The sequence below is a fragment of the Gorilla gorilla genome, chromosome 6 (genome assembly GCF_029281585.2).
Source record: "Gorilla gorilla gorilla isolate KB3781 chromosome 6, NHGRI_mGorGor1-v2.1_pri, whole genome shotgun sequence".
Lineage (NCBI taxonomy): Eukaryota > Metazoa > Chordata > Mammalia > Primates > Hominidae > Gorilla > Gorilla gorilla.
Window position 1 is genome coordinate 144,775,301 of NC_073230.2, and position 260,457 is coordinate 145,035,757.

A 260,457-nucleotide genomic window follows, 5' to 3' on the forward strand; every position below is an offset into this window, starting at 1 on the left:
ACATTGGTAAAAGTAGGATTTTGCAGGCCATATCTGATTAATCAAATGATCAGAATGGTCTATGATTAGAGATTAGATAGCCTCTTCTACGTTTTTTATTGCTAACAACAAACCAATCTAAATTATACTTTTGGTGTTTCAAGCTTAGTAAGTTTAAAGTGTACTAAGGACCCAGCTGCATTCTGTTCCCCTGTGTGCATCTCCAACTTGAAGAGAAGGTTCAGTCATGCCATGTGATTGATGGTGTTAAGTGCCACATTTTATTTTTTTAAACCTCTCTGCTGTGTATTGATTGAATAAAAGCAACAATGATTAAAGAAAATGATGAAAAAAATTGATGCTAGTTTGAATTTATAGAATGAGAAATTAAGCTCCAGATGGAGCCTCTTAGTTACCAGAGGAAAACAGGGAATTATTGTCATTAAAACTCAAAGCTGAGGAGCCTTGGCCCTTTTGGGTATATCTAAATTTTCATGAACCAGTTTTTGTTTAGGAAAATAGTCACCAAATGAGATAAATATTTAAAGTTTTCTAAAAATTGCACCCGTCTCTTGTCACTGTGTTTCCCACCCGCCTTAAATGTCCTGCCTGTTAGACTGTACCTGTGGCAGAGTGCTAAGCCGTATGTGCTCTCAGTGGTGTGTCAGAGTTTTCTCTTCTTTTCTGTCATCACATATTTTAGTTTTTGAGTGTGAAGCTAATGTAGATTGTCCTGTCCTCCTTGTTGTGAATGTCCTTGGAGAAGTCCCTTCCCATCCTGGGCCTCAAGTTCCTCTTTTGAACTATGAAGAGATTGTAAACTGTGAAGAGTCCCTTCATTCTCTGAGATCCTATGATTTGACTGAATATTTATTTATTTATTTTGAGATGGAGTCTTGCTCTGTCTCCCAGGCTGGAGTGCAGTGACACAATCTCAGCTCACTGTAACCTCTGCCTCCCGGTTTCAAATGATTCTCCTGCCTCAGCCTCCTGAATAGCTGGGATTACAGATGTGAGCCACCAAGCCTGGCTAATTTTTGTATTTTTAGTAGAGGCGAGGTTTCACCATGTTGGCCAGGCTGGTCTCAAACTCCTGACCTCAAGTGATCTACCACTTTGGCCTCCCAAAGTGCTGGGATATAGGCGTGAGCCTCTGTGCCCGGCCTTGACTGAATACTTTAAAAACTGAATAATTTTTATTTGATTTAAAAAGGAATAACAATATCCATAACCAAAAAAAGACAGAAAAATTGCAGCATTCAACAAGAAAAATCTGAACTTTGGCTTGAGTTTCCAGAACTTGTAGTCAAGTATTTATGTGGGTTTTGAGGGGATAAGAGAATTTAGGGTAGCTTTATACAGTGTTACCATTTATTCTTTTTTGTTGTTTTATTTTTTTTTATGTTTGGTTGGTGTCACCATTTATTCTTTTGTATGCTGTTTAGCCTCTGGAGAGGGCATCTCTGTGTTTATAGAAGAAAAATGTGACTCTCATGTTGTACACAGCCCTAGACTGGACATCAAGGTCTTCTAACTGTCCTAAGCTTCTTAGGAAGATATTGTCTATGTATTTTAGTTTGGAATTAGACTGGCACAGGACTCGGCATGCACTATAACTCTTACTGTTCTATTTTTTCAGCTTGGATTTACACTGGGCAACGTGGTTGGAATGTATCTGGCTCAGAACTATGACGTAAGTCGCCATATCCATGACTTCCTTGATTCCATGTAACTGTTTTAGAGTGACTTTTCTTTGTTTGAGGTAAGGTGTGACTTCCAGCGTAAATGTAGTCCATAGGGCTGAGGCAAAACTCCTGAATATTGTAGAATGGTTTGCCATTGTTTGAAAAAGTAATCCAACTCATGAAACAGCTGTCCTCCATATCACCACAAGAGGGCAAAATCCCTTCAGTTTAGCTGGGCTCATGATCATCCTCAGCTGTGGCTTGTTAGCCGAGAGTGATATTAAGTTGGGCTCTTAAAATTCTTTGGGAAATCATGTGATAAGTGAGAATTTAAAAATTAATTGGATAATATTTTCAGCCCCACTACCCAGTAGTAGAGATGACTTAGAATTTTGGAGATGCATCTGGGTAGGGGGACTGAAAAATATAGATCTATATTCCATCTCCAAAATTCTAAGTGTAGCACATTTGGGGACAGAGTTTTGTGAAGTTGTATTAACCTCACTTTATAGGTGGTGATGTTGAAAACCAGGTGGTGCAGCAGCCTATGAATGGGGATTCTGGACAGGTGTTTGAAAAAGACAAGCAAGGGAAACATGATACTAACTTGATTTGTTATAAAGCTTTTCATATGACAAAGGGAATTCCTTTGTCAACCTTCGTTTGAGTCATACAGTTTTCTAGGCAAAGGCTACATTATGTCACATTTATTGTTTATACGTACAACCTTTACTTGGCACCAGATCGAGTGGAAGTGGGTATACAAAAGTAGAAGTGGGTTTCAGAGAAGGAGCATACTTATCTGACAACTTCTGATATCTTTCATATGCAGTTATAAGGCTAAGAAATACCACTATTGGCCGGGTGCAGTGGCTCACGCCTGTAATCCTAGCACTTTGGGAGGCCGAGGTGGGCAGATTGCTCGAGCTCAGGAGTTCGAGACCAGCCTGGGCAGTGTGACGAAAGCCCATCTTTACAAAAAATACAAAAATTAGCCAGGGGTGGTGGCATGTCCGTGGTCCCAACTACTTGCGGGACTGTGGCGGGAAGGATCACTTGAGCTCTGGAGGTCAAGGCTGCAGTGAGCTGTGTTTGCACCATTGCCCTCCAGCCTGAGTGATAGAGTGAAACCCTATCTTAAAAAAGAAAGCAAAAAGAAATAACCACTATTTAGCAGATCTCTTGGAGGAAGATAAAAGCTTGTAAAACCATTTATCTTTGGAGGAAGAGAAGTAAAAGAATATTGATTAGGTAGATGCAAAATTATAATAATCTTTTTTCTCTTCAAAGATACCAAACCTGGCTAAAAAACTTGAAGAAATTAAAAAGGACTTGGATGCCAAGAAGAAACCCCCTAGTGCATGAGACTGCCTCCAGCACTGCCCTCAGGATACACTGATTCTACTGCTCTTGAGGGCCTCGTTTACTATCTGAACCAAAAGCTTTTGTTTTCATCTCCAGCCTCAGCACTTCTCTTCTTTGCTAGACCCTGTGTTTTTTGCTTTAAAGCAAGCAAAATGGGGCCCCAATTTGAGAACTACCCCACATTTCCAACATACTCACCTCTTCCCATAATCCCTTTCCAACTGCATGGGAGGTTCTAAGACTGGAATTATGGTGCTAGATTAGTAAACATGACTTTTAATGAGTAGTGTCTTCTTTATTGTTTGCGATTTTTACTACCTTTTTTCAAAAGAAAAATTGATGAGTTTTGTATAGCTGGTCAGATACAAATAATAGTGACTTCACAGTTTAGTAATTATAATGGGTACTTGTTAAACATTTGGTACTAAATTATGTTGCTGCAAAGTAATTAAAATTAATATCTAGAACTAGTTTCTGGTGAATTATTCATTTATTTTGTACTGTTGTTAGGCAGCTCTGTAGTGGCTAATTTAACCAATAAGTCAATTTGCTATTCATTAAGAAACGATTCTGAGAATCCTATCAGGAATTGGGGAATGAAAAAATACACAAAATAATGGTCTTTGTCCCAGTAGAGTTCATAGTCTATTTAGTGTGCATGTTTTTCCTTAATGATGTATTTGATCTGACTTTTTTCCTTCTCAAAAGAATCATACTTGGGATTACAGGTACATTTGATGTTATGTGATGGATAAGTGAAAAGTTTTTAAAGGAGATTTTATACCTTTTCACATTAAAAAAGGTATTTATATTATTACTTTGTAGTGATTGTCTTAAGAAAAAATATAGCCCAAATGTATAGTAAAATCAGCAGCTCAAGAAGAATTTCTGCTTCTCTTTGTAGTTGATGCTTTGTTTTTTCCTGCAGTCAGAAATTCCTTGTATTTGTCAAATGTATAAACAGCTTGTATTGTTTTTAAATTAAAAAAAATTTGAATAATTAACTTTTGCCATGGGACAAGATACAAAAGTAATTTCATATAAAGGGCCTCTCCCACCCCTGTTCTCTGGCTCCTGGCTCCTGTTTGACAAGTTACTGTTACCACTTTGCTTTATACTTTTGAGAAAGAGTCTGTGCTTAAACAAACACATGTAACACAAATAGTAACTATACATGGAGGTCTAGCCCTCGCCTTTTTTTTTTTTCTTTTTTTCTTTTTAAATGGAGATCATTCTATATCAGCATGTAAGTAGCAAGGAACCTCATTCTTTTTTTGGCTGCCTAAAATTTTTTTGAATAGATATAACATAATTGATTTAATCTGCTACTGGTGAATGCTTAGGTTGTTCTTTTGCTATTACAGTGATAACTTCAATCCTAATGTTATTAAACATATCGATTCAGGGTATAGCTATAAGATAAAGTCCTGAAAGTATAATTTAGACTAAATACAAATACCCATTTTGCTAGCTGTTTTGTTTCAGAGGACTTGTTGAGCAGCTTCACTAATAATGCCATTTTTGAAGACATGGCAGGTTCAGAATCAATAAACTGGAAGAATTGTTCAGAGCATCTTTTTTCAGGCAGTGATGACATTGATTCTGTATGTGATAAAGTGATTCTGCTTCTCTTTGACAACTTGCATCTCTCCTACATGGAAGTAAGTTTTATTCCTGTCAATGTTGTCTTTGTGTGTGGCAGATTAGGATTAAATTATGGTTTGACTTTTCCTAGCAGTGTGATCATGGGCAAGTGGCTTATTTTTTTTTTTTTTTTTTTTTTGAGACAGAGTCTCACTCTGCTGCCCAGGCTGGAGTGCAGTGGCACAGTCTTGGCTCACTGCAACTCCTGCCTCCCGGTTCAAGTGATTCTCGTGCTGCAGCATCTCAAGTAGCTGGCATCACCACCACACCTGGCTAATTTTTGTATTTTTAGTAACGACGAGGTTTCACCATGTTGGCAAAGCTGGTCTCAAATTCCTGGCCTTAAGTGATCTGCCCACTTCAGCCTCCCAAAGTGTTGGGATTACAGGCGTGAGCCAGTGCGCCCGGCTTTTTTAAACTTTTAGATTCATTTAACAGGTAAATTGCATGTCACGGGTTTGTAGCTTATTCTTTCAGAAACTCTTGCATTATCTGTAGACGTGGACGTAAATGTCCACCTCATAGGGTTTTCATAAAAAATAATTGAGATAATGTATGTAATGTTGCACAGTGCTTTGCAGACTATCTAATAAATAGTAGCTATTAGTACAAACTTGTTGCTTTTTGGCTAGTTCTGCAGTCACTTTTGGAATCAGCTTATGAACCACACAAAAAATTTGTCATTATTCTGTAGTCGCTGTTTTTGATACTGATGAAAATTTACAGTGTCCACCTGGATCGTACCATCTGGCTCACAAGATTTGATCTTGAATTGTCAGCACAATGAACTACAGCCTCAAAGGATGAAAGTTTACCTTGCGGGTATTAAAAATGCTAGAAGCTTAGAAAGCTGTTTCCAAAGAGGGATTCCTTGTTACCAACCATGATAGCATTGCTGTGGTGTGTGTGGTCTCCCAGAGTGGCTGCTTTGGGATTGGAGGTCACTTAGCTATTAGAAGGATAGGTCTCTTTATATTATACCTTGTAAACAAGGCTCATTTGGACTTAGGGCTTCCCTTAGAGGTGACACTTAACCTTGCCAAAGGGATCATTTCTACCAGTGGGATCCATCTAGCAGATCAGTTCTTAAATTCAGCTTCATCATGTAAACTGCTACACAGTGCAGGCTGACTTTGCATTCACCATTCAGATACCCTCTCCTAGTTTTATGTTCTTGGCAGCAGTGAAAAGAACCTCAGAGTTCTCAGGCAAGATGATCTTCACTGAGCTATATGTTGGAGGAGCCCAGAACCATCATAGTTTTAGGGTGTAGTTGAAAATCCTTACTGTGAATGGGGTTTATGGCACTGAAAGTTACCCCTTCCCTGGGAATTTTGTAGGAACCCTTGCCACACAGATCAATGGAGCAGTGGGAAGAAGCACCACAAGACAGGCCTTTTTTTTTCCTTTAAAAAATGTTTGAAAGCTCTACTAATATGGTTAGGAAAACTTCTGCCACATCTGACCATAAAATGAGAGTTGCTCAAAATACTAGTGCAGATTACTCTGACATGTGAAATACAAGACTTCAGGATTGATGCTGGAAAAATACAGTGAACTTGAAAAGCTTATCCCTAAACTGTAATCCTCCCAAACAAAACAAAAACAAAGCAAGAAAAAAAGCCTTATTTAAAATTGTCAAAAGAGGCTGAATTTTATGAAGTTACCAAAAGTATATCTTTAGACTTTTCTTCTGATTTGGTATTTTATGTATTTAAGCAGTTACCTGATTCTGATTTAAAGGAGCAATTTTATTTCTCTTTTTCTAACTCATTTACCCAATGAGTTTGTGTGACTATAGAGAAAAGTAGGCTGTGTGGTTTTTCTAGTTGTCTATACACATTGCCTCATAGAACATATGTACACATGGTACACATGTGTAATGTTTTCATTTCCACTAACCCGTTCACTCCCTAGATACTATGCTGGTGTTTGTTTTTCTGCTGAGGTCTCCCACATTTTTAATGCCTTTTCTGAGTTATTCCTCCTGAAGGAACGTTATATACTGTACTGGAGCAAATGAGGCTTTTCTTAAACTTCCAGTCTTGGGTTTTGCATGTAGCATTTCCATTCCTTACAGATGAATGAGTTCTTTTTTCCCTGTTGACTATTAGGGCTTTGCCTTGAGGAAAGGAATAGGGTGGTGAAGGGAAAATATTTTGAGATTTTGTCTGCTCTTAATAGGGAGTTTGTGACACTTAGATTTTCAAGTGTTCAGTTTATACCTTTCCCAAATCTGGTTGCAGTGTATTTAGTCAAGCATTGAAGACCTAACATATGGCATGTTTTGCAAGGCACAGGGAAAGAAAATTGAACTGAGAACAGTGAGACCTTGTGGAAGTTCCCAGGGTGGGACGTTGCAAACCCTGGGTCCTAGGCCTTCCTGAATCACAGCCTCGGTGGGAGGATCTTATGAAAGGTACAGTGCAGTTGCATCATCTTACACAGTTATACAGGACTGGGACCAAAAAAGGTGCCACGTAAATAGTGCATGCAATTGTGTTCAGTGTTCGTTCAGTGAGGACAGCCCCACTGAGCTACCTGTGTACTCAGGTGGTCTCGGTTCCCTTTGCGTTCTAATGGTTTGAGTTTCTCGCTGTACTGAGAGTGATTCTAGTGTTTAGAGACTTTTTCAAACATCACAGTCCCCAGATGTGAAGCCAACTACCTCATTTATTGTATGGTTGAACAAACAGATTTGTTCTGATGTTGGAAGGAAAACTAGCTGCTTTTGATTTATTAAAAGATGGTACATGAGTGTTTGTGATATGTAAATACTAATGTGAAAGATTGTATACCATGTACTTAATGTCTGACTTAGTGGAATTTCAAAGGCAACTTTGACTAAGCAAATTTGATAAAGAATTGGCTTAAGAATAAGATGCAACTATACTTAGTGACTTTGGCTCACAGTTTCATCATCCATAAAATATTAGAAGATAAAATTAAATTATATTTGCAAGAGACACAAGACTATTAAGGAGGGCTAGAAGTTATCCAACAGTGGAGTGATTTAGATGACAAGGAGTTATTAATCATATTTGCCATTTCCTGTCACTGGAATGGGTAACCTTGCTTGGCTTGAATCTCCAGTTCTGGGAAAGAACAGTGCTGTGCTTGAGAGCAGTTTAGTAGACCAGACTGAAATAAACGCTCTTTCTAAATTGGCTAGTTGAATGCATTCACTACTCAGAACACCTGGCAGCAGTTGCTGGCACAGCTTTCCCTTCAGGAGTGAGTCAGGTTCTCACATAGTTGAATACTGGCCAGTAATTCTAAGTCCACTTAATTCTAAATCAACTTTTCTTTCTCTTTTTACTTATACTCCCAGAATCTTACGGATTGCACCTTTGTCCTATTGTCTGACTTAGGGGCAAAGGATCTGTGTTCTGTGATGGTTCATAAATGTGATGTTTGGCTGCTCTGATAATAAGAGTAATACCCTGACTCTTTTGAAAATTTAAAGCAAATGACTTTAGAGATGTTGGCTGGATCAAATCAGCTGTAGTGTACCTAACATTGGTATTTCATTTGGGCTTGTGAGGTCTTAGCTATTATATTGGACAAATAATTTTGGTCTAACTCACAGGGCAGAAGCACTGATGTTCCCGTTAACCATGGTCAGTCACATTCTGTGGTTGAAGCACATGTTTGTGGTGGTTTCTTTTGCTCCAAAAGAAACTTTACAACTCACAGATGCTTGATCAATTAAGGGAGTGATTTTATAGATAAATTATTGTGGGAAAACAGCACGTGCTATCAGTAGTAACTTAAAATCACTTAAAACAGTGCAGTAATTGTAGGGGACTCCCTTTCCCCTAAGACATATTTAGCAAACAACTGATGGGAGAAATAAAAAATATGTAACGCTAACAAACTAGAGGGATTGAGAGCTATCTCCAGTCATGTAGCAAGGATATCTATCATGGAGAAAATGGCATGGTCTTTAGGAGGAGAAAGAAGCCTTGATTTCCAGACAGTTGTTTTCTCATGGGACACGTTTATTGAGCATTTACAGCTTACCACATTGTAGAAGTTGCTGGGGGATTTCAAGAGCCATAGACAGCTCTTCTCCCTCAAGGGGCTCATGTAGGGATGTGTAGGAAGTGACAGATGTGTTTGGACCTTTGGCTACTACCTAATACTTTGTTTTCTCAGGAACAAACTACTTATTAAATCCAGAAGCAAGCCAGTCTAATATAATAATAGTGCTGTGGTCTTAATTATAGTTTTGGTTTCCCTTATAAGACACGTAGGAAAGTTTTCCCTCCCTCCCAAAACTTAACCAAGGCAGTAGTATTTGTGGTTAGTGACAGGTGGAGAGAGAGATGTTAATCTCAATGTATCTTCTTTCTTGACTTCCCTTTCCTTTTGAGACGGAGCCTCGCTCTGTCGCCCAGGCTGGAGTGCAGTGGTGCGATCTCAGGTCACTGCAACCTCTGCCTCCCGGGTTCAAGCGATTCTTCTGCCTCAGCCTCCTGAGTAGCTGGGATTACAGGCGTGCACCACCACGCCCGGCTAATTTTTGTATTTTTAGTAGAGTCGGGGTTTCACTCTACCAAAACCCTGTTGGTCAGGCTGGCCTCGAACTCCTGACCTCATGATCCGCTTGCCTCAGCCTCCCAAAGTGCTGGAATTATAGGCGTGAGCCACCGCGCCCGGCCGACTTCCCATTCCTTTGACTAATAGAACAACACCAGCCTCTTTCTGAAAGGGAACACTATATCTTTATGGGAATTTGGTGCCCAGGTAAAGGGGAGCCATTGAGGAGAGATGCTTAAAAGGGAATGAAAGTAGTGATGAAAGAGTACTAATTGCCATGAAGAAGACCTACTAAGAATGCCTTCTTGTGGACAGAACTTAGAAGTACTTAAGAGAAAGGAGCTGACGGCCGGGCGTCGTGGCTCACGCCTGTAATCCCAGCACTTTGGGAGGCTGAGGCAGGTGGATCACCTGAGGTCAGGAGTTGGAGACCAGCCTGGCCAACATGGTGAAACCCCATCTCTACTAAAAATACAGAAAACCAGCTGGGCGTCGTGGCACATGCCTGTAATCCCAGCTACTCAGGAGGTTGAGACAGTAGAATCGCTTGAACCCGGGAGTGGAGGTTGCAGTGAGCTGAGATCGTGTCACTGCACTCCAGCCTGGGCAACAGAACGAGACTCCATTTCAAAAAAAAAAAGAGGGAGAGAAAGGAGCTGACATTAGGTTTTGAGTTCTGGGTGAGGTTTCCCACAAAAAAGATGTCACTGGTTTCACTCTGCCTTGGTAGGATGACTTGGGTATCTTTCTACTCCTAAGAAGGTATTAAGAATAACATAAAACCTAGTGAGTTTGCAAGGCTTAGCCTCTGAAGGGTGACTAAGACAGGCTTTCTTTTCCTGTCTTCAGAATGAATGGATTACAAAGACTAGATACAACTTTAGGTTTTCTTTGTCTTCTTTTTTTTTAATTTAATTTTTATTTTCTTTTTCTTTTTCTGTGAGCCTATGGCTTGTATTGAAACTTTAGGTTTTCTTGAGCTGTGGTGCTGAGGGCAGGAAGAAGACACTAACAGCGAAGCATGTGTTTGTGGTTGTTGGAGGATTCCTGCAGTTCACTTGAGGTGGCGGAATCTTCTGGAGGGATGCCCTCCAGCGTGGGTCTGGGGTTGTGTGCTCCTGGTGGTCCTAGTGGTTTTCTTTGCCTGTGGTCCAGATTCTGCTGGATACTGGCAGCTCCTGTGGTTGGGCCAGTTTGTACACTTGGCGTTAGGCTTGATCAGTGATGTTGCTGACCCTCGCCCATGCTGGGTAAGTGTCCAGGTGGAAGAGGCTAACTCCCCAGGTGTTGATGGCCACCATTACTATCACCAGTCCAATAACGTTGACTCCCAGGCCAGCTTTCACCTGCAGGACACAAACCAGCACACCCTAGTCACTCTGACCAGCAGCAGCACAGATCCCCAAGTCCCCCTTCTGTTCCTGCAGCCTATGCCTTGTGGCCCAGATTAGTTCCCAGTTGCTGCCTGGGGTGCTCTAGCATTGCCTTGTAGAGTGCACAGGACTGTGGAAAGGCGGGAAAGGGACAATTAGAGTCATCTCCACTTCATGCTTACAGCACTCTCACTAGATTTCAAGTGGAAGCCTAGAAGGTATGTTAGTTACTTGGAACACCCACTCTGTGGAACGTGAAGAGGTATTTCTGCAGCTCACTGATGGGGAAATATGCTAAACAAAACTAACCAGATCTCTGTAAAGCAGGAACTTCTCAGAGCCCCTATGCGTTAATGCAGGGAACTTGTACGAGGGGCTATATTACATGAAGCCTTTGCTACTGTTACCTTTTTTTAAGGAACAGCTCATGGAAATAGTGTACCTTGAGTTCACTTGGGGAAACGGTTCAGCTGCCTCTGCTCAGCTCTTCCTCAAGAAGGGGACACAGGCGTGCTAGCTGGAATGGAGCCTTTGCTTCTTTCCTCTGAGGGAATTACACCTCAGTGACTGACCCTTTTCACTTCTGCCTTGACATTGACACTCACAGGCTGAAGTGGGGGATGTGAGGGATGATGGGCTGGCAGAGCCAGATGGAAAAATGTGTCCTGTAAGGATAGCTGGCATCCTCCCAAGGAGTAACCAGGCATATAGCTTGTAGCCAAGACAAGTCACTAGCTGGCATTAAGTTGGGAAAATTGCAAGGGGAAAGTGGATGCTGGGAAATTGTTTCAAGAAAATGGCTAGACGTGTCCTCTCTCTCCTGCCGTCTGGTCGGGGCCCCCTGGGCATTTTGGCATGGAGGACAGCCCATGTTTCCCCACAGGTGAGAGGGCAGGTTCTAGCAGGGCTAAATTAAGGAGTGTTAGAGTTGAAAGGGACCCCATGGAGCATCCAGCTGGAACCTCATCATTTAGCAGATGAGGAAATTGAAGTCAAGGTAGTGCCCAAGCTGGGAATAGTGCCCAAGACTGGCTCACTTCTTGTCACCTGGTACCTTTGAAAATTACTGCCTCTAATCATTTGATTCCAGTGTAGAAAGCTAGGGGTCAGTGGTGGGGGCACACAGCAGAGGAAGCAGGAGACAGGAGAGCTGGGGTAGAGCTCAGCGTGAGCAGACTGAGGGTTACGCAGTAAGATGGGAGGGGAGAGGGATGGCTGGGACACTCCATTCAAGGAAGTATCACGGATGACTTAGATGAGCAGTTCGAACAGTCGAAAGGACCTGAATAGGCTGAGAGCGGTGACTCACACCTGTAATGCCAGCACTTTGGGAGGCCAAGGCAGGCAGATCACCTGAAGCCAGTAGTTCAAGATCAGCCTGACCAACATGGTGAAACCCCATCTCTACTAAAAATACAAAAATTAGCTGGGCATGGTGGCGCACACCTGTAGTCCAGGGTACTCTGGAGGTTGAGGCATGAGAATCACTTGAACCTGGGAGGCAGAGGTTGCAGTGAGCTGAGATCGCACCACTGAACTCCAGCCTGGGTGAGAGTGAGATTCTGTCTCAAAAAAAAAAAAAAAAAAAAAAAAGGATAAAAAAGGACCTGAATATCTGCCACCAGCCTGAAACTTTTTCTTCCTTTCCTCTATTTGTTACTTTACAGGGCTGCCCAAGAACAAGTTTGGCTCCCATGAAAAAAATTGTCAGACCATCAGTAATTTGTATCAGTGTTTTCCATCCTCTCCCCCACCCCCTCAGCCCTGGATATTAAGTATAGCAGCAGGTGTATAGGTAGAGGAGTAGAAGGTAGATAGGCCCAGTGCTAAAGTCAGCAGCAAAATATCTCAAAGCCATCTTTTGTGAGCCCAGCTGAAAATGAAAATGAATGGTGGACGCTTTATTTTCCATTGTTGCTTCAGGTGTTTCTTGCCTGGGCCGGGGTGGGGGGGTGAGTTGAGCAGAAGAATCCTGTTTTCTCAAAATACCTTTCACCCTAGGTTCATACACTTCCTCATTCTCATCTTCTGTGAATAAACCAGTAGCTTTCTCAATGAATGTCTCCACTGGCCTAATGAAGAAACGAAGGCAAAACTTGTTTGCACAGGCTCATGCCTTCTGGAACTGGGCCACAGCCTGTCTGTTCCAGCTTTTTCTACCTAGGTACCCATTTCCTTCCAGGGAAGGGTTGGGGAGAGCACATTCTTGCTATCCTTGGTGCTCATAGACCAACCAAAAACCTTTTTATAGGTGCTATTCTTGCTACCACACTGGGTTTAGTGTTGACAGGCCAGGGACACTGCTACAAAATAAGCTTTGAAAGAAGGCTGCAGAGCTGTCATCCCTGTCCTCATGGCAGCTGGGCCTGGCAGGGAGAGGGCACCCCAACTCACCATATCTTTGATCTGGCAGTGCCCATAGCTGAAGACGATGGCATTAGGGGGATTGCCCACAGGCAGCATCACTGCAAAGGAGATGCACATGGTGACTGGGATCAGGGTGTAGAGGGGGTTAATGTGCAGCGTTTCAGACTAGAAGAGAGAATTCACAGAAACATTCACGAGATTAGGCTTGCATTTCCTGTGCTTAATGTCAGGAGCATGCTTTAATGATGACTTGGTGCTGGCTAACCTTAGCAGGACACTATGTGGAGGGGTAGTTAGGTCTCTGCCCTCTGGGGCATGCAGTCCCTTGACAACCTTAATAGGCTGATGCTGCTTACTTGCTCCACATGGAAATATGGCTTTGAGTTACTCCCTAGAAGGGATGTTTGATTTTTTTGGTGTTATTCTAAGGAATTGGTTCCTAAACTTTATTCTTTAGCTGAGACTTCCTTTCCTTAAACTCAAATCTCATGAATAGGTTGCTTTGATTGAAGTGGGGATCCCTCAGTCTTAGGGTACAGAACTAAGGTTTTTTTTTTTTTCTAGGGAAGATAATTATTTTATATGGGATTTGAATCCATGGTCCTGCTCTCAATGTTGCCAAGTTTTAACTGCACTCTCTTGCTCGCAGGAGCAAGATGACGGAAGGGAGAAGTTGGGGTCATCTGAGCAATGAGCAGAGAGTATGGCTCTGGGGTTAGAAAGAGCAGTAGGAGACTATGTTGCTGGGGTCAGGAGGGACCTTCATTTCCTGGATTCTGCCTCCCAGAATGGGACAGATGAAGCATTAGGTCAGATGCATCACCTTTCCGGCTGCTTGGCCAGGCTAAGATCTGGCCGTTGCTCACCTCCCTTATTCTATTCACAACAAATTGGTCTGAGGCTGTGGAGCAAAGTTGACCTTGCTCCCAATCCTCAGAACTTCCCGGAGGACAGTGAAACTCAGTGGAGGCTGTGATGATTGTCTGAGTTGTGATCTCAGTCTTTTCAGCTGTGTGTGTTTTACCTCCATTTTCTGTGGCTACCTCTTTGGCCCTACTCAGGTTTTATCTCAGGAGAGAAAGGTTGATAATGATTGCGGGGAATTGAAATGATAGGGTTTGAATATTATTTTGTATGTTCTTTGGTTTCCACTCAGGGCTGCCCCTAAACTAATCCTACTCTTTTGGACAAAGGTTTCTAGAACTCTTGCTATGATTTATTAGTATATCTTTTTATTTACTAGTTGCTATTTGAAAAACTTCATTTTTCAAAATAGGAATTGAACACCAATTAGTGAAGGCTGTGGGCAGTAACCAGAGGAGAGCGTACAGCTACGGAAGCTGCCCTGAGCCAGGCCTGCCACTCCAGGCCCCTGGGACAGCCTGTCTGGATGTCTGGGAGCTCCGCACTACTCACCAGGCTGCACAGGATGGGCAGAAAGATGGTGATGGTTGCTGGGTTGCTCACAAACTCAGTGACAATGGACACGAGGATGCATGCCAGCAGGGTGACAGCCCACGGTGGGAGGCTGCTCAGGGACAACATCTGGTTCCCAATCCATGTAGAGAGGCCAGAGCTCTGTAGGAAGAGGTGTTACAGTAAGAAGAAAGGAGAAGAAGCACATCCCAGCTGGAGATCTCAGACTTCAGAAGGTCAGGGATGTTGGAAGGCTGGACGACCAGGGATCCTCTGATCTTTAGTCTGACTGGAACCAGAGGTGTTCCTGATTTTTATGATTCGATCATTTTTGTAGCTCAGAAAATTGGTTTTTATGATTGCACAACATTCAGTGTTTGGGTTTTGTCATGGGACATGGAGAGCCACCCTTGCCATGATCCTTCTTAGAACTTTGCCATGACAACTTGTCAGAGGTTGGAGATCTTTGCTCCTCAACTTCAGTCTCGTTACCCTTTCTCTAGCCTCTGACATCCTTACCCTGTGCATTGATTCGACCATGCCCTTCACAGAGTGCCAAGTATAGCCATTTAATCTGCTTTTGAAATCAGTTTATTTTGTTACCTAAAAAAGGGAAAAATTTATCAACATCTGTGGATAGTAGCCTTTCCTGTGTTTTTAGGGAGATGAACAGGCAGGGCTGAGCACTGGAGGTTTTACAGGAGTAATAAAGTAGAGGGGGATAAAAGTCTATTTCCACTTAGTGGAGAAGGTGCCTCTTAAGTGCCATGGAGGCTGGTCATTCAGCCCCAACCTGTTTTAGGTTCAAATCTCATCATGGCTGACATTAGTTCTACTATCTGTCAGGAATTTTTTTTTAATTAAGAGGAGGGTCTTGCTGTATTGCCCAGGGTCCAGGATGAGTGCAGCGGCATGATCACAGCTCACTGCAGTCTCAACCTCCTGGGTTCAAGCAATCCTCCCACCTCAGCCCTCCAAGTAGCTGGGACCACAGGCACATACCATCACGCCCTGCTCTTTTTATTTGTAGAGACAGAGTCTTTCCATGTTGCCCAGGCCTGTCTCAAACAGACCTGGGCTCAAGCGATTCTCCCACGTTGGTCTCCCAAAGTGCTGGGATTATAGGTGTGAGCCACCGCACCTGGCCTGCCAGTGCTTTTTGAAGACACAGATATGAAGGCATATTGACCGTCCTGAATTTATTCCACTAGCAACAGTTACACACATCCACTTAAATAAATGAACATTCTGGCTGGGTGAGGTAGCTCACACCTGTAATCCCAGCACTTTAGGAGGCTGAGGAAGGTAGATCACTTGAAGTCAGGAGTTTGAGACCAGCCTGGCCAATGTGGTGAAACCCCACCTTTACTAAAAATACAAAAATTAGCTAGGTGTGGTGGCACGCGCCTGTAATCCCAGCTATTCAGGAGGCAGAGGCAGGAGAATTGCTTGAACCCGGGAGGCAGAGGTTGCAGTGAACCGAGATTGTGCCATTGCATTCCAGCCTGGGTGACAGAGTGAGACTCTGTCTCAAAAAAATAAAAAATAAATAAATAAATATTCCCACTTGGAATGATTCATTTGGTTGGAAGACGTTCACCTGCAAATAGGGAGGGCTACCTCCTTCTCCTAAAAAATGAAAGGTATCATTGAGTTTTGTATTAAAAACTCCAGGTTGCCATATGCATCCTGCCTCCCTTCCTCTCTCTCTTCTGTGGTGACAGGCTCTGCCTTTTCCCATGGTACCCTAGAAACTGCGAATGCAATGACAATATGGAGAGCAGGGACAGAAAGGAAGGTGAGACATTTGTGATTCCTCAAGCTCTTAAGTCCTGCTACGCATGTTTTACTATTAAAGACCGCCTTCCCTACACTGCCAGCATGTTACTTTTTCTCCTCTCTTCCAAATTCATCAAAAGCTCATTTCATCTCTACAGTACCCTGGCCACCTCCTGGCAAGCTCATAGACAACTGAGGACCAAAGGCCTTCAGAATTCTCTCTGTTGTAGCCACTTCACCTTGTAGAACTTTTCTTCCTTTTTTTCCTCTCAACTCACTGAGAACTTACAAACCCAATATGTGCAGACTGCATCAGTTAATGCTTGTTTCAGAGCCCCAAGCCCTCCAGGAACTCTTTAATTGTTCCCTCTGGTAAAACATTAAACCTTGCTCATTGGACAGAGGCAGGGGAGGAACAACAGTTAGTTGAATGGAAATGGTACATTATATAAAGAGATGGAGTTTTACTTAACATGTTATCCAAATAGTACTGGTAAGTAAAGTGAAATAATTTTTTTTTTTCTTTTTGAGACAGAGTTGTGCTCTGTCGCCCAAGCTGGAGTGCAGTGGCACCATCACAGCTCACTGCAACCTCTGCCTCCCGGGTCCAAATGATTCTCATGCCTCAGCCTCTCGGGTAGCTGGGATTACAGGCATGCGCCACCATCCCCGGCTAAATTTTTTTTTTTTTTTTTTGAGAGGAAGTCTCACTCTGTCGCCCAGGCTGGAGTGCAGTGGTGCGATCTCGGCTCACCACAACCTCTGCCTCCCAGGTTCAAGCAATTCTCCGGCCTCAGCCTCCCAAGTAGCTGGGATTACAGGTGCCTGCCACCACACCCGGCTAATTTTTGTATTTTTAGTAGAGACGAGGTTTCACCATGTTGGCCAGGCTGGTCTCAAACTCCTGATCTCAGGTGATCCACCCACCTTGGCCTCCCCAAGTGCTGGGATTACAGGCATGATCCACTGTGCCCAGTCCCTGGAGTTTTGCTTTTGTCACCCAGGCTGGAATGCAGTGGCGTGATCTCGGCTCACTGCAACCTCCTCATCCTGGGTTCAAGTGATTCTCCTGCCTCAGCCTCCCAAGTAGCTGGGATTAAAAGTGTCCGCCACCATGCCTAACTAATTTTTGTATTTTTAGTAGAGACAGTGTTTCACCATGTTGGCCAGGCTGGCCTCAAACTCCTGGCCTCAAGTGATCCTCCTGCCTCACCCTCCTTAAGTGCTAGGATTACAGGCATGAGTCACCATGCCCGGCCTAGTAAAGTGAAATAATTTATTGGCAATTATTTTTCCAGCAGAACTATTTTATACTATGATTTGAAATAAATTAGACTTCAAAGTTAGCCAAAAACACAATCAAAGGAAGTCTTAATTCTTTAAACTCTTGGTATGAAAACATTTTACAATGGATTTTCTTCACTAATGTCAAAACTGAAATTATTTCAAACTGTAGGAATCACATATATGCTACCTAAATTATTATTAAAATTAGTAGAGGCAGTAGGCTTTACAGAAATAACTGTACTATCTCTAATATGTGCACAATTTTGTTTTTATTGGTTTTTTTTGTTTTTGTTTTTTGTTTTGGTGGCAGGGGATACTGTCTCCCTCTGTCTCCCAGGCTGGAGTGCAATGGTGGGATCTTGGCTCACTGCAGCTTTGAACTCCTGGGCTCAATCCTCTCACTTCAACCTCCTGAGTAGCTGGGACTACAGGTACGCACCACCACACTGGGCTAATTTTTGTTTTTGTAGAGATAGGATCTTACTATGTTGCCCAGGCTAGTCTCAAACTCCTGGACTCAAGCAATCCTCCCGCCATGGCCTCCCAAAGTGCTGGGATTACAGACATGAGCCACTGTGCCCAGCCCAATTTTGGTTAAAAAAAAATAAAATCTTGCCAGGCCAATCTTGTCAGAGGCCAAAACTAACAACTGAAATTCAATAAAGATAAATATAAATATCCCGAACTTGGAATGAGAAATATTGATGTCATATATATAGGATGGGGTGAAGGTCCAGTAATGATGAACAGTTAAAAAGAATGAAGGGTTCTAATTGACTGCAGTTTTAATATAATTGTTGACATGAGTGCCAAGGATGCTTTATAAAAGCTTCCATAAAAATGCAGGGTGCTGCTTGAATTAGAGGTGAGAGATGGGGCTTGGGTAATATAACTACTCTACTTGGCAGTAGACTGACCACCCCATGGACCATGTTTGAATAAGGCCAAGTGTAGTGAGTCCTGAGGAGAGAGACCAGATGGTATGGGTCACTACTTCTTGATTTTTTCATGTTAATAATTATTATCTAGGAGAGGGTCCCAGAGAACAGAGCTAGAGCCAACAGCTCTACATGCAGAAGAGCCAACATGCAGAAGACCTGAGCTGAAAATAAGGAACAATTATTCTTTGTTCCCTGCACAGGGAGTACCTTGTCACTGGAATTGTCCAAGCCAGAAGTGCCATGGAGGGGAATCTCACCATGGGCAGGAGATAGGACTCATTGTTTTCTAAGGGGTTCTCCTTAGTGGAGTATTCTGTGACCTTATTATTAATAATGCAGATAGTATTTTGGGCCATGAAAAGTGAACCAAGCCGGGCACAGTGGCTCATGCCTGTAATCCCAGTACTTTGGGAGGCCAAGGTGGGTGGATCACTTGAGGCCAGGAGTTCAAGACCAGCCTGGCCAACGTGGTGAAACTCCATCTCTACTAAAAATACAAAAATTAAGCTGGGTGTGGTGGCGTGTGCTTGTGATCCCAGCTACTTGGGAGGCTGAGGCATGAGAATTGCTTGAACCTGGGAGGCAGGGGTTGCAGTGAGCAGAGATGGCGCCACTGCACTCCAGCCTAGGTGACAGAGTGAGACTCTGTCTCAAAAAAAAAAAAAGAGAACCAAGTTTAGCATGGGATAATGCATGTAGACAAGATGGAGGGAGAAATAGTCTGAACCTTAACCTAATTCATTCTTAAGATTGTTTTCTATTTTATGGAGGGCTAGCACTTTAGGAAATTCAATCATCCCCTCACATCCCCACCCCACTTAAAAGATCTCATCCAAAATCCTCCCAGTCAGAAAATCAAGAAGCATTTACATCAGCTTTAGCCTAGATTTTCCAAAGGGGCTCAGTCTATGTATTGTGGACAGACAGTTCACCATGTGTCACTTGGAGCATCTCTGGTCCCTTACAGAGATCTCCTATTACCACTCCTATTACCTATTACCTATGTCTATCTCCTGTTACCATCTCCTATTGCCACTGTCAAATCCCAGAAGGAGATGGCTGCAAACTCCAATAAACCTTTTGCTTGTAGCAGCATGGGCCCCATAGATGAACTATCAATGCCCATGTGTCATGACTGTGTGGCACAGCCGATCTGTTCCTCTGTTCCTAGTAGCACTAAGAAGCTTAGGGCAGGAGAGGACATCCATCCTGCTCTATTGTTTCCCTTCCCAGGGACTCTGTGAACATTCTCAGCTGCTTTGAGTCTTTCCTCCCAGGCCCATAATGACTCATTAGGTAAAGATGCTGGAAAAGTATTTGACCCATAAGAACAGAATTCAAGCTGGGTGCAGTGGCTCATGCCTGTCATCCCAGCATTTTGGGAGGCCGAGGCAGGTGGATCACTTGAGGTCAGGAGTTTGAGACCAGCCTGGCCAACATGGTGAAACCGCGTCTCTACTAAAAATACAAAAACTAGCTGGCATCATGGTGCACGCCTGTAATCCCAGCTACTTGGGAGGCTGAGGCAGGAGAATCGCTTGAACCCAGGAGGCGGAGGTTGCAGTGAGCTGAGATTGTGCCACTGCACTCCAGCCTGGGTGACAGAGCAAGACTGTCTCAAAAAAAAAAAAAAAAACCCAAAAAAACGGAATTGAAGAATTACCTTGCTACCAGAAGCCAGAGCATAGCCTCCCCCAACCAGAATGACAATCTCCCAGGGCATGGTCTTCTGGAAGTCCTTCCACGTGATGATGGGCTCGGTCCCCAGTGAGTGCTCCTGGTTCTCTCCTGGATTAGAGAGAGATGTAAAGCCAGATAAACCCTGATGGGCATGATTTGTGGAGACAGGAGCCTAATTGGTGAAGTGGATGATTTGGGATACTGCTATTTGGGGCGGGGGGCGGGAGGGGGGTGGGAATCTGAAGGACCTTGGTAAATCTCTTTGGGAGTATTAGTCTGATTTGGGTATTCTTCAACTAGAGCTACCCCCAGTTTCTTCCCTTCTCTCACCATCATTCTTTTTCCCAAAGCAGGGCTTCTTCGCTGGAATGAGGAAGAGGAGGAAGCCAAGGAAGACAGAGACTGTGGCATCAGTACGGTAGCCTTTCCTAGTAAAGAGACAAGCATAGCTGAGGATAAGGGTCAGGAATTTTCAGGAGTAACATGATGTCTCGGAGCAGTCTGTCCAAACACAGTGCCTCTTTTTAGGACTTATCTAGAGGTGACATTAACCTTAGTTCTTGCCAGTTGCTGCCACGCTATCCACTTTGGATTTAATGGGCAATGGCGAATGGCTGGAGGCAGGGCCTGGCTAGAGTAGATGTCTTAGTGTGAATTTGTGAGCCCGTTAATTGGGGCAAGTCCTAGATGGAGTGATCAGGAGTGGAGTTGGTTAGATAAAGGAGAATAGAAGAGGATGAGACCTCTTTCCTATGAAGGCCACACCTCCATGTGCCTCCCTTCTCAAGTGAGAAGTTGATTTCTTCTTTACAGTTGGTACTTTATAGATGTTTCCTCCTTTAACTTTCATAACCACCTATGAGGTAACCAAGCTTCCAAGAGCTTATGTAATGAGACTACATGCAGCACTGGATTCCAACCCCAGACCGGGACTCCAAAGAGTGTTTTTCCTTCCTGATTTCACACTGCAGCCTCCCTAAAAAGAGTGGATTTCCCGGGGAATGAAATCTTCCTGGCTTCATATCTGCCCCTGAGAGTCTATGAAGTCTTGCCTGAAGAATTGGGGTGAGGGGGTTGTTCTTAAGGAGGAAATGATATCACTTACTTTTCAAAGAAAGAATCCCAGCCAGGGACAAAGCCAGGCTCCCGGGTAAACCACAGTACGGTCATCAGGATGAAGAAAAATCCAGTCACCATTTCCGGGTAGCTATAAAATAAAACAGAAAGACCCACTCAGGAACTGAGAAATTTCTCCTAGCTTTTTCACTTTGCTTCTGGAAGCTTCTGTATTTAGAGTTTCAATACCCTAGACATAAAACACACTCACTGCCTAACCACTATGAATGGCTGACAGTGAGATGAGGAGAAGACTGAGTGGCCCCAGAAAACATGACATAAACCATGTTCCTGGAGAAACTTCAGTAGAAAGGGCAAGAGAACACAGCACTGTACATTTGTAAAATAATTTCAAATACAGCCTACAAGGAGAGTGCAGTGAAATAGGCAGCCCCAAACACTGTGCTGGTGGGAGGAGGAATTGCTACAACCTTTTTGAGGCCATTTGATGATACACATCAGAAGCCTTAAAGTTGGTCATTCCCTGGCTGGGTGTGGTGGCCTGCGCCTGTAATCCCAGCACTTTGGGAGGCCGAGGTGGGCGGATCACGAGGTCAGGAGATGGAGACCATCCTGGCTAACACAGTGAAACCCCATCTCTACTAAAAATGCAAAAAAGGCCGGGCGCGGTGGCTCACGCCTGTAATCCCAGCACTTTGGGAGGCCGAGGCGGGCGGATCACGAGGTCAGGAGATCGAGACCAAGGTGAAACCCCGTCTCTACTAAAAATACAAAAAGTTAGCCGGGCGTAGTGGCGGGCGCCTGTAGTCCCAGCTACTCGGGAGGCTGAGGCAGGAGAATGGCGTGAACCCGGGAGGCGGAGCTTGCAGTGAGCCGAGATCGCGCCACTGCAGTCCAGCCTGGGTGACAGAGCGAGACTCCGTCTCAAAAAAAAAAAAAAAAAAAAAAAAAAAAAAATGCAAAAAATTAGCTGGGCGTGGTGGCACGTGCCTGTAGTCCCAGTTACTCGGGAGGCTGAGGCAGGAGAATCGCTTGAACCTGGGAGGTGGAGGTTTCAGCGAGCCAAGACTGTGCCACTGCACTCCAGACTGGGCAAAAGGGTGAGACTCCATCCCCCCCCAAAAAAAAAAAAAAAAAAAAAAATAGTTGGTCATTCCCATCATCTAACCAGAAATGCATACTGAGACATTAATTACCTATTAAAAAATGGAAGCATCCTCTATATCCAATGGTATTTCATGACACTGAATACATTTTGATACAATTTTATGTTAAAATGAGATGCATCCATTGATAATCCCATTTCCACAGCAGAGTTAAGGATGTGGAACATACTGTACTGAGAGTACAAAGTTGAGTTGAGAAAGGCAAGGTATACAACAGTTTCAGTGTGGACTGAATTTTACCAAAAATACGTAAGAGTTTTGCACAAAAAAGCATGGAAAGAAGTGTTAACATTTGTTAACATGGGGTGCTAAGAATCCAGTCAATTTTAATTTTTTTCTTATACTGTCTTGTATTTTTGAAATGTTCTACAATGAACATGTATTCCTTTTATAACTTAAAGCTTTAAATAAGACAGTGTCTACCTGGATTGTTTTATGCAAAGTTGTATGTGCCAATTGCCATAAAAGGAGAAATAGCACTAAATAGGAAGCTGGGTCCTGTGGAAAAGCTGATGGAAGTGGCTGAGGGTTGGTTAGTGATTTCTTGGACGCTCTCTCTCCAAGTCTGTCTTTGATACTGCCTTATACCCTAAATATAGCACAGAGTCTCCTATCTCCCTGGGAGTGATAACTGGACCACTGTGGTGGCGCGTCTGAGCAATGAGAGGTGGCCTGGCTTTGGAAGGAATTCACATTTTCCAAGAGGGTGGCTGTGCTGTCTTTCCCTTCTTCTGCTTCTGTCTGCTGCATGGTCAGCACTCCACCCCATGCCATGGCTATACCTTGGACTCCGAATAGAGCAAAGGGGAAGGGTGGCCACCTGAAATCTGGACCAGCTTGGCTTTGGCACTAAATAGCATCTTCTAAAGGCCTGATTCAGAGTTGTGGAAAATTCTCCCAGTCTCAGGGATTGTCAGGAACAAGGCTGCTCCTGTGCTCACTTTACCTGCTGTGTTTTTGCTGGAGAAGGAGAGAAGAGGAATGGCTGATTTTTACCTAATGTCTCCCAGCTTTTCATATTCTTCTTGGATCCTCTTCTCTGACAACTGTTCCCTTTTGGTCTTCTTATTCTTGCTCAGAGAGCAGGTCTCTTTAAAACTGAGAAGGGAGAATGAGAAAATGATTAAAGAAAACACACTTCTGAGGCCCAGAGATCAAATATTAGGTAAATACTAAACCGCTTGCCTGCTGTGGTCACTTTTCTCCTCTTTCACATGCTCTATCCCTCTATCCCCCACCTATTCATATGGCTTTTATCTGCCAAGTTATCCGGCCTCTCGCCTACTGGGGATATCCATCTGGGTCTGTCTCTGGTATATTGGTGTGAAGTGATGTCTCAGGGACTTGTGCAAGTGTATTCGTGTGGGGTCATTTCTACCTACTTGTCTTTTACATAAGTAAAATAATCAGTGTAATGTGGTATATGTGTCTAGATGTATAAACTAAAACTTTTATTCCACTATGTGTCTAGATGTATAACTAACATTTTTACTCCAGAGAAGCTTTGTCTCTAGCCAAACAAACACACAAACATCTGCGTATATGGAACACACAGTGTTAGTTTTATGTTAGCAATACTGGAGTTAAGAAGTATATAGTTATCATTGGTTTGACAACAGTCTGAGTAAAAAGAAAAGTCAGAGAACATTTCTTGACCAATGGGAGCATTGGGTTATATGGACTAATAGCAAAACATTATATTATCTTCCCTTATGTGTTTGAAACTGATCAAGTTTGGAGTAGACTGACTTGTTATTTTGAGGCATATGAGCATATTTTATTCAGGCTACTAAGTATAAATCACCCATGCCTATAAAGTTAAACCTAATGCAAATTCTACTTAGAGTCATATTTTTTATTTCCTATTTCTTGGAGTAATTGGAAGTGCTCTATATGCTTTGAGAGCAATAAAACGACATTAAATACTCTTCACCTCAGACTTTGTATAAACTGGACAGGCTCTCTAACCATTTAGTTGGAATTAAGAACATTTCATTGTAGAGCTGAGAGTGAAGTGCAGAGTTCACGAATGTTTAGAATGTCTAGAAGAGACAGCGCCTGACTCTCAGACCAGACCACTGCATTCTCCTTGGGCATCCTCTGTGGTTACTTGGCAGTCTCCCTTGCACAGAGCCATCCAGGGCCCATGCCATGGCCTTTGGATCAACAGGGGGGCTTCAGTGCTTTGCTGAAAGGGCCCTGGAACTCACTTGCAGCCCAGGAACAGCCAGTGCATCCAGAACCAGCTGACCACCAGCATGATGAGGGATATGGGGAAGCTGAAGAGGAACCAGGTGCCAAAGTTCACCACCTCTGCGGCTGGATACTGGCTGGAGGGTAAAGAACCAGGTCAGCAATTAGAAAAGGGAGGGTTTCCGTATGGTATTTTGGGGTAGTATGCCAAATGCTCCCTAAAACAGAGCTGGGCTAAGTGGGGAGATAATGATAACGATATGGTAAAACATTGCTTAGGACTCATTTAGTTGACAGTTGCAATTGTACAGAGCACAGACAAGAATCATGAAACTAGCTAAAAAAAGGAATCAAAACAACTAAAATTAATATCATTAAAGTGTATATACTTTGCACTCAAGAGAATGACTCAGGACGTATTTGCCCTTAAAGATTCTGCTAAGTTTATTCATCTGGTTTTCAAGGCAACAGAAAATGGAACAGCTTGGTATACTTTGTTTCTAAAATCACCAAAGGAATGTAAGTTTTGATTGGGGGACACAATTCTGGAGAATCTGGAGCTTTAGGGCTTAATGAAGTTTTTAGATATTAACGGTGCCCATAAGAGAACCAGGACTTGGAATCTCCAAATCTTTATCAACATCCACTGGTCTCAGGGTAGAGGGGATTGGTATGGGGAACTGCTCATTCATCAGCAGGCAGAGCTGTGGCCCCCCAGCCCAAGTGCTGTTTCCTGGGGAGCCTGGATGGACCACGCGAGAGCTGTGGCTTTTGCCTAGACAAGGCTCAGGCCTAAATGACCTATGCTGTGTTTTCCTTGGGTCTCTGTTTTTGGGGCTGGGCGTAAAACTCCTCAAGGTGTGAGACATCCCTCTATCAATGATCCCTTCTCCCAGATCTTTAACTTCCCTCTCATCTGGATCATCCCTACCAGCATCTAAATGTCTCCCATCTTGAAAACTCCGTCTTGACCCTGCTCTACTTTCCTTTTATTTTTTTATTTTTATTTTTTTTTGAGATGGAGTCTTGCTCTGTCGCTTAGGCTGGAGTGCAGTGGTATGATCTCAGCTCACTGCAACTTCCGCCTTCTGGGTTCAAGCAATTCTGCTGCCTCAGCCTCCCAAGTAGCTGGGATTACAGGAGCACACTACCATGCCCAGCTAATTTTTGTATTTTTAGTAGAGACGGGGTTTCGCCATGTTGGCCAGGCTGGTTTTGAACTCCCAACCTCAGATGATCTGCCTGCCTTCGCCTCCCAAAATGCTGGGATTACGGGCATGAGCCACAGTGCCCGTCCCCTACTTTCCTTTTATTATCATCCCACATCTCTCCTTTCCTTCACAGCCAGCTCTCCATTTTCTCACCTCTACCTTAGTCCTCAACTCACCAGAATCTGGCTGCTTCTCCCACCTCTTGACCAAGGTCCTCTTGCCTACATCACCAGTAACCTCCACGTCACCAAATCTAATGGATAACGTTTTCATCCTTACTTTGCATCATCATTCATTGACATTAAATATTGTAGGCACTTCCTTTTTCTTGAAATACTTTCCTCCCTTGGGTAGAGTGGCACCAGATTTCCCTTCCCTCTCTGCTGTCTGATATTGTTTCCTTCTGTCCGTTAAATATGTGAGCTTAATATTTATGTCCTCTGTTCTCCTTACCCTGTATATTCTAGGTAATTTCCTCCACTCCCGTAGCTTCCCTTACCAGGAGGCAAAATGAATATGCAGCCCGTTTACCCAAAGGTTATTATGAATATCCAGGCAGGGACAGCAGAGCATTAAACCAAGCATGACGCCTGTCTGGGCATGGTGGCCCTGTGTCCCTGTACAGGCGGCACGCCCATGACCCCAGCCCTGCAGGCCGCTTTCTTCAAATCTATGCCTTCAGCCTAAGCATTAATATTTGCCTTGACATTCACAGGTCTGTTTTCACCTGGACATCTCAGCCTCTATGCCAATTTTTCCAACACCCCATACTTCCTCTTTCCCCTCTATTCCTTCACCTGCTGAGGGCAGGAGCCTGAGAGGCAGACGCGGCCTTTCCCTCTCTCAGGCCCTGTCTAACCTTCCTGAGACCCAGCAAGTGACCTCTGAGTTTCCCTTAAACCTGACTGTTCTTCCTCCCCACTGCGCTGTCAGCCAAGCCACCGGCTGCCCTGGACAACTTTGCAGCAGTGTCCTGAATTGCCTTCCTGCTGTCTGGTTTCTCCTTTCCAATCTGTTCTCCTTTTTTTTTTTTTTCTTTTTCATCCAGAATGAGTTTTCAAAACTATAAATCTGACCATCTCACTCCCTGCTTAAAATTCTTTAAAAGCATCTCAGAGCCTTTCAGATGCGGTCCAAGTTCCTCAGTGGGTCTTGCCAAGCCCTGGAGATCTGCCCATCCAGCTCCCTGGCCTCCTCTTACCCTCTGTCGTTTTCTTTTATGTGCTCTGCTGTCCTGCCTCGGAGCCCTCCTACGTACTGCTTTCTTTGTCTGGATAATCTCTCTTCATCTAGTTTACTCCTGTCCTTCAGGTTTCCACATGGTCGCCTCTTCAGGGAGGCATTTCCTCCCTGCAAATGGGTGAGCTCCCCCAGCAGGGCTCTCCCTGCAGAGTCCTGGACTTCTCCAGTCTCACTTAGCTATAATGACTTGATTTCCCCCTTTTTTTCCTTTTTTAAATTTTTATTTATCTATTTATTTTTTGAGATGGAGTCTTGCTTTGTCACCCAGGCTGGAGTGCAGTGGTGCGATCTCAGCTCACTGCAACCTCTGCCTCCTAGGCTCAAGCGATTCTCCTGCCTCAGCCTCCTAAGTAGCTGGGATTACAGGCACCTGCTACCATGCCTGGTTAACTTCTGTATGTTTAGTAGAGATGGGGTTTCACCATGTTGGCCAGGCTGGTCTCGAACTCCTGACCTCAAGTGATCCGCCTGCTTTGGCCTCCCAGAGTGCTGGGATTACAGGTGTGAGCCACCGCGCTGGGACTTTTTTTTTTTTTCTTTTTTTCTTTTTTTTTTTTTGAAGCAGAGTCTTGCTCTGTTGCCCAGGCCGGAGTGCAGTGGCACGATCTCGGCTCACTGCAACCTCTGCCTCCTGGGCTCAAGTGATTCTCCTGCCTCAGCCTCCTAAGTAGTGGGGATTACAGGCGCCTGCCACCATGGCTGGTTAACTTTTGTATTTTTAGTAGAGATGGGGTTTCACCATGTTGGCCAGGCTGGTTTTGAACTCCTGACCTCAAGTGATCCGCCCACCTTGGCCTCCCAGAGTGCTGGGATTACAGGTGTGAGCCACTGCGCTGGGACTTTTTTTTTTTTTTGAGACAGAGTCTTGCCCTGTTGCCCAGGCTGGAGTGCAGTGGCATGATCTTGGCTCACTGCAACCTCTGCCTCCCAGGTTCAAGTGATTCTCCTACCTCAGCCTCCTGAGTAGCTGGGATTACAGGTGTGCGCCACCACACCCAGCTCATTTTTGTATTTTTAGTAGAGACGGAGTTTCACCATGTTGGTCAGGCTGGTCTAGGGATCCTGACCTCGTGATGCGCCTGCCTCGGCCTCCCAAAGTGCTGGGATTACAGGCATGAGCCACCGCGCCCGGCGTTTTTTTTGTTTTTGTTTTTTAAATAGAGACACTGTCTTGCTCTATCGCTCAGGCTGGGGTTCAGTGGCAGGATCATGGCTCACCGTAACCTCAAATTCCTGGGCTCCACAATTCTGTCTCAACCTCCTGAGTAGCTGGGACTGTATACAGGTGCGTGTCACCATGCTCAGCTAATTTTTAAATGTTTTCTAGAGACAGGGTCTCACTATGTTGCCCAGGCTGTTTTTGAACTCCTAGGCTCAAGCAATCCCCCTGCTTTGGCCTCCCAATGTGCCGTATTACAGATATGAACCACTGTGCTCAGCCTGTTTTTCCCTCTTTCTACAGAAACTCTTCTATTCTCATTTTCTACCATATCTCTAGCACCTAGTGCAGTTCCTGACACACAGTGGTCATTAGTAAATATTTGTTGACCAAGTGAATCACTTACTTGTTGAAGTGTTCCAGGAAGATGAGGCTGGTGGAGGTGCCGATGATGGTGGTCAGGCCGCCAATGGTAGCGGAGTAGGATATGCTCAGGGAGAGGCACTTGCAGATCATCTGGTCATGGTGGGACCTGTACTTTCTGTTCAGCTTCTGCTTCCTGGGGCTGGGGGTCAGGACTTGTGGCTTTTCCTAACAAAGGAAAATCAGCGAATCTGTCCAACCCAGCTTGGGCTGTCTGGCCGAAGCATGAGAGGCAGGAGGCACCATGGTACAGCGGAAACGGTTTGAGCTTGGATGTCAGAAAGACAAATCACAGTTTCTACCATTTATCAACTTGGGCATGCATCTGAGCTGCAGTTTCTTCTTTGTAAAATGGTGGAAACCATATTTTCTCTGCTGAATTGTTGTGAAGAGTAAATGAAGTAATATATGTAAAGCGCTTAGAACACTTCCTGGCATTTAATGAATGGTAGGCTATTATTATTTTTGTGATTAATGTTATTATTGACAGCATGGCTTGTTTTTTATTTGAACTCCTGTAAAACTGGTGTCACTCTACATTGTGTTTGAATAACAAACAGATGTTATTCCTGTAGAGTTAGAATGACAGGATTTGGCCTTCCCCTCAGGCCCTTTCTAATCCTACCAAGACCCATCAAGCTACCTCTGAATATCTCTCAAATCTGGCCATTCAAGTCCATCAAACCCTGATGGAGAGATGACTAAAAAATACACCTGGATTACATAAAAACCCTAGTCTTTATTGGGAAGAGGGTTGAAGTGTGATTATTTCCTCCTTCCCTTCCTCATTCTTTTCTCCTTGCCTGACTTTTCCTCTCTACTTTTTTCTTCCACCTTGCAGATAAACTTCAGTTTAGTTGTGGTCCTCTCTGAGCCTGCTTGGTCCAGATGACGGCCTTGCAGGGTCAGAGAGGTTGCTGAACTCTGGTCTCAAGTGTTTCCTGAATAAGCAAGTCCCTCCTGTTCCCTTCACACCTGGCCACCTTCATTGATTCTTCATGAGACTAGGAAAGTCCTGGTGCAATTGTCAGCAAGTCAGGTCATGAAAGAACCAATGGGGAAGCGCCACCTTGCCACATCTCTCAAAGCCCTTTCCCACTGCCCCATCTTACTAGTGGGGCCGAAGTATGGCTGACCCTTCCAGACCTCTAAAAGATCCATTGATTAACAGAGCTGGAAGAGACCTCAAAGATTCTTTGGTCCAGTGGTTTTCCACAATCCTTTCTTCTACTGAAATTTTGCACAGAATAGTATAAGTGTAGCAATTGGATACATCCTTTTTTTTTTTGAGGCAGGGTTTCACTCTGTTGCCCAGGCTAGAGTGCAGTGGTGCCATCATAGCTCACTGCAGCCCTGACCTCCTGGGCTCAAGTGATCCCCCTACCTCAGCCTCCTGAGTAGCTGGGACTACAGGCATGCACCACCATGCCAGCTAATGATTTTACTTTTATTTTTAGTAGAGACGAGATCTGGCTGTGTTTGCCAGGCTGGTCTTGAATTCCTGAGCTCAAGTATCCTCCTGTCTTGGCCTCCCAAAGTGCTGAACCACCACACCTGGCTGGCATGCATCCAATTTTGTAATTGGAAGTATATTGATGGGTTAATTGCATGTGGTCAAGGAGACTTGGATTTGAATCAGAATGCTCCCCTATCTAGTTCCTTGGCCTTGGGTTATGATTTCATCTCTGCCTTGTTTGCAAAAATGGAGCTCAAAATCGCTACCTCATTGAGCCAAGACCATAGAAAAAATGCTGAGTGCAATGATTGATACATAATAAGCATTTAATAAATGGTGGCAGTTATTTATGATGATGGATATTAAACAAGTGAGACTGTTTTGATGAACACAGACATTTGAAATCAAGGGTCATAGGTGACAGTTGCTATTTTATACAAGCCTCAACATTCATTCGACTTCTGCATTTTATTTCAGAGGAATCGTGCCAGGAAGACAATTATTAGTTCAGAAAAGCAGGTGCCTTACAATCTTAGGATACTCAAATAAAATATTTGCAGTGTCCCTGAAGCACCTTTGAAGAGTAGTTTGAGGACCTCTGATCTACACCAAACCCCAGCTTTTATCGTTGAAGACACTGGGGCTCAGGCAGTGGACTGTCTTGCTACAGTCAAGTGAGCTTGATGTCTCACCTCCATGGCGCACACAGGCCAGACATGTATGAGGGTAATGAGTGCCTGGTGACAGCTCACTAGCCTGATTCCCTTACGACTTCAAGACCAGTGCCCTTGGGAAGCAGTTCACAGCGTTTCATGTAGGAAACAGGGCTAGAAGGGGCCGTTCTATTACCTGGGATGGGTGTTGCTTCTTGCCCTGGTGTTGGTTTGCAGTTTTGATGGGGTTGGTGATCGAGGACACACCATTCAGGTTCTGTTGGGACAAAGGCCATCTCACTATTAGGAAGAGGAAGTGGTGAGCCAGGTGCCTCGAGAAGGACCACCTAGTCATCCCAGGGCCACCCCATGCCTCAGCACTGTGGGAACCAGAGGCCAGAAGCCAGGGGGAGCATATACACCAGGGCACCTCAGCCAGGCCTGCCCCGCCCAGTCTGGTGTCAAGCTCTCCACTTGAAGAGGCTTTGAAACTAGGCAGAACATGGCTCTGCCCTTAGAGGAGAGCCAGCCTTTCTGGGACTTTATTAGCTAATGAAGAACCCTTTATATATAAGATAAAAAAAAGAAAATGAAAAAAAAATCACAACCAAGTCCACAGTTTTTTGTTTGTTTTAGAGACAGGGTCTCACTATGTTGTCCAGGATGGGGTCAAACTCCTGGGCCACAGCGATCCTCCTGCCTCAGCCTCCCCAGTAGCTGGAAGTACACGTGCACACCATTGTACCCAGCTGAAGTCCAATGTTTTATTGGCCTTTTATACTTCTCATGAAAAGATGTATAACCAGATTTGGGGGAGTGAAGTAAGTTCGAGTAACTGTGTGCAGGTAAACTCTGCTTTCCCCTGTAAATGTGTTCTTTTTATTTTTATTTATTTTTATTTTTTGAGATGGGGGTCTTGCTCTATTGCCCAGGCTGAAGTGCAGTGGCACGATCTGGGCTCACTGCAACCTCTGCCTCCCAGGTTCAAGTGATTCTCCTGCCTCAGCCTCCCAAGTAGTGGGGATTACAGGTGCCCATCACCACTCCCAGCTAATTTTTGTATTTTTAGTACAGGCGGGGTTTCACCATGTTGGCCAGGCTGGTCTTGAACTCCTGGCCTCAAGTGATCCTCCTGCTGTGGCCTCCCAAAGTGCTGGGAGTACAGGCATGAGCCACCACGCCCAGCCAATGTGTCCTTTTTAATAATAACATTTTGTCAATGGAATCCTCACTGAAAGGAACTCTAAGGTGGATCCGTGGCTGTTGAAAATCTGGTTCTGAATCTTGGGTTTCCATGAAGAAGTGCTGAGGGATTTTCAAGTGATTCCAAAGCACAGAAAAACCCCAAGGCCATACCTCGTTGTGCATCAGAGTGGTGAGGTCTGCGTTGGACCTGCTGGAACCAAGCAGAGGACACAGAAGCCACGTCAGTGAGGCTGACTCTTGGGAGGGGAGGTCCCCCTGCATCAGGCGTTTGGTGTAAGGGACTTAAACTCTCTGGATTCCAGTTTTCTAGTCTCCAAAGAAGACTAATCTCTCCCTTGTCTTCCTTGCCTTCTGAGATGCTGTAAGGATTAGTGGGGCCAGGGGCCTGCTTCCTTCTGAGGGCAGGGGCAACACTTTCCTTTGACATTAACAATCGTCCTAACAGCAGACGTGGAGTGGATATTAGATACAGAGTGCACATATATGGGCTTTAACCCCCAGAGATTGTTAATCCTCATCACAGATCTATGGTCCTGGCATTCATACCTCCATTTACACCAGTACTTAGCACGGGGATGCTAAGTGGCGGAGGAGGGTAGGAGTCCAGGAGTCTGTCTCTCTGGAGAGCCTATGCCCCCTGACCATGTTCTCACTGGCTGACTCTCATGTTCTCACTGGCTGACTCTCATGTTCTCACTGGCTGACTCTCATGTTCTCACTGGCTGACTCTCATGTTCTCACTGGCTGACTCTCATATTCTCACTGGCTGACTCTCATATTCTCACTGACTGACTCTGGGAAGACCACTATCTAAAAAGGGGAACTTGTGATATGCGTATCTGAGGTGACAGGAGCAGGGAGGGCCTGGATTGTACTCAGGGAAAGTCAAGGGAGAGGGAGAGGGTGAGGGAGGGGGAGGACTTCTGATCAGCAAGTACACCTCAGGGGGTGAGTCTCTCCCACCCCTGCTGGTCCCCAACCTTTGCCTTGAGGACAGAAGAAGATGAGAACTTAGCCATCAGTGTAACTGACACACTGAGTGATCAGTGAATGTTTCCAGTTTATCTTAGTTGCGAGGACAGTGGGAGCCACCAGCTCAGCCACTGTGAAGACAGAGAGCGTATTGGGCACACACATGCGGGATGTGGGTCCTGCGGCCATGGTCCCTCTCCAGGCTCTGTCAGGGAAGGATAAGAAGCTGACAGGCGTGCAGAGGGAAGTGTTCTTTGGAGTGAGTTCTTAGCCTGGGAGGAGAATGTGCTGTGATGTTTCCCTTCCCTTCTTCCCAAACTGGGTGAGGAGGGTAGGTGAGGATCCTCAGGTAGCATGGGAGGTGGTGGCCGCAAGAGTGCTGTCTGCACACCCAGCAAGTGACCCAGTTCCCAGCACAAAAGATGCTTAGAATTCTAGGGACAACTCAGGCTTTTCTTTTGGAGTTTGGGGATACATTTTTGTGTGGAAAAGAGCAAAGGCAAGAAGCCGGTAGGGTGATGCCAGAGAGGCCACAGGGAGGAGAAAAGGCCACAGTGAGGATGGCCTTTTCCTGGGTCACCTAGGAAAGGCCTGCCCGGAGGCAGAGGCAGCCCCAACACAGGGGTTGTGGGGGAGTTAACCACGAGAGCACAGGCCCAGGAGGGTGGCGTGAGTGTTAATCCCAGAGCAAGGCCCTGCCATTAGGCCTGAGGCCCTGCAGAGGGCGCCATAATGGGATGCTCCAAAGACCCTGAAGGCAGTTGCCCCACAGATGAAAGAGCCAGGGATTGAAATCTCAGAGAGGGCACCAACCCCAGACCTCAATAGCCCCTATCCAGACCCTTCTCACCCATTTATCTTTCCTGTACCCTAGAGCTGCTGTCCTAAGCCCAGAAAAGTCAGAAGCAGCAGAGTGAGGGTGTGGTTAGGGGAGGAGGAGAAGAGGGAGGTGGAGGAAGACAGAAAGAAGCTCAACTCCCTCCCTGACTTACTTTCACCTTCTTTCTTCTGCAGGCCTAGGGTGAGGGGTGGGTGGGTGTGGGAGAAGCTTTGGCTGAGAAGTTGAAGTTTTGATTTGAATTTGGACTAGTCTCCCAAATGTCTGAACATGAGATTGTTATAATACCTGAAAGGAACCAGGAGAGCTACGGGATTTGCCTGGGATATCATCAAGGGTGATGTCATCAAGAAATCCAATATGCTATGATTGAAGATAGTGGTGGAGAAAAATAAAGCGATTTCCTGATGGCACCCTTCCACGTCTGTCCCACTGTGAATGCTGATTTCACCCAATGTGCGTTCTCCTTTTTTACAACAAGGGCAAATGACAGAGCTGAGCTGTATTACAAATCCGGCTTTTAAATGTGGACTATTCATTGCGGCATGCCTGTGGGCCACATTTTGAAATAGAATCTCCAAATGGAATCAGCTGTTAATGGAGCTTCCTCCAGGAATGTCTGAGGCTGCTTCTCCTTTTCCAGCTCTGCTTCCCATCATCACAAGGCCCTCTCACCTCCTGTCCCCTCATCCCCTACCTGTCACCTAAGTTTTCTTTGCCATATCTAACAAGACCAAATCTACCAAGACCTTATCTAATATCTAGAAAATATTTCATGATTCTCCAAGAATCTGCAGTGGCATCGAGATGTGAACGGTTTTCCATTAACAAATTAAACATACTATTTTCCTAAAAGGGACATGAATTTAGAAGAGATTCTGCATGGTGGCTGTGTGGACAGTTCATATATCCACTGAGATTCAGTGTGGCCTTTTTATTTCCTCATCACTGCAACACTGTGGTTAAGGGAGTGACTCTCCAGGTCCTGACAGGTCACTCCTAGGTATGGAGAGGAAATGGGGGAGGTTGGGCGGGGGTGGGGGGTGTGGCAAGGTGGTGAGCTTGGGCGGTACATCTCAAAGAGCTGTTTATGGGTCTAGGTCCCCTCTTTTCTGACCTCCCCTATGGACTCTGAGAGGCGCTGTCTGGGAAGAGGGCAGTCATACTCACTCTTCATTGACAAAGATGAGTTCCAGAGAAGGTTGGCTGTTCTTTACATCCAGACCTATGAGTAGCAAAGAAAAGCAGTATGTGAGAGGTGGAGGCTGGGGCTGACCCTGTGGGTTGGAGCATAGCTCAAGGGCTTAGGGTGGACGTGGGCCATATGGAGTGGGTGACATTTCTCCTTCCCTTTGCTCTGTAAGTAGAGTGGGGCTCATGGATGCAGACTGGCCCCAGGGTTTTGCAGTGATCCTTGAGCATTTGGGGGCAAAGAGCAGTGTGTACCCTTGAGCATTTGGGGGAAAAGAGCCCAGAAGTGAAGGAGGAAGGAAGAGCCAGAACAGGGAGTTCAGGGAAGCTTCAGAGTCCAAGAGCTGGGATGGGAAAGAGGAGAGAGGGAAGAGGAAGGGGAAGGTGGGGGCATGGCTGAGGGGGACCTGGGGTGGGCACAAAGTTGGGCAGTCTCCCTAGAGGAGCCAGGCAGGAGGACCCCAGGGGAGGTTGGAGGAGCAAAGGAGAGATGAACTCCAGCAAACTGTACTGATGGGTTCGGCCTCTTCGGTGTTGGAGTTGCCCGCCACGAGCTGCTCGTCCTCAGCACTGACCAGCTCCTGCAGCACGGCCTCCACGATGGGCATCACCATGGCGGTGGTGGAGGTGTTGGACAGCCACATGGACAGCAACGTGGTACAGCACATGAAGCAGAGCAGCAGCCTGGAAGGCAGGGAGGGTTGGGGCAGAGCGTCCACGGAACACGCATCCCTGCGGCTCCACAGCGGGCCTCCTACCAACCTGCTGGGGCTGGTCTAGACAGCTGTGGCTGGAAAGGCAGGCATTTGTCCTGCAGGGTGCCATTCAGCTCTGTACTCCCAATGCTTGGCACAGCATAAGTATTACAGCAATACTTCTTGAATGAATGAATCACACTTCATGGACTAGCGGCCTTAGCCAGAAAAAAGTCCTTAGTGAAGCAAAGAATAGCTCTGGTAGTAGGGCCACAGGGTGTAGACTTACCATTGTTTTTCTGTCTCCGCGGACATTGGCTGGAGCTTGGTGGTGATGTGTGTTTGTGTGTGGAAGGCAATACTTTGTTTGCCCTCGCAGCCAGCAATTCTGTGAGCGCCACGGCACTCCTTGCTTTGCCGCCAAGTCACCATAGATATCAGTGACCCAATAGAGATGAATGTTTGGAGCTCACAGTTCCACCCACTACCTGTCAACATGCTGAAGGCGTAGCCCCCAAAGTCACAGAAGTGTCCCGTGTCACTGTGTGCACTTTTCCAGCTGACATCTTAAAGCGTCAACACTTGGAGAAAAACACTAACAAGGTTAACCCTCTAATTATTTCTCTTTGGCTTTGAGAACATTGTGCAATGTGTGCCTGTACAGACATGTCCTAGTTTCCATAAGATAAGCCAACATAAAGACTACTGTGTTTATTATTTTAGGTGGAATCACTGACTGCACAACTTGGGGACAGTACGTTTATCATGTGGACTCCATTGGCTGACAGCGACATGACTTTGCCAATTCTGTACCTACATGGGTAACTGCCTCTGGGGGTGGCAACTTGCTGACTGATGTAAATAGGGAGGAGTGGAAATGTGAGAGGATAAAAATTCTTGCAGATAGTACACAGAGATTTTAAAGAGCCACAGAGTCTCCATATGATGTGACGAAATGCCACTGTGTGCCTGGGAGGTTGAGTGTAGGGGCAAGATTATTACTGAGTTAGGGGGTGGATTAAGCTGTAGTTATCAGACCTGTTTGACAATCTGGGAGACAGGAACATGATTTTAAGCATAACCTATAGTCATCTAAATGACTCATACTGAGAACCAATACTATATTATTTATTTATACTCGTGTTGACTCCCACAGGAGTCAGGGCAGCTTACATAAAATGCAGCAAGAAAGTTGTAAACTAGAAGGAGGTGAGCAGGATATTCCAAAAGGGAAGGTACAGGCAGGGGAATCCAAATGGAGCATCGCTGAAGCTAACACAAAACTCAACCTTGACACCGTAACACATTCCCCGAGGGTGGGACTCCCTCCCGCATCACAGTCAAATGCAGTGTCTCTAACTGGGTCTGTGGTCTGAACTGATGACAAAAACTCAGGGTGGATGGGAGGAAACATTCACGTCTCCTTCAGTGACAAAGGAGAAGACAGCCACTTCCGGTCCAGCCTGTTCCCTGATACACAGGAAACAGGTTGGGAAACAATTTCTCTTGGTCCATCCTGTTTTACCTAATGGGCCCCTATATGTTGTAAGCTGCTGCCCTTGCAGCCTAGGTCAATGGGTAAGTTCTTTGGATAATGATAGCAAGGTCACAGGTTTAAATCTCTACTCCATGATCACAGGTCCTCTCCCTGGACGGGTCCTATGGCTCTGGTGTCAGCCCAACCCTTTGGTGAAAAAAACAGCTGAAGTGGACATCCCGCAGTGATCTGAGACCACTGTCCTGGTGGCACACTGGGAGCTAGAAGGATGCCCTATGTCCTGGCATCCCAAATAAGACTTACATGCCCGGCTTGGCTCCGGCCATCAAGACCATGCGCAGAGCAATGCGCTTATGCAGGTTCCACTTCTCCACGGCAGCCGCCACGCAGATGACCCCCACCAGCAGCAGCGTGGTGTTCTTGAAGTACTCCGCCGCCACCTGTAGGGAGGCCAGGCATGTCAGCCACCCTCCCGGACCAAAGACCCAGGGCCCAGCACCAGCTGGGAGAATGGGCCATACCCAATAAAACCTGTTCTCCATCAAAGAGGCTGGTGAAGAGGAGGCAGGGGGGTGAGGATTATTGAAATAGCCGCCCATCCTAGAGTCACATCTACTGAGCGTTCACTGTGGGCAGGCACTGTGCTAAGTACTTGACAGATTATTTCATTCAATCTGGCCAGTAACTCTATAGGATAGATGTTCTTCTCCACTTTGGAAAACATAAAACCACTGTATTTAAATATGATGTGAATATGATTTTAAAGAATAAACACATATAATTTTATATTGATCTTTTAAAATAACCCTAGGTTTCTCCCCAAACCTAATTTTTAATGTTTTTAGAAAATATTAGAAAATTATTTTCATTTCATTTCTATTAGAAAATTAATACATGCTCAGTATGGAAAACTTCAAAATATAGAAAAAGTTAAAGACAAAATTACCCTTAATCATGCTACTGTAAATACTTATAGTTTCTTCCATTTTTCCTATCCCTATATAGATAAATGGATTTATACAGTATGTATACTTTTATATCTTGCCTTTTTTTCATTTAACATCATATCCTCATTATTGTTTTTCTTTGAGACAGAGTCTTGCTCAATTTTTTTTTTTTTTTTTTGAGATGGAGTCTCGCTTTGTCGCCCAGGCTGGAGTGCAGTGGTGCGATCTCGGCTCACTGCAAACTCCGCCTCCTGGGTTCACGCCATTCTCCTGCCTCAGCCTCCCGAGTAGCTGGGACCACAGGTGCCTGCCACCATGCCTGGCTAATTTTTTTTGTATTTTTAGTACAGATGGGGTTTCACTGTGTTAGCCAGGATGGTCTCAATCTCCTGACCTTGTGATCCTCCTACCTCAGCCTCCCAAATTGCGGGGATCACAGGCATGAGCCAGCGCACCCGGGCCTAATTTTAAAAATTTAAATAATTCCCAATAATTCTCAAGTTCCAATGAATTCCAAAAATGAAAATAGTACAAGGAATACCTATACACTCTTTTTTTTTTTTTCCCCTGAACCATTTGAGGGTAAGTTACACACATTTTGGCTGGTCCTTTACCCCTAAATACTTCAGTGTATATTTTCCTTTCTTTCTTTTTTTTTTAAAAAAAATTTGAGACAGGGTCTCACTCTGTCGCCCAGGCTGGAGTGCAGTGGCATGATCACGGCTCACTGCAGCCTCAACCTCCCAGGCTCAGGGTATATTTTCTACGAATAGGGATTTTCTCTTCCTTAGTGGCCACAGTACCAGTTATAAACTCCTTTCTACTTTTTAATTTAATGATGGGGAAGTTGAGACATAGGGCAGTTAAAAAGATGTTTCGCATGTTTGAGGTTCATGGACCAAATCTTTGTTGATTCTCTCACTTGGAATATTCTATCTTTCCATCTCTGCCTGTACATTCCAATCAGACTTTGAAGCCCAGTTCAGGCCTGGCATCCTCTAGAAAAAACCTTTCTTGTGGCCCTAGCCTCTGATTCCAGAATATTCCTCCTGGGCACCATTAATTCCGCACACCACAGAGCACTTGGAGCAATGCTTGAATGATTGCTTCCTGATTGTACTGTTGTCTGTTTATTTTTGTATGTGTACTTCTCTTGTCTCTCAACTAAATTTTTCGGCTGTGAATGGTTCCCTTCTATATATCTTAACACCTAGTAGAATAATATGCAAAAGTAGATGCTCAATAAATATTTGTCACATACATGAGAATTGCTTCCAACTGGAGGAACCATACAGAAATTGAGAGGAAAAGCTATAGAAAAGTTTAACTTCTAATTGAAAAACCCTCTTAAAGTGAGAAAACAAGAACATTTTTAACTGCAGCAAAAATAAAAATTCAACAGGAAAGGAAATACATAGTAAAATACATAGCATTTGAAATAATATATACATGATCATACTAATTTTGATTATTGAATTAACAAAAATTGTGATTGAGCATATTGGGAGGATGGTAGAAGGCGAAGTGGGGGATGTAAAAGAAAAAATCTTCCCGGGAGGCAGAGCTTGCAGTAAGCCGAGATCGCGCCACTGCACTCCAGCCTGGGCGACAGAGCGAGGCTACGTCTCAAAAAATAAAAAAAAACAAAAAACAAAAAGAAAAAATCTTCATCTGCTATAACAAGAAGTCAACTGATAGCCGCTTAAAGTGAGAACTCAAGGACTAATATAAGAATATCATATGGGAATGGAGCTTAATGACAGAAGAAGCTGTTAACAAAGTTACAAGTTATTGACTCTGAGGGTGGGGTGGGACTTGGTGGGGGGGGAAGTGGGAGGGGTGAGGAAAGAGACTGCTGACTTTTCATTATAAGCGTTCGGTATTAAAGTATTTGATTTTTAAACTTTGTGCACGAAACACTTTGATAACATCAAAACCAAAATAAAGGCAGGCTGCTCCATCTCTCCTTTCTCTCTTTTGCCCCATGGACATTTCATTGCATCTGGTTGATGAGGGTTGTGTAGGAGAAGGGACATCTGCCCTCACTGTGACCATTTCCTGGGAGGAAAAGCTCCTGCTTCTGGTTAACCCAGTGTTTGTCTCTAAGCCCATTCCTCAGCGGACTACTGTCACGAATGCCCCCTGGGGGCAGGGAAGGCCCCCTGCTCTGGACAGCTTGTGACTCCATGGCAGAGTCCACTCTGAGAGGGCGGTGATCATGGTGGTGGGGGCGGGGGTGGGGTTGGGGGAGCGGCCCCCTAGCGGGAGCAGGAGGCACTGCAGGATTGTCCTAGGGAAGCGGCTGAACTTGGAGGTCAAGGGCCTTTCTCACTGCCTGGTTACTTTCCCAGGCTTTGTGGAGGCGGCTTTGTGGCACAACCGGAGCTTTATTTTCTTGTCTACCGAGGAGAGAAACCCACAGAAGATGCGGGACCGTTGTGGGAGATGGTCTTTCCACCAGCCCCATGACACAGCCCTGCGAAGCTTTTCAAGTCAGTGCGACTGGGGTTTCTTTCCCCGGGGACTGACTGACAAGAGCTACGTTTTCTGCCTCTATCATATCCCATTCTAGAACACCGGTTTGGCTGTGATGGTCTTTAGGATGCTCAGTGCCTGAATGACAGGTAGGCCACTTTCTCTGGGTTCCACTTGGAGGCAGAGGAAAGGAACCAGGAATATGGAGAGCCTTCTAGTGCCGGCATTTTGCATGTTGCATTCACTTTCTCATTTGAGCTCCACAACAGTGCTATGAAGCAGCACTATCCGTATCTCAGTTTACTGATGAGGAAACTGGGGGTTTAGGGAGCATCTCCCAGGTCACAGTGTAAGGGCAGAGGCAGGATACCACTTCAGGGCCATCTGAATCCGAAGCTTCCTAGACAGCCTGCCACAGGGTGAGCCGACTGGAAACCCCCATCTGATTCAACTCTAGGGGGATTTTCTGGGTCTCCCAGACAGCATGAGCTAGCACACATTTCTTGTCGTGTTTTTGTTTTTGTTTTTTTGAGACAGAGAGTTGTTCTGTGGCCCAGACTGGAGTGCAGTGGCACAATCTCGGCTCACTACAACCTCTGCCTCCTGAGTTTAAGCAATTCTCCTGCCTCAGTCTCCCAAGTAGCTGGAGCTACAGGTGCTTAGAAAAACTAAGGAAACCTCCTTAGTGAAACCACTACACCTGGCTAATATTTTTGGATTTTTTTTTTTTTTTTTTTTTTTTAAGTAGGTACGAGCTTTAACCAGTTTGTTGGCCAGGCTGGTCTTAAACTCCTGACCTCAAGTGATCTGCTCATCTCAGTCTCCCAAAGTGCTGGGATTACAGGCATGAACCACTGCACCCAGCCCACTGGTACACAGTTTTTATCTTCATTTATAATCGCAGTCCTGACACTGGCCTTAAATGCCCAGGGCAGGGCCAGTCTGAACTCCAGGCCCAGCTTCAGTGGGATATTGGCTCTGTGCTGTGTGTTTGGTGGGCTCAGCTCTCTTCTCATGTCTTTCCTGCTCCCTTGTAAGTGATACTATGTGCTCGGGAGACACGGCCTGGGGCTCAGGATATAGTTTGTGATTACAGAGGTAACATCACTGAGTGGGGAAGAGGGAGGACTCTGGAGTCAGCCGGGACTCCACTGTGTGACCCTAGACAAGGTATTCAGCCTCTCTGGGCTTCATTTTCTCATCTTAAAAAAAAAAAAAAAAAAAGGAAGGAAGGTTATGTGAGTCCCTACCTCATAAGGTTATTACAGAGATTAAATGACACGTGCAAACCAGCTGGCATGGCCTGCCACATTGATGGCCAGGATCCCTGGTGACTCTTCCTGTTGTGAAGTGCTCCATCTAAAGGCTGACCCGGTTTGAGGCCATTAGCACACAGAGTGGGCTCATCCATGCACAGAGCAAAGCCACAGGGCTGCTTTTTCATTTTTAGAAATTAAAATTCTGTTCAGTGGTGTTGTTTATTAGTTTTCTAGCCCATTGATTTTTCTTTCACAATAACACCTGGGTTATTCAGAGCCTCCCAGGGAACACCAGACTTTCAAGATTCTCGAGGATGACTGTAATTGTTTTCTAGAGTGTGTTGCAGATTTCCTGCCTTTATCAACAGAGCCTGTGCATTCTCCCCGGCTTCCTGTGAGACATGTGCCAACTCTCCCCATCATAGCCTCTGCCCAGGGAGCCCCTTATCGCTCTTGCCCTTGGCTAGCTGTCCAGGCTGCTGGTCCTTCTCTGGTCCCTGGGTCTGCATTTTGCTGGTTTCCCATCTCATTCTTAGGCGGCTGCATTTTCCCAATGTGAGGATGCTTGCCATTAGCATTCCTTTCCCCATTTTCTAATTTCCCAGACTCACATCCTGTGAGCTGGGAAGCCAGATAACGAAGCTTGTTAGAGTTTTTTGTAAAGAGAAATTAGACTCTAAATGGCTGTACCTCCCCAGGAGTAAAGTGCATGGATTTTAGGACATTTGCATTGGTGGTTTGATTGCTTTTTCTGCTTTTCTGCTCTGTGGTTTTTCTCAGTATGCCCCATCACTGAACTTGGAGAGCAGAGGTGTTTCTGGACTGTGTTTTAGGGAAGATGGGCTCAAGGAAGTCCCCTCGACAAGGAATAGCTATAGCAATCTTGGGCTCTGAAGTTCAGATGAGTTACCTGCTATTGGACACGCTAATGAACCTCTGTACCTCTGTCACCAATTCTTTAAGGGCCATAGTGATGCTACATAGCTAATTTAATCTGCTGTGACATGGGCTTTACACATAAGATAATGCAGCTGGGCTCTTATTTTTTTTAATTATGCGTTTTTTTATTTTATAGATTTTTTGAGACAGAGTCTCACTCTGTTGCCCAGGCTGGAGTGCAGTAGCCTGATCTCGGCTCACTGCAACCTTGGCCTTACAGGTTTAAACGATTCTCCTGCCTCAGCCTCCCCAGTAGCTAGGACTACAGGCACCCACCATTGTGTCCGGCTAATTTTGTATTTTCAGTAGAGACGGGGTTTCGCCATGTTGGCCAGGCTGGTCTTGAACGCCTGACCTTGTGATCCTCCCACCTTGGCCTCCCAAAGTGCTGGGATTACAGGTGTGAGCCACTGTGCCCAGCCTCATCTGAACAATTTTGCAGTGAAATTCTCTGAACCCTGGGAGCAGATACCTGGCCTGGCTCCCGCTCAGTGCTAAGCTAAGCCCTGCCAGGGCTGAAGCCCCACAGGACTCCATTCCAGTTAGTGTCCAAGCAGCACAGCCAAGCCAGCAGTGTCTCCTTTCCACCTTCCCTGGGGGCAGGAATGCTGTTTCTGCCGGGTAAGCCCCTAGCAGGGGCTCAGACACCCTTCTCATCACCTGATTTGCATTCCTGGTTCCATCTGTTTTATATATTGAGTCTTCTAAGATTTGGTTTAAAGAAAAGGTTTCGTTGCTTAAAAAAACATTCTTTGCAAATCCTGCCCTAGAGAAGTCTAAAGTAGAGAGACCCAGATGGGTGCTGGCATGACCCAGAAGCTGGCCCAACTCCTGCATGACTGGAGACACTGATTCATAACGGCCACCACCCCTGCCCAGTTTCTTCTTTGGGACCGTATGAACTACCCAGATGGGGAAGCTGAGGCAGGGGTCTGGGCTCTGAGCCACGAGCCAAGGGGCTGCTGGTCAGGTGGTGGTTCACAGGAAGCTGCTCTTCCCCCCAGAAACATTAGCTTGGTCTCGAAAGGCTGCAAGGTCTGTAGGCTCCCACTGAAGGCCCAGTGTGGAGCTCAGCCCTGGGGCTGCGTCTGGGTGGCTGAGGGTGAGGGCAGCCTGGGGTTCAGGCAGGTGGCCAGCTGGATGTCCAGCCCACATGCCCACGGGCCCGCATGCAGAGGACCGGTCAGCCTCCATGGCGAGGAGAGATGGGAAAGGCAGAGCTGAGAGTGCTTTATGAAATGCCCCCAGGCTTACTCAAACAGAGAAAGTCAGGGTAACGAGTCAGAGGGCAGGAATCTGGCGGGTCAGAAAGATCAGGAGCCAGCAGGGAAGCGGATTGATGACAGCCGACTCCAGCGGCACCAGGCGGCAGCGGCTGCGGGTTATCCCAGCGGGCGCGGCCTGTACTCCTCTCCTGCCCCTGCGGGTGCTGGAAGCTGAGTGACACCACAGCCCGAGGCCTGCAGCGCAGGGCCAGAGACCGCTGGCTGGGCCCAGGTGAGAGTGTGTGTGTGAGTGTGTATGTGAAAGTGTGTGTATGTGTGTGTATATGTGAGTGTGTATTTGTGTATATGTGAGTGTGAATGTGTGTGAATGTGTGTGAGGGTATGAGTATTTGTGTGAGTATGTGAATGTGTGTGTGTATGAATGTGTGTGTATAAGTGTATGTGAGCATGTATGAGTTTATGTGTGTATGCGTGTGTGAGAATGTGTGTATGAGTGAGTGCATATGTGTGTATATGGGTATACAAGTGTGTATGAGTGTGCGTGTATGAATGTATGTGTGCATGAGTGTGTATATTTGTGAGTGTGTGTATGTGTATGTGTATGAGTGTGTGGGCATGTGTATGGGTGTGTGTGAGTGTACGTATATGTAAGCATGTGTATGTGTGTATGTGTCTGAGTGTAAGTGTATGTATATGTGAGCGTGTGTATGAGTGTATGTGTGAGTGTGTGTATGTGTGAATGTGTGTGTATGAGTGTATGAGTGTGTATGTGTGAGCGTGTGTATGAGTGTGTGAATGTGTGTGAATGTGCATTAGTGCATATGGTGTGTGTATGTGTGTGTATGGGTGGGTGAGTGTGTATGTGAGTGTGTGTGTGTGTGAGTGTGTGCCAGTGTGTGTGTGCTGGGGAAAGGATAAAGAGCACATGCAATTACTCCCTGAAGTACACCCTAACCCTGGGCCTCCTGGAGAGCTGTTTGTTCCCAATCCCCAATATCCAACCCATGCTTTCTACTCCACCAGAGAGCCCTGTGGTGCCCACCTCTATGCCATTCTCCTACAGACAGTAAATCTTAGTTAACTTGATTGACACAGGTATCATGCCCAGGCTATAAACTTTTGGAGCAACACATTAGAAGGGGCTTAGAGGACTTCAGAGGCAGATATAATGACAGTAAGTGAGAGTCACAGTGGAGCCAAAATAAAAACAAACACACACAAACCTAAAATACAGGACTAATCAGCAGAGGAAGTAGCAGCTGGATGCTCACAAGATCATAGAGGGACCTTAGAGTCCAACCCATCTCCCAAGGCACAAAGTCTATGTCTAGTGTATCTGGCATGGTCATTTGGCTCAGACATCTAGGGACAGGAACACAAGGACCACACATGGCAACTCATGTCAGAGTTTTCCTTTATACAGAACGGGAAATTCCTTTATGGCACTCTGACTCTGGTTCTGGTGTGACGCTTTGGGCCAGGAGTGTGGAGCCATGGAAGCCTGGACTTATGGAAGCCTGGACTTATGTCCCCTTAAGTCTTCTCTTCATTCCTCATGTGACTCAGGCTCCAGCTTTTTAACATCCTGGCCACTCACCTCTGGATGAGCTCCTTATCCAGAATTTGGTGCACTGGACACATCATTTATTAATTTTTAAAATTAAAATTTTTTTTTTTCGATGGAGCCTCGGTCTGTCATCCAGGCTGGAGTGCAGTGGCATGATCTTGGCTCACTGTAACCTCTGCCTCCTGGGTTCAAGAGATTCTCTTGCCTCAGCCTCCTGAGTAGCTGGGACTACAGGCATGCACCACCATACCCTGCTAATTTTTTATTCTATTTTACTTTTAGTAGAGATGGGTTTCACCATGCTGGCCAGGCTGGTCTCAAACACCTGACCTCAGGTGATCCGCCCTCCTCGGCCTCCCAAAGTGCTGGGATTACAGGCGAGAGCCACAGTGCCCAGCCCATAATTTATTAATTCAACGGAAGATTTTGGTCACATTGCCTGGGGGGTTAACAGCTCAAGTTCTGGAATCATACAATCTTGGATTCAAGTCCCAGCTCCACCACTTAGTAGCTGCATAACCGCGGGTAAGTAAGTTACTTAACCTCTCTGAACTTCAGTTTCCTCCTCTTTAAAATGAAGATAAAAATAATAGCTCCTTCACGGAGGATTAAGTTATATAGTGCGTGTAAATGACCTCCCACAGTGCCTGGCATATGGTAAACACTTGGAATTTGGCAGCCACGTTGGACTGATGGTGACTCATGCTGAGCCTGTACTTAGCTAAAAGCCAAGGGTCTTTTTCGCATGAACTGCTGGCATTTATCCTTATTAGACTTCATTTTGTCAGTTTCAGTCCATTGTCTCTTCCTGTCCGCATGTCTCATTCTGCCACCGTACATTAGCACCGTACATTAGCCAGCTAGCGCATCCAACTTAGCCATCTGCAAATCTGATAATAAGCCTTTTATATTTTCAACTGCAATCTCACCCTAATCTGATGCCAACATGCTATTCAAGATTCTTTAGGTTCAGCTGTTCACCCAGCCCTCAAGTTACTCAACTGTGCTTTCTCATGGAGCCCACTCTGACTCCTCTGAGTGAGAAATTCTTTTTTTCCCTCTGGAAGTTTTGAAGGCTCCAAGGAAAAAGTTAAATTATTTTTAATAACTTCTGTTTAAAAGACCAAGGAAATTATAAAACCCATTAGAAAGACTGTAATCAAAAATTAGTCAACATGAAGTTTGGGCAGTTGGCGGTGTAGATTTTATTTATCTAGAACATCCCCTCTTGAGGAGTTGTATAAATCCTCCACAATGCCAGAAAACGAGGCATCACTTCACAGGGCATTCTGTATTTTTCCACATGGTTTATACTTTCTCTCTACTAAAATAGAAACTTCTCCAGGTCAGGAGCCCTTCTGTCATTTTGTATCTCTTATCAGCACCTGAGTCTGAGCTTTGCACACAACTCCTAATACCCACTGGCTGACAGATCATCACTGTAGAAATGAACCATTTATATGTACTTGTGATGGTTAACTTTGCATGTCAACTTGGGTGGACCATGGGGTGCCCAGATTAAGCATTGCTTCTGGGTGTTTCTGGATGAGATTGGCATTTGAATCAGTGGATTGCCCTCTGCCATCTGGACAGACATCATCCAATCTGTCGAGGGCCTGACTAGAACAAAAGCCAGAGGAAGCAGGAATTTGCCTCCTTTTTCCAGTCTCACTACCTGGGCTGGGACATCTCTCATCTCCTGCCCTGGGACTGGGATCTACACCATTGGATTCCCTGGTTCTTAGGCCTTTGGACTCACACAGAGTGACATCAGCAGCTCTCCTGGGTCTCTGGCTTGCAAGTGGCAGCTCATGGGATGTCTTAGCCTCCATAATTAATCAAGTGAGCCAATTCCTACACACACACACACACACACACACATGCGCGCTAGTCTCCTCTTCGTTCTGTTTCTCTGGAGAAACTGCAGAACATATCCAGCTTCAGACAGTGAGAGCTCAGATATGAGATTCAAGAGGGGAGAGATGACACTTTGTTTATTTTTGTCACCCTCAGGGTACCCGTATCATCCCATGTTGCACCTGGTAGATGTAGAACTCAGAAAATACTGTCTTCTAAATGTTGAATGAATAACATGAGGGAACCCAGCCACAGTCCCAGAGTCACACTGATCCTATTCACGTGCCTTCCTTCCCTCACTGAAGATGACATTACTGACACATTGTCAAGAAACACTGCAATCAACAGCTGTGAATGAGGGCTGATGCAAACATGGTGCTGGGCTACAGACAGGCCATAGACATAGACATTGTATATCCCAGAGAGCATTAATCTCGGTGGGGAGAGCACATGTCTATGAAAAGTTTATATCTGGTGTATCTGATGCACCATTTAAAAGATAAAGACATGAAATAGGCTCATTGAGAAGGGATCAACACTTTCAGCCTTTGGTCATTGGAAAGGCTTCACCAAAGAGAGTAATTGAGTAGGACTTTAAAGGTCAAAGAATGGGAGAGAACTTTCCAAAGTGGAAGAATAACCCAAGTCGCAGTAAGAGGATGGTCAAGAAGTAGATGGGTTTGGGAAATGACAAGGATTTGGGGGCTCCTAAAGAGCACCAGCCTAGCTTCCCCCTGTGAGCCATGGCACATTCTGGTGTCATAGTGGTGCACAGGTGGTTGTGGAATAGATGTTTTCTCTGCAAAGTTAACTGGCTTACAAAGGGCTATAACCCATGTGCTTTGCCTTACTGGCATTTCCCTCTAATCTGAGCTAAGAAGGTCAGCTAAACAGACTATATTTGGACTAAGCTGCTCCCTGTAGCCCAACTACTAAATATCATCATCAGCCAAAGCCACGTCATCAGGCAGGTGGATTTGGATTTTTCGCCTCAAATGATAAGACGTGCTTTCTGGCTCCTCCAGCCCCTAGCAATAGTGACACACAGTCCCTCCCTGGACAGTCTTCCTTTACTTCTCACAGAGTCCTGTTACCCTCCCAAGCGACTGCCTCTGCAGACTCTCCTTACGGGTTTGGCCTTCCTCTCTGGACAAAGGGGCGTCCCTCGGATAACTGTTGCCTGGCAACATCTCTACTGTGCCCTTGGAGAAACAGAGACATTGTCTGCTTGAAAGCTAAGGCATGCTGTTGGCTTTTGGGCTGCCTATAGTGAAATACAAAGATTAGGTTTCTTAATTAATAGTTTTCTCACTTTAAAAGGTTATTTAGGATTCAGTTCTTTCTAAACATCATTTTTTTCCTCTACCCTCCACTTTCAAGCCCTGCCCTTGATGGTTTTAATTTCACAATTTTAAAGAGAAGCCTGGGGAACAAGCTTGTATAGCTCTCTTAAGAAAAGTCACATTTAGGTTGCTCTTTTCTTTAGGCAGACACAAAACCCCATATTACCTATTCTTTTTTCATGAAAGAAGGGGGGCAATTAGAACAACTGCCTGGTGATTCTGGTCACAGATTAGCTTTTACATGGGTCCCCACGATATTGGGGTTGTACCCATCTCCAGGAATGAAAGCACTGCTGAGAGCTTTGGGGATTCTCTTCTTTTTGGTGAGCCTGAGGCTATGGCTACTCAATGCCACGTGTGTGTGTGTGTGTGTATGCGTGTGTGTGTGTGTGTATGTGTGTGTGTGTGTATAGCCACACACACATATATATATGTGTGTACAGATAGATAGATAGAAGAAGGAAAGAGAGAGAGAGGAGAGAGAGAGAGAGAGAGACGGGCCCAGGGGGAGAGAGACAGGGGAGGGAGCTGGGGGGAGAGAGAAAGAGAGAGAGAGAAAGAAAAGGAACCTAAAAGCAAACAAAGAAAAAACTAGTCAGTTAAATCTATCCAGTAGAAAGACAAAGTGTTCATTTGCAGTGAAGTACAACTATTAGAGGATTGCCTAATTCTATTTTTGGAAAGTTCTGTTGTTCATTAAAGCATCCATAGGCCCAGCTCCATTCTTCCTCATATCACAGAAGTGAAGAGACTCACAGTTCTAAGTAATAACTCCATGTGTACCTAGTGCCATGAAGCCACATACCACTTTATGGAGTCTTTTTCTTAAGGTGTAGTGATCAAGTGTATACACTTTGAGTTCTAATAGTTACGGGTTTGAATCTAATTCTGCTACTTTCAGCTTTGTGATTTGGGCTGAGTCTCTTAATTCTCTGAGCCTATCTGTAAAATGGAAATACTAGCATGCGCCTTGTACAGCCCTTGGGAGTATTACATAACAAATGCAGCACTTCTGATAGAGTGCCTGGAGCTTAGTAGGCATTCAAATATGAGCTTCCTTTCCTCTTCTTTCTGTGCCTCTGCCCATAACCTTACCCCCATCTCAGTGATTAAGGCTTTTTCACAAAAAAACAAAAAAAACCCCAAAAAACAAAAAACCAAAAACAAACAATAACAAAAAACAAAACAAAACAAAAACAAAACAAAACAAACAAACAAACAAACAAAAAACCCTAAGCAGAGACAAGGTGTTAATAATGAGCCAGTTGAATGGAACCAGGTGTTACTGAATGAGATCGTCATTCATTTGGTCCCAGGTTCGGCTGTTTTGTTTTGTTTTGTTTTTTCTTTTTCCCTACTCATGGCAGGCTTAAACTTTGCTCTGAAATTTTGCCACAACCTGGGCTTCCCACTGACAATTTCTGTTTGAGCTTTTGAGAATGCCACAGACAGTGAATGGAGAGGGCTCACTCTAGGGAGGGCGCAAAGAAAGAAAGTAACCTTAAGTCGGGGGAGAAGAAAAAGAAATGTTTTTTGGAGGGGTGGATGAAAACATTGTCAGGATTCAGGGAAATAGGGTAAGTCTCTCTGTAACAAACATTCATTGAGCACCTACTGTGTACAGGCTCAGCTTTCTAATGGGAGGTCTGATCCCTGCCTTTGTGTGCTTATCGTCTAAATAGACATCCAGAGTCTGAAAAAAGTCAACAGCAGCTGAGTTTTAGGCATCAATCACACAGCTCCTAAAAGGCTTCAGACCGAGGGAGCAACTGGATGTGTTTAATCAAGTAAGGCTTCCTGGAAGAGGCAAGTTTTGAGCCAGTTTGAAGGAGATGAGGATCATGGGTGGAAGGAGAGGAATTCAGGGTCTAGAACTGCAGGTGCCAAAGCTTAGTGTTAAGGGGTCATTCCAGTGGGTGACAAGGCCCCCTCATCGTCAAGTGCTGGGTGAATCTCCCTTCATTGGAGGCTCTCTTTCAGGGGCCCTGCAGGGACCCAGGCGGGGGGGTGGGGCTACAAGTAGTCTAACCTCATTGGACCGGAGAACTCCGAAGAACGGGTAGAGGAAGGCCGGCACCAGGGCTGCAGCTCCCAGAGGCACTGCCTCCGACACCCAGTACACAGCAGTCACGATCAGCACGTAAGCACACGAGGCCTCCTGCAAGGCAAGGAAAGGGGCCGTCATTCACAGGAATAGTCACTGCCACTGAGCGTCCGGATGCAACCCTGGCGTCTGAGGCAGCAGACTCAGACTGTAACGCGGGTACTAGGATACAGCCCTGGGACTGAAACCGAACTGGCAGGTGAGCATGGTGAATACATGGTGAGTCCATCCTTTGGTGGGTGACATTATGGCTGCTCCTTGGGGGACCGATGCCTGGCCTGCGGTTTGCACTGGTGTGTAGCCAGGCAGCTCGGAGGGTTCTGGAAACTGCCAAGGTGGGGACTGAACTTAACTGCAGTGACCAGACCCATGATCACAAAACCATACAAGTGGAGTTCAAAACTTTAACTTGGGCTGGGATGTAATTGGTGTTAAGTTGACTGGATATTAGAAGTTCTTGGGGTAGTTGGAGATAGGAATCACTATGTGTGGTGGGGGCTGGGGCTTGCACTTGTAATCCCAGGACTTTGGGAGGCCAAGGTGGGAGGATCACTTGAGCCCAGGAGTTTGAGACCAGCCTGGGCAATATATAGCAAGACCCCATCTCTAAAAAATAAAATATAAATTAGCCAGGTGTGGTGGCACAGGACTGTAGTCCCAGCTACTTGGGAGGCTGATGCCAGAGGATCACTTGAGCCCAGGGGCTTGAGGCTGCAGTGAGCTATGATCATATGCCACTGCACTCCAGCTTGGACTACAGGACTATAGAGTACGATGCTGTCTCAAACAAACAAACCAAAAAAAAAAACAGTTCATTCACATGTGAGCTCTGAGATCAGTCATCCTGAGTTTGACACATGTGCCTAAGATATGAAGATATGTGGCATTGGTGTGTGCCTGACTGAAGAGAAGTGGATCAGTAAGAAGTGAGATTTATAAACAATCCAAAAGGTGGCTTCTGGACTGTGCTCTTACAGCTCTGGGCGTCTGGGGTGTGTCTCAAGAATATACCAGGGGGATCAGCAAGGCCTGGAATCTGGACCCTCTCTCCAGCCTCATCCCAAATGGAGTAGCTTTGTTCTCATTTGATTCATATACGAACATTACATGTGAGATTTGAAAAAAAAAAAAAAAGCTTTATTGCTTTAAAAATGAATAAATAAAGTTAAATCCCCCTGTTTTAGACTATTTGCTGAAACAACTTGATTCAGTAGTAAATTTTAATCAAATAAATTATTAGGCAACTTGAAGAACTGGTTGACCATTTCCCCCTTCAATTTTGGATCTGAGGTCCTATCACGTTTTGCATCTAGAGACTGAATCCTTCTCCCAAAGGCCCCTGTAAGAGTTAATAAGGAGCTCCCTTCCCTGGGAGAGGGAAGGGAAGACTGAAGAGGAAGGCAGTGATCCTGAGCATGGAACTCTCATTTTGGATGAAGAAGCATCAGCTCCTAACTCAGTGTTTGTCAACCTTCGTACTACTGACATTTAGGGCCACATAGTTTCTTCTTGCTGTGCACTGTAAAAGAGCAGCATCCCTGGTCTCTACCCACTAAATGCCGGTAGCACTTTCTCCATTGTGACAACCAAAAAACCCTCTAGACATTGCCAAATGTCCCTTGGGGAGGTAAAATGATTCCTGGTTGAGAGCCACTGCCCTAACCAGGGTCTGGTTCTCGTTGCTCTTGGACTCCATTCTATCCGCTTGACACCATGGAAACATCCATCTACAAAGACTGAAGACAGCCATCTATCTGGAAGGGGAGGCCTGGAAATTCACCAGCATTTTCCATAGCCCACTCACTTTGCTGGCTGGACAACCTAGGGGTGCACAGGGTAATTAAGTACAACATTCTTATCAGAAGCCAGCCCTCCATCAGCTTGCCCTCTAGTTGTGTTGATTGCCCTGAATTATGCTGATGAACGCTGTTAAGACAGGTTACCGGCTTACTCTAGGGAGAGGCTGCAGTTCATGGGCCTTGTTAATGGTAACATCACCAAGCTCCGTGACTCAGAAGCGCATTTATAGAAAATCCAAGTTGGCTGTGGGATCCTCAATTTTTACATAGTTCTAAACCATCAGGACTCGTGTCTGATTTGCCCTGAGGCTGGCTGCTGATCAAGGAACCTGACAAATCTTGCTGTTTATGGCCCCTTGAGTTCATAACACGCGTCCTCAAACTCTTGCATAAAAGTTACAAAAGGTCGCTGTATCACTGAGGGGCAGCAGGAGTGATTAAATCAGCTGGACTGGCAAGGACCTTGTGCCCTCCTGACATTCATGGATTATGGGATTGGGGTTTGAGAAATGGGAACTGGGCCCAAAAGTTGTTGACTGTAGCTCCCCACTGAGATGTTCTCTGGGGCCAAAAGATCAGAGGGAAGATAAAACTTTTGGAAGTGCTGATAAGACAACAGAACCAATGGTGAAAAAAAAAGAGGCTCCACTTGGAAACAAATTCAATTTAGAGAAATACCCTGTTTGCTATAGAAATAAAACTACCTAAAGGAGTTCAAACCCACGTGTTCTCATCTCTCTTCTGGGAAAGAGACAGAGTGGCAGATCTTAACTCCAGTTGAAGAGAAAGAGTTGAGAGACAAAATGTCTGCCCCTCACTGGGGACCCCTTATTTCTTCCTGGAACCCTTAGTCTTTCCTGATCTGGTCATTACAGGGCTACAAGTTACAAGTTAAGGGGAAGGAGGTGGGGAGAGAAGGTGCAGAGAAAGGGAAAGGAGAAAGAGAAAAAGAGCCTGTAATCCCAGCACTTTGGGAGGCCGAGGTGGGTGGATCAGTTGATGTCAGGAGTTCGAGACCAGCCTGGCCAACATGGCGAAACCCTGTCTCTATTAAAAATACAAAAAAATTATCCAGGTGTGGTGGCACATGCCTGTAATCCTAGCTACTCTGGAGGCTGAGGCAGGAGAATCCCTTGAACCCGGGAGGCAGAGGTTGCAGTGAACCAAGGTTGTGCCATTGCACTCCAGAGCCTGAGTGACAGAGTGAGACTCTGTCTCAGAAAAAAAAAAAAAAAAAAAAAAAAAAGGAGAGAGAGAGAGAGAAAGAAAGAGGACTTTCCCTCTGCCAGGTGCCTTTAGTTTTGAATTAGGAGAATGTGGGTAAAATAAAGCAAACATTTTGGTTGTAAATATTGTTAGACATGCGACTAGGTTACTGGAAGAAGTAAGTCATCAGGCCACCTTCACCCAGCTGTATTAAGGACAGGATTAATTACTATCATTTTTTTACCTGGATTTTCCTTAGAGTAGAAGAATGGACAAGAGACACCTTTAGAGAGTCTTTCCATACAGTTTCCACTTATTTCACCCATGGAATCTCCATAAACTTCATTTTTCCCCTTCTAAAGCTTCCCAAAATTCAGGAGGTAAGCTTGTATTCAGACAACCAAAAATACTGCAAAGTTTGCTTACAAGGAGTCCCATGTCCCCAACGCCTATCCCATGTCTAGCAGGTGGTTCAGTTCACGTGGGCTGAACTGCACTGGACTTCTCTGCTGGCTGTCAGGTCTCGCTCATCTTCTGGAGAGAATATTCTGCAACCCCCAGGCTCTTTAACAACATCACTGGTTCCTTATAATAGCAGGTGTGTGGGGGTTGGGCATTGGTGCGTGTTCAGACAATGTCTTCAAGGGACATGCTATCTACTATTTTTTGGCTCCCGTTTACAAGTAAAGGAAAGAGTTCGAAAGTGGCATTTCCCCATGTAGGATGTTTCCTAGTCAGCTACTCACTTAGGTGTGGAACTGCTCGTTTTCCACGCAGTTTGACCACCCCAATGATATCCCACTCCAACTTCACGGGAAGGAGGTTGAAGTCTGTTATCTGTTATCATCAATGACTGGGGGCACCTTTTAAAAAATTTAGCTTGGGCAGTTGAGATGCAACTTTTATCCCACTGGGGGCACTGAGGAGGAGCTTAGTTATGGATGCCCTCTCTTGTACCCTCTTCTTCTATAACATGATAAACAGTGTCTGGACCTCTAGTTTTAGAGAGTTGGGCAAGAAAAAGGGGGAAGGTCATTTTGACTCCTCCTAAAATGTAGCTGAGGCTTGTCGCTTAGAACCATCAAAACTGCAGGCCAGGAGCTCCTGCCCAGGTACTCCATCACTGCTCTCAACTCCAGTCTAGAGCAAGAAAATCCATTTGGAATTTTAAGGGTTAAATATCAGACTCTAAAAGTTTGATGCAGGCCAGGCACGGTGGCTCACACCTGTAATCTCAACACTTTGGGAGGATCACGTCAGACCATGAGTTTGAGACCAGCCTGGGCAACATAGTGAAACCCCCATTTCTACAAAAAAAATTTTTTTAAAAATTAGCTGCATGTGGTGGTACTTGCTTGCCTGTAGTCCCAGCTACTCCGGAGGCTGAGGCACGAGGATTGCTTAACCCCAGGAGCTCAAGGCTGCAGTGAGCTACGATTGTGCCACCGCACTCCAGACTGGGTGACAGAGTGAGACTCTGCGTCTACAAAAAAAAGTTTGATGGAAGGGGTGACAGATGGATGAAAGACATGCTACCTGCTGGGCACCTAGTCTGTGCCTTCTGTGGGCAGTGGCCAAGGTCCCCAAAGATGGGGCTGACTCAACAAGGAGATATGAGAGGTTCCTGATACTGCTTGGGAGAGGAGGCTAATATGTCTCTTGGTAACAGTCCCTTATAGCAACCTACATGGAGAAAAAACAAAAACAAGAAAAGCCACAAAAAGAAAAAAAATCAGGCCCATTTGGACAAAGCAGAAAATTGACTAGGGTACAGTCCAGGAAGAATGTCAGCAGCAATCACTGTCTGCTAATCCCAGCCCAGTTTTAATCAGCGTCTCCCTGGCACTCTGGAGTATTTATTCTATGAAAGATTTAAGCCAGTTTGTTTTTAAGAAGAACCATCCTAATCCCCTCTGTTTAACTTTTTAACTTAATCTTGGTTACCAAGTTACTTAAGGAGCAGAGTGGAAGAATTGCTCCCCCTCCTACAAACGGGATTAACCTGCTTTAGCTTATTTTTCCTAAAGTCTCCAGGGCAGTGGCAGCTGGGGGAAGGGGACAAGCCACAGACAGGAGGAAGAGAACAGTGGAGGGAAGGGAAGGGAAGCAGGTGACCACGGGGAGGGTGTGACAGGCAAGCTGGATGCTGAGCCAGAGCTGAGGTTCCTCTGTTCTCACAAACCAGGTGAAGAATGAGGTCACGGGCTAGAGTTTGGGGGCTCTTATCTCTTTTTTATCGTGTCACTTTTTGTCTGTCCGTCAAGAGCACAGAGAAGAAAACACAGAAGACACAAATAATTCAAGGCCACGTGCATGGGAGCAGGGCAGCCTGCTAAGTTCTGCTTTCATTCCTTCCCTAAACATTCATTCCCTGAAGTTGATGGGCGCCTTCGGGATTAGAGCTTCAACTGTGGTCATCGAAGCCCACCAGGACGCGACCACAGACCACGGATTGGCTCCACGGTTCTCTTCCTCCTCCAGCCTTCTCCTCAGTGCCACTATTGGGAGCTCTTTCTGTGTCTCCAGGGGCTCTCAGATAACCAGGGTCCCAGGTGAACTCCCAACAAACACAGGTGCACCATGTCGTTTGCATGGGTGTCGCTGGCCCCCGCTGCTGGGGCAGGCTGGCCTGCTGCTTGGTGCAACACCCATCAGTCACTTCTGCCAAGGCCCCTACTCTGTCCTGACCCCGGTGGGGGCCATGGGGTTGGGGGAATGGGACTGGGATAGGAGATGAACATGACAGCTTTTAGGAAGAAGATATCTTGGTTTCCTCTAGAAAAATCCTTCCATTTCTTTAAACCCACCACAAGCCACTTTGAGGGACTGCCTGAGCACCCCATGTCCCCCACCGACCTCCCCTCTTTGCCCTCCCACTGACTCCCAGACCCCCGGTGGGCGCAGGTCGGTACTCACGCTGCTGGGGTGGAGGACGGGCAGAGGCAGCAGCAGGAGCGGGACGCAGACGACCAGCAGCAGCTTCCGGACTCGGAGCAGGCCCTGCAGCAGGCCCATCGCGCCTCTGTCCTCTCCAGCTCGTCCTCGGACCCCGCTCTGCCGGCGAAAGGCTTCCTCCCTGGGCACTGCTCTCTATCCAGAAAGACTTCTTAAACCTTTCTTGGCTTCCGAGAGTCCGCCTTCGTCTTGGGGGCAGAACGGGAGGGCAGTTATACCCTCGCTGTTTCTACAAGAGGCTGGGCTCCTGGCCTCCTGCTTTAGGTGGGATTGATGAGCATCGTTTTGTGACCAGCAAAAAGGAACTGGGAAAGGATGATAAACGGGGGCATAGTGGGCCTCCTCTCGGCTTGATTAGTAATAGAGTAACTTCATTCTAGGTGTCAGCAAAAACCCCCTTAATCCTTTAAACCACACCTTTGCCGCTGCTGCTCGGCCTTGAAGAAATCATTTAAAAGCTTAAAAACATTAAAAACGCTCAGAGCATATTGTGCTCTCCATCAGTTTTCCTCCCTCGGATGACCTATTTTGGGGAGTACCTGTTTCATCTCCCACCTGGGCTCGCTGTTGGTAAGAATCTAGTAGCCTCTTTCCTTAAAACAAGCACCTGAGCTTGTCAGAGTTGCATGCGGACTTCAGGTGGGGCTGCTGGTCGCTCCCAGGACGTGGTACCTTAACTCTGTTCACATGTCTTTCCCTCAAATTGGTTCCCTACTTATAATTTGCCTTGAGCCTGGGCCTGCAAAGCAGAAAAGAAAAGTCCCCAAGACATTCCTTTTTATCAAAGGACAAAACTTGCTGGAGGCCCACCTTTAACTTTCATCCACCAATGGGAAGCCGGGACAGAGACAGTAGCTCCGCCCACTTCTCAAAGCCAATCAGCAAATTGAAAAGAATGAGTCAATTTCTCTCCCCGCGGCCGCTCTTGATTGGTCACAGCGGGGGCCTGCTGATTCCGCAGAACCTAGGCAGCCTGCTAAGCTTATTTTTCAGTTTCTCAAACTTCCTAGGGCTGGAGTGATGACCATCATCGTAAACATAATCTCACGTACCCAAGCACAGCTTTATTGTTTCGGATCATAGGACACAGAGCTTTCGCTGGGAGGGCCGCCTGCTGATCTAGACCTTGGGAAGGGAATGTGCCTGGTGGCAGGGAGAAAATGCAACATTACTTCTGGAGAATTTGCCTCAGAGTGTACAAAGTTAAGCCTTTCAGACCTCCCTGCTGGCAAAGATCGTTTGCCTCAGCACCGAGGGGGGAGTATAAAGGGTCTATGCCAGCAGAGGGTATAAGCCGGTGAGAAAGACCCCAGATCTTTTGGGAAGTATAGCTGCCTCCCTGGCAAAGTCTAGATGCCAGTCTCATGCCCAGATGTCAGTGGTCTCTCTGGCTAAATAGGTGCTCAAATGCTTCTCTCTGGGGCTCTCCAAAAAGGAAACCGAAGACCTTCTTTTGCTGGTACAAAAGGAGGAGGTGGGAGGGCAGGGAAGAAGTTGACAAGTTCGGGGCCAAGGTCTTAGCTGCAGTTGAACTCTGGAATTTCTCCTGTTTACAGATTGGAAGAAGTTGTTAGCTTCTTTTCTCAGAACGGACACGTGGATTTGGGGCAAGGAAGAAAAGCAAAAGCCAAAGCCCAAACATTCTGTAAGTAGTGGTTCTTGGCAACATTACCTTACCTTGATCTGGGAGATGCTGAGCAGAGTCAAAGGGTTATAAAACCCATGTTGTCTTGAATTCACAGAACACAGGAATGGCGTTCCAAGATCTGCAACTATACTACTTGGAAATGATCCCCAGGCTAAAGTGACCAGGGAAGTGACCCAAAAAACAAATTCTTCTTGACTTTTAAAGCAGGTGCAACTGTGGACAGCTGAGGTCCCCTTTGAAATTATCTTGCCATTGTAGGATGGGCTAGGATGACTCAACTCTTTAAATGCGTGTTAAAGACTGGCTACTGTATTTACTACATTCTGGCCTCATTTTTTTTTGGTTATGATTTTGAAACTCAGAATGAACAATACCACGTGTGTGATGTTTTGGTCGCAAACATTAAAGACACCGAATAATTATAAGCAGCTGTGGAAGTCAACATCCACTGTTAAACCCATGAACCATTCCAAATTCCTCGGTGAGATACTCTGAGATAACAAAGATTCCAGTGAGCAACTCAGTCATGACATCTTTATTATACCATAGATGAATATTTGTTAAATAAAAATAGGTACAGCAAGTGTACAATAAGACCAGTAGTTCTCCTTCAGAACTCTACCCATTTTTCAGAGGAAGGAAACACTTTTCCAGAATACAATGCTCAAGAAATGTAAGCCAGATCCCGCTTGTATGAGGTATCTTAAGTAGTCAGACTCTCATAAACAGACAGCAGAATAATGGTGCCAAGAGCTGGGGCAGGCAGGGGGAAGGGGAAAAGAAGAGTTGTTCAGTGGGTATAGAACTTCAGAATTACAAGATGAGAAAGTTCCGGGGGTCTGTTTCACAACATGCATGGAGTTAACACTGCTGTACTATATGCTTAAAAATGGTTAAGATGGTACATTTTACGTGATGTGTTTTTTACCACGATAAAAAAAATAAGATCGAAATGGATTAGGCAAGTAAGGGGTTGCTGTACAAAGTCATTTAACAAGCATTTGATTTTAGACCATTGGACCTGCAGAAATACTTTGATTTGTTAGATTCAAGGTGAGGTGACAGAGCAATGAAGTTTGCAGCAGTTAAATGTCTGTTGATGTCTCTTGAGTGACATTGGAGATAGCTGTGAGGATGCCAACGATGGAGGAAACTTAGAAAGTTTTTAGATCCTGGGCCGGGCACGGTGGCTCACGCCCGTAATCCTAGCATTTTGGGAGGCTGAGGCAGATGGACCACTTGAGGTCAGGAGTTTGAGACCAGCCTGGCCAAATGGTGAAACCCCATCTCTGCTAAAAATACAAAAAAATTAGCAGGGTGTGGTGACGTGTGCCTGTGGTCCCAGCTACTTGGGAGGCTGAGGTGGGAGAATCGTTTGAACACTGTAGGCGGAGGTGCCACTGCACTCCAGCCTGGGTGACAGAGCGAGACTGTCTCAAAAACAAACAAACAAAAACCAAACAAAAAAACCTACAAAGTTTTTAGATCCTAAAATTTGTCAGCAGAAATGGTTACATAAGTCATGGGCAAGTTTCCACCACAAACATCACACTCCCATATTATTCTAATAGTGATTATAACCAAATGTGACCCCTTCGTGACTGTAGTTGTATAGAGTGTGGCACTAATGAGGCAAAATAGGAGACCCTATTTGTCTGTCTAGTCTACATTTCTACTACTCCTTGGGCAAAGAATAGGGTTTTTTGGCTGCTGGTGGTGATCATAATATCTGATTCGGCATGTCAGTGAAATCATTGTCATAAAACTCTCTGTGGGTAAACAATGATCTGCATTCAGATTAAAATAGTTTTTAAGACTCTAGTTACTGAAAATGAGTCTTCATTTGTCTTTACAAAGGTCATGCCCTTCTTTTTTCTATTTTTTTTTCAGTCATTGATTGCCACAAAAATTCAAGCCCCAATTTGTGTTTAATTTTTTTGTTGCTGGATGAATGTTCCTGGGAACCATCTTCCCATTCATGGATTTCTTACTACTGGGAGCAGCCATCTACATAACATGGTGGTCAAGGACTACAAGGGTGGGCCTTTCCATCTGATGATTCTGAGTACAAGAAAGCTTTCAGATCCATTGTCAAGGGAGTGGAGCCTCAGGGCGGGATACAAGACTGACTATCAGGGTATTGCACAGTGTCTAGGGACTGAGGCCATTGCTAATCCACTCCCCACCTGACATCTAGGAAAAGTACAAACTGTGAAGATAGGCTACCATGTTTATCTGCCTCTGGCCGATCCCAACGCTGTCTGTACACTGACTTGTGTTTTACTTAGACAATGATACCCAGAGAAGACAGACAGACAGTGAGTGTTAGAGTGTGGGTCAGCAGAGATAGAGCAAAAGTCAAGCAGAAGAGTCTTGGAGATGCATCAAAAAACAGATACAGAGATATTTGGAATTGGGCCCAAATATAGAGCAGCAGAGATACCAACTAAAATAAAAGAAAGAAAGACAGAGACGAGCAGAGTGACCATGTCAGAGACCAAGTCAGAGACCATTTAGAAAGAGAAAGATTGAACAAAAAAAAGCATATATCAGAATCTGCATTTGGAGGAGGTAAAAGAGCAGAATGGTCAGGGAATGAGAAAGAGAAACTGAGACTTACTAATCTTCTGAGCCTGAGAATATCAGGATGCAAAGCTGTGTTTTTCTCTGATGATGAATGCCTTCTTCCTGTGTCCTAGTATTTCTCCAGAAGGATCATGCGGCTAGCACTGCTGGGCAAAGCTTATTTGCTCAAAGATTTTGAAGGAGTCCAGACCTCATCATTATCAAATGACAACTTTTAAATACTCATTTCAGAATCAAATTTAGCCCAATAAATCCTCACTCATTCAGAGATCAGACTTGTTGCAGCTTTTGCTTGCTGAACTCAGCTGTAAACTTAGGAGAAGACAGAAAGATCTCTGAGCTAATGAGGAATCCTTATTAGGACCCAGACGCTCGACCCCTAGCAGAGGACTTCATCTATTAACTCTTATTTAACACAGAATTATAACAAACCTGGCTATCGTAGTTTGTAGGCAATGGCCAGCTAAGAAAGAACAGACTGTGAAGGGCAAGTTACATTGGTAACAAAGAAAAATATGCTCTAATAGCCTGACAGTCAGGGAGGCAGCAGGAAAACTCAGAACTGAACACAGAATGAGCAGTCTGGGACCTCTCAGGGTTGGTACAAACAGTTGAGCTGACTTCTTAGATCCAGGTGCTCTCCTTGTGGCATCTCACAGTTAAAGGATTGTAGGAACTTCATAGGTAGAAGTCTTAGAGATTATCTTATCCAACTCCTTCATTAGAATGTTTAAATGATGACATGGCCGGGCGCAATGGCTCGCGCCTATAATCCCAACACTTTGGGAGCCTGAGGTGGGTGGATCACTTGAGGCCAGAAGTTTGAGACCAGCCTGGCCGACATGGCGAAAAACCGTCTCTACTAAAAATACAAAAATTAGCCAGGTGTGGTGGTGCGCGCCTATAGTCCCAGCTACTCGGGAGACTGAAGCAGGAGAATCGCTTGAACCCGGGAGGCAGACATTGCAGTGAGCCGAGATAGTGCCACTGCACTCCAGCCAGGATGACAGAGCGAGACTCCATCACACACACACACGCGCACACACACACACACACACAAGAATGTTTAAATGATGATCTTACACTAAACAAAAGCTTAAGGTGATTTGTATATATAGTTTAAAAAGATATCGAGTCAATATCTATAAAAGGAAAGTTTTGGCATTTGAAAGGGTAGAATTCTGTCATCTGAAAATCATTTTTATTTGGAGCATTTAGTTGTCTGATGATGCTAAATTATTTTTGCATGAAGACAGACAGGCACGGGCCTTCATGCCACCTTGTTCGTTGGGAGACTCTGCATTAGCTTGGTTTTTCTATTCAAAGACAAGGTATGGCTGGACTGGGCTGTGGGCCCCTTCCTGTTTCTCTTCTGTGTTATGCCAGCTTTCAGAAAAGAAGAGTTCAGACATAAAGGTCATAAAATTACTGATTTTCTAATGGATTATTCTTGGCAACTTTTGGAAAAGTCAAGAAGTATATCCTTGGCAAATAATATATTTATTTGGGTATAGCTCTAATTTCTTTATATTTACTGTAGAACCTCTGGAAAAATGTTCATTCAACCCAGCACCCTAGTCCCTTAGGACCGAAGGAGTCTGTCCCCCATCTTCCTGCCACGATGTCTCTTCTAGCTCATTCCTCACTCTTTTTTAAATTTATTTTTATTTTTATTTTTGAGACAGAGTCTCACTCTGTTCCCCAGGCTGGAGTGCAGTGGCACAATCTCAGCTCACTGCAGCCTCTACCTCCTGGGTTCAGCTGGTTCTCCTGCCTCAGCCTACTGAGTAGCCAGGATTACAGGTGTGCACCACCACGTCCGGCTGATTTTTGTGATTTTAGTAGAGACGGGTTTTCACTGTGTTGCCCAGGCTGGTCTTGAACTCCTGACCTCAAATAATCCTCCTGTCTCAGCCTCCTAAAGTGCTGGGATTACAGGCATGAGCCTCTGTGCCCGGCCTGTTCTCACTCTTGAGTGTGTGTGGCCACTGCTCTGGGTTGAAGCATATCAGAGTTCTGCCTGCCATAGGCAAACCATTCTGCCCATGGAGGCATCTTGAATGACCACTCCAGCCCTTTCTTCCAGCCCAGGTCACATGATGGCATGAATCAGATGTGTCTTCCAGGAAACTACAAGGAGAAAAGAGCATCGGGGTTACTGTTTGATCTCTGCTGCTCTGTGTCAGCGGTAAGTGTTTTGTTGCTGGTCTCTGTAAATGGAGTAGAGAATGAAGACTTTCTGGATTACTGTGCTGGTCCCTGCTCTGAGGTCCTGGTGTGGGCCAGTCTCTCAGGGAGGTACTCCCGGCTGTGAGGAGCGCATCAAGTCGTGCCTCAGGGCCTGGAAGAGGCTAACGAGGGACTGCGCCCAGATGTCCTTCTGATGGCCGTGGGACAGGGCTGTGCGGTAGGCTGTGTAGGCCAGGGTCAGCACTGTCCTTTCAAAGTCTTCTTTCTTGAGGATGCCAGGGTGGCTGGAGAGGCTGGCGCTGAGCCGGCGGATGTCTGGGATGCTCTTGGGGATGACGTTGTTGCAGATGGTGCGGAAGTCCGAGGCCTTCCGCAAGGAGGCCAGCTCCTCGTCCTTGATGGAGATTTGCAGGTCAGGGCTGATCTCAAGTTCGGCCAGCAGGAACTGGTGAGAAATGTGGATGTGCAAAAATATGAAGTGAGGCATTGCTGAGGACACAGTTGTTCATTATCACGCACCTTCCCTTAGGGAGGCAGCTGCCAGAAGAGCTTTGGAACTCAAGAGACCTGAGTTCCAGTTCTGACTTTCTCACTTGCTGTGTGACCTTGGACAAGTTACTTAACTTCTCTGAGCCTCACTTTCCTTCTCTGTGTAAATAATTAGTAACACCATCTACTTCACTGGGATATTGTGAGAGGTAAATAAGACAAATATGGACAAAGCTAATACAGTGTCTGGTTCAAAACCAGTATTTAAGGGATTAATTATAGTTTCTAGTGTCCTGGATAAATTCCTTCTTCCCTTTCTTTTTTCCACCCAACAAAGATCATCTAAAGCATCAACTATTTCGATAATTTTAAGGCAGAAGCTGGGAGACTCTTTCTGCATTAGCTTGGTTTTTCTATTCAAAGACAAGGTGAGACTGGATTGGGCTGTGGGCCCCTTGCTGTTTCTTTTCTGTGTTAAACCAGCTTTCAAAAAGAAGGAGTTCAGACATAAAGGTCATAAAATTACTGATTTTCTGTTTTTTTTTTTTTGTTTTTTTGTTTTCTTTTTTGAGATGGAGTCTCACTCTGTCACTCAGGCTAGAATGCAGTGGTGTGATCTCAGCTCACTGCAACCTCCACCTCCTGGGTTCAAGCGATTCTCCTGTCTCAGCTTCCCAAGTAGCTGGGATTACAGGCACCTGCCACCATGCCTGGCTAGTTTTTTGTATTTTTATTAGAGATGGGGTTTCACCATGTTGGTCCGGCTGGTCTCGAACTCCTGACCTCAGATGATCCACCAGCCTCGACCTCCCAAAAGTGCTGGGATTACAGGCATGAGCCACTACGCCGAGCCAAATGACTGATTTTCTAACTGATTCTTCTTGGCAGCTCTTGGAAAAGTCAAGAAGTACATCCTTGGCAAACAATATATTTATTTGGGTATAGCTCTAGTTTCTTTATATTTACTATAGGACCTCTGGAAAAATGTTCAGAGTTTGAAGGGTGCAGAGGATTGTGCTAGGAATCAAGTGGGACACAGAGATTTGTCCTCGTCTCTGACCTGCCCACTAAGCGTGGGAGCTGGGTCTGCCATGCACATCCCTGGGTAGTGCCAGGCTCACAGTAGGGATGGAATGACTCCAAATCCTCTCTCTTCTCTTTGTCTCTGTCTTCCCCTTCCCGAATTCATCCTCCATGGCACTATGATCTTTCTAAAATATAGATCTCTTCGTATGACTCCCGTGTTCAAGACTAGGCAAAGACTCTGCATTTCCTAGTCTGGTTCCCAAGGCAGGATTTGAAATCTCTCCCCCTGGCTTAACTGCATGGCTACAGCAAGTTATCTCTTTTTTTATTTTATTTTTTTGAGATGGAGTCTCGCTCTGTCACCCAGGCTGGAGTACGGTGGTGCGATCTGAGATCACTGCAACCTCCACCTCCCGGGTTCAAGTGATTCTCCTGCCTCAGCCTCCCAAGTAGCTGGGATTACAGGTGCATGCCACCATGGCCAGCTAATTTTTGTATTTTTGGTAGAGATGAGGTTTCACCATGTTGGCCAGGCTGGTCTTGAACTCCTGACCTCAGGTGATCCACCTGCCTCGGCCTCCCAAAGTGCTGGGATTACAAGCATGAGCCGCCGCACCTGGCCCGGCTGTCTCTTTCTTTTCTTTTTTTTTTTTTCTTTTTGAGATGGAGTCTTGCTCTGTTGTCCAGGCTGGAGTGCAGTGGCGTGATCTCGGCTCACTGCAACCTCCGCCTCCCAGGTTCCAGTGATTCTCCTGCCTCAGCCTCCTGAGTGGCTGGGATTACAGGCACGTGCCACCATGCCCAGCTAATTTTTGTATTTTTAGTAGAGATGGGGTTTCACCGTGTTGGCCAGGCTGGTCTTGAACACCTGACCTTGTGATCCGCCCACCTTGGCCTTCCAAAGTGCTGGGATTACAGGCGTGAGCCACCGTGCCCAGCCCCCAACCAGCTGTCTCTTTCTTAACCAGACAGTCCTAGTGCATGGAGTCAGAGGATGTCAAAGCTGGAGGGGAATTTTGGACAGCCTAGTTGAATTCTCTCATTTAACAGTTGAGGAGAGTCAGGCCCAGAGAGAAACAGCGGCTTATGCAAGGTGGCACAGCGGACGGGTGACAGAGCCAGGACTAAAGCTCAGATCTTGAGCCTGGGATCATAACACTGAACCAATCTGGGCAGCCTCAGGAAATTGACCCTGTGGTTTGGAGGAGGAGTGGGGTCTCAGTGATGCAAGGTGAGAGGTAGTGAAAGACAGCCTGCAGGGTGGTCTGTGGCTTCCAGAAACCCAGCTAGGCTGGCAGCTCAGCCAGACAGCATTGCCATCTTAGCATGCAGGGCCTTGGAGACACGGCTGCACCCAGACAATGGCTTGGCATTTCCTGGCAAGTCCTGCCTCAAGGCCTTTGCTTGGGAATATTGCCACACTCTGGTGCCTGGGTGCCAGGAGTGACGTCTATAGGCCAAACCTAATCTTTAGTTTAAACTGAACTGAACTCCTAATGCCATCATTCTCTGTTATAGCATGTGGGAAAGACAGGAGGCATGAGGAATACTTTATGAATGAGTAGGTTCTATGACCTCTACAAATTAGGCTATTCCCTACCACAACAGGGGTCACTCATGGTCAGGGGCTGAGAGGTCACTTCTCCTTTTCCAAAAACGATAGAGAAAGTGCAGTGCCTTTTGGGTGACTTGTATTGAGCATGTTCCCTCTGCCTACCTCGTAGAGCAGCTCCACCTCCTCCAGGGAGGTCTGCAGGACTGGGTTCAATGGCAGTGATGAGGACCTCTTTGGCCGGTGGGCGGCAGGGAAGAGCATGGCTGAAAGAAAGAAAACAGTGAGTTCCTGGCTGCTGTGCGCGCCCAGACCTTCTCCCTCTGATCCACCTTGAAGGTAGTCAAGGAGTCTTAAAAACGGACTGACTTGGCCAGGCACGGTGGCTCATGCCTCTAATTCCAGCCCTTTGGGAGGCCGAGGCGGGCGGATCACCTGAAGTCAGGAGTTCGAAACCAGCCTGGCCAACATGGTGCAACCCCATCTCTACTAAAATTACAAAAAAACAGCTGGGCATGGTGGCGGGTGCCTGTAATTGCAGCTACATGGAAGGCTGAGGCAGGAGAATAGTTTTAACTCAGGAGGTGGAGGTTGCAGTGAGCCGAGACTGCGCCATTGCACTCCAGCCTGGGCAACAGAGCGAGACTCCATGTCAAAAAAAAAAAAAGAAAGAAAGAAAGAAAGAAAAAAAAGGACTGACTGGAAAGTGGTGGTGGACACAGAGTGAGGAGAGAGGTGACATACTCCCCTGGTGTGGCCCAGAAAGCTCTCAGTCATATCAGACCAGTGGCTTAAAAACTGGCTGCTCATCAGAACCGTCTGAGAAAACGAGAAAAGAAAAGAAAAAGGAAGAACCATCTGAGAAAGTTTTGCAAAATCTATATGCCTGGGGATATGCATGCCTTAGGAAATTTATATTAAACCAAAGCAAAACAAAGCAAAGTAGAAATGAGTGAAAACAAAAAGCCCCAAAGTCAGTAAGTGAGTTCCCTGAAAACACTGTTCCCTAATAGCACTGCACGCATCTTAGCACGTTATCAGTATGAAGGGCTGGTTTATGTTGATTCACTGCCTGTTTTAATCAGAAGATCAGGCTTCTGGCTGCCTCAGGCATCCAAAATATAGCTGCCAAGAATCTGAACACACGTGACAAAATAAAAGAAGAGAGCTGCACAAGACCCAGGCCCTTGGATCTAGGGCATCATTGTGGGGTCAAACTCAGAGCTTTCCCCAAGGGCTGCCTGATTTTTGTTTGTTTGTTTGTTTGAGATGGAGTCTTGCTCTGTCGCCCAGGCTGGAGTGCAGTGGCACGATCTCGGCTCACTGCAACCTCTGCCCCCCGTGGGTTCAAGTGATTCTCCTGCCTCAGCCTCTCAAGTAGCTGGGATTACAGATGCGTGCCACCACGCTCGGCTAATTGTTGCATTTTTAGTAGAGACAGGATTTCACCATATTGGCCAGGCCGGTCTTGAACTCCTGACCTCAAGTGATCCGCCCGCCTCAGCCTCCCAAAGTGCTGGGATTATAAGCATGAGCTACCGAGCCCAGTCAAGCCTGGCTGATTTAGGAATGTATTTAGTATAAAGTCAGTGACTTGACAATGCTGTTCCCCCGTGGTTGCATGTAGAAATGGTAACTGGAGGAAGATGAATTGCTATTAGAGGTACACAGGACAGCAAGAATTAGGCACTGACTGGGGACAAGTGAAGGAGAAGACAGAACATCAGAGGGTATAGGAATGATTATTATAAATTCCAGTTCTCCAGGACCACGTCAGGCTAGGAGCAAATAGCCCTGGTCACCTCCACAACCTCTCTGGGGAGCAGGCACTGTGCAGAAATGATCGGCAAGCCCTCCGCCAGCTGATAGAAAAAGGTACCGCTTCTTTAAGACACTTAATTATGATCTACCAGAAAACTGTGGAAATAATGGTAAAAACTGGAGACTACAAGGTGTTGGCACCCCCTGAAGTTGTACAGGCGTATTTTGCTTAATCATAAATGGCAGCTCTGCTAGTTGATAATAGTGCCCTTGAGCCATTGAGAAAAGGTCAAATTATGTTCAGTGTACGCAGTTAAAGAAGACAGTCTGGGCGCTGTGGCTCATGCCTAAAATCCCAGCACTTTGGGAGGCCGAGGTGGGCAGATCACATGAGGCCAGGAGTTTGAGACCAGCCTGGTCAACATGGTGAAACCCCATCTCTACTAAAAATACAAAAGTTAGCTGGGCATGATGGTGCATGCCTGTAATCCCAGCTACTTGGGAGGCTGAGGCAGGAGAATTGCTTGAACCCGGGAGGTGGAGCTTGCAGTGAACCGAGATCGTGCCATACTGCACTCCAGCCTGGCGACAGAGTGAGACTCCATATCAAAAAAAAAAAAAAAAAAAAAAAAAAAAGCCGGGCGCGGTGGCTCACACCTGTAATCCCAGCACTTTGGGAGGCTGAGGCGGGCGGATCACGAGGTCAGGAGATCGAGACCATCCTGGGTAACATGGTGAAACCCCATCTCTACTAAAAAAATACAAAAAATTAGCCGGGTGTGGTGGCAGGCGCCCGTAGTCCCAGCTCTCGGTAGGCTGAGGCAGGAGAATGGCGCGAACCCGGGAGGCGGAGCTTGCAGTAAGCCAAGATCGCGCCACTGCACTACAGCCTGGGTGACAGGGTGAGACTCTGTCTCAAAAAAAAAAAAAAAAAAAAAAAAAAAAAGGCAGGGAAGGATGGAAATCATTTTAGAAGGATTGCCATCAGAAGTGATTAAAAAAAAAAAAAAAAGGAAACATCTTTAACTTAGAGGAACTTTCCTGAAAAGCTCACTGGTAGGAATCTCCCATGACTCAGAAAAGCCTGATGGGCTTATTATAGTATTGCTGTAAATTACTTTCTCAGTAACTCATTTATGATCGATATCACAAGTTCCTCAAGGGCTTTGATACATACAGTTTTATATTCTGTACCCGTGGCAGAGCCTGGCAGGCTTCCGGGGTGTGCGCCAGGCATAGCTGTTGATGACCAAATCCCTGCACTAATGGTCGCCTCGGCCAGCAGAGTGACCAGCTCTGTTTCGCCAGACCGTGCTCAGGGAAGGAGCCATGAGCTCCATGGCAGTATTCCCTAGCCAGGTATTTCAGCAGAGTTTATACTCTTTGCCAAAAAAGAGCCAGTTTCCCCCAGAATCATAGATTTTAGGGCTTGAGGAAGCCTTTGCCCCTGTTTGTCCATTGCCAATGCCTGTAGTGTCAGGTGGAACGCAGGAGAGTGAGGTGTCTGTGACTCCACTAGTTAACACTGTTAGAGTCACCAAAGTGGTTTCTTGGACCCAGCTCCAGAGTTCTGATTTAATTGAACCAGAGGGCAATGAACACATTACGATTTTGTAAAGCGTCCTAAGTGCTTCTAATGACAGCCGAGGTTGAGAACCACTGTCCTAGTCAGAGTAAGCTTGACCTGAAATTTTGTGGAAGACGCTGACCCTAGGCTGTGTGGCCGCTCTCTGTTTAGACCGGTGGTTCCCAGCCTTGACTAGACATTCGATTCATCCGGGCACTTTTAGAAACCCAAATGCCCAAGACCACACTCCAGGCCAATCTGTGGGCATCTCTGGGAGTGAAATGTAGGCACTGGGACTTTTTCCAGCTCCCAGGCTCCAGTAGGCAGCCAGATCTGTGTTATCCATATCGCAGACAGGCTGATGGTGTCCTTCTATCATAAAACAATTCAGAGCTCTCGCCTATCTGATGGGGCCTTACAAGGTCATCTGAAGAGACCAAGGTCATCATGTTCTTGGAGGTAAGGAGTGCAGGCACAAAGAGGGCATGGACTTTGTCTCTGTTTTCTCCTTGGTATGAGATGAGTTGGTCCTAGGTCAAGGTGTGGCCTGTTTCTTTCTTTGTGCTCCTCTTTTCTTCCCACCAGGAAGAAAGGAGGCGGATGAAACCCCCTTCTTAGGATAGGATCTAAGAGCGACTCTACTTCTTTAATTCTGCTAGAATTTATCTCTTATTGCCAAATTAAAGGTATTATTCCCTTAAAAAAAAAAACAAAAAACAAAACCTCAGTCCCAGCAGATGAAGGCGATAGGGAGGGAATGTCAGGGCGTGGAGCCCTTTCTGCTCCCTGTAATCACAGCCGCTGCCTGCCTGGAAGTTATTCATGATCTTAGACCTGGACTTTCTTCGCTCAGTTGTTGCCCTGTGAACAGCAACATGTTTTTAACATGCTCACCCCAGAGGGACCCCTAGTTCTCAAAGAGCCAAGAAGAAAATACTTCCTGATTCAAAGCTGAGCTTGATAATGAAAACTTTATCATTTCCAACAGCTCTTGGTCTCCTACTGAATAGTAACATAGTTTGGTGGAGACTTAGAAATAGCTTCAGACAACAGGAATGGCTATTGCTTTAGAATGTAAGTGTGTACCAAAAATTAACTGGGTGTGGTGGCAGGCACCTACAGGGCACCTGTAGTCCCAGCTACTCAGGAGGCTGAGGCAGGAGAATGGCGTGAACCCGGGAGGCGGAGGTTGCAGTGAGCCGAGATCATGCCACTTCACTCCAGCCTGGGTGACAGACTGAGACTCTGTCTCAAAAAAAAAAAAAAAAAAAAATAAGTGTGTACCAGGTGTGGCAGCTCACACTTGTAATCTCAGGACTTTGGGAAGCTGAGGCAGGTGGATAACTTGAACCCAGGAATTTGAGACCAGCCTGGGCAACATAGTGAGACCCATCTCTACTAAAAATTAAAAAAATTAGCTGGGCATGGTGGCACATGCTTGTGGTCCCAGCTACTTGGAAGGCTGAGGCAGGAGGATCAACTGGGCCTGGGAGGTCAAGGCTGTAGTGAGCTGTGATCAGCCACTGTACTCTAGCCTGGGCGATAGAGTGAGACCCTGTCTCAAAAAAAAAAAAAAAAAAGAAAAGCCAAGCAAATGGGAGAAAGCATTTCCAATGAATGTCACTGATAAGGATCAATATCTAGAAGCTAAAAAAGAGGTCCTACCAATCCATTTAAAAAGTAAAAAATTAGAATGTATGTGTGGGAAGCACAGGAATCTTAAAGATGGGTCTCTCTCCCTCCCTTCCTCACCCCCACCCCTGCACTGGTCCACCAGGCCCAGCAGTGCTGCCCCTCACATTTCTGTGGCTGCTTTGACCTTGTGCATTGGGCAGGGGTAGGGACGGCTGCTGGAGTGCAGCCAGCTCTAGGGCAGACATCTCAGTGGCTCGGCAGCCACCCAGATCTGACTCCCTGTGTGAGGCAAGATCTAGAGAGAATAAACTTATCTCCACTGGAGAGGCTGGAGGTGGTGGGTGAGAAATAGCTCTATCTGATCAATGTCAAAATACAGAGGTACAATTTCACAATGTGCAGTCACTCCAAGATGTTCTTGTCCATAAGGATGAAGGCTGGACCCCACCAGAAATGCTGATGGCTGAAACAAGGGCTGGCAAACTCTAAGATGTATATGTGCAAAGCTGGAAACTAGACTTGCTCCTACATTGTAGAAAATCTTGTTTCCCCAGGAAGCCTTTCCTGAGACTCAATGGTCAGCTTGCATGGAAGTTGGCTGCCCAGGCTGGCCGTGGGGTGGGGAAACCAAGCACTGCTCAGCTCCTCCTCGATTGCTGGACAAATGAGCATCTAGGACACATGGGACCGACCAGCACAGAAGAAGTGACTCAGTTGCTAAAGGTCATGCCACATGGACTAAGTTAGTCCAGGAGCTGGATCCAGAGTTCATGATTCATGTGTTATAGCGTGTTCTGTCCATGTCTTCTGCTGAGAGATACCTCTGGAGCTCAGGCTAAAGATCTTAACATGTGGAGCTCAGATATAATAATGTAAGAGCTCGGGGCACCCACTGTGTGCCTTGTGCTGTCCATAAGTACCTTGTGAGGTAAGTATGAACTTTCCATTTTATAGATGAAGAAACTTGGAGGTTAAGAAAATTGCCCTAGGCCATCCAATTTATTTGAGGTAGGGCTGGGATTAAAATCCAGATCTCCAAGGCTCCAAAACCCAAGCTCACTGATAAGTGAACAATGCTCCTTTTTGTAGGTACCTCTGCCCAGAGAGTGGGCATTCTTCAGTTCTGAATAACTACAGAAAGGATAAATGGTAGTTAGTTATGAATGAATGAATGCCTATGCATTTGATAGAAAACGTATTCTTAAATAGATCACACATACTTTTCAAAACTCTGACTTTGACTTATAATAATGTGATATGCAAGGTCAAAGGACTACTTTTAGGATCACTCTCCTGCATCGATTCTCCTTTTCTCCCTCATTGTTCCTTTTTTTTTTTTTTGAGACAAGAGTCTTGCTCTGTCGCCCACGCTGGAGGGCAGTGGTGCAATCTGGGTTCCCAGGTTCAAGCGATTCTTGTGCCTCAGCCTCCTGAGTAGTTGAAACTACAGGCGCCACCATGCCTGGCTAATTTTTGTATTTTTGTATTTTTTTTTTTTAACTGGAGACGGGGTTGTTTACCATGTTGGCCAGGCTGGTCTCGAACTCCTGGCCTTAAGTGATCCTCCTGCCTCAGCCTCCGAAAGTGCTGGGATTACAGGTGTGAGTCACTGCGCCCGGCCCCTTATTGTTCCTTTGCAATCGCTTGGCAAAAGCACAATCCAGCTCTGCCTATTCCACACCTGCCCCTGTGCACCTGAATGTGGCTGGAGAAAAATGCTCTTTGTGATGACTCTATTTAAAATTACAACCCTCTGGACTCTGTAGCCTCTGTCCCTACTTTATTATCATCCAACAAATCACTTATTTTAAAATATAAATATATTTGTTGCCTGTTTCCCCTCACTAGAGGGTATGGGATTTTGTCTATTTTGTTCACTGTTGTATTCTCAGTGCCTAGCATCATGCCCCTTCCTGTTTTTCAAATGAATAAATAATCCCACAGGAACATATTACCTGCCCTGGTCACTAAGCTCTATTTTTTTCAAATAGAGTGCCTATAAAATCCTTCCTTTTCTAATAGGGTGAATCTAGAGTTTATTTGTGGTTCTCGGTCTTGGCTAATGATCAGAAAGTAGATGTTGACTTCTGTCTCCACCACACCCTCCCCTTATCCCTGAGGAGTCCCTGTTTGGGCCTGGACGAAGCTATTTTTTAATTGATCTCAGCCAGTGCTGTCCCCTACCTCCCCCACACCTTAGCCCTTCAAAGCTTTCTTGCCTAGACAAACAGCCAGAGGCACTCCAATGAAGTAGCCTGCCTTTGTTTGGCAGCCCGACCTTCTCTTTGACTTTCTGTAATCTGGGTCAAAAGTCTCTTTCTTCTTCTTTCCTCCCATCCCTCCAATATGTTCAGTAGCATGGTATTCAGGCTAATCATGCTTTGCCCAGAACTGTGCATAGCATTTGTGGTAAAGAGCTTGTTGGAAAGGATTCAAGCTGCAGACCATCTCAAGCCAAACTCCAACTGTATTTTTAATGAATCAGTTGAAGCAACTCGATAGAAAGGACAGTGGGTGTGGAAAGGAAAAGCTCTCGTTTGTAAAAGATCTTTTGCCAGATCTGACTGATGTCATTTACTTTTTGACTCCTGGGCCAGCCCTCTGGAAACACAGTGCTATTCTGAGCGAGCCAGGGTCTCGGCCCTGTGCGTGGGGGTCCTCTGGGAGAGCTCCTGAAAGGGCTCTGGCAGCCAGCTCCTCTTGGCTGGAAAGCTCCACCCTGTAGGGGGAGCTTGGGGCTGCCGGGAGCAGGTGAGTGGCCCATGGGGGATGGAGAAATATGCAGAGCGGATGAATGAGGACGGGGCACTCTGCCAGCAGATGGACCTGGGGGATCAAATTCAACTCTGCCCTTGCAGCTGGGGGAGCTGGGTCACTTGACTTCTTGCCTCACTCTCCAATTTTCTTACCTGTAAATGGTTAGGATAGCACCGACCTCACAGAGTTACTGTGGAGCGAGGAGATGGCTCTGTATGGGGCACTTGGGCAGTGAATACTTAAAACAATTTTCTTTTTGGATACAGGGTCTTGCTCCATCATCCAGGCTTGAGTGAAGTGGCGCAATCATAGCTCTCTGCATCGTTGACCTCCTGGGCCTAAGTGATCCTACCACCTTGATCTCCTTGCCTTAAGTGATCCTACCACCTTAACCTTCTGAGTAGCTGGGACTACAGGCATATGCTGCTACACCCAGCTAATTTTTTTTTAACTTTCCTCTGAGTCACTGGAATTATAGGTGTGCACCACCATGCCCGGCAGTCAGTGAGTACTTACTGAGTACTGACCACAGGCCTTTCCCTCGTGGAACATTCATGACTGAGGACACACACAAATGGACACCTGAAAATGACATAAGGTCCACCAAAAAATGGAAGGGCTGCTCTATTAAACTACTTAAAAAATAACTTGTATGTATTCAACAAAAGCATAGCTATTCATATCCTTAATAGATGCATATTTCATTCATATCCTTAATAGATGCATAATTCTTTCTCAAGTCTGGCTGGTCCTCCCCCTTCCAGTGGTGCCCTGGCAGGACCTGGTATGTGCTGGGACGTGGGCCACCTGTGTGTGTGTGTGTGTTTCTGTGTGTGTGTGTGTGTGTGTGTGTGTGTGTGTGTGTGTGTGTAGATGTGGCTTTCCTGGCTTGGCCACAGGTGAGTCATTTGGTCTTCATCAAGCTGGTGGGGCTGGAATGGGTGATCCTGGATCCTGGCGTGGAAAGCTGCCTCCCAGGGTGGAATCCTAGAGAGCACTTAGGGAAAGGCTGGGAGGATGGTAGGAAAAAGACAGTCCTAACAACAAGGCGCATATTGCCTGTGAGTTTACATCTACATTTACGTTTTGGAGCAGGAGGGTGGGAGGATGGACACGGGGTAGTGGTGGGGGTGGAGGCCAAAGGGCAGGGGGTGGAAGAGGAAAAGCTCAGGAAGAGATTGCCCTAAGACTGTTTCCAAAGGGAGTACTTTGAATTGAGGCTGGAGGTAGGGTGGGGATAAGGATGAAGGTGAAATGAATAATACGTTTGGAAAAACTTATTCGTTTGGGTGTGACTCCTATTCCGTCTTGAAAAAAAATGGCAAGAATTGTGTATTTCTTTTATAATTAGAAAAAAATGTTAAAAATGAAAAAAAATCAACTACGTGGAAGACATTTGATGATGGTTGGAGGGACTCCATATCATTTGTTGACTCAGCGCTGACTTGAGCCATTAATCTAGCACGTCACATCCGCTGCCTCATAGTGACCTCGGTATCAGATGGGCTGGCTTTGAGTCAGTGGATCGTGAACTCACTGTGGAAAGACCTTCCCCAGTGCGGAAGGACATGGCCCGGAGAAGTTGCTCCCAGAATGTTGCTGTAGATTCCCCTGTTAAGAGCCTTAAACTTCCTTTAATGAAAAATTTTTATTTTTCAAAAACTGGTAGGCAATAGCTAATATTTATATTGTGCTTTGTCATTTACAAAGTATTTTCATCTATATTTTTGAATATGACCCTCACAGTAACACCATGAGGGTTTTATTGATGTGATGGATGTTAATGTCACCCGTTAGTGAACTAAAGCTCAGAGAGGTTAAGAGACTTGTCTGAGATCACATTGCCAAATAGAGATGGAACTTAAACCAGGACCCTTGCAGAGTAGCTCATGATGTGGCTATCGTGTTTACAAACCATATTGCAAGTCAAATAATCCCTTTTGGCTTTGTAATAGCCTGTGCCTTAGGAAGAGTGGGCACTCTTACCCTGTTTAATAAGCAAATCCCCAGTGTGACAAAGAGGGGAGTGACAGAACCCAACTCCAAGTTCTCTTTGCTTTTTACTTCCAAGTGCTACCTCAAAGTTTGTGCACACAATGAAAAGGGAGGTGTGAAAACAGGGTGACTATAGTCAATAACAATTTAAAAAGAACTAAAAGAGGGCCAGGCACTATGGCCCATGCCTATAATCCCAGAACTTTGGGAGGCTGAGGTGGGCGGGTCACTTGAGGTCAGGAGTTTGAGACCAGCCTGGCCAACATGGTGAAACCCCATCTCTACTAAAAATACAAAAATTAGCCAGGCGTGGTGGTGCACACCTGTAATTCCAGCTATTCAGGAGACTGAGGCATGAGAATCGCTTGAACCTGGGAGGCGGAGGTTGCAGTGAACCAAGATTGCACCACTGCATTCCAGCCTGGGCAACAGAGTGAGACTCCATCTCAAAAATAAATAAATAAGTAAATAAATAACAAATAAAAATAACTAAAAGAGTATCATTGGATTGTTTGTAACACAAAGGCTAAATGCTTGAGGGGATGGATACCCCATCTTCCATGATGTGACGTGCCTGTATCAAAACATCTCATAGGCCCCATAAATATGTACACCTACTATGTGCCCACAGAAATTAAAAATTAAAAATTAAAAAAAGAAAAGGGAGGGGTGTATGTGTGTATGTGCATGTGTATGCAATGTTGTTACGAGAAAAATGAAGAATGCTGTATTATTTGTTTCTGGGCAACGATCACTTCACAGCTCAGCTCAAAAGACATATCTCTGTTAGAGATGTAAGTCCCTAATGTCAGGTTTAACCATGAGGAAATAAAACCCAGCATAAGTACAGTAGCTTTTGCCTCCTTCCCATTTCAGATCCTTCTCTGGCGCTGCTCTATCCCCACTCCGGCCACTCCTTCCTTCCCTGACACTGTCCTTGAGAAGCAAGCAGGAGGCGCATCCATGCCACCATGCCAGTTGCCTTCCAATTTTGTATCTCTAGAAACACCTACTGGCCTGACTTGAAGGAGCCCATTCTTCTTGCAGTTCTTTCTAGGAGAGTGAACTCAGTTGACTTTAGGCAGTGGAAAGATTTCCATTCATATTGGTGAAGAGTGGGCAGTGCTGTGGGTCCCTCCTTTCCTAACAGTGATAAACTCTGGCTCGAGGTGCTTCCAGTGTCTACCAAGCAGAGCCAGTCCCAGGGAAATGGAGAAAAGATGCCATCCAGCTAGGAGGAACTACATCCTGAGGGGGAGGAAGTCAGTGATAAGAGAACAGCCTTTGCTGGGGCCCCTTCCTTTGTGAGGAGGTGGCGGAGCTGGTGGGTGCAGTGGAGGTTGAAGGGTTGCTCTCCTCACCTGCCCACCTCTGGCTGCAGAGATGCATCCCCTCCTGGTGAGGAGGCAACGTTCTGCAGAGCTTCTGCTCTGGTTCCCCCAGGGAGCAGGCCTTTGGCATCCCAGCCCCCATCACTCCATCATTTTAGCAGCAGACCTCAGCACCTGCTCTCCAGACGGTCTGGCCCAACTGCTGCAGGTGGTGGGGGCAGTTGAAGAAATGAGTTCTACTTTCTATGAAGCAGAAATGAGTTCTCTCTGGGATGCCAGAAAGGGGTTCTCTCTGGGTTCTCCACCTCAACCTAATTCCCTCAGGAGCTTTGATTTTTTCCAGTGTCATTTCCCCATCACCCTCTAAGAAGGGGGAACATGTCAAGAAGCATCAAGCAATTGACAGAGATTAGACAAAAGGAGAGTGCGGGGCTTCTAATGTCCTTCCCTCCAAATTTTGAATTGCATTGAAGAAAGTATAATGAGCATCAAACAAACAAATGAATAAAAAGCAACTCACCCCTGCTCCACCTGTGGCACATAGAAGCCTCAGCATTGTAATACAACAGCAGAAGCAGCAACATCTTCCAATGCATCTTGTCCTTCAAAAGGTGAAAAATCGACCCTCAAGCCCAATGGAACCCCAGTAGCTGCAGGTATGCCCGTGCCGTTCTTCCCAGTGAGATGATGGAGTGCTTCCCTCCCTTCCTTTTGCAGACGTGCAGAAATGCCTACTCTGCCTCAGAAGGCTGGAGGCTGAAGGCTGCGTCCTGGGTGGGACAGGAGTCCGTACCTCTCTTCATTTGACGCTCTCTGGGGTTGGGGGACTGGCCTTCCACAGAGAGACTCTGTTTTTGAGCACATCTGGAGTGACTCACGGGGCATGTGATCTCCTTGGCAGTGGGGCGGATAAATATAATTTCTGTACTTGAGTTCCATGTGTTGGATGCACCCACTGGAATTTTTCTTTAACAAACAGACCCGTGGAACTTGTTAGAGAGCCCGGCGAAGAGTTGGCTGCTCTCCCCGTCCACACATACGATACCAGAGCCAGGGGCGAGGGCTGGAGGCAGAGTTGGGAGCCTGCCTGGCAGACACCAGGGCTGGTTGAGCCTAAGTTGCCTTCAGGACAGCAAAATCATTGTGGTGCCTGGGCTGAGTGTCACTGTTGCCTGGCCCTGGAGCTAGACTAGGACATTGGCGCCTAGAGCCTGTGTCTGGTCTGCCCAGGTTCTGGGTGGGTGGGGAGTTGACAGGTTGTGACCGAGCCGAAGTGGAGAGGGGACATGGTGCATCGGTATTGTCTGCGTGAACGTGCGTAGGTAATGATCCAGGAGCCCACGGGGACCCCCAACTCACATTGGTGATGCTCCCATTTCTGGGCTGTGCCTAGACCTGGGGCCAAGCCCCCCAACTCACATTGGTGATGCTCCCATTTCTGGGCTGTGCCTAGACCTGGGGCCAAGCCACTTTGATTTTCCCAAGCAAAATGGGAGTGTTTTTCCATAGTCATTGTAATATACTGCCATAGACACCTTAATTCTTTCCCAATCACTTCCTTAACTTCTCTGAAATGATAGGGAATGCTAAAGCTTGAAGGACACTTAAAGATTATGTCATCCTGTGGGTTTTCCAGTTTGTGGAGGTGGTGCCCAGGGTGAATGGGCTCCCCAAGAAGGCTCCTCAAAGCTCTACTCTACTGCAAAAGCTCCTCTTTTATCTGCTATAAGAAGTTGTTTGGGAGCCGGGCATGGTGGTTCACGCCTGTAATCCCAACACTTTGGGAGGCCGAAGTGGGGGAATTGCTTGAGGCCAGAAGTTCAAGACCAACCTAGGGAAAATAGACCCTGTCTCTACAAAAAATTAAAAAATTAGCTGGGCGTGGTGGCATGTGCCTGTAGTCCTAGTCACTCAGGTGGCTGAGGCAGAAGGATTGTTTAGGCCCAGGAGTTCAAGGCTGCAGTGAGCTATGATCACAACACTCTACTCCAGCCTGGGTGACAGAGTGAGAACTTTTCTCTTAAAAAAATTAAAAAAAAAACAACTAGTTTTTTTTGGGGAAAAAAATACTGGACTACAACATTTGAAAACCAGTACGCTCACTAATATTAATAATAGCTATTAGGTGCTTAATTTGCTTCAGACAGTGTGCTAGGTGCCCTCCTTGCATTAACTGATTTAATGCATCCACCGAACTAGGAGGTTAGGGCACTAGCCAGCAGCACTCTCCAACAGAAATGTGACATGAATCACAAACGTCACTTAACATTTTCTACAACTCATACTAAAAAAAAGTAAAAAGAGGCTGGGTGCAGTGGCTCACGCCTGTAATCCTAGCACTTTGGGAGGCCGAGGCAGGCGGATCGCCTGAGGTCAGGAGTTCGTGACCAGCCTGGCCAACGTGGCAAAACCTTGTCTCTCCTAAAAATACAAAAATTAGCCGGGCATGGTGGTGCACACCTGTAATCCCAGCTACTCGAGAGGCTGAGGCAGGAGAGTCTCTTGAGCCTGGGAGGTGAAGGTTGTGGTGAGGCGAGATGGTGCCACTGCACTCTAGCCTGGGCAACAAGAGTGAAACTCCATCTCAAAAAAATAAAAATAAAAAAATAGAAAAAGTAAAAAGAAACAAGTGCAATGAATAGTAATAATATCTTTCATTTAATATATCCAAGATATTATCATTTCTACAAGTAAGTGATATAGTATTAGCAAGATATTATATATATATATATAATATTTACATGAGGTCTTTGAAATCTAATGTGTATTTCACACTTACAGCACTTCTCAAGTCACACCAGTCCTGTTTCAAGTACCTGATAGCTCCATGCAGCCAGTGGCTCCTGTATCGGGCAGTGCAGAGCTAGAAGGTGAGAGGGCAGGCTATGGGGCAAGATGCCTGTCTTTGTATCCCAGCTGTGCCACTGACTAGCTGTGTGATATTGGTGGAGTTCCCTCATCTCTCTTGGGCTTGATTTTCTTCATCTATAGAATGGGGACAATAATAATTTCCTCTCATAGGGTTGTTTCAAGGAATCAATGCATTTTTTTAAGATAAAACATTTTGCTTTATTTTTCATTTGCCACATGCATATCTTGACTGTTTACACGGTTATCATTCAATGTAGATACACAATTAATTGCTAAGAGAGAAATTAAATGCATTGCCGATGAATTTATTTTATTTACTTCATTCCAATAAGAAAAGCCACCATTCTTGAGGGGCTCATGGTTCTTTTCCATTTTCCTAACCCTTGAGTATACAGGGAGTAATCATACCTACACTGTCTCTGTTTCAAAAGGTGGTCGCAGATCTCAGCAAGGTAAAAATTTGAGATTTGACAATATTCCAAGTGTAAAGTGTTTTGATTTGGAAATAGGTTCTGTATTGAAAATGGCATAAATGATTATTTTTCTTCTTTATACTGCAGCACTTTAACTTGTAATTTCTTTTTTTTTATTATTATACTTTAAGTTTTAGGGTACATGTGCACAATGTGCAGGTTAGTTACATATGTATACATGTGACATGCTGGTGCGCTGCACCCACTAACTCGTATCAATGCATTAATATGTATAAATGTTGAGAATAATATCCGGTACATAGTAAGCACTGAATATATGTGAGCTCTATACACATGAAGAAACAGGCTCAGAGAAATCTATGTGATTTCATAGCCCGCATGCAAAACCACTCCCCTCGCCTGCCTTAAAGCCTTATATTTTAGGAACTCCTTATTGGAGTGCTGGTAAACCAGTTCTAGAGGGCTGGGGAGAAACTTTGATTTGTAGTGCCTGCCAATTCCCCTGGTGAAAATACTCATGGCTGATTTCAAGCTACTGATAATTTAACAAGTGGCTTGCAAAATTTCTGAAATATTAACAATCGGCTCTCAGGAAGTCCGTAAGAGCTGGCTCCAACACACAATGGCCTCTACTCATCAGATTAGTCTTACTGGCTCTAACTATCTTTGCTTCTGGTGTAATGTTTTCTTTTTGTACTTTGTAAATCTGCAAGGATTGCCCAAAGGACCTAGCGCGGGGTAGCAAGCACCCTGCAGTTGCCCATTGAATACTTGTTGATTGATGCTGAAGCCAAGAAGACTCAGGCCTCCCTGCTCTCCTGCCGACGCTCTTGTGAGTGAGGACGATGGATGTGGCTTGCCAGGCCATGGGGAATCCAGGACCAGAAATCACCATTTTGGCCTCCAGTCCCAGACTTTTCGAATCTGTAGGCTCAAATCTCCAAATTGTCACCTACTAATTACTAAACTGGGGTGACGATTAGCTTTTGGATTTGGGCTGGGAATGAATGTGTTTGTAACTAATTTCATTTCCTAAGATGATGAGTCAGGCCTTCTCTCTCACCACTACACCTTGGCACCAGGAGGCGAACATCTACAGCTTCTCAAAGGGCCTGATTGAAGTCTCGGGAAGGCCTGGCCTAGTATACAGTACTGATTTTTTTCTCTCCCCGTGTTTTCCTTGTTCCCGCTACGATCCTGAGTGCACTGGTTGAGACTGGTAAGGAAATGAATAACACTGCCTTTTGTAGCAGAGCACAGTAAAATCATGACAGTGGAGCTTCTGAGAGCTATTGATTATGTAAGGAATACTTTAGGGGGAGGTGTTCTGCTGAAGACAATAGTTGTCCAATACATCTTCACTCTGAACTCCCACTACGCCCGCCTGTATTTCTTTTTTTTTTGAGACGGAGTCTCACTCTGTCGTCCAGGCTCGAGTGCAGTGGCGCGATCTCTGCTCACTGCAAGCTCTCCCTCCTGGGTTCACGCCATTCTCCTGCCTCAGCCTCCCGAGTAGCTGGGACTACAGGCACCCGCCACCCCACCTGGCTAATTTTTTTTGGTATTTTTTAGTAGAGATGGAGTTTCACCGTGTTAGCCAGGATGGTCTCGATCTCCTGACCTCGTGATCCACCCGCCCCAGCCTCCCAAAGTGCTGGGATTACAGGCATGAGCCACCATGCCCAGCCCGCCTACCTGTATTTCTTAGTCAATTTTCCAGCTTAGTTACATCTACCATTTACTGAGTTCTGACTACACATCTCATTTTATGTCATGCAGTTTTCCCAGGAGTTCTATTCGGTAGATACTAAAATAGGGTCCATTTAACATATGGCAACCTGAAGCTTAGAAAGGATAAGTAACGAGGGTCACACAACTACTGTATGGTAGACACTTCCATATGCTGCCTAGCAGGGGCTGAGATGAAAATGAGAAAACCAGGCCGGGCACAGTGACTCACACTTGTAATCCCAGCAATTTGGGAGGCCAGGGTGGGAGTTCAAGACTACTGAAGTTAGGAGTTCAAGACCAGCGTGGCCAACATGGTGCAACCCCATCTCTACCAAAAATACAAAAAATTAGCCAGGCATGGTGGCGGGCACCTGTAACCCCAGCTACTTGAGAGGCTGAGGCAGGGGAATCGCGTGAACCCGGCGGGCGGAGGTTGCAGTGAGCCAAGATTGCATCATTGCATTCCAGCCTGGGCAACAAGAGCAAAACTCCATCTCAAAAACAAACAAACAAACAAAAAACCACCACCACAACAAAGAACAAACAAACAAACAAAAAACGAGAAAACCAGTAAAGTGGCTGTGGCTTCTAGACATGGGAAGTGCAATGCATTGGAGGGAATTCTGGTCTGGGCCCTTCTCATGGTAATGCGGGGGAAGATTCTGCTCTCTCTGAGGCTCTAACACAAAAGTGGCTCAGTCAATACCCTTTTGTTTGTCCTTCACTCATTCATTCATGCATTCATTCATCTAGGTTTTGAAAATCTCCTCTGTCCCAGCAGCAGGTATACACCACATCAAATAAGACAGATCCCCTGCTGTCAAGAATCTTCATAATAATGGCGGCAATAGACTCTGCTGCACATATCCAGAGCACATGATGTTACATTTAACGCTGAAGGATTCTCATGTAGAAAGTGAGAGGGAGAGAGGTGTCGGGGAAGGCTTCTTGGAGGGGTTGAAATCTGAATTAAGTGTTTAGAGATGCATTGGATTTACTAGGTTATGGGAGAAGGAATGGTGAGGGAGCGGACAACCTGAAAAACAGCATGAGGGGAGAGACAACTTGATGTAGGTGCAGAACCTCATGCCATTTAGCCTTACTGGAAGATCAAGTAGGAGCAGGAAGCAGTGGGAGGCTGTCTGGTGGGACAGGAAGGCCTGGTGGAGAGTCATGGGCTACAATGTGCACTGCACTCTACTGGTCACTGGGAGTCCTGGAGGGTCCCAGCAGGTGGGTGGGGTGCTTGGCTTTATGGTTGGCTGTGCCGTGGAGGGTGGATTTGACAGGGTGGAGACCAGTCAAGAAGATGCCAAGCTCTAGGGACAGATAATAAAGACCTGAATCAGGGCAGGAGCCAGTGGTAAGGAGAGGAGGCATGGATTTAAGAAAGATCGAGGACATAAAATCAGAAACGTGCAGATGTCTGAGAGCAGGAGATGGGGTGGGAGAGAGGGAGCAGACAAGAAGTTCTGGCCAGGGGCGGTGGCTCATGCCTACAATCCTAGCACTTTGGGAGGCCAAGGCGGGAGGATTGCTTGAGCCCAGGAGTTTGAGACCAGCTTGGGCAACATGGTGAGACCTCTTCTCTACAAAACATAAAAAAATTTAGCAGGGTGTGGTGGCATAGGCCTGTGGTTCCAGCAACTTGGAAGGCTGAATGGGGAGGATCACTTAAGCCTGGGAGATCGAGGCTGCAGTGAGCTGTGTTCCCACCACTGCATTCAAGCCTGAGAGACAGAGTGAGACTGTCTCAAAATAAATAAATAAATAAATAAATAAATAAATAAATAAATAAATAAATAAATAAATTTTAGGGGTATCCCCAGCCTAGTTGGAGAGCTCAGGAGCAGGGCCTTATGGTTTCTGTGGAGAAAGCTTGAGAGCGAGGCGAGTGCTGGGCATTGCTATGACTTGGTTTCTACAGAGGTTTGCTTCCTCTTTGCCCTCGGAGATAAGCTGCTGTTCTCTCCCTACCTGCCTGGGGAATGGCTCTTGCTCTGTAATTGGAGAGCTCTCTTCTGCATTGGGTTCTCTGCTGTGGCCTGCAGCTGTGGGGATGGCAGATGGCAGAAATTCTTTTTGGAGAGAAAAGTCACTTGTGGATTGGGGTATTCCCATCATTGGAGGGACATACGGACACAGTGACAGAACTCTTCTGGGTTTTCTCCCTTAGCTAACAGGACACCTAAGATCCCCTCTTTGGTTGACTTCATTCGTGGGTAAATGAATGTTTCCAAACTAGAAACAAGATTGACTTGGAGTTCTGTCTCCATCATGCTCCTATTCATTCATTTACAGTCTTGCGGCACTGTTCTGTTTCCCTCATGAGGAGAGGGAAAGGAGTCCTTGGTTTTTAAGAGTTAGGACGTTTGTGTCTAGCTTCAAGCCCTCCCCTCTGGCTCAGTCCCCAGGTTCTGAGTCCTGTGAAGCTTCCCTTTTTGTCTGTGCAGCCAGCACCTTTGGCTGGATTCTATTTTAAGGCTGTAAGTGAGGTAATTGGGTATGACAACACAAACACAGCTGTAATTATGAAGTGCCAGCCTCCAAAGCAGAAAAGTCATCTGGCCCTCAAGGGTTGCCAGCATACGACTCGGTGATACGTGCGCGCCTCTGCCAGGCCGGGCCGGAACATTCACCTGCAACGTGGAATCCACTGTGTATAGCATGTTCTGCGCCAGATCAAATAATCATTGGGGCAATTCAGTTCCTGTGTCTACGTGAGGCTTGAATATTGAGTTGTTGTTGCCAGCCCCGCTAGCCAGAGCAGTGATTCAGGAAAGTAAATGCTGGACCACCAATGGATGGGCCAATTGAACAAAGTGGGCCAGGTCTTTTCTCTGATGGAAACACCAGCTGCCCTGGTGGAGGCTCTTAAGCCGTGTTTAGGTGTCCCTAAAGCATCTGCAATCAGTTCAGCTTCTGGGCTTTGCATAGACCGAATGCCTGCGTAATCTCCACTCCAGATGCAAGTCCTTTGTCTAGGGGAGGACAGGGAGATAAAAATTGCAGTTTTATTTGACTTGTCCCAAAGCCTTGGATCTTTGTATTTTCAGTTTAAAAATAACCGAGTTACACCCTTTGCTTATAGGTGCTTCTTTGTGTTTTTTTGGCGGGGAGGGGCTTGAGGGAGGTTGCTAAAACAGGGACATGGTGTGGGTAGAAATTTAGATGGAACACATTCTAGATGGTCCCACCTACCTCTCAGGCTTTTAAATTTTACTAATGACGCTACCAATTTCTTCCTCGAAATTATCCCCGTTCTCTTCAGACAACAAACATCCACTGGTGTCTACCATGCACAAACCACAGTAGGGCAAACGTAGGTGGTGGCAGTGCCCTCAGAGATTACAGTTTTTTCCTTCGTTAGCAAAAGGAACTGCCAATCAGTTTCTATAGAGGCCAAACTAGAAGGGCGTGCCAGGGCAGATGTTGTGACTTCCTTATTTGCTAAAGAAGGCAGGCAGCAGACCTGGAGAAAAGACGCAAAATGATTTCTTTGAGAAGCCTCTTTGGGTATGAAAAGCTCTGGGGAGAAGGTGGTGTAATGTATACAGGGAGTCCCAGAGCATTCTGGGAAAGGAGGGCAGGGCATTCACTTCATCAGTCAGGATCTACAAGCTTCCACCACTTTAACAAATGACCCCAAAGTTCCAAGGGCTTACAACAAGAATCAGTAGAGGTTTATTTCTCATGCATGCAATGTATTCATCCTGGGTTGGCTATGGCTTTCCTCCATGTTGTCCTCATTCTGGGACCTGGGCTAATGCAGCAGCTTCTATATGAATCACTGCTTGGTCATCATGGCAGAGGGAAAAAGGGTCAAGTAAACCATGCTCTGGCTCTCATAATTTCTGCTCAGAAGTGACACACATTTCACATTTCCATCCCCCCTGCCCCCAACCCATTTTAATGGCTAAAGTAAGTCACAGGGCAGTTTCTGAGTCCAGCAGGGCAGGGATGTATAATTCTTCCACAGCATGGAAAGCTGGCATCATTGGTGAACAGGAATACAATCTACTATAGGCATTTACACCCTCCCCTGAGATTCAGAACTAGGGAGATCTGTTGTGAATGGGCATCAGATTGGCTCCAACTGTGGCCAGTGGCAGAGACAGGCAACTGGATCCCCAGAATGAAGTTACTAGGAGGTTTGAGGTGGTTAGACTGATGGATACTTAGACAGGGAGAGCTGATAAATCCACCTGACTGAGGCAAGAGAGAAGGGAGAAATGGTTCTGGATCCGTGAGGTACTTGCTGAACCCCAACCCGATCCAGGTGTCTTGGGGTCTGCTCACCCAGGGAAGTAGCTGAAAGAGTCCTTGTGGGAAGGGGCTTAGATCTTTAGCATAGTTTTCTTGACTGAGCATAGCCCTGGAGGGTCAGTACTATGGCTTCCAGGGAGTATGTTGTCTATCTTGACTGCATACCCAGCTACCAGCCTGCTGCTGTTGTTGGCAGAGCTGGATAGGGCTGAATAAGTTTTGATCCCTCTCTGACTTCTCATTTCCTTTGCATTTTTTCCTCCCATTTCCTATCTATCTTACCTACTGGTAAGAATGCAGGTACCTTTGGATATATAAAAGCAAAGGAGTTGGAATTTTGTAAAATATAGAATTAAATAAAAATATAGGATTTCCGGCTGCTACCAGCTTTTGAAGGCTCAAACCTTGCATCTGGGACCTGCTTGAAGTATGCTCTTTACGCTGCAAACTATAAAGAGGGACATCTCTGTTACATAAACACGGATAAGTCACAGTTCCTCAAAAAATTAAGACCTCGAAGGCTAGAAGTATAATTTGGAAAAAACCTCAAAATCATAGCAATATTTGCTCAGATGTTAAGTATGAGAGACAAACAAACCCTCTGTGCTAATTGACTGAGATGTTGGGGATGTTTGTTGCAGCACCTAGCCTGTCCTAATACACTGTGTCTGTCTGTGGTGGGAGTTGGGTCAGAGAGGTGGAGTTGGTGGGGCAACAGAATGGGGTGATTCCAGAAGGAATTTTCCAGAATGGAACGTTCCCTGAGGTGAGCATCTTGGCTGCTGTCTGGCTGGATTACGTAGAAGGAGAGGACATCGTGCAGCCTGTAGTGAGGGAGTGGCTGGTGTCTTGGCAAGTTAATCCCACCTTCTTGCCTGAACTCTTGCCAAATGGGATTCGATGAATGGATGTGAACATATGCTGTGATTTGCAATAAGAGGCTGGCGGGCTTGTGCCCAGAGCCAGTGGGTGCCTGGACTGGGGACTCAGGAGAAATAGTCAGGGAGGAGTTGGAAACTCCTGTTCCTGCTCCCGGCAGGCTTCGGGAAGACGGGCTAGTTATGCAGAGAATTTCCTGCCTTTGCAGTTCTTCTTGCCAATAACCACAGCTTAGCAAATTCACCTCCTGGCCACTTTTGGTGAATTTTTAAAAAATATCTCAGCAACTCTTTTTAGGTTTGCCTTTAAAATTTAAATCCAGTCTAGGACTGGGTCATTTCGGAATCAGATTTTGGGTAAATAACTGACAACTGGCTTATTTTCATCCACGACGAAAATGGAAGAAACTCCTTTTCTTTTCCTCTTAATTTAGAAACGCCGGGGAAAGAATTTGTTCTTGAAAGAACAAGAGGTGGGTGGAGGGCGGGGAGAGGTTAGAAAAAAATACCCTGGTTTTCAGATGACGCCTCCAGAGCCCTGGCTGGCTGGGGCTGATTGGGGTGGGTGAGGCTGTCAGGAGCTGATTCTACACAGTGTTGTCATTTTAAGAAAAGGGCGAGACCAGCTTAGGGAAAGGAAGGGAAAGGAGTCAAGCATAATGACAGACAAGCACCACCCCTGCCTGTTGTGAGGATGAGAGATTGGCAGCTCAGGGACTACCACTGCTCATTAGGATCCCAGGGAGGAATTTCATTCCCTACCTTGGTAAAGCCAAGTGGGTGGGGTGAGGGAGGTTCGGGTCTTGATGTGAAGGAGCTGGAGAAAATAATGGTGCATTAGGCCAGCTGGAGAGCAGATAAGGTCTTCCTGGGCTATATGTGGGGTAAGGTGAGGAACCAATAGTACCTAAAGGTGGGATACAGGAATCTGAATGGCTTGAGTATAAAGGCTGTTTAGTTGTAACAGCTACATCTGTGTGTCCTCTCCCCATCCCCCCTCCCCTTTTCTTTTTTCTGTGAACTCATAAGGAGCCTTGGAGATTGGCAGACAGGAGACTAAGTAGGAAAAGGGATAGAAGAGGAGGGGAGAGGAGAAGAGAGATCAGGGCTGAGCCAAGAGGGATGAGAGAAGACAGAGAGGGGATGGGATGGAATCTGTGTGCCTCACCGCCCTGTCCATAGTATTTTTGGTTGCAGTCTCAGGTGTGATGAGGGTAGGACTTCAGTGTTTGGATGGTATACATCATTGGCTGAAAAGTGAAATAACAGGCACTAGAACTTAGAGAAATCATGCTTAGATTTATTCTGAGCCACACTTGAAGACGGAAGCCCAGGAACACAGACTCAGTATAGACTGAGAATGTGTCTCTAAGTGGGTTACAGGAGGCACAGTATAGATACATTTCCTAATGAGGGATAGGCATGGCACAGAAGGTGGGAGAAAGGAGGAGGGAAGCAGTAGTTGAATTCTTGTGATTCTGATTGGTGCTCGGTGACACTGTCCATAAGATAAGGTAAATATATGGTGGAGTGGGTAGGAGAAAGGTTAGGTGCCTTAGGGTCTGGTGGAGGGCAACTCTTTGCATCCTGTCTTTGTTCTACAGCTGATAAACAGGTTTATAACCAGTACCTGTCAGTGAAGTATGTAACAAACTCCAGTTACACAGGCAAGAAGTCAGCTTTAGTTTACAGGCCTAGGTTTTATTACCTACATGTCTGACTACAGCCATCATGGGCCATTGTGCAAATTTTCTTTTGAATTTTCCTTTTTTAGACATCATACAAGATGTTAGGTGCCACAATAATGGTGACTCCAACCTTTGGCTTTGGGAGTTCAGTCCTTGTGGCTGAATGAATATTTGTTGAACAAATCTTAAGGCAAAGTTTTTTTTTTAAAATAAATATATCATTAAAATGATTGTTTCCAATCTTTTATTTTCATGTCCAGGAAGAGTATAAAAGACCCTTTGTCTGGGTTAAATAGAAGACTGACGGTGTGATGGAGTGTGCACTGCAGTTCGGCTCACCAGGTATGGTATAGACTCATTAGAGTTAGCATTAGACGAAATGAAAATCTGAATACAATGGGTGGTAGGAATTCACTGCAGGATCTGAAAATTCTGAGAAATGCTTTGGAGGCCTGGTAAATAGTCCATTGCAGGCTTCATTCTTTCCCACCTATCTCAAGAAAGAAACCACCGTTGCTTTCCATGGAAGAAAAAATGATTGAAATGAAGTAGATATATTTATTTACATTCCACTATTTCTTCTGGTCACTCCCAAGTTGCTTCCAGTGCACAGAACAAGAGAACATCTTTCATTTGGAAATAGGTGCCATCTTGTGAAGAGATATGGGTATGTTTTTTGTGCTTGAATAAGTTCTCTAGTCTTTGTCGGTGAATTTATAGATGCAGGGGTTGTTTCTACATGGAAATAACCACTCTCTGTATTACAGTTCAGAGAAAATTTTAGAATTCATGCAAGCAGGTGCTTAACAGCAGCTCTTAGAGAAGACATTGAATTAGAGGATTTCATGTCTGAAAAGATCTTTGAGGTAATTTAATAAATACTTCTTTCTATCTCAACTTCCGGGAGCTTTGGAGGATGACTTTTATTAGAGTTTGTTTGAAGGGGAATTAAAATAGGCACGTTTTGAGACAAATTAACAGAAAATTATCCCTATCCAATTCATATCTTTAGGATAAATATATTACAATAACCAAAAACTGAAAATAATCCAAATATCCATCAACAGAACGATGGATAAACAGAATGTGATATATTTATACAGTGAAATACTACACAGCAATCAAAAAGGACAAATTACTGACACAATGTGGATGAACCCCAAATACATTATATTGAAGAAAACAATATGAGGTTGATAATAAGAAGTTCAAGAACAGGCAAAACTAATTTATGGTGACAGAAGTAGAAAAAAACCTGGTTATTTCTTGAAGTGGCTGTCAACTGAAATAGGGTTTGAGGACACTTTCTAGAACAATGGGAACGTTTTATATCTTCATCTGGGAACATGATTCTTGGGTATATACATATATAAAAGTCATTAAGCGGTGTACTTAAGATTTGCACATTTTACTTAATGTAAATCATACCAACCCTGCTGCCTCCAGAAAAACCCCCAAAATCCCAAGCAATGAAAACATACGAGTGGGAAATATTTGTCTGATTTGGAACTTTTATTGTTGATAAGTTCAGTGAAGCACATTTGATAGAAGTTCCCCTTGACTAGCAGTTTAAATAACTTGGGCATATTACTTAATGTCTCTGGGTTGTCTTTCTTTCTTTCTTTCTTTCTTTCTTTCTTTCTTTCTTTCTTTCTTTCTTTCTTTCTTTCTTTCTTTCTGTCTTTCTGTCTGTCTTTCTGTCTTTCTTTCTTTCTTTCACAGCAGTTCATTTGTTCATCACACACAGGATCTGCTACGTAAGGTGGCACTGGTGTAGCAGGGGAGAGGACACGAAGACACTCCAGTTGCCATCCTTGATGCATTTCTGCCAAGACAGAGAGCCCAATAACACCAAACTCAGTGTCACTGCCAAGATCAGCCCTGCCCTCATCTCCAGCCCTGCCCTAGTCTCCCTTTTTCTGCCTTTCTGGTTACAGCAGCACCACAGCAGCATTGAAGAGGCCTCTGTTCAGGCCCAGGCAGGAGTGCGTCTTGTGGGGACCTGGCTTCCCCTGGTCTCTGTAGCTGCTCTTGTCCTCCAGCCGGCTGGCTCAGAAAAGCTCTTTCTGTTTGGTGACTAAGCCTGAAGCCACGGCGGGGGAGAGAGAGTGAGAATTTGAGGGCACCAGATCCCTACCCAGTCCCCAGAGCCTAAAATATGTGGCCAAGAATCGAAGTTTTTTGTCCTCAGGGAGAAAAATGACGAAGGTCCTCCCTGAGGCAGCCCCACAGACATATAAAGAGACACTACTCCTCCCTGGCCCAGCCCACCAGCCTACACCACAGGGACAGCACAGTGTCTCCCCACCCTGTCCTTGCCACAGGCCCCCCAAAGGGAGAAAAGTGGCATTTGTGGTTTGGACCTAGTCACAGGAACAGCATCCGGGTAATTTTCCATCTCTTCATTGACTCAAAGGCTTCCTCTGGACACAGGGAGGCAGAGCAGTTATGTAGTTCCTGTTTGCTGATGAGAAAACTCCAAAGATGGAAGTGTCCTAACTCAGGGTCCTCGGGCAGAGGTCGTGCTTGTCCTTCCTGAGTGAGACTCCAGATCAACACAGGAAACTAGTTTATCTCCTTGACCTGGAGTGGAGTAAACAGTCTTTGGCCAAGGCATTCTCCTCTCGGAAGCAGGGTTCAGTGAAAGCATAAATATTGGCCCAAGAAAACCATAGCTTCTTAGGCTAGAATGGATTTAGAGATCAGAGACTCTACATCTATTTTATAGATGAGGAAACTTAAGCCAAGTGAGGTGAAGTAACTTGCTTAGGAGCAAAAGCCAATCAATGACACAACTATGAAAAGAACAAAAGTGATCAAGTCAGCCCAAATTCCAGAGATGACCAGACAGAGCTGACTACATCATATTTTATCCCACTAGATGAGGGTTCTCAACCTCAGCACTGTTGACTTTTGGGGCTAGATAATTCCTTGCTGTGGGACCGTCCTATGCACTGTGGGATGTTTAACAGCATCCCTCGCTTCTACCCACTAGAAGCCAGTAGCATCCCTCGCTTCTACCCACTAGAAGCCAGTAGCATCCCTCACCCCAGCTGTGTCAATCAAAAATGTCTGCAGACACTGCTAAACGTCCCAGGGCGGGGGTGGGGGGCACAAAATTGGCCCTGGTTGAGAGTTGCTGCGACAGAGAGCCCACTCTTTTAGTTCAACACTGAGAGATACATTGGGATGCATTATTATTTGTGGATCTGTCTCATGCATCAGTCTACAGTTCTTTGAGGGTCCAGACAGGGTTTTATTGACCTTTATGTTTCCTGTGTCTTGCATAGTACCTGACATGTGAGAGATGCAATTAATGGGTTTGCATGAATGAACGAATGGACAAACTCACTGGGAGACCCTGGGATGTAAACTTTCATTCACTATTATCCAGTATTATATAAGCACATTGGCCAGGTGTAGCCTGGCAGGAGATGCGGGAGGATGACTCGACTCATATGACTTTCTATCTGGGGGACAGGAGGGATTCCTGTTTATCTACTTTGTCATCCACTATCATGGCACCACAGAAGGCATTTTTTGAGCTCCCTTCCCTGGACTCCAGGCTTAATTATGTGGCTTATTTTCATTCTTATAAAACAATAGAAATAGCTACTACATGGTAGAAATTTTTTTTTTCCACTGGGGATGTAGCCAGCACTTTGGAATGTTAAGCCTCAAGACTCTTACAGTTAGAAGAAAAAGTCCCCCAAACATAGCCATTAGCAGCCATGAGAGCCATGGGAGAATATTGATCATAGAGTCATAGAATTTTGGCATTGGGAAAAGTCACAAGTAAAATATAAAAGGCAGCCTCTCTACCACAAAATCCTATCATATTGTTTTTCTTAATCCCAGAAATTTTCACCAATGTTGACTTTGGGGAAATGACTAAATAATTTTGTGTCTGTTTTCCAGAAGATGAAATGCTTCAGAGGGTAGAGTCTTCATTTGTTTAAAAGAAAAAAAAAGTGTCTTCAGAGGACCTTGTATGCTAGATTATAAAATACGAATTCCAGTGCATCTTGAAAGGGTGGGTGTACTTTGAGCAGAACAAAAAGGGAAGAGACTGAGTGAGAGAAAAAAAATACAGGCTATCAGCTAGATAGATATTACCAGAGAATCAGTTTAAGAATAAAAGGATGGGCTGACTTTTCATGAACTTTACTGGTCGATTAATTCAAATGGACAAATTGTTTGGAAAGAGAACACAGTTAAAACAGCAATCAGCACAAAAAAAGGAATAAAGACTTGGCAGTGAGAGGGAAGAATAATTGTGTTAGAAGCACGACTGGGGCCAGGCGCGGTGGCTCACGCCTGTAATCCCAGCACTTTGGGAGGCCGAGGCGGGCGGATCATGAGGTCAGGAGTTCGAGACCAACCTGGCCAATATGGTGAAACCCTGTCTTTACTAAAAATACAAAAATTAGCTGGGTGTGGTGGTGCTTGCCAGTAGTCCCGGCTACTCACGAGGCTGAGGCAGAAGAATTGCTTGAATCCGGAGACAGAGGTTGCAGTCAGCCAAGATCGTGCCACTGTACTCCAGCCTAGGCAACACAGTAAGACTCCATCTCAAAAAAAAAAAAAAGAAAAAGAAAAAAGAAGCAAGACTGGGTGGTATTGGGTTCGTGTTACTTTAAAAGTGAATTTTACCAAGTGCATGAAGGACTCAGCATAAAGCCCGTGTGTTGGTCTTTACTGCGTCAGAATTAGTATGATTGCTTTTCAGCCTAAATTCCGGTAAGTGACTACTTATCAGGGATAATGAGTGTTAATGTTGACTGGTTACTCCCGGGGAAGTAGGAGATAAACCATGACTGGAGGAAGGCCAGAAGACTTGGGGTCCCAACTGCAGTGAGGATCTCCAAGCAGGACCCATCTTCTGAATGCGAGGTCAAGGTTAGGAAGGTAGAGAAGAGTCAGATGCTTCAGGAACAGCTGGGAAGCAGTTTGCTACGGGGACCTCCATGAGAGAAGGAGTTGGGGCAGGAGTGGGACCCCTGGGTGGGCTGGGACTGAGCAGGCCTGGGCAGCACAGTGGTCCGGGAGCCAGGGGGTGCACAGACTCACAGAATTTAGAGCAGGGAGGACTTCAGGAATTTGGCCTAAATGTGCAATTTTCAGACGAGGCTTACAGAGAGGGGTGGTTTCTAGAAACTTCTCTGTACACAAATGGGAGACCTTTCTCAAAAACGTCACTATCTCCTGTGGAGAAAATGGTCCTCGTTTACTCTAATAGCATAAAATGAATTTATTGATTTTTCAGATGTTCAGTGTCACCTTAGGCAAGAAGGTCTGAAGCAGCCAGACGGGAGGTGACTCCAAGTGAGATTTATCTTTGATGCTGTTCAATGCTGAACGCAGATCTATATCATTCCTATGTGTTTCTGGTATGGACCCCTCCAAATCCTCATCTACAATAAAGGAATTCTGCTGTACTTCAGGTGACCAGTATGGGACTGAGCAGGGGCAGAGCCAGCTATTGGGGAGGGATGGAGATTGGGCAGAAATATGATGTGATGGTGTTGCCAGATTTAGCACATAAAAATACAGGATACCCAGTTAAATGAGAATTTAAAATGAACAATGAATGACTGCTTAGTATAAGCATATCCCAAATATTGCATGGGATATACTTATATACTGAAAAATTATTTACTGTTCATCTGAAATTCAGATTTAACTGGGCATCCTGTGTTTTATCTGGCAATTCCTTCTTGAGACTCTCAAAGAAGCCAACATGCTGAAACCCCATCTCTACTAAAAATACAGAAATTAGCTGGGCATGGTGGCACATGCCTATAGTCCTAGCTACTTGGGAGGCTGAGGCAGGAGAAACTCTTGAACCTGGGAGGCTGAGGTTGCAATGAGCTGAGATGGCACCACTGCACTCCAGCCTGATGACACAGTGAGACTCTGTCTCAAAAAAAAAAAAAAAAATAGTGAGTAGTGAAGTTGATGGTGTTGGGCTGCCGTATTTCTCTTCTCTTCTTTTCTTTTCTTTTCTTTTCTCTTCTCCTCTCCTCTTCTCTCCTTTTCTTTCCTTTCTTCCTTTCTTCCTTCCTTCCTTCCTTCCTTCCTTCCTTCCTTCCTTCCTTCCTTCCTTCCTTCCTCCTTCCTTCCTTCTTTCCTTCCTTCCTTTCTCTCTCTCTCTCTCTTTCTTTCTTTCTCTTTCTCTATTTCTTTCTTTCTTTTTTTTTTTGATAGCATCTTGTTCTGTTGCCCAGGATGAAGTGCAGTGGTGCAATCGTGGCTCAGTGAGGCCTCTACCTGCTGAGCTCAAGTGATCCTACCACCTCAGCCTCCTGAGTAGCTGAAATTATACGCGTGCACCACCACATCTGGCATTTTTTTTGTAGAGACAAGGACTCACCATGTTGCCTAGGCTGGTCGCAGGCTCCTGGGCTCAAGTGATCCTCCTGCCTCAGCCTCCCAAAGTGCTGGTATTATAGGTGTGAGCCACCACACCCAGCCTTCTGCCTTATTTCAAATGGAAGATGCCTGCCCAAGCCTGCTTCTCTCATACCTTTTCTTATCTGTCTGTAGTTTCTCAAAGAGTCAGGAAATCCAATTGCCTTTGAGAAGCCTAGGCAGCAAAGGAAGGAGAGAGAAGTTTCATTTAAAAAAAAAATTTTTTTTTTAATTATACTTTAAGTTTTAGGGTACATGTGCACATTGTGCAGGTTAGTTACATATGTATACATGTGCCATGCTGGTGCGCTGCACCCACTAACTCGTCATCTAGCATTAGGTATATCTCCCAGTGCTATCCCTCCCGCCTCTCCCCACCCCACCATGGTCCCCAGAGTGTGATATTCCCCTTCCTGTGTCCATGTGATCTCATTGTTCAGTTCCCACCTATGAGTGAGAATATGCAGTGTTTGGTTTTTTGTTCTTGTGATAGTTTACTGAGAATGATGCTTTCCAATTTCATCCATGTCCCTACAAAGGACATGAACTCATCATTTTTTATGGCTGCATAGTATTCCGTGGTGTATATGTGCCACATTTTCTTAATCCAGTCTATCATTGTTGGACATTTGGGTTGGTTCCAAGTCTTTGCTATTGTGAATAATGCCGTAATAAACATAAGTGTGCATGTGTCTTTATAGCAGCAAGATTTATATTCCTTTGGGTATATACCCAGTAATGGGATGGCTGGGTCAAATGGTATTTCTAGTTCTAGATCCCTGAGGAATCGCCACACTGACTTCCACAATGGTTGAACTAGTTTACAGTCCCACCAACAGTGTAAAAGTGTTCCTATTTCTCCACATCCTCTCCAGCACCTGTTGTTTCCTGACTTTTTAATGATTGCCATTCTAACTGGTGTGAGATGGTATCTCATTGTGTTTTTGATTTGCATTTCTCTGATGGCCAGTGATGATGAGCATTTTTTCATGTGTTTTTTGGCTGCATAAATGTCTTCTTTTGAGAAGTGTCTGTTCATGTCCTTTGCCCACTTTTTGATGGGGTTGTTTGTTTTTTTCTTGTAAATTTGTTTGAGTTCATTGTAGATTCTGGATATTAGCCCTTTGTCAGATGAGTAGGTTGCGAACATTTTCTCCCATTTTTAGGTTTCCTGTTCACTCTGATGATAGTTTGTTTTGCTGTGCAGAAGCTCTTTAGTTTAATTAGATCCCATTTGTCAATTTTGTCTTTTGTTGCCATTGCTTTTGATGTTTTGGACATGAAGTCCTTGCCCATGCCTATGTCCTGAATGGTGATGCCAAGGTTTTCTTCTAGGGTTTTTATGGTTTTAGGTCTAACGTTTAAGTCTTTAATCCATCTTGAATTGATTTTTGTATAAGGTGTAAGGAAGGGATCCAGTTTCAGCTTTCCACATATGGCTAGCCAGTTTTCCCAGCACCATTTATTAAATAGGGAATCCTTTCCCCATTTCTTGTTTTTCTCAGGTTTGTCAAAGATCAGATAGTTGTAGATAGGCGGCGTTATTTCTGAGGGCTCTGTTCTGTTCCATTGATCTATATCTCTGTTTTGGTACCAGTACCATGCTGTTTTGGTTACTGTAGCCTTGTAGTATAGTTTGAAGTCAGGTAGTGTGATGCCTCCAGCTTTGTTCTTTTGGCTTAGGATTGACTTGGCGATGCGGGCTCTTTTTTGGTTCCATATGAACTTTAAAGTAGTTTTTTCCAATTCTGTGAAGAAAGTCATTGGTAGCTTTATGGGGATGGCATTGAAACTGTAAATTACCTTGGGCAGTATGGCCATTTTCACGATATTGATTCTTCCTACCCATGAGCATGGAATGTTCTTCCATTTGTTTGTATCCTCTTTTATTTCCTTGAGCAGTGGTTTGTAGTTCTCCTTGAAGAGGTCCTTCACATCCCTTGTAAGTTGGATTCCTAGGTATTTTATTCTCTTTGAAGCAATTGTGAATGGGAGTTCACTCATGATTTGGCTTTCTGTTTGTCTGTTATTGGTGTATAAAATTGCTTGTGATTTTTGTACATTGATTTTGTATCCTGAGACTTTGCTGAAGTTGCTTATGAGCTTAAGGAGATTTTGGGCTGAGACAATGGGGTTTTCTAGATATACAATCATGTCGTCTGCAAACAGGGACAATTTGACTTCCTCTTTTCCTAATTGAATACCCTTTATTTCCTTCTCCTGCCTAATTGCCCTGTCCAGAACTTCCAACACTATGTTGAATAGGAGTGGTGAGAGAGGGCATCCCTGTCTTGTGCCAGTTTTCAAAGGGAATGCTTCCAGTTTTTGCCCATTCAGTATGATATTGGCTGTGGGTTTGTCATAGATAGCTCTTATTATTTTGAAATATGTCCCATCAATACCTAATTTATTGAGAGTTTTTAGCATGAAGGGTTGTTGAATTTTGTCAAAGGCTTTTTCTGCGTCTATTGAGATAATCATGTGGTTTTTGTCTTTGGCTCTGTTTATATGCTGGATTACATTTATTGATTTGCATATGTTGAACCAGCCTTGCATCCCAGGGATGAAGCCCACTTGATCATGGTGGATAAGCTTTTTGATGTGCTGCTGGATTCGTTTTGCCAGTATTTTATTGAGGATTTTTGCATCAATGTTCATCAAGGATATTGGTCTAAAATTCTCTTTTTTGGTTGTGTCTCTGCCCGGCTTTGGTATCAGAATGATGCTGGCCTCATAAAACGAGTTAGGGAGGATTCCCTCTTTTTCTATTGATTGGAATAGTTTCAGAAGGAATGGTACCAGTTTCTCCTTGTACCTCTGATAGAATTCGGCTGTGAATCCATCTGGTCCTGGACTCTTTTTGGTTGGTAAACTATTGATTATTGCCACAATTTCAGCTCCTGTTATTGGTCTATTCAGAGATTCAACTTCTTCCTGGTTTAGTCTTGGGAGGGTGTATGTGTCGAGGAATTTATCCATTTCTTCTAGATTTTGTAGTTTATTTGCGTAGAGGTGTTTGTAGTATTCTCTGATGGTAGTTTGTATTTCTGTGGGATCGGTGGTGATATCCCCTTTATCATTTTTTATTGTGTCTATTTGATTCTTCTCTCTTTTTTTCTTTATTAGTCTTGCTAGCGGTCTATCAATTTTGTTGATCCTTTCAGAAAACCGGCTCCTGGATTCATTAATTTTTTGAAGGGTTTTTTGTGTCTCTATTTCCTTCAGTTCTGCTCTGATTTTAGTTATTTCTTGCCTTCTGCTAGCTTTTGAATGTGTTTGCTCTTGCTTTTCTAGTTCTTTTAATTGTGATGTTAGGGTGTCAATTTTGGATCTTTCCTGCTTTCTCTTGTGGGCATTTAGTGCTATAAATTTCCCTCTACACACTGCTTTGAATGCGTCCCAGAGATTCTGGTATGTTGTGTCTTTGTTCTCATTGGTTTCAAAGAACATCTTTATTTCTGCCTTCATTTCGTTATGTATCCAGTAGTCATTCAGGAGCAGGTTGTTCAGTTTCCATGTAGTTGAGCGGTTTTGAGTGAGATCCTTAATCCTGACTTCTAGTTTGATTGCACTGTGGTCTGAGAGATAGTTTGTTATAATTTCTGTTCTTTTACATTTGCTGAGGAGAGCTTTACTTCCAACTATGTGGTCAATTTTGGAATAGGTGTGGTGTGGTGCTGAAAAAAATGTATATTCTGTTGATTTGGGGTGGAGAGTTCTGTAGATGTCTATTAGGTCCGCTTGGTGCAGAGCTGAGTTCAATTCCTGGGTATCCTTGTTGACTTTCTGTCTCGTTGATCTGTCTAATGTTGACAGTGGGGTGTTAAAGTCTCCCATTATTAATGTGTAGGAGTCTAAGTCTCTTTGTAGGTCACTCAGGACTTGCTTTATGAATCTGGGTGCTCCTGTATTGGGTGCATATATATTTAGGATAGTTAGCTCTTCTTGTTGAATTGATCCCTTTACCATTATGTAATGGCCTTCTTTGTCTCTTTTGATCTTTGTTGGTTTAAAGTCTGTTTTATCAGAGACTAGGATTGCAACCCCTGCCTTTTTTTGTTTTCCATTTGCTTGGTAGATCTTCCTCCATCCTTTTATTTTGAGCCTATGTGTGTCTCTGCATGTGGGATGGGTTTCCTGAATACAGCACACTGATGGGTCTTGACTCTTTATCCAATTTGCCAGTCTGTGTCTTTTAATTGGAGCATTTAGTCCATTTACATTTAAAGTTAATATTGTTATGTGTGAATTTGATCCTGTCATTATGATGTTAGCTGGTGATTTTGCTTGTTAGTTGATGCAGTTTCTTCCTAGTCTCGATGGTCTTTACATTTTGGCATGATTTTGCAGCGGCTGGTACCAGTTGTTCCTTTCCATGTTTAGTGCTTCCTTCAGGAGCTCTTTTAGGGCAGGCCTGGTGGTGACAAAATCTCTCAGCATTTGCTTGTCTGTAAAGTATTTTATTTCCCCTTCACTTATGAAGCTTAGTTTGGCTGGATATGAAATTCTGGGTTGAAAATTCTTTTCTTTAAGAATGTTGAATATTGGCCCCCACTCTCTTCTGGCTTGTAGGGTTTCTGCTGAGAGATCCGCTGTTAGTCTGATGGGCTTCCCTTTGAGGGTAACCCGACCTTTCTCTCTGGCTGCCCTTAACATTTTTTCCTTCATTTCAACTTTGGGGAATCTGACAATTATGTGTCTTGGAGTTGCTCTTCTCGAGGAGTATCTTTGTGGCGTTCTCTGTATTTCCTGAATCTGAACGTTGGCCTGCCTTGCTAGATTGGGGAAGTTCTCCTGGATAATATCCTGCAGAGTGTTTTCCAACTTGGTTCCATTCTCCCCATCACTTTCAGGTACACCAATCAGACGTAGATTTGGTCTTTTCACATAGTCTCATATTTCTTGGAGGCTTTGCTCATTTCTTTTTATTCTTTTTTCTCTAAACTTCCCTTCTCGCTTCGTTTCATTCATTTCATCTTCCATTGCTGATACCCTTTCTTCCAGTTGATCGCATCAGCTCCTGAGGCTTCTGCATTCTTCACGTAGTTCTCGAGCCTTGGTTTTCAGTTCCATCAGCTCCTTTAAGCACTTCTCTGTATTGGTTATTCTAGTTATACATTCTTCTAAATTTTTTTCAAAGTTTTCAACTTCTTTGCCTTTGGTTTGAATGTCCTCCCATAGCTCAGAGTAATTTGAGGAGAGAGAAGTTTCATAGGTCATTGCTGTAAGAAATTTCTTTCTCCTGTTCCCTTTTGTCTTGCTCCAGCAAGAGGAACAGCACCCTCTTTAAGGATTTGAGGACGGAAGGAAATTCGGGTAGATAAAGCCGGCACACACTGTAGCTCGTGTCCTGGGGAGATAATGGCTCTGAACCTGCTAAAATAAATGGTCTGCTTTGTTCTTGAATAATAATCAGTTGGCAGCTTTGTTCTGTCTTCCCAGCAGCTGGATGAGATTTTGATTTCAGAGGAAAAAGAGCGACCTAGGGCTGACCATATTGGACAGAGGGAGAAAGGAAATTTACAATAGCCTCCCGTGTGTGGTGAGAGAGCCCCTTGCTGTAAGGTACTGCCTGCTCCACCACCTGTCATAATGCCTAAAGTTCTGCCATTAAGTCTTAAGGTTAATGACCTTCTTCTTTATTTATTTATTTATTTATTTATTTATTTATTTATTTATTTATTTTTGAGACGGAGTCTTGCTGTTGCCCAGGCTGGAGTGCAGCGGCACAATCTCAGCTCACTGCAACCTCTGCCTCCCAGGTTCAAGCGATTCTCCTGCCTCAGCTTCCCGAGTAGATGGGATTACAGGCACGTGCCACCACGCTCGACTAATTTTTTTGTATTTTTAGTAGAGACGGGATTTCAACGTGTTAGCCAGGATGGTCTTGATCTCCTGACCTCGTGATCTGCCCACCTTGGCCTCCCAAAATGCTGGGATTACAGGCATGAGCCACCACACCCGGCCCCTGACCTTCTCTTAAAAAAAAAACAAAAACAAAACAAATATTCTGGAGAAACACAACATATTAAGTTATCACCCCTTTAGAATAAAATTGTTCGTTGGAGTTTTTCTAACCCTACATTTGGCTGAAAGCAGAGTCTTGAAGTTATTGGATCTTAGGACAGGTAATTTTTATAGGTGCTGAGTGACCGAGAGGTTGATCACATAGAGAGATAATATAAAGGAAGCCCAGAAATAGAAGGATCTGGATAGTTCAGGAAAATGGAAGAAGTGGGAGACTAGCTGGAGCTACCCATGCAATTTTCCACTGAGAATGAATCATGTTGTCTCTGTCCTCCTAGAAGTTCTCTGAGTCCCAATGTTTTCCCTCTGCTTCATTTGTCCAGCTGACTGAATGTTTCTAATTCAGGTAACAGCACAATTTGGGGCATGATGAAACTAGTTGCAAAATTCTCTAGATCATGGCGTGAATAAAGGTTAGAGGTTCCAGGACCATAGCCTATTGCCAACTGTCCTTGAAATGTGTCCTCTAGGTTTTAAAGGGCAAAGGATGTGTAGCTTTCCCCCTCCATGTGACAAAAGTACCTGATTCAGTGACAATATGGACTTTAGAATCAGAAAACCAGAGGGCAAGCCCTAGTTTCTTTCCTTGTCAAATGGAATGGCATCAAACAAGCATGATTGTTTCCTGCTCTGCAAGACAGGAGTAAAAATCCTGGTTTGTCTCTTCCATAGGGAGGTCAGGCTGGGCTTTACCCAGTTGTCAGTAAGTAGAGTTTGCTGATTGTGACCACAGCTGTGGATGGAGAGCGTCAATTTCCTAATCAAAGGGAAGCCCATTCGGTGGCTCTGCCTCTATCGTCCCTGGTGAGGGCAGTGGTCTCTAAAGCAGCGCCTTGAATGTAAGAGCTGCTAATCAAAGAACAAGTGACATAAATTAGTCCAAATGAACAAATGGTGAAGGCCTTCTTATCTCTACTTCAGCTCATCCCAGGACGTGGGATGCTGTGGTCCAGCCAGGATGTTCACAGGGATTATCCATTCTGGGACATCACATATCACTAAGTGTACCCAAGGGCATGGGATGGGTACCAGTTAGTCAAAGTTTCATTAAATAAGCCCTTTCTGCGGGAAAGGACATGAGAACTTGGACACCATTGTTTGTCTCCAGCACTGATCTTCCTAGAAACTCTTCTTTGCTACTAGAAAGTATCTTTTCATTTTCTGGTTAAACAACAACAACAACAACAACAAAACTACCAGTGTAAAATATCGTTGGCTATCTCCAAAATGATCAAATGAAGGTGACTATCTAGATGACTCAGGTGAATTTGGTGGATTTGGGTATCCTATGCATTGATATGGGGGATGTAAATGGACAGAAAAAACGATGGGTAATATTCATTGAAAGCCTCTGTGTGCCAGACCCTGCATGGAGTGGCTACACATATTACTGCGTTTAATTCTCATAACAACCCCCTGGGGTAAGTACTATTACACCCACTTTACAGATGAGTAAACTGAGGTTCAGGGAAGTCAAGGAACATTCCTATGCAGTTAGGAAGTAGCAGGGCTGAGACTGAAAACCAGCAATATTTGATTCCAAAGCTCATCCTCTTAACCCCCACGCAATTATTTACCTCTTTACCTTGTCTTCCTATCTTGTAATTTCCAATCAGTCTATCAGGAAACGTATCCCTCTTGCCCTTGAATTACCCGTGTTTTCTTTCTGCTCTTGGGCAACCCTGTGTTAAACTCCAGAGCGAGCCTCTGCCACACTGGAAGGAGATTGGCATTTGGTGTTGAGCTGTGGCCCATGCAGGCTTGTGAGCAGACTGGGCACCCTCTCTGGCAATGACTAAGGGTGCTGCAGATGCCCCTGCAATCCTTAGGGTGGGGACATGGAAGGCAGAGCTTAAAGGGCCAGGGATGAGATGCCCTGTCACCATGAGGCTCTTCCTGAAGCTGGCAGGGGTCCTGCCCCACAATGTCAGAGCTGTCCCCTGAGCCCCAACTCCACAGGTCATCCAGGGGCAGAGCTGAAGTTTCTCTTCTCACTTTCCCCTTCTTCAAAGTGGGCAAACTGATGTGATACCAAGGGACAAAAGGATGAGGAAATGTATCTTGCCAGTTGTTTCGAAAACCTCAGAATCCAGCCCGTGCCTCCTCAGTGCAAGCCCTCTTGTAGAGGCACTCCTGGCTGCCACTCCTTGTCTTTCTCAAATCAGCACCACATCTCTGGGAGGCCATCCCTGAAGAACCAGGCTGGCTTAAAGTGCCCTCCCTCTGTGCATTCTGCTGTTTGCATGCATTATTAGTGCAAGAATGCCATTAGTGCATTTAGACCAATTTACTTGTCATTCTCTCTCTGCCTAGACTGGATGCTCTCCCGGGGTTGGGAATACCTCAATATTAGCCCTTAACAAATACTTTGTGCATTTTGATGATCTGAGCCAATAAAGTGAACTGAAGAAAAAAATCAATATCCGCTTCTAAGGGTGACGGTGGCAATTGTATTTTGGCTGTTTGTTTTAAATACCCAACCCTTCCACCTTTTAAGCAGAACTGTTCTTCGGAATTTTTAGATGTCTTAGGAAGTTTCCTTGCCTCATTCAGATTACTGGGTCATGATTTAGTGTTCCAGGGAATTCCAGGGGAAAAAAAATCATTTTCCTTCTGTAAACCCTAATGTCCACTGCTCTGATAAAGGATCCCAGCTGTGACAAAGAGGTTGTTTACTTGAAACTAATGAGCAGAGCTAATTACTGCAGTGGACTTGGGCAGGGACAGAGTGGGACAGAGTGTACCAGAGCAGGCTGCTGGCAACCGTTCCAACCCTCTGGCTGGCAGCTGAGCCAGGAGCCCCCAGACATGTCAGCGCCTTTTGGTCTTCCAATTGCCTGTTCAATAGCAAACAGATTTTAAGATCATGGTTTGGGGCTCAATTGTCTGACAGGAGCCGAGAATGAATTTCTGTGGCTTGTTCTTTTCCTCACTGGTTCCAATTTTTGTAAAATATATAAGAATTAAAGTCTGACTTTTTTGAGGGTGTGGGATTTGGGATCCACCCCTCCCTTCCACAGCTTCATTCCTCACAACTCCTACATGGTTCCTCTCCTCGAGAGCAGGAAACCTCTTTCTCACCCCTCACTCACAAATGCCTGGTTCCTAGGGCTGAGGCTTCTCTAGGCGAGAATATTCTCTCTGCCTGGAGTCTGAGCCCCGTAAGCTCAAGCTCTCCTGCCAACAAGTTGTGCCACTGACCCTACCTCATGATATTCATGCCTTTATTTGGCATTCTGAGCTGTGTTTGTACCAGATTCCAAATCGCATTATAACCCAGGTAACAAACCTGCCCATGTACCCCCTGAATCTAGAAATAAAAGTTAAAAAAATCTAATTATAATTAACTACGTGGGACATCCAAATTCTTTCCTGTTGTGGAATTTTGTGAAACTGGGACCTGAGAGGAGGCCATAGTGGTATGAGGTGAAAATGAAGAGTTCATCTTCTATAAAGGGCTGAATTCAGCACCTGGCACCAGTTATGTACCTTTTTTAGACATTTCATTTCAGTACGCCTCTTTAGAGCATAGACTGTGAAGCCCAGTCCTGTTTTCTATGCTGTATGAGACAAACACACACACATGCATTAACCACGATCTGTGCTCTCAAAAGCTCTGCACTACAGTGGGGAGTGGCAAGACACACAGGCATAGAAGGTAGGAGAGTTCTAAGGTGATGCAGGGGCTGCAGGAGAGAGATGGCGTGGAGAGCGGGCCAAGGAGTGCCAGGATTCAGTGAGCAAAGGCCAGCTACGGGTGACGTGAGCTGGAAAAGGCTTAATGAGGAAGAATGGTTGAAAAATATAGGCTCTGTTTTGCCAGAGACTATTGGAGAAGGGACTCTGGGCATGAGAAAGGGTGTGTGGAAGCCCAGAGATGGTTACTATGGCAACAAAGGATGCCAGGACCACTGAGGTGCAGGTTCTGATGGGCATTGGTAAGGTCTGTAGGAGATGAGGGGATGATGGCACCTGGGGATGCATCTTTAGGGAAACTCTCAGGGGCCTGAGCAAGGATGACTTCATGAGAGGGGTTAGCAGATGGCCAGCATTTCGACATCTGCGTAAGGAAAACATTGGTTTTCCTTGAAAGCATGGTGTAAGAAGCATCTCCCAGCTTAAGCTAGAAGCAGGCAGAGGAAGGGAGCCTCTGTGTTGGAGAAACATGTGACCAAAGTGTGCCCTGGAAAATGGCAGGCAGCTAAGGTGACAGTGGAAGAAAGAGGTGAAAATGGCCCACAACAAAGGCAAGTTAGCACCAAGAATTGGAGCTTCACAGGACAAACCACAGGGGTTGTTGCGGGAAGCTCTGGCGTGAACAAAAGTGGGCACCTAGTTTTTTTTTTTGTTTGTTTGTATTGAATTAGTAAACACGCTCTGCGCTTTGCATCCTTAAGGACAAATAAGGTATTGTCATGGATCTAAGTTCTTGAATTTTTTCAAAAAAACTTAGAGATTCTTATTCCATACAATTGAGTCAAGCGATAGGTCAAAATGAAGGGGAAAAAAGTTGAGGAATCAGTACAAAAATAGGACCCCTATATTTTAAATATTTTAACTTAAGACATCAAATGTACATTTATCTCCTAATATTTTAATATTGAGTCTAGGCTTTTTCTTTGACCACAGGTATGCTGATTTGAGCTCCTTCTCTTCTTTCTTGTGTGAGCCACATTCATAATGGATCCAATAATGGCCACAAATAAATCCTTTGCAACTCCTCACAATGAGAGGTGGAGTCCAATTTTTCTTTGCTTGAATCTGGGCTGGCTTTTTTCTTGACCAGTAAAATGCAGTGGGAGTGACATTCTGAAATTTCCATGGCTGGGGTTGAAACTCTTCTCTGGGTTCCTTGGAATCCTTGCTGAGAACCCTGAATTACCATGCAAGAAGTTTACTACTTGGAGTTCACATGCTTAAAAGGTTACATATTGGTGCCAGCTGATCTCAGCCTCCCAGCCATCCCCATCAAGGCATCAAGGTGCAAGACATGAGTGAGGCCATCCTGGGCCCTCATCCTGGAAGCAGCCTAGCCCATCCACTATCAAATGACCTTTGCTGATACCATATGGAGCAGAAAAATTGAATGGCTGAGCCCTGTGTGAATTCCTAATTCACAAATTGGTGAGATATAATAAAATGGTGGTTTTATTATATTCATATATATTTATCCTTAACATTGGTTTTAAGCTACCAATGTTTAGAATAGTCTGCTATGTCACAGATACCTGGAACTTTGTTGTAGAGAAGGCTGGGCACATGTTAACAGAGCTGAGAGAGACCTAGAGGTCAGTTATTTCAACTCCCTGATTTGCACATAAGAATTCTGAATATTGTCAGAGGCCTCCAGAAACTGACCACAAAATGCAGCAATCACATAGAAGGTGCTGGAGCTTCCTTACTTCAGCTTTACCTCCCCTGCCCTTGATGGTGAAGCATCTCTTGTGTTTACCTTTCCTGGATAACCCCACTGGAAATGTGCCCTAAGCAGAGTAAAATGTATGGATGGTCAACCATGTCATCTTGTCCATGTGAAGTTGTTCCAAAAATCTATTTTTTAGCGACAGTGTCTGTCTGCCTCCCAGGGCCACAGAGAGCTCTCTGAGGTCTAGGACTGCATTTTCTGTTTGTCTGGCTTCACTCCTCTTTCCATTCCTTCTAGAGAGCCTACTACAGAGAGGGTCCCTCTACCCCACTGGGGGCAGCATCCCAGCCTAAACAAGGAGATTCTTAGTCTATACACTCATAGACAATCCCATGACAGACCCGGTTCCATAAGCCTGTGACCAGTGAAGTCACACAGGGCCCCATACACAAAAGAACCCTGTGCTCAATTTAGTATTCTGCTGTTGCCGTCTTGAAATTCTTAATACATTTTGAACAAGGAGCCCTGGCTTTTCATTTTGTACTGGGCCCTGAACATTAAGTAGTTGGTCCTGCTGGTGACTCATACACGTATGGTGGGACCAGGAGCCTCAGCTATTTCATTAGTTCAGCCTGTACTATCTCACTGGGGACCAGGTGGAGAAGTTGCGTCAGCAAGGAAGGACAAACCACATGAAAACTGAATACTGTATTCATGTTTCCCTCTGTCTGACAGATCCCCTCAAAGAGCTTAAGAACAGATACTCCCAACCCCTGTATGTAATTAACAATGTGCCCTAATCCTCTGGTAGAATTAACCGGGTGTGAGGGATGCTAGGCTGGGAACGGGGCTGGAGACAGTGTCCTGTAGCTCAGGCCTAAAACAACAGAACCTAGAATGTGCTGAATCCCAGCTCTTCTTCCCTAGGAACCAAGCTGAGGAAGCTCCTTCTCCACCAGCTGGGTTTTTTCTACTCGGGGAGATAGCAGGGGACAGGGAGGAGCAGGGGTGTCAGGCATGCAGAGCTTCTATAATAGGCCAGGGAGGAAATGAAGAGCTAGGACCCCACCTAGAGTCTTGATAGTTTAGGAAGCTCAGCTGGACTGAAGGAGGCCCACAGCCTCTCCTGCAGCAAATGTGAATCCCACTCCTCATAACAAATCATTGCACATGTGCTAATCATTTTTAGCGCCATCCTCCACCTGCCATTGGCTTGTCCTTTTGCATATCTGCCCCCGTCCAAACACAGCTGTCTCTTTTTTGTCTACCAGCTGTCTCTCAAAAAATCAAAAAGTCTGGGTTGGAGGCCTAGCTAATGTTTCTTTGCTTTTTCTCTATCTCTTTATTGTCTGAGAACCATGATACTCAAAGTGTGGTCCCTGAACCAGCAGCACCAGCATCACCTGGGAAATTGTCAGAAATGCTGATTCTTGAACCTCTTGAATCAGAAACTCTAGGGTGTGGCTGGTAATCTGAATGTCTAACAAGCCCACCAGGTGAGTCTAATGATCACTCCAGTTGGAAAACCACTCTCTTTGAGACATGTGACAGCAATAAGGCCCCCTACCAGCCCCCAAAATTTCAGAGTTGACACCTGTGTGATGGATGAGGTCTCATTTTTGAAAAGGAAAGAAATAGTAACTTTTAGGTACAACACCCCTCATCCACGCACACACAAAAGTACACACAAAATGGAAGAATGCCTGGCTCCTCCCTCCTCCTCTGTTTACCATCTGTTAGCCATGCTTTGAGTTGTTTGAACAAGAGAATCAGTGTCAGAATAAACTTGCTTGTAGGGTGTCTGGAAGGCAGGTGCGGCCTGCCACTTCTAATGCAAGCTGAGAACAAACACGGCATACTGAGCCCAAATCGGCCTTCTGCTGCTAGAGACAGAGGTAGAATTTATGTTTTGCTGGGATGATACCCCCTAATGTGCCGCCTTACCCTGGGGCCTTAATTAGAAGCAGCAGTGGCCCTCGGGCCTGCTGAGCTTCTATTTGATGTAATTGCACAAAAGAGCTGAGATGGAAAACTAGAACTTTTGTTATTTCACACATTCTAAAAAGCTTTTTCGTAAAAGCCCCTTTCTTGTTTCTTATTTGCTGTCACATGCACCAAGATAATTTAAAAAAGATTTATACAGGGTAAACAATTGGTAAAATCTGTCTTTCCCTTGTTTGTTCTAGTATTATCAGGTCCAATTTATTTTTTCTCTGCCCCACCTCCTCTTCCTCGCAAGGACCCTCCCATCTACAGCCACCTCCCATTTATTTACCACCGCCTCCCTCTGGGTCCCTTTTCCTTTTCCCTGGGTCTTTCTAGAGCTATCCTAGTGTTTAGTATTGGAAGCTTGAACATTTAAAAAAATATTCAATATAAAAGTGAAAAATATCCACCTAAAATGTGGGTGTTTAAATTTCATAATTGCGCCCCTCTGAATTGACCTGATAAATGAAGCTAAAAAGCTGTGGAGATGTAATTGGCTTGCTTTATACCCATAGAAGCAATGGAGGACACACCACAGGCTGTTAGACACCAGCAGTAACCTGTATGAATGCATAATAAGGAGCAGGAAAGAGTTGTGACTATGTTCCTGGATCTACCACGTGTGTTGTGTAAATAAATTCATGATCTCAGCCCAGTGGCGTTCTTGGCTCAAAGCGAGTCCTAATTAACTGTCTACTGTGTGGCACTTCCTGCATAGCAGAGTAGCCTTACCCTTGGTTAACAGGAACCTCATAAGAACTGATGTTTTCTGACATATCAAGGGGGTCTTGCACCTGGACTTGTGGAGCTGTGTTAATCAGAAAGATAACTCTTGTTGTTCTCTGTCTTGACGTCTCTGGGCTTTCAAATCATGGCTTATTCTTGTTTGTTTTTGAGGCAGAGTCTCACTCTGTCCCCAAGGCTGGCGTGCAGTGGCACAATCTCGGCTCACTGCAACCTCTGCCTTCCGGGTACAAGTGATTCTTGTGCTTCAGCCTCCCGAGCAGCTGGGATTACAGGTGCATGCTACCACGCCCAGCTAATTTTTTTGATTTTTAGTAGAGACAGGGTTTTGCCATGTTGGCCAGGCTGGTCTCGAACTCCTGGCCTCAAGTGATCTGCCCTCCTTGGCCTCCCAAAGTGCTGGGATTACAGGCATGAGCCACTGTACCCAGACTTGTTTGTTTTCAAAATTCATTTAACTTCCTTTAAGCATAAAAGGGAATTTATTGGAAGAGTCCTGGAGTATCACACAAAACCCAAGGCCAAGAACTACAGCCAGAGCTAGTGAAGGCCTGGAACCACGAAGTGAGTGCAAAACCTTCAAAAACCTATTCAAGAGGTTATTTCATCCTCACTTTTCTCTCTCTGACTCTCTCTCACTTGGTCATCTGGACTCTGCTTCTTTTTTCATATTTGATCCCTGCTGCTTTTTCTCTGTAGATCAGCTTTCACTTCCTTGGCATGAGCAGCGACAAACATGGTGGCCACAAAATGGTAGACTTTGCTGCCTAGTTTGATGGGGAGACTTGAGGATAGTCCAACACCCAATAGTTGGTGGATAAGCTGAGAAGACTAGGTTAGGAAAGTTGTGACACAGGCTGTGGCCAGGCCAGAGTCATGTGGTACCATTCCTGCTGTGGTTCATTTTAGCAGACAGGGATTTGGCTGTTAAGAAAAATTAGCTCAGATTTGGACATAAGGCAAAAGGAGGGCCTTGTTTCTTTCAATGTCATGTTGGAGTGGTGTTTAATCCCTTCAGGGCTCTTTTTAATTTTATTTATTTTTTATTTTTTTGAGACTGCTGTTGCCCAGGCTGGAGTGCAGTGGTGTGATCTCGGCTTACTGCAGCCTCCACCTCCTGGGTTCAAGTGATTCTCCTGCCTCAGCCTCCCGAGTAGCTGGGATTACAGGCGCCCACCATCACACCCAGCTAATTTTTTGTATTTTTAGTAGAGATGGGGTTTCTCCACGTTGGGCAGGCTAGTCTCGAACTCCTGACCTCAAGTGATCCATCTGCCTTGGCCTCCTAAAGTGCTGGGATTACAGGCATGAGTTACCGCCCCCAGTCCCTCTCAGGGTTCTTTAAGTATCCAGGGGAATGTACCTTTATTTGACTCACTTTCAATCACTTATTAAAGGCCCTGACTCTGTGAAATTACATGCTAACTTGTCGACCTTTGCAGTAGAGATGCAAATAATTTCTTTCTGGTAGGAAAGATAACCAGACATTATGGTTTTAGTTTCTAGCAGCACACAGCACATGAGCCAGTTTTGTATCTAATTTAACAATCTTATTCCAGGCGGGGCACAGTGACTCACGCCTATAATCCCAGCACTTTGGGAGGCCGAGGCAGGCAGATCACTTGCGGTCTGGAGTTCGAGACCAGCCTGGCCAACATGGAGAAACCCCATCTCTACTAAAAATACAAAAACTGGCCAGGCGTGGTGGCATGTGCCTGTAATCCCAGCTACTCGGGAGGCCGAGGCAGGAGAATGGCTGGAACCCGGGAGGCAGAGGTTGCAGTGAGCTGAGATGGCGCCACTGCACTCCAGCGTGGGTGACAGAGGGAGACTCCATCTCAAAAACAGAAAGTGAAAAACGAAAAACAAAAATCAAAAACTTATTTAAAAAAAGGAAAAGATAATCATTAAATTCAGGATAATGGTTAGCTTTGTGGAGGGTGGGAGGATATAGTGAATGAGAAGGAACACTCAGGGATTTTCTAGGGTACAGGCAATATTCTGTTTCTTGAAATAGTTGATAGTTACTTGAAAGCTCTTTTTTTTTTTTTTGAGATGGGGTCTCTCACTCTGTTGCCCAGGCTAGAGTGCAGTGACGTGATCACAGTTCACTGCAGGCTTGACCTCCCTGGGCTTATGTAATCGTCCCACCTCAGCCTCCTGAGTAACTGGGACTACCAGTGCATACCACCATGCCCGGCTAATTTTTGTATTTTTTGTAGAGACAGGGTTTCGCCATGTTGCTCAGGCTGGTCTTGAACTCATGGGTTCAAGAGATCCACCTCCCAAAGTGCTAGGATTGAAAGCTCATTTTAAAATAAATCATGGACTATACGTTGTTTTGTGTAAAATAAAATACTTTTATTTGTAAAATAATAAAATACTACATATCTAAATTTGTGAGATGCAACTAGAATGGCATTTGGGGGGAAATTTATAGCCTTAAATGCTTATATTATAAAATAAGAATGGCTAAAACTCAAGGAACTGATCATCTAAGATGTTAGTAAGAGAACATTAAAATAACCCAAAGAAAATAGAATAAGGAAAACAATAAAGACTTGAGGAGAAACTAATGAAATAGTAAACAAATATAGACTAAAATATAAAATAAAAATGATTAATACAAAGAATTAGTTCTTTGATATGAGTAAGAACGTTAATAAACTTCTGTCAATATTGATAAAGATCTAAAGAGAGAAGACAGAAAGTCAATATTAGGAATAAAAAAAGGAACAGGTAGCAGATGCAGCAGAGATTATAACAGTCATAAAAGACTACTGTAAACAAATTATGCCAATAAAGGAGAAATAGACAAATTAACAGGAAAATATTAAAGCTGATTTATTTATTAAAGCTGTTTTAAAATTAAAAGAGAATTTGAATAGTTCCATAATCATTAAATACATGACTAGTATAACTAATCTTTCCATTAAGAAATTGCCAGCCTAAATAGTTTTAGAAGAAGGTTTTATCAGACTTGAAGAAACAGGTTACTAATATATTACACAAGCCCATGCAGAGAATAGAGTAGAGGAAATGCTTCCCAACTGTGTTGATGAAGCTAGTAAAAAAATTTCCATACCAAAAGCAAATAGGTACAATATGAGAAAGGAAAATTATAGGCTGATCGTACTCAAGAACCTAGATGTGAACATCCTAAACAAAATATTAGCAAACTGAACAAATAATATTTACACATAAAGACAACCAATCATGACTACACTGGAAAGAGGCTTATCCTAGAAATGGAAGACTGATTCACCACTTGAAATCTGATATACTTGACCATATTCACAAGTCAAATGAAAAAATCCACATGGCATTCTCTCAAAAAAAGCAGAAAACTGTTCAATAAAATATCAGTTTATGAAAAGGACTTTTAGAAAACCAGGAATTAAAAAAACTGAACATGGTAAAGGACATCTATATACATACAATAACTTATAACAAACACTATACTTAATGATGAAATAGAAAAAGCAGGAATAAGTCAAGAGTTCCTACAAAAGACCCCAAATAGCCAAAACAATCCGGAGCAAAAAGAGCAAAGCTGGAGGTATCACGCTACCTGACTTCAAAATATATTACAAAGCTCTAGTAATCAAAACAGTGTGGCACTGGCATAAAAACAGACACATAGGCTAATGGAACAGAAAAGAGAATCCAAATATAAATCCATGCATTTACAGCCAACTCATTTTCGACAAAGGCACCAAGAACATGCAGTGGTGAAAGGACAGTCTTTTCAATAAATGTGGCTGGGAAACTGCATGACTATATGCAGAAGAATGACACTAGACCCCTGTCTCTTACCATACCCAAAAATCAAAATGGATTTAAGACTTTAAGACCTGAACCATGGAACCACTAGAAGAATACATTGGAGAAACGCTCCAGGACATTGATCTGGGGAAAGATTTTTGTGTGTGTAAGACATCAAAAGCACAGGCAACCAAAATAAAAAGAGACACTTAGGACTACATCAAGCTACAATGCTTCTGCACAGAAAAGTAAACAATCGACAAAGTAAAGAGACAACCCAGAGAACATGGGGAAATATTTGCAAACTGTCCATCTGACAAGGGGTTCATAACGAGAACATATGAGGAGCTCAAACAACCCAATTGCCAAAAAAAAAAAACCCAAATAATCGGATTTTAAAATGGGCAAAAGATCTGAACAGACATTTCTCTAAAGAAGACATACCAATGGCCAAACAGGTATGTGAAAAAATGCTCAACATCACTAATCATTGGAGAAATGAAATTAAAACCACGAAGAGATATCATCTCACCCCAGTTAAAATGGCTTTTAGAAAAAAGATGGAATAACAGATACTGGTGAGGATGTGGAGAAAGAGGAACACTGTTGGTAAATATGTAAATTAGTACAGCCACTATGGAAAACTGAATAGAGGTTTCTCAAAAAGCCAAAATTAGAACAACCATCAAATCCACTACTGGGTATATATCCAAAAGAAAGGAAATCAATATATTGAAGAGATATCGGCACTCCCATGTTTATCGCAGCACTGTTCATAATAGCCAAGATATGGAATCAACCTAAGTGCCCATTAATGGATGAGTGGATAAAGAAAATGTGGAGATACATATATATATATATACATACACACACACACACAATGGAATATTATTCAGCCATAACCAAGCATGAAATCCTCTCATTTGCATCAACATGGATGGAACTGGAGGACATTATATTAAGTGTAATAAATCAAGCACAGAAAGACAAATATTGCATGTTCTCACTCATATGCAGGAGCTAAAAAAGTGGATCTCATGAAGATAGAGTATAGATTGGTGGTTACCAGAGGCTGGGAAGAGGAGAGCAGGGAGGTAAAATGGGGGGGGGGGGAAGAATATTTATTTATTTATTTATTTATAGATGGAGTCTTGCTCTGTTGCCCCAGGCTGGAGTGTAGTGGTGCAATCTTGGCTCACTGCAACCTCCACCTCCCGAGTTCATGAGATTCTTCTGCCTCAGCCTCCCGAGTAGCTGGGATTACAGGCACGTGCCACCACAGCCATCTAATTTTTATATTTTTAGTAGAGACAGGGTTTCACCATGTTGGTCAGGCTGGTCTGGAACTCCTGACCTCAAGTGATCCACCCGCCTCAGACTCTCAAAGTGCTGGGATTACAGGCATGAGCCACCTTGCTCAGCTGAGAATATAAATTTATTACCACTGAACTGTACACTTAAAAATGATAAAGATGATAAATTTCACATGTATATTTTACCTCAATAAAAAAATAAGATTAGAAAGAAGTTAAAAATTTAAAAAAGAAAGTCAAGGGCTTCTGCTTTCACCCTTCTTAGTCTATAATAAAGCAAAAAAAAAAAAAGGTTTACAAGGTACAAGGATTAGAAAAGAAGACACAAAACTTGTTATTCATAGATGATATGATTTTTGCATAGAAATATAGATAATTTGTTAGAGTTAATGAGAGTTTGGCAAGTTTGTCAACTATAAGCCCAATATAAACAAGTCAATTGCATTTTTATACACCAGTAACATTTGGAAAATGTAATTAGACAAACCTATCATTTGCAACAGCAATAAAAATGTAAGGTACCTAGGAATCAATCTAATAAAAATGTGTAAAATCTATACCGGTAAACTTGTCCAACTTTATTGAAAGTCTGTAAAGAGGACATAAATAAATGGAGAGTTCACAGTCTTGGAAATTGTGTCCATTTTTCCAACTTTGAGCTCTAGATTTAAAGTATTTCTAATAAAAATACCAACATGGGTTTCATGGTAGTTGGCAAGCTGATTCTAACATTTACGTGGAAGAGCAAAGGTCCAAGAATAGCCAACACAGTCTAGAAGAAAAAAGGACACAATGCAGGGATTTGCCTACAAGCTATTAAGTCTCATTATAAAGCAATAGTATTTACGACAGTAGGGTATTAGTGCGAGGATAGACAAAAAGACTATTGGAACAAAATAGGGAGGTACAGACCTAAGCATATTTGGAAACTGGATGGATGACAAAAAAAGCATTAAGAAAAGTGGGGAAGTGCTGGGGAAGTGCTAGACTATGTGATAATTATCCACACGGGAAAGAAATGAAACTGCAGTCCTATAGCACTCCAAGCACAAAAATTAATTCTAGGCTGATTAAGGACTCAAAAGTCAAAGGCAAAATACACTTTAAGCCTTTCGGAAAAAACAGACCATCTTTAAGACCTCAAGGTAAGGAAGGATTTCTTAAACACGACACAAGCATACAAGCCATCCAGGAAAAGACTGATAAATGTTGCTACTTTAATTAAGAACTACCACAAGACCCTATAAAAAGAGTGAAAATTTAAAGCTCCAAAGAGGGAGAAGCTATTTGTATCACAGATGAACAAAAAAGATCATTACCCAGAATATAAAAATTGTTAAGAAAAAGAGCACATGATATGCAAATAGAGAAGACAGTTATGAATAGGAACATTATAGAAGAGGAAACACAAATGAATAAGTGCATATGAAGAAATGTTCAACTTTATTATTAATTGGGAGAATGCAAATTAAAACAAAGCAGAGATGCTATTTTATACCACCTAACTGGCAAAAATCAATAATTCAGACAATACCAAAGGTGAGGAGCAAAGTACTACTAGTGGAAGTGTAAATTTGTAAAATTACTTTTGGGAAAAAATGGGCATTATCTAGAAAAGTGAAAGCTGCAAAATAACCGCATGACCCAGACATTTCACTATTATACCCCAGAGAAACTCTCCAAATGAGCACCAGGAGAGATGCACGAGAATTTTCATAGCAGAATTGTTGCTAATAACAGAAAAACTGGGAACAACACAAATGTCCACCCAGGAGAAAATGAACACATACATTGTGCTACATACAGTGAAAAATAAATGAATTACAGTTCATGCATTAACCTGGAAAAAAAAAATCTCAGCAACAATGTTGAGTAGAAGAAGCAATTTGCAAACTAATGTAAACCCAGTGACTCTGTTTATATAAAGTTTGCAAACGTGCAAAACCAAATAGGGTTTTATTCAGGGATACATAAATAGATGCTAAGATACTTGGGGGAAGCCTCCTAAGAGACACATTATATAAGGTAGGCTGCTGGATGCACTTTGGGCAAGAGGACCCTTAGCTGCCTTTTTCGGAGATGATTGGACCCGGATCAGGACCTCAGGCATCCTCAGGGAGGCTCAGGCCCACCCATGTTCCTTGTTTCACCTGGGGAGTTAACAAAAATAACTCCACAAAGACCAGCCTGGCTGTCTGAACTCTCCCATCCCAACAGACGGGGCCGGCTCATAGTCTCTATCTTCATTCTCAGTCCAATGCTGAGCTCCAGGATTGAGCTGGGCCATATTTTAGGCAGAGAAAATGTATGGACCCCTAACTCGCAAATTTGGTGGCTTCACATGAATTTAGTCTTGTGTAAACCAATCACCCTGATTCCAGGGTTCTTTTTTCTTTTTCTTTCTTTCTTTCTTTCTTTCTTTTTTTTTTTGAGTCAGTGTTGCTCTGTCACTCAGGCTGGAGGGCAATGGCACCATCTCAGCTCACTGCAACCTCTGCCTCTGGGGTTCAAGTGATTCTCCCACCTCAGCCGCCCAAGTTGCTGGGATTACAGGCACCCGCCACCACACCTGGCTAATTTTTTGTATTTTTAGTAGATATGGGGTTTCACCATGTTGGCCAGGCCAGTCTTGAACTCCTGACCTCAGGTGATCCACTCGCCTTGGCCTCCCAAAGTGCTGGGATTACAGGCATGAGCCTCCGCGCCTGGGCCCCAGGGTTCTTTTATCTTGCATCTACATTATACTGACATGATATGATTTTTAAATTTCAAAATCTAGGACATGATGTGAGAGGTGTACCAGGGAACATTTGGGTACAATCAGAGCGAATGTTAGGAAACCTGGTCCCGTCTGTTCCGTAGCCATGGGAAGATTGGCAGGGATCATGTGTCATGTGGGCTGCAGCTGCTTCTGCTCCCCATTGAGTGGAGTCACATGGAGCTCTGGTGGCTGTCCCCCTTCCTTCCTTGCCAAGGCTGTCTTCCCTGGCAGGTCTGCCTGGTCTCTTCCCCCTCACCATCCCCCACTTCCCTCCTTTCCCATCCCCTGTTCTGGTGGAATATTGAAGGGTAGGAGTGAGGATGATGAGGGAAGGCACTAGGGGACAGGAAGGAGGAGTGGGGGATTGTGAGGGTGAAGAGACCAGGCAGACCTGCCAGTGAAGCTCTTTAGTCCCTGAGCCAGGATTTCATTTGAAATATACCAAGACCTTTTTTAGCAAGTCCTAGACAGACCCACCATTCATCTGGACAGTGTGTTTTTCCTTGTAGAAAATAACCTATGACCAGCCAGCAGCTCCTGAGTGTGGGCTGAGGAAGACAGTCCAGTGGGTCAGCACTCCTTCACCCTCTGATGCCAGTGGCTGTCAGGAGCCCACATCACAGCCTAAAAATAGTCCCTACCACTACTCCACCCCTCCTGGGCCCTGGGCTTTCCAGGGACTCCTTCTCCATGTTGACTTGGTTTGGGACAGGGAGTGTATTTCTGGAAGAATATTTCTAGCCTGAGCTGCTTTTTCCTTCCGAGTAAGGCAATTTGAAAGCACTGGTCTTCCATGAAAAGTTGACTAAGAAAAGATGTAATTTCTATGAAGTTTGAGCAGCTGATTGAAACCGTATTCAATCAAAGGTCAAGGTCCTAACAGTGGTATGATGTGAGATGTACAAACAAATACACACATAATTATGGGAGGGCCAAAATGCAAACATGGACCTGCTTGCAAATTGGTGAGTAGGGAACTGCCTGAGAGAGGCTCATTCGGAGCTTGTGAGTCAGGGATGTTAATAACGCCCGGTGATGCTGTGAGTCCAAAAATAGTGAGCACTAAAGTAGCAGCGAACTTTCAAACTTTTTCTGAGTTTATATGCAATGGTCTGAAAAATCACATAATATAGGCTGTGCACAGTGGCTCACGCCTGTAATCCTAGCACTTTGGGTGACTGAGGTGGGCGGATCACCTGAGGTCAGGAGATCGAGACCAGCCTGGCCAACATGGTGAAACCCTGTCTCTACTAAAACTATAAAACTTAGCTGAGCATGGTGACACGTGCCTATAATCCCAGCTACTTGGGAGGCTGAGGCAGGAGAATTGCTTGAACCTGGGAGGTAGAGGTTGCAGTGAGCCAAGATCGCGCCACTGCCCTCCAGCCTGGGCGACAGAGCGAGACTCCATCTCAAAAAAAAAAAAAAATCACATAATGTAAAAGTCATCATTGAGTTAAAATATGACAGCATGCTGTACTCATGTTGTCAGGGAGTCTGGTATGGTTGACGTTAAAGACAGTCATGCGAGGTTCCTTCCTCCAAGTAAAGAACCACATGAGGGTGTTTCCTGTAGATGATTCTGCCTTCGCCTCAATGTGCTTCTCCCTACAGTCTCACTAATCTCATTAATTAACCTCCTTAATTATCTTCCCATCCCAAATCCCAGCTTTCTTCCTCTATTACCAAGTTCCCACCAAGGGAACTTCTGGTTTTTCAGTCAAGTCACAGAAACTTTGGAAACCTCTATGATAACTCTTCCTTACACATCACACCTTATATCTAATCTGTCCTCCAGGCAGTAATGATTTCTTCCTTAAAAATGAAACATTTGCTTTAACTCTTATTCTAACCCCCACCACTGTAACAGCTTTCGTGGAGAATCCTTGATCAGTCTATCAGCCTCCTAGGAGGCTTTGCTCTAACCACCCTGCATCTCTCTGTCAAGTTGTTCTTATCAAAACACTGCTTTTGTTATGTCCTTACTTAAGAACACAAAATACCTCCCCATTGCCACCTCTGTTTTCCCCTCGATGGCTCTCTACACATTCAACCCTATTGTTTTGCGGTTACTCATGGTCTGTACTTTCTGTTCTAGTCTGGAGAGGATCTGAATTCTCCACCTCTGCTCACACAATTCCTCCCTCCCTGACTCAGGTCTGCTTGGTCTTCCTCCTTCTGCTGTATTCTCACTACCATTATCATAATTTGGGCTTTATTGCACAATCTTTCGCCTCTAGCTTACAGCCTCATAGTCTCAGGATAGTGGTAGCGGGGAAGGAGAAGAAAGGTGGTAGGAGAAGAGAGAGGCTCATTTCTACCCCTGTAATGGGCTGGTCCTAGCCACCTTGCCATTAGTCCTGTCCCCTCTTCCCACTACTTCTGCAACAAACCAGCTCTTGAACTTCCTTTCTTTGAGACTCAGCTTTCCAGAGGGGCCCCCCAAGAGTCACATTGCACTCGCTTGCCTCCGAGCTCCTTCAGCCCCTGTGGGCACAGGTTCTATGTCTCAGGTGCTTTATGGGAAAACAGGGCATGTGATTGTTCTCCTGGTCATGCCTAACTGTCCATGGACCGGATGGTTAAGATGATCCACTTAAAGATTTGCTAGCAGAACTCACATCTCATGGACAGTCCAAGCACTTCCTAGGCTTCCCTAATTAGCCTCCTGCGTTGGCTAACTGATGGCAGAAGGAAACGCTTGCACTCTGTTGCCTCTTAAGCATTGGTTGGTCAGATTTCCTCTCTCCCACCTCATCATTTATGTGTTGAATGTTTGCTGAGCACCTGCTGTGTGCCAGGTGATACATTTTAGTATTTAAGAATTCAAATGAATGAAGTACACCCCTAGCCTTCAAGAGCTTACAGTTTAGGAGAAAGTGGACACGCAGAAGACAATGATAGTACAGGGTGATTAATGCTTTGATAACAGGCACAGGAAATTATGAAGGAATATAATGACAGGCACTCAATGCTATAGAGAGGAGTCAGAGAAGGCTTCTTGAAGGAGGTGACAACTTTCTTGAATCTTAAGAATGAATAGGGCTTAGGCAGGTGAGGAAGGCAAAATAGTGCTATGGAGTTGGGAGGAAGGTGGAAGAAGACTCCAGCCTTCCCAGCCCCTCCTTTGCTCTCTCCTTTGTCTCTGGTACCTTAGGAAACCTGGCTGGGAATATAGAAAAAACCACAGCAGTAGCTTAGCTAGAAGGAAGGAGGAGGAGGAGAAAAAGAAGAGGAGGAGGAAGAAGAAGAGAGGATGGAGGAAGAGGAGGAAGAGAAAGAAAAGAAGAAGAAAGAAGGAGTAGGAGTAGGAGAAGGAAGAAGTGGTACACAAGTCTATAGAGTAGGGTAGATCAACAGTAGGCATCCATGAAGGACTAGACAGATGCCTCAACTTCTTCATTTTAACCCAGAGAGTGACAGCCCAGGTCAAGATGTTTTGTTGCTTCAATGGCTTAAATAGCCACGGTTGTCATAGATATTCATTCCTACATTTGCCTATGTTTGCGGTATCTCAGACATAAGAACTAACCATACCATGTCCAATAGTAAGCTCACAAGTAGTGGAGCACCCACGAAGTTAAAATGTTGCTTCTAAGAGACTGTAGTACACCAGCATCACATTTAAAAGTACAAATTATGGAGAAACCAGTGAGAGATGTCAGGTGCATTTGTCATTTGTGTTCTTTTTCCAAAAGGACTTTTTTAAAATCTTAAAATATAGTTGCAAATTATATAGTTGTATCTTCATAATATTGAGTTTGCACAAACTTATTCAAAGTTTACTATGCAGTTTGGGAAACTAGCTTTAGTTTCCCAAAGAAAGACTTTCTTGGGCCTGGCTAATTTTGCTTTTTTTTTTTTTTTCCCAGTTCAGGGCTGGTTGGTGTGGGGCTGCAAAGCAGGGACTGTGAGCTGACAGTTCCTTGTTTCTCTCCTGGGAGTAGGGGCCTCATGGGTTGGGAGGGTAGAATGCCAGATGGTGGCCCCTACATGACGTGCTTAGAGCAGCCTAATTCATGTTATGATGTTTTCTAAGAGTGGCTTTAACAGCTTATGTTAAGCAAGGGAAACATCATTTAATCTCTCTCTCTCTGTTTTTTTTTTTACCATATTCTTTTAAAAAATTACCATTTGCTTTTAAAAATAGGTAATACTTGCACAATTCAAAAGTGAGAACTATACATGGATATAGTAAAATGGCTGCTTCATAAACCTGTTTCCAGTTTTTCCAGTTTCTATTCCTATAGCAGAAACACAGTATTATGTAATGTCTTGGGGGTATACTTCAAGAGGTTTTTTTTTTTTTTTTTTTTGAGACAGAGTCTCACCCTGTCATCCAGGTTGGAGTGCAGTGGCGTGATCTCGGCTCACTGCACCCTCCGCCTCCCAGGTCCAAGTGATTCTCCTGCCCCAGCCTCCTGAGTAGCTGGGATTATAGGCAGGTGCCACCATGCCCAGCTAATTCTTTGTATCTTCTGTAGAGATGGCATTTCACCATGTTGGCCAGGCTGGTCTTGAACTCCTGACCTTATGATCCACCCACCTCGGCCTCCCAATCAAGAGGTATTTTTAAAGTGGGTACAAAGAAATATGAATCTATATTCTTTCCTCTTCCAACTTTTAAAAAACAACTAGCAGTGTTCTCTACACACTCTCCTGTACCTTACTTTTTTCTCTGGACATTGTATCTTGAAGACATTTCTGCATTAGTTCTTGATAAGTTTGTTCATTCCTTTTTAGAGCTGCATAGCATTCTATTTTGTGGCTGTACCACAGTTTTTAAAATCGGTGTCTTCTTGATGTACACCTAAGCTGATTACAGTCTTTTGCTCTTGTGTACAGTACTTCTGGATAACATTGTAGGTAGGTCACTTTGCACATGTTAAAAAAATAACGGTAGGATAAATTCCTGGAAGTGGAATTCTTGGGCCAAAAGGAACATGCCTTTCTGATTTAATAAATTTTGCCAAATTGCTTCCAAACAGTTTGTATCAGTTTACACTCCCACTAGCCATAAGTTACAGGCTTCTGCCTTACTAAACTTTTGTATTCTTGCCAACTTGTTAAGTGGGAAATTGGCATCTCATTGGCTTTAATTTGCATCTTTTATTATGACAGAGGTAGAACATTTGTATTTCCTTTTGGTGGGCTCTCCTTTGTCCAGTTTTATTTGCGTCTTTGGCCTTTTTCTTGTCAATTTGTAAGAATTTTTCGTATAATGGGATGTGAGTTGCAAATATTTTTCAATTTGTCATTTCTCTTTGCCTGTAATATGTCATTTGACTGTTTTATTTTTATCCATGCAGATGTTTTAATTTTTATGGTGTACAATTTTTAAATCTTTTATTTCACGACATCTGGATTTTGAATCATTCAGGGAGGGTCTTACCCATTCTGAGCTTATAAAAGAATTCTTTCTCCCATGTTTTCTGGTAGGTTGCTTTCTTGGTCATTACATTTAAATTCTCGTTCCGTTTGAAAATTATCCTGGTGTATGGCATAAGGTATGGTTTAAAAACATTTTCCAGAAAGTGTATCCAGTTGTAATAACACCATTCATTGAAAAGTTCATGTTTCTCCCACCGAGTTCCCAAACTTATATATCAAATCTTTATGTAATTGAGAATATTTCTGTGTTTTCTATGTTGTTACATTAGTCTGTCTGATGATTTATAGTCTAGTGCCACATAATTTAACAATTTGAGGCTTAACAGCATATTTTTTTTTTTTTAAGAGACAAGATCTTACTCTTTTGCCTCGGCTGGAGGGCAGTGGCATAATCATAGCTTACTGCAGCCTTGAACTTCTGGGCTCAAGTGATCCTCCCACATCAGTCTCCCAAGTAGCTGGGAGTGTAGGCACGCACCACCATGTCCAGCTAGTTTTATTCAATTTTTGGTAGAGCTTAAGTCTTGCTATGTTGCCCAGGCTTGTCTTGAACCCCTGGCTTCAAGCGATCCTCCCACTTTGGTCTCCCAAAGTTTTGGGACTACAGGCGTGGGCCACTGCACCCAGCCAACAGTGTACATTAATACCACTCTTTGCTCTTGCTTTTCAGAATTTTCCTACTTGATTCCTCTTGGAGGACTTTAGAATCATCTTGTCTAGCTCCAGAAAATGAAAAGTCTATTGGTAGTTATATTGGTATAATATTTAAGTTATGAATTTCTTTAGAGAGTATTGATATATCACAACACAGTTCATCTATTTGTTCAAGTCTTATTTTTTTTTTTCCTTCAGAACTGTTTTCAAGTTTGTTTTCTATAGCTGTGGAATTTTTGGGTTAAGTTTATTTTATCTTCTTTCTCTCTGGTTCCTATTATAAATGGAGGCTTTCCCCCTTATTATATCTTCTGACTGGTAATTACTTTGTTTATTAATTCTGTAGCCTGCTATGTTATTAAATATTCTTATTGTTTACTATAGGTTTCCTGTCAGTTTTCTTGAGTTTTCTGGTGTATCATCATAGAATTTTTAAATAGTGATGACTTCTTCCTTTCCAATTTTTATGTCCCTAACTACTTTCTCTTGTCTTGTTCTGGGCAAGTTCATAGAATGGCTCACTGGTAATACACATGTCAAGCAAGTTGGCTGTGATGGAGAGAGTTGGGGTGCATTTGCATAAGGAACACAGGTGTCTCTAGGGAGTGACTGCATTGAGACCTTGAAACTTTCTGGATAAAGTGGAATGTTGTTACAACGTATGTTATAAATGGAATTGGCCCAGCAGATGCCAGAGGGCAGGAGAGGAGCACAGGAGGCTCTGAGGGAGAAGTCACCATAGGATAGGAGTCTGGCCCAGGGTTTAGAGAGGGCCACGGTGTTTGGCTGATTCTGGAACTATCCTTGACCTGACTATCCTAGAGCCATGAATGTGACTTTGGGTATAAAATGGCTCTGTGTGTGTGTGTGTGTGTGTGTGTGTCTGTCTGTCTGTCTGTCTGTCTGTCTTCCTGTGGATATGCATGGGAAGAGTGGGTTATTAAGAACTGTAACACTTGAAGCACAGTATCTTTCCCCCTTTCACAGGACGTACCATGGCTGTGGACCCCACTGGGGGATGACGGGCCTTTGTATAGTCCTTGGTGGCACTGCACCTTGGGCTGCCTTTATGTCTATGGGATGGAGCCTCCACTACCCTACCTGTGACTCCCAGGATAAATGGATCTATTTTGGGCTCCTGGGCTCCTGGATTGGAAGTAGCATCATTTAGGAGCAGAGGCATCAAGGATGGAGAACAGGGCTTTTGGGCAGACTGAGTAGTGCACAGAAGCTCTCTACCTCCAGACTTCCAACCCACAGAGCCCCATGCTAGAGTCAAAGTGTTCCTTCTCTTCCCACCCTGCACAAGTGGCATTAGTGGATGTCATACAAGGTCCTTTCATAGCAGCCATACTACTTATTAGTTTATTGTGTGTTTGCGCACATTTAGTGAATTCTCACTATTATCACTAGACAGTCAGGATGATTAGAAGGACAAAGAGTAGATCAAGTGACACATGAAATGCTTGCCAAGTAACAAGGAGACAAGGAAAAGTGGCTAATGAAACCAAAGAAATTTGCAGCTGTGACAAGAGGATGACACCACTGTCAGAAGTCTTGGGTTAATGTGGGTTCATGTGACAACTAGGAGTGTGTTCAGAATCTTAAATTCTGTATGTGATAGAAGTGTTGCTGCTGAAGCATCGCAAGTGTTAGATGGCCACACAAGTTCAAGGCCTGTTCAAGCCGGCTCAACATCAAAGAGCGAATTCGAGGGAGTGAGAGCAGATACGGTGCCCTGGAGATCACAGCTGCTGAGAATTTTAAGATGATACTTGCAGTGGCCATCCAGAAAGGGGGGTCTCTCCCTCAACAGGTTTGTAGTGTAGGTGACGTTGGCTTAGTCTCAGGAAGATTGCCCCAAGGGACATTTATCATCCACAAGTGTTGTGAAAGCTTCACATTGTTGAATTACAATCCCATCCGTGGCAGTGACTCCAGAGATGGCCTGTTAACTTTACACAAATGGTCCTTTGAAGTCTGATCTGCTTTTAGCAGGAAAGCTTGTGTCCCTGGCTGCCATGTGGTGAGAGCAGCCTGAGCTGCCCTTTGGTCTGCATATGCAACCCTGAGGTTTCTTGAAATATTTTTTGGAAGGGAGTTCTGGAAGTAGGCCTTGACTTCTTACTAACTTGGGCAGCTGGGGGGTTAGAGGCGTTATAAGAAAGTGACTTTCTTTTGCATTGTAGGCTGGTGAAGTGGAATATAGCGGTTATATCTTGCCCTTTCCTCACTGTGTTAACTTTCTGGGTACCGTGTTCTCGTTGCAACGTGTAACAGAGGCAATGTACTAGACCCCAAAATATGCAATGATGAAGCCTTCTGATTTTGCAGACACCTTATTTCTCAAGAGAGGGAGAGCCATGGTTGTGAAATCACCAAAACTGACGGGAAGCTCCGCTGGTGGCAGCCCTCTCAAACAGCAGATGCATGACTCCCGATTCTCAGCCAGGATCTGGTGCCTCGCGTGCGAGGATGAAAAGAACCAGAAGACTTGGTCAGGAGCCTTCAATGATGGCCACATATCAGAATTTTAAGAGCTCATGAAGTACTTATAAATCCACGTTGCTCAGGCCTCTTCTATTAGAAATCCTAAATCAGTGTGTCTGGGTTGGGGCCCAGCGAATGACTCAGATGTCCTGCCAGGATTAGAAACCACTGATCTAGACTGGTCCCAACACAGTCTCTAGGGTGCTGAGTGACCTTTGGGAAGTCACTTCACTTCCCTGGACGGTGGCTTCCTCACCTCTTAAATAAGAACTTGGACTGGATGTATTTAAACCTGGCTGCAAGTCAGCAATTTCCAGGGAGCTTCAGAAATACAGATTTCCCAGACCCAGGAACCTGTATTTTTAGGAAAGTCCCCAAGAGATTCTGATGCAGCCAGTCACCAGGTAGGGCCCACCTGACTCAGTGGTGACCTGAGTTCCTTTGAATTCTCATGTACCTGAATTCATGTAAAAGGATGAGCTCAAGTCGCTAAACTTACATCTGTGTCAGCAATTGTCATGATTTACCCACATGCTATGTCTGTTTGAGATTATTCTCTGGTTTAGGTATGAACACTTTTCCTTCCTCTGTTGACTTCATGCTGCTAGCACATAATAGATGGCTCAGAAACAAAGTGAGTAGATGAATGAACAAATGAAGTCCTTAAGGGCAGAGAACATGCCTTCTGGTTATTATGAACCTCCCACTGTGCTGAGAAGTGCTGGCGAACACGGTAGATACTAATAAGTGTTTGAGAGTGCAATAGACATACACATTTTTGCCATTATAGAAGGTGGCAGATCAAGCAGGCAGAGTAGACCTCAGATGGTAGTGCCTGGGTTGGCTTTTTTTTTTTTTTTTTTTCTTTTTAGTATGAATGTTTTGTGGTCAAGGCAAAGTCTATGTAGGCAGTATCAGAACGCACGGGGTTGAGGTAAACGCACCTAGATGAATCTGTGCATTTCCCTTCCTTGTGCACAGAAGTCCCAGGGCCAGCAAACCATTGGCAGGCAAGAAAAGATGGCACCCTCATTGTCCCAGGGGAGCCTCCCATCCAGCTCAGCACCGCAGGGCTGCTAGTGAGTGTTGCTTGGCCCTGCCCTCAGGGGAGCTGGATCCCTTCCCTGCAGCATGGCCTAGATAAGCAGGAGAGGAGCGTTGTACTTTGGTCTTTGGATGGTGGAGCAGTGTCACATCACAGCCCTATTGTGTCCTGGAGATCACAGCCTGGTAGATGTGGCTGGAGCTGTGTCCTGCGAGGCCACTGCTGCCTGCAGCCCTTCTGGGCTGAACTGAAGAAAGAGAGAAAGTAGTCTTGCAACTTCCTCCTGTCACCCGCCCTCACCTCGGGTGCTCCCAGCAGGGATGGAGCTGTTTTCATCAGAGCCAGCGTGCTCAGCCAGTTCCTGCCTCTTCAATGCTGGGATGGCTACAAATCATCTTTTACCTTGGAATAGACAGCCTTAGAATTTACAACACATATTTATATCCATTGTCATATTGAATCATACATAGTAGGTTGTTTATTAGCTTTGCAGGGTGGTGAAGTAAAAACCATATTTTTCTAACACCCTTGGTCAGAAGCATGTATGGCATCCGCCCCCTCGACTCACTAAAGGCTGGCTCTGCTGAACCTTTTCCCTCCCTGCACTCAACAGAGAATATTTATTAGAACAGCAGGCTCTTCGGGCCTCTCTGACACTTCATTTTGTCTTGGAAGTTGGTGATGATTGAGCCAGTGATTTAAAAGCCAGGATGCATCTGGGAAGGTCATTAGAGAAGAACATATCTATTCATAAACTTAATAATAAATTCACAGCAATAACTAATATCTATATAGGGTCTATTCAGAGCTGGCTGCTCTAAGCCCTTTCAGGTTCATAGATGAGAAAACGAGGCTGTGCTGGGGAGGTGAGTTGCCTGAAGTCACGTGTGGTTGTGACAGAGTCAGCGTGTTCTCAGTCTTGGTCTTTCACCACACTATGCTACTTCCTCAGATGCCTTTGTAGAGGGTCCCCTTTATTTTCTTTGCCCTCTTTCTTGCTCCCAGCACTTTAAAAAAAATTGAGGTAAAACTTATAAAATTGCTATTTTAAAATATACATTTTTTTTTTTTGAGATGGAGTCTTGCTCTGTTGCCCAGGCTGGAGTGCAGTGGCATGACCCGGCTCACTGCAACCTCTGCCTCCTGAGCTCAAGCAATTCTCGTTCCTCTGCCTCCTGAGTAGCTGGGATTACAGGTGTGTGCCACCACACCCAGCCAATTTTTGTATTCTTAGTAGAGACGGGGTTTCACCATGGTGGCCAGGCTGGTCTCAAACTCCTGACCTCAAGTGATCCACCTGCCTCAGCCTCCCAAAGTGCTGGGATTACAGGCTTGAGTCACCACGCCCTGCCCTTTAGCAAATATGTCTTGAGGGGCACATGCACAGATGTGCCTGACTGCCAGCTTCCTTGTCACACCGCAGATCATTTCCACGTGGTAAACGGATGCATTAGTGAGAGGATGGCCCTGACAAGTCACTTTGCACATGCTGGGATACAGTAACTGGCCAAGTTCAGAGCATTTTTGTATATTAAGAGAAATAGTGAGTTGTAAGAGCACTTTTTGGTGTGGAATATAGCTAATCCATAAAAAGGCCCCTTTCAAGCTCTGCTTCGAGAGCTGAACTTCTCTGTGTTTGAGGAAAAGTTCAAAGGGAAATCACTCTGCACCTTCATCTCCTCCTTTCCCACTTCCACCACCCATGGCCAGCCTCTCCCCACATTCTCCATGAATGCTTGAGATAGCATGCTAACTAAAGGCTCTCCCAGCTTCCAGCACCCCTACCTTCCAAGCCAAACCACCCAGTTTAATCTTCTAGAACTGCAGTTCTTCTCACATCATTCTCCTACACAAAAAACCTTGTCAGCTCCCCCACTGCCAAATCTTACCATGCTATGCAAGACCCCAGCCTACGTTTCCAGCCTTGTTTTCTATGTTCCCTCTTGGCTTCTTATGCTCCAAAAACTCGGAGTGCATTTGCTTTTCCTTGAAAGTGTCCTGTGTTTTCCCACCTTTGTGCTTTTGCTCTCTATCCTCTGCATCTGTTAGGAAGGCGTTCAGCCGCGAGTAACATCATACTGAACCAGCACTGACTTAGGGAAAATCACACCCATAACAACAATTCCAGAGGTAAGCTCTTCAGGCTGCTGCAGCGGCTCAGCCCTGGCATCAGAGACCCAGACCCTTTCGATCTGTCTTCTCTGTCATCTTGGCAAGTTGGCTTGTTGCAATATGGTTATAAAGTGTTACAGTTCTAGGCATTGTGTCCATGTTCAAAGTAGGAAGAAGGGCAAACCTGTCATCATTGATGACTTTCCTTTTTATCAAATAGTAAAAGCATTTTCTGAAGCTCCAATAATCTTCCTCTTAAGTGTCATGTGTAGCCTTGTATCACATGGCTATCCCCCGCTAGCTGCAAGGGAGGCTGGGAAAGTGAGTATTTGGTTGGAAGAGGGAAAGGGAAAGGAGGGAAAGGGAAAGGAGGGAAAGGAGCTGGGACTGGCTACTGGGAGAGCTCACCATCAGGGTCTGCCACACTCTTCCTTCCTCTCCTTCATGAAGTTCGGTTTTCTCATCCAGATACAAAAAACCTTTCCCCCTCTTGCTCCCAATGTACTACTTGTATCTTGATTTTAGCATACATATATTCTCATACATGGTAGCAACCAGTTATTTTTGTGTTTATCTTCCTTAGTAGACTAGAAGCTCCTGAAGAGCAGAGGCCATGCCTGGTTTAACTTTGCATTTCCTATAGCATCCAGCACTGTTCCTCAAACATAGCCTTTATAAAGATGTTTTGTTAACATTTCGTGGATAATGATTTCAGTTTAAAAACTATACTTTTGCGTTGCTTGGTTGGAACTATTTGTACTATATTTCCTTTGTTAATGTTTTAGAATGTAGGCAGTTATTATAGCTGACGTTTGAGTTCTTGCTATTTGTCAAGCATGTGATAATACCTGTAAGAGCACAGCCCTGTAGGGACTCAATAAACACTAGCTATTTTCATGCCCTTCAAGCCTCATCACATTCCAGTGCAGTAGATGCCATCATTATGCTCGTTTTACAGATGGGACACCTGAGGATTCAGAGAGGTTAGTTTCCTCTCTCCAAACACCAAGTTGCAGAGCTGTAGTTTCAATCCTGGTCCATCTGAATCTGAGATCCATGATTTTAACTATTAGTTACACTATCTCCAGACCAGACTATGTTTCCTTCCCTCCTCCAAGAACTGCAAGTTAATGGAGGTTATGTTCTTGGGCATTGATTTATTTTTTCATACCTTTTTCATCTATTGGACAAGACATCAATTGATGCATTGGCCTGGATGACACCAAAGGAAACCATTTGTCCTTGTCAGCCTGAAACTGGCCTGCAGCAGTCTTGTCAGCTGTCATGCTCTGTGACCAGGTGTCTTAGTCCTTTTCCTGTTGCTTGTAACAGAATACTGGAAACAGAGCGATTTATAAAGAAAAGGAATTTATTTCTTACAGTTTTGGAGGCTGAGAAGTCCAAAGTCCAGGGGCTGCACCTGGTGAGAATCTTCTTTCTGGTGGGGACTCTGAAGAGTCCTGAGGTGGCACAGGACATCACATGGGGAGGGGTCTGAGTGTGCTAGCTCAGGTCTCCCTCCCTCTTCTTATAGAGTTACTGGTTCCTCTCCCATGTTAGGCCATTAATCAATCCATTAATCCTTTAATGGATCAATTAATTAATGAGGACAGAGCCCTCATGACCCAATCACCTCTTAAAGGCCCTGCCTCTCAAGACCGCCACATTGATGATTAAATTTCAACACGACTTTTGGAGGGGACAGATATTCAAATCACAGTGCCAGGTAAGTCCCCTGAACAGACCCAGAAAATCCATGCCCTGCAAAATGATCCTTTCCAAATCCACACCCTCAGACCAACACCTGGCCTGACTCTGGTCACATCAAGGCTCATCACTTTAGCTCCATTCATAGAAATGATCTTGGGTCTCTTTCCTCATTCTTTTGATCTTTGATTACACTTGATTCCTTACCCCCTTTGGCTTTGTTTCTGACAGTAGAATTTGGATTCTCTAGCCTGGTCCAAAAAACTCCTTAGAACATAGTTTTACTTGCCTTGGGTCTTCCTGTTCTTGGCTGCGTCAGGTAAAATTTGAGTTCAACTTGGCCCCAGAAGCTGTGGTCTCACCCTGGCCACATGGCTGGGCCTACTTTGGCCCTCTGTGATGGCAGACCTGAGACCAAGTAAAACTTCAGCCTCATAAAAATGTTCACTAGCTCTAAAAATACACACTGATTTAGGTGCAGCACTATTTTGCCCTACGAACAGCCAGCCTTATCCATTCTTAGACTTTATTATTAAAACTTAACTGTCTGTACACCATGACACATATGTGAATGAGAAGCCAACTATGTGGATATCCTCAATGTTTTGTAATCCAAATATTTGGCTCTGAGAGAACCCTTGCATCTGTGTTCATTAAACATGCAGACACCCAAACATTTGAATGAAGAATGAAAATTCAGCAAATACAGGGGAAAATGGCATTTATAAAGAGAAGAGTTGAATGGCTGACAGCGTACAGGCTGTTTCAGACTGGCGCAGACAGAATCTCAGCAGAGACTTCAATTAAAGACCAATCCAAGTCAGATGAAGTGAAAATAAGGGGCAGTCTAACACTCTCCTCTCTGGCTCACTTCTTTGCTTGCTTTTTTCCAACTTCTGGACTCAGAGGCATGTGTCAACTTGCAGGGCCTCAGTAATCTGCTTTCTCAGCTTTGGCCTGTTTTAGAAGGCAAAACAACCCCCTTGTTCCAACATACCACGGCTACTTAGATGTGGAAATTTAACCTTCTTAAGATCAAAATCCCCTTAAACACCTTGTCTATTACTATATTGGAAAGAGTATGACCTAAGAGTTAGATTGCTCTAAGCAGGCTAGCTAAAAAGATCTCATCCATATTGTACCTACTCTAAAAAAGACGAGACCTTGAATAATTCCCAGGAATAAGTGCATTTGGTCTGAAGTAGATACACCAGGAACTCCTGAACAAGGGAGGACTGTTTTGTAATTTTCAGAGTCATCACTGCCTTCACGAGGCATTAGAAAGAGAAAGGACTCTGGCATTGGATTGGCCTGGACTCAAATCTTAGGTCTTCCCAGTGATGGGACTTTTCTCTCTGGGCCTGTTTTGCTTTGTTTTGCTTTTATTTGTTTATGTACTAGTTGCCCTTCTGGTTGTTGTGAGGATTAAATGAGATAAGGTATATGGTTAGTTCTTTTCTGTGTCAAGCATGTTCTCTTCCTATGTACCCACCCCTCATCCCTACCCTGTGCAACATTCATTCTTCATGCCAGTTGTATTTTTCTTGTCCACAGTTTAGAAGGTAACAGATGGAAGACACAGCACAGCAGAATGGCAGATTCATGTTCATATAACATTATATGAAAAACTCACATGTTTTCTTTCTATTGAGGTAGGCCATGGGCTTTGATTCTTTCTGCCCATTCTCTTCCTTTTCATTCCACTGCTAGATAAATTAGGTCACTCAGAAAGCACACTGTTCACCTAAAACATCAACACACCCTATTTCCTTTGAACATCAGAATCAAAGAAAAGCAAACAAGCATACCAAAGAAACCCATCGTGGGGACTGGGAAGATCTTGGCTGCCTCTGAAACGCTTGGATCCAAGCCCTTCATTCCACTTTCAGCAGGTTAGGGGAGCTTTCAAGGACAAGTTCCACCCTCAGTCTCCTACAGGACAGTGCCACCTGCCTTCAAAACCCTGCAGTTTTCTTTCTTTCTTTCTTTCTTTCTTTCTTTCTTTCTTTCTTTCTTTCTTTCTTTCTTTTTAAGGCAGAATCTCACTCTGTTGCCCAGACTGGAGTGCAGTGGTGTAATCTAAACTCACTGCAAGCTCCACCTACTGGGTTCAAATGAGTCTTTGGCCTCAGCCTCCTGAGCAGCTGGGACCACAGGCATGCACCACCACACCCGGCTAATTTTTGTATTTTTAGTAGAGATGGAGTTTTGCCATGTTGTCCAGGCTGGTCTAGAACTCCTGACCTCAGGTGATCCACCTACCTCAGCCTCCCAAAGTGCTGGGATTACAGGTGTGAGCCACAACGCCTGGCCAGAACCCTTCAGTTTTCTTTAACACTTCAGAAGTTGATGATCACCATCCATCTCAGCTGCTGGGGACTCCCCAGCTTCTTCCACAAACATTTGGCATGTGCCAACCATGTGCTCTCCTTGCAGTCAGGCACCTCTCTGGTGTGGTGTTTCCAGGTTAGTGGATCCAATGCTATTAAGTTGGTGCGAGAGTAATTGGTTTGTTCTACAAATACTTTTAATGGCAAAAACCACAATTACTTTTGCACCAAACTAATAGTTATACCACAATGATTTTGTTAGCCTTAGGCAGAGGGGTGTCTTAAACTACTTGCATTTAGATGTTGCCAAAATAGTAAAATTATTTCAATAGCCTAAGAATAAGTTCAGGGTCCTTGAGCCTCCACAATGTAAATAAAAGGTTTTTTTCTGATCACTTGTAAGTGGCAAAATAAATAGTCCTCTGGCACTCTGCAGTATTTAGAAGCCGTTTGACTGGAGGCAAACATACACAGCCTGGTTTGCTCTTAGGATAGGGAAAGTCTTTCTCTCTTCCTCACCCCATGTTTCTCCCTTGCCTCTTCCACATGTTCAGAAGCATGGAAGAGCAACCTGCCCTTCCCTCTCTTAGCTTCTCTGCAGGATGGCGGAGTGGCTTGTCTAGTTGGTGAAATGGGAGAGGGGCTCTGAGCACGTGCAGGGCGGCACCTTCTTGGCTAAGCACAAATGCTAAGTCAACACGATTTGCTCTATACAGCATTTTCCAAATTCGCCTGTGCTGGAATTTATGTTTTCTCTGCTCATTGTCTGAATTTTACATAAGCCAGCTATCAGCAGGGACCTACCAAGGTCACAGTAAATAGCTAAACTTGGCTTGAACCTACAGTTTCTTCCCACTCTGGGGATAGAGAGGGGCTGATGTAGTTAGGGTCACTGCAGCCTCCAGGACCCCAAGTCTTTGCAGGTAGTCTCTGTCCCACATCACAGCCACCCAGATGTGACCACAGCTGCTTCTGAAGTTGCCAGAAAGTCCCATTCACCCCAGTCACAGCCGTGGGTTGAGTATGTTTCCTTGCAGAGAGGGGCATTCCGCCTCTCTAGGCAGCTTCCCATTACCTCGCTGATGCCCCCCTTCACCTTCCTGTCTTTCTTTTGACCTCTTTCCTCCCACCCATCCACCCTGCCTCCATACCAACCACAGGAAGCCCAGGCCATGCTCTCCTCAAAGCCCTTGTGCCCACCACACCCATGCCCCTCAAGGGCTCACTATTTAACCCTAGCACTTCCCAAGTAACCCTTCCAACAAAGGAGTTTCCTCTCAAAGAGGAATTTTGGTGGCAGCTCTTTCAGATGGTAATTTTTCATCCCCAGGACCACTTGTACTGCCTTTATGGTACGTAGTTTACCCACAGCACATCTCCCTGTGGCCAGGGACAGCATGGAACCTCATCACTACTTGTTGCTGCCCACAGGGAAATGTCCCCACTGATTTCTGCTCAGTTATCACTCAGTCAGGGACTCAGCTTTCCTTCATGGTCCCTTACCCAGGTTTCTGACCCGAAGGTTAGGGGGACGTACACGTGTCCGGGACGTTGTCTACAGGAGAACGTGGCAGAGGCTTCTGTGGGGGCAGCTCACCCTCCTTGCTGGACTTCTCTGACAGAGGAATCTTCTTTCTTCTGCTTAGGGTGCTCCTCATCCTTCTGGAATCCAGACCATCCTCCACTCCTGTTTTCAGTGCCCACCATCTTTTCTCTCTCCTTCCTCAACCCTCTGAGGAGAAAAGTATTTGTCTTTCACTGAAGTGGAAGTGAGTGTTTTCTTTGGACCTTTGTTTCTGCATTGGGGTGTAGGCTGGGGAAGAGAAAATGGCCATGGGGTATAGGTAACAGAGAAGAGGGGCAAGAAATACGCACACAGCCATGTAAGGTAAGGGTGCACAGGCTGCACACTGTGCAAATGCGGGAGTCCCATTCACACAGTGATATGACATGAAAGTGGATTCACAACCTGATGAAAATGCCACCTTTGAGCTCTGCCTTCTCTCAATCAAGGGCAGTGTGGACACATAGAGAGAGGAACGTGCTTTGAGTCTGAGAGATTGTGATTTGAATCACTCCAGCTATGTTACTATCTCACCATATAGTCCTAGACAACTCCCTAAACATCTCAGAGCCCCAGTTTCCTTATTTATAAAAGGACAGCAATAGTGCCTCCTTTACAGAGTTGCTGTGAGGGTGAAATGAGATCTTTTGTAATTGCCTGGCATGTAGTAGGTGCTCAATAAATGTCATTTCCCCAGAAGCATTGTCCTGGTTGAAGGAGTGTTTGCCAATTTCACTACTGGCCCTTTTCCAGTGAAAATATTCAGGGTCTTTCCATAGATGGTGAAGGAATGTCTGTTGGAGGCTGAAGAAGATACAAGTATTCTTCTTACAGCATAATTGAAGAAAATAATGAATTTATCAAGATACGTGGCCAGTTGAGGCATCCCAGAAAGTTGAGTTTTAACAACAACTAAGACAACGTATAGAGCACGAAATGTTAGGCACAGTTTTAAGCCTCTTGCATGTATTATTGCGCCGCTGAAAATGGACCCTTCTGGGACACAGCATTCAAGACTCTGGGATTTTGTGTCTTTGTAAAAGAGAAGGAAGATGTCTTTTTATTTATTTATTTTGAGAAGATGTCTTTTCTTTGCTTCATATCCACCCTCCTGGCATTGTCTGGTACAATATAGGTCTTTGCGTCCCCACATCTGGCCTGTTCCTATCAGCATTCTCTCTCTTTTGAGCAGTTCCTTATCTCTGAGCAATGAACTGAGCCATTTCCCAAAGATAAGCATAATCCATGGGTCTTCTGCGTAGGCGGGAGCCAGCTTGTACTGGCTGTGGAGAGCTGACGGGGGCAGCTTTTCCCAGCTCTTCAGCAATGAGGTCTCACTGGTCCTTGAAATCAGCCACCGTGCGAGAGTTTGCATCAGGGAAATCAGCAAATGCTACCCATCGAGACCCCTCCCTCCCGGGTAGCAACACCGTGGCTGGCCCCACACATTGGGAAGAAAAGCTCAGCAGGAGGTTTCAAACTTGGATGGAAGAGCTGGTAGAAAACCTTTGTTTCATAGACATGCTTTAAAGGTGGAATTTCAGGTAGGAAGTCTTTCTGCATCTATTAAACTCAAAATTGAGGAAGAGAAGTAACAGGTCTTCAAAAACTAGGCTGAAAGATGTCCTCCGCGGACCAGGTACAACTTTAGTATAACAATCGTGGCTGGCAACAGCTTAACACGCTCAGGGACATCTTCATGTTTCTCATAATGCAATGTTTCAGGAAACTCTGGAAAGTAAACACGAGGTCACAGATTCAGTTCTGGTGAACTAAAAGTCAAAAAAATGGTTCAGCATATCCTGAACTCAGTGTTTGTACACAAGATGGCGCTCTCTTCTTAGGAGAAGACAATTGGAACCCTTGCTAACCCCTGAACTCTCTTTGCATGTTGTGATCGATCGCATTGGTGCAATTGGTGTGAGCTGAGCAATATTAAGGTCAAAATCATTGGCGTGATGCCTTATAAATGCATTTCTGTGAATATACGAGTTAACACTAATTATTTCCATTCCTGGGGAGGGGAAGGTGAGGAGAAAAGACTAAGCCAACTGCAAACCCCGTTGCTGGTGAGTCTTCTGTTCACAGACAGAGAGGAAATTAGAACTGATCTCTGTGTTCACATAAGTGGCCAAAGAGTCCTTAGTCTCCCAATGGGAGACAAAGCTGGGTGTCCAAATTCCTCTGTAGGACCCTGCATCTGAATTCACGGACCGCCTCTCCCCTAACCCCCGCCCTGCCGTGCCCCTCATCCCTACAGGTCATTTGCTATACATCACCAATTCTGTAAATTACAGACACAGTCCCTGTCCCTCTTCCAACTTGGCACAGATTCAGGCACTGACCAATCTACTTTAGGTACCCTGTCTTCTCCCAGCCCTGGCTAACTTGCTGGCTCTGGAATACCCATCTTCTCTGGCAGTTCACCATATCTGAGTGCCCCAGCTCAAAGCCTAGCCTTTTCCTTTGGCCCATTTTGGTCACAGATGCCAGCTTTCACCCTCTAACCCAGACTGGAACAATGGTCTTAGAGGCCACTTGCCCTATGGCCTGGCTAGAGGTCCCTCCAGCCATCACCTCTGGTATTGTCTGCTGGGTTTTCCGCTGATTGTGGTCCCTCAGGCTCTTTGTCCTGTTTCTGAGTGCAGCCCTGCTCTGGCAGTGTGCCCCGGAGACCACTTCCACGTGCTTGGCTCCTGCTGTCCTTGTTGCCAACTGTTCTTGGCATCTGGACATTTATCGTGCTGTTCCCCAAGTCCTTTGCTCCAGGTGATTGCACTCCAGGTTGTTTCTCTGCCTCGCTGAGAAATGAAGAGCCCTTCCTAAACCTCCCAACTCTGCTCTCAGCACCGCACCCTCCATTCAGTAGGAACCGTCTTGGGAAGTGGACTCTTGGGGGTTTTGTGAACTAGCCCTCCTGTCTCTTTGTTAAGTTGTGAGGAGGCTGCAGACATCCTGTGCATGTTAGATTAGTCCACATTTCAGAGCCAGGAGGAACAAGAAACATGATGGCCTCATAGTCTAGCCTTTGCAGACTTTGCCAATGACATGGGTAGGTTGATCCTGCCTCACCTCATCCTGGCTGGTCCTGATCAAGTCCTCCTGCCCCCAGCTGAAATCTCACTGTGCTAACTTCAAGGGAACGATCATGTTACGACACCAGGATTTCTTGCTTCCCATCTATTCTTTTTCTTCCTTACGTTTTAAGTATTTCTAGAGCTGGAGAGGCCCAAGAAGTCAAGTGAGAGTTTATTTAAGGTGAGCAGATCGTATTTGAATGCAGAAGGGAAAGATCTTGTTGGTAGGGAAAACAAAAGTATTTGTGATTGCTTGCCGTGGAGAGCAAAAAAGCCAGGGCTTTCAGCCATTCATTGCCCAAAATCACAGCACTTACAGGAGTAGAAAAGGTCAGAATAAGCCATGGGGCCAGTCTGTGACTCACCATTTCTTTTGAAACCAAAGGTTCACTTCTCTGGAGACTAATTCTATTCTTACTTTCTGAATTCTACCTTGGAGAGTTCCTTCCTCAGTCCTAGGCTTTGATCTATTCTTGGAATTTCAATCTTTTCTCTTTCAGGCACTGTGACAAATTGATGTCATTCATATCCCACACCAATGGCCTCTCTATACCTATGCCTTTTGCCCTGTAACCTTGCGGTCCCTGCCTACTCTGACTCTGGGACTTACTGTGGTCAATGGGACAAGAGCAAACTGGATACAAATTTGGGCTTGTTTGCTTCTCTCTTTGTCATCAACTCCTGCCACCTTATGAGAACAAGCCTGGGCTATCCTCCTGGAGGATGAGGGATCATATGGAACAGAGCTGAGTCATTCTAGCTTGAGGTAGTCTTAGACCAGCTGACCCCTAGCTGACCTGCCAGACATGTGAGTGTGAGCCTGCTCAGATCAATAGGATAGCCCAGCCAATCCACGGGCTCATGAGCAAACATACATCTTTATTGTTGTGTTCCACTGAGGTTTTGTGGTTGTCTGTTATGGAACAATGTTGCGGCAATAGATAACTTATAGTGGAAAAGAATGGGAGGACCATAGAAGGTTTCTTACCCCTGAGATTCTGGGGGTGATTAAGTTCTTTCTTCACCTCTCTGTAGGCTAGTAGGAGTAGATTGGCAAAGTGCTCAGAGAGTCTGATGACCCATTTTTATTAAAAGAGCACAAAAGATCATAGCTGCTTGAGCCAGATGTATGTGTGGGAATGGGATCTATCTGGATATGGGGAGGGATGTTTGTAATCCTCACTTGGGCTCCATGATTGACTCCTGGTAACTAAACTATATTTTATTTATTTAGTTGAAGAAGTAAACACCTTCTGCATGTGGGGCACACTTGTAGACTTTGGGCTTGTCATGTGTGACACAACACCTGCCCACATGGCACTACAGTCCAACAATCGGGACTTCATCACTTGGATTACTACAATCATATTAATAATGGAAAAGAACTCTTTAACTTGTTTCCAGTCCAATCCATCCTGCCCACTACTGCCAGATTTATTTGCCCCAAATCCCAATTCACTTCCAAACTTTTCCTTCTCTGCTCAAGGGTATATAATGGTTCCCCATGGCCTTTTGGGCTAAGCCTAAACTCATTCTGGTACTTTAGAAACCTTATAATCTAGCTCATCTTGGCTATTCAGGCCATCTTCCACTATTTTCTGTGGCCGTAACAGGCTCTGTGCTTTTCCCTGTGCAGGTACCTTGCTCTTGTGTCCCTCCCTACCTCCCCCACCTCAGCTCTGCACCAGACCTGTGGAGAGCCTACATATCCTTCAAGTTTCAACTCAGACCTCACCTTGTCCATAAAGCCTCCTTAGTAACTCTAGAAGATGTTGATGTTTGCCCATTTTGATGACCTATAATACTGGGTCATTCTCCAGTGGGCGAAAGCCATTGGTGGAGAATTTACATGAATCATCAATAGACTAATCAATTGAGGTCAGGCATGGTGGCTCACATCTGTAATCCCAGTGCTTTGGAAGCCTCAGGGAGAGGGATGCTTGAGGCCACAAGTTCAAGACCAGCCTGGGCAACATAGTGAAACCCCATCTCCATAAAAAATTAAAAAATTATCCAGGCTTGATGGCACATGGTTGTAGTCCCAGTTATGTGGGAAGCTGAGGTGAGAGGATTCCTTGAGTCTAGGATTTGGAGGCTGCAGTGAACCATGATTGTGCCACTGCACTCCAGCCTGGGCAACAGAGTGAGACCCTGTCTCTAAGAAAAACCAAAGAATGATCAATACAAAACCTCCCTTGTACCTCAGGGAAGGGTTCTTAAGGCATATGTGGTCTTTTTCTCATTCTTAAGCCTAAAGAAGAATAAGGAAAGGAAGTAAACACTATTCTGTATAATAATATGATTCTCTAACCTCATGGATGGATAGAGATGACACCTCAAAAATTATGAAAGTTAGAAAAATATTTCCTTCCTAGTAGAAGCTACTGTTCCTGAGAATTAATGTTTGTTCACATATGTGTGTCTCTGTGCGTGTACCTGCGTGCATGTGTGTGAATTGGCCTATTCCAACAGGTCCAACAGTTAAGGGACAATCCTGCCCATAACCCATTCAGGTGAGAGATCACAAAGGCAGTCTGGCCTAGGAGATCCCCCTTACCCACTGGGAAAGCAGGAATTCCAAAGCGGTTCCCACTGGACTGCTCTGTGGGATTTGGTGTGTTAATGCTTATCTTAGGCAGTTTGTGCTACTATAACAAAACACCTGAGACTTGGTAATTTATGAAGGCCAGAAATTTATTTCTCATAGTTCCAGAGTCTGGGAAGTCCAAGATCAAGGGGCTGGCAAGTGTGGTGTCTGATAAGGGCCCAGTCTCTTCCTAGATGGTGCCTTGTTGCTTTGTCCCCTGGAGAAGATAAATGCTATGTCCTCACAAGATGGAAAGGACAGAAAGGGCTAAGCCAACCCCTCCAGTCCTTTTATTTTATTTAATTTTTAATTTTTTAATTTTTTTTAGATGGAGTTTCGCTCTTGTTGCACAGGCTGAAGTGCAGTGGCACGATCTTGGCTCACTGCAATCTCCACCTCCCAGGTTCAAGCAATTCTCCTGCCTCAGCCTCCTGAGTAGTTGGGATTACAGGTTCCTGCCACCATGCCTGGCCAATTTTTTGTATTTTTGTAGAGATGGGGTTTCATGATGTTGGCCAGGCTGGTCTTGAACTCCTGACCTCAGGTGATGCACCCACTTCTGCCTCCCAAAGTGCTGGGATTACAGGTGTGAGCCACCTCGCCTAGCCCCTCCAGCCCTTTTATAAGGCACTAATCCACTCACGAGGGCAGAGCCCTCATGGCCTAATCACCTCCTCAAGGCCCCATCTCTTAATAGTGTTGCACGTTTGAACACGAATTATGGAGGGGATGCAAACATTCAAACCATAGCAATGGCTGTCACAATTATCTAGAATTCCCGAGAGTCTCCTCCAGACAAAGTGATTTAGACTTGGGAAGTGAATTAAGGGGAGAAGGAAGATGATGGTAGACACCGAGGTCCCTTTTGGTGAACAGTTTGTTTTTCCCAAAGGCAAATAGAGATTCCAGTTTGGGAGTTTTGATGAAAGGCAATGGTCTGAGGAGAGATACAGGAATTCTGGGTCAAGGGTTCCAGGTGGGTAATGAAGGGGTACAATTCAGGGGCACCTATGTGGAGGTACTCATATTTTAGATGCTCTCCTTTTGGAGCCTGGGAAAGTCCTATTTACTTGGTGCTCAGCTTTATCCCTTTCCCTCATGTAGACGTTGAGTTCATTCTTTTAACTGACCCAGTTCTTGTGAGATGTAGCCCTGCGTGGCCTGGCATGGAGAAACCGGGGAGATGGATGGTCAGAACGGAGGGTTATGAATGCAGCTCAGCATTCACAGGGAGTTGCAGTTTCTTTACAGTAATGTTTAGCTTTATGATTTTACTTCAGTGAAAATCTAAAACTGTTAATCTAAGATCTTCTGACTAGCCATTCTTTAACCAAAATTTGTCATAATATTTTTGTGCTTGCATTTGTACTTTTGTGCCCAAATCCCATTTGTACCAGGTAAAAGACAAGAAATCACAGTGGCTGCACAGATGAAGCTTTGGAGTTTCAGATAAGGAGATGAGGTAGAACTTTGTCATCTCGTAGCTTACAGTGGTGCCGGGATGCTGAACACCAAAGGATCTGCACCATTGCAGTTTCACATACAAATAGATACACTGTATGGCTCGACTGTACTTTGCAACTTGCAGTTCATTAAAAATAAATATAGGAGGCTGGGCGCGGTGGCTCATGCCTGTAATCCCAGCACTTTGGGAGGGCAAGGAGGGTGGATCATGAGGTCAGGAGTTCAAGATCAGCCTGGCCAACATGGTGAAACCCCGTCTCTACTAAAAATACAAAAATTAGCTGGGCATGGTGGCACAAGCCTGTAATCCCAGCTACTCGAGAGGCTGAGGCAGGAGAATTGCTTAAACCGGGACCCGGGTGGTGGAGCTTGCAGTGAGCCGAGATCACGCCATGGCACTCCAGCCTAGGCTACAGAGCGAGACTCCGTCTCTAAATAAATAAGTAAATAAGTAAATTTATAATGAATAGTTTTTCTTCTAATACAGGTAATGATGAGATTAAATTTAAAGCAGATGGAAGAGTGTCATAATGTTAATCTTATCTTCAACGGAATGAGACAGCTTCATGGTGTTATCAGAAGATCAATCACTGAAACAGGCATTTGAGGATTACATGTGGGGAAGTTTTGGTTAAGTATAAGTATGAGGTCTGATTATTCTGAACTAGCAGACAAAGCCTTGAAACCATGAATATAACTTTGAGCAGTTCTTTTATATAAACAGGCCCTCTCTGAATTAGTATTATAAAAGCCAAACTACAACACGGATTAAAGAAAGACCTGAGGCTTTTCCTACTATTAAATCCAAGACTAACAATTTTGTTGTAGCAAAACAGTATCATTAAATTAATGTTAATTTGAATATTGATTTTTTTCAGAAGGCTTTTTTTTTGAGTAAGTAATTTATAAATTTTCTTTGGTATTTATTTGTAAATTAAAAAATTATTCCAGGTTTCATATTTATACACATTCGAGTAACATGACAATTTTTAAGTGAAACTGGAAGGTTCCTGAAAATTTTTTCTTTGAATAGAGTATTCATTACTCTAATTTGAGAAAAACTGTGGCTGGGGAGAAAGGTCTTTGGGTTTCATACATATTATTGGCATCATAAATTTGTTTCATTTTCTTTTCCTGTTGCTTTTATACAAGATATACTTGGCTCCCTAATTACTTAGTAGGCTTCTTTTGTATACCCCCAGCACCTGGCACAATACTGGGCACATAATAGCTGTTGAAAAAATATGGCTAAAAGGGGGGTGGTCTGGGCATTGTCTGAGTGGATGAAATAGATTAAGATTGGAGTAAAATAGATTGGAAATGGATTAGAAAGAAATAGAGTAAAATGCAACCCTCTGTTGCAAAATTCTCTAGCTAGGCTGTAAATTCTGATATATCAGGGCCTTTATGTCTCCCATGGTGCTTAAAATAGAGGAGATGCTTGGTCAATGCTGAGAAAGTAGGAAGGTTTTTTCTTCCCCAAAAGGAAGAATAAAACAAGCAGTGACCTGCACAGAGCCCTACACATGTGCTTCCGTTGAGATCCATGGCTGCTGTACACCTCAGCACACAGTGTGCCTCAGGCCTATACTCCTGAGTACCCACACTCGCACCCCTACTCACACACGGAGATACGCACGCTCTTTCTTTCTTTGCAGGGCAGTGTGATGGTCTAAAGTAGAACACTGCCTGTGATCGGGTAGGCCATTGGAAGCCTTGTCCCCAAATGGCCTCCCCTGCATCTGGAAATCTGACCTGACCAGCTCAAAGGGAGTAATCTAATCCTGGTCACATTTTCAGTGAGTTCTCAAGTATCAGCCGCTTTCCTGATGCAAACCCAGGGCTGAATTTCCCCGTGAACTAGCCCAGGCCGGCCAACTATTTCCAAACGAGAACACAGCTCCTGCCAGTGCAGAATTAACAAGAACTTAAGTTTCTGGGGCAACTCAGCCCTGCTGGAGATTCATTATCCCACTGTTAGTTAAGGGGCAAGCAAGCCTTGGCTGGCAAGCCTGCTAGGAGGCCAAGAAGTGGACTCTGTGGCATTTTATAATGATGGGTAAACAGCAGAAAGAAGACTCCAGCTTCTCCCAGCCCACTGGAACTCCAGGGCTTTGGGTCATGTCTGGTGGTAGGTCAAAGACCACCGTGGGTGGTGGGGCCCAGGAATCTAAGTTCTTAACAAGATCTCTAGATGATTCTGGCATACTAAAGTTGGAGGAATCCTGACTGTATTAAAGCTATCCATGCTGTTGGCCCTTCTTATATGGCCCAAGTTCAGAATTTCTCCCCTCCCTTGGTGAAGGACCCTGTGATGGCTCAGGGCCACCCAGCTAGGCCTGGGCATAGAGCCGTGGCCCATTAACCTCCTTCCACCGCCGAACCATTTCTTGTTTGCTGTTGCAGATTTTCAGGCCATGAAGAGGAGAGCTGCTCTGACATATATGTCTCACTCTCCCGATTTAAAACATCTTCATCACAACCAAAGACTCACCCTTTCCTCCTGGCCTCCTCTCTGTCTCTGCAGCTGATGGCTGCATTTCTCCCTCCTTTGTGCAGCAATCACATGCCTGTCGTGGAGAGAGAATAGAGCCAAAGTGGCTGCAATATCATATCTCTTGCCTGTGTTATAAACTGCAAGACGTCTGGATCACGGGAACTATTGTCAACATTAGCAGGCCAAGGGCACGGTGCCAAGGACGGCTCCCTTCTCCAGCATAGGCTCAGGAAAAGCGCAGATTAGAAAAAGGCCCAGAAGAATTCTGTCCCTCCTTTCTTCTCGCTTGTGCATTTTAATCCTCCCATTCCCCATCATGTCAGCGCATTCTGGACTTGAACCTAGAAAATGTGTATCATAAAATATTTGACTGACCAAGGGCACAGATTGCTATATCTTCCTATTTATTTATTTATTTTGAGACAGACTCTCGCTCTGTCACCCAGGCTGGAGTGCAGTGGCACAATCTCAGCTCACTGCAACCTCTGCCTCCCCGGTTCAAGCAGTTCTCCTGCCTCAGCCTTCTGAGTAGCTGGGACTACAGGCACGTGCCACCACGCCCAGCTAATTTTGGTATTTTTAGTAGAGATGGGGTTTTGCTATGTTGGCCAGGCTGGTCTTGAACTCCTGACCTCAGGTGATTCACCTGCCTCGGCCTCCCAAAGTGCTGGGATTACAGGCGTGAGCCACTGCGCCCAGATGCTGTATCTTCCTATCCTTAGGCTGGTCTGGTATCCTTAATAGCAGAACCCCTTTCTCTGTACTTTAAAGCTGGTGAAGGAATTTGGCATGATCATGTTCTTAACTGAGTGGTTAAGAAGGGCAAATACAGCCATTCTAGAAAAAAAAAAACAAAAAACAAAACCCAACCTGATAATGAGGAAGACAGGAAGACAGATGAGGCTTTGCTCCTGAGGTCAAGACAGCTAGATGGTTTAGTAATTTTAACACAGAGAGAGCGTGCATTTCTCTTTTGTTTTCTAACTGGGTCTACCAACCAGGTAGATTTCAATGTGCATTCAACAAATTGAGCACCTACAGTGGCTCTGTGGCTCTGCTTAACCGGTGGTTTCTTTTTTTTTTTTTTTTTTTTAATATGGAGTCTTGCTCTGGCGCCCAGGCTGGAGTGCGATCTTGGCTCACTGCAACCTCTGCCTCCCAGTTCAAGCAATTCTCCCTGCCTCAGCCTCCCGAGTAGCTGGAATTATAGGCATGTGCCACCACGCCCGGCTAATTTTTTTTTTTTTTTTTGAGATGGAGTTTTACTCTTGTTGCCCAGGCTGGAGTGCAGTGGCATGATCTTGGCTCACTGCAACCTCTGCCTCCTGGGTTCAAGTGATTCTCCTGCCTCAGCCTCCCAAGTATCTGGGATTACAGGTGCCTGCCACCACGCCTGGCTAATTTTTTGTATTTTTAATAGAGATGGGGTTTCACCATATTTACTAGGCTGCTCTCAAACTCCTAACCTCCAGTGATCTACCTGCCTCGGCCTTCCAAAATACTGGGATTACAGGCATGAGCCACTGTATCTGGCCAACCAGTGATTTCTAAAGCAGGCTTCTCATTGGAATCACTGGCAGAGCTTTTGAAAAATACAGTTTCCTACTCTGAGATTTTCAGTCAGTCAGTCTGGGATGAGGCCCTGGCATCTGTATCTTCATTTAATTTGAGAAGCACAACCCTATACTTTGGTCAGTGCTGTGGGGATACAAAATGGTTAGAACTCTCCTATCGTTTTAGAGCAGCGAACGGTCTGTTGGGGTTGGCAATATTAGACACTGTAGTGTTATGGTCCATTAAGTTACTAAGACGAATACAGAGCCTAAGTTGGAAAAAAGATAGAGTGGGATAGAGAGGCAAGCCTTTCCACTGTGTTTGTGAGTTTAGACGTAAAATTCACTTCTTTTCCTCAGGCCTTCAAAGGTCAAACATTTTGTTGAGGACTGGGGCAGGGAGTAGCATGCCAGGACCAGAGGTTCACTGGTCTGGAAGACCCTGATCTAATCCAAATCCCCCAGTTCATGGTTGAAGACACTGAGCTCTAGAGGCGACATGACCCGCCAGAGGTCACACAGCAGACTGCAGGCGACGTGGCAAGGACCTCAGGCTTGGAGAGAGTCACAGCTGCTGGTGCCTCAACACATGATGGACCGGAGCAGAGTGAGGGTTTTGTCACAGACTTGCTTCTGCAAACCTCACCAGCCTGCTCAGCTGCTGCCACAGGGCTCAGGCGCTGTGGGTGGCATTTCTCTTCACCTCCACCTCTTGCATTTCCTCAGGCTGAAGGGAGTCACCGGAAAGGCTCTTACTCGTGGGGAACTGGAGCTACATCTTGAAATGATTGCTCAGTGCATGTCACACTAGGGTTCTAGAGACCATCCTGAAGGCATTGGGGTCCGGATCATTGCATACTGCAAGGGTATCCCCCTCTGACCTATAATTCTCCTGTTTGGGAAAATCTAGTTGAAATAAACATCTAGAGAAATTGTTATCATTGAAACAGAGAGTCAACATGTGGACCAGTGTACTAGCCAGGATTCTTCAGAGAAATAGAATAAACAGGATGTAAACAGAATAAACATGAAGAGGCTCATGATGAGGGACTGACTCAGTGATTATGGAGGCTGAGACATCCCATGATCTGCTCTTTGCAAGCTGGAGACCTGGGAAAGCTGGTGATGTAATTCCAGTCTGAGTCTGAAGATCTGAGAACCAGAGGAGTGGATGGTGTAAATCTCAGTCTGAGGGCAGGAGGAAACCAATGCTCCAGCTCAAACACTCAGGCAGGTAGCAAAAGGGACAAATTTCTCCTTCCTCTGCCTTTTTGTTCTACTTAACCCCTCCACAAATTAGATGACGCTCTTCCACATTGGGGAGGGCTATCTACTTTATAGAGTTCACCAATTCAAATGTGCTAATCTTTTTTCTTTTCTTTTTTTTTTTGACACAGAGTCTTGCTCTGTCACCCAGGCTGGAGTGCAGCGGCTCGATCTTGGCTCTCTGCAACCTCTTCCTCCTGGGTTCAAGTGATTCTCCTGCCTCAGCCTCTTGAGTAGCTGGGACTACAGGCACATGCAACCACGCCCAGCTAATTTTTCTATTTTTAGTAAAGACGGGGTTTCACCATGTTGCCCAGGCTGGTCTCAAACTCCTGACCTCAAGCAATCTGCCCTCCTCGGTCTCCCAAGGTGCTGAGATTACAGGCGTGAGACATGACCACACCCGGCCTCAAATGCTAATCGTATCCAGAAACAGTCTCACAGACGCATCCAGTTTAATGTGGGTACCACATGGTGTAGTGAAGTTGACACATAAGAGTAACCAATGCAACCTTCAGCAGCGAAACTGCTGGTGAGGAGAGGGTAGCCAGACAGAAACGTAGCCTGGGGGCAGGGTGCAGGCAGGTGGACAGAATGGAAGGGAACGAGCACTGGAGTTTTGAGGAAGCCAAAAGATTTGTCTCCCCTCTGTCTTGGAGACAGAGGAGAGGGTGCTAGAAGACAGGATTTCTCCTGAATCTTTTCCTGTGCAGGCTGGAGATTGTCTCTATCACCTCCTATACCTTCCTGTCACTGTCTTGAGTTGTGTTACTCAAAATGATTGCACCAAGGTGACATGGTCTAGGGAGGGCTCTGCTGCCTTGGCTATGTTCATTGGCTTATGGACTCCACATTTTTCACCTTTACAACATAGAGCAGTGTAATGAGCATCTCATCATGTCCAGGGACAGAAAGGAAATGAGTGGGCTAGCTTTAAAAATGAAGGACACACACAGAAATACACACACATCAAAGACGAAGAAAGCAAATGGATACCTTGAGTAACTAACTAGAGGACTTTCCCATCTCTTGGTAGTTGAATACATGTAGAAGGGCAACATTGCTAAGATGAGGCTATTTGTGAATTATGCCTCTTCCACCCCAGTCCCTACTGGGAGCTTGCAGAAAGAGGGCTGTGAGGGCTTACCCAGCTCTCTCCCTTCAAATTAAAATTTGTCCAGTTGGAAACACTGACAGGCAGTCCACAGGTTCAGGCCACCCTATTCTCAGTCAGGAAATTCTGAGGATGCTTAATTCAGGAGCCCAGCAGACCCACCCACCACCTAGCCACTCTTGCTCTAGGCCGCTTTGACCTTATGGGTAGAGTAACTGGGTTTCTGCCTTGTGGTACGAACCGTGCATCTCCCTGGTGCTGATTCCAGGAGGTGTTTCTTTTCTTTTCTTTGTTTCTTTCGTCTTTTTTTCTTTCTTTTCTTTTTTCTTTTTTTTTTTTTGTGAGGGAATTTTGCTCTTGTTGCCCAGGCTGGAGTGCAATGGTGTGATCTTGGCTCACTGCAACTTCCACCACCCAGGTCAAGAGATTCTCCTGCCTCAGCCTCCCGAGCAGCTGGGATTACAGGCATGCGCCACCATGCCTGGTTAGTTTTGTGTTTTTAGTAGAGACAGGGTTTCACCATGTTGGCCAGGCTGGTCTCAAACTCCTGACCTCAGGTGATGCGCCTGCCTTGGCCTCCCAAAGTGCTGGGATTACAGGCGTGAACCACTGCGCCCAGCCCAGATGGTGGTTTTCTATCTAGTTGCCCTAATCTAGAATTTCTGCCTGGTTCACTTACGGGCTAGTCCTTTCTCTCTAACACTAGGAGCCTCATGTGTTCTTGCCAGTTCTCAGGGTCTGGGGACCCATCCCCAAATCTAAACCCTCTGGCTTGGACTCTCGGTTGTTATATCCTATTGACGATGTGGGTGGTTCTATTGCACACCAGGGAAGCCATTTAGCACCAGTGCTGGGCTGAGTAGTTGCCTCTGAAGATGTCCATGCCCTAATATCTAGAACCTCTGAATGAATAGGTTGGGTTATGTGACAAAGGGGACTTTGCAGATGTAAATAAGATTACCAACCTTAAAATAGAGACATTCTCGTGAATTATCTGAGTGGGCCCAGTGTAATCACACAAGCCCTTAAAAGCAGAGAACATTCTCTGGCTTCAGCCAGAGAGGTGCAAAGGAAGAAAACGGCAGAAGAGATGCAGCAGAAGAGGAAGTCAGAGAGATTCCAAGTGTGAGAAGTATTTCACGTGCTGTTGCCCGTTCTGAGCTGTAGGCACCCGTGTGCAAGGACCTGAGAAAGGCCTCTAAGAGCTGAAGGCGGTCCTGCCTCCCAGCCAGCAAGGAAACAGGGACCTCAGTCCTATAACTGCAAGGAGATGAATTTATTTGTCTAACAACTCGCATAGGTTTGGAATTGTATTCTTCAGTGTCCAGTAAGGAATGTGGCCCTACTCTATTCACCTTGGTTTTAGTCCAGTGAGACCCATATTGGACTTCAGACCTACAGAGACTTTGAAATAATAGCTTTGTGTTATTTTAATCTGCTGAGTGTGTGGTAGTTTGTTGCAACAGCAGCTGAAATGGCGATATGTAAATAACACAAATACAATTACAATGGACACAAAGAATACAACAACAACAACAACAAAAAGATATTGAACCCTCTCGCTTTCACAGCCGCAGTGGCTACCACCAACAAAAAATTAAGGTGTCTACTGATCACACTTTCGATTTCCTGGGCTCATGACCCCTCCCCTAAAGGTATCCATATTTCTTCTAATGCTTCACATTCTTCTAATCCAGTAACTTCCTATCGTTGCTAGAGATGTGCACAGATTATGGTGAAACAAGAGGCATATTGTACAGCTACTTCTTCATGCTGTTTATTCATGTCTGTTAGCTTTACAGAAGATTGCATTTGCTATATATAATAACTATACAAAGAAGTTATCATTGTCATAATTTTACAGATGAGGACACTAATATTAAAACTCTTGGAGGTAAGGGGATTTGCCCAAGGTTGTATCTTCTTCAAGTGACCAGGGACCGGGATTCAAACCCAAGGTGGTTTGATTTCAAAGCCCATGTTCTAGACCTACTTCCTCCCATAATTAAGGATGTTTGTCCCTTGGATTTATCTTTGCTCATTGTCTTCCCCTTGGAATGGGAGAGTATGATTGTTTTAAAGAGATGACACAAATTTCTTGATCTCCTTAGGAGGTAGAACTGAATTCCCCACCCTTTGACTATGTGAGTCACTTGTAATGAATACAATAAGGTGCAAGTGATAATGTGTGACAGTGACTAGGTCATAAAAGGCGTTGGGACTTCTCACGTTCTTTCTTTCCCTTGGATCCCTCACTCTGGGAAAATGCTGTGAGCAGCCCTTGGGAGAAGCTCACATGGGCAGTTACTGAGGCCTCCATCCAACACCCAGTGAGACCCAGAGACTGGCCTGAAACCATGTGACTGAGCTGAGAAGTGGATCCTGCAGCTCTGTAGCACAGTGGCCCCAGCTGATATAGTGACTGCCACTTTCTGTGAGACCCCGAGACAGAACCACCCAGCTAAGTAAGGCACTCTGGGTCCTGCCCCATGGAAAATGGAGATAATTACCATTTGTTGTTTCAAGCTGGGAAGTTTTGGAGTAACTCATTATGCAGCTGTAGATAACTAATACAGGAAACATTCTTGCCCTCTTTCTGTTACTGATCCTCAGAATTATACTCTTTTATGGAATCATAAATCTTAGAATTGAAAGGGCCTTTGGAGATTAAGTGGTTCAACTCCCTGGTCTACAGTAAAATAGATGCATGAAGGTTTACTTCCCAAGGCCATTGTGGGGATTAAATGAAGCAACACAAACAATATGTCCTGCGTATTGAGCTGAGTCAGTGCCGAATAAGAGCACGCTTCTCCCCTCTGAATGAGGAGACAAGGGCCCAAGGGGTTAGTGACCTGCCCAAGACCCTAGGGCTAAGCGGCTGCAGAGCCGAGTCCTAAGAGCAATTCCGTGAGGTGCTGAGCCCAGCATTTCCACTACTGCTTTCTTTCCTCCTGCTTCTCTGCATTTCAGTCATTAAAGGCACCCACGGGGGTGCAGGTGGTTTCTGAGAAGTGTGAGCAAAGTGTATGGGAAGGTGTGGAGACTGCAGCTGGCCAGGCACTGTAGCACAATGCTGAGCTCACATTTGGTCTAAAAATGCCAAAGAGAATCACTGGAGGGTCTGAAGCCGTCAGTGATGAGATGAAGCTGACATCAAGGATGGGAGTGGTTGAGATGCAGGGGAGTGGTTGAGATGCAGAGAAGTGGGAGGAAGAGACAAGAGAGGCCAAGGAGTAGAGCATTTAGCAGCTTCCAGGGAGACACAGTGCCTGGCCCTTCCCTTCACCCCAGCCTCTATCACAGCCCCCTCGCACAGAGTAGGCACTTGAGAAATGTTTGTTGTCCCTGAGGCTGGTCACACTGTTGCCCTGCCTTGAATCCCTTCCCCTCTCCTGTCCCATGTGCTAATCTTTATCCTACCCAGTCTTCAAAATGCAGCTCAGGTACTGCCACCTCCACACACCAGCATCAGCCTGTGACTTTGCATAATCATAAACTATTTCACCTTGGACTTGCTCTGTGATAGCTGATTTCTCATAGAGCTCCCCTTCCCAAGATAGGCAGGGGCTCTGGGTCTGGAACGGAGTGAGCCCACCCACCCAGGCCTTATGTCCATTTATAGACTCCAATTCTCCTTTTGCGGGTGCAGGCCACTGGCCTGCTCTCCCTGTGGTTTGGGTTTTGGGGAGGAGATGCAGGCAGAGGGATGGGACTGTGGCAATATCGTGCTTTTTACAATATGAATGACATCACATTCATATTGTAAAAAGACTTCCACATCAAATAACTCAGTGTTTGCCATAAAGTGTGGTCTTTTAAAAATGTTTTATTTTTTAATAGTTTTTTTTTGTAGAGATGAGGTCTCACTATGTTGCCAAGAGCTGGTCTCAAACTTCTGGCCTCAAGCAATCATCCCACCTTGCAAATCACTGGGATTACAGGCATGAGCCACTGTGCCTGGCCACGTGTTTTTAAAACTTTTTAAGCTATGAGATGCTGAGAACACAGAGGGGACCGGTAATGTACCTAGAACCTCACAGAGAGTCCCCCTTGCCGACAGCTTAGCTGGCAGCTGGACAGGCAGCTCCCTTGGCTGGGGAGAGCCATTAGCATTTGAATCTGGGCCACTCATGACATTGGCTGTGTGCATGGCCCTGTTGGCATCCCACAAAGTGAGACTCTTCTGTGCCTGGGATTTCACTCTGAGCCTTGGCTTTTCAGTGGCCCAGTCCCTCTATGGTGAACTTCTTATGTGGGCTTCAAAGTCATCAGGTAAGGGAAAAGTCTCAGATTCAAAACCATCTTTGAAAAATCTCTGATGTTACCATAAAACCCTTGAACGTGTAAAATCCTGTGGTAAATTATGTGTCATGAATGTCTAATGCAGAAAGTAATATTCAGTGTGTAATATGAATGAGTCTTGCTCTGTTGCCCAGGCTGGAGTGCAGTGGCATGATCTTGGCTCACTGTAACCTCCACCTCCTGGGTTCAAGCCATCCTCCTGCCTTAGCCTCCTGAGTAGCTGGGACTACAGGTGTGCACCACCACGGAGGTTTTGTATATATATAATTTTAGTAGAGTCAGGGTTTTACCATGTTGGCCAGGCTTGTCTTGAACTCCTGACCTCAAGTGATCCGCCTGCCTTGGCCTCCCAAAGTTCTGGGATTACAGGCATGAGCCACTGCGCCCGGCCCCACAGCATATTAAATATAGAAAAGGATCTTTAAACACAGGAATTACAGACTGTGATTAGGTTACCAGCTGTCCCAGTTGCCTGAAACCATCTTGGTTTTAGCACTGAAAGTTCTGCATCCTGGGAAACACCAAAGTCCCAGGCAAGCCAAGACAGTGGTCGCTTTACGTCAGCATTATGAGCCGCTCACATTGTAAAGGACCCACGGGAACTGAGGCTGACAGTGGAGCTCATGATTCCGTAGTAGACTGGAGGACAAATTACCCTGCAATTTCTTCTCTTTTTCCCTGTCCCTCCTCCTACTCAAAATGCATGTAATTGAATTTTGCATTAGCTATATAAAATATCCTCAAGATATAATTCCCGGATTCTACTGGAAAAGCAGCCCAAAACACAGGCTTTTCTAATGCTGAGTCCTTGACATCACATGCATATAGAAAGTCAGTACATGTGTCTGGGTTTGTGAATGGTGTGTGTGTGTGTGTGTGTGTGTAAGGTGGAGCGTGCTACACCGAGGAGCAGCTTCTGACAGGTCTCGTGGATTCCCCTCCTTGCAAGCTTCATTCTGCCAATTTCTTATGAGTGGAGTTTACACTTTCCCTGGCTGAGGTTGCTCCTTGAGTTGGGATGTCTTGCAGCCGTAGTTGGCCAGTGTCATGGGGCACATCTCTCTGTCATATCTTGCATGGGACAGGGAACAGCTGCTCATAGAGGGTGGCTGACATTTACATTCTTAACTCAGCTTTGGAATCTGTGATCTCTCATCAAATCCACACCTTTTGCTTTGTTTCAGAGTTGCCTGGACAGGAGGCCACTTGGGAAGGTTTCTTCTCCCTTATTCTCTGTCTGGAATTGTCTAGGGATTGCTGGCTGATGGCAAGAGGGTTTTGATGGAGGAGTAAAGTCTAGTTCTGTCAAAGAGCATTTGTAGGTTAGGAGCAAACTCTTGTTCAGTTGGAAGAGGGGGATTGAAGTAAATGGATTCATGCATTGTTCCTGCTCTGATATCTTAAAAGTGGATGAGGGGTGTTTAAACAAAGCAAGGGATCAGGAGTCTTCCCCAGGAGTCAAGAAGGGGATGAGACAGGATCGATCAAATGGCCAGTGGCAGGGACAAGCATGACAGGCAGTCGTGACAGTGTCCTCCATCCAGCTAAAGTGTCTGCTAGAAGACAATGCAAGAACCCTCCAACTGGGGCTCTGTGGAAGCCCAGAATTTATGCTCCAGCCTCTCCTCTTCTTTTTCCTCTGAGAAATAGGGTTTTGGATAATGCTCTTGGTCTGTATTCTCATGCTAGTGTTATTAATGGCCTGGCCATCTAATTAGTCTTTTGTTTTGGTAGGTTAATATGTAATTAGGCATTTCCTCATTATCTTGAGGAATACAGGAGTAGCATCTAAAAGTCATCTTCTGTAAATGGATCTAAAAGAGGCAGAGAGAAAAGGCAGGGAGCAGGGCATTAACCAAGGATGGCAGAAAGGCTATAGGGATGAGCTGCCTCATGGTCACATTTGTTTCTGGCATCAGAGAATGAAGGAAATAGTGGAAGTTATTGTTGCTCCATGTTCTGTGATATCTTTTGGGCCAACATGAGTTAAAGCTGTGGTTAGATGGCTTCTGCAAAGCACTGCTCATAAAGTCCTGTGTTAGCCATAAATCATTCCATTCTCATTAGGCCTGCCCACTCAAAACCTGCCCAGAGCACTCCACAGGCCCAGCGACTCTCTGGAAGCATCTCAGCTTGGTTCCAGCTCCCCATGAGCAAGGTTTTTATCATCCACCATCCTCACCATCACTCTTACCATCACCGTCATCATCACCATTATCACTGCTTCTTTTTTTTTTTTTGAGACAGTCTCGCTCTGTTGCCCAGGCTAGAGTGTACTGGCACGATCTTGGCTCACTGCAACCTCTGCCTCCTGGGTTCAAGCGATTCTCCTGCCTCAGCCTCCTATCTGGGACTACAGGTGTGCAGCACCACATCCAGCTATTTTTTTTTTTTTTTAAGTAGAGACGGGGTTTCACCATGTTGGCCAGGCTGGTCTCAAACTCCTGGCCTCAAGTGATCCACCTGCCTTGGCCTCCTAAAGTGCTGGGATTACAGGTGTGAGCCACTGTGCCTGGCCCCATGATCACTTCTTGAGCACTGTTGTAAGCTGATTACACCTATTATCTCATTCAATCCTCATAATAATCCTAACATTATCACCATTTTAAAGATTAAAAAAACAAAAAACAGCAACAAAAAAACTAGATCCAAAGAAATCAGGTAAGTTGCTAAGTTCACAAAGCTAGTTAAGAGACAGTGCTGGGATTTGGGCCCAGGAAGCATGACACAGAGCCTGCTCCTGCACTCCTTACTGCACCTCCTTGACTTCATGATTTTATATCTGGTACTTTTGTTAGGTAGTTGTGAACAGGAAATGCTGTTTTGGCTGGGATGGATGATATCTTGGAGATCCTACAATTTTTTCCACTTAAGCTCACCTCCAAGGACAGATCTGAATTAAACTTCCCAATTGACAGTGGCATTGGAGATTTGTGACATCATCATCAGAAACTGTCTATTAAGCCTCTCCCTCCAATGAGCAAGCCCGAGCAAGTTTTACAGAGTCCCAGATCATGCCAAAGACCCTGCCTTCAAAGCATTTAGTAGAAGAGATAACACACAGACAGACAAGTACAATAAAAATTTAAAGATTTATACCTGCTGTGAGAGAAGTAATAAAGCTTGGTTGAATTCTTGGGTTTATTATATAAGTCAGACTACATGTCTTTTTGGGCACCATGATATTCACAATTGTGTCCAAGTTAAGGGCTCATGCATTTTAGAGATGGGAATGAGGGATGGTTCATAAAGTGGAACCAGGGAGAGCAGATGTAGAAACCTTACGTCTGTGATTACCGGGTTTCTTGAAGGCTGTAGATCTTCTCATTTCCTTAGTCAACAAGTAACTCCATATAGAAGCCTGGCCTACTGCTAGTTCTCGGGCTATCATGAGCAAGAAGGCAACCAAATCTGTGTGAATAATGGGAAACCCAATTGAATGGTGTTTTTTGAGATGTTTCTGTTTGTGTTTCAACACCAAATGTTGAAAGCAGAAAGTTGGTTTTGTTTTGCTAGAGCTGCTGAAGCCAGGAGACGTGGAGTTGCGCGTTCCCTGCCATGTTCTGGCTAATGGCCAGCAATGAGGAAGGAACGTTTGGGGCACTGCTGGTGGGCGTCAGCACATGGACTGACTCTGCACAGGCATGCTTAGAGCAGCCCTCTGTATGCCTGACCCCTGCCTCTGTTTCTCAACAGGCACAGCCTTTGTCATCAGAGTGCTCAGCCCCATCTCTACTGGGACCCTCATTCATCTAATTGTCCCGGTCAGAAATCTTGTATGGTCTTTGATTTCTTCCTTTTCCATGTCACCCAGATATCTCAAATACATCCACTCCCTTCCATCTCTGCTGCTAATGCAGAATTCCAGACAGCAACATTTCTCAGCAGGACGGCCACACCAGCTGCTTACTTGTCTCCTGCTTTCTCTCCAGTTCCTTCGGTTTATTTTTTCTCCTCAGAGTAGCCAAGATATTTTTTAAAAAAGATAAATTATACCATATGATGCTCCTTCTTAAAACCCTTCAATGGTGTTCCATTACACGTTGGAAAAAAGTCCAGATCTCATAGTATGGCTATCAGGGTCCTCCCTTATCCAGGCCCTGCCCACCTTCCCAACCCCATCTCCCCTGATCCAGTCCGGGCCCACCTTTCCAATTCCATCTTGTTCTATTTCCCCCCCATCTCACTCATGTCGCTTGGGCCACTCTGGCTGCTTTGTATTCCTTAAATTCATGCAACACTTCTCATACCTGGTCTTCTGACACATTGTTCCCTCTGCATGGGACACTTTTCCTCCTGAATGCTTGCATGGCTGGCCTATTTTTATAATTCAGGATTTGCCTTAAATGTTTCCTCCTCAGCAAGGCCTTCCCTGAGTGATCTCCTCCTCTTGGCTCCATCACTGTGCTTTGTTTCTCCTTGGCACTTAGCGTGCATTGAAATCACACATACATTTGTTTATGTTCTTGTTGAATGCCTGTCTGCTCTCTGCACTGAAGTTCAGTGAGGAAAGGGCTATGTTAGTTTTGCTCAGCATTAGTTTACTTTGGGACTCCTAGCATAATGCCTTAAAGATGTGTTTTATAAATATTTATTGAATAAATAAATGTTTATTTCAATCAGGTTCTATTGTCCTTTTGTGTGGAGGCTAGCCCAGCTTGCTAAATGCTTGTGCCCAGGTGTGAGTGACTATTAAACAGAAAACAAAAAATATAGTTTTTTTAAAATTAGTTTTTTATTTCAATAGTTTTTGGGGTACAGGTGGTTTTTGGTTGCATGGAAATGTTCTTTAGTGGTGATTTCTGAGATTTTATGTTCCTGTCACCCGAGCAGTGTACACCATACCTAATATATATATAGTCTTTTATCCCTCACCCCTCTCCCAACCTGCCCCCCACCAAGTCCCCAAAGTCCATTATATCACTCTTAAGTCTTTGCGTCCTCATAGCTTAGCTCCCACTTAGAAGTCAGAACATACGATATTTGGTTTCCCATTAAAAGTGTGTTTTGTATTTGGTGACTTTTCCCCTAGTCCCTCTTTGTCTCCGTTAATGAGCGCAGGATATGAGGTAGAAGAGGTCCAGAAGCCATTTGCCTTTCAGACTCTTTAAATGAGGCACAAAAGGAGGTGCTTCTAGGGGTGGAGAAGAAAGAGAACTTGATGTAGCAGGGGTCTGGCATATGGAGAGCAGGGTGGTCCCAGGAGGGATCCTTCTAGGCTCATTAAAGGTAATTTGCTTCCAGACCCTGTGGCTGTCCCCTGTGCAGAAGAATGGCAGACGGCCTGCATCTGGAGAATTCAGAGGACTCCGAGTTAGGCAAATGAGCCACCTGCTCAGTTCCTTCTTTGCAGGGGAAAATGAGTGGCTCCTAGTTGCTGGGGGAAAGAGCAAGGCCGGCAGAGGTTGTATCGGTGTCACTCCCACCCCCAGTGAACTTGCCAGTTAAGCCTTCCTCCACCACATGGATAGTCCCATCACTGGAGACAGAGCCAATCTCACTGACCTCCTTGAATCCCAGCCACAGGTAGAATCTGGTCATCAGCAGCTGCTCACAGGCCCCACTGTGGGCGCCTCTCTATGTCGTTGGCTCCCTAGAGTCACAAGGTCACCGTTTCTATGTAAGCTTTGTCAAAGAATGTGACTTCACATAGTCTGAGAGTGGTTGCTGACAGCTGATTTAACAGTGAGATGATGGTGACATACATTTAAATTGGGGGCCCTTAAGCCAGAACTTCTCTCTTATCCCTTAAAGAGAAAATAGGCAAATCACCCACAGAGAATGGCTCTCCCCTCCTGCTGTATCGCAGGGAGTCCTGGGGATACCGATGTCTGTGCTGACCAACGATTTGCCGAATACATGCTTTTACAGTGTGGCTTTGTCTTTGTACTAAAACAATGTCAAACTGTACATTTCAATAACAAGGCACGGATGTGATTTCTGAGCCATCAGTGGAAATGGATGATTGGACAAAATGATGCTATGGGACATCTCTCACCGGGAGAGATTGTGTCCCTATCAGGGCTGATACTTATGGAGAGTCTATGATTCATATTTATGTCAGAAGAATTGAGTCAGGCTGTGCTGTGCTCTGGGAAGATGCAGGAAGTAAGACAAAGGAACAGGAGCCAGTGTTTTTCAAGGTCCTGTGAAGATCCAAAGGTAGTTTCAGGCATTTGATGAAGATTGGCTTAATTTAGTCCGACGAGATTGTTCCTGATCCTCTTGGGGAATCCTACTTCCCATCTGCCTGGCAAGGGAACAAGAGGCAGAGTGTGGCCAGAAAACTGACTTTCAAAAGGTTGGAGCAAATTGGGTTGGGGAAGCAACACATTCACCTTGGAGATGACTCAGGAAGTTGGGATTCAACATGCTGACCCAGTCATGATCTGCACCAATGGCATAGGCTCTCCTTGGCTTGTGCTCATGGCTTTGCAGCTGTGTTGCAGCTCCAGCAAGAGTAAAGAAGCTGTAAATATATCCCAGGTACTTCTTTTCCCCTACAACAGAGGTTTTCAAGTGAGCAACCACAGGCTGCAAGGCCGGCCACCCTGTTTCTGATTGAGTATGGCTTAGGATGAGGCCTGAGAATGTGCATTTCTAACAAGCTCCCTGCTGATGCTGCTGCTGTGGGTCCAGGGATCTCACTGAGAGCCTCTGCTCTACAGCACCCTGAGAGAAGGAGGCCCAGCTCAGCATTTGCGAAGGGCCAGGTTTTTGTGGGTCGTGTGGAGTTCTTCCAGTTGCTTTCCTCTTCTCACTTCCCCACTCATTACTGAACAGGCTGACGAGCGTAAGGACAACTGCAGATTCTCTTTTCCTTCTGATGCGTTATAATTCAATCCTCTCAGCACTTTTTAGCACATTTTTATTTTCTTCCTTAAAAAAAAAAGGAGGGCTCCAGCGTCCTTGAAGACAGATCCCTTTTTAGCTTTGCTTTGGGGGTATTCTCGCTGCCTGTAAGGCAAGCGTCTTAGGGAGTCCTGTCTCCTGTGTCTGGTGGGGAGTCAGTGAGTAAACAGTCATCTGTTCTCAAAGGTCAGGCTGAGACCCAGTGTCCGGCAGCACCGGGTCCTCAGACCACTACTATTCTGATGGCAAATGTTGAACACCAGCACCCGGGGAGATGCTAACAAAGGTCAAGGTGGTGCCAGGTGCAGGGAGGCTGTTGAAAATGTTGATTTAATTAGTTAGATGCAGTGAGAGATGCAGAGAGGGCTGCTCAAGGGGTTCTTGTATTTCTATATGTGGGATAAAACTCCCTCTGTAGCAACAAACTTAGTTCCAAATCCTAGTTTTATAAATTGCCTCTACTTGACAGAGGGGTGAAGGTCATTGTGAGAGTACAGGCTCAATCCTTCAAAGTCTCACTTATAAAAAGGACATAATGAGAGTCTCGACATCCAAGGGAGAGGACGCTTTGAGCATTTAGCACTGGGCCTGGTGTGTGGTGAGCACTCCATGACTAGCGGCTGCTCCTCTCATGGATTTGCAAGTCCAGGCAGCCTGTTACAAGTGGTGGGTCAGAGCCTCGCTGATGTGCTTGGGGAACAGCGTCTTCCTCTACTCCTCTTGGCACAGGAACGTGGCAGACACTGGCAGGCAGCAGGATCTGGTTATTAACAGGAGTCTGAGCAGTCACGCAGGGCTACAGAGACTCCCAGTGAGGCTTAGTGTCCGGAGTCACGGTGCAAGGTGTTTGTCCCTCGGAAAATAATGGCCTGGACTTTACAGAGCTCAGAGAAGCAGCAGGGATTAGGATGTCACCCAGGTGTTTGGACTAAATGCCAAACGTGAGTGGACCCCCACAACTGCCTTCCCTCCTCCTGCCTCACCTCAGCGTTGTGCCATGCTTTCGGGGCACATTTCTGCTGCTTCATGGGTGTCGCTGTGGTGACAGGTGCGAGAGAGGACAGCTTGAGGTTGTGACATGCCAGCCATTCCCACATCCAGGGGGCCTTGGGGATCCCAGAGGCTGGAGATTAAGGACAGTGGGGACATAGGCCAGTGGGTCCTTGGTCCTGATTTGGCATTTGACAGTTCCTTGCTCTAGGTATTCACTGTACCTAGGGGGCAGAGCTCCTGGAGCCTCCTCTTGGATTCCTTTCCAGGGAATTTCACTTCAAAATTGACCTTCTTTTGTCTCCATCTTTTGGGACCCCAAAGGCTCTCAGTGTACCTCCATGTCCCTAGAGCCGTAGTGGGAGTAACCTGGGGGCTCAGCCTGGATTCCCAAGGCCGGGCAGCTGTGGGCTTCCACCACAAGGAGGAGGAGCAGACAGGCACTGTCTCTGGCAAGAAGGAAATGCTGCTCCATGCAGAGCCCTGTAGTGGGCTCTCGTGAGCCTGGCTTCTCCTTTGGCATGGCGTGTTTGAGTGGGAGGCTTATTTCTTTGAAAACAAAATTACAGTAACCATTTTCCATACAGGAAATGGCAAACACCCGGTGCCGTGAGTGAGTGAGGCTCCTTGCGTGTGGGTGGATGAGAAGGAGCAGAGCCTTGGAGAGTCGGCACGCTCCTTCTCTGGTTGCTCCCCAGGCTCTGCCTGGTTTTGTCCAAGGTGGGCGGGATGCCTCTATGGAGGAAGCCAACAAGTGTTTCCTTTTAGTCTCTTTCCAAAGGGTCAGTGTGGCCATTTTAAGATCTCCTGCGATGTGTGCATGTGTGTGTGTTGGGGGAGGGGGGAGAGGGTTATTAAACTTAAGGCCCTAGATATTTTGATTTGTAACTGACTTCCTCTCTCCCTCCCATACCACTGAGAATCCCTTTGTGTCATGAGAGCTGTTACTCCCAGGACATGTTGTGCTTGTGAATGACTTCGAGGCAGAGGCAAGGTAAAGAAACACTGCCTGCATTCATTCATTCACTCACTCCAAATCACTTACTGAGCCCCTGCTATGTACCAGGCACCCTCTTAGGCACTGGGGACACTGACATGAGTAGTAGGCTGAAAGAAAGCACTTGTTCACATCCCTGGAGAACTTGCCATCCAGGTGAGCATGTAAGACCCTGATTGGAGAGAAAAAGGGGCTGACAACACTCTGTTAACTTTGGAGTCCATCACTGTCTCTCTGGGACTCTGCCCCATATAAGATGGTTGGAAGTCAGGGATATTCAAGGCATCTGCACTAGAGTTGTTTTCACTCAGTTGACCACAGCTGGGGGTGCAGAAACCTGGGTTATGCGTTTAATCTTCAGAGTGACCCAGTGACTGACCAAAGAGAAAAAAATAACCCATAGGTAGACATCTTACAAAGTATGTCCTCTTGACACAGGAACGTGGCAGACACTGGCAGGCAGCAGGATCTGGTTATTAACGGGAGCCTGAGCAGTCATGAAGAGCTACAGAGACCCCCAGTAAGGCTTAGTGTCTGGAGTCACGGTGCAAGGTGTTTGTCCCTAGGAAAATCACCTAGGGAGATGAGGCTCAAAGCACCCCAACACACAACACACGTCTAGAAAACAAAGAATTCAAGTGGGAGTTACAGATGTGAGTTGAAGGTCTAGAGTGAGTTGTATCCAGGGAAGCTCCCTGACTCCAATGATAATGGTATTGAAGGCCTCCCCAAGATCGAGGGTTTACCCCTAGCTTTATGGTTCAAAGCCTGATCCAGCCAGGATCATGACGGCAGATCCAATGCTTGAGAAAATTTGCTCTAAACAAATGTATATGCTTGTGGATCAAATCAGATACTGAAAAATGCAACTATCATGCAGATAAAATACATTGTAATGGCTCTCACCTATCTTTTCCTATAGAACAATCTTCATGCCAATTGTCAATAGAAGATTGTTTGGTGAGGAGCTTGGAATTGGAACGAGGTGCACTAATTAGATGGTTTAACAGCCTCAAGTTGTAAGAGACTGAAGAATCATGGCCAAATATGGGATATAGGGCCCACGAGCTCTGATGAACTTGAAATGTGCCAACTTCTTTTCTGATGGCATGATCTAGCTTCATCTATTCATACGTTCAGTTCAGTCTTATAGATTTGGGAGTCATTCTGTCTTTTTCTGGAGACTTTGGCTCTCTACTGTGGTCTTTCTTGCATCAATCTTATGGTTTAACAAGACAACCTTACCTCCCCTGGAACTTTTTTGTTGTCCTTGTATACTGCCAAACAAGAAAAAAATTATGTGCCATCCTCAAGCACACAGACCAGCCCACTGATCACTGATTTTAAATTGGTTGACTCAGGTTAGAAATTCTTCTTCCTCTTACAGATGATAGAACTTTGTCAGTAAAGTGAAGGAGGCTGACTTACCCCGAGGCATTTGATTAGTGAGTTTCATATTACCATGTCACCAGAGAGTTCTTTCGAGGTGCTGAGTGAAATGAGATTATCTCTCTTTGTTGTTTTTAAGCCACAAAAATGCTGGGAAGTTGTCTCAAGGTTGGACTGATAGGCATTTCTGGGCTAAGGTAGCTCATATCATCTAAACTTTATCAATCTCACCCTTTATCTGATCAAGAAAATATTTGTCTCTTCTCTGGCTCTTTTGTAGCTGATGCCTTTCCAATCACACCAATTTCATGCCAATTCTTACACTTCCCCCAATAGTCTCCATATACATTTATTAACCGTGGCCTTTTTATGTTTCTATTATGAAGTCTCCTTAGGCCAACTCATTCCTATTTTAGCCCTTTCCCTGGGGGTGATATTCAACATACTTAAATTGTGCTGTGTACTATGGAGGCTGTAGCTCCCATGGGTGGCCATGAAGGGCAACCTTGGGAAAGTGCAGGCTGTTGGTCAGGCAGCCACCCCCTCAGGGGACCAGGGGGACACTGAGTGTCTGCCAGGGTCTGGGGCAGAGGTGCAGGAGCCATGGTGGGATGGGGGGCGTCTGGTGGGCTGGTGACCTGGTAGGTGCCACGGTGGTTTCCAACTGTGCCCACCAGGGTTCTGGGAGCCAGGGCAGCCGGATGATGGTGTGGGAGGCACGAGGGAGCTCATGGTGTTAGATATTTACCGACTGATTCCATCTGTCCTTTCCCTCCCTCCTCGTAGCTTTCAGTTTCCCAGTGTTTTCTAACAGATTCTCAAACTGAATCTCAAATGCACACACGAGGGAAATATCCTCCTTCTTGTTCCCCTGTCCTTGGAGTTTTCCTACTTTTCAAAAATACAAGGAAAAGAAACAGAAAAGATGCCTTTGATTGACATCAGAAGAAAACATTAGTAAATCAATTAACTATAATCTATTATTTAATTAGATCCCAAATCCTCACAACCATCGTTTTAATGATTTTTACTGGACCAGACCATATGGAACTCACATGTGATCCAAGTTCCTAAGGCCTGACAGTCCGCTCCCTTCCCTTCCTGGCCTCCAACCCCTGTTGCTACTTCTCCCACCTGTCCCCTCTCCCCGCACCCTGCCCTGCCCTGCCGCCATAAGCCTGTTAGGAGTCTCTATGGAAGAGCAATATCTTTGCTGGGAGCAGCTGCAGGAATCATTCCAGCTGGGTGCACCCTGTGCTTAGGGCCCCATTTACTTCCAACCTAATTGGATGTGATTGATGCCTAACTCATCATCCCCTCACCCTGTGCCCTACATCTCAGAGGGGACCGGTGATGATGGTGTGAGGCAATGGCTGGCTTCTTTGTTAGCGCCTTTAGCAGGCACAGACACAGAACACCACTTGGGACGCAGTCATCGTGTGTCTCCTCATTTCCGTCTTTGCCAGGCATCAGGACAGAATACCAGAAGACTGGGCTGGTCCACGCTGCCGTTACAACACCATGTAAATAACTCCAAGCTCATGCGGTTTTTGTTATGGCCGATGCCAACTAGTTTCAATAGAAGAAAACCCTCCAGGCTGCGGCGGCAGATTTCCTTCTAATGTCGGCTAGACATTTCATAAGACGTCTCTGGTCCCAAAAGAGCTTAGAAGAGAGTGGGGCTGGCTGGTGGAGGGCATTCTGATTCCTAGAAAAACATCCTGGAAACATGTTCCTTTGATGGGGATCATTTTTCAAAGTTTGGAAGACACTTCAGAGTGGAGAGAGGATGTGGCTGCTAGTCAGTAGAAGAATAAAACACTTTGCCTTTGTTTATTCTCATCTCTTGCTTTTCCTATTTTTTTTTTTTTTCTAGTCCAGGGATCACAAACTGGATGCCAGGAGGCTGAACCTGGTCTTCAGCTGTCTTTTGTTTGGCTAGCATATTTTCTAAACTTGCGTTTGAAGGCCTTCAGCTGGGTGTGTCTCTAGTTCACCAGAGCTCACACATGTGTTAACTTTCTGGTCCTGGGAGTCATTTGAGTTTATCCACCCTGTCACCTTTATGCCAGGTATAGAACAATGGCCCAACTAAATCTGTTCATTCATGACTGATTCTCATCCTTTCAGGACACATTTCAAGGTCATAGAAAATGTCTCTTCATTTGGAGGGAGAGCCCATTATCAGAGATCAGCAGCTAACAAGGCCAGCAGGCCATGTCCATGGCATTGGAGGCTTCTGTGGTGTGACCCCGCTCCAGGGCATTGTTCCCAAGGAGCGCAGCACACCCAGAGCCCCTGGAGTGCAGCACGGGCTGTGGTTTGTAAGGATGCTTTTGGCTCTAGCCTGTTGGGTCTGGCCATTAATTATACTGACCTGGTGGTATGCAAAGCTTATGCCCACCTTGTCAGGGGTTGGGTGGATAATAAAATCAAGACTACAGCCGGGTGCAGGGGCTCATGCCTGTAATCCCAGCACCTTGGGAGGCCAAGGTGGGTAGATCACCTGAGTTCAGGAGTTCGAGACCAGCTTGGCCAACATGGTGAAACCCCGTCTCTACTAAAAATACAAAAATTAGCTGGGCTTGGTGGCAGGCGTCTGTAATTCCAGCTACTTGTAGGAGTCTGAGGCAGGAGAATCACTTGAACCCAGGAGGTGGAGGTTGCAGTGAGCTGAGATCATGCCACTGCACTCCAGCCTGGGCGACAGAGCAAGACTTCATCTCAAAAAAAGACTACAATCTGGAGAGATGAATGGGGAAGCTGCTCACCGAGGACTCCCTATTTTGGACCTGGTCGATGGCTCTTGCAGGTAGAATCCAGCATCTGCATGCCTGCGGAGGATGCACTAAAGCCTCAGGGGTCCAAGAGGGTGCCGAGGCCCAGGAAGGTGTGGCTGAGAGTGCAGAGACCTTGAATGTGAGCCCAGCTTCCCAGCCTGTGTCCCACAGCCCAGCCTGAGGCTGCAATGAACTGTCTTTTTCTCATTCTGTCTCTCTCTCAAATCTTTTCCCATGTAAGGAGGGAACTGCTAGCTTGACAGGCTGGCCTCTTATCCTTAATTTCCCCAGGAAAGAAGGGGTTAGGGAAAGCTTAGCCAGGGAGAGCAATTCGTTTCAAAAACTCAAACTAACCTGTGTTCGCCTTCCTGACCTCCAGACTATTTTAATCTTGTAAGCGGTAATGATGTGTGTGGAGAACAAGTTTGTTGTTTACTGAGGCAGTTGAGTGATAATTGCAGAGAAACGAGAAAGCAGAAGGCTTGTTCTACATACTGTATTTCTCGCTGTCGTTCTCTATGCTAATAGAGGCCCTAAAGTTGTGTCTTGTGAATAAAGATGACAGACCAGGAGAGGGGGCACAGCAGGGGATGAGAGACTGAGGGAGGCAAGCCTAAAGAAAAATCTGGACCACTCCCACCACCACCAAGAAGCAGGAGCAGAATTGGACTGGCACGGTGTTGGTGCCAGGGTGGGTACAGGGTAAAGAGGGTGTGCTATATACGTAGTTCTCTGCCCACAAGATGGGGTTCCAGTTCTGCAGGCTTTATCTGAAATAAAGCTGTGGATGGAAAGTTCCTTCTGGTGTCAGATCAAAATGTTTTCTGCTGTACTGTGACAAGGATAAAGATAGACCACATGGGACAAATGTAAAATGATTTTATTATATTCTACTTTCTTAGGTTCACCCATTTGTTCATTTCTGTGTGACGACAGTTTATTAAACATTTATCGTGCTTGAAATATCAACCCATATTTCTCTTTAATAATGTATATCCCTTAAATTAGCTTCTTGTCACTGACAGATATAGAATTTAATTATTTATTATTTATTTATTTTTAATTTATCCTTTGTTGCCTATATTTAAGGTGTACAACATGATGTTTCGGTACACATATACATAGTGATATGATTACGACAGTCAAACAAAGGTGCATATCCATTGCCATCCATATTTACCTTTTGTGTGTGTGTAGTAAGAGCACCTCAAATGTACCACTTAGCAAATTTTCAGTAGATCGTACAATGTTATGAACCACAGTTCTCCTGCTGTGTATCAGACCTCTAGGCTTATTCATCCTACACAACTGCCACTTGGCACTCTTTGACCTACTTCTCCCCACTTCCTCCTCCTCCCTTCCTCCAGTAACCACTGTTCTCTCTCTATTTATTTGACTTTTAAAAAATATTCTGCATATTAGTGAGATCATACAGTATCTTTCTGTGTGTGGCTTATTTCACTTAGCATAATGTCATCAGTTTCATCCATGTAGTAAATGGCAAGATCTTTAAAGATATTGCCTTAAGGCTGAATAATTTTCTATTAGATACAGAATGTATCAACATCCCACTGTATGTAGGAGCCTATATATACATTGAGATCAGAAGTTGGAGTGCAATAGACAGTCTCATTGAATTGAGAGAGAATACGTGTCTTGCAGCTGAAGGATGCTTTGGATGCAAGGGAACAAATGTGGATAAGAGATGATGTCATGGCTTGGTGGAACTGGCTGCAAAACGGGCTGGGACATGAAGAGGTGAGGTTGGTGGGGAGCACAGGGGAAGGTACTGGAGCCATAGAGGACTTGGCCTGGGGGTTGGTTCACCCCTGCAGGGTTATACAGGCTGGGTTCCCAGAGCTTTTCCACAACATCCCCCAGGGTTGGGGATCAGTGGATGGGGTAGGCAGTTGAATCAGCATCTCCAGTGGTGGAGATAGGACTTCTCATTTTTAACAAGCTCCCAAGTATCCCTGTGTACACTGAAGATTGAGAACCTCTGAGCTATAGAGTACCTAGCGTGGTGCAGCAGGGGTGGCTGTCCACGGGGCTTGCATGGAGGATGGACAGGGCGACAGGCAGTCCCAGGCAGTAGGGAGTGATCTGGGGGGTCTAGATAATGTGTTCAGTTAGAAAAAGCCCCCAGGCTCTGACCAGGGGATACAGTCAGCTCCATTCTCCCAGAGGAGGCATTGGGGGACACCCAGCTGTGGGGCAGGTGTTGGCAGAAGGTTAAGACCTAGTGGATATGAGGATGTTCAGGCTCCTCTGCAGGCACCAAGGATCGGTGGCAGTACAATCTGTTCCAGGTTCCATCTCTTGGTGGCCTGAGGCTCCAAGTCTCTTACCTGCCTTGGTCAGCCCTGGCTCCAGGGCTTGATAAGTGGAGGCTGCAGGTGATGGGCACAACATTTAAGGCTGAGTGGGGAGGGGCAGGGAAGTCAGACATCAGCAGGACAAGGGTGACCTTGGAATTGAAGATAGGAGAGATTTGAAGGAACAGCTTTCTGGGAGAGCACTTTTTCTTTATTTTGAGATGGAGTCCTACTCTGTCGCCCAGGCTGGAGTGCAGTGGCATGATCTCTGATCACTGCAACCTCCGCCTCTCCAGTTCAAGTGATTCTCCTGCCTCAGCCTCCTGAGTAGCTGGGATTACAGGTGCGCCAGCATGCCTGGCTAGTTTTCATATTTGTAGTAGAGACGGGGTTTCGTTGCCATATTGGCCAGGCTGGTCTTGACCTCAGGAGATCTGCCCACCTTGGCCTCCCAAAGTGCTGGGGTTACAGCGCCTGGCCTGGGAGAGCACTTTTCAAGTTTCCAAAAGAATTCTCCAAAAAAGTAGGAAGACTCTCAAATATTGTTACAGAACATCCTACTCTTTGTTGGGCTTGTTTAGAGTTCAAAAACTTAGAATTTCTGAGCAGGTGGGACCATGCCCAGGAAAGCTTTGACCTTGCCAGTGTTGTCAGCAGGAACAGGGTCATGTCAGACAAAAGGAAGGGCCAGTGGGCTTCTTTTTCTGATCCTGATGGAGGGGGCATCCCAGAGCCCCCATTTACTCCATTCTTAAACTGCAATCAGGGCTGGCTTTAAGAAAAGATTCTCCATTTCAGAGCAGCTCATCTGGACCACTAAGTTGTACATCAAAAACCACAGGCTTTTTCTTAGTTAAACTTCTCTTGGCTAAACTCTCCCCTTGGACGAATTCCCCAGTGCAATTCCTACAGCCAGCCTATCCAATTAGAGGATATTTGACTTGCAGGATTCTTGTCTAAGAGAAACCAAATCTTCTTTCACCTAAAAGCCAGGTCTCTGTGGCCCACAGCCTATTGTTTTGTTCTACCTTTTCAAACAATTCCTGAGTCAGAATAAAGGGCAATTTTCTAGGACAAAGCAAACATTGCCCAAGAAAGACTCTATTCTCCCGTTTGGATTGCTTACAAAGAGTGCACAGGCACCTCCCCGAAGGTAAAACGTTTTCCTTTGATTGTACGCAACACACTTAGCCAAGACAAATCAGGACTCCACGCTGCCCCGCCCTTCCAAGTCAGCACACAGCCATGATTCTCTGAGGCAGGAGGAGAGCAAAGAACTGGCAAGACTTTTTGTACTTGAAGTGTAACCCTGCAAAACACAATGCCTTTCAGCCACTAAGTCTATGAATTTGTTCATTCATTGACTTTTTAAAGCAATCTTTCCTATCCCCACTCTATGTAATCTGGAGATCTTCACCTTCAGCATCTTCTGTTTCTAGGGCATTTAAATTGGGAGGAAGTGGGGAGGCCATTAGGCCCTGCTAAACTTCCAGCTCAGCTTTCCACCTCTCCTGTCCTTTCCCTCATCTCAGAAAGAGCTCAAGATGCTCTTGACTGTTAAGAAGAGAGGAATTCTGGCGGTGCTCCTTGGGGCTGCTTTTTTGAACCCTCGGTTAAAATAATCGGAAACTATCTAAATATTAAATACACACGTGCATGCACACACATGCACACACGTGCACCATTTTCATGAGCAGAGAAGGAAGAAGGAGGTGGCAAGGGGAGCTGGTTCTGAGGTTTTGGAGAGTGTGATAATACCGGGAGTATCTGACCCAGCTGGCCTGTGAGGGGCAGAGGGACCCAGAAGAAAGCTGTGCAGACATTACCTTCCAACATTGTCAAACACAGAAGCATCCGGTTCCCACAGTCCCCTGGGGATATCAGGAAAATAATGATGAAAGCAGTTCCCCTACCCAGGCATCCTTCCAGAAAAACACCTTGAATAATTGTGACATTTGTGCTGCTCTTTATGGTAAACCAAACTCCTTAGCTCTCTTATTCTTGTTTTATCCTTACACATGTGTTATCTAAATACATTATCATTGTAAAGAGGTCAGAGAACGTGGAAGTATATTGTCTTAGTGTAGGCTCCCTAGAAAAAAGAGCTGGAGAAAAGCTTATTGTGCTAATACTTGTGCTAGGAGCAGGGAGACCAGAGAAGAAAAACTGAAGGAAACAGGTACTGCAGGCAGGAAGGAGGGAGGCATATACAAGGCGGGAGCTCCCAAGGAGGCCACAGGTTCACAAGAAAATACGGCAAGCTGGGTGGTTTCTGTCATGTGGGACGTCTCCCAGGAACCAGTTACACCCCAAGGAGCCCCTCCCATCTCTGTGTTTCAGGGGTCCAAATTTGTACCCAGGCCACACCACCTGATTCCTCAGGAAATCAGAGCCTCCATGAACTTGGGCAAATCCAGCGCTGTCCACCATGGCAGGCACCTGAAGTCTGGCAGTTGATTTTATGGTGAACTGAAATAAGCTTCCTCCCGTTTGCCCTCCTCTCTTCAGAAATAACTACTCTGTTTTTTTTTTTTTTTTTTTTTTTTTTTGAGACAGAGTCTCACTCTGTTGCCCAGGTTGGAGTGCAGTGGCACAATCTCAGCTCACTGCAACCTCTGCCTCCCAGGTTCAAGTGATTCTTCTGCCTCAGCCTCCCGAGTAACTGGGACTACAGATGCCTGCTGCCACTCCCAGCTAATTTTTATATTTTTAGTAGAGATGGGGTTTCACCATGTTGGCAAGGCTGGTCTTGAACTCCTGACCTCTGAGACTAATTTATAAGAAAAGAGGTTTAACTGGTTTTGCAGGCTCTACAGAAAGCATGGCAACATCTGCTTTTGGGGAGGTCTCAAGAAACTTTCAATCATGGTGGAAGGCAAAGGGGGAGTGAGGCGTCTTACATGGCCAGAGCTGGAAGAAGAGATTAGAGAAGGTGGAGGTGCTACGCACTTTTAAACAACCAGATCTCGTGAGAACTCACTAACTATCACGAGAATAGCACTAAGAGGGCATGGTGCTAAACCATTCATGAGAAATCCACCTCCATGATCCAATCACCTCCCACCAGGCCAGGCCCCACCTTCAACATTGGGGATTAAAATTTGACATGAAATTTGCTGGGGTCACAGATCCAAATGATACCACATAGAATGTCAAGCTGATGCCAGGCACTGACAGGAAAGTGACCATCAAGCTGTAGATTGATCACAGAGGCTGAACAGTGACATCTCTGCAGCAGATGGCAGTTTGCATTCCTTTTGTATGCTTGTTTAATATGTAACCTATTAATTATATGTTATTTATAATAAATTGCATTTTCTTCATTTGTTCTTGATAATCTATTATGTTGTCTCTGAATGTCTTCTGCACAACTTGGGGACTGCCAATATATATAGTCACTGTCACCAGATGTATCCAGAGGCAGCAAAACGTAAATCTTGAACTAAAGTCTTGGCTGGGAAATGCAAACCCCAGACCCTCAAAAAGTTGTTTGTATATCTCAGGTGATGCAGAGTAGAGGGAGGAATAGAGAAACTAGGATTGGGGCCTGGGAAGTCAAAGGGTACAGTAGAAAACTCCATGAGTGATTTCAAAGAGCTATCTCGAGTTGTGTTTGAAGCAAAGACTATTTGGGGACAGGCAATGGAGGAAAGAGTCTGCAGCCTTGACTGTTTTAAAAGGAGGTTCAAAACCTTATGAGAATCAGATCCAAACCAAAATGTTCCTCCAGATGGTAGACTGTGGGACTTCTCAGTCTCCATAATCCACGGAGTCAATTCCTCATAATAAATCCTCTATAAATATAGATCTTGGTTCTGTTTCTCTGGAGAACCCTAATACGCCCTCTCATCAGACACAGCCTACCCTCCTGCTCCTGAAGCTTCTAATATTATCTGAATTCTGGCACAGAGAGATGGAGGCAAGAGTGTTTCAGATAAGGGAAGAAGGGCCTTTGTCTTCCCAGAAGTGAGGGAGAGCATAGTTGAGTGTTGGTGTGGTGGGAGAGACAGAGGATCTAGGAGGGCATGGGGAGGAATCTGGACTTTTGACTTGGGGCAATGGGAAGCCATTGAGAGTTTCCAGCAGAAGAGTGAGGAACATGTATCGTGTAGGCGCAGGGCCATGATACAGAGACTGTTGGGAGGGTTTGCCGCAGTCCAGTAGGGGAACTGGATGCTTCATGAGCAGGAGGCTAGGCTCTGTATGATGAAAGGATATATTAGGGTTCTCTGGAGAAACAGAACCAAGATACATATTTATAGAGAGATTTATTATGAGGAATTGACTTAGTTGATTATGGAGGCTGAGAAGTCCTACAATCTGCCATCATCTGGAGACCCAGGAAAGCTGGCGATGTAATTCCAGTCTAAGTCCAAAGACCTGAGAACCAGAGGAGCTGATGGTATAAATCCTAGTCCAAGGGTGGGAGAAGATGAGGTGAGAGGTCTCAGTTCAAGCAGGCAGGCAGGAAGCAAAAGGGGCATATTACTCCTTCCTGTTCCTTTTGCTCTCTTTCAGGCTCTCAATGGATTGGATGATGAGCTCCCACATTGGGGAGGGCAATCTTCTTTACTGAGTCCACCTATTCACATGCTAATCTCATCTAGAAACCTGCCTACAGACACCCCTAGAAACAATGTTTAATATGAGCACCCAGTGGCACAATCAAGTTGACATATAAAATTAACCATCCCAGAAGGGTTGTTGAAGTTGTGACTTGGGGTTAGTAGAAGTGATGAGTTTGGGTTGGAAATATTGAACTCAAGGGGCCTGTGGGACATCGCAGTGGCTACTTGCATCTGAAGAATCATGAGAAAATAGTAATTGATGAATCACAGGAGTGGCTGAGGTCACCTTGTTAGATGATGTGGCATTGGAAGAGGCACTAGGCTGGAACTCTCTGAAGAGCAGTGTGTCAGGGATGGGCCAAGGAAGAAGAGGAAGGAAACTGGAAAAGAGAGCCCAAGAGGTGGGGTCTGCTAGGAGAACACAGGGTCATAGGAGCCAATGGGAGTGAGTGGCAAATGCTGGAGAGAATTAATACAATAACTTTAAAGTATCCACTAGATTTAGCAACAAAGAGATATTTGATTTCCACTTTTGGGAATTCATTGTTTTTTCAATGAACAAATACTTCCTGAACATCTGCTCATCCATGCCAGACATTACTGTTGGCCTGAAGCTGACATCCTACTAGGGGAGACAAACAGCAAACAAGTAAACCAATCGCTGGACAAGGTTATTCTAGGCAGTGATAAGAGCATTTATGAAAATAGAACAGGGTGATATGACTGTAGGTGATTGTTAGTGGGTGGGGATGACAGAGGAGGCCTCTCTGAGGAGGTGACATTTGATCCAAGTCTTGAATATCAGGAAAACACATTTGCAATAAAGAGCCAGGTGACAAGAACGTTCCAGGTACAGGAAACAGCTTGTGCAAAGGTCCTACCTCAGTGGTTCTCAATCAGGGGCAATTTTGTCCTCCAGGGAACATTTGGCAATGTCTAGTGACATTTTCTGATGTCACAACCAGGGATGTGCTACTGGCATCTAGTGGGTAGAGACCAGGAATGCTGCTAAATGTCCTACAGTGCACTGGACAGCCCCCCATGATGAAGAATTATTGGACCCAACATGTCATTAGAGCCAAGGGCGAGAGACCCTTCAGTAAATTAGGAACAAGCTTGGCCCGTATAAGAAATAGAAAGGAGGTCAGTGTCTGAGAATCAGTAAGCAAGGAACTGAATGGTGGAACCTGTGTCAGAGAGGTAGGTCCCAGATGACAGAGGCCTTCTAGGATGTAGTAAGGGCTTTTTACATTTTACTTCCTGAAGCACCATAGAAAGCCATTAGAGAGTTTTATGCAGGGAAATGACTTGATCTGATGTACATTCTAAAATGATACTATGGTTGCTGTCTGGAAGCTGGATTGTAGTGGTCAAGAGTAGGAACTGGGAGGCGATGGCAGTCATCAGGCGAGAATGGCAATAGCATAGAGTAGATAGTGTGAGAAGAATGGGATGTAAGTGGGCAATGAGGTAGAGCTGATGGGATTTTTCTGATGGATTGGGTTGAAGGTTGAGGGAAAGTAAGAAATCAAAGATTATTTCTAAGGTTTTGGTTTGAACAAAAGTATGGGAGAAAGTACAGTTCACTGTGATGAGAAGACTGGGCAAGGTCTGGGCTTTAGAGAAGACATAAAAAGTTTGAAATGCATATTAGGGGCATCGTTAAGGTAATGGATGAAGGTTTAGTCATGATCATGATTATCACAGTGCTGTTTGAAGTAGTTGTAAACAACCTATTTATCCAATAATAGAGGGTTAATTAAATTTGGAACCAGTATAAAGTAATATCATAGAAATCTATTTATTAACATGGAAATATGATCACAATGCATTATGTGGAAAAGATTATAAAATAGTATGCAGGGTATGAGCCTGTTGGATTCTTATTTCACTTTTTCTACCAAAATATATACTTCATGAAGTAACAATTTATTTTTATTTTTATTTTCATTTTTGAGATGGAGTGTCACCCTGTTGCCCGGCTGGAGTGCAGTGGTGTGTGATCTTGGCTCACTATAACCTCTGCCCCCTGGGTTCAAGCGATTCTCCTGCCTAAGCCTCCCAAGTAGCTGGAATTTCAGGCACCCACCACCACGCCCAGCTAGTTTTTGTATTTTTAGTAGAGATGCGGTTTCACCATGTTGGCCAGACTGGTCTCAAACTCCTGACCTCAGGTGATTCACCCACCTCTGCCTCCCAAAGTGCTGAGATTACAGGCGTGAGCTACCATGTCTGCCTTTTTGTTTTGTTTTGTTTTGTTTTTCTGGCCCTGAAGTAACAATTTGATGTAGAAGTGAAATTATAAAAATACTAGAAGAAAATATGTGTAAAGTTTTTGCAACCATGGTGTGGTAAAAAGGCTTGCACAGCAAGATATTAAAAGCAGACACCACAAGGAATAGATAGATACACTTGACTATGTGAAAAGTTGAACCTCTTGTTGGGTCAAACCTGTAGATTGAAGAAGACAAAAGAAAACTGGGAAAAATTATTTGTGATCAGCATTATAGAGTTAATATTGCCATTAGCCAAGGAAATTTTGTAAATTGAGAGATGAAATAAGTTTATTTTTTAACCAGCAGATTGGCAAAGATTAAAAGATTGATAAGATCTGTTGCTGCAGAAGGTGAGGAAGAGTAAATTGGCACGGTCCTCTTAGAATATAATTTGGTACCATCGAAATTTAAACATGCTTATTCTTTGACTAAGCAAGACTACTTTGAACTATTGAGCCTACATTAAATAACTGTTCAAAGACATAGGTACAAGATGTGCAAAATACTGCGTTGTTGGTAATGATAAAAACTCCAAAATAACACAAATATTGTGCCACAGAAGTTACCTAAATAAATTGTAGGCCCTAACATGTGATAAAAGAATATGCAACTCTTTAAAGAAATGATGTCGATCTGTATGTCCTGATTTGAAAAATCATACATGGTGTTGTTAAGAAAATCAAGTTGCAGAACAGTCTGTATAATAGGACCTTATTTTGTAAAAACCACTAAATAAAATCATATATTGGTAGATATGGTTATATGTGCTTAGAAAAAGCTCTGAAAGGCTTATACAAAATTATTCAGTGTTATCTTCTCCAGGAGGTAGGATTGTGGGGGATTTTCAGTTCCTATTTTGTATCTTTTTGTATTGTTTAGCTTTTGTTTCAAACATAGTGACATTTCTAAATATGCTTGGTAATGTGCATTATGCTGGTAATATAAATTATACAAAACATATTGGCATTTTGGCAAAGGTAGAATTAACATAATTATGAGTGTAAAATATATTATGAGTGTAAAATTCTAGGCAGATGTCGAAGTCATCTGCCTAGAATTTTCACCATTGTCCCTTCTTATCTTAATATCACAATACATGCAATTAGATGATAAATGGTGTCTTATTATTTGATAAATAATTAAGTAAATATTACATCCTTTAGTTCCACTGTTTCCTGACACATAAATGGATGCACCGAGTTGTCACAGAACCCCTTCCTTAATGGGAGACAATCTTTTATAAATCTTTGGATGACACAGAAGCAGCAGAAAACACAAGCTACTGTTGATTTATGTAAGATATGCAAAGATAAAACAAAGCAGAAAAATACTGAGTAAAGAAAAGAAAGCAGCTGTGGACTATAACATTCTACAAGCTCACTATGCCAAAAAAAAAAAAAAAATGGTAGTACTGTATAAGGAATACACCTGTGTAAATAAACCATCTGAATCTCCTATAATCCTGTATTTTTTTTAGTGAGATACCTGTTTAAACCTATTAAATACCTATGAAAATATGCATAAAATTTATATATGTATATATTTTAAGTAGTACATATATGTGTATATATGAATTCAAATTCATTCAAATTTGCATTCTGCAATAATGAAGAACTCTAACTCACATGCTGATGTGTGTGTGGTGTGTGTGTGTATTCTCTGTGCATCTCTTTCTCTCGCTATCTACACATACAGATATGCACAGAAGGTTATCTAGGCCTACATCAACCTGCTAACCATGGTTGACTTGGTGTGGATGAGTTTATTAATTTTATTTTTTTAATGTTCATTTTAGCTGCCTGAACTTTAAAAAAATTTTCTGTGATAAGCATATTTGCTTTCATCATATGAAAACAAACCCAATTATATATGTATATTAAAAAAGAAGAAAGTAAATAGATGTCAACAGCCTTTTCCGGAGATGTCAGGGGTGGAAGTGAGGTGGCTGTGGCTTAACCATAAATGGACGATGATCAAGTAGTGGCAGGGAGCGTGGAAAATTCCTTTAATAGTCTTGCATGAGGGTGAGGAAAAGGATCAGACAAAGCTAGAAGTGGACATAGAGTCCAGCAATGGAAGGCTTACTCTATGTGTAAGAGGAAGTCTGGAACTCCGGCACTCCTGGTCTGTTTTCTGCAAAGCAGTCTTGCTTTTTGTCTTCACTTTCCCTTTCATCTGCTCAAGACACTGTCATTTCTGTGGCTCCTCTTATGTAAAAAAAAGTTTGGAATCACATTAGGTCACAATTGCAGTCTCAACTAATTAATTTAGAATTAATTAAGTCTAATTAATTGTAAATTAATTAAGTCTACTCCAAGATAATAATCAATTGGAACTTGGTTTAATGTTACCTCTTCTCTCCTCTCCCCAGCGGGCCTCTTGCTGTGATGCTGGGGCTCTCAGGGTCCTCCTCTCTCCCTCAACCTCACCTTTCTTCTCAGTCTGGGCTTGTTAACTGTGCTTCTCCCACCAGGGTCAGAACAGGAGGAGGGATGCAAGTGAAGCTGGCTCTGTAGCAAGATGGCTTTGCCTTCTCTGGGCCAGCAGATGCTTATAGCCAACTATCTCTGTACATTTCATGGGTTCCTTGAAGATTTGCCTAGTGAGCCCTTCAAACTGCACCTTCCTAGCTGGCCTGTTACACTTGATCCTCCCTCAGTCCTGCCCTCAAGCTCTACCCACCAGAATCACCCAGAGCCCCTGACTGCTGGGGTCCCCTCTTTCAGGTAGCCTCTCCCTGATCAAGATTCTTACATTTTCTCCCTGGGAGTGAGAGAACTTCCTAGACTCTATCCTCTACCCTGCAGCCACAGGCTGCTCTGACCTTCTCAGGCACGGTCTAGATCCCAGTCCCTCCAGCCCCCCAGCTGCAGGGGGCACATATTAATCTTGCCAAGTGGCCCCATTAAAGCTTTCTCACCAGCTTGAGGCGAGGGCGGACATCCCTTTCATCCTTCCGTCCTTTGGGGATGAGACACACAGCATGCTAGTGGCTCTGCTCAAAAATCCTCTCTCAGTTCCCCCTCCTTGGACCCTTTTTGTCCTCCATGTGAATGAGAGAATTTAAGTCATAATACTGGTTCTTGGTTGTGCTGTTCTGAAATTTCACACCTGGTCTAGCAGGTGTGAAAACACCCTTTGGAATGCAGCAGTTATTACATCTTGGTGCCTTGGTCTCAGCTTCTTACTTAACATTCTGTTATATGCAAATGGTGATGAGCCAGCACCAATAAAGAGGGGGAAGCTGAAGATGCAGGAGACGGAGACTGATGAAATTGAGGTCTGAAAATTGGTGAAGGAATTGGCCAAGAGGGAAGGAGGGGCCTATATTCCACTGGGGCAGAAGGGATGGTAGAAAGCAATTTTTAGATTAGAGGAGGCAGGCAGAAAATGGATAGAGCTTCCATCTGAGGATTTCTATTTTCTCCATGAAATAAGAGGTCAGAGGTTTCCTGAAGCACAGTGAAGAGGAAAAAATCTTGATTGAATTGTTCTGAATCATTTGTATGATGAAATTCTGAGGGAATTTTCAGCCCAGCTGAAGGTTGTAAAACCCACTCCAATGGTGTAGGCTGCTGAAAGGGCTGATGAGTTCCCTCTGCATCAGGAAGTCTAGATTAATGCTTCCTGGGCTGTCGGGAGAGAAAAGATGAGATGTACATAGACCAAAGAAAGAAGGGTGTTACATGACAAAGGAAGATCAGAAAAGCCCAAAGATAGCCAGACTCCCTGGGTTAGAGTGGAAAATTTTTATCTTTGCAAATAGACTCAAACTTCAGGTTTGAATGTCCTGAGACATAAAAGCCCTAACTACACACTAAGCAGCACCCAGCTGAATCCCACAGCTCAAAAGAGGAAGATGATACGAAAGAGAAGTCCTAATGTGGTTCTGCAATTACTGACAGGTTTCAGGGACTGGTGACAGGGAAGAATGAAGTTCTTTGGGCTTATTCATTTTCAGAAGCCACAATCTCAGAACCTCTGGTTTGTTCAGACATGGTTAGACTCTCTCAATTTTGTTTCAGAGGAGAACATTGATATGCACAACTGAGAATGAAATTTTTCTTTTTTTTTTTTTTTGAGACGGAGTCTCGCTCTGTCACTCAGGCTGGAGTGCAGTGGCACGATCTTGGCTCAATGCAAGTTCTGCCTCCCGGGTTCACGCCATTCTCCTGCCTCAGCCTCCCGAGTAGCTGGGACTACAGGCGCCCCCGACCACGCCCGGCTAATTTTTTGTATTTTTTAGTAAAGACGGGGTTTCACCGTGTTAGCCAAGATGGTCTCTATCTCCTGACTTCGTGATCCGCCTGCCTCGGCCTTCCAAAGTGCTGGGATTACAGGTGTGAGCCACTGCGCCCGCCCGAGAATGAAATTTTTCTGTCACAAACCTCTATATCTATTGAATGGCAAGGGCAACTGGGACTCTGTTTAGTTGGTATCATGTATGAGCAAATGCTATAACAGCTCCTTTAACTAGAGAGATAAAATTACAAGAATGGAAACTAATATTTTGATGGCAATACAAGGCCAGGGGCAGAGAGAAGAGAAATAGAAAGTGAAGCATAAGAAATTCTCTCAAGGCCAGGCACGGTGGCTCACACCTGTAATCCCAGCACTTTGGGAGGCTGAGGTGGGTGGATCATTTGAGGAGTTCAAGACCAGCCTGGCCAACATGGTGAAACCCCGTCTCTACTAAAAATACAAAAAAAAATTAGCCAGGTGCTGCACACCTGTAATCCCAGCTACTTGGGAGGCTGAGGCAGGAGAATTGCTTGAGCCTGGGAGGCGGAGGTTGCAGTGAGCCGAGATAGCGCCGCCACACTCCAGTCTGGGCGACAGAGTGAGACCCTATCTCAAAAAAACAAAAACAACAACAAAACCCCCCCCCAAAACCAAATTTTCTCAAAACTAAACTGCTATTCACAATCAAAGGAAATTAGTAGAAATTTATGAGCTACAGTTTTAAGCAGGGAACCCTTCTTAGCATTCGCTAAGATAAATCATGCGGATGAACTCGAACAAACCTAAATGACAGGCCAGTCTTATTGTTACTGAGCCATGGGCTTTCCTCTTAACGTGCATAGAAGCCAATACTATGGCACAGGCTTTTGAGAAAAGAAAAAGCTTTATTGCAAGGTCAACTGGCAAGGAAATTGGAGGCAACACTTAAATTCGTCTCCCCAAGCTGGGGCCTGAGAGCAGGGTTTATACACAGGGAATAACAATCAGAGACAGGAAAATGCAACGAGGCATGATCTGATTGGGCCATGCAAAGAGGTGGTGAGGTGTCCTTGCCTTTTAAGTCTGTAATGCAGCAAAACAGGGTGCCCTTCTCTTCTTAATTTGATCCTCCTTCTTCAATCTGAGTTCTTAGGTTCCATATGTGGTTGATATTTTCACTCTGGCCACCTACAGGGTCACGAATTGGGCAGGCTTGGTTCTTCTGGGTGTGCTCAGGTTATGTGACTTGAAAGCTGGAGGCCCACTGCAACTGAAAGCAACTCCTCATTTTGTTACATTTTGTGACTGATAGAGCTCAATCCCATTGGACCGATTCTGTTATTACATTATTAATATTGACTCTTAAAATGAGCACTTCTGCTGAGGATGGTCACCTTACATTGTCCCCTTGATCTTTCAGTGATTTTTCATGGAGTTATGTGGTATTATTTACTGGGCCACTGAGAAGCCATTTTGAATACTTCGGAGAGTGAAAAGTAATTTCTAAAGCGGAACTTGGGTTTTACTTCAGAACTCCCAGTCCTAGTCTTGTCACATTGGAAAGATCAGTGGGGTGGGACCCTGGCATTGTGATATTGAATGTATGTATATGATCTGAACACAATTTTCTTTAAAGGGATCAAAATCTTCCATCTGAAAAAAGCGAAATGTGGTCTAGTGACTTTTTTCAAAGAGTCAGTATCTATCAGGGCAAAATCTTGAAGACAGTTGGGAATAAAGGAAACAAAACAGATTTCCTCAGTAAGATTCAAAGCTTTTGAACTGCGATCTACTTAAAATGTCCTGTGCTAATTATTGCCCGGATTTGTTCAGCTGAGAAGCTTCTGAAGTTGGTTTGCTTGAGTGCGAGGTACTCCATTTTAATGTTGCAAAACCTCCTCAATAACCACAAAGGCAACTGTTTATCTCAATCTTCACTTAAAACACCTGCTTACTGATACTTGATTATGTGTTTTGAGGCTTGTGATTGAGAGCCTAACACCTGGCTGATTAGACCGATGTTTGATCATGTTTTGAAAAGCAATTTTACTACTTAGCAAGCAGTTCTATGCTGCAGTGCATTAACTGGATTGAATGTCCAAAACTCTTAGTGTTGTTTTTAAAAAATAACCATTACAGAATAATAGCTTGTTTTCATTAAGGAGGAAATGAACATAAAAATTCTTACACTATTATGTAAGTGTATGATGCAACCCATTGTCCATTAAGTCAGTAGGTTTCAAAGTGTGGTACAAGGAGAACCTGCATGGAATTCCTACGACAGATATCTTGAATTAGAATCTGTGGTGGTGGGGCCCATGATTGCCATTATGAGCTAATTCCCTATGTGGAGAAATGCTGCCTTAAGGGAAGACAACTTTCACCTGGATCCTGAAATAGACCAGATAGCTTTCTGGGTAGAAACTTACAGCTCAGATCTGTGAAATCAGTCTGCGCTGAGAGTCGAGAGGTTTTCTGTCTTTTTTTCAGAGACCACCGTGCAGGTATGTGAGATCTTGTGTCATGGCTGGCTGGGTAGTGAACCCCTCTTCAAGAGCCTAGGAGGTGAGTGAGTTAGGCACCCAAGGTGGTGACAGGTACCCACTTTCCCCCTCTTCATTTTACAAATGAGAAAATTGAGGCCCAGACAATGGAAAGGATGGATTGAAGGTAGCGGAATGTGAAGTTGAGGCCAGATCCCCGGTCTTATCGTCCTCACTTATTGCTCTTGAGCCAAGTCACCAAAGGAAGAACTCTTTAGAAGATGGGGCCCCAGGATGTCTACTTTGGGTCCCTCCAGGGCCGCTCTCTGCTCTTTTCCCCTGTGCTGTGCTCAGGAGGCCGGCCTGCTGGAACTACAGCCAAGAGCTCCCTGCCCTCTGCCATCTGGGTGGATTTGGCCAGTGGGAGGCACCACTGGGGGACAGGAAGAAGGAGCCCATGAGAGTGAGCTCACCTGAGGTACCACATGGGTTTGGTGACAGGAATAGCATGACTAACTGTAATAGCCAGGGTTCTCCTGAGAAGCAGAGACAAGAGGATATGCATATGTGAGGAGACTTATTGTGAATTGGCTTGATTATGGAGGCTATGAATTCCTACATCTGCCACCTGCAAGCTGGAGACCCAGGACAGCCAGTGGTGTAGTGCCGTCTAAGACCTTAGGCCTGAGAGCCAAGGGGCAGATGGTGTGCATCCTGGTGCAAGGGCAGGAGAAGGACGGCCCAGCTCAGGCAGGCGGGCAGGAAGCAAAAAGGACAAATTTCTCTTTCCTCTGCCTTTTGTCCTATTTTGGCCCTTAACAGATTGGATGACTCCCACCCACCGTGGGGAAGGCCCATTTGCTTTATTGAGTTCACACATTCAAACAGTAACCTCATCCCGGAACCCCCTCACAGACACACCTAGAAATAATGTTTAATCTGGGCGTTGTTGGCCCAGCCAAGCTGACACATAAAATTAACCATCATAAGTCCACCCCTTGTCAACTTGGCATCCATCGCATCTCCTTAAACCATACTTAATATCCAAATAAAGACAATAATCAAAGGCCATCATTCCATCTAACATGATACACACCCATCCTGTGTACAACTGAAAATGCACTAACCCCTTCCCCAGAAGAGGAGGAAAAGTCCTCGTGTGATGTTTGCTCCCCTCCCTATATCCTGTAACTTAGAGTCATGTGTCACTTAACAATGGAGATGCATTCTGAGAAATGTGTGAGGTGACTTCATCATGTGTGAGCCTCTTAGAGTGTGCTTACACAAACCTAGATGCTATAGATTACTACACACCTAGGCTCTGGGACAGCCTACTGCTCCTAGGCTACAAACCTGTACGTCAGGTTATTGTATTGAATACTGTAGGCAACTGTAACCCAGTGAAAAGTATTTGTGTATCTAAATATTTCCAAATATAGAAATAGTACAGTAAAAATATGGCATAAAAGATTTTTTTTTTACCTTCAATTTTTTTTATCATACTTAAAGTTCTAGGGTACATGTGCACAACATGCAGGTTTGTTACATATGTATACATGTGCCATGTTGGTGTGCTGCACCCATTAACTCATCATTTACATTAGGTATTTCTCCAAATGCTATCCCTCCCCACTTCCCCCACCCCACGACAGGCCCTGGTGTGTGATGTTCCCCACCCTGTGTGCAAGTGTTCTCATTGTTCAATTCCCACCTATGAGTGAGAACATGAGGTGTTTGGTTTTCTGTCCTTGAGATAGTTTGCTCAGAATGATGGTTTCCAGCTTCATTCATGTCCCTGTAAAGGACATGAACTCATCCTTTTTTATGGCTGCATAGTATTCCATGGTGTATATGTGCCACATTTTCTTTTTTTTTTCTTTTATTATTATTATACTTTAAGTTTTAGGGTACATGTGCACAATGTGCAGGTTCGTTACATATGTATACATGTGCCATGCTGGTGTGCTGCACCCATTAACTCATCATTTAGCATTAGGTATATCTCCTAAAGCTATCCCTCCCCCCTCCCCCCCACCCCACAACAGTCCCCAGAGTGTGATGTTCCCCTTCCTGTGTCCATGTGTTCTCATTGTTCAGTTCCCACCTATAAGTGAGAATATGCAGTGTTTGATTTTTTGTTCTTGTGTTAGTTTACTGAGAACGATGATTTCTAATTTCAACCATGTCCCTACAAAGGACATGAACTCATCATTTTTTATGGCTGCAGAGTATTCCATGGTGTATATGTGCCACATTTTCTTAATCCAGTCTATCATTGTTGGACATTTGGGTTGGTTCCAAGTCTTTGCTATTGTGAATAGTGCTGCAATAAACATATGTGTGCATGTGTCTTTATAGCAGCATGATTTATAGTCCTTTGGGTATATACCCAGTAATGGGATGGCTGGGTCAAATGGTATTTCTAGTTCTAGATCCCTGAGGAATCACCACAGTGACTTCCACAAGGGTTGAATTAGTTTACAGTGCCACCAACAGTGTAAAAGTGTTCCTATTTCTCCACATCCTCTCCAGCACCTGTTGTTTCCTGACTTTTTAATGATTGCCATTCTAACTGGTGTGAGATGGTATCTCATTGTGGTTTTGATTTGCATTTCTCTGATGGCCAGTGATGGTGAGCATTTTTTCATGTGTTTTTTGGCTGCATAAATGTCTTCTTTTGTGAAGTGTCTGTTCATGTCCTTTGCCCACTTTTTGATGGGGTTGTTTGTTTTTTCTTGTAAATTTGTTTGAGTTCATTGTAGATTCTGGATATTAGCCCTTTCTCAGATGAGTAGGTTGTGAAAATTTTCTCCCATTTTGTACGTTGCCTGTTCACTCTGATGGTAGTTTCTTTTGCTGTGCAGAAGCTGTTTAGTTTAATTAGATCTCATTTGTCAATTTTGTCTTTTGTTGCCATTGCTTTTGGTGTTTTAGACATGAAGTCCTTGCCTATGCCTATGTCCTGAATGGTATTGCCTAGGTTTTCTTCTAGGGTTTTGATGGTTTTAGGTCTAACGTTTAAGTCTTTAATCCATCTTGAATTAATTTTTGTATAAGGTGTAAGGAAGGGATCCAGTTTCAGCTTTCTACATATGGCTAGCCAGTTTTCCCAGCACCATTTATTAAATAGGGAATCCTTTCCCCACTGCTTGTTTTTCTCAGGTTTGTCAAAGATCAGATAGTTGTAGATATGTGGTGTTATTTCTGAGGGCTCTGTTCTGTTCCATTTATCTGTATCTCTGTTTTGGTACCAGTACCATGCTGTTTTGGTTACTGTAGCCTTGTAGTATAGTTTGAAGTCAGGTAGTATGATGCCTCCAGCTTTGTTCTTTTGGTTTAGGATTGACTTGGCGATGCGGGCTCTTTTTTGGTTCCATATGAACTTTAAAGTAGTTTTTTCCAATTTTGTGAAGAAAGTCATTGGTAGCTTGATGGGGCTGGCATTGAATCTATAAATTACCTTGGACAGTATGGCCATTTTCACAATATTGATTCTTCCTACTCATGAGCATGGAATGTTCTTCCATTTGTTTGTATCCTCTTTTATTTCCTTGAGCAGTGGTTTGTAGTTCTCCTTGAAGAGGTCCTTCACATCCCTTGTAAGTTGGATTCCTAGGTGTTTTATTCTCTTTGAAGCAATTGTGAATGGGAGTTCACTCATGATTTGGCTCTCTGTTTGTCTGTTATTGGTGTATAAGAATGCTTGTGATTTTTGTACATTGATTTTGTATCCTGAGACTTTGCTGAAGTTGCTTATGAGCTTAAGGAGATTTTGGGCTGAGACAATGGGGTTTTCTAGATATACAATCATGTTGTCTGCAAACAGGGACAATTTGACTTCCTCTTTTCCTAATTGAATACCCTTTATTTCCTTCTCCTGCCTAATTGCCCTGTCCAGAACTTCCAACACTATGTTGAATAGGAGTGGTGAGAGAGGGCATCCCTGTCTTGTGCCAGTTTTCAAAGGGAATGCTTCCAGTTTTTGCCCATTCAGTATGATATTGGCTGTGAGTCTGTCATAGATAGCTCTTATTATTTTGAGATAGTTCCCATCAATCCCTAATTTATTGAGAGTTTTTAGCATGAAGGGTTGTTGAATTTTGTCAAAGGCCTTTTCTGCATCTATTGAGATAATCATGTGGTTTTTGTCTTTGGTTCTGTTTATATGCTGGATTACATTTATTGATTTGCGTACGTTGAACCAGCCTTGCATCCCAGGGATGAAGCCCACTTGATCATGGTGGATAAGCTTTTTGATGTGCTGCTGGATTCAGTTTGCCAGTATTTTATTGAGGATTTTTGCATCAATGTTCATCAAGGATATTGGTCTAAAATTCTCTTTTTTGGTTGTGTCTCTGCCTGGCTTTGGTATCAGGATGATGCTGGCCTCATAAAATGAGTTAGGGAGGATCCCACAGAAATACAAACTACCATCAGAGAATACTAAAAACACCTCTATGCAAATAAACTAGAAAATCTAGAAGAAATGGATAAATTCCTCGACACATACACCCTCTCAAGACTAAACCAGGAAGAAGTTGACTCTCTGAATAGACCAGTAACAGGCTCTGAAATTGTGGCAATAATCAATAGCTTACCAACCAAAAAGAGTCCAGGCCCAGATGGATTCACAGCCGAATTCTACCAAAGGTACAAGGAGGAACTGGCATAAAAGATTTAAAAATGGTACACCTATGTAGGGCACTTCTCAAGAATGAAGCTTTTAGGGCAGGAAGTTGCTCTGGGTGAGCCATTGAGTAAGTGGTCAGGGAATATGAAGCTCTAGAACATTACTGTATAATACCACAACTTTGTAAATACTGTATGCTTCAGCTATACTATAATTTAGAAAAACATTTTTTCTTCTATATTAACCTTAGCTTACTGTAATCTTTTTACTTTATAAACTTTTAAATTTAAAAACTTTTGGACTCTTTAACACTTAGCTTAAAACGTGCTTTGTACAGTTGTACAAAAATATTTTCTTTCTTTTTTTTCTTTTTTATTTAGAGATAGGATCTCACTTTGTCTCCCAGGCTGGAGTGCAGTGGCACAATTGTATCTCACTGTAGTCTCAAACTCCTGGCCTCATGCAATCCTCCTGCCTCAGCCTCCTAAGTAGCTAGGATGCAGGTGTGTATCACCATGCCCAGCTAATTTAAAAAAATTTTTAGAGATAAGGTCTCACTGTGTTGCCCAGGCTGATTTTTTTTCTTTACATTGTTATTTGATAAGCTTTTTTTTTAATATTACAATTTTTTTAACTTTTAAAACTTTTTTTGTTAAAAACGAAGACACAAATATACACCCTAGACTAGGCCTCCACAAAGTCGGGATCAATATCACTGTCTTCCACCTTCACATCTTGTCCCACTGGAGGGTCTTCAGGGGCAATAACATGCATGGAGCTGTCATCTCCTCTGATGATAATGCCTTCTGGAATATCTCCTGAAGGACCTACCTGAGGCTGTTTAATAGTTAACTTTTTAAAAAAATATAAATAGAAGGAGTATACTCTAAAATAAAGATAAAAATATAGTATAATAAATACATAAACCACTAACATAGTTGTTTATAGTTGTTTAGTATTAAGTCTTATATATTGTACATAATTATATGTGCTATATGTTTTGTTTTTTAAATTTTATTTTTCCATAAATTATTGGGGTACAGGTGGTATTTGGTTACATGAGTAAGTTCTTTAGTGGTGATTTCTGAGATTTTGGTGCTCCCATTAGCCAAGCAGTATACACTGTACCACAGTTGTAGTCTTGCCCCACTCCCACTCTTCCCCGCAAGTCCCCACAGTCTATTGTATCATTCTTATGCCTTTGTGTCCTCATAGCTTAGCTCCCACATATCAGTGAGAACATACAATGTTTGGTTTTCCATTCCTGAGTTACTTCACTTAGAATAATAGTCTCCTGTCTCATACAGGACACTGCAAATGTTGTTAATTCATCCCTTTTTATGGCTGCGTAGTATTCCATTGTGCATATATATACCACAGTTTCTTTATCCACTCATTGATTGATGGGCATTTGGGTTGGTTCCATGATTTTGCAATTGTAAATCATGCTGCTATAAACATGTGTGTACAAGTATCTCTTTCAGATAATGACTTCTTTTCCTCTGAGTAGATACCCAGTAGTGGGACTGCTGGATCAAATGGTAGTTCTATTTTTAGTTCTTTAAGCAGTCTCCACACTGTTTTCCATAGTGGCTCTACTAGTTTACATTCCCACCAGCAGTACAGAAGTGTTCCCTGATTGCCGCATCCACGCCAACATCTACTGTTTTTTGTTTGTTTGATTATGGCCATTCTTGCAGGAGTAGGGTAGTATCACATTGTGGTTTTGATTTGCATTTCCCTGATCATTAGTGATGTTGAGCATTTTTTCATGTTTGTGGGTCATTTGTATATCTTCTTTTGAGAATTGTCTATTCATGTCCTTAGCCCACTTTTTGATGGGATTGCTTGTTTTTTTCTTACTGATTTCAGTTTGTTGTGGATTCTGGATATTAGTCTTTTGTCAGATGTATAGATTGTGAAGATTTTCTCCCACTTTGTGGTGGGTTGTCTGTTTACTCTGCTGACTGTTCCTTTTACTGTGCAAAAGCTCTTTAGTTTAATTAGATCCCAGTTGTTTATCTTTGTTTTTATTTTTATACAGTTGGCAACACAGTAGGCTGTTTACACCAGTATCACCACAAACACGTGAATAATGCATTGCACTTTGCTGTTAGAACAGCTACGGTGTCACTAGGTGGTAAGAAATTTTTAGTTTCATTATAATCTTATGAGACTACCATCGTATATGAGGTTCGTCATTGACTGAAATGTTATGTGGTGCATGACTACTATGATGTAAAATTAATAATACTTAAATACTATGATATAAAATCAATATATCTTATGTTATATGGTAAGGGAATAAAAGGAAAAAAGAGATACACAGACACAAATGGATTCAAGCAACATGCAGAGGAAATGCATGACAATTACAGTCCTCAGTCTGTAACTTGTCACGTGATCAGAGCTGGTATTTATAACTACTTTCTTCCTCTGCCCACTCTATATTCCACTTGTGTTCAGCAAGCACTTCAACTGGCTTGGTTCTTTACCTGGTGGAGTGACCCAAATCCTCATTCCTGAAGGATCTGGCCTTTAGCAGTCCTGCCTGGATTAGGATTTCCATCGACCTAATCACAGGGCATGATAATACTAAGAGATGCCCTAAGGGGTCTCCTGTATTCCAGCCACACTCTTCCTTACCTCAGTTGTGGAGCTGTAGTCCAATTTCCCCTTGGTAGTCAGGTGCAATCACCCCTGCCAGCACCGTAACTCCTATAACTCCCTTTTTTGCCTCTTGCTTCAGAGGCATGAGGAGCCCAAAGTGTCTGGGCAGCAGTCTTAACTTCCAGTTCAATGGAATCATTGTGTGTCTCCTGGTGGAAGAATTCCTCCCTCTGGAAATAAGATCTCTAGGCCAGCAGAGCATAAAATCATGGGAATAGAAGGCAAAACTTCTGCCAGTGAGTCACTAGGAGTGATATTTGGTTGTGCCACTCCCATTTCTACCTCTTGATTTATGGACCCATAAATCCTGGTGTAAGAGATGGGAAAAACCAAAGGCGTCTGCTACTCTCACACTCAACATAGAACACTTCTATGACCAGATGTGTGGGTTTTTTCCACACAATGCAATTCTTCAACTCTCTGGATACCAGTTGGGTGTCCTATAATTCAATAAATTCTGACTCTGCCTACATGGAGTTGGAGTCAGATCCCACAGGTTAAGGGCTCAGTCCCACAAGCCTGTACCCCCTTTAGATGTCAGTTACAAGTAGTAGGTTGTCACGTATCACCTATACTTGTGACTAATGAGCTATAAGTTGGGGTTTCCACCATCCCCTTCTTGGGTTTGCTTAGTTTGCTAGGAAGGCTCTTAGAAGTTAGGGAAACATGTTTACCAGTTTATTATATTAATAAAGGATTTGTAAAAGGATACAGATGAACAGATACATAGCATGAGGTCTGGAAGGGTCCTGAGCTCCTGAAGGGCCAGGGGCTTCTGTCTCTGGATTTGGGGTGCACACCCATGTGGATGTGTTAGGCAACCCGGAAGCTCTCAGAACTCCATAGTTTAGGGGTTTTTATGGGGCTCTATCATGTAGGCATTATCAATTATTAACATCATTTCCAGCCCCTCTTCCTTCTCTGGAGAACAGGGGGATGAGGCTGAAAGTTCCAAGCTTCTAGTCATGGCTTGGTCTTCCTGGGCAGCAGCCCCCATCCAAAAGCCCCACCAAGAGTCACCTTATTTGAACCAAAGATGCTCTAGTTACTCCTATTGATCCATATTCCTGACACACAGCTCCTAAATACCGCCTATACCTCAACTTGGAGGTACTAAGGAGCTCTGTGTCAGGAATGGGGATCAAAGATAGAATACAAAATATCCTCCTAGCATCCCTATCTGCAAGGTTTTAGGAGATCTATGTGTCTTTTTCTTGTTCTTTTTCCTCCTTTTCTTTTCAAGACAGGTTCTCACTCTGTCATCCAGGCTAGAGCACAGTGGTGTGATCATGGCTCATTGAAGCCTTGATCTCCTGGGCTCAAGCCATCCTCCCGCCTCAGCCTCCCAAGTAGCTGGGACTACAGGCACATGCCACCATGCCTGGCTGATTTTTTTATTCTTTTGTAGAGATGGGGTCTCACCATGTTGCCCAGGCCGGTCTCAAACTCCTGAATTGAAGTGATCCTCCTCCCTTGGCCTCCAAAATGCTGGAAATACAGGCATGAGCCACTGTGCCTGGCCTATATTCTTATTTCACATCTGGCTTTAGAAGAAACAGCACCGTCTATTATATTTGATGCTGATTCACCAACCATCCCAGTTTGCCTGCACTGAAGGGTTTCCCAGGACAGGAGCATTTCCATGCTAAAAGTAGGACAGTTCCATGCAAACTAGAGTGAAGGAGCTCATTTAAAATTTGACTAGAGATAAAGTGGCTCAGGATTTCAATTAACAACTGTGGCTTGGTATAGACCACCTTACTTCTCCCATTGGTCTCTAATAACCAAGTGTAGTTGCTGTTGCTCTTTTGAAAATAATTTTTATTTTATATTTAAAAAGAGCTAATATGTGATACAAAGTTAAAATGTCTTAAAGGGATATGTCCGTAAGAAAGTCTTTCTCCAGTCTTGGCCTCCATCAGTTTTTTTTCTTTGGACGGAAACTGTGACCAGTTTCTCTGTATATCTTTTCAAAGATATTTTATGCATGTTTAAGTATGTAAATCTATTATTTAAAATATACACGTGGTTGCATACTATACACAGTGTTCTTCTGCTTGCTTTTTTCTCTTAACAGTGTATCTCTGAGGTTGTTCAACAATGGGTAATAAAGAGCTGCCATTTTTCTTAGTGGTTTAATAGTATTCATTTGCCAGATTTATTGTCATTTATAAATTTGGCAAGCCACCTACTAACAGACTTAGAGTTTGCTTCTAATTCGGTGTTATTATTAAACAAATGATGCTGTAATGAATCTTTCAGCAACTGAGTCAAAGGGAATGTGCATTTAAATCTGTGAGATTTAATGTCAAATTGCCACCCATAGAGGCTGTAACAATTTACACTCCTACTGGCTGTATAGAAAAACACCTGATTCCCCACAGCCTCAGTGGACATACACCATCTTATTCAGCCAAGGTCAAGACTCGGTCAAGCAAATCCTTGTTTTTGCTAGGAAATCAGATCTTCTCTCATTTTACTTCCTCACTGGTCTCTACCAAGGCAAAACTAATCCTACAGCCAAAGCCATTTCCTGCCTTTAGGCTGCCTTTGCTGAGTCAGCTCATTAGCCTTAATTGTCTTCAAAATGATCCTCAGCTGTGTCATTCTTTCAAGACCTGCAGAGTTATGGGAAATGCTGTCAAAGCCAGGGTGTGTCTGTAGGGATAGAGTGAGGTCTGTGCAACCAGTAGCCAGAGTCGACAACTGGAGAATAAATCAGCATTTTGGGGGGTCTGAAAATAGGTCAGTCCACAGACAGTGAGGAGATGGAGAGCTTTATGCCAGGCACACACTAGAATTTCGACTTCATGCTTTTTAATATCCATAGTGAGTACTTGGGAGTGTACAGGATATCTTTTTTTTTCTTTTTTTGTTAATTTAAGTTCTGGGGTACATATGCAGAATGTGCAGTTTTGTTACCTAGTTATACACGGGGAGTGCATAGGATATCTTTGTGGGGTGGTGATATTGCCTGATCCAAATCTCCACCATCCATACCTCTCACCTCCACATGTTCTGTTTACATGGAGAAGGAGATGTGACTCTCTCTCTTTTTCCCGGTCTCCTCCATCCACTGGTGTGCTGGAGTGAGCTCACACAGCATGCGAGAGATGATAAGTTTTTAGGAATTTTCCAAGCTGTTTGTTAAATATAGCCATTATTAAAAATTAGATAAATTTATAATTAAATGTATTTATTACAAAGGTCATAGATACTCAAAACACATTCCTGCTGAATTATTTCCCTACATTTTATTTCTGCTTTAGAGGATTTTTTACATCTCTTGTGTCTATATGGTGGAAATACTATGCAATGTTGTGCTACGGTATACCTCTTCTCAACTATGTGGTTGGTGACTTCACACTCGTGGCTTGAAACTGACCATGATAGGAGTATGTGCACCACAGAATTGGCAAATACTACAAATCAGTGCTTGATTTATTGTTTTGTTGGCCATCTAGACTTAAGTAAAGGGGAAAATGTGAATCATTCAGATTAAACTTAAAAATGTGTCATGACCAGTGCTGAAGCTGAAAGAAGATTCAATTCAGTGAACATAATTTGTACAAGAGTGGGGTTATCACTGTTACTGGATCCTTGGGGTGTTGCTTTGCCAGCCAGAAATTTCTGTTGCCAGTGGCACCTTTGCCCAAGTTTTGCTCTGGCCTGCTGGGCTTGTAACACCCGCTCAGCCTGGCAGGCTGCGCTCAGCTCATGCTACTGGCCTGGATCCTGCACCTGCCAAGGGTGAGCCAGGCAGGAGCAGTGAGGGGTGTTTAAGTGAGCGTGGGGTCTGGCCACTGCGTACAGCCAGACATGCTGACTGCACTGGGGCAGGCAGCTCCAGGTGCTGGCATGGGCACCGGCTCCCTAGAAGGCTGCAGCTAGACCAGGCATACTTTAAGCAACGTCCATGGCTGACACCAGGGAATGTGGTGGCACCTGGAAGCTTGGAGATGCCAGGAACCACAGAGCCCTAAAAAGGGTGGCTCAGGGATCTCCTAGGTCTGGGATCCCTGAAGGGCTGCAGCTCTTCTCTCCTTCTCTCTTCTCTCCTTCTTGTTGCCTACAAAGTGGTGAGCAAAGGGCATATTTCAGCTCTGTCTGTGTTACAGCTCTTTTAACTCTGCCATTAGATGGATCCTGAGTTCTTGTCCTGTGTCCAGGAAGAATGAGGTACACAGAAAAGGGGAGGGTGAGCAAGATGAAGAGGAGCTTTACTGAACAATAGAACAGCTCAGAGGAGACCCACAGTGGGTAGCTCCTCTTCATAGCCAGGGTGTCCCAGTGAGTGTTTAGCTCTCAGCGGAGAGGGTAGCTCCTCTCGGCAGCTGGCTATCCTTCATCTCTCTGTCCTCTCCTCGAGTCCGGCTGAATCTGAGGTTTTTATGGGCCTCAGAGGGGAGGAAGTGCATGCTGATTGATCCATGGGTGGCCATGGGCAGGCCCTGGGAAAAGCACCACAAGTTCCCCTCTGGTTTGTGGGACTGGCAGCCCAGCCCCCAGGGTTCAGGCCCTCCTTGTCTTGAAAGTGGGTCTTCACCAGGGACCCACCCCCTTCCACTCAGGAGCCTGTCTGCCTCCTGCCACTGCTCATGGCATCCAGGCTGTTCATGCCAAGGGGCTCCTGCAGGCCGGAGCCTGGCTGTCCTCAGCTCCCCCTCAGCCTCCCTTCCATGCTTATTGGTGCCTAAAGTCCAGAGGGGGCTTCAGCAGTAGGGGGTGGTGTGTCAGTGCTGCCCTGGCATGTGTACACCCAGCTGGGCTGCTACAGCACCTGGGCTTGGCCCCTACTTTGCTTTGAGATTGGAGTGGGCACTGACAGTGGAGAGAAGCCAGGCAGTGGGAGCAGAAACTTTTGAGCCTGTGGGGGGCAGGAGGACCTTCCTAGGTCCCCAAGAGTGCAGAGATGTTTGGGTCTGCAGTCATGGCAGGGTGGCTGCAGCTGCACCTGGGGAGCTCTTGCCCTGCCAACTTAGAAGGGGTGAGGCTCCCACTTTTCCCTGGCTCCTGCCAGCTCATGGAACATGCAGCCCTGGCTATACCTCCTTGCAGCCTGGGGTGGGGTTTCCAGGTCCTCTCTGGGCCTGGGCCAGCGTCCAGGCCAGAGGCGATGCTGCTGTGAGTTTTTCCTGTGGCCCTGGTGCTCAGGGATGGCCTGGGGATCCCCTTTGCCCAGCTTGTGGCCCTGCCTGCCCCAGGGAGGCACCACTGGGAGTGGATCTTGGGCCCCAGATCCGGTCATTGGGAGCATCAGGCTCAGCAGTCACCTCAATGAGGGACGGATCCTGGGGACGTAGCCTCAGGCGGACCCATGCAGAGCCTCTTCCCGAGGTGCAGGGACTTGGCACTGTCAGTGGGGTGGGTATGGTGGCCATGTCACTGGCCAGGTCCTTAAAGTGGGCACCTCTCCCACTTCCCACTCTGGGCCCCTGAAGTATGGCCCCAGCTCCACATTTCAGGTCTGATCCCACGCTCCACGTGAAGCAGGGCACTGCCCCGGGCCCAGCTCTACCTCGGGGCCCCTCTCTGCCAGCTACTCTGTGCCTGACTGACTGCTCTCCCACTGGTGGGTTGCTCAGCCTGGCCCCATGGCAGCGGCTCCCAGGGGCAGGTTCCCAGGGCGGTGGGTTCAGGAGGACTCCCAGGGATGGGCTCTGGGGACTGCCCACCTCAGCATCTGCACCTGAGGACCCACGGCCTTCTCCTGTACCCCATTGCAGCCGGCGTCATGGCAGTGGCTGCTTCAGACAGGCTGCCACTGCCGTCATCAGTACCTCTCATCAGACGTAAAGAGTTAACCGTGATATGCAACTCCATTTGTCAAATCATGGTTAAATTGCAGCCATTGTTTAGTAAAAGATACAAGGCTTCAGCAAAAATCAATGAAAGCATTCTGAGAGAATCAATTGATTCTATGGGATCTCCAGTAAAGATTGTCATGTATTTTATTATTATTTGTAAATTGTGTCACCCATCCCTTGTATCAGTAAATTTATAATCTTACAAATAGATGTGCATACCTTCATTTTTTTTTTCCTTTGAGAGCTGTTTTTTTTTTTAAATTTTTTATAGAGACAGGGTCTCCCTATGTTTCCCAGGCTGTTCTCGAACTCCTGGGCTCAAGGGAGCTGCCTGCTTCAGCCTCCCAAAGTGCTGGGATTCCAGGCATGAGTCACCACACCCAGCCTGGTTGTTAAGTGTTTATGAGCACACTACTGTCTCCAGTTTCAGAATTCTGTGACTATATATTGATTTAATGCTATTTTCTCAAAATAAACGATGCCATTTTCATTAGTCCACACTGTGTGCAGTGAGGTTGAGAGGTGATGAACAGGATGAGTTTACCTACCCACTGGGTGTTACTATGACTATGACTAGCACTGAGGAGCTGGCTAGCTTGGGACCAGGTCTTTTCCTCTGAAACTTCCTTCCGTTCAATGGCCAGAAGTTTTTAGCAATTTTCTAATTCAGAAGTTGGAAGCCCTCCTAAATTAGCAAGCCAAGTTCTCATTTATTCACTAAGGTAGCAGGTACCAGGGGTCCATTTTAACTTGTAAAAGTTATCTAGTTTATGGCCAAAGTCACCATATAGAATTATTTTATGAAGATAAAGGCCATTGAAACATAAAACCAAATTGTGCGATCTTTTTTTTTTTTTTTTTTTGAGACAGAGTTTTGCTCTATCAGCCAGGCTGGAGTGCAGTGGCATGATCTTGGCTCACTGCAACCTCCACCTCCCAGGCTCAAGAGATCCTCCCACCTCAGCCTCCTGAGTAGCTGGTATTCCAAGCATGCGCTGCCACATCTGGTTAATTTTTATATTTTTCTGTAGAGACATGATTTCACTATTTTCTTCAGGCTGGTCTCAAACTCCTGAGCTCAAGTGATCCACCCACCTCAGCCTGCCAAAATGTTGGGATTACAGGCACTAGCCACCACACCTGGCTATGTGATTTTTTGAACTTCTGACATGGAGTTGATATTTGTTATTTTATTCCTCCCCTGCAGGGAGATTCACACCTTGCCATGTGTGATTCCAGCAGTAGAGCACATTCCTTGTAACAATGCCCCAAGCCACTGCTCCAGGGACCCTGAAAACCTGTGTTGGTACCCAAAGGCCAGGGTGTCCTAGAGATACATGTCAGGGGTCAGGAATGTGGGTTTGTGATGCTTTTTTGACTTGATGTGTCACCCAGAATTCTTCTAGGCAAACAACAGATACTACCTCTGCTTATGTAAATAGTAAAGAGATTTATTGAATGGAGAGTAACTAGATTAAGGAAACCCTAGGAAGGTATCTTAGCTTAGGCTGTTGTAACAAAACACCATAGACTGGGTGGCTTAAACCACAGATATTTATTTCTTACAGTTCTGGAGGCTGGGAAGTCCAAGATCCAGGTGCTGTCAGATTTGGTCCTTGGCGAGGGCTGTCTTCCTCGTTTGTAGACACAGCTGCCTTGTCACCGTGTGCTCATATGGCCTTTCCTTGGCGTGTGCTTGTGGAGAGGAGAGAAGAGGGGAGGAGAAAGGAAGATAGAGAGAGAGAGAGAGAGACTCTCCATCTTCCTCTTCTCATAAGGCACTAATCCCATCATGAGGGCCTGTATTAGTCTGTTTTCATGCTGTTGATAAAGACATACCTGAGACTGGGTAATTTATAAAGAAAAAGTGATTTAATGGATTCACAGATCCACGTGGCTGGGAAGGCCTCACAATCATGGTGGAAGGTGAAAGATATGTCTTACATGGTGGCAGGCAAGGCATAGAATGAGAACCAAGCAAAAGGGGTTTCTTCTTATAAAACCATCAGATCTCGTGAGACTTATTCACTACCATGAGAACAGTATGGAGGAAACCACCCTCCTGATTCAGTTATCTCCCACTGGGTCCCTCCCACAACGTGTGGGAGTTACGGGAGCTACAATTTAAGATGAGGTTTGGGTGGGGACACAGCCAAATCATATCAGGACCCCACCTTCATGCCCTAATCTATTACCTCTCAAAGGCCCCACCTCCAAATACCATCATATGAGGGGTTAGGGCTCCAACATATGAATTTGGGGGGAACACAAATGTTCAGTCCGTAACAGAAGGCCATAAAACCAGGTTTGGAAATCAGGCATGAACAAGAAACTAGGCATCAACTAGGACTAAAAGCCAAATCACATTCCAAAAAAAACCAGCCTGGTGAGGCCTCTGCAATTGCTCTTGCCATTGCTGGACACTGGACACCTCTGTTTGTACCACCTCTGCTGCTGTCCCAGGGCACTGAACGTCCCTACTCCTAGACATTCAAAGCTGCTGCCATGGCTGCTGTCGTGATGCCGTAGGGATGCTCTGCCTCTTTTCTTTGTGTGTGGAGACCTGAAGGACTTTCCTAAGGCCTGATTGTCCAGGATGCATGAGTCTCAGCCCTTTGCCTGGGCATAGCTGCAAGGGAGGCTGGGGAAAAGATTATTTGGCTTTTTTCAGGATCTCTAGTGGGAAGAGATCTGCTTTCTACTTAGGAGCAGAAGGAAATGTGCTCCAGTGGGATTCAATTGCTGAGTAGCCAAAAAAGAAATAATATCTATGACATTTGGTCACAGGTACTGCAGATTTATATGCTCTCATGTGCTACAGCTCCCTGCCACATGGGAACTTTCTGGTCATCTTTAGCTCCATGGAACCACTACTCACTGGGCCTTCATCCTGTTCTCTATTCAAGATGCTCTCGAACCCCCTTCTCTTCTGTGGGGATGAGTCTGGAAGAGATGCTGGTTCGACCTTGTTCCTGTTGTATGCCCCCACCCTACAGCTCCCCCAAGGCATGCTGAATCATGGTGTTTCTCCTGCCATGTGGCTCAGACCTCTCCTTACTCAGCAAGCAAAAGGGTGTAATAAACAGGGCTGGGTCCTTACATCTTTGTGCTTCCTGTGGCATCTCCACCACTCCAGCATAAGTCCGGGGCTAAGACCTTATGTATCATAAGGAGGCAAGCTCTTTTCTTTGTGTTTCATGCAGAAAAGTGCCTCGTAATGACTTTTGGTTAGAAACTATCAAAATAAAATGTCATATTTGTTTGGTGCTATAGAGTTTTCAAACATTTCTGCAATAATTGGCTCATTTTACTGTCGTAGCCATCCTCTGGTTATTATTTCCGTCATGGAGATCAGGCTGGTGAGACCTAAAGGGCCCGAGGTTGCACAGTTGCTAACAGGCAGGGCTGGACTTGGCCCCAGTTTTTCTTACACCTCACTTGATGCTCCACGGACTGTAACACAGTGCTGTGAGGCTTCTAATGGCAGTATCACGTGCAGCTAGAGAGAGGCCAGTCACTGAAGACCCAGTGTCCTTGCTTGACAGTGGCACCTTCCGTGGAGTTTGCAGGGCTTTGAAGGCCCCTCTGTGCTAGCTGGCATCCTGTCCAGAGCTCTGTCCTGGCCCCTGGGTCAGCACATATAAGCCAGATTCCCCTTGCAGGTGGAGGGAAGCTCTCAGCCAGAGCAGTGTCCTGGGTCTCCCCAGTCTCCTCCTCCACCTGCAGGGCTCACTCACTCAGCTCAGGAGGCTCTTCCTCTCCTGCTGGTTAATGGAATCTTCAGAGGCAGGCCAGAGCAGCTGGTGAAGTGGCCACAATCCTCTAAGAGGAGCCCAGTGGGTGGAATTCACAACAACCCCAGCCCTGAGGTTTGGAAGACAAACGACTTCTGTTTCAGGCAAATGGGAGTGTCAAGTTATTCCAGCCTGATGAGATTACAGCTCAGGGGATCACGAGGAATTAATTCCTCCAGAAGAGGAAAAAAAACAGCTAGCCCAGGAGCTGTCAGGGCCTCCTGCTGAAGGTAATCTGGGGTCACAGGCTGAAAGGATCCAGGTGAGGACAGGATTAGAGCAAAAGGGAGCTGACATATAAAACAAGCTTAGAAAATAGGAAGCCATGAGCCCAGGGAACGTCAGGAAGGTTTGCAAGCAGAAGCATGACTTTGACTATACAGGGATGCCAGCTTTTGGGTCTCTTTCCTCTGTAAAGACACAACAGAGGAGAGATAAGAGTCTAAAAGAAATGTAAATGAGGTGGGGCTGTCAAAGGAGAGAACATGGTGGAAAGAGAGGAACACAAAGATATGGGGGAAAGTGAGACACTTGCCTCAGGCCTAGAATGTAATGGGGCACCCACAATTTTGGAAATCAAGATAAATAACATTTTAAGGCACTATTTATAAAACCTAAAATTAATGCAAAGTAATCTATGATGAGGAAAATGCCCAACATTGTAAAGAAAGACAGGATCAGTAACAGTGATGTACTGAGCCATATTGGAACCTGAGGCAACAAGAAAAATCAGTAGTATTGATCCTGTCTTTCTTCAAAATGTTGGCATTTTGTTATCATGATTGTTTTGCATTCATTTTGACTTTTAAAAAATATTGAATTAGAGTATCAGTCATCTTGATGGCTGAGTTTTTTGGTGCCCTCTTAAATGTTGTGTCTGAGGCAGAAACCTTGCCTCAGCCTAGTCCCAGCCCTGATGCATAGTCCTTTATACCCAGTGGCTCATCCTGGCCACAGTGCAGAATGGAGCTGCAAAACACTTTTCCAGAACCACAGGAAGACCCCTTGGTGGTCTTTGATTTAATGTTTGTCCTTATTTGGGGTTGTTTTACCATTTGTTAGACCAGCTGACAAAGAGTCCCCTGAGTGCAGCGTGACACTGGCACAGATCTGTGAAGGAGCTGCTGGCATTGGCGTTTGATCTGTGACAAAGAGACACCATCCTGATCAATGGGATGCTAATTGTTCTGAGCAGGAATTGCACCTGCAGGCACTCTTGATCCTAAATTTCATTAGCAGTACTTAATTCTACCCAGTCCCCTTCATTTTCTTAGCAAATGAGTTTCTTTTCCATAAAGCAAACAGTCTTAGTTTATTTGTGCCACTATAATAGAATACCCGAGACTGGGTAATTTAAAATGAGCAGAAATTTATTGCCTCATCATTCTGGAGGCTGGGAAGCCCAAGATCAAAGGGCCAGCATCTGCCAAGGACCTTGTTGCTGCATCATCCCATGGAGGAATGCAGATGGCAGAAATGCTAAGAGGGCAAGAGAGAGAGATGAAAGGGGACTGAACTCATTTTTTTTTTTTTTTTTTTTTAGATGGAGTTTCACTCTTGTCACCCAGGCTGGAGTGCCGTGGCATGATCTCAGCTTACTGCAACCTCTACCTCCTGGATCCATGTGTTTCTCCTGCCTTAGTCTCCTGAGTAGCTGGGATTACAGGCACCCACCATCACGTCCGGCTAATTTTTTGTATTTTTAGTAGAGACAGGGTTTTGCCATGTTGGGCAGGCTGGTCTCAAACTCTTGACCTCAGGTGATTCGCCCACCTCGGCCTCCCAAAGTGCTGGGATTACACCACACCTGGCCTGAACTCACCTTTTTATAATGAATGCACTCCCACAATAATAGCATTAATTCCTTCATGAGGGTGGAGGCTTCATGGCCTAATCACCTCTCATTAGGCCCCACCTCCCCACACTGTTGCACTGGGGATTAGGCATTGCATACTTCTTGGGGGACTCAGTTAAACCATGCACAAACTTACAAGATCTTGGTAACTTTCTCCGATCCTTGTTTTTTTGTTTTGTTTTGTTGTTATCATCAGTAAGAAGAAAGTAGCCCCAGCCTTGGAGTAAAATGTGACTTGCATTCTGATACAATAACTTTGGACAGCTTGAGCACATGCTGGAATTGCAGAAATGGGTTCATCTGAGGAACAAAGCAGTTCTTCTCTATTTGTTGATCAAGAGAGGAAAGTGAAAGTGCTACTGACACCCATGGTGATCACCAAGCACCCTCTGGGCTCAGAAGGTGCCTTTGAGAACAGACACCTTTGGGAGGCCCCAGACAGGTGCTCACCATTCACTTCTTGGGAGTTCTCCTGACAGAGCAAATCACTCCTTGGTTTTTTAGATAAAATGTGGGATTCCCAGGTTGTAATTTTCCATTCCCATTTTGGAAAGTCTCTTATCCTTGCAGAGAACCTCTGTGCTCCAAGGTCGGCAAATAGTCTCTTTTGTTCTTATGCTGGTCCTAGGCCATAGCAGCTTTCTCTTTGCTCCTCATCTCACCCCAGGGACTTTCTGTTGTCTTTTCACTTGGTTGGAAACTGGCCAGGAACTGGAAATGGAGCACAGAATGACATTTTACCATTGACTTGAGGATGGGTGAGCCACTTAGCTTTTTGCTTCAGTTTTTTCAATGGTTCAATATTAACATCTGACTTCCCACTACCTTTTGTTTCTATTAAGAAGAATGCCTTGGCCGGGTGCCATGGCTCATGCCTGTAATCCCAGCATTTTGGGAGGCCAAGATGGGCGGATCACAAGGTCAGGAGATGGAGACCTCCTGGCTGAATGAATTCATCCAGGGTGAAACCCCATCTCAACTAAAAATACAAAAAATAAGCCGGGCTTGGTGGCGGGCGCCTGTAGTCCCAGCTACTTGGGAGGCTGAGGCAGGAGAATGGTGTGAACCTGGGAGGCAGAGCTTGCAGCGAGCTGTGATCGCACCACTGCAGTCCAGCCTGGGCGACAGAGCGAGACTCTGTCTCAAAAAATAAATAAAATAACATAAAATAAAATACAAAAATTAGCAGGTTATGGTGGCGCATGCCTGTAATCCCAGCTACTCTAGAGGCTGAGGCAGGAGAATTCCTTGAACCTGGGTACAGTTTGGGACACAGACAAGTCAGAGGCTTTGATGAAAGTATTCATTTAGTACAGAACCTGGTACAAATGGCAGTCATTTTTTCCATCCTCTTTCCATCTCCCTGCTTCCCCCTCCTCCTCATCATCACCATGCATTGTTCGGGGCCTTGGGGATACAAAGATGAAGAAGCTATAATTCCTTTCCTCAATTTACTAAAAACCTAGAGGGCAAGTAGACATGTTAACTATAATTTGTGTGGATTAGATAAAAGCTATCACACCCATCTTCTCAGTTATTCCTCTCAACAACCTGCGAGGTGTGGGGTGCTGTTCGCATTTTGCAGATTAGGAAACAAAGGCTCAGAACACTCACAGGATGTCTTTCAGATAAGCAACATGTAAAGCAAAGTCAAGATTTAAAGGTATCCTGATGCCAAAGTCTGAGCTGTTCTGTCTTATGAAGATGTTGAGCAACATTTGTCAAATGAATAGTCTTTCATGGGATGCATTGTAAATACCCAGAACAGATAGAGGAAGGGGCACAAGAGATGCTTAAAAGATTTTAAAATAATTTCTACATTCCTGTAGTCCATACATATACCAGAAAAGAGAAAGAGAAAACAGCATCCAAAAACTATCTTCTGGGAATCAGTTAAGCAGAGAAAGACACAAACTCAGTCAAGATTCCAGCTTTTGCAAAATATTACGTTACCAGATGATGACTGATGGCTGAAAACTGTTTTCTTCTGTTGGGAGGGTTTGGCTGTACTGTCCTGAGTTACTGTGTATTTTATAGGATAATCACCTCTTCTCTCACTGTTGCCCAGGTTGGAGTGCAGTGGCTTGACCATAGCGCACTGCAATGTTGAACTCCTGGATTCAAGCCATCTTCCTGCTTCAGCCTCACGAATAGCTGAGACTACAGTCTTGTGCCACGATGCCTGGCTGTTTTCTTCTTCTTCTTCTTTTTTGTTTTTTGAGACAGAGTCTCGCTCTTTTGCCCAGGCTGGAGTGCAGAGGCACGATCTCGGCTCATTGCAACCTCCGCCTCCCAGGTTCAAGCAATTCTCTGCCTCAGCCTCCCGAGTAGCTGGAATTACAGGTGCCCACCACCACACCTGGCTAACTTTTTTGTATTTTTAGTAGAGACGGGATTTCACCCTGTTGGCCAGGCTGGTCTTGAACTCCTGACTTCATGATCCACCTGCCTTGGCCTCCCAAAATGCTGGGATTACAGGCATCAGCCACCGCGCCTGGCCGATTTATTCTTTTAGTAGTGTTGGAGTCTCACTATGTTGCCCAGGCTGGTCTCAAACTCCTGGGCTCAAGTAATCCTCCCACCTTGGCCTCCCAAAGTTCTGGGATTACAGGTGTGAGCCAATGTGTCTGGCCAATTCTTTTTTGTTCTTATATGAAGGAACAAATTTGGGTGAGTGATGGAGAAGCTGAGGTGGGAAGACAGCTGAGACAGAGGCGGGGCTAGTGGTTACTTTCAGTTCTTAGGAGTATTTGATGAAAACTTTACACCCTCTGGCTCTCAGGTCTATCTAGGGCCTCAAAATATATCTTAGCATATTCTAAAATGACAGGTTTTCTCCCAACATGAAAATTGCTTTTTTAAAAATTATAGACCAGGCGCAGTGGCTCATGCCTGTAATCCCAGCACTTTGGGAGGCTGAGGCGGTGGATCACGAGGTCAGGAGATCAAGACCATCCTGGATAACACGGTGAAACCCTGTCTCTACTAAAAATACAAAAAAATTAGTCTGGCATGGTGGCGGGTGCCTGTAGTCCCAACTACTTGGGAGGCTGAGGCAGGAGAATGGCGTGAACTCGGGAGGCGGAACTTGCACTGAGCCGAGATAGCGCCACTGCACTCCAGCCTGGGTGACTGAGCGAGAGAGACTCTGTCTCAAAAAAAAAAAATATATATATATAAAAGTAGGCCTGGTACAGTGGCTCACACCTGTAACCCCAATGTTTTATGAGGCTGAGGTGGGAGGATCATTTGAGGCTAAAAGTTTGAGACCAGTCTGGGCAATGTAGTGGGACCCTGTCTCTAAAAAAGGAAGGGAGAGGGAGAGAGGGTGGGGGAGGGAGGAAGGAAGGAAGGAAAAAAAGGGAAACAAAAAAAAATCATAAAAGTAATACATGTTCATTGAAAAAAAAAAGACAGAAAAGTGTGAAAGTAAGTGAGCATCGTTCGTTACTCCATCATCATGACATGCACACCCACATACACCCACACACATTATATTACAAAACTGAGATCATACTGGTAATAAATACCTCTTGGGTACCTGCACAATAATTTTCTTATTTTGGGAACATCTCAATAATCAAAGTTGGGTAGGTCTTCAGAATCATATTTATGTTGTTTGATGAGCCAAAGATAATTGGTTTTGGTAGACATTTGATCCAGTCTAGACCAATCTAGGTCAATTCTCCCAAAAATTTTGGAAATTTTTTTTCTGCTATGGTCACTGAAGCTATTCTGGTTTCTTCCCTTTCCTCATTCTTAGTTATTTCATTTGTTCTTCAATGCTAATCCAAGAAATAGCATAGTATCTTCCTAGTAAATCCACCTACCTTGCCTTGACTTTTTCCTCTTCCTTCTTTTATCTTTCTGTTTATGCTAGCTAGAATCAATTCTTCTTGCTTACAACCTGAAGAAGCTTAATACATACAATATCATATTTATTGCTTCATAGCCTTCTCCCACTTAATAATATGTTCCCATGTCCATAGATGCAGAGACCCAGGTTCATGTCTAATGGCTGTGTAGCATTCCACTGTATGGATGTACCAATTTATATAACTGGAAGAAAACAATTTTCAGCTCTTAATTCTGAAACCATTGTCTAGAAATTAAAAGTTATTTTTTTAAAGTTATGGACAACCTGCAGCAAATATTATTGTATACTCATCTCTTTGTACTTGTTTTATTATTCCTTGTGACAAATTCTAGAAGTGAAATTAATAGATCAAGGAGTTTGTATATTTAAAAATTTTATGTTTATTACCAGATTGCCTTCCAGAAAAATTGCACCAATTTATACTACCAATAAAAGAGTGTGAGCAACCAACCTAGATATTATAGATCTTTCTATTAATTGGCAATATGATGGAAGATAACTAAAAAAATGGCAATATATTTTTCATTTTGTCTGTAATATACTTCTCAAGTTTCAAGAAGAACATACAGTTATTATGAAGGCAAAACTCACCCCAAATCCACTACCCATTTGAGCCAACTTCCCCTCAGATATGTTTCTATGCATATATAGATAGAACATGTTGTTTTAGGTAAATAAGAGTTTTTTAAAGAAACAAAATACATTAGACACATTATAAACACCCAGCTTAGATAATCATTCCCAAGTTCTCCCTCCTGTTAGAGGTAGCCACTATCTTCAGTGTGGTGTTTATAATTTTAATGCGTGTTTCTATAGATGTGTAACCATGAATAACATATACTTTTTTTTACCTATTTAAAAATTATATGCTCCTTCATATGGTAACTTGCTTTTTTTTAACTAAATATTATATTTTTAAGATCTATCAATGTTGATAGATGAAGCTCTAGTTTATTCATTTTAACTGCTGTATATTATTTTGTTGTTTTGACTTCATGTTTTAAAATATACATTTTCTATTATCTATTGATAATTAGGAATTCTTTATATATTCTAGTTATTTGTGACACAAGTATCTTCTTTTAGTATACAGCTTATCAAATCACTGCATTTTGTCATTAATTGAATGCCTTTTAATCTTAATTGTTCATTTTGTGTGTCTTGTTTATCTCTAAATTCTAAAGACACAATATAATATTTTCTTCTGAAAGTTTTGAAGTTTTGTTTTTCACAGTTAGATTTTTAACTCAGCTGAAGTTGATTTTCATGAGTGGTATAAGGTATAATTTGGACAATTAACTGTTCCAACTCCTGTTGATTAGTGAGTCTTCTCATTGTGGATTGGTAAAGCCACAACTGTCATATATCAAGTTCTGTGTCTGCACTTAACTTATTTTGCTCTATCAGTCTGTTTCTTTCTCTGTGTTAATGCCATACCATCTTAATTGCTATAATTTTCTAAGTCTCTTATTTGATAAGATAAATCTTCCCAACTCTGTTCTTCAAACAATCTTAACTCTCCTGGCCCTTTGTGTTTTCTTATAAATTTTAGGATCGACTTGTCAAATTTAGTTAAAAAGCCTATTGTGATTTTGACTGAATTGTATTGGCTTGAATTGACATCTTTAAGATATTGAGTCTTCACATCAGTGAACATGCTATATAACACTCTGTTTAATTAGGAGTTTTATGTTTGCTAACAATGCATCATAATTTTTCTCCCAGTAGGTTTTACACATATTTTGTTAGATTTCTCCTTCCCCATCCCCTGAGATTCTTACCATTTTTAGGGCCGTTGTATATGGAATCCTTTTTTGGATGAATATTTTCTAATTTGTTATTTGTGTATCTACCAAAAGGCTATTGATTTTTCTGTGTTGCTCTTGCATCCAACATCTTACTGAATTTTTTATTAAATAGCATATATATAGATTCTTTTTTTATATTCTATGTGGATAATCTTAACATCTGCAAACAAAGATGGTTTTCTCTCTGCTTTCATTTCTTACTCCTCTTGTTTCTCTTAAGAACACTTTTTAAGAATGCTTTATTACATTAGCTAGAACCTACAGAAAATATTAAATGGCAGAAATAATAATGGGATTATTGTGCTATTCCTGACTTTAATGGAAATGTCTCTAATATTTTACCACTAAATATGACGTTTGCTGTAGGCTTTCTGTTGTGGTTTGAATTGTGCTCCCCCAAAAGATACGTTGAAGTCCTAACTCTGGATACCTGTGAATGTGACTTTATTTGGAAATATGGTCTTTGCAGATGTAATCAATTAAGATTAGGCCATATTGGGTTAGGGTGGGTTCTAATCCAATGACAGATGTCCTTATAAGAGAGAGATTTGGACACAGGCACACACACAAAGGAAGAACACCACGTAACTATGGAGGCAAAGCTTGCAGTGATGCATCTACAAGCCAAGGAAAGCCAACAAGTGCTGGCAGCCACCAGAAGGGAGGAAGAGGCGAGGAAGACTCCTCGCCTAGAGACCCCAGAGAAAGCTGGTTCTTCTGACACCTTGATTCAAACTTCTAGCTTTCAGAATTGTGAGAATAAATTTCTGTTGTTTTAAGCCACTCAGTTTGTGGTAATTTGGCACAGCTGCCCTAAGAAATGAATACACTTTTGCTATGTACTTGATATTAAGGATATTTTCTTTTATTCCTAATTTGTAAAGGGACTTTATTTTTTCATAAATGTGTGTTAAATGCTATGCTTTTTTATCATATTGTTTTTTCATTCATCAGTGTTAAGTATATTTTATTATGTAACTTCATTTTCTCATATTGAAATATTCTTGTATAACTAGGGTAAACTGATGAATTAAATTTTATTGGTGGTCTTTTATTTTATATTGACATTTATAAACTTCATTTTCCTTATATTTTTGTGCACATATTTATAAATGAGTATGGCCTTTAATTTCTTACAGTATTTTGGATCAAAACAATATAATAGATTTTTGTCTTTTCTACTCTCTGATACAACTTGTGTAAGACAGACATTATTTGTCCTCAAGGTAGGTAAACTTGACTGTAAAACCATATGGGCCTGGGGTCTCTTTTTTTCTTTCAGGAATTGAGAGTAATGGGGAAACTTTTGGTTACTAATACAACTTATTTAACAATTATTGATTTTTGTCAGGATTTATCTTTATTCTCTCTCTTTTCTATTTTGCTAAGATGAGATTTTGCTCTGTTGCTCAGGCTGGAGTGTAGTGGTATGGTCATAGCTCACTGCAGCTTCAAACTCCTGGGCTCAAGCAATTCTCTTGCCTTAGCCTTCTATGTAGCTGGGACTATAAATGTGTGCCACCACTCCTGGCTAAGATTTATATTTATTTAAAAAATTGTTTTGAGACAGGGTCTTGCTCTGTTGCCCAGGCTGGAGTGCAGTGGCTGCCATCATGGCTCACTGCAGCCTTGACCTCCAAGGCTCAAGCAATCCTCCCACCTCAGCCTCCCAAGTAATTGGGACTCCAGGCATGTACCACCATGCCTGGCTAATTTTTCATTATTTGTAGAGACGGAGTCTCCCTATGTTGCCCAGGCTGATCTCAAACTCCTGGGTTCAAGGGATCCTCCTGCCTTGGCCTCATGAAGTGCTGGGATTACAGGTGTGAGCCACTGTGCCTGGCCTATCTTTATTCTTGAATCAATTTTGTTACTCTTTTTTCTTTAGAAAATTATTTTATCCTACCCTTCAAATTTATTTATTTATTTTTTATTTTTTTTATTTTTTATTTTTTAATTTTTTTTTTATTATACTTTAAGTTTTAGGGTACATGTGCACATTGTGCAGGTTAGTTACATATGTATACATGTGCCATTCTGGTGTGCTGCACCCACTAACTCGTCATCTAGCATTAGGTATATCTCCCAATGCTATCCCTCCCCCCTCCCCCCACCCCACAACAGTCCCCAGAGTGTGATATTCCCCTTCCTGTGTCCATGTGATCTCATTGTTCAATTCCCACCTATGAGTGAGAATATGCGGTGTTTGGTTTTTTGTTCTTGTGATAGTTTACTGAGAATGATGGTTTCCAGTTTCATCCATGTCCCTACAAAGGACATGAACTCATCATTTTTTATGGCTGCATAGTATTCCATGGTGTATATGTGCCACATTTTCTTAATCCAGTCTATCATTGTTGGACATTTGGGTTGGTTCCAAGTCTTTGCTATTGTGAATAATGCCGCAATAAACATACGTGTGCATGTGTCTTTATAGCAGCATGATTTATAGTCCTTTGGGTATATACCCAGTAATGGGATGGCTGGGTCAAATGGTATTTCTAGTTCTAGATCCCTGAGGAATCGCCACACCGACTTCCACAATGGTTGAACTAGTTTACAGTCCCACCAACAGTGTAAAAGTGTTCCTATTTCTCCACATCCTCTCCAGCACCTGTTGTTTCCTGACTTTTTAATGATTGCCATTCTAACTGGTGTGAGATGATATCTCATAGTGGTTTTGATTTGCATTTCTCTGATGGCCAGTGATGATGAGCATTTTTTCATGTGTTTTTTGGCTGCATAAATGTCTTCTTTTGTGAAGTGTCTGTTCATGTCCTTCGCCCACTTTTTGATGGGGTTGTTTGTTTTTTTCTTGTAAATTTGTTTGAGTTCATTGTAGATTCTGGATATTAGCCCTTTGTCAGATGAGTAGGTTGCGAAAATTTTCTCCCATGTTGTAGGTTGCCTGTTCACTCTGATGGTAGTTTCTTTTGCTGTGCAGAAGCTCTTTAGTTTAATTAGATCCCATTTGTCAATTTTGTCTTTTGTTGCCATTGCTTTTGGTGTTTTGGACATGAAGTCCTTGCCCACGCCTATGTCCTGAATGGTAATGCCTAGGTTTTCTTCTAGGGTTTTTATGCTTTTAGGTCTAACGTTTAAATCTTTAATCCATCTTGAATTGATTTTTGTATAAGGTGTAAGGAAGGGATCCAGTTTCAGCTTTCTACATATGGCTAGCCAGTTTTCCCAGCACCATTTATTAAATAGGGAATCCTTTCCCCATTGCATGTTTTTCTCAGGTTTGTCAAAGATCAGATAGTTGTAGGTATGTGGCGTTATTTCTGAGGGCTCTGTTCTGTTCCATTGATCTATATCTCTGTTTTGGTACCAGTACCATGCTGTTTTGGTTACTGTAGCCTTGTAGTATAGTTTGAAGTCAGGTAGTGTGATGCCTCCAGCTTTGTTCTTTTGGCTTAGGATTGACTTGGCGATGCGGGCTCTTTTTTGGTTCCATATGAACTTTAAAGTAGTTTTTTCCAATTCTGTGAAGAAAGTCATTGGTAGCTTGATGGGGCTGGCATTGAATCTGTAAATGACCTTGGGCAGTATGGCCATTTTCACGATATTGATTCTTCCTACCCATGAGCATGGAATGTTCTTCCAATTGTTTGTATCCTCTTTTATTTCCTTGAGCAGTGGTTTGTAGTTCTCCTTGAAGAGGTCCTTCACATCCCTTGTAAGTTGGATTCCTAGGTATTTTATTCTCTTTGAAGCAATTGTGAATGGGAGTTCACTCATGATTTGGCTCTCTGTTTGTCTGTTGTTGGTGTATAAGAATGCTTGTGATTTTTGTACATTGATTTTGTATCCTGAGACTTTGCTGAAGTTGCTTATGAGCTTAAGGAGATTTTGGGCTGAGACAATGGGGTTTTCTAGATAAACAATCATGTCGTCTGCAAACAGGGACAGTTTGACTTCCTCTTTTCCTAATTGAATACCCTTTATTTCCTTCTCCTGCCTGATTGCCCTGTCCAGAACTTCCAACACTATGTTGAATAGGAGTGGTGAGAGAGGGCATCCCTGTCTTGTGCCAGTTTTCAAAGGGAATGCTTCCAGTTTTTGCCCATTCAGTATGATATTGGCTGTGGGTTTGTCATAGATAGCTCTTATTATTTTGAAATACGTCCCATCAATACCTAATTTATTGAGAGTTTTTAGCATGAAGGGTTGTTGAATTTTGTCAAAGGCTTTTTCTGCATCTATTGAGATAATCATGTGGTTTTTGTCTTTGGCTCTGTTTATATGCTGGATTACATTTATTGATTTGCGTATATTGAACCAGCCTTGCATCCCAGGGATGAAGCCCACTTGATCGTGGTGGATAAGCTTTTTGATGTGCTGCTGGATTCGTTTTGCCAGTATTTTATTGAGGATTTTTGCATCAATGTTCATCAAGGATATTGGTCTAAAATTCTCTTTTTTGGTTGTGTCTCTGCCCGGCTTTGGTATCAGAATGATGCTGGCCTCATAAAATGAGTTAGGGAGGATTCCCTCTTTTTCTATTGATTGGAATAGTTTCAGAAGGAATGGTACCAGTTCCTCCTTATACCTCTGGTAGAATTCGGCTGTGAATCCATCTGGTCCTGGACTCTTTTTGGTTGGTAAACTATTGATTATTGCCACAATTTCAGCTCCTGTTATTGGTCTATTCAGAGATTCGACTTCTTCCTGGTTTAGTCTTGGGAGAGTGTATGTGTCAAGGAATGTATCCATTTCTTCTAGATTTTCTAGTTTATTTGCGTAGAGGTGTTTGTAGTATTCTCTGATGGTAGTTTGTATTTCTGTGGGATCGGTGGTGATATCCCCTTTATCATTTTTTATTGTGTCTATTTGATTCTTCTCTCTTTTTTTCTTTATTAGTCTTGCTAGCGGTCTATCAATTTTGTTGATCCTTTCAAAAAACCAGCTCCTGGATTCATTGATTTTTTGAAGGGTTTTTTGTGTCTCTATTTCCTTCAGTTCTGCTCTGATTTTAGTTATTTCTTGCCTTCTGCTAGCTTTTGAATGTGTTTGCTCTTGCTTTTCTAGTTCTTTTAATTGTGATGTTAGGGTGTCAATTTTGGATCTTTCCTGCTTTCTCTTGTGGGCATTTAGTGCTATAAATTTCCCTCTACACACTGCTTTGAATGCATCCCAGAGATTCTGGTATGTTGTGTCTTTGTTCTCGTTGGCTTCAAAGAACATCTTTATTTCTGCCTTCATTTCGTTATGTACCCAGTAGTCATTCAGGAGCAGGTTGTTCAGTTTCCATGTAGTTGAGTGGCTTTGAGTGAGATTTTTAATCCTGAGTTCTAGTTTGATTGCACTGTGGTCTGAGAGATAGTTTGTTATAATTTCTGTTCTTTTACATTTGCTGAGGAGAGCTTTACTTCCAACTATGTGGTCAATTTTGGAATAGGTGTGGTGTGGTGCTGAAAAAAATGTATATTCTGTTGATTTGGGGTGGAGAGTTCTGTAGATGTCTATTAGGTCCGCTTGGTGCAGAGCTGAGTTCAATTCCTGGGTATCCTTGTTGACTTTCTGTCTCGTTGATCTGTCTAATGTTGACAGTGGGGTGTTAAAGTCTCCCATTATTAATGTGTGGGAGTCTAAGTCTCTTTGTAGGTCACTCAGGACTTGCTTTATGAATCTGGGTGCTCCTGTATTGGGTGCATATATATTTAGGATAGTTAGCTCCTCTTGTTGAATTGATCCCTTTACCATTATGTAATGGCCTTCTTTGTGTCTTTTGATCTTTGTTGGTTTAAAGTCTGTTTTATCAGAGACTAGGATTGCAACCCCTGCCTTTTTTTGTTTTCCATTTGCTTGGTAGATCTTCCTCCATCCTTTTATTTTGAGCCTATGTGTGTCTCTGCACGTGAGATGGGTTTCCTGAATACAGCACACTGATGGGTCTTGACTCTTTATCCAACTTGCCAGTCTGTGTCTTTTAATTGGAGAATTTAGTCCATTTACATTTAAAGTTAATATTGTTATGTGTGAATTTGATCCTGTCATTATGATGTTAGCTGGTGATTTTGCTCATTAGTTGATGCAGTTTCTTCCTAGTCTCGATGGTCTTTACATTTTGGCATGATTTTGCAGCAGCTGGTACCGGTTGTTCCTTTCCATGTTTAGCGCTTCCTTCAGGAGCTCTTTTAGGGCAGGCCTGGTGGTGACAAAATCTCTCAGCATTTGCTTGTCTGTAAAGTATTTTATTTCTCCTTCACTTATGAAGCTTAGTTTGGCTGGATATGAAATTCTGGGTTGAAAATTCTTTTCTTTAAGAATGTTGAATATTGGCCCCCACTCTCTTCTGGCTTGTAGGGTTTCTGCCGAGAGATCCGCTGTTAGTCTGATGGGCTTCCCTTTGAGGGTAACCCGACCTTTCTCTCTGGCTGCCCTTAACATTTTTTCCTTCATTTCAACTTTGGTGAATCTGACAATTATGTGTCTTGGAGTTGCTCTTCTCGAGGAGTATCTTTGTGGTGTTCTCTGTATTTCCTGAATCTGAATGTTGGCCTGCCTTGCTAGATTGGGGAAGTTCTCCTGGATAATATCCTGCAGAGTGTTTTCCAACTTGGTTCCATTCTCCGCATCACTTTCAGGTACACCAATCAGACGTAGATTTGGTCTTTTCACATAGTCCCATATTTCTTGGAGGCTTTGCTCATTTCTTTTTATTCTTTTTTCTCTAGACTTCCCTTCTCGCTTCATTTCATTCATTTCATCTTCCATTGCTGATACCCTTTCTTCCAGTTGATCGCATCGGCTCCTGAGGCTTCTGCATTCTTCACGTAGTTCTCGAGCCTTGGTTTTCAGCTCCATCAGCTCCTTTAAGCACTTCTCTGTATTGGTTATTCTAGTTATACATTCTTCTAAATTTTTTTCAAAGTTTTGAACTTCTTTGCCTTTGGTTTGAATGTCCTCCCGTAGCTCAGAGTAATTTGATCGTCTGAAGCCTTCTTCTCTCAGCTCGTCAAAATCATTCTCCATCCAGCTTTGTTCCGTTGCTGGTGAGGAACTGCGTTCCTTTGGAGGAGGAGAGGTGCTCTGCGTTTTAGAGTTTCCAGTTTTTCTGTTCTGTTTTTTCCCCATCTTTGTGGTTTTATCTACTTTTGGTCTTTGATGATGGTGATGTACAGATGGGTTTTCGGTGTGGATGTCCTTTCTGTTTGTTAGTTTTCCTTCTAACAGACAGGACCCTCAGCTGCAGGTCTGTTGGAATACCCTGCCGTGTGAGGTGTCAGTGTGCCCCTGCTGGGGGGTGCCTCCCAGTTAGGCTGCTCGGGGGTCAGGGGTCAGGCACCCACTTGAGGAGGCAGTCTGCCCGTTCTCAGATCTCCAGCTGCGTGCTGGGAGAACCACTGCTCTCTTCAAAGCTGTCAGACAGGGACATTTAAGTCTGCAGAGGTTACTGCTGTCTTTTTGTTTGTCTGTGCCCTGCCCCCAGAGGTGGAGCCTACAGAGGCAGGCAAGCCTCCTTGAGCTGTGGTGGGCTCCACCCAGTTCGAGCTTCCCGGCTGCTTTGTTTACCTAAGCAAGCCTGGGCAATGGCGGGCGCCCCTCCCCCAGCCTCGCTGCCGCCTTGCAGTTTGATCTCAGACTGCTGTGCTAGCAATCAGCGAGATTCCGTGGGCGTAGGACCCTCCGAGCCAGGTGTGGGATATAGTCTCGTGGTGCGCCGTTTTTTAAGCCGGTCTGAAAAGCGCAATATTCGGGTAGGAGTGACCCGATTTTCCAGGTGCCGTCCGTCACCCCTTTCTTTGACTCGGAAAGGGAACTCCCTGACCCCTTGCGCTTCCCAGGTGAGGCAATGCCTCGCCCTGCTTCGGCTTGCGCACGGTGCGCGCACCCACTGACCTGCGCCCACTGTCTGGCACTCCCTAGTGAGATGAACCCGGTACCTCAGATGGAAATGCAGAAATCACCCGTCTTCTGCGTCGCTCACGCTGGGAGCTGTAGACCGGAGCTGTTCCTATTCGGCCATCTTGGCTCCTCCTCAAATTTATTTGTATTAAAATTTATATAACATCTTCTTATGATTTAGAAAACCTGTACTCTGAGAATGATGGTTTCCAATTTCATCCATGTCCCTACGTAACTAACCTGCACAATGTGCACATGTACCCTAAAACTTAAAGTATAATTAAAAAAAAAAAATAAATAAAAAAAGAATCAAAGTGAAAAAAAAACAAAAAAACAAACAAAAAAAACCTGTACTCTAGCCTTAGTTTTGTGTGCTTTTTTCTCTATTTTTGTTATTTTTCCCTATTTTTATTTTTTATTTATTTTTTAAAAACAGAATTTTTTTTTAAATTATCCTTTAAGTTTTAGGGTACATGTGCACAACGTGCAGGTTTGTTACATATGTATACATGTGCCATGTTGGTGTGCTGCACCCATTAACTCATTTACATTAGGTATTTCTCCAAATGCTATCCCTCCCCACTTCCCCCACCCCACAACAGGCCCCAGTGTGTGATGTTCCCCTTCCTGTGTCCATGTGTTCTTATTGTTCAATTCCCACCTATGAGTGAGAACATGCGGTGTTTGGTTTTTTGTCCTTGCGATAGTTTGCTGGGAATGATGGTTTCCAGCTTCATCCATGTCCCTACAAAGGACATGAACTCATCATTTTTTATGGCTGCATAGTATTCCATGGTGTATATGTGCCACATTTTCTTAATCCAGTCTATCATTGTTGGACATTTGGGTTGGTTCCAAGTCTTTGCTGTTGTGAATAGTGCCGCAATAAACATACATGTGTATGTGTCTTTATAGCAGCATGATTTATAGTCCTTTGGGTATATACCCAGTAATGGGATGGCTGGGTCAAAGGGTATTTCTAGTTCTAGATCCCTGAGGAATCGCCACACTGACTTCCACAATGGTTGAACTAGTTTACAGTCCCACCAACAGTGTAAAAGTGTTCCTATTTCTCCACTTCCTCTCCAGCACCTGTTGTTTCCTGACTTTTTAATGATCACCATTCTAACTGGTGTAAGATGGTATCTCATTGTGGTTTTGATTTGCGTTTCTCTGATGGCCAGTGATGATGAGCATTTTTTCATGTGTCTTTTGGCTGCATAAATGTCTTCTTTTGAGAAGTGTCTGTTCATATCCTTCGCCCACTTGTTGATGGGGTTGTTTGTTTTTTTCTTGTAAATTTGTTTGAGTTCATTGTAGATTCTGGATATTAGCCCTTTGTCAGATGGGTAGATGGTAAAAATTTTCTCCCATTCTGTAGGTTGCCTGTTCACTGTGATGGTAGTTTCTTTTGCTGTGCAGAAGCTGTTTAGTTTAATTAGATCTCATTTGTCAATTTTGGCTTTTGTTGCCATTGCTTTTGGTGTTTTAGACATGAAGTCCTTGCCCATGCCTATGTCCTGAATGGTATTGCCTAGGTTTTCTTCTAGGGTTTTTATGGTTTTACATCTAACATTTAAGTCTTTAATCCATCTTGAATTAATTTTTGTATAAGGTGTAAGGAAGGGATCCAGTTTCAGCTTTCTACAAATGGCTAGCCAGTTTTCCCAGCACCATTTATTAAATGAGGAATCCTTCCCCCATTTTTTGTTTTTCTCAGGTTTGTCAAAGATCAGATAGTTGTAGATATGTGGCATTATTTCTGAGGGCTCTGTTCTGTTCCATTGGTCTATATCTCTGTTTTGGTACCAGTACCATGCTGTTTTAGTTACTGTAGACTTGTAGTGTAGTTTGAAATCAGGTAGTGTGATGCCTCCAGCTTTGTTCTTTTGGCTTAGGATTGACTTGGCAATGCGGGCTCTTTTTTGGTTCCATGTGAACTTTAAAGTAGTTTTTTCCAATTCTGTGAAGAAAGTCATGGTAGCTTGATGGGGATGGCATTGAAACTATAAATTACCTTGGGCAGTATGGCCATTTTCATGATATTGATTCTTCCTACTCATGAGCATGGAATGTTCTTCCATTTGTTTGTATCCTCTTTTATTTCTTTGAGCAGTGGTTTGTAGTTCTCCTTGAAGAGGTCCTTCACATCCCTTGTAAGTTGGATTCCTAGGTGTTTTATTCTCTTTGAAGCAATTGTGAATGGGAGTTCACTCATGATTTGGCTCTCTGTTTGTCTGTTATTGGTGTATAAGAATGCTTATGATTTTTGTACATTGATTTTGTATCCTGAGACTTTGCTGAAGTTGCTTATGAGCTTAAGGAGATTTTGGGCTGAGACAATGGGGTTTTCTAAATATACAATCATGTTGTCTGCAAACAGGGACAATTTGACTTCCTCTTTTCCTAATTGAATACCCTTTATTTCCTTCTCCTGCCTAATTGCCCTGTCCAGAACTTCCAACACTATGTTGAATAGGAGTGGTGAGAGAGGGCATCCCTGTCTTGTGCCAGTTTTCAAAGGGAATGCTTCCAGTTTTTGCCCATTCAGTATGATATTGGCTGTGAGTCTGTCATAGATAGCTCTTATTATTTTGAGATAGTTCCCATCAATCCCTAATTTATTAAGAGTTTTTAGCATGAAGGGTTGTTGAATTTTGTCAAAGGCCTTTTCTGCATCTATTGAGATAATCATGTGGTTTTTGTCTTTGGTTCTGTTTATATGCTGGATTACAAAAAACAGAATTTTTTAAAAAATCATTTTTGATAGAGATTTTTCTTATTTTAAAGAACAGTTTTTAGATTGTTTATCTTCTCAGTTGTCTCTTTGTTCTCTATTTTAATATTCTCTGTCATTTACTTTCTTCTCTCATTCTTTTACTTGCTCTTTGAGTTAATTTTTAATTTTCAATCTTTTTCTTATTTGTTTCAATCTTGATGCATGTACTTAAAGTTCTAAATTGCTCTCTAAGTACAACCTACACTGCACTCAGAAATTTTCTGTTTTAATATTCTCTGTTCTTATTTACTTTCTTCTCTCATTCTTTTACTAACTCTTTGAGTTAATTTTTAATTTTCAATCTTTTTCTTATTTGCTTTGATCTTGATGAATGTACTTAAAGTTCTGAATTGCTCTCTAAGTACAACCTACACTGCACTCAGAAGTTTTTATATACAATATTTTCATTGCAGTTTATATGAAAAGATTTTATGATTTCATTATTGTGTCTTCAACGTATGCATGATTTAAGAGTACATTTTAAGTTTTCAAACATATGAGCTGTTGTTTTTTAAAACTACCTTGGGCCTTAAAAGAAGTTTCAGCATATTTAAAAGGATTGAGATCATATAGAACATGCTCTCCAATCCAGCATAAATTGAGGAAAAAAAAAAAAAGACAACAGAAAAAGACTCAAAATCTCTTATGTTTGGAGATCAAAAATACTCTCACAAATAATTCATGTAGCAGAGAAAATGACAATGAAAATTAAATATATCTTGAACTGGATCATAATGAAAATATGACAGATCAAAACTTGTAGGACACAGTTTAAGGACTTAAAGATAAATTATAACATTAAAATGCACATATTCTAAAATAAGGGTGAAAATCAATACACTACCTGATCACCCTTCTCAAGATGATTGGAAGCAGCAGTGGCGGCAACAAATAAGAATCTTCATTAAGATGCCTATGGGGTTGTCTTCAATGAGGGTTTGTGTTTATTTCTGCTCGCTTTGCTTTCATATCTAGAGTTTTATGATTTTGCTCTTGCCTTCATCTGACCTCTCAGGCTCTTAGTCCAGATTCAAGTCTTAGGATGGTATTTTGGGGTTCCCACTCCATGGAAATATTGGGAATGATACAAACCAGTGGCTTAATTCCTGATCATGAGGCTCTAGTTTCATCTCAGGCAGCAGATTGGTACCTTTGTTTCTTGGCCTTTTTTCATGAGCCTGGAACCCAAGTCCTCTTCTTGCCCCTGATTCCAACAGTGAAGCACAGATCATTTTTTTTCTGTCATAGGCTGAATGTTTGTGTCCCTCCAAAATTCATATGTTGAAGCCCTAACCCCTAGTATGGCTATATTTGTAGTTAAGATTAATTGAGGTCATAATGGTGGGGCCCTTATAAAAAGAGACAGCAGAGAGCTTGTGTTCTCTCTTTCAACCCTGGCATGAGTGCACAGGAAAGGCCATGTGATGACATGGTAAAGAAGGTGGCTGTGTGCAAGCCAGAGGAAGAGCCCTTACCAGACACTGACCCCTGCCAGACTTGATCTGGGACTTCCAGTCTTCATAGCTGTGAAGAGATACATGTTTAAGCTACCTATCTGGTATTTTGTTACAGCAGCCCAAGGAGACTGAGGCTCCTTCCTTTGAGAGATGGAGCCATTTGCCACCCCTCCTGCTTTTGGGCTTCGTAGCCTATATCTTCTGTCCTCAGCCCTGATCACTTTGCATTGCAACAGCTCCATAGAGACATTTATCTTATTTTTGAATCTATGACTTCTAGTTTTTTTCTTCTTGCATAGTTTGTCTCTTGTCAGGTGAGCTAGCGGGTATATCATAGTGTGAGCATACTGTTTGAGATCCTAGTGTTTTTCAGTAAGGAAGAATCACAAGGAGACAGATGTACCATTAAATTTGCCCTAGAAATCTGTAAGCGTCAAAGGCCTGACTAAATTGCTTTTTTTTTTTTTCTTGTAGGGATAAGTGTTTAGAATCAACTGGTTACTGCTTCATAGTTACTAATTCGCCTGAGGCTTCTCTACTGACCTGTGCTTTCCAGACTGTCCTTGGGGAGGGCTGTCAGCCATGTTTTCACTGGGGGATGAAACACCCCCTAGTCTACTGATCCCAGCGTCTCTCCAAACTTAGCTCACTCTGGCTCTTTGTGTTTTTCCACCCATGTGACCTACACCTCCAGGCTTCACCTGGCCAAGCAAACATGGCTGAGTTGCATCTTTTCTATGCACAGAAATGAGATGTAAGTTGGGCAACAAACCCACAGTGATACATTTGTTTGCAAACGTGTTACAAGATGCTCCTAGACATGATATGGAACTCTTGGTTTTCTCTTGCTGCTCACTCCGTGGTGGCTGTTTAGCTTGGAGAGGCAAACTTATTTGCAGGCTCTATAACATTGTTGATACGGAGCCTTTTCCTAACATTGCCTCTTTATATTTCTCATTGCTATAGGATTATATAGTTGCATCTGTGGGTTTCAGCATGTGGTGTTGAAGTTTAACAAACCAAGAAGCAAATGGAACAAATGGCTGCAGATGCATTTCTCGTGGCTTTAAGGGGGCTGTGTAGTGAGATTGAAATATGATGGGCTTTGAGGTGGTTCAAATCTCATTCATGTACCCATTAACTGTGTGACCTTGGGCAAGGTCTGTGGGCTTAACTTTTGTGAGCACACCTATACAAAGAATATTACAATGCATATTCACAAGGTTAGTGTGAGAGTTAAATACATGGAAAGCACCCAGCCTGTGCCTGGAGGTGCTCAGAATATATTCGTTTTCTTCCCTCCTTTCTCTGATTATTCAGCCAGTTGCCAGACTCTACCAAAGTCGCCCCACCTCACTGCATCTTGTCTTTCTAGTGTTCCGTGAAAAACATGCAAAGTCAGTGGTTCGGCGACTCAGATGTTCTTCTAACTCTGTAATGCTGGGAGTCTGTGATGCAACAGCTGCTGTTCAGGCTACTTAGGCAGTTTTTCTGGTTTGTCCATCCTCCCCGCCATGCCCATCCCTGCCATGATTAATTCCTTGGCTAAGGAGTCATGCAGCTGTTTATGACTAGATTGATTAGGGGAAAAGTAAAGATCATTTTTAAAAGTCTTAAAGGGACAATAGAGTGGCTTAGAACCTGCCAGAAGAGGGGGTGAAATTTGAAGTTGCCGAACACACCAATGGGAACAATCCCTTTTCCATCGGAGAAGGCTGACTGCGTGACTGCATTTCCGCTCTTAGAAAATTCACTGCAAGGAAAAGGGTAAAGAGTGGATTTGCTGGCTCAGGCAATTTTAAACCCTGGAAAAGCTATAGAAAAGCTTTCCTTTGACACCATCCCACCTCCTATTTTTGTGTCGTTTCTTTCCTTCCCTTCATTCTGTCCTGCATGGTTTCCCATAGACCTGACTTCCCCAGTTCTCACAAAATCTAGCTCTTCTTCCCGCAGATCAAGTGCTGTCTTGGTACCTGACTGTCAGAAGGCTGACAGGGGAAAATAGATTTGAGAAATCAATCCAGAAGCAGGCTTCTGTCTATAAGGTTATGTGCAAACTCTTCTAGGGGCCTTTGCACGCTAAAGGAATTGCTTCTTAATGTAATCATATATTTAATTGGGTTAGGTTATTCTATGCAAATTGTAAAAAGAATTAATGGTACAATGTGACTGCCTTAAGAAGCTGTATAATTTCAGGCTTCATTAATATGAACACATACCAAGGAGGAGGTATAAATCCCAATCTAACTCCATGGGGATCAGGCTTCCTGGGATCTTTACATGTAGTTCTGGGCTTCTCTCTTTAAGAGGCACCTAGACATAATGGGATACATTTGGTTCAGGGAAGAGTGAAGAGCAGAGGGAGGGCTACCTTCCACTCTCAAGTGGAATGCCTTTTAGGAAAGGGGCAGACTTCTTCAATAGCATGGTGCCAAGAGGAAGAAATAGGAACAATGGGTGAAAAGTACAGGGACTTTTTTTTGCCCAGTATGAAGATGGCGATGTTTGAGTCAGAGCTGCCCAAAGATGCCGTGGGCTGTCAGGGGGCAGCTCTCAAGGAGATTCCAGCCCATATGAGTGACCAGACCTGTTCTCCTTTCCATCTCTTCCAGCCCAGATCACCAAGGCTCTCCAAGAGTGAAACCCCAGGGATCATCCTGTGGCTGGAGATGATTCTTGGAGTGGGGAAAATTTCCTCCCAGGGATTTGCATCATATTCTCCAGGCAAGTACAAAGCTGAGCCCTGGACAGAGCTGGTATTATTCAGATGAGAAGAAATAAGTGATTTCCAGGGGCCAAGGCTTTATTTCTCACATTGACATAACATTCCAGCTGTGGGAAATAGACATTTCATTGATTTACTGTGGTGGTAGCTCTCTGCAGCTCCTGAATGCTTATGGGTATGAATCATTTTTTATTTTGTCTCTATGGACTGAATCCCCAGCAAGATAAGGAGGCATTTTGCCAAATCCAGATATGCTGTTTAGGTGATGGAATACATTTAAATTTTTTGAGGATTAAATTAATTTTTCTGACCTAGATAATCCCTCTGTTCCAAAGAAAACTATTCTGAAAGATTTATAGAAGGTATTCAAGGATATTTGGATCTTAGGCAAGTTTGACTTAATCTTACCTGTTCTAGTAGAGCTTTAGGAATTACATTTTCTATAAACTAACAAGAAATGAGAGAAAGTAGTACTTGATATACACTTTTGACTCTCTCACAGCCCAGAAACTTAAAGACCAGCAGTTTTATGAGCTGTATTTTATAAGCTCTGTATATCCAATTGTGTTCCTTTCTTCTTTCTTTATTTTTTAAAATTAGAATTCTTTCCTTTCAGAATCAAAATTGGTGTTTAATAAATCATTATTTACAACCATGCTATACAAAGCTTTCTAAATTGCTAATGACTCAAATAAATGATAGTACAGCAAGTATATAAAATCAAATATGTAGATAAATCACAACTTTAAAATTCCCACTTGACTTTTCTGCTGTCCCTGAGGACTGTAAATAATACTGCCATAACAAAATACCATAGGTTGCATGACTTAAACAACAGGGATTTATTTCTCACAGTTTTGTGGGCTGGAAGTCTGAGATCAGGGTGTCAGCATGGTTGGGTTCAGGTGGAGGCCTTCTTCCTGGGTTGTAGGTGGCAATGATCTCATTGTGTTTTCACATGATGACTTCTCCTTTGTGTGCATACAGAGGTACAGAGAGAGAGAGAAGAGAGAGGGCTTTGGGTGAAGGAGTGAACACACAGTGTCTCCTCTTATAAGGGCGCTAATCTCATCAGACCAAGGCCCTGCCCTCGTGGCATTATCTAACCCTAATTACTTTCCAAAGGCCCCATCTCCAATACCACCACTCTAGGGTTTAGGCCTTCAACATACGAATTTTGGGAGGACACAAATATTCAGTCCATAGTACTTGGCATTCAGTAGTGCTTTTAAATGGAAGTACATTTAGTAATCAAACTGATTAAACGTATTTTTAAAAGGACCTATGTATAAGACGTCTTATTCAGCAGTGTTTTGTATTTCTTCTTGTAGAGACCTTTCACCTCCTTGTTTAGCCGTATTCCCAGGCACTTCATTTTCTTTGTGGCTATTGTAAGTGGGATTGTGTTCTTGATTTCACTCTCAGCCTAGATATTGCTGGTGTGTAGAAATGCTGATCTTTTAAATTGATTTTGTATCCTTAGATTTTATTAAAGTTGTTTATCAATTCGATGAGCCCTTTGGCAGTCTTTAGGATTTTCTAGGTATAGAATCATATCATGAGCAAAGATAGTTTGACTTCTTTTCCTATTTGGATGCCTTTTATTTCTTTCTCTTGCCTGATTGCTCTGGCTAGGACTTCTAGTACTAAGTTGGATAGGAGTGGTGAGACTGGGCATCATTGTCTTCTTCCAGTTCTCAAAGGGAATGGTTTGAGCTTTTGCCCATTCAGTATGATGTTGGCTGTGGGTTTGTCATAGATGGCTCTTACGATTTTGAGGTACATTCCTTCAATGCCTTGCCTGTTGAGGTTTTTTTTGTCATGAAGGAATGTTGAATCTTACTGAAAGCTTTGTCTGCTAAAAGAAATCAGAGATGACACAAATAAATGGAAAAAACATTCCTTGCTCATGGATTGAAAGAATCAATATCATAAGAATGGCCACATTGCCCAAAACAATTTTCAGATTCAGTGCTACTCCTATCAAACTATCAATGTCATTTCTCACAGAATTAGAAAAAACTATTCTAAAATTCATATGGAACCAAAAAAGAGCCCAAATAGCCAAAGCAATCCTAAGCTAAAAAAACAAAGCCAGAGGCATCACACTACCCAACTTCAAAGAATACCCTAAAGCCACAGTACCCAAAACAGCTTTGTACTGTTACAAAAACACATAGGCCAATGGAACAGAATAGAAAACTCAGAAATAAAGCCATACCTATGACCATCTAATCTTTGACAAGGCCAACAAAAACAAGGAATGGTCAAAGGACTCCCTTTTCAATAAACGGTGCTGGAATAACTGGCTAGCCATATGCAGAAAATTGAGGCTGGAACCCTGTCTTTCACCACATACAAAAATTAACTGAGGCCCGGCTTGGTGGCTTACACCTGTAATCCCAGCAATTTGGGAGACTGAGGTGGGAGGATTGCTTGAGCCCAGGAGTTTGAGACCAGCTAGGGCAACATAGCGAGAGCCCTTTTTAAAAACAACAACAAAAACAAAGACAAAACCCTCAAAATGTAAGACTCAAACTATAGAAATCCTGGAGGACAACCAAGGGAATATTCTTCTTGACATTGGCCTTGGCAAAGAATTTTTGGCTAAGTCCCCCGATGCAATTGCAACAAAAACAAAAATACAAGTGGGACCTAATTAAAGTAAAAAGCTTCTTTCTGCACAGCAAAAGAAACCATCAACAGAGTAAACAGACAACTTACAGAATGGGAGAAAATATTCACAAACTATGCATCCAACAAGGGCCTAATATCCAGAATCTATAGGGAGCATAAACAAATCAACAAGCGAACACCAAATAATCCCATTAAAAAATGGGCGAAGGACATGAACAGTTACTTCTCAAAAGAAGACATACAAGTTGCCAACAAATATATAAAAAATGCTCATCATCACTAATCATCAAAGAAATGCAAATCAAAACCACAATGAGATACCATCCCATGCTGGTCAGAATGGCTATTATGAAAAGTCAAAAAATAATAGATGCTGGTGAGGCTGTGGAGAAAAGGCACTACTTCTATACTGTTGGTGGGAATGTAAATTAGTTCAGCTACTGTGGAAACAGTCTGGAGATTTCTCAAAGAACTTAAAACAGAGCTACCATTTGACCTAGCAATCCCAATACTGTGTATATACCCCAAAGAAAACAAATCATTCTACCAAAAAGACAAATGCACTTGTATGTTCATTGCTGCACTATTTACAATAGCAAAGACATGGAATCAACCCGGGTGCCCATCAATGGTAGACTGGATAAAAAAAAATGTGGTGCATATACACCATGGAATATAATGCAGCCATAAAAAAGAATGAGATCATGTCTTTTGCAGCAACATGGTTGAAGCTGGAGTCATAATCCTAAACAAATTAATGCAGGAACAGAAAACCAAATACCACATGTTCTCACTTATGAATGGGAGCTAAGTATTGAGCACACATAGACATAAAAATGTGGGAAGAATTGATACTGTATAGTACTAGAGGGTGAAGGCAGAGTGGTGAGGGGTAAAAAAACTGCCTATCAGGTACTGTGCTCACTATTAGGGTGATGGATCTATACTCCAGATCTCAGTATCACACAATGTTCTCATGTAACAAATCTACATGTGACTTCTTGTATCTAAAATAAAAGTTGAGGCCAGGCGTGGTGGCTCATGCCTGTAATCCCAGCACTTTGGGAGGCCAAGGCAGGCAGATCACCTGAGGTCAGGAGTTTGAAACCAGCCTGGCCAACATGGTGAAACCCAGTCTTTACTAAAAATATAAAAATCAGCCGGGTGTGGTGACGCTTGCCTGTAATCCCAGCTACTCGGGAGGCTGAGGCAGGAGAATTGCTTGAACCTGGGAGGCGGAGGTTGCAGTGAGACGAGATCACGCCCCTGTACTCCAGCCTGGGTGACAGAGTGAGACTCCATCTCAAATAATAATAGTAATAATAATAATAATAACAATAACAATAACATGGTATATATTTTCCAATGGCTACAAGAGATACTAAAGGTTTCCAACAGAAAGAAATGATAAATGTTTGAGGTGATATACTAATTACCCTTACCTTATCACCATACATTGCATATATTAATACATCACTGTACCCCATGGATATGTGCAATTATTATTTGTCAATTTAAAAATAAAAGCAAAGCAAAAAAAAAAGACTAGAGGTTAAGAGCCACTCTTGTGGCTTTCCCATTTCATCAGTGCAGAGAGAAGCACGCAGTTATTGGCTCCTACTTAGTACAGGTACACTGAGAGTTCTGCACCAGGGGCACGAGCATGAACAGACCATGGCTGCTGCCCGCAAAGTGCTCACATCCTGGATTGGGAGCCCCTGGAGAGCAGGTATCATGTCTGGTTTATCTCTGTGCTTTGCCAGATTACTCAGCACAGTGCCTCACATGGAGTTGCTGCTCTGTAGACATTTATTGAGTGAATAAATCTAATATGTGGCAGTTCATAGTGTTTGAGCAAGAGCTTTTTACCAAGCAGAGAAAAGGGCTTCTAATTTCCTGTGACTTCCTCTCTTAAGGTTACATTTTTTGAGCCAGACAACCCAGAAAATGTGGAAATAAGGCTCAAAATCCAGGTGGAGGCAAACGTGTAGAATGAATAATGCCTGTCTCTTTCATCCTCTTTTTCTCTTCTTATTCTGCAGAACTTTAATCTGTCCATCTAAGGCAAGGTCAGCTAGCATTTTCTGTAAAGGGCCAGTTAGTAAGCGTTCTAGGCTTTTGGGGCCATTGGGACTCTTCTCCTTTGAAACTACTCAACCTTGTTGTTGTAGAGGTTAAGTAGCCATGGACACTAAGTAACAAATGGACATGGCTCTGTTCCAATAAAACTTTACTTGAACAGGCACTGGGCTGATTTTGGCTACAGCCCGCTGGCTCCTGTTGTAGGGTTTGGATCCATTAGCTAGCATTCATTGAAGTCATGACAGCTACATTTTAGCCTTTAGGTAGTGGGCCTGCTCTTCAGTACCGGCTGTCTGGTTTTCTGAAGAAACTGATTGAGACGTGTTTTGAATCACACCTGAAAGCACGTGATCCAGAGGGTTGGAAAGCCATTCTGATATGCATGACGTAGCTACAGTACCCTGACATTTACAACTCAAGTGATGTTGTTTGGCAGAGACATCCATGGTAAACACTGTTTCAGTGAAGTGGTGTGGATGGGAGCTGGATTGCATTTGTTGGCAGAGTAAGTGGGAGGGGACACCACAGTGGGAGGCAGGGACAGACCCTGTGTCGGGTCTGCAAAGCCCCCATGTGCAGAGATGTGTTAGAAGCACTCACGGGGCTCAGTGTATAATTGAGATTTATTGAAATAATGTAATAAGGGTACACATCCAATTGTAAGGGAAAAAGAGGCAGCCCTGAAGGAATCCCCATGCAGATTCTAGAGGAATCTCATCTGGATTTCCTTATTCTCTCTCCCTCCTACGAGGGGTCTCATAGAGCTCACTCTTAACCCATCAGTGAAAATGCAGCAACATGTGTGTGATGTTTCTGCCCAGGGAGTTCTGGAGACTCCCATGGTTTTTTGTTGGAGGCTCGTCACATAGGCGCCTATTGCATGGCTCACACCAAAATTTCAGGCTCCTAGAAGGAAAGCAGGTGTTTAGCATAAACCACATTATTTGCACGGGCAGGCCCTATAAACCATCCTTATCATTTAAGGAACTGTTCGAGTGTCAAGTTTCAAGACACCAACCTTGCAAGCAGACCTTTCCAAGGGTAGCAGTCTCAGGTTAGATATGTTAACTCTTCTCTTTTCTTTTCTTTCTTTTTTTTGATGGAGTCTCACTCTGTAGCCAGGCTGGAGTGCAATGGCTCGATCTCGGCTCACTGCAGTCTCTGCCTCCTGGGTTCAAGCGATTCTCGTGCCTCAGCCTCCCGAGTAGCTGGGATTACAGGCACGTGCCACCATACCCAGCTAATTTTTGTATTTTTAGTAGAGAAGGGGTTTCACCATGTTGGCCAAGATGGTCTCAATCTCCTGACCTCGTGATCCACCCGCCTCGGCCTCCCAAAGTGCTGGGATTACAGGCGTGAGCCACTGCGCCCGGCCTTGATGCCAGTTTTACGACAGCATGTGCTCACTTTGTGTCTCTGTGTCACATTCTGATAATTCTCACAACGTTTCAAACTTTTGCATTATTATTATATCAGTGACAAGTGATCTTTGATGTTACTATTGTAATTGTTTTGGGGCACCATGAACCATACACACTTAAGATGGCAACTTAATAGATCAATGTTGTGTGTGTTCTGACACTTCCACTGACCAGCCGTTCCCCCATCTGTCTCCCTCTCCTTGGGCCTCCCTATTTCCTGAGATACAACAATATTGAAACTAGGCCAATCAATCACCCTAAAATGACCACTAAGTGTTCAAGTGAAACAAAGAGTCACAGGTCTGTCACTTTAAATCAAAACTAGAAATGATTAAGCTTAGTGAGAAAGGCATGTTGAAAGCTGAAATAGGTTGAAAGCTAGGCCTCTTGTGCAAAACAGTTAGCCAACTTTTCAATGCAAAGGAAAAGCTTTTGAAGGAAATTAAAAGTGCGATTCCAATGAACACACAAATGATAAGAAAGCAAAACAGCATTATTGCTGTCGTGGAAAGTTTTAGTAGATAGAAGATCAAACCAGCCACAACATTCCCTTAAGCCAAAGCCTAATCCAGAGCAAAACACTCTCATTCCAATTCTATGAAGACTAAGAGAGGTGGGGAAGTTGCAGAACAAAAGGTTGAAGTTAGCAGAGGTTGGTTCATGAGGTTTAAGGAAAGTAGCCATTTCCATAACATCAAAGTGCCAGGTGAGACAGCAAGTGCTGATATAAAAGCTGCAGCAAGTCATCCAGAAAATCTAAGATAACTGATGATGTGCCGCCATAAAAAAGAATGAAATCATGTCCTTTACAGCAGCACGGATGGAGCTGGAGGCCATAATCCTAAGTGAATTAATCCAGGAACAGAAAACTAAATACCACACGTTCTCACTTATAAGTGGTAGCTAAACGCTGAGCACCCATGGACATAAACACGGAAACAATAAACACTGCTGACTACTAGAGGCAGGAGGGAGAGAAGGGGGCATGGGCTGAAAAACTATCTATTGGGTACTATGCTGACTCCTGGGTACAATATACCCATTCATGTAACAAACCTGCACATGTATGCCCTATGTCTAAAATAAAAGTTGGAAAAAAAAAACCCAACAAAAATCCTTAAATAAATAAGTAAATTTGAGCATTGTAACAACAAAAAAGAAGATAATTGATTATGGTGGCTACACAAAACAACAGATTTTCAGTGCAGATGAAACAGCCTTCTGTTGGAGCAAGATGTCATCTAGGACTTTCATAGGTAGAGAGAAGTCAATGCCTGGCTTCAAAGTCTCAAAGGACAGGTTGACTCTCTCGTTAGGGGCTAATGCAGCTGGTGACTTTAAGTGGAAGCCAATGCTCATTTACCATCTGGAAAAATCCCAGCGTTCTTAAGGGTCATGCTAAATCTACTCTGCCTATGCTCTAAAACAAAACAACAAAGCCTGCGTGACAGCACATCTGTTTATAGCATGGCTTACTGAATGTTTTAAACCCACTGTTGAGAACTACTGCTCAGAAAAACAATTCCTTTCAAAATATTACTGACAACGCTCACTGACAATGCACCTGGTCATCCAAGAGCTCCGGTGGAGATGTCCAAGGAGATGAATGTCATCTTTGTGTCTGCTAACACAACATCCAATCCGCAACCCATGGATCAAGGAGTAGTTTTGATTTTTGAGTCTTACTCTTCAAGAAATAAATTTCATAAGGCTATAGCTGCTATAGATAGTGATGCCTCTGATGGATCTGGGCAAAGGAAATTGAAAACCTTCTGAAAAGGATTCACCATACTAGATGCCATTAAGAACATTCATGATTCATGGGAGGAGGACAAAATGTCAACACTGGCAGGAGTTTGGAAGAAGTTGATTCCAATGCTCATGGATGACTTTGAGCAGTTCAAGACTTCAGTGGAGGAAGTAACTGCAGATGTAGTTGAAATAACAGGAGAACTGGAATTAGAATTGGAGCCCAAAGATGTGACTCAGTTGCTGCAATCTCATGATCAAATGTGAACATATGAGGAGTTGCTTTTTATGGATAAGCAAAGAAAGTGGTTTCTACAGATAAAATCTACTCCTGGTGAAGATGCCATGAATATTTTAATGACAACAAAGGATTTAGATTATTACATGCACTTATTCGATAAGGCAGTGGAGGGTTTGAAAGGATTAACTCCAATTTTGAAATAAGTTTTACTGTGGGTAAAATCCTATCAAACAACATTGAATGCTATAGATAAATCTTTTGTGAAGAGTCCACTGATGTGGCAAACTTCATTATTGTCTTATTTTAAGAAATTGCCACAGCCACCCCTACCTTCAGCAACCTGAATCAGTCAATATCACCACCCTGATCAGTCAGCAGCCATCAATATCAAGGCAAGATCCTTCACCAGCAAAAAGACTATGACTTGCTGAAGGCTCGGATGATCGTTAGCATATTTTAGCAATAAAGTATTTTAAAAATTAAAGAATGTCTATTGTCAGTTTTTAGCCATAATGTTATTGCATGCTTAATAGACTACAGTATATTATAAACATAAGTTTTATATGCACTGGGAAAATAATAAATTCGTGTGACTCATTTTATTGCAATATTAACTTTATTGCAGTGGTCTGGAACCAAACCCACAATATCTCTGAGGTTTGGCGTATATGCCCCAGTGGGAGGGTGATGAGGTGCTGCACTCTGCCTCCCCCGAAACATTATGAGTCGTCTTGATTCTTCTTTATTGCTGGTCATGCCTGGCTGGAAGAACCTCCTCCTGGGTCTTCCTGCCTCCAGTCTGCTTATTCCAGGACACTATGCTCAGGCTGCCAGGACACAACTTCTTGACTCTCATTTGTTCTGTTGCTTCTTATGGTAAAAAATCTAAACTGCCTTCCTATTGCCTATTTTATTGAGAAACTAGAAGTCATTATATTTATTTAATGTCATTTACCTATCTTGCTTCACCTTTCCTTTCTCTCTTAACTCAGGGCATAAAGTATCCCTGTCTCTGCTGAAGGCTGATACCACCAACTGTGTCCTAAGTCCCATCCTCTACCCTCCTTTCCCATTTCTCTTGATCTTACTCCATCACTTATCTCTCCTCTCCTATATGCAACCTCCTGGTCTTTACTGACTTTTTATTCTTAGTGCACAAACATACAGTAATTGAGTTACTTCCATCATTAAAAAATCTCCCCAAAAAACCTTCTTATGACCTCTTCAGTTGCTGATCTTTCTCCTTCTATTCTCATTCAAACTTCTTGAAAGAATTATTTTTCAGCAAGGTGCGGTGGCTCACACCTGTAATCCTAGCACTTTAGGAGGCCGAGGCGGGTGGATCCTGAGGTCAGGAGATCAAGACCATCCTGGCTAACACGGTGAAACCCTGTCTCTACTAAAAATACAAAAATTAGCCAGGTGTGGTGGCACATGCCTGTAGTCCCAGCTACTCAGGAGGCTGAGGAAGGAGAATTGCTTGAACCCAGGAGGCAGAGGTTGCAGCGAGCCAAGATCTTCCCACTGCACTCCAGCCTGGGTGAGAGAGCGAGACTCTGTCTCAAAAAAGAATTTTTTAAAAATAATCTCTTCACCTCCAATTCCATCTTCATTACTCTGAAATTTGACTTCCGCCTACACAGTTCTACTGAATGTTAGGAGCCTATGAGCACCTAATTGCCAAATCCAATAGGCACTTTCTGTTCATTATCTTCCTTGATCTCTCTGCTAAATTTAACACCATTAATCACTCCTGCCTCCTTCGAACTTTTATGTTCCCTTGGCTTCTCTGACGCATCGAAAAATGTTCTGGTTCTCCTCATCTCTACTTGACTATTCCTTTGTGGGCTCCACTTCCTTCACCAACCTTCTAATTGTTGGCGTACCTCGAGGTTTTGTCTGTTGTGTACTTATCTTCTTCTTATGTGTATTCTTTCTGAGCAATTACTAGCTGGATACCAACTCCCAATTTATGTAAGTACAGACATCTCTTCCAAGCTCCAGACCCATATATCCATCTCCATCTAGATGTTCCAGAAGAACCTCAAATGTATCACATCCATAATTGATTTCATTAGTTTCTACTTGGATTCTCCATCTAACTTAGTAGCACCACTATTCATTAGATGTGCAAGAGAGAAGTCATCTTTATTTCTTCTTTCATCGACATGCTCCCTCTTTTTTCAATTACCAAGTCCTATTGATGCTACCTCCTAAATATTTCTCAACCAATTACCTCCCCATCTCTGTTACCAAAACCCTAGTTTAGACTTTCTCTATTCTTGCCTGGATGACTTCAAAAGCTTCTACTAGGTTTCCCTGGCACCCATCTTACCTCCAACAAACCCATTCATTCAACAAATACTTATAGAGCACCTACCGTATGCATTGTTCTGGGGGTTAGGGAAATAGCAGTGAACAAAAGAGACAGTTTCTGCTGTCACTGAGCATATACTGTGATAATAGGTGAGTGTGTGTGTGTATAAGTGTCCAAATAACACATTAAACAAGAAAATTCCAGATACCAATTGAAAGACAAGATAATGGGACAGAAGGTAACTGAAGGGGTGGATTTAATTTGGATATTCAGAGTAGAGTTGTCTGAGCCGGTAACATCTGAGCAGAGACCTGAATGATGATGAAAAAGAGCCAGTCTTAGAAGATCTGAAGGAAGAGCATTGTGGGTAGGAAGAACAGCAAGTAGAGGCAGGTTCTGAGGCAGGTTCACGTTGATGTACTTAAAGAACAGGTACTGGCGGGGTGTGGTGGCTCATGCCTGTAATCCCAGCACTTTGGGAGGCCGAGGTGGGTGGATCACGAGGTCAGGAGATCGAGACCATCCTGGCTAACACGGTGAAACCCTGTCTCTACTTAAAATACAAAAAATTAGCCAGGTGTGGTGGTGGCCGCCTGTAGTCCCAGCTACTTGGGAGGCTGAGGCAGGAGAATGGCGTGAACCCGGGAGGCGGAGCTTGCAGTGAGCCGAGATTGCGACACTGCACTCCAGCCTGGGCGACAGAGCGAGACTCCGTCTCAAAATAAAATAAAGAAGAACAGGTGCTAGGCTGTTGTGGCTGGACAGTCTCAAGTGAAGGGAAGAATAGTTTAAGAGGAGGAAGGATCATGTCGAGCTTTATAGGCTATGGATAGATTTGGAAATTTAGAGTATCTTGGGGAGCCATTGAAGGGTTTTCATCAGGAGAAGGACATGATTTGATCTACCTTAAAAACAGATCACTCTGGTTGCTGCATGGAAAATACATTGTAGGAGCAAGATTAGAAGTTGGGGAACCAGTTAGGAGATGATTACATTATTCAGGTAAGAAATGATGGTGGCAGGGCTTAAGGGGGCAGCAAAGGAGATGGCAAGAAGTGATATTAATAGACTTGGAAGAGAATTTGGATGTAGAATCAACAGGTCCTGATAAGGAAAGAATCAAGAAAGTCTCCCTCCAACCTCCATTAGTAGCTATAGAGTGATTTTCTAAATGCAGCTCAAGCCATACTCTACCATTCAACAGTAACCCTCAGTACTTCCTTCTTGCTTATCAATTAAATGCTAAACCCTATAGCCAAAGAGACAAGGCCATCCCTGATGGGTTTCTGCTTTGCTCTCCAGAATACTTCCTTGGGACCCCTCCCTCCCCGGCTGTTAGATGCCTCTTTTGTGTGTGTGTGTGTCCCAGCATCCTGTGCCTTTTGTACCTCTATCATAGCACTAACATCATATTGCAATCGCCTGCGTATGTGTTGATAAGCTCCTATGATGTGAAGACGTGGTCTTGTTCATCATTTTATTTCTAGTGCTTAGCTCCTTGGTGCTTAAATTTTAGTCCTTGAGCCAGCAGCACAGGCATCGTCTGAGAGTTTGTTTGAAATGCCAAAGCTCAGACCTCACTCCAGATCTAGTGAACTGGAATCTGAATTTTAGCAGCCAGATCCCTGGGAGACTCGTATACACCTTGTAGTTTGAGAAGCTGGCTTGTTTCCTGACATACAGCAGGCACTCATCAAACCTCGAACTGAAAAGAGCCAGCAAACCAATCCAGACTCCTCAGAGCTCAACAGTGTTTCCCTTTTGCCACAATAAATACAAATCAAAATTAGCTTTACTGAAGTTAGCTACATCCTACTAGATGCTATGGACACATTCGAAAGTGTCTGCCACTGCATGACTGTTGACTCCTGTTTAAAGTAACATACGTTTTTAATAGAGACAGGGTTTCACTGTGTTAGCCAGGATGGTCTCGATCTCCTGACCTCGTGATCCGCCCGCCTCGGCCTCCCAAAGTGCTGGGATTACAGGCGTGAGCCACCGCGCCCGGTCCCAGCTACTCAGGAGGCTGAGGCAGGAGAATAGAGTGAACCCGGGAGGCGGAGCGTGCAGTAAGCCGAGATAGCGCCACTGCAGTCCAGCCTGGGCGAAAGAGCGAGACTCTGTCTCAAAAAAAAAAAAAGAAAAAAAAAAATAAAGTAACATACGATCAGTGGTTACATTCACTTCTAGGATGGGAACTAAGCACATCAGGGATTTCAGACTCGATTAACTCAAATGTACTCAATTAACTCAAATTCTTTTCTTATAGAATACATTGTAATTTTTAGTAAAGTCACTCATATAATCCAACATCTAAGTTTTTCCTTTGAATAGTTAATACTCTAATTATGTCAAGAATAAACTTTTCCATACCAAAGGTTCTCTGTTCCCATAGGACCTATTAGCAAACCATGCACAAGTGCTAATTAGCTCATTAACACTTCACTGTTATTCTGGGAGATGCTCTCAAATTTGTTTTTGTTTTTGTTTTTTTTTTTGCCTAAATAAATCTGTAAGGTCAGAAGTTTTCAGTTTCTCTCTCTTTTGAGATAGAGTCTCACTCTGTTGCCCAGGCTGGAGTGCCGTGGGACAATCTTGGTTCACTACAACATCTACTTCCTGGGCTCAAGCGATTCTCCTGCCTCAGCCTCCCGAGTAGCTGGAATTACAGGCATGCGCCACCACACCCAGCTAATTTTTGTGTTTTTAGTAGACACAAGGTTTTGCCATGTTGCCCAGGCTGTCTCAAACTCCTGACCTCAAGCGATCCACTCTGCCTTGGCCTCTCAAAGTGCTGGCTTACCTTCCCTTTCTTATAAACGTGGACAAGTTGTATCTTATCTGAACAAACCACAAAATGGGACTAACAGTCCACTCCCTACCCAGTTTCCCAGAGCCATCCAGGGTGATGAAGATTTAGGAATCTCAGGTGCAGGAATTCTGATGTGCATTACATGCTTCAGTCCGCCTGGTCACTCATTGTCCCTCAGGCATGGGTGTCAACACCAGAGCCCAAGGACAGCTGTGCCTCGTCAGCTTGTAGTAAACAGGCAGGGACCTTAACTTCTCAGCATCTTAGGTACTCAGAATTCACTGCTGCTTGAGCTCAGAGGTTTCTCCTTCACATAAACCCCTTAAAGCCTCCAGAAACCTCAATAGTCCCAGCACCTGAAGGCAGATAATCCACCTTGCTGAGAACAGCTCTCACTCCCTCCCTAGAAATCTTCAGAGAAGCAAGAAGTGGCTCTTTTTCTGTAAAACCTATGGGAAATTATTGAACTGCCTGCTTCTCAGGTTGAGGAAATGCATGGTGAAAATCAAATGTTTCACGCCGGTCGTGGTGGCTCACGCCTGTAATCCTAGCACTTTGGAGGCTGAGGTGGGCAGATTGTTTGACATGGTGAAACCCTGTCTCTACCAAAAATAAAAAAATTAGCCAGGTGTGGTGGCACACACCTGTAGTCCCAGCTACTCAGGAGGCTGAGGCACGAGAATTGCTTGAACCTGGGAGGCAGAGGTTGCAGGGAGCCAAGATCTCACCACTGCATTCTAGCTGGGTGACAGAACAAGACTCCATCTCAAAAAAAAAAAAAAAAAAAAACGAAAAGGAAATCAAATATTTCATTTTTAAAATGGGAAAATTTACTGCAGGGACAGTGGAGTGAAAACAATTATTCTCTTTTGCTGTTGTTTTTGTAGAGTCCCTGTGGGATGTTGCAGAGAGCAGTGGCTAGAAATAGGGTTCTGGATCTCGTTCTCTGTGTCCATACTTGTTAGCATTACTTTCTTGTCACCTCTCTTGTTCACAGTGTTTTCACTAGATGGTCTCTAGCATCCCCTCTAATCCCAACATTTTAGGGGCTCTTTATTTCTGTTTTTCCTGTTTTTTTTTTTTTTCCTAGGGAGAATTAAAAAGTGAATTAAGTCTAGCTCTGACCCTCTCTGAGTATCTAAAAAATTCCAGGGATTCAGTAGCCAGCGGTGGAGTGCTGGTAAATGCTTAACCACCAGTGCTGATTTGTAATATTTGCGAATTTTTGTGGTGTAAATAATCTCATCATGGCTGATTTCAAGCTCTCAAGATGATGTTAACCTGCTCACAAAATTTCTGAAAATTTATCAGTCAGCTCTTGCAAGCTGGGATGAGCTGTCTCCAGCACACCTTTGTGAACAAGCCTCATTGTATGTTATTCTAAAAAGAACAGGACTTATACAGCAAAGGGCAGGGATGCTTTCACATTATCTTGGCTCTATGCCTGGTTATGGGGAAATTTAGGATGAACATCAGAAAATTGCAGAAGGTTAGCACTGACATGTGTGACCAAACACCGAGAATAGGAGTGATTCCCATTTGTCAGGATGTCTGACAACTCTCCGGGGCCTTCTGCCAGGAAGTCATCATACCATTCCTGTATGCTTGGAAAAGGGCACGCAATGACACTCAGACATTGGATTGCCAATAAGAATTATTCCAAGTAGAGAGGTAGAGTCTTTTCCATGTGCCAGACATAAGAAGGTCTGGGAGTGGGGTGGGGCTTAATATTACCTTCAGTGTAGTCTCTCCTATTTAGTTTTGGGCTCATTCCCTGAAATCAGCTTTAAATTGTGGGCTGGCACTTCTTTCCTGCAGGTACACATTCATCTCTTGTTGCTATTTCTGATGACTACTACCCTAATTTTCCTACCTTTGTAAAAAAAAATCATTTAGTTCCCAGGATATGTTCAGAGAGACATTCATATTTTATTTTTGTTTAACCACAATTGAAAGCATAATGGAAGGTCATAGGTTTAAGTCTGGAGTAGTGAGTGAGTTATACTGAGAATAATCTCATCCCTTGGCCATGAGGTGTGTACTGTTTTATTGTAAGAACTTCAAGTAGGAAGATGTTCTGAATATATTCTGTCTCGTAAGGGAGACACCAGCATCAGGTGAGGCCCAGCCCTTAGCAAAGTTAAAATGTCAATAGACCCAGAGCTTAGCAGATCTATAATATCAAGACAAAGCTTGGTTTTCAGATGCCAAGTGCTGATATGAATGTTTTGGTGAAGACCAGGCAGGAATCCTAGTATAGTGTATAGCCCTGAAGTTCTTTGTCTTCTTCCCAGGACAGCATGAAGCAGCCACTAGTGTTCATGGTCAGGGCATACTAGAAACTAACCAGGTGAATTATGGGTCCACATCTAGGTCGATGAGGAGGCAACGAGCAGGAACCAAGGCCCAAAAGTAAAAAATCATTGACAAACCCAAAGCGTCTATCTTGTAAGTGAATGTTGTTGGGCTCAAGAGAGCTATGACAAGACTAGGTGAACTGGCTCAGTTATCCCTTTTTCTTAGTAGACAGACACATGCCCCCAGAAAGAGCCAGGCTCAGTGAGCGAAGGTAAAGAGCAAACCCAAGGTCACATATCTAAGAAACAGCCAAGTCAAATATTAAACTGGAGTTAATTTGGGGTTAAAATTCTCCAGAGAAATAGAACCAGTACAATGCATACAGACACACACACGTATGTATATATGTATGAATGTATATTTGTATGTATACACAGACTCCATATATATAGATATACACACATATATGCACACATACTGTATTAGTCTGTGTTCACACTGCTATAAAGAACTTCCCTGAGACTGGTTAATTATAAAGGAAAGAGGTTCATTGACTCACCATACCCCATGGCTGGGGAGGTCTCAGGAAACTTAAAACCATGGCCGAAGGGGAAGTTGGCACCTTCTTCACAAGGCAGCAGGAGACAGAAGTGAGAGTATAGGAAAGAACTCCCGCCATTGGATCTCATGAGAATTCACTCACTTATGAGAACAGCAGGGGGGAAAAGTGCCCCATTATCCAATCACCTCCCACCAGGTGCCTCCCTCAACACCTGGAAATTACAATTCAAGATGAGATTTGGGTGGGAACACAGAGCCAAACCATATCACATACATACAAATATATGTTTATATATATACATACACACACACATATACATAGATGGAATATATATGCACACACATTGACCATGGGTTGCCCAGATTAAACATTGTGTGGGGGTGTGTGTGTGTATTTTTACTATATATGGAAGTTTTTAAATATGTAGACATGAGAAATATATTCATATATACATACAAATATATATTTCTGTGTGTGTCAAATATATATTTGTGTATATATGAATATATTTCTCATGACACATAAAAATTTCCTTATATATAGTAAAAATATATATTTCCTTATACAGTAAATATATATTTATATATATTTCCTTATACAGTAAATATATATTTATATATATTTCCTTATAGATATCTAGTAAATATATTTATATATATTTCCTTATAGGTATCTAGTAAATATATATTTATATATATTTCCTTATAGGTATCTAGTAAATATATATTTATATATATTTCCTTATAGGTATCTAGTAAATATATATTTATATATATTTCCTTATAGATATATAGTAAATATATATTTATATATTTCCTTATAGATATATAGTAAATATATATATTTCCTATATACAGTATACATATTTTACTATATATGTAAGGAAATATATATATTTCCTCTCTATATAAGAATATATATATTTCTGGCCAGGCACGGTGGCTGATGCCTGTAATCTCAGCACTTTGGGAGGCCAAGGCGGGCAGATCACGAGGTCAGGAGTTTGAGACCAGCCTGGCCAACATAGTGAAACTCCATCTCTACTAAAAATACAAAAGTTAGCTGGGTGTGGCGGGTGCCTATAATCCCAGCTACTCAGGATGCTGAGGCAGGAGTATCACTTGAATCTGGGAAGCAGAGGTTGCATTGAGCAAAGATTGCGCCACTTCACTCCAGCCTGGGCGACAGAGTGAAACTCTATCCCAAAAAAAAAAAAAAAAAAAAAAGAATATATATATATTTCCTTATAGGTATAATACATATATATTTATATATTTCCTTATAGATATATAATAAATATATTTCCTTATAGATATATAATAAATATGTATTTCCTTACATATATAGTAAATATATACTTATATACTATATATAGGAAATACGTATTTATACTACATAAAAATAAATTTAATACTATATAAAAACATAAATTTATACTATATATAAACAAATTTATACTATAACTAAATTTTTCCTGTATATTGTATATAGTATAAATTTCCTGTATATAGGACATTTATATTTGTATATTTTAAATATATATATTTATATATTTCCTATATATATATTTATATATTTCCTATATATAGGAAATATATATTTCCATATATAGTGCAAATATATATATATTTCCATATATATAGTAAATATATATATTTCCTTATCTATATATAGATAAGGAAATTTGTCATGAGAAATTGGCTCATGGGACTATGGAGGCTGAGAAGTCCCACAGTCTGCCATCTGCCATCTGCAAGCTGGAGGCCCAGGAAAGACAGTGGTGTAATTCAGTACAGGCGTGAAGGCCTGAGAACAAGGGGAGCAGATGGTATAGATCCCAGTCTGAGGTCCAGAGAGAAGATGATATGTCCCAGCTCAAGTAGTGAGGCTAGAAAGAGGGGGTGAATTCCTGCTCCCTCCACCATTTGTTCTATTCAGGCCCTCAACAGATTGGATGATGTCCCTCCACATTGGAGAGGACAATCTGCTTTATGGAGTCCACTGATCCAAATGCTAATCCCATCCAGAAACACCCTCACAGACACACCCAGAAGCAATGCTTAATCTGGGCACCCTGTGGCCAGTCAAGTTGTCACATCAAGTTTATCGTCACATCCCCCACACAAAAGCACCCATTCTGCATTTTCCGGATCATGGGTGAGGAGTCCTGGAATAACCTGTACAGGAAGGATGGCAGTGACGACGATTTGCCTGAATGACGGAGATGTAAATTAGCTTGTGTGCGAAGAAGCTTTTTAATGAGAAGAGGAACGCTACAAAATGGTGTCTATGTTAGGATTATAAGTGTTGCAAATATTTATACATATGGCTTATATTTGGAAGGGGATAAAGAAAAATGAAAATTAAGGTAGGCTGGTAAGGTTATGTGTGAATATTTTATAAACCTTCCTTTCTTGACTTTGTAATGTTTGAATATACTCAAATCTTTTGTGAAAAGGGTTTTCTATTTTATGGAGAACAAAATGAGCTGGAATTTCCCTGGAGGAATTGAAATCAGGCAGAAGGAAGAATTTCTTTGTGGGATATTTAGACTTCAGGAAGCGCTTATGAAAGAGCTGGGACACCATCTGCAAGAACGTGGAGAGCATTGGTGGCCCCTGGAGCAGGGGACAAACCAGGTTGCTGCTAAAGGATCTTCCCATCTGGAGATTCCTATATTATTCCCATTTCACAGATGGGAGGCTCTGGTTCATAGCATTAACTGAGATGCAAACGTGACTCTGTGTGTGGGTGGCATGGAGAGGCCTAAACAGCCAGGCTCATGACATAGGGAAAGTCCAACTTTGGTAACTGCTTCTGATCTCCTCCAGGCGTGTTCATTCCTATAATGATCCAAATCCTACCAGCAGCTGCAGCAGTTAGGCACCAGGTTCCCCAATTCCTCAACAGAACAAAGGTTATTCTAACATCAGAACTTTGCATCAACTTTTGCAGTCATAAAGGTCTTAAACAGCCTTAAAAACAAAAACAAAAGCAAAACAAAACAAAACAACAAAAAGGCCCGTTGAGTGCAGGGAAGATAATAGGAGCAGCTTTCTAGGTGGGAAAGTTTTCTTGACACGATGGCAGGGCTCCACCTCTGCACCCCCAACCCAGCCAGTCTTCTGCTCCGAGTCAGAGCTCTCCAACATAAACTCCTTTTTTCTAGGTAGGAAACTTGTTGTTATTGCTGTTTTGGTAACTTGGATTGCACTGTGGACATGTCTGGTTCGAAACACATTACAGTTGAGCGTTGGACAATGTGGGGTTAGGGCTGCTAACCCCTGCACAGTTGAAAATCCACATATAACTTCTGATGCCCCCAAAACTTAACTACTAATAGCCTACTGTTGGCTGGAAGCCTTACAGATAACACAAACAGTCAATTAACAGATATTTTGTATGTTATATGCATCATATACTGTATTCTGACACCAAAGTAAACTAAAGAAAAGAGATTGTTATTTAGAAAATTGTAAGGAAGAGAAAATACATTTACAGTACTGAAATGTATTTATTGACGCTGTAAGTTTACATGGTCTGTTTACACGACAAATCATCTGTCTGAAGTCGGGGCAACCACAGCTGCAGACCTCAGACCTCAACCTACAGTGCATATCAAGCAATGCAACTTTTTCTTGTAATGTCATGACTTTTTTCTGCTTCTTGGGAGCATTTCCAGCATCAGTAGTGGCACTCCATATGGGTCCCATCGCGTTATTCAAGGTTTATGGGATTGCACTAAACATGATGAAATATACATGAGAGCCACAAAAGATCACTGTGGCCTGTGATCAGCAATCTACTGATGGAAGGAACTGCTCACATGGAGATGATGAGTGTCACATGGTGGATTTTTTTTTTTTTTTTTTTAGAGAGAGGGTCTCACTCTGTCACCCAGGCTGGAGTGCAGTGGTGTGATCACCACTCACCGCAGCCTCAAATTCCCTGGCTCAAGCAATCCTCTCAACTCAACCACCTGAATAGTGGCTGGGACCCCAGGCATGCACCACCATACCTGGCTAATTTATTTTTATTTTTTGTAGAGATGAGGTCTCCCTATGTTGCCCAGGCTGCTCAATTGATCCTCCCACCTCGGCCTTTCGAAGTGCTGGGATTACAGGTGAATGTCATATGGTGCTTTAAGCAGAGATTCACAACACTGGAGCTCACTGCAATGGCAACAGAGAAAGTGGTTACAAAATTATTACAGTAGTATAGTATGTACCACAGTGAATTTTATGCAATTATGATTTAATACAGCACTTCAGGAGGCTGAGGCAGGAGGATCTCTTGAGCTCAGGAGTTCGAGACCAGCCTGGGCAACATAGGGAGACCTCACCTCTGTTTAAAAGAAAAAAAAAAAGAAAAAATACTGCATCTTTACATTTGTTTACATTTCTCTTGACTGCAAAGAACACCATGTACAGTGTGTAAGTGTATACCTATGTTTTGATAATTTTTACTTTTTATAATAGATTATATATATTTTATGGTAGTAAATGATAAAACAGACTAATATCTACATACATTTTATATATATATTCATGAATATATTTAACTTTTTCTTAGTTTTTTGATATCTCTAGGCTACATGGTTCATTTGCAAGTTTTAAAACAGTGTCACAAATCTCCAAAAATGTTTCTAATATGTTTATTGAAAGAAATCAGCATATAAAATGGACCTGCACAGTTCAAACCCAAGCTGTTCAAGGGTCAACTGTACTTTCCTGGGATATGCATTTCTCCCAGAATTAAATAACTCTTCTCTTCCCATAAGGCCCATTTGTGTAGGGGAAGGTTCATGTCTGAGCTTGGGAAACAGACTCAGGTTGAAGCTGAGTCTTGCCATGTGCAACTCTCTGAGCCAACGTTTTCTCATTTGCAAAGTGAGACTATTATCAATTCCGACCTCACATGGTTCTGAAGATGAAGGGTGTGGAAAAAGCACAGGAAAATCATAGACCCTCACCAAACCGTAGGCACATCATAGACCCTCGCCAAACCGTAGTTCCTTTTAAATTGTAGGAGACAGCGGAGATGATGCACATTTGGTGCTCCTGCATTGCTTCCTGCACTGAGCCACAGCTCCTTCTCGCCGTTGACCAGCACACAGGAGGTGTCAAATGACAGACCTCACTAACTCTGAAAAGCTGCCTTTGTTTTGATGATTGGCACCCCTCATGATGACACTTGGGTTTAGCCAACCACACACTGTTTCAAAGTGACTGCAACGGCCTTCTCCCCTAGAGCCACTGTGAAGTCCTATAAATGCATTTATTCCTGGTCCCCAGCCAGACTCCACAGGGCTGGGTGTTGGCCCAGAGTGCTTGGCACACTCTTGGGACATGATGGCAGCTCTAGACTTCAGGGCTAGGGTGCCCCAGCCCTTGCCTGCTGGTGGATGAGGATGGGCAGCATCAACACTGCCACCTGGCCTTGGAGCTCAGAGTAGAGGCTGGGGAGGAAGACAGAATGGGAGGCCACAGTTCCCAGAGTTGAAGTCAGCTTCTCCTTATTGGGTTGGGAAGAACAAAAGAGTTCATCAGAGCAGAATACCCCAGGACAGCCCAAAGAGGGAGGGGTCTGACTATCCCAGATTGTGATAAGACCCCTTGATGATAAGTTTCATCTTTCTGGAGTAGTGGTTAGGCACAGTGGCTTTGATCCCAAATGAGCTCCAGTTTAGTATTTGACTTGGCTGTTTCTTAGATATGTGACCTTGGATTTGCTATTTACCTTTTCTTGCTGAGCCTGGCTCTTTCTGGGTAAAAGGGAATAATAATAATACTAGTAGTAGTAGTAGTATTTCCCACATTAGGCAATTGGGAGGATTAAGTGAGAGAACGTCGTGTAAGGCAGTCCAGCATATGACACATTGGAGCAAACTCTCAATCGACGTTGCCTGTTCCCATCAGAATCCACCGCCCAAGCTGTTATTTCTATGTCAATAATTATTTGCATGAAATGTGCCTCATTCTCCCCACCAAGCCATTGCTGTCTTCTACTTTAATGTTCAGTCTAAAAGGTCCATCTTCTAGAAAGTGAAGTTTATCCCACCTTGCATGATGCATGGCCAAGGTGCCCAGCAATGCCTAGACACGCGTGCACGTGGCAAACACAAGCTTACGGGCACAGGGTGCAGGGAGCAATGATAATACATTCATCAGAATGCCTGCTAGGTGCCAGGTTTTGCTTGAATTTGGGGGATGCAGCAATGAAATAAACAGGCAAAAATCTCCACTTTCCTGGAGTTACCATATTCTAATGGCAAAAACATAAAACACACTAATTAAGAAAATGTGATAGTATATTAAAAATGACAGGGCCTGGTGCAGTGGCTCACCCCTGCAATCCCTGCACTTTGGGAGGCTGCGGTGGGAGGATCACTTGAGCCCAGAAGTTTGAGACCAACCTGGGTAACATTGCAAAACCCTATCTCTACACATTTTTTTTTTTTTAAATTAGCCGTGTCTGGTGGCATGCACCTGTATTCCCAGCTACTCAGGAGGCTGAGGCAGGAGGATCACTTGAGCCCAGAAGGTGGAGGCTGCAGTAAGCTATAATCATGCAACTGCACTCCAGATTAAGTGGCAGAACAAAAATAAATAAGATAGACAAATGCTGGAGAGAAAAAATAAAGCAGGGAAGAGGAATATAAAATATTGTAAGGGCATTTGAAAGTATATGTGGGGTGGTGGATTAGTCTGCTCATGTTTCCATAAAAAAATACCACAGACTGGTGGCTGAAACAACAGAAATTCATTGCCAGGAGCGAGGTGGCTCATGCCTGTAATCCCAGCACTTTGGGAGGCCGAGGCAGGTGGATCAACTGTGGTCAGGAGTTTGAGACCAGGCTGGTCAAAATGGTAAAATCTCGTCTCTACTAAAAATACAAAAATTAGCCAGGTGTGGTGGCACGTGCCTGTAGTCCCAGCTACTAGGGAGGCTGAGGCAGGAGAATTGCTTGAACCTGGGAGGCAGAGGTTGCAGTGAGCCGAGATCATGCTATTGCACTCCAGCCTGGGCGACAAGAGCGAAATTCCATCTCAAAAAACAAACAATCAAAAAAAGAAATTTGCTGGGCTTGGTGGCTCACGCCATAATCCCAGCACTTTGGGAGGCCAAGGTGGGCAGATCACTTGAGGTCAGGAGTTCGAGACCAGCCTGACCAACATGGAGAAACCCTGTCTCTACTAAAAATACAAAATTAGTCAGGCATGGTGACACAAGCCTGTAATCCCAGTCACTCGGGAGGCTGAGGCAGGAGAATCGCTTGAACTTGGGAGGTAGAGGTTGCAGTGAACCGAGATCACGCCATTGCATTCCAGCCTGGGCGACAAGAGCAAAATTCCATCTCAAAAAACAAAACAAACAAACAAACAAACAAAATTCATTGCCTCACAATTACAGAGGCCAGAATGTGAAATCAAGGTATAGACAGGGTCAGTCTCTTTTGAGATTTCTCTCCTTGGCTTGTAGATGGCTGTCTTCTCATGGTCCTTCTTCTAGGCCTGTCTGGTGCTAATGATCTCTTCTTTTAGGGACACCAGCCATAATGGAGTAGGGCCCACCCATATGACCTCATTAATTAAGGTAATTAACTTTAATTACCTCTTTAAAGACCCTGTCTCTAAATACAGTGACTTTCTGCAGCACTGGAGGTTAGGAATTCAACATATGAGTTTGGAGGAGGGGACACAATTCAGCAATTCAGCCCATACATGTGGCAAGAGAAGGCTTTACTGATGTATCACCTTTGAGTAAAGGCCTGAACAAAGTGAGGGAGCCAGTATGTGACTCTCTGAGGGAAGAGCATTCCAGGAAGAGGGAACGGCAAGTGCAATGGCCCTGAGGTGGGAGCATGCCTGGCTTGGTTCACAAACAGGAAGCTGTGTGGCTGGAGCCACGAGAGAAAGGAAACGAGCAGTGGGAAAAGTTGGCGTAGAGGCAACAAAGAACAGGTCATATAGAAGCCAGAGAGTGACAAGGTCTAACTTACAGTGTCCCCCTGGCTGCTGCATTGAAAGAGACCAAATGGGGCAAGGGCAGAAATAGAGGCGGCTGCAATGGATCAGGGTGGTGGCAGTGGGCTGGTGAGAAGGGTGTGTTTCTAGATGCATTTTGGAGGTAGAACTGATAGGATTTGCTACTGGATCAGACGGGTTTGGTGTGAGAGAAAAAGTCAAGGATGGCTGCTGGGGTTTTGGCCTGAGCAAATACATGAAAATAAGGAGTAGCTATTTATGGAGATGGCAAGACTGGAGGAGAAGGAGGGTTTGGGGGGAAGATCAGGAGCTCAGGTTGGGACATGTCAAGTTTGAGATGTTTATTGAAATTCCAACTGGAGATATTGACTAAACAGGCGAATATTTAAGTCTGGATTTTAGGTGAGAGGTTCAGGTATAAAGATATAAATTTGGGCACCATTGGCATGTAGATGTTATTTAAACCATGAGACTGGATGAGGTGACAAGGGAGAGAGAGTAAATAGAAAAGATAAGAGATTATCTAAGTATGAGCCCTGGGGTTCTCCAACGTTTTTCTCCAACAGAAAAAAAAAAATCCAAACTACAGACGCCTAAGACAACCCCCTTTTAGGTCTCCAAGTTAAATCTTTAGCTGAGGCGGTTATTATTATGAGGCCAGGAATAATTTTTTGGTTTCTTGTTGTCTTAACATGACCACATCTCCTAGAAGCCCTCCTTGGCCTCTTGGCCACCAGAATTTGCTCTTACCAGTATCATTGTTGGAGTGAGTCATGGAGGGCACTCAATGCAAGCAACAGAGAGTCTTCGAGTCTAACACCTGGCTTAGTCTCACCAGAGAATATACTCCGTGCAGGATTAATATTTATGAAGTTGCACATCTCGGCCAGGGTCTAGCAAGTCTTTGGTTTCTGGAGGCCAGCCACAGGGGTTGTGTTAACACAGAGGAAAACCACAAATGTTGCTAGAGCCCTAGAGAGGGCCATGAAGCTACCATTTACATGTAACCCAACCCTGCAGGGAGAGGGCCTGCAGAGGCCACACTGTGGGGTGGCATACTGAGATGATGGACGTAAACTCGGAGATGCAGATAGGGATTGGTTGAAGTCAGCCCCATTTTGGGCCCACAAGAGGAAACCTGCCCTTCTGCAGAAAGGTTTAAGGTTTTAAACCTGCCCATCTTTGAAGAGCAGAGATGGGCAGGTTTAAAAAAGCAAAACAGGGTTTAGTGTTCATGTCTGGTCTTAGTTGTTGGCCTGGTGAGGTCTCAAGCTGCCTAGTGCTTTTCTCTACATAGGCACAGGCCACCCTGTTATCCCTAAGACTCATCAGAGAGTGGGACATGGCCTCTGTGTGTCCTTACAGTGCAGAGTTTCCAAGCCGAGGAGCTGGTGGAATGACCGGGGGTGTGGGGGTGTAGGAGGTGCACTGAGGCGGCATTATGTAACGTTGACTCACACAATTAGTCCTTTCAAATCTCATTCCATCTTTTTGATGACATCAAAAGGCATATCAGGCAGTGTTGGTCTTTAACACCTCTCTTATCCTGGCTAATCTTCCTGCATAATACAGAGAAAGCAGGCTGTGAGCTCAGAGTTTTGGGAAGCAGCAGGGGTCACCAGGAACTTGAGATCATTGTTTTATTTATTTATTTTTTCACTTTATCTTTTCAGTTACTTCTTATTGATCACAAATAATAGCTGATTTTCCATAATAAATTCCATAATTTATTTAATTAAAAACAGTGACTCAATTTAAGAAAAAATATTAAAAAATAATAGGCTGGGCACAGTGACTCACACCTGTAATCCCAGCACTTGGGGAGGCTGAGACAGGTGGATCACTTGAGCTCAGGACTTCAAGACCAGCCTGGACAAGATGGCGAAACCCCATCTCTACTAAAAATACAAAAAAATAGCCAGGCATGGTGGCACACACTGGCAGTCCCAGCTACTTGGAAGGCTGAGGTGGGAGGATCGCTTGAGTCCAGGGGCAGAAGCTGCAGTGAGCTGAGATCGTGCCACTGCACTCTAGCCTGGGTGACAGAGCGAGACCCTGTCTCAAAAAACAACAAAACAAAACAAAACAAAACAAACAAAACAAACAAAAACAAGGGCTCTGCGGTTATGGCAAAAATCCTGATGGTAATATGGGAATGACTGAAGTATTAGAAAAGTGGCTCCAGTGAAATATCACATTTGGCTGCATGGAGTACAAGTGCCTTTAATAATAGTAGAGATTTCTAGGTTGGAAATCATTGTCCCTAGGAATTTTGAAGACATTGCTCCACTGTCTTCCAGTTTCCAGAGTTGCTGGGGAGAAGTCAGAAGTCACCCTGACCCCTGACTCTTTATCAGTAATTTTGTTCTCTCTCGGGAAGCCAGCAGGGTCTTCTGCTTGTTCTCAGAGCTCCGAAGTTTCATAGTGAGGTGCCTTGGCGTGGACCTCCTTTCAGCCTTTGTGCTGTAGACTCAGTGAGCCATTTCTCATGTGCACCAGCTCTGGGACATTTTCTGGAGTATAATAATAATTTATTTTCTGTTATTAATATTAATTTTATGATGATTTTCTCTTCTTATTGTTTTCTGTTTCTCTGTTATCTGCAGAGCTCCTGTTTCTTCAGATGCTAGCTCTCATCTTCAGTTTCTCTACTTTTTTCTCTTTTCCCTCCTGTTTTTCATCTGTTTGTCTTACTTTTTATTTTCTGGGTGATTTTCCTCAACCTTTTAACACTTTTATTTACTGAGCTTTTAATTTTTCTCTTATACATTTATTTTCTAAGAATTGTTTATTTTTCTGTTTTGTGAAAATTCTTTTTTAGAGCATAGTATTCTTATTTCCTAGACAATATCTTCTTTGTATCTTTCTTAGGAGATATATATATATATATATTTATATAAAATATGCTTTCCTTAAGTGTCTGGTGATCCTTTGCTGTCACTTCATGACTGTGAGGAATTAAAAAGTGATTAGGGCCGGGTGTGGTGGCTCACACCTGTAATTCCAGCACTTTGGGAGGCTGAGGCAGGCAGATCACCTAAGGTCAGGAGTTCAAGACCAGCCTGACCAACATGGTGAAACCCCATCTCTACTAAAAATACAAAAATTAGCCAGGTGTGGTGGCGGGTGCCTGTAATCTCAGCTACTCAGGAGGCTGAGGCAGGGAGACTCACTTAAACCAGGCAGGTGGAGATTGCAGTGAGCCGAGATCACACCATTGCACTCTAGCCTGGAAGACAGAGTGAGACTCCATCTCAAAAAAAAAAAAAAAGATTAGAATATACAAAATAACTGAAGACAGGGACTCAGATATTTGTATGTCAATGTTCATAACAGCATTATTCACAATAGTCTAAAGGTAGAGACAACTCAAATGTCCATCAACTGATGAATGGATAAACAAAATATATTATATATATAAAACGGAATATTATTTAGCCATCAAAGAAATGCAATTTTTTTTTGAGACAGGGTCTGTCACCCAGACTGGAGTGCAGTGATGTGATTATAGCTCTTGGCAGCCTCGACCTCCCTGGCTCAAGCGATCCTCCCACCTCAGCCTCTTGAGTAGCTAGGACTATAGGTGCACCCCACCATGCCTAGCTAATTTTTTTTAGAGATGGGGGTCTCACTATGTTGCCCAGGCTGGAACTCCTGGGCTCAGGCAATCCTCCCAACTCAGCCCCATGAGTAGCTGGGACTATTCACGAGGTGTGCCTCTACACCTAGCTAAATTTTGTATTTTTGTTGTTATTATAGATACAGGTTTCCCACAATGTTGTCCAGACTGGTCTTGAACTCCTGAGCTCAAGTGATTCACCGTCCTCGGCTTCCCAGAGTGCTGGGCTTATAGGCATGAGCCACCGTGCCCGCCCAGAAATGCAAGTCTGATATAAGATACAGTGTAGATAAATCTGGAAAACATTATGCTAAGTGAAATAAGCTAGGCAGAAAAGGAAAAGTAGTGTATGATTCTGCTTACATGATGTATCTAGAATAGGCAGATTCATGGAGACAGAAAGCAGATTCAGAAGTTACTAGGGGCTTGGGGGAGAAGAGATGAAGCAGTGATTGCTTAATGGGTACAGTTTCTGTTTGGGGTAATGAAAAAGTTGCAGAAATAGATAGTGGTGATGGTTTTACAACATTGTGGATATACTTAATGCTACTGAACTGTAAACTTAAAAATGGCTAAAACGGCATATTTTATGTTTTATATATTTTACTACAATGGGGAAAAAAAAAAGTGAATGGAAGCCCTGAGGTAGGAATTACTGAATGTGAGGGCCACTGTGAGTTCTGGCTGGGCCACTTCCTTAGGGAATCCTGGATTTCAGAACCTTTAGACTGAGATGCCCCAGTGAAAGCTCTTTCAATGGCTTGCCTGAAGCACACAAACCTGTCTGCTGGTGTTTTGAGAGGCAGTGAGAGGAAGAGGCTGGGAGGAGAGAGGGCTCAACATTTAGAACAAGTTTCTATGAATCTGCTGTTTTCAGCGTGACTGACACCTTCACTCAAGCCTGGTGTTCCCTGGCCCAGAGGCCTCTGCCTTACTTGTTCCAGAAAATACACTTCCAGGCTGCCTCTGGAGAGAGGGAGAGGAGCAGTCACCTGGTTGTACGGAGGGGAAAGGCACCTTGAGGTCGAAGTGTTTCCAGGATGAATTTCCAACTGTCAAAAGTGCTTAACCAGAGCAACTCCATCTTGAATAGGAGCTGGGTAAAATGAGGCTGAGACCTACCAGGCTGCATTTCCAGACAGTTAAGGTATTCTAAGTCACAGGATGAGATAGGAGGTTGGCACAAAATACAGGTCATAAAGACCTTACTGATAAAACAGGCCGTAGTAAAGAAGCTGGCTAAAACCCACCAAAACCAAGGTGGCCACGAGAGTGACTTCCGGTCGTCCTCACTGCTACACTCCCACCAGCACCATGACAGTTTACAAATGCCATGGCAACGTGAGGAAGTTCCCCTATATGGTCTAAAAAGGGGAGGCATGAATAATCCACCCCTTGTTTAGCATATCAGCAAGAAATAACCACAAAAATGGGCAACCAGCAGCCCTTGGGGCTGCTCTGCCTATGGAGTAGCCATTCTTTTATTCCTTCACTTTCTAAATAAACTTGCTTTTGCTTTGTACTGTGGACCTGCTCTGAATTCTTTCTTGCAAAAGATTCAAGAATCCTCTCTTGGGGTCTGGATCTGGACCCCTTTCCTGTAACACAACCACTCCTTTTATTTTCAGACCTTTCTCCATCCTCACTTCCAGAAGTTTCTGGTTCCTACAATGTTCAGATCTTTGGGAGTCCTAAAGTAAAAAAAACAGGCTGCTTCTTAGCTGCACCCACTGCAGTTTAGGGATCAGATTTTGTGGATGTATATTGTGTTTTTAAAAAACCAATTCGTTGTTTTAAAGACACCTAATTTTTTTAACCCAGACTTATTTATGGCCACATTAAGTTAAAAAAAATTCAACTCTCTTTTAATAGCTGCTTTTGGACTTAACTGCATTATGGCCAAAAATGTGATCTGTCTATAGTGTTTCTGACATTGTAGGAAACTTCTTTTGTGATCTACTGTATGTTCAACTTTTGTAAATGTTCTCTTGTGTAATGACTCTTTGAAGTAGGAAAAATGGGATTATTATTATCCCTGTATTTTAGGCTGGTAATCAGGAGTCCAGAGAAGGTTCAAGATTTGCCCAAAGTCCCACAGTAAAGCTGGACCAGAACAGAGGAATGGGGAAGAAAGTATCAGAGCATGATGTGAAGCACACAGACTCCAGTCCAGTTGCCTGGGTTTGCAGCTAGGCTGTGGCATGTACCAGCCAACTGACAGCTGGAGATCATGATAGTTCCTACTTGCTACCATTGTTTGGAGGGTTTCCTACGTGGCCTATAGTAAACACTCAGAATCTGTTGTTATTATTCCTTTTTACTCTTCATCCAGGTTTCACAATGCTTCTTGTATACAGGAGTCATTACAATAAAAATGATGTCATTAGAAACTTTTGCAGCTACCCTTCAGCCCTACCATTTCTATTATATCCTGGCCACTGTGCATAAGAGAGATTATGGCTACAAATACCACAGTCTAAGCATAGAAAAGCTTCCTGGAAGGAGTCCATAGAAAGGGCACACCAGTCAATTCAGCAAACTCTGTATTGAAGGCCTACCATGTGGCTAGTGTTCCATTCTTATCAGAGTTATTTTCTGTCTTTTGGGGCTCATTTATGCCTTAAAAAATGTAAATGTTCACCAAAACTTTTGTGTAATAAAAACAACAAAAATGCTTACAGAAAAGGTTAAAGGTAGCTGGGAAAGTGGGGCAGTGATGATGGGAGGTAGCCATTCATTTTATGGCAGAGTTTTCTAAATAAAAGGAATTATCTGGGCTGCCCAGACTGTTGGGTGCTAATCCCTACAATAATTAGCCACAAAGCTTTCAGAGCCACAGAATCCACCAGCTGGGAGGGAACGCGGCCAGTGGTAGATGTCCATTGAGCTGTTTGTGTTGAAGCCGAGTTCTCTCTTTCTCTTTTGTGGACAGAAACAGCTGACAGTCTTAAAATAAAGGCACTTTGCCTGCCTGTGATCTGGATGCCTGGAAATAGGCCAGCCCCCCATCTCTCTTGTTGCAGACCCTGTATTCCACATCTGTCTCCATGAAACCAGCTTTTACATCTGTTCTTTACTTTGAATCTTCCCAACTTCTGGGACAAAACGAAAGCATTGTTGATGACTTATTTCTCTACTCTCACCACTATTTCAGGGAATGTGATATGAAGGCACATTTAAAAACACTTTTTATTTTGGAATAATCTTAGACTTTGAGAAAAGTTGCAAAACAGCACAAAGCAGCTGGGTGTGGTGGCTCATGCCTGTAATCCCAGCGCTTTAGGAGGTCGAGGCTGGGGTGGATCACCTGAGGTCAGGAGTTCAAGACCAGCCTGGCCAACATGGTGAAACCCCATCTCTACAAAAAATACAAAAATGAGCCAGGTATGGTGACATGTACCTGTAATCCCAGCTACTTGGGAGGCTGAGGCAGAAGAATCACTTGAACCAGGAGGCAGAGGTTGCAGTGAGCTGAGATTGAGCTATTGCACTCCAGCCTGGGCAACAGAGCAAGACTTAAAAAAAACAAAAAACAAAAGAAAACAAAACCAAAAATTCCCCAAAACCAAAACAGCACAAAGCATTTTCCTATACCTTTCACCTGGCTGCCCTAATGTGAACAGCATCTTCTGGAACCATAGTACAATGGTCAAAACCAAGAAATTATCATTGGTACAATATTAGTAACTCAACTATAGACTTTCTTTGGAATTGACCTGTTTTCCCATTCATGTCCTTCGTCTGTCACAGGATTCAATCCAGCTCCAATGTTGCATTTGGCTGTCATGTCTCCTCATCTCCTTCAATCTGTGACAGCTCCTAGGTCTTTCCTTATCTTTCATGGCCTTGACACTTTTGAAGAGTAGTGGTCAGGTGTTCTGCAGACTATCCTTCAATTTGGGTTTGTCTGTTGTTTTTCAAGATTTGATTGTAGTTGTGTATTTTTGGCAAGAACATCTCAGAAGTGATGTGTCTTTCTCAGAGCATTATGCCGGGGGTACATGATGTTGACGGGTCTCATTGCTGGTGCTTTTTCCTTGATCACTGGGTGAAGGTATGTCTGAAGGGCTTTTCCACTGTAAAGTTATTATGTTTCCTTTTGTAATCAATAAATATCATGAGGGAGATACTTTGAGATTATGCAAATATTTTGTTTTTCCTCAAACTTTTGCCCACTAATTTTGGAGTCCTTTTTTTTTTTTTTTTTTTTTTGCCCAGGCTGGAGTGCAGTGGCACAGTCTCAGCTCACTGCAACCTCTGCCTCCCAGGTTCAAACAAGTCTTGTGCCTCAGCCTCCTGAGTAGCTTGGACAACACGTGTGTGCCACCACACCTGGCTAATTTTTGTATTTTTAGTAGAGATGAGGTTTCACCATGTTGGACAGGCTGGTCTCAAATTCCTGACCTCAAGTGATCTACCCCCCCCGTCAGCCTCCCAAAGTGCTGGGATTACAGGTGTGAGCCACCATGCGTGGCCATTACTGTGGAGTTTTAATGGTGATTGTATATTTCTTTCTTCTGTATTTATTAAACAAAATTATTTTGTAAGGAAGAGCTATGTCTTATTGCTAATTTTCTTACTCAGTTTTCTTATTTCTATCATAATAGATACATGTATTCAAAAACCACAATTACTTTTGCACCAACCTAATTTTTTAAAATACTATGTATTATAATTCAGGATTATTGTTATTTATTTTATTGTGAAAATTGTTTTACCTTTGGCCTTTATGAGCCCTTTCAGGTTGGTTTTTATGCCCTTTCAAGAGGGTCTCATCCATTTTTGAGCACTTCCTTACTTTTGGGCGCAAGATACTCCAGGATCACATTGCAGTTTTCCTGTCCAGACCTAGAATTAACCACTCCTTCAAGGAGCCTTGGTTCTTTTACTGGAGAATGATGTTCAGAAACCAAGATCAGGGTGCTGGGTGTGCTCATAGCCACTGGGGTGCCATTGATCAAGGAACATTTTCCACCTCTAAGTTTTTTTGTTTTTGTTTTTGCTTCCACCTGTCATATAGTGCCTAGAATTCTGGGTCTCCTATAAACTTGTGTGATCAAAGCCAAGTCATCCTGATATACTCCAGCTACCTCAGAGATGGACTGCTGAATCTAGAAAGTCGTAGAGTCTCCTGTTAAAATGCAACCATGCCTGGATTATAGGATGATGTGGTGATGTAACACTAAGTGGAAGTAGGGTTCCCTGTGAAGGAGGAGAGGAGCAGTGCAGGGCTGAGGACAGCCATGGCCTTGGGGGCAAGGAGGGGGACATTAAAGAGGAAGTGGGTAATTATCCGCAACTGTTCTATCTTACACACTTCCCTAAGGGGAAATATACCCTTCAGCCCACCTTTTTACATTTCCCACACAGACAGTAGCCTTCTTTCCTTCTTTCTTTTGGGAATATGCAAAGTGCGTGAGTATTTTGGGTCAGAAAGTTGCTGAGGACAGAATATTGGCAAAAATATCTAGGGAATCCTTCAGTTACTTATTTTGAGCCCACATAGGCCTCGATATCCACTTTCCAAAATAAGTTTCCCTGTAAAAGTCTGTCCTAGACTTGACCTACTGCTATAATTCTGGTCCTTTAATTGATCTCTACTCTTCTCGTCTTTCTCAAGTGCATTTGATCAACTATAAACTTCTGATAATCTATACTTCCTTTCTTCTTTGGCTTCTGACCACCTTCCAAGGTTGGATTCCCCCACACTGCACCCCTTTTCCCCATCCCAACCCTCCAACATCCAGTGGATGGTCAGAGCATTTGTATTCTGAGGGTCCAGGTGAAAACCAAGGGAATACCCATACCTCTATCAGGGAGGCTCATTCCCACCTTTGGAGATGGAGGAAGAAGAGGTGAGTTGGGAGGAAAAGGGACAAATGACAGAATTGGAACAATGCTAACCATCTTCTGTTCCCCTTGCTGGATTCTGATGCCCCAGAGTCCTGCTGCAGCCCCTGCAGGCTCTCTGGGCACTGGTACCTTGAGGATCTGAATGGCTTACCTGCTGAGCAAAGGTCCTCCACCCTGCTACGTCTTGGGCTATTTGAAAAGCACACTGTGTGGCTCTCTTTCCTGGAGACTAGTGACAGCACATTAGTCTGTCTGACTCTGTTGGAAGGAGCTGGCACTTTGAATTATCAAGTGTCTCTATGAATAGGAGAGGACAGGGGCTCTCCCACTTGGCATTTGTAGTGGCAAATCATGTCTTGGCAAGCTGTCAGGATTCTCAGCACTGACAAAGTGCTGGGGAAAGAAGACCAGCCAGCTATCATTTATTTATGCTTTCAAAGGGCTCTGGAAGCACAGGTAATGATGGTTGTGAAGGACAAGCCCTGTCATGTATTAATAAATAGGAAGCTGTTGACTTGGAGGAGGGCTTTCCTTTTGGATGGGTCTTATGGACTAATAAGGCTCCCTGTGGCTCTGGGCCTGGACCTCCTAATGACCTCTTAGTGAAAGGAAGAGAATAATATTTCTCCCCCAACCCCTTTTCAGCAAACTTTGTCTGAATAACTTGAAGGATTTTCATTAGCAAGTTCTTTAAAAGAAGGCAGATATGGTGTTACCTGGGAGGGACCCAGAACTTATGCCTAGGGACTGGATTTTAAAATTAAACTAAATGAATTAAAAACCTTAATTGGATGTCCATGAAATGCCAGACACTGAGCTAGGCACTGGGGACACAAAGATTAGAACAATGGTCCCTGGCGTGAAGTTCGCTGTTGACCCAGGTATTCCGGGTCAAGGGCAACGTTTGTACAAAGCTACTGGATCAAGTCGTCTGTGAGTACTTTTAGAGTATTTGTGTACTCAGGGGAGATTGAAAATAAAAGTAATTCATAGCCCATTTTTCAAAAGATGTATGGACTGATTGATAGGGAAGGCAGAAAGAAACATACTTGATATGGTGGGAAGACATTTTAGTGGAGACTGAGGCAGCAGGGCTTTGAAGAAGGGAGAGGCAAGTGCAGGCTGGAGTTTGGAGAAGGTCATGAGGAAATAGTGGGAGATGCATTTGTGAAGAGGGGATGAGATGGGGAGGGCAGGGCCTCCAGAGCCAGGCCAAAGAATTGAAAGTGACATGATGGGGGATAGGCAGTCCCTGAAGGTTTAGAAAGGAAGCAGGATGTGTTAGTTTTCTGGGGCTGCCATAACAAAATACCACAACCTGGGTGGCTTAATACAATGGAACCATATTGTCTCACAGTTCTGGAGGCCAGAAGTCAGGAATCAAGGTGTTGGCAGGGCCACGCTCACTGAGACTCTGGGTGGAATCTTTCTTTGCCTCTTCCTAGCTTCTGGTGGTGGCCGTCAATCCTTCACATTCCTTGGCTTGCAGTTGCATTGCCGCAGTCTCTGCCTCCATCTTTACATGGTGTCTTTCCTATCTTCACATTGACTTCTGATAAGAACTCAAGTCGTGTTGGGTTAAGAGCTCACCCTACTCCAGTATGACCTCATCTTGTTAATTACTTCAGCAATGACCCTATTTCCAAATAAGATCACATTTGACGTATTGGGGCTTAGGACTTCAACACATCTTTTTTTGGGGACACAATTCAACCCATAGCAAGGGTAAGTTGGTGCAAGTGGGATGTTGGTGAGATTAGTCTGAATGGAGTATGCTGATGACTGAGTGGGAAGGACTTCCTGCCGGGAATAGGGCAGCAGTGTGAATGGAGAGGTAAGGTTGGCCATGGTGGGGGTGGGTTATAAAAGAAATGCCTGCAGGAGAAGGTGAAACTAAGAGAGTAGTCACAGTTGAAATACAGGTTTTAAATCTTTGTGATTAAAAGAATGATACTATGATGTACATTTAATTAATTAATTTAGTAAGCATTACATTTAGAAGGAAATAAATGTTTCCTTTGTGTGAGTAGGAGGGCTGTGAAGATTGCAAGTTTAGCTTTGGATGTAGAAGGTAGTTGGAGGAAGCCTTGTGCGGTGGCTCACGCCTGTAATCCCAGCACTTTGGGAGGCTGAGGCGGGCAGATCAGGAGGTCGGGAGATAGAGATCATCCTGGCTAAGACGGTGAAACCCCGTCTCTACCAAAAATACAGAAGGTTAGCCGGGCATGGTGGCATGCATCTGTAGTCTCAGCTACTCAGGAGGCTGAGGCAGGAGAGTCGCTTGAACCCAGGAGGTGGAGGTTGCAGTGAGCGGAGATCGTGCCACTGCACTCCAGCCTGGGTGACAGAGTGAGACTCCACCTCAAAAAAAAAAAAAAGAAGGTAATTGGAGGTAAGGGCCTAAGCGTGGGGAGTTTGCAAGAAAGATGTGGATGTAGGAATCTTTCCCTGGAGGTGGTAGTTAAGCCCAGTGAGGAGTCCTTGAGTTGTCGCCCGCTTCCCTGTCTGGCGTTTGGTTTGCTGTTTCTAGTTTTGATTTAGAGCATCTGTGTTGGAAACTCTTCTAGTTGTGCACAACTTCTTTTTTCCAGTGGGGGCAAGACTTCTGTCACAATATGATGCACATTTGTTGAGGGTGCCATGGGCTTTTTTGGTGGGGATTGTCTCCTTAAGAATTAGATAAAAATGCCTTAGGACTTGGGATGCAGGAGGATGATTTCAGGCTGGCCTAACATTCTTGTTTCCAGGATATTCTTGTTCATGCCTTCACACTCCTTAAACCCTCATTTGTTGGGATTGGAAATGGGGTGCTTTTAGATCTCCTAAAACTTAGCACAACTGCTTTCTTGAAATAGATTGCTCATTTGTAAATATCTTGAAATAATTTCATACCTTTTCTTTTTGTGCTCCAAAATCGATGTGATGTCAGGGCTCTCAGCGCTTTCTTCTTGCCTGATTATCTTTAAACATGCTTGACTCCTTTAGTAAGTGATACGGTTTGGCTGGGTCCCCACCCAAATCTTATCTTGAATTATAGCTCCCATAATTCCCATGTGTCATGAGAGGGACCCGGTGGGAGATAACTGAATCATGGGGGCAGGTTTTTCCTGTGCTGTTCTTCTGATAGTGAATAGGTCTCATGAGATCTGATGGTTTTAAAAAGGGGCATTCTCCTGCATATGCCCTATTGCCTGCCACCATGTAAGACATCCCTTTGCTCTTCCTTCATCTTCCACCACGATTGTGAGGCCTCCCCAGCCAAGTGAAACTGTGAGTTCATTAAACCTCTTTCCTTTATAAATTACCCAGTCTTGGGTATGTCTTTATTAGCAGCATGAGAACGGACTAATACGGTAAGTCTAGTTGAAATCGGGCTCACTGATGCTGCTCATCAAACTCTTGATTATTCTGTGGAGGTCTGGGTGGTCTTACTTATACCTTATTAGACCCATTAAGCATCCTCAGGAGAGGGAATCAGGGGATAATGAGAATCTTTATATTTCATTTCCATTGGATGGTGATATGGTTTGGCTTTGTGTCCCCACCCAAATCTCATCTCAAATTGTAATCCCCATGTGTTGAGGGAGGGACCAGGTGGGAAGCGATTGCATCATGTGGGCAGTTTCCCCCATGCTGTTTTTGTGATAGGGAGTAAGTTCTCACACGACCTGATGTTTTATGAGTGTTTGGCAGTTCCTCTTTCTCTCTGCTGCCGCCTTGTGAAGGTCTTTCCTTCCCCTTCGCTTTCCACCATGATTGTAAGTTTCCCGAGGCCTCCCCAGCCATGTGGAATTGTGAGTCAATTAAACCTCTTTCCTTTATAAGTTATCCAGTCTTTGGTAGTATCCTTATAGCAGTGTGAGAACAGACTAATACAGACAGATATAGGTATAGTTACTGGTGTTAGAATTATCTCTGGGCCTCTGGGCCTCTGGGAAACACTTTACAACTTGGCCAACTGTGAGCACAAGAAACATGGACAAGTTCTTTCAGGATGCAAGTTCGTCTGTGTGCTAAGGACTGATGGCTCTCAATGTGTGCAGGGGAGAACATAACACAGTGTGGAGGAAGGAAGTGCTCCTCCTCGGTGGCCGGCCCGAGCACACCTCCTGCGGCCCAGCATCCTGTATTTGGAATCTGCTTCCACGCCATCCCCTTTGACGTAATGAGCCCACAGCCTTATGAAAGCATACCTGTGCTTTCTCATTCACAAGCAGACAACTTCAGAGGGAAAGAGTGGGAGCAAAATACAGATGTGATTTTTGGCAAAAAGGTTGTCAAGTTCATTCACTACGTGGCAAAACTCTAAACAAAATCCTTTCCTAAAAATGTGTCAGGAAACACGAGGCAATCCTTAACCCAAATAAAGAACTGTGGCAAGAGAAAAATAATAATAAACAAAGATACTTTCTCTTTGTTTAATCCTTTGTAACTTAGTAGGCATATTAAGTAATGTATTTGACTCTCGTAATAAAAATCAAGACTATTTCAGGAAAATGGAAATAAATTTCATCAAATGAGAATGTTCTGGGCCACAGGTATGTGATTTTTAAAAAAACTTCCTAATTTTTAACGAGTGAAACTTCACTTCCTTTTGAAGTTATGCCTTTTCAACTTTCTGAAATAAAGGAGTTTAAACTTTTAAAGGGTAACCTACCTGGGTCATACCACCAAAACATTCTGCATTTGGTTTGGTTATCCTCAGAAAGGAATTCCTTGTTCTCCTCAGCACCATCAAAAACCACAGCAATACTTTTTCCCCTGGCTGTGGTCAAGGGGTGGCAGCTGTCCAGGTTTTAACTAGGGTTTTTATTGATTATTACCATTATGGAAAGAATTGCTAACAATGACATGAAACGAGATTTAAACTCATAGCTATAGAACAAGATGAACTACAGGATTTATGCAATGGTACATTCAAAAAGAAAAGGAAGGAGTGAGAAAAAAATGAAAACCAATCCCTATTACCCCTGTGCTTAGGGAGACGAGGAGATATTGGAAAACACAGCTTCTTGGTGTGATAAAGCCTGGGTACCACGTTCCTGTTCCATAAGATTGCCAAACGCAGGTGCAGCTCTCTTCCTGGATCTGAAGTATTAGTAGGTCGCTACAGAGACCTGGGAGAGCTGGGCTTCTGTCTCCTATGTGGTCCCATGAGGGCAGTCCAGTTAGAGAGCTCTGGAGTAGAACCCATCAGGGTGGGGACCCGCTGCTGGCCCCTGATGAGTGAGTGCACCACAGCACAGAGAGATGGCTGGGGACCTCACTTCCCAGGCCACCCTGCAGGAGATGCACCAGCAAGGGCAGGCCATTCCCGGAAGGCTTGCTTAACCTTTCCTCTGGTCCCGGTGCTGCTGCCGTCTGCCACCTTCCCTTCTGTCGCTCAGCCTGCGTCAATGTTGCAACCCCATAAATTGAAATAGGGAAAAGATCTAACCACGTGGAGCTTAGCTCTCTGAGGCTACAACATTGCATTCAAATGTAAACACTGCGAGAGGCACACACCTGAGTAAGACGTAGGCACTTACACTCCAAGAGCAGGTGGCTCCTCTCTGCCATCCCATCTAGTTTGTCTGTTTCCTTCCAGCACACATCATGACTTGTAATTATTTTATTTACAAATAGATATTTTTTCCCCTCTCCTACTAGGAAATAAGCCCTACGTGGCAGGAGTCATGTCAGAAATGCTGTATTTATTGCAATATCTATAGTGCCCACACGGGGCCTGGCACACATTTAGACACTCCATGGATATTTCTCTTTCTCTCTCTTTTTTTTTTTTCAAGACAGTCTGTTACCCAGGCTGGAGTGCAGTGGTGCAGTCTTGGCTCACTGCAACCTCTGCCTCTCAGGCTCAAGCGATCCTCCCTGCTTGGCCTCCCATGTAGCTGAGACCAAAGGTGCACACCACCATGCCCGGCTAATTTTTTTTATCTTTTATTTTGTAGAGACTGGGCTTCACCATGTTGCCCAGGGTGGTCTTGAACTCCTGGGCTCAAATGATCCACCTGCCTTGGCCTCCCAAAGTGCTGAGATTGCAGGTGTGAGCCACTGCACCCAGCCTTGAATATTTGTTGAATGAATGAGCTTACAATGTAGAGGCTGACTA

At 44.0% G+C, this 260,457-nt stretch overlaps 3 protein-coding genes and 2 long non-coding RNA genes across 7 annotated transcripts in view; 3 read left to right on the forward strand and 2 right to left on the reverse strand.

Moving 5' to 3' along the window:
- Positions 1-4,033, forward strand: part of STMP1 (short transmembrane mitochondrial protein 1) — a 12,700-nt gene extending 8,667 nt beyond the window's left edge. Inside the window, exons 2-3 of the mRNA XM_004046276.5 lie at positions 1,619-1,672; positions 2,955-4,033. Of these exons, the coding sequence (XP_004046324.1) occupies positions 1,619-1,672; positions 2,955-3,029 (129 nt within the window). The 3' untranslated portion in view covers positions 3,030-4,033. The remainder of the gene's footprint in view (positions 1-1,618; positions 1,673-2,954) is intronic.
- A 5,735-nt stretch (positions 4,034-9,768) lies between these two features.
- SLC13A4 (solute carrier family 13 member 4) lies at positions 9,769-58,693 on the reverse strand. 3 transcript variants are annotated; one of them, XM_019031087.4, is made up of 17 exons: positions 57,768-58,693; positions 56,677-56,903; positions 50,681-50,809; positions 37,342-37,478; positions 35,357-35,529; positions 34,825-34,879; positions 31,995-32,031; positions 30,835-30,915; positions 28,513-28,697; positions 24,512-24,631; positions 23,298-23,399; positions 21,164-21,265; positions 20,389-20,486; positions 20,042-20,166; positions 14,372-14,533; positions 12,983-13,120; positions 9,769-10,561 (listed from the first exon to the last, which is right to left on the reverse strand). In XM_019031087.4, the coding sequence occupies exons 2-17, from the start codon at positions 56,773-56,775 to the stop codon at positions 10,424-10,426; spliced, it is 1,881 nt and encodes a 626-aa protein (XP_018886632.1). In that variant the 5' UTR covers positions 56,776-56,903; positions 57,768-58,693; the 3' UTR covers positions 9,769-10,423. The 3 variants fall into 3 exon arrangements, with proteins under 3 accessions (XP_018886632.1, XP_063564859.1, XP_063564858.1); XM_063708789.1 differs by having other exon boundaries at positions 9,770-10,561; positions 31,995-32,034; positions 57,768-58,692; XM_063708788.1 differs by having other exon boundaries at positions 9,770-10,561; positions 31,995-32,034; positions 57,526-58,692.
- On the forward strand, positions 16,978-37,342 carry LOC129523710 (uncharacterized). The gene is made up of 4 exons (XR_008667286.2): positions 16,978-17,868; positions 20,412-20,471; positions 36,264-36,361; positions 37,180-37,342. It is a non-coding gene; the product is annotated as an uncharacterized lncRNA (long non-coding RNA).
- Positions 58,694-58,883: 190 nt separating the features above from the next.
- On the reverse strand, positions 58,884-78,304 carry FAM180A (family with sequence similarity 180 member A). Its single transcript, XM_004046275.5, has 3 exons — positions 77,773-78,304; positions 66,372-66,472; positions 58,884-63,584 (listed from the first exon to the last, which is right to left on the reverse strand). Exons 1-3 carry the CDS (start codon positions 77,846-77,848, stop codon positions 63,240-63,242), a joined length of 522 nt encoding a protein of 173 aa, XP_004046323.1. The 5' UTR covers positions 77,849-78,304; the 3' UTR covers positions 58,884-63,239.
- Positions 78,305-88,093: 9,789 nt separating this feature from the next.
- LOC134758953 (uncharacterized) lies at positions 88,094-220,768 on the forward strand. The gene is made up of 3 exons (XR_010134769.1): positions 88,094-88,198; positions 89,381-89,462; positions 220,657-220,768. It is a non-coding gene; the product is annotated as an uncharacterized lncRNA (long non-coding RNA).
- The last annotated feature ends 39,689 nt before the right edge of the window (positions 220,769-260,457 follow it).

Coding starts and splice junctions, on each gene's coding strand:
- SLC13A4 (XM_063708789.1), bottom strand. CDS start 56,775: ATGGGCCTGCTGCAGGGCCTGCTCCGAGTCCGGAAGCTGCTGCTGGTC. Junction 20,167..20,388: donor CTTTGGGAAAAAGAATGATG/GTGAGAGAAGGG, acceptor TCTCTAATCCAG/GAGAGAACCAGGAGCACTCA. Junction 10,562..12,982: donor ACTGCCAGATCAAAGATATG/GTGAGTTGGGGT, acceptor TGTGTCCTGCAG/GTGAAAGCTGGCCTGGGAGT.
- FAM180A (XM_004046275.5), bottom strand. CDS start 77,848: ATGCATTGGAAGATGTTGCTGCTTCTGCTGTTGTATTACAATGCTGAG. Junction 66,473..77,772: donor GTGCCACAGGTGGAGCAGGG/GTGAGTTGCTTT, acceptor TCTTTCTTTCAG/CCATGCTCTTCCCTGCCGCC. Junction 63,585..66,371: donor AGGTGGAGCTGCTCTACGAG/GTAGGCAGAGGG, acceptor ATTTCTCACCAG/TTCCTGCTGGCCGAACTTGA.